Source organism: Cyanistes caeruleus, chromosome 3 (assembly GCF_971803275.1).
Source record: "Cyanistes caeruleus chromosome 3, bCyaCae1.hap1.1, whole genome shotgun sequence".
In the NCBI taxonomy this organism is placed as follows: Eukaryota; Metazoa; Chordata; class Aves; order Passeriformes; family Paridae; genus Cyanistes; species Cyanistes caeruleus.
In genome coordinates, this window is record NC_141703.1 from 88,962,747 (window position 1) to 89,242,880 (window position 280,134).

A 280,134-nucleotide genomic window follows, 5' to 3' on the forward strand; every position below is an offset into this window, starting at 1 on the left:
TTCTCAGTTTCAGTTGCTTAACAGTAGAAACCTGGCATGACCTGCACTTCACCTAACTCATATAATGCAGCTACCTCCACGTGGGCCATCAATTCTGGTGCTGTTCATTACCTATTTTGGATAATTTTTTTCTTCCTTAAACTACAAAGGGAGTCCAAACAGCTGAAGAAACCTGTGTTCTTCACTTCTCAGCTTAGTGGGTGACAGACTCCATGCCTTCAGCCTGGAACTCAAGTCCTGATTTTCACTGCCCAGTGCAGAAGAATTTTTCAGGAACAGAAACAGGCCATGGTCTTTTGAGTCAGCTTCTTCACATACTGGATAAACCCTTCTTCTAATACTAGCACTCAATTCTTTTGGTTGAGCACAAAGACATTTTCTTCTCCCGGGCAGTCTCTCTCTTTACAACTGTTGATACATAACACTGCAGTAACCTCTTCTGTTCCCTTCTCACTATCCCATTCCCAGATGCTTATATCATGCATTGAATCTCTCTTTTTAAAGACCATTTCATGTGCTACCATATATCTGCATTCCTTAAGTTCTGTTGTAGAATAGGTTTATGTGTTTTGCACTGTTTTGGGTACTTTTCTTACTGCTCTCTTCAGTAAAAACTCTTGAAAGTTTTGCTTGTCCAACAGCTTTGCTGATAACTCTGGGATTTTACAAATTGAACTCCCATACTCTCAGTAAAGACTCACATATCATGTCTAGAGCTGCGTGTCTGTGGCATATTCTTTAATGCTTTCCTGCACCTGTTAGATTCTCATGAGAAAAATGAATTTTTCATAAGATGATGCATTCTTCTGGTGGATACAATAGGTTTCAGTTTGTGCAATGATCCTATCAATTTCTGTGCAGCTGTGAGCAAGATCTAGACGTAACTGAAGATATATATACAGGACATTTGCAACAGCTACAGTAAAAATATGACTTATTTTTCAATTAAGAATATTTGCAAGTAAAAATTTCTTGGCACTGTTCATCACCTCTGTTGTTCTTCCAAATAGACAAAGGAAAAAAAAAATCCTATTGAAAATGGTACAAGGATCCCACAAAAACAAAAAGCTTAATTCAGGATTCAATTTCATGCTGTCTGGCCTCGTTAGCTGCGCTCCGTATGTTGTCCTCATCAGATACTGGGCAGGTACATTTCATGGGAAAACAAATGTCCCTTGTATCTGCACTTCAAATGATTTTCATTTTTAGGTGGCTTTAAGGAGCAAGAATGAGACCCTGCTGTTAAAATGTGTAATCCAGACCTCTGGCCAAGACCACTGGCATTTGTGTGCTCTGGCACGTAGAGGCGCAGCCACCAAGCTGATGGAAGCTGCAGAGGCTCTCCTCCAAGACTCCTGACTGCCTGAGAGGATGCAAAGGGAGAGGACCAGGGGGCAGGGTGTCTATTTATTGCATCCCACAGTTCCTGCATCACTGCTTGATTCCAAAGCAGTGAGTTCAGCTGCATGTGGCAGGTCTGGATTTGGAGCCCCACAGAATGGAGATTTCTGTTCATCCACAGTGCAAGAATATCTGCCAAGGTTTCTCCCAATGCTCTGCAAACCAGACTTGCCTCTGGCTGACAGAAACCCCCCTCCCCCTGTCCCATGAGGACATCTCACAGAAGGCCTGTCTAGTCAGCTGGTGCAGCAGCAGCACAGGAGCATTTTGCCATCTGTTGTGCTTTGCCAGCTGAGCTGCTCAGACTGTTTCTGGGAACAGGTGCCTTTTGCCAGCCCTATCTGTTGCTTCTATCCTCAGCTTGCCTTGGCAGAATGATGAGCAGAGAGGTACAAACCTGCTGACACCTCTTCTCCCCTTGAGGACCAGAAGTGTGTGCACTCCTGACACCCTCCAGGTGTGGACCACATGGTCCCAGCCCACGTGTTTCATCTTCGGTGGCCCCAGTCTCATCTTCCCGAAGAAATACAGCTATTCTCAAAAGAGAGGGGACTCCTCCTGTGGAACTGATCCAATATTAATCAGTCAGTACATGGGGATTTTCAAAATAGGTATATAGGCAAGCTAACCACACCATTTTGCCCCATTCAGGGATGTGAATCCTATTTGCTCCTTTCTGTCACCTTCTGTTTACTGTCCCATCTCCTTGGTCCCTTAAATTTATGCAAGGATGATTTCAAATCGTGTCAGAGGGCCATGAAATGAATTTCCTCATGCAGCAGATTTCAGGATTTTTAGCAATGACATCAGAGGCCATCTGGAAAGGCCAGCAGCAACCACATATCATCCCAGAACACACACATACCCAACACCTCCTTCCTATGTGGAAAAATGCAATCAAGTCCTCCTGGCTCAATGGAGTTGTAAATGTCCTTTAAATCTGTCACTTTAATGTCCTCCTTGGAAGATGCAGAATGAGGAGGTAGTTTTTTTTCCTTATGGCTCTTTATATTATAAACCAGTGGAATTCAAAGTACTCCATGGATTTGTTACAGGAGTTCTTTGAAAATATTTGGTTCTGGCAGGAGCAGCAATAAAGTTTTGAACTGTGTTTCCTTCTGACATTCAGGAGAGTCAGAAGTCAACCTGGCTGCGAGCAGCTGAGACAAGATAAATCTTTTGTGGCAATAGACTAGCAAAGCCAGGCATGCTCTGTAGGGAAGGCTTTATTCTCTCAAAGCACGTGTAGGAAAGGTGTAAAAATCAGATTTTCCATCCCAGGGCAAAACTTCATGCTGGGAGGACAGGACTACAGTGCCTGCTGCCTGTGGAATATTTTCAAATCTGTAAAAAAATTTCTAAAAAAAATTACAGTTGTAGAGAGGTTAGCCATCCTCACAGTCACATAATACCTCTCCAAAATTGTGTCAGCACAACCAGGGGTAGTCAAACACAGTGTTGCTGTACCCCAGGGCACCAGTGTTTTAAGCACCTTTCCTGACCATTGGAACTACAATGGTTTATTTGACTGAGTTAAACAGAGAACTGCATGCAATGAGGAGAACAGCACAACGGGACAAACAGCACACAACACATGGAACAACCAGCAAGCACAACGTGGAAATCATCACATAAGAAAGGTGCTGTAATGGGAAAACCAGGTATTTTGATGTTGACAACTTCAGACAAGCATTCTTTTCAGTTCAATAATTACATGAAAAAATATTTTTTATTACATAAAAAAGTTACACTACATTAATTTTTTTTTTTTATTTTTTGCATTTTAATACTTTTTTCCCCCACTGGCTATTTATTTTTCAGTCCAGGTTTTTCCTTCTTTTTTCCTTTAATTTCTTATTCCCCCACAGTTCATTTTAGCATAGTGGCATGCTTGACTGGTGTACCTGGCAGCCATAAAACATTCCAGGTCTGTATTTATGAAAGCAATAGATGAACTGGTTTCCCTGCTCAATAGTTTCCTTACATTTTTTTTTAGTTCTTGAGAATGCAGTAAAAGGCATAACCAGCTTTTGCGTTTTGATTTTTCATAGATTTGTCTTTTGTAAACTTTTTTGCTGAGTAATTTCTCACTCCTTCTTTTCTTGATTTGGTCTGCAGTCAGCTCTATCATCTTCTCTTCCAAGTCTGCAGTAATCATCATATGACCTGTCCTGTTCTTGTTTTTTGCTCGGATTTTGTTTTCTCATTCATCCAGAATTTGAGTTTCATCCTTGTACTTACAAGCCCAGCAAAAGACTTGGACCTAAAGGACCCTGAACGCAATGTCCCCACCTGAAAAACGTGTCACAGCAAGTGCACAGAAGATCTGATCCCAAACATACATGTGGTGTTTTCTGTACATGAGTAACATTTTCGTTTCCTTCTGATTCTGAGTGCTCATTTTGCTTAAAATAGTTTTGCATCTCAGCCACTTCAACCTCCCTCCTGCATCTATTAGAATTCTATTACTGTGGCTTTTTTCCCTCAGTTATTGCAATTTTCCCTTCTCCCTTTCCTTTTTCTTTTCTTTTTTTGTGGTCAGTTGCTGTTTCACTTTTGTGTGGGCAGGAAAGGAGGTTTTGTGCTGACAATGTCGATTAATCAGTACAGCCACATGTTGGGATATTTTTAGAGGGAAAAAAAATCCCAAGTTTTGAAGCAGTTTATACATGGATAAGGAACAAATGAAAGTTTTCTAACTTTAATTAATATTTAGGTGACCATTCTTAAAAGCAAATAATTATTCAGTGTAAAGGACTGATGAAATTAGAATTATTTTGAAATTTTCCTCAGCCCTTATAAAACTTTGGTTCTGGCTGTTTTAAAATAGTTCTGGTAAAGCAGACTGGAAAGTGAAGGAATGTATACAGACCATGTAATTATCTGTGAAAAGGGAGAACAGTGAGACTGCTATTTCCACAGACTGATTTCTTAATAAACCTTCCTTAGAAGAAATTGGAAATGAGTTTTCAGGACTCAGTCAACTTAAAAATTATAAGCAAACACCAAGAAGATCCCAGAATGCAAAATCTGTTTAGGCAAGTGGCCCCATGAATGCTAGAGAGAAGGGGCAAGTGAGGCTTTTAAATTCTTTTAAAACAAAGTTTATCTCCAGTTGAAGTGAGAAATTTAAATGTTTACAGGGGAATTACATTTAGGTTTGGCTATTGCAGGTCCACCAAAACTGTGGACCACTTTGATTTGCATGTGCTGCTGTGACTTCTGTCATTGCTAATTGGACTGCTGCATCAAGGGGGATGGTTTGGAAGCAGACAGACAATTACAACTCCTGACTTGTTCCTCGAGGATGTTGTATGGTCCTTTTCTTGTAATACCTCTCACTCTGCTAATCCAAAGCACTGTTAAGGGCTGTGTCAGCATCCAGAGCAGAACACCTGGAGGACAGCAGCCTCTGTCCTTTCAGTCTTTCTTACATACAACATCCAAGAAGGGGTTAGGAGATCCCCAGCAGAGCAGAGGTGCTGGCGTGCCTTTTCTACCTTTTCTATTTCATCGCATGATTCCCTAGGTGCTAGTGAGAGTAGAAGCCCCAGGGAGGAGAATAAGTGAAGAGGGGGAGGCATGAGCTGTAATGTGCAAAAATGAGTGCTGTGCATGTTTTCACCATGGAAAAAATGGGAAAATTCTTATTGTGAAGGTCCTTCTATGGGAAATGAATGTAATGACAAGAAGTGTGATCTGCAAGGCAGAAGTTTCAGAGCAATCTGAAAAACTCCAGGGATTTAAATCACTGTGAGCTGGTGGCTTTGTCAAAGGGTTTAGAGGGAAGGAAAATATAAAATTTCACAGGTATTTCTAAGAATGCAGAGGCTGTGCAGAAGTATAGCAACTGTTTGTGGAGCCTAGAAATCCTCTTCTATGCTAATTTATTCAGCTTTTGAAAGGAAGCAAAAAAGAGCTGGGGAACTGGAGATGACTGACTTGCCTCTGGACTAAAGAGAGATAAAGACTTTCTCCTTAGAAGCATATAGGCTAATCTATATCACAACACCAAGCACTCCTCCCTTGTTTATTTTCCTTAGGGAAAGGTGGGTTCCAATAAGCAGGACACTTCTTTTGCAGCATTCCCATGGTATTTGGGCATGTCAGTGTTACCTTTTCAGCACCTTGTTTCTTGCTGCAGTGCTTCAGTGAAAATGATCCTTAAGTATGCCAGGATAAATCACAGCTTTCTGCATCATAGGCAAGAACAAACCATAATCAGATTTTAACAGCAAAAAGCTCTGTAACACACATCACATACCTTCAAAACACAGGTTGCAGAAGACAATTCCCAGCTGCCTTTTCATCTAGTTTATTTCTCCAGATAGGAATTCCACAGATGCTTATAAAGGGCCTGCAGACTGTCCATGTTTCTTTAGTGGTGCTGCAGGCACCAGTTCATATCCAGAGACAGAGAGCCATCAAACCTTGTGCAGTGTCAAATAAGTGAGCAAACATGCAACCTCCACACTAGCATTTCCTAACTTGTTATTTAATGCTTAATTAATGATGTTTAGCCACATAATCTAAATTGCCACTTCAGAGAGTGTTGTGGGGTTTTTAAACCTCGATGTTGTTATCAACAATCCATTGACAGTGCAACTTTTGAAGTTAATTTTGATACTAAAGTTATCATAGAAGTATATAAAGAAAATAAATATAACAACATACCACAGCCTTTTCAATTAAGAATTATTTCAATAAAAAGTAAATATATAAATAAAAATCGCTTATTAATACCAATGTCCTTTAAAGAAAGTGTGGTGAATAATGCAGGAAATCCAAAGGGGATAGGGTGCCTGGGCACTGTGTGCCAGAATGTTGTCACAGAGTGTATTACATGCCAGGAGTACAACCAACTGAAATTCATCAAATATTTCTTGTTGAAGAGTGGAATTTACAAAAAAAGTATGTTGGTACAACTCACAGGATATTATTTCACATATACATACACACAGGATCATAGCAAAACTTTATTTTGTGGAGTTATTGAGAATAACTGCTAAGGGGGAAATAAAAGTGGTCTTTACACTCTGCAACTATTGGTTTCTGCCATTGTGCTGCTCGCATTTTTTGTCATCATTTTTGTCATCCTAGATCAGTTTGTGTCCCTAAGCCTGATTAAGCACTAACACTTCCCTGCAGGACTTGTATTCTCATCCATACCCTTCTGCAAACCTTTCCTCCTGTTTGCACAATGGCAAGTGGTACCCAGAGGTGGAGAAGAGAAATACCATGTACAGCATCTGCCCTCTCCAGCCATCTACCAGTCACCAGGTTGATGCAGCTGCCTCACACCTTTCTCTTCTGAGCTCAGAGAAGGTCCTTGAAAGAGCTGTTTCTTGGTCCTGGACATCTGTGGCTTTACAGGTTTTTTAGCTCCAACACAGAGTGGAAGCATAGAAAAGGCTTTAAACTCAAAATTTGTGGTAACATTAAGATGCTCAAGTGAATAAACTAAAGAATTTCCGCAAAAAGGAGTGTAAGTGGTTTTATTCCAGCTTTGGGGGTATCTTTGAACACCCTGAACAGTAGAGCTGACCTCTATTTCCTAGTGTCTGCACACAAAAAAATTGATTGAGGAAAAAAAGACGTTCTTTAAAAAATCAACTCCTTTGCAACTTAATAGGACTCTGATCACCCATGTAAAATGAGTCATGTTTTATTGCAATCTTCTCTAACCCTGACCTCCTTCACTCAGACACACCTCATGGAAAGAGAGGTGGAAGCACAATTTCAAGGGCAAGAAGCAGGTAATAATATTAAATGGTCACGGTGGGACTGCAGCAATGGATTGAGCAGATTGGATTTGCCCAGTGCACCAAAATGCCCATTCAGTCCTCACTTCTTTACAGGCTGCCTTTCCAGTCCCTCTGTGCTATATTTCATGGTCAAATTCAGGTGATGACATGGACAATTTAGTGTCTGAGTTCTTTCTAACCCAGGACATGGTGTTGTAATTACACGCTCCAGCGCAGGCCTGCATTCCGAGATAACAAACAACCTTGTAAAAGAGGGGGGAAAAAATCCTTTAACAGAGTGCAGTTCCCTTCTCCATGGGCTGAGAGAGCCAAACAGCAAAGGAAATTCCTCTGCATCGCTGGGTACCTGGATGTGCCAACCAGAATGAGCTCAAGTCACATCAGAAATTATGCACCAAGAGATAATGGCCGCTTGTGATGGATTGGCACCACTAAAAACAGGGTTTCTTCCTGTGTCCTAAGTGCTTTGCTACAGTCTTGATGCAAACACAATTTTCATAAGCAGCTCCTTCCCAGATGCATTACCTCTGACAACACTACTTCAGCCTCTGGTCTTGCTCAAAATGCTCCTCACTGAACATCAGAGGCTGGTTCCATAAAGCACTTTTCACACAGGCAAATTATCTCCCAGCACACACTCAATAAATCTACACCCAAATCGTCTGCATTGCCATGTTTTGGTCTCAAGACTGTCGTAAAGGACTGCAGGTTAAGACTGAAAAGTGCTGTGGGATGCAAATTACAGGAATAAATACCCATGTATCAGAAGGCAGAAGAAACAGAAACCTAGAAGATCACAGAGGTTTTTTTAAAGTTATAATTAATGGAGACTTGATTGGAGCAAGATGAGGCTTGCAGGTAGCAATATAATTACATAACTGCTTGGAAAAGTTGCCATTTTCTTACCAGGATCAGCTTTAACATTCATTAAAAATGTGAGAGTCGTTGCCTGGTGTATTTGTTAAAAAACTTTAAGTTACCACTGCCTCAGCCACAGGTTAGATCCCTTTTTGGGACCTTCAGCTCTTAGTCCTTTGTCAAGTGTGAAATAAAATATTTCCACTTCTGGACTGGGTTGTCAAAGTCTATCTTTCTGCCATTTGCCTTATAACAGCCCTTGGATATTTGTATCCTTTAATTTGAGCCTCTTCCTACTTGCCTTTCTTTTCCTTACAGTCTGTTTATACATATGAAGGCATTCACAGCAAATACCCCAAAAATCAAGAGACAGTATTCATGTATGGGGAGACATTTCCTTTTCCTTATACTTTTGCAAGCTCTGTCATGAACAGATGTTATTTTATCTTCAGGTCAACTGGAACAACAGTTCCGAGAGGTATGAACCATATCATTCATCTCAGCACGGTGTTAATTCAGGGTTGGTCTACACATAGGCTGGAACTAAAAAAAGACCAGTCCTATAAATCATACCTGCAGTTCAAGGGTGTAGATGAATATTTTGGAGGCTCATCCACATACTAACCTGATTTTGTTAGTAAATCATGACCAGAACAGATAACAGACAAACCCCTGCGTTAGCCCCAGTGTTTGCAGTGAAAATCTGATGGAGATTGTTTTAACAGAGTAAGGCCACTATGAATGAAAAAACACAACATTGTCACACCAAGATTCACTGGTAAGCTCAATTTTAAACCCAGGTTGCTATTTTGAGTCCAGTTTGGATGCACTGATGCCCTCCAACACCTGGAGATATCAGTTTTGATGCCACTAAAATTAACCTTTTCATTCCTGCTCCCAGGCCCCCACGACTGATTTACTGTGCATCACTCCATTGCCACACACAAACAGGCACAGGAAACACGACATTTTACATCTCTCCTTCTGCTTCTTCATGAAAAACCAAACTCACCAGAACTCTGTGGCCTTCTGGGATAAGTCCTCAGGTATCATCCCGAGCTGGAAGGGTTGCTCTGGTACTCCAAAAGATGCACCTTCCTGGAGCCACCTCTTCTCCCCAGGCAGCTCCCAGAGAGAAGTAGACAAAGACCTCAGACATTTCCCACACTCCTCTCATAAACATGTCTCCCTTTCTGCTGTACAGAAAATGATGGGAGAGGAAGAATGTATTTGGGGTGCAGGGAGGATCAAGGTAGTTGTGGGCAGAGACTGGAAGAGGGAGAAAACAGGGAGTGATCTTTCACCAGCGGATCTGAAATAAAGCAGCAGAGCAGCTGGACTGATCTGTTGAGGGAGAGGATGAAAGAAGCAGAGGTCAGACAAGAAGGAAAGGAGTTTGGGAATGCATGGCCCACGGGAAGGTGAGGGTGGGGATGAAAAGAAAATTAATTTCCAGGTGAAGATAGAGTAGAGAGGGAATGAAGATGAAGCAGGGAAGGAATTAATCTTGTGATGGCAAAACGCTGGTCCTAGCAGAGAACTGGCACTGCACCAGTGGTGATTAATTACAGTGCCTTTTTTTCATCACAGCCTTGTTCCTTTTGGAATACAACAATGCATGATTTCATTTTATGCAGACTCTGAGAACAAATTTTTAAAAAATGCTCCTCATCCACATTACTGCAAATATGGCTTCAGCACTCTGTGCAAGACCTGATGTGTTTTATGGGTGCTGAGCCTCAGAAGCTTGCTTGATACATAGCAGGATGTTTTTTAAAGACCAGCAGAGAGAAACTGCTAGTGATGTAAACAACAATGTTTACAATATTTATTATGTGATTGAGCACGCTGCATAAACACACCCAAGCTCTGTGCACAAGCAATCCCTGACATATTTACACCGTGGCTCTGGAGCCCAAATGCAAACGTGTACAATAAAGCAGCAGACTGAGACTTTCAGGCACGAGGGAACAATCAAGTACCGCGTGATGAAACAAAATTGGAAGCCATTACATCTTCTGGATTCTGAAAGCAGATTTTTTTTTTAAAGAATATTTTAGAGCTAAATGCTACTTTGAAAGACATCATAAAAATGTGCTTTCAAATGAAAGAGGGGGAAAGAAAATGATTCTTCCCTTTTGAAATGACGGACGTTCTTAGGAACTGCACTTCAAGTTTCCAGTGAATAATACTGTATTGGCAAGCTCTTAAGTTGCAGGCTGCATTGCATATCCAGAACTGCTATCTGATGGTGACTTCACAGGGGGAATGAGCATCTCTTATGCCAAGCCATTATCTTAAGCCTGTGATAACAAAACTGAAATGACTGAATACAAAATGCATGCTGAACAGTAGGGATAAAGTTAAAGAATTCAGCTGGATGATGACCTTGCAACTCATCTTAGATAAATGGGACTGTTTTTTCATTTGTTTCAATGAGCTCATTGGTATAAGGTTTGTAACACAGCTACACACAGGCACAGAGTGCCATAGCAATATACATATAGCTACCAGATGCTGAAATAAAAAATGCACTTGTGAAGTTGCCTAACTTCAAGTGCCAGCTTGAAGGTTAAGATGTGTGCACAGACCAGGAGTGAAGTAGATATTGATGCATCAAAAGTTTTCAGCGCTGTTATTGATATTCATGAGATACGATTAATACAAAAAATTGTCTTGATACAAACTTGTGGCATTACGTGTTCCAGTGTATAAAGAAGCATTCTGGATGAACAAGAATTTTAAAAAAAGGAGACATGACAGTGAGACCTTTACCAAAGTTGTGTTGATTCACACAGGATGACTCTTCACTTAGAGTGAAGAGGATGGGTAACATCTTCACCCAGGACCATTTATGTGAAGGTGCTCCTACAAAAAGAAAGCACTTAACAACTAAGGTCATTGATTTGCAACAGCAAGCTGTACCTTTGCTAAGGCTTTGAAGAAAACAAGCCCATTTCTGGATGAGGAGGGAAATAAGGGACATTGATCAAAGAAAAAAAAAAACAAGTATTATCAAGATCTATCCTTATCTTCTCTCTGCCATAGACTCTTTCTGCTCCTTCTCAGACTTTGTGTCATTTGGTCATCCAGCTAAATAATCTGAGGCAAAAGATAGAGTAATAAGTTCCTGCCTTTCTTCTTTCTCTATACCAGAAAACTTCCTCACTTTGAATTGCAACCACAGCAGTCTCTTTTTTTACTGGCCTAGCCTCCCCAGACTTCTCCTCACTAAAAACAACATCACCTGAGATAAGTTCCAGGTCCATAGTTTAGGCCACTAACCAGTGACATGCAGCATAAGCCCTGTGAAGGGCCCTCCCACTCCTGCCAAACATTCTGTTTCAGCTGTGGATATGTGACGTGCAGGCTGATCCTGAATCATGAGCCTCACTCCATCAAAGAACTCATTTTTAATCCCTCGTGACTCACACAGACACTGTAAATCTCCCACATCCAGCATCTATTTCTTGGCTGTAAGAAAAGACAGCACCAGCCTCCCTCTAACATGCCCATGCTGAGGCAGTAATGCAGCCAGTGCAACAATTTAAGGGTCTGTTTGCCCAGCTTAGAGGACAGAAAAGAAAGCCAAGTACAAGAAGCCTGTTTACAAGAAGTAATTGCTATAGCTATGGCCGCCAAGAGACAAGAGACCCCACTCCCCTTCTGCCTTGGTATGTTCCCACATTTCCCCAATGCCTGCCACTTCCTGAAATGCAAGACATCCTCTTAAGTGCATCCTCTTAAGTTCCTCTTAAGAAACTTTCCTTCTCTGACTTTGCAACTTTTCTAGCTAATCTTAAAATAAATGTCCTTAGCCTCTTTTTCTAGATTCATCAGTGTTTATTATCCCACAAGAAGCTCTGTCAGATCAAGACTCCTTACTCCCTTGTCCCAGAGGCAAAAACATTCCCCGAAATACAAAACCAAAACAACCCCAGTGAAAATTCTCTCTCAAGAAACCTTTCTTCAGTGAATGTGGTCTCAGGAAGCAGGTAGAGAGTAGCCCAACATATCCATATTGCATAGCCAGCAATATCCACATGCCCTTCTGCAATTTTACAGGGCAGTTTTCTTGAATAGCACACTTCCATCTGCCGTAAACCTTTCCCTCTCCTCTCCTGTCTTACCCTGCATCCACTGTGTAGTGAGATCAGAGGGCATTTTCCCCTGCACTAATGCAAATCAAGGTCACAAAAAGCAGTGAGATTTTCAGGAGGAAGCCTGAATGGGGCTGCCATACAAGTGGAGATCCAAGGGTGATCCCAGCCATGCAGGGTCATGGAGAAGGACGGCAGTACTGGGGGGCTGATAGCCACTGCTGCTGTGACCCCCAAGCAAGGCAAGGTGATGGATCCTGTCCAGGGTCTATTTGGGGAGTTCAGTGAGGAACATCTGGGGAAGGGGGACAGGGATGAGACTGGATGTGAGGCTGCAGCACAGGTCTGTAGATTCCTGAGCTGAGACAGAGCCCATGGAAAGTGTTGGTGGGTGGAGTGACCTCAGTGCTCAGGACTGACAGGACACAAGTCTGATGAGGAGCAGCTGAGGGAGCTGAGGGTGTTCAGCCTGGAGAGAAGGAGGCTCAAGGGGGACCTTTTTCCTCTCTACAACTCCATGAAAGAAGGTTATGGCAGCAAAGTGGGGGTCAGTCTCTTCTCCCAAGTAACCAGTGACAGGACAATAGGAAATGTCCTCAAGTCACACCAGGAGAGGTTAAGGCTGGATATTATGAAAAATTCTTCATAGAAAGGGTTATCAAGCACTGGAACAGGCTGCCCAGGGAAGTGGTTGAGTTGCCATCCCTGAAGGTATTTGAAAGATGTAGATGTGGCACTTGGGGACATGGTTCACTGGTGGATTTGGCACTGCTGGATTGGACTTGATGGCCTCAAAGATCTCTTCCAATCTAAATTCAGTGATTCTATAATTTGTGCATTAAGGACCCTGACCAAATATATCTTGATAAATTAAGGTAACTTTTAAAGTGGAGTCTCTGGAGGAGCTCCCCAGCAGTGAGCTCCAGTCCCCAGGCTGCATTTTTTGTACTTCCCACAGAAATCATCAATGAATTATTGCAGAACCACCACACAACCTCAGTAATAATAATAACAATGATGTATAGTCTCTTGTGTGTTGGACTGGAAGAGCCTTGAGACTTTTCAGCAGAGGCTCATGGAAGGCAGATACTGCCAGTGGAGGGGGGAGATGATCCCCTGCCATGCCAAGACAGCACAAAGATGAACAGAGAAAATTTATGTACCATTTTTGTTGCGGTTTTTTCTCCCTTTTAAAATAAAAAATCTTATCTCAGCTGAACTATTCATTTGCCTGCAAGAAAATCTGTCAACTTTCTTCAGTTTTCTGGGTCTTCAATGAATCTGATGTTTTGTAGGTATCTTAACTTGTGCTGTCTTCTGCATCTCTAGCCTGTATACTACACGGCTCCTAATTTTGATGTGTAACCACTTGAAACATCAGGGCCACAAAGCAACAGTCTCTGCTCCCAGCAGAAAAGGAATTGTTCTGCATTAACATGAATGTTATTCCTTTCATTTTTCCTCTCACTGACTTCTCTAAGAAATTTCCCTGCCCCCTCTCCTGCATCTCTTCTTCTCTGCAGTGTTAAAAGGCAAGAGATAACCCTGACTTACCTCCACTCCTACCACAGACCAACCTTTCTGTGGATCCACACCTCCTTTCACCTGCAATCCCACTCATGGGGGATCCCTACTCACCCTTTGGCTGAAAAGGGACACACATCCTTCATCTGAACTTCTCACCAAACGGGCTGCAGGCTGAGGCACTACCCCACACAGGGGTAGGCAGGTAACACTTCATGTTGTCATCACTTTTTTGTCACAGAAATCCTAAGCAATGTTTACTTTTTGCATGGATTCTCTCTCTGCATATTTTGTTCCACATAACTTTGCTGTATAAATTTTTTATTTACTTTCATACAGTCTTAATAAATCAATTTTTTTCTGTTTTGCACAACATGATGAAACTTTCCCCAGGAAAGACTGTGTTCTGAAGAGACATTTATTCTACACTTTGTCTTCCCCTTAAGGAACTTATTAACATGGATCACTTTTTTCTTTTCTTCTCTTTTTTTTCCCTTTCCTTTTCTTTCTTTATTTTCTCATTGCAATTTGCATATTTATTTTGTAATACTGCTTTGTGAGCTGCTTTTCTTATTTAAGGGTGATTCCATATTTTAACTTAGATTCTCCTTATTCCTCTTAGCTGTCTTGTTTATGGCACATGTGTTTCTCATAAAAAACCATACTGGCAGTGCTTTGTTAAGGTTGGGTCTAGCTGGTTCCTGTGTGCTGGGAAATGAAAAAATAAAGGTGAAGAACCAGGCTTGTGGTAGAAGGTATGGTGTTTGGAGAAGCATTTTCCCACCATCTTCACTGTTATGCAGTTACCTTGGCATCCTGCCAACGCTTTTTGTGTCCAAATTTGTCAGATTGTCCAGTTTTGTGTCCAAGTTTGGAAACCTGGACAGCCTGCTAGGGGCAGAATGATGGAGGTGTGGCGGGGAGGGCCAGCCTCTGCCATTAGTTTCTGCCACCGGTCATGCAAGATGAAAGACCCTGGTGTTTAGGCCACAGTTTGATGTATCTGCAGGGAGAACTGAAATTCAAGCAGAGGAAGACACTTGCAGAGGCAGCCAGGCGCAGGTCTGCACACTGGAAACAGAAAACAGGTGTCAGATGATATTGATTCCTTGATGTCCCTCTCCCGCCCGTGTATTCTCCCCATCTGAGCTCCATTCACATCAGGACGGGCCTGTGTAATCTGTCTTCCATATGTTCTAAGGGGAAACTGTCTCTTCAATGGCAAAACCATATCAATTGTTCCCTGCCAGACCCCTCCCCGTGGCTTGTGATGAATGGCCCCAGCATGCAGCCTGCTCTGGGAGAGATGCACTTTGCTCACTGGAGATTGCAGCCTTTCCCCAAGCCTTTCAGCAAGGTTTAACAAGTTCATATTTCTTAACCAGACCTTGCTAGCAGAACTCTGTCAGAAGTGGATAAATCAGGCAGGAGAGTTACAAAGAGGCAGCATCTTGTCACGTGTGCTAAGTTCCTGGTAGGTACTTGGGATCCTGACTACCACTCCCATTGCAACCCGTGGCAGAGGGCTAGTAAATGCTTTTGGACCCTGAGCCTTAGTGGCCAAAGCAGATTTTTATGCATATTAGGATGTTGTTGTTGCATTTTTATGCTGCATAATGACTTCAAGAGCAATTCAGTGGTTGTGGAGTGGTGCCATGCTTTAGAGGGCAGGAAACTGTTTTTACTCATCAGTATTTCTAGCAGAATCACTACATGCCTTTATCGCTGTATTTCTGAGTGACAATGTTGCTCAGTTTTCTACTTAAATATATGGCTTTAAAGATGAATGGTTTGAGGTACCACAGTATGGATCCTACAAGAAGTTCAGCAAAATCAGAAATTTTGTATCTTGAACTGTAGACACCAGTTACCACAAAAACAGGAAAATGGCATGTCAGGACCATGCTCCTGAGCAGCATCCTCGGCAGCGTGGAATTAGCCTGCATTGTACCCATTGTCTGAATGTCTGTAACATTATTTGACCCAAAGATGGTGTGACTGACCCTAATGCACAATGAAGACAAGGTTTGTGAAAGTTAGAGTGAACATGGGGGCACAGTTGGGACAGAAGGGCCCAGTGCTCCTTTTCACAGGGGAATTGTTACCTTGCATCTTCTAACAAGCAGTCCTTCTTCTCTGCCTGTGTTAGTTTCCCTAGTTGTCCTCCCCACCTCACTGAAACCCTTGTTTCTTCTATTACTCCTTGTTTTCATGTTTTGCCATGCTCACTCACTGGATCTGAGAGCTTTGCACCTGCTGCTGACTGCCCATGTCCCATCAGAGGACCCTCTCTGCCCCCTCCCATCACAGCCCTTGTGGGATCAGAACAGAACCTTACATAAAGCAGGTGAAGCAGTTGCATCAGGAAACGCTCACAGAAAGTCAGATCCAGAATCCAGGGTAATGATTTAGCAGCCCAGATGCCTCCTTACCCTCTTGAAGCAGTGCAGGCAGTCTTAAGGCAGAAGAAGCTGAGGAGGGTGCTCTGTGCTCAGCTCCATCACTGTGACACAAAGCTGCAGCTGCCAACAGGAGCATCTGAAGGTCTCTGCTCTCTGCATTTACGCGGCCAGGTGCAAATATTCTAGGGGAAGGCAGTGGGGGGCAAAAAGAGCAGGGCCATAGTTGCTACAGGCCATTAACACCTCCTGGAGCTGTGCACATTCAGGTCATCTAACATGGGTCTGGCTGGGCTGCACAATCCTCCCATCCCTCCCAGCTCCAAATCCTTCCATGGTCCATGTGCAGAGTGTGTAACATACAGTAAATTTGACATTCCCATCTACCCACTCCTTAGGGAGCAAGGGACACTGACTGCACCCATAAAATTATTAGTTTAAAACTGAGGAAGAAGGGGAAAAATATAGGGGTTTGGTTGATTTTCTTCTTTTTAAGTAGGAATGCTGAACCTGTGATATTCACTGCATCACTGAGGTCAACAGTTTGCTGATATTCAGAAAGGGATTAGGGATTTATAGGGATAATGAGAGCATATACAGTTTTATTAGACAGACTAGGAAAAAATGCTTTGAGACAAGATCTAAGTCCTTCTCATGTTTCAGAGCATAAGCTAAACATTAAGTGATAGAGGCTGGAAAGAAAAATGCTGTATTCAGTAATCACCTACTTCATCACTCCTTTCTGCCTCCTCTGATACAGCAGATACCAAAAAGAGACTGTGGATTTCAGATCGCTGGTCCCTCCTAGTCCATGCTAGGGCTGTTTCTAAGGTAGGACAGAATCAAGAGACTTGAGTTTTCCAACACAGCAGTGCATGTGCACCTACCCACCCAAACAGGGCCAAGCAAGTATTCATCCCTACCCAGGCACAAATGCTCATGAAAAATAGGCACAGCATTTCCCCATTTTTTTACAGCAGGATGTTGTTCAGTTTGTGGCACGTTAATTACTATTTACGGGGCTGCTATAAAAATTAGTTACCTTTTTATAACAAAAGGCCCACAGCCAATATTTTATAGACAACACACAGAGAAGTTTGGAATTGATGATTTACAGATCAGGAAATAACACTTAATCAGCTTCCCTACCTTCCCAAGCCCGACTGTGCAGTTTTACGCCACCTCGCTGTTTTCAACTCATTATTTATTGATGTTGATTGCTTGACATTTCACGACAGGATATGCTTGTTCTGAGAGGTGCACTCTGGGATTTATCCCAACGTGGCAGAGAGGTGTGGGTTATATTATTTTGCCCTCAAGTCAGCTGTATCATGTGTCCCAGCACATAGAGTGGTCCCCAGTGTTTATGTCACACAACATAAAACCTGCTTTCACGGAGGGTGACCGCCTTTCCTGCACCACACACGAAGGGAGCCCAAGAATGCGAGGCAAATACCTCATTTACACCATCCCCACGGTGTGGAACACGCTGCCAAAACACCACTCCTGCTCTCCACCACTGACTTGTGTAACATCTTTCATCAGGTGGTCTGAAAGCTCCTTATCCCCATGAATCAATGAACTGCACACCGTCACCGTGATGTGGAAGGACGGGGGATAGCTGTAGCTAATTTATAGATAAGTAAATGGAGGCACTTCTTATGATCATATTCCATCTTAAGTGCTGTAAATCACAGCCAGTTGATTAATGTCTGCAAACCCCTCGGAGAGCCTTGTGCATCACTGACGAAGCTCTGCTAGAGCAGCTTGTGCCACTGTGGAGGGAGGGCTTGTCTGACGTGCCGCCAGCAGCAGCAGGAGAAGGTGAGAAACCCTGCTCAGTGTCACACCTGATGGAGCTGTCAATTACAGTGTGCAGGAGGGAGGAGCCTTGCCAGGGTTAAATAAAAGGGTTAAATAGAAGCCCACAGTCTCCAACTCTGCAGCCTGCCATCTGCACGGAACACGGGGTTGCAGTGTGAGCATCCACACCCAGCGCTCCTAACAGAGGCAGTTCTACCTTGGGACCTTCCAAACCACTGCTGTCAGCATCTCTTGGGGAACAGTAATTGTAAAAACATTCATGTAGCCCAAGTTAAATAAAAATAGAAACGAAAAGGTGCTCCCACTGGTTCTAGGCTCTAGTGCAGACTTGCATTGGGTTTTGAAGCCACATGCTGCCCTCTGGAAAGAGTGTAATTTCTCTTCAAACAGGCACAGCTTTACATTCATACACACTGACAAACAAAAGGATGGGACAACTATTCATTCCTTTTCCATTAATTTAATTAATTTGGATTAATTTTTAAGGTAATAGAATTTCATGGCAAGTCAAAAGATAAAGATCCCAAGGATAGTTTATTGATGTACTTTGCTAGCCACGTTTTTGAAAAGGAAGTTGTTCAAATTTGTGAAATTTTACACCAGTGACTTTTCATTTTGCTAAATGGGTTAGGAGATTTTTTTTTTCTATTCTCTTCATTTCTTTATATTTGTATTTTAAATTATATACATATACATATTATACACATGTATTTAGTATTTGTTCACAAGCATTGCTTTAAGACAAATGAGTAAATACACCTTTTTATCAAACAGCATGAAACATATTCCAGCAGTATTTATATTACAGCTGGCTGAACAGGAAAAAAAAAAGCATCTGTAAACATGCCAGCAAACCCCCCCACCTCCTCTGATGCAGTCCCACAGTCTGTTGAACCTTTGCAGTCATTTTCCATCATCCAGTAGTACAGAAACTTTTCGTTTCTTTAAGTGCTTAACCCAGGGCACACACGTGCACAGGCATTTGTTACAGATTTAGTTTGAAAGTACTTAGCACCTATTTAAACTCCACTTCACATGCTTGCACGAAGTAATTGCTCAGAGTTCATCTTGAAAAGAGACAATATGGACAAAGCAAGCAAAATATAACAGATTCTACAAATCCATGGATGTGCCTGAGCTGGAACAGAACACAAAAGAGAAAATCTTTAGGAGCTTTAAGTCGTGAAGACAAAATGTGTGGCCCACCGAGTTTGGATTTTTTGAGAGCTTTGCAGTGAATGACATCCTGACTTTTAACAAATGTCATTTATTTCATTAGGAAAGATTTTCAGTGACAATGAGGTGAGAGCACAAGCCTAAAAACCTAGTGAGGCTTTATAAGTGGACAGAAAAATAAAGCTGATGAGAAATTCAAATTAGCAACTAATATATCTGTAACATTTAGTGGACAAGAGGAGGTGGTCTACAAGGCTTCATGAGGAATGATAATCCAGTGTGTTACACAGAGGCATGGAAAGTTTCTGGTGCCCCTGCTTCAAAAGATCCCTGGAAAATCTAATGGCATCCACATGGCATCTGTACTGATACAGTGAATCAGTCTGAACTCACCAATGTTACAGAAATTGAGAGCAGCAATTCATGGGAAAGCTATTCCAATATCTTGGGACATCTGTCTATTCCAGTATGCCTTACTGGAGAAACCTATAGTAAATGTAGTTTATCAAAATAAAGTTAAGAGGTGATTCAACCCACAGCCCCAGAAAACTGAAGACCATTTAAACATCTAATCACTTCTCATGGTTACCACAAGACAGAGTAAGAGAATCACAGAATCATCAAGATTGGAAGACACCATGGAAGTTATCTAGTCCAACCCAGCACCACCTCTAAACCATATCCCCAAGTGCCACATCCAGACACCTCTTAAACACTTCAGAGGTGGTGACTCCACCACCACTCCCACTCCCACTTCCTGGGCTGCACATTCCAATGCCTACCCACTCTTTCAGTGATTTTTCTTCTCTAGTATTTAATCTGAATCTCCCTTGGCACAACTTAATGCCATTTTCTCTCATACTTTCACTTGAGACATGGCGGGAGACCTCAAAATTCAACCTTTGTGCTTTTATTAATACACATATCTAAAGATAAGGAGAGATAGAGACTCCCAATATTGTTCCCACTAATTTCTAAGTGACTATCGTTATTATCAAGATATGTGTCTATTTTCAGTTTGAATTTGCCTGGCTTTATCCTTCTGTCATCAGTATTAATTAAGCCTTCCTATGATGAAGGAAAACCCCTAAGGCATTTATAGTTTGCTTTCTTTCCACGGAAATGTTTCCACAGTGTATCACACTCACCTCTGACTAGTCTATTCAACAGAAGAAAGCAATGGACTCTCAAAGTTTCTTACATTTTTTCTATAGCTGAAATCTCCATAGCACCCAGACAATTGTTACAATTCTCTGCTTTCTTGTCAGTTTTGAAAATATTTAGAATTAATGAAGCTGGAATGGAATGAATTATCCTCAACCCATTTTCACCAGTGCTCCTTACAGGGGTGAAGTCTCTGTTCTTCCACACACTTTCACACCCACCTAATGACTGTGCCAGCTGTGTCTGCCACCTGAACCAGGTGCAGAGATGGAGAGATCACATCTTGAAGATGGAACTTTTTATTTGAGCTGTGTCTGGCTGGGATGGAGCTAACTTCCTTCACAGCAGCGGGGAGTCAGCGAGTGGCTGTGGGGTCACTTTTGTGGGGTCCATCCGTGGCAATATTTGGTAATACATTCTGTGGTGAAAATAAATAATAAACACTTGTCTTGAAATGCCATTGAAATGAAATTGCTGGCTGTATGAAACCTTAAATGCTTATCCCAAATCGAGGTCTCTGTGACACTGTGCTGATAAACTCTATTGTGCCACCCCTGCTAATTGCATTGACTGCATCACTGAAGAGTTTCTTGTATAGCTGATCTATACGCTTCAAATCTTCCCTGCTAAATTCTACCTTTGTCCCTGACAGGGAGGAATTAATCATTGCAGAGCTTCAAACAGTTTATGTCTGGGAGAAGATGCCTGATATTAATTAACCCAGCAAACAAAAAAATCCAGTGAATGTAACTTGAATTTAAGCTAGGGAGAACATACAATATTTAACATTTGGAATGAGCAGGAGACTCTCAGCTCCCAAAGTCTTAAGGTTACTGCTGTGTTTCTTTTAAAAATGTATGACATGGGTCAGAGGTGATCCTGGAGCACCTGAACAATTCATCCTGCTCAGAGACAGCCTAGGATGGTCCTGTCTCCTGAGTATGGGGTAAACCAGTGGTAGCTGCTTACTTTAGGTGAGTATGCCAGAATGATCCCTCCATCATGTTGCGGGAATCCTGAACCTCATGACACACAGTTTTGTGTTTTAGATGTTGATGTGAGAGAATCCAGTGGTATTCATGGAAGAAGTTACCTGGAAAAAACCTGAATTTTCTCTTGAGGTGGAACTCTGTTTCCCACCTTTACCATTTAAACTCAAGAAGCAGGAAATGAGCATGGAAGGGATGCATAAGAGGGACAGCTGAACTACAGGAAATGTAATATCTACAAGGCCTGCCCAGCCCAGCTCTGTATGATTCCCTACTCCTGGAATAATGCTTGTGATTTCTTTGTTCAGAAAACAATAGGCATCTTTGGCCTAGCTGAGGCTCAAGTTATACAGCTGAGTGCAGAAGTCAGGGCTGACATTCTCTGGCTAGTGCCATGCAGTGCTACATTCAGGACTGGTTTTAAAACATATGAACCAACTGAAGGAAGTCTAAAAGAAGAAGCAAGTCCAGCTTCAGTCTGCTGCAGTGACTAGATGACACTAGTAATCCCTCCAAGGCTTCAAAGATTACAGGGAGAGAGTATCATTGCTAAAGGTGACTTATGTGGGCATGAGTAAAAGCAAGGCACTATATGGGAGCAAATGAAAGATATTTTCCATGCTGCCTTGAAGGTGTGTCAAGTAGCAATCTACACCTCTATGGGGAGAGTAGAAACTCCACTGCTGTCATCTTGCTAAGGAGATTTCCAAAAGACTGGAATTCCCCTGAGAACCCTCTCCTCAGAGTACTGCCATCAGGACTCTTGTCCTACCCCAAGCTTATCCTCCCTGCTGCTTGCCATGGTGGCAGGAGTACCCTTTCCCTGAGACCATGCTCTGTTTGCTCCCAGCCGGGGAGTGGGGTCCCTCTTCAGTCACCCTTGCACATGTGCACTTCATTGTACTAAAGCTATGTAACAGTGCTGGCTTGATTTATGAGGGCTGCATTTCTTCCAGTGATCCCTGCTGGTACAGGACTCACTACTTCCCTTTTATGTGTCTGTGTCAGAGGGCAACTGGCAACCAGCTGTTGGAAACCGATGTAAAAAAAATCCCCAGCACAACAAAACCCTTTATTACCATTGTGATATCATTTCAAGTTCCACTACCTGCCTATAGTCTCTGTGAGGAGGGCAATGGAGATTGTGGCTGCAGACTTTATCACTGTGAAGAAATTAAAATGATATTATTGAATTTCCAACTTGGACAAGCGAGTGTGTTTGGTGAACCAAAACACATCCCCACTACCAAGTAACACTGATTCAGACTGAGGACATGTTTTCTCAGTTGTCTCTATGCTCAGAGACCACATGATATACATATTTCCTCCTCCTAGGTGTCTGTTAATAAGGAGATATCAAAAGCTCAGTAAAAGTAATGATAATAATATAATCTTTTTGTTAAGGGAATCTCCTCTCATATATCAAATCCAGTCCATATATTGTGCTGATAGACATGACATTGTACAGATACAGCAGGGCTGGAGAGAGGAGGGTGGTGCTCCACAAGAGCTCTGCCTTCTTCCCTTGCCAGGCAAACACAAGGGTCCTGACACTTCTTAGCTGGCTCTGCTCTCTTTGTGTGCACCCACCCCGGGGGTGGCTTCCCAGTTCAAAGAGTCTCATTTTCCAGCTGTGCCAGGATTACTGGGGTGACTGGCCCAGGATGCACAGCGGGACACCAGCAAATGGTCCAAGCATTACAGGAATGTATTGGAGTAAAGTGGCCAAAATCATCAGTTTGAGTGTCCTGGCCTCATATGAATTGTGCAAAAATGTGTATTTAGAAAGCCACACATGGAGTTTGCAAAACACCCTTCAGTCTACTTTACAAAGTGAAAATATTTATAATTGCAGCATCCTTCTTCTTGAACATGTCAGTCCCTTCCCCAAGACCTGCCAATCTTTAAGGACAGTATCAAGCAAATCTGAAGGAAACTGAATGGCTCTGAGATAAGTTCCTAAAAATTTTATGTAAATGGACAGCTGAAGAATGGAAAAGGGGACATATGAGTGTTTTCAGTAGTCGAAAGGCATAGGAAGGAGCTGGGAATATTGTGGTCAGGTGGAGAGAACAGGGGAAGGCCTAGGAGACACCCAGAGGACTGAAGGCACTGCCTGGGGAGCGGGCTTCAGGCAACAGCAGAATAAGAGAAGAACTGTAGGAATGTAGGATACAAATTCATAGATAACCAGGCTTGGCAAGTTGGGTGGTTTACAGACCAAAGTAGAATTCTGAAAAAGTAGTTTGCTAAAAAAAAAAAAAAGATTAATTAAAAAAGTCTACTTTTTCTGATGCTCTGGAACTTTGCCTCTCAGTGATGTGCACCAACTCAGTGCACACACAACTGCTCTCATGAGGTGCTGCGTCACTGTAGCACGAGTGAGATAAAATGAACAGGACAAGGGAAGTGACAGAATCCAACTGAGATGGGCTGGCAGGAATTACCTGGGTCCCTGGCAGGTACTGACAGAGCCAGGGGATCTCACAAGCTCCTTTAGACCCCAATGAGGTAAATCATACCGGAGCTGGAGAAACACTCTGTTGTCTTTCTCCTGCTGTTATCTCCCCCACGGAGGGAAGGTGTCCCAGGCCAAAGAGAAAGCCAAGCTCCTTCTTGCAGCCCAGCACCCCATGCCTCCCAAGCTGCTCCTGTCCCTCCCCCATCACCTCCTCCTGCCTCTGCACATGCCAGGTGACAGCCTGTCTCAGGAAGGTATTTATTTTTGCGTTATTGGTTCGCTTTGTTTTACCTCCTAAGTAAACCTTGCAGTATTTATAGCCTGGCCTCCGCACTTGTAGTATATATTAGCCTTTTATGCCTTCTCTGTCACCTGTTGAAATGAGAACTCGGGGTCTTCGGGCCTCTGCGGCCCTTCCCTTACATTAACTTAAATCACACCAGATGTGGGCCCTTACTGCAGAGGAAGACTAATTGATTTCGCCAGTCACAATATGCCTATTGTTTTTTAACACAAATAAACACTGTGGTGTGGGGGACTTGGGATTGATTTTTTTGTTGTTGTTGTTTTTCCTTTTTTTTCCCTTTGCCACAAGTGCCAAAGGTTATTCAATTAAAGAACTCCAGAAAGTGTGACTAATAATCCACGGCCAGGGTATTTCTACGGTAAAAAAGAAAAAAAAAAAAAAAAGAAAAAGAAAAAAAGAGGAAAAAAAAATAAAATAATCTCCACGCTACCCTGAGAACAGCAGCCTCACCAGGGCTGGCCATAACTGTGATGGATGGCTGGTGTGTGTAAGACGTTATTATTTGTTATGTGAGTGGGGGGACATGGCAGGCACATTGGGCAGTACACCTGCTGGGCTCCAAGAAGCAAGAACAGCTGTGTGCATTGATTTAGACGCTTGCTACTTGGGGCTCCAGGAACGAATCAAGCGACAGCTCATAAAAAAAGAGGGTTTTATGATTTTTCCCCCCTTCTTTCTGCAAACAAACGGCCACATCATATGTTTTCCTAACGCTGCTATAACTCAAAATTAAATCCCAGCCCAAGGTGTCAGGCTGGTACCATGTCAGAATTGTAACGGCTTATTTTAAAGGTCATTATGGATGTACCGGGGAAACACTGGGGGTTTCTGCACAAAGGTGCCATTTCGTTTTGCTGGAGCTCAGGCACTTAAGGGCAATTAGCTCCACTGTTAAAAAATGAGCTGAGAGTGTTTTAACTGGTGATTTTATGCTAATAGCAACTACTAATTCATATTGTTAAAAAAGAAAGTTCAGGCTGCCAAAGCAGTGTACTGTATGGCCCCAAAGCTTCCCCTTGCCCAAGGTCCTGCCCCCAGGAGAAGGTGTGAGGTACGCTGAGGTGCGTGTCACAGGGTCAGCAAACCCCTTTCAGAGCACAGGAGACCAAAGCCTGAGCACACGCCCTGCAGCAGGGACACCCAGGACCCCTTTCTCCATCCTCCACCCCTGCACACCCCCGTGGCACTACAGAGCTGTAGTTACTCCTGCAGCAGGAAAATGCCACTGTCCTTCCAGAGCATCCTGCAGAGCTGCAGTCTAGGCTTTGCTAGTCCCTGCTCACTGGTTCTCGTGCACCAGGGTGCCTGAGAGAGCACGGCAGCTGTGCCTTCAGGGACACATCTGCAGTCCCATGAGCAGCTGGGGGCAGATGGGATGCCACCAAAAAGATCTCATCTGCTACCACCTTTGGAGAAGCCAGCTCCAAGAGCTTCTCTCTTGGCTGGGCTGGCACTGCTTGGAAGCAAAGATGAAACCTCACCATAAAAGGTGCATCTGATCTGAGCACATACAGCTCTGACACACAGAAAAATTATCTGTATGAGCACCCTGTACACAGGTGTTGTTCAGGACAAAAGCCTACTTTAGATGCTGCCCTAACATCTATTCCTTTAAGTGGATGCAGAAGAAGTCATCAGAAAAGAACATCTCCTGTTCCTTACCCTTCGGATGTTCTTTTTCCCTCCTTAAATCTGTAACTGATGCAATTGATTGCAGCCCTAAAATCACAGATTTTACTCTCTGCATTATGCTTGCAATAAAGAACTAACATTTGGCCACTTGTGCAAAAGCGTGTACAACAAATAGGCATAAACACTTAAACAAGGAGAGTCTTATAGGAAGACAAAACCACTTGGCTGGGTTATCCAAGAAAATGCAATTGGTTTTGCTTTTCTTAGGGAGGAAAGGAGATGATTAGCTTTCAGATTTGGTAGAAAGTTGATCTATTTCCACTAACTGATGAACAATGGGGTGCAAAGCCATAAAAATTATAAAAATGAAATTAATCTGAACACTGTAATATTATCCGGTCTTTTAGACTTTCAGACTTGCCTTTCACTTACGAGAACAACAGTGAAAAAGAAAAAAAGGTCTTTGCAAACATGAATTTGCTCTATTTGTGAAGCTTCTTCTCTGGCCTGCTTCTCAGCTTTGACATACCAGCCAGCAGACAGAAAATTTTAAAACGAATAGGAATAGAATAGAAAGCACTCTATCAAATGCAAAATTTTATCACTTTCAGAATGAGATTCTAAAACCAAAACCCTTATATCCCTTAGTCCCATAGACATGGATGTGTAACCCACAGCTGACACAGAGAAGCAAAAAGCTTCAGAGACCTTGCAGCAGAGAAACCTTTGCTTCTCCTCCCTGTTCCAACTTGACATAGTCTTGGGTCTTTTACCTGTACCACTTCCACAGTCAGCAGACATCCTTGGGAGCCCTGGTTCTTCTCTGTGTCTTCTCTATGTCTTCTCGACCCTGACAGCAGACAGATCTCAGGCTCCCCTTATCTTTTGCTGAAAGCATAAAATATTGAGCTGTTCACAGAAACACACAAAAAAAAAAAAAAAAAAATCCAGGAGAAAATGAAAATTTCAGTTTTCTATATTAAAGGTTGGATGAAATAAATTCTGAGTACACAGACTGGATGGAGAAAATTCTTGCCTGTGAGACCAGAGCTGATGTCCATCTAGCCCTCAGCAAAGCTGATTTTGTAGCTGGTTGCTGGCAGTTGGCAACAGGATATGAAGTTTTGAGGTAAGACAAACCTAGACACTACCTGAGATCCTCAGGACACACCATATTGAATTAAAGATGATAATGAGTACATCCCTTACTAGCTTTGTTACTCCATTTATATTTCACTATCCACAAATTTGCCCAAATCCTGAATCCTGTCTGTCCCTACAACCTCCCGTGGCAACACATGCCAGAAGTTTGCTTTCATTGTGCTAAAAACTTATGTACTTTCATTTGTTTTACAACTGTGTGCTACCACTTTCATCACACGCCCCCGCAGTTTTTACAGTAACAGTTCTCAATTCACCTTATCTACCACTGGCATGCTTTAGAGGGGTGCTGAGCAATGGAAAATACCACAAATGACAGCTTACCTTTTAGAAAAAGATTTCAAACAAAGGTCATGGGTCAGGGGATGGGATGGGATTGGGGGCAATGGTGTTGCTTGTGTAAACAGCATAACTCAACATAACAATGCATCTGACTGAAGGGAAAACCTTGGAGGGACATTGAGCCACAAGAGAAGGTGATGCATGTCCTAATCTATGGGGCTCAGAAATCACTTTTTCCTTCAAACAGAGCAATAATCTCTGCACCCTGGTACAATGCATCACTTGCTGTGCTGTAAATAACCAAAACCACCATGCAACAAAACATCAACTGGTTAAAAATGCCATAACTTCACTGTTGTCAATAATATAATGACACTTCCCAATGTATTTTTGTTTTTAATAAAAGAAAGACAGAAACAAAAAAAAATTAAGGTCCAAAGACTGCTGTGGGCTTGTGAATCTGTCTTCTCACAGACTCAACAGCTGTAATTTTAATTCCCCTTAAAATAGGAATTAGAATGAAATATGAAATCATTACCTCAGTCTCTTTTATAATTGATAGACTTCTTTTTGTGTATGAAAATGTTAAGATGATAAATGCTGTGGGTTTTTTCCTGAAAAGTTCCCCCAGATAGAGAGTACCTGCGAAATGTGATCATCTCACAGAGCCCTTATTTCTTCTGATGTTCTATGGAAACAAAGAGCTGGGGTAGAGATGCTTAGAAGCATTATAAAAATTATTTTTAAGGTGTGTTAAATGAATATGCTTGTGCAGCTGAAGTTATCTGCTGGAACAGAATCCCACTTCTCAAATTTATACATTGAAATTCTGTATATGCATTGCCTCTTAGGTATCTCTGACTTTTAAGGTTGTGGTAAATCCTGACGAAGAAATGGAGTTGCAGCAGCAAGGGAAAACAAGGCAAGTCAAGGAAATAAAAAAAAAATCTAAACACATGTGAAGCAGTTTTTCTTCCACTACCAAGATGAAGAAAGGCACAAAAGGTAAAAACCTGCTATCTTAGAGATATGTCCTCCAAGTCCTGAGCTCACCCATTACTGAAACAATGAAACTGTCATTTCCTATATGATTTTGGACGTGAGATAAACCTCAGAAGAAGGCTTACAGAATATACAAACAACAGCCACAATGTAAATTTTATACTGTGTATAAATAAAAATTACAGTATACACATTAAATGAAACAGATACTGCCTGCATCTCCTGAAGGACATACTCCTCTGTTGTCAGAAGCTCTAGGTGGTATTTAACAAAACAACATAGCCCTTTAAAACAGAGAAAGGAAGACAGTGAAAAATCCCCAGTCCTATAGGAGTAAAGTTAGAACATGAGATGGCATCGGGGTAAAATCTTTCTGAGAATTTGAGTTAATATTTTAATTTTAGCAAATAGATCTGTAAAATCTTCCATAGTCTCACTTTTTTCTAGGGTTAAATATTTTCAAGCAATAGGAAGAAAATTCTTCACAATTTCTTTAATTTTATGTGAAAAAATGACAAAATTCATGATTAATTTTTGCCCAGAAGTAGGCAGGAGAAGTGTTTTATGTCTAAATTGAGAGAGGATGTCTCCAATAACCCTAATACATTTATTCTTTGCCTCATGGAGACCGCATTATCTTCTCAACTTCTGATATCTTCTTCTGACACTCTTCAAACAATTCAAGGTTTCTTGGGAGTTCCCTAGTTATGTGCTGAACGCGGCCTGTCTCTTTATAGAACACAAATTCTGATAGGATCGTGGTCCATAGGAGAAATTTTTGTTTTAAAAATACATAACAGTTACCTTCTTCCCTTTTCAGGGTTTTGCACAGGGGCAGGCTGCCAAGGCTTGACGCGTTCCAGATGGATACACAGAACGGCAGTGTGGCTCAGTGGTGCCTTGTTCTGTGGTTAGACCTCAACACAGGAGGGTAGGAAACAATGGGGAAAAAGTAGAATATTTCAGGCAAAGTGTCCTAGTTTTGGAAAGGGCCACGGGCTTTTTGTTCATTTGCAAGCACTTTCTCACATTACGAGCTGATGGGTTTCTTCTGAAGCCCTTGTCAGTCAATCTCCCTGTGTATTTCTCCCTGGTGCTCTGTTAAAGCCAAATAAAACCTATTTGCCTCTGCTTTCCCTCCTTGTTGATGTATGTGGAGTTATCAGCTTCTTGCAGGTGTCTGCTTCTTGCATTTTTAATGACGGTTTAAGGAAAAAATCAACCAAACTCGAGGCCACAGAAAAGCTTTCACAAGAGGGGTCAAAAGGGTTTCCTCTCCTGCTAAAGGTCTGCTACATTATTAGCAGTGCCGTGATAGAGATATTTACCTGTTGGTTGCTTTTCAATTGATTCAACATGTGGCTACAGGGAGGTTGGAGTCCTTAGATTAAACCCACTTGAAGTTAAAATCCTGGGATAATTCCAGAGGGGAAAAAGAAAAAGAGAGTGCTCATCCTGCTTTGGCTCCATTGTGACTTTTCTCTCTGTTTTAAAGTTTAGCCTCAATTAAAAGAAAACAAGCAAACAACAAATAGAGAACAACAATCTCAAACAATTAGGGTTTTGACATCTAAGGAAGGCAATGTTGGATGAGGTCATCTCATTGCAGCCCATAAAGCTATCTCTTCCTCTCTTTGTAATACCCATGTTTCAGTCCAAGTTTCTCCTTCGTTTTTTGTGGCTAAAGTGAACTAAACATCCCAAGCAAAATATGTGTCTGATTTATTGGTTGTCTGGGAGAATTAATGCTACAAATGCAATCATGTCTAATTTCAATTCAATAGGAAAAACAAAGCTCAAAAGAACAGACCTCCCCATGAAAGAATTAAGAAACAGATTCAAGGTTTATAAAGCCAGAGGGAAGCAGCCTCTCTAGGAGAGCACAGGCCAGACCACTACTTCCCTGAATTACTTCCTTTTGGAAGCAAGGCACATATCTGTAAGAGAAACAGTCAATCTTTATTTTTCAAATTGCCCGTGATAGAGAACTTTGTATAGCCACCACATCTATTCCTTTGGTGATTAGCTGTCCCTCTCTGGTAAAAACATGTGTGTCTTACTTTTGGTCTGAAGTTACCATGTCTGTGTTTCCAGACATTGGATGCTCTGATGTCTTTATCCAATAGATAACAAACCCCAAACCCAAATGAAACAAAACAAAATGTCAGTATGGAAAGATATAGAAAGTCATCTTCATAAAATTCTTCAAGAAATCAAGCTCTTTTATAGTCTTCTTTTCTGGTGCAAGTGCTCCAGACTTTTAACCATCCTCTAGATTATGCTATGAGACTGTTTCTGCTATTCAATGTCCCCAGCTCAGATTGTGGACACCAGGGAATATAGATGTCATGGCAGCATTGTCACCAAATACCATACCAGTATTCTATTTTCTCATTTCTAGTTCACCTTCTGGAATCCTTTCTGAAGGTCTTCAAGGAACCTCTAGTAGCTTTTGTACCTACTGTGGTCCCAATTACCATCCAGAGTACACATTAAATATGTTCTGTCTGTAGGGCTTTGTTCTTTTTTATTTCTTTATTTTTTTTCCAAAGATTGCCTTTACTTCCTAATATGTTGCTAGCATCTGTTTCACCAGGCAATCTGGTCTACATCACTATTTTATCTTCCTGCCTTTTTTTTTTTTCTCCCACTCCATAATATTTTTGTCATATCCAGTCTTTGTCAGTGGTTAGTGCATTTTTTTTTATCCTTGGACATTGATACTAATGCAAAATAGTTTAATTCTGAAAACTGAACCATTCAGGGCTCCATATAAAGCTCAGTTATTTAACAGAATCCAGATTTATAGTATTTCCAATTTATAATTTAATTTTTTAAATACTTAACATAAGTTGCACTCATTTTTTATTATGATAGTTTCTAAATGAAAGCACATAGTGACACCAAATGAAATTCCATACTGAAGGTTATTTTATTGACATACTAAGCTTTATGCACTATATTTAGAACCTCACCTCCCTTGTATCCAAGGCTGATTGGACAAGATCTACTTTACATAAATCTACTTTGAACATACTAATTCTTGATTCCAGAAGCTCTGTCTCAGCCTCCACTATTTAACCTATCAGTTTTAGACAGGCATCTGCTTATTTCAGTCACTCTGCTTTCCCCTTTATAAGAAGTGTTGTCAGAAAGCTTTTACACAAATATGTACATATTTTACATTTTTAAAGATTGCCAGAATGTACAGCCCTGTTTTCAAAGTCCAAAATTCTCCCTTTCATCTTTAAGGCTTTTTACTGTGGTCCTTTGGCCAAGGCAGGGCTTTTGCATAATTTCCATCTTTCATGCAGAGCACAAAGCTTCGACAGCCCGGAACATCTGTACTGGCGTTAAATGAGCAGCATGTCTGGTGAGTGCAGTGACCAGAGACACAACCACACCTCTCCTCTTTTCTGCAAAGTGCATAGATATCACAGATCTCAATGAATGGGGAGCAAAGTCACCAAAGGCAGGGCCTAGAAAAAAAAACAACAACAAAAAAATAATGAACAAGTAGAAATATGGGAAGATGGCAACCAGCAAAGTGTCCAACCACATCTTTAGCCATCCTCCTCCTCTTCTCAGAAGTTCAAGAGCAAGCAAGGGAGGCAATACTGACAGTGAATGGAGTGAAGATATAAATTTTGATGAGGCTGTGTGATTTATGTGTATTATACCATGAATACATGATAGACAGATCGTGTTTGAGCTGCACACATTGCTTTTGTGCCAGGAGTCTTACCTCCAACATCCATGCTTTGTCCTCAGGGTACCAAAGAAGAAATGTCCACTGCAGTAAGGAGTTTTAAAAGAATTGGCTAAGGAGTTTTCTGATCCACTGACATAATTTTTAAATAAATCTCAGGCTCCTGAGGATGTTGCACTGGAAAAAAAAAAAAAAAAGGAAATCTCATGCCAGTAATTATAAATGATCAACAGGAAGGCTCAGGAAACTATAATCCCCATGAAACTTGGCTTAGCAGCCCAGGGTCTGGGGCAGGTGGAAAAGAAAGATTGGAAGGGATACTCACAGAGAGAGATAAGAAGATGTACATTTCCAAGTGGAACATCTAACATCTCCCTGCAGTATTTTGTTTTCTCTTTGACTGAAAAGTGGAAAATACCCTTAGCTAATCATTTCTGGAAGAAATGGGAGACCCAGAGTTCAACATATGGAGAAACCCTTTGGTTCCAACAGTCTACTTTTCATGTGCATGTCTGAAGCTGCCAGACACATGCTTCCTTCACAATAAAGTATTTCATCTGACCGCTGGTCTTCCTTTTCTTTTTCTTCCCTTGAGACTGGGTGGTGGAGGGAATGTTTATTACAGAGAGGGGATGTTTTGTTTGTCTTGCACTTTTTATTTACTCCAATCTGTTGTGTATAATAAGGGCTCTTATTCAACTTGCCCTGGAGAGTATTTACCAGATATCAAATAGCACAGATAATTTGATATGGGACTTTAATCTTAAACCACCTGCTTTGACCCTGTTTTGGCTAAACTGTAACAGGCATTAGTCTCAGTGCAGAAGTGGATATTTTTGGAAGCCACAAGAAAAACGTCAGTTTTCATGTTACACAACATATGGCTTTTCTGAATTTTTTTTTTTTATATGCTTGTTCTAAAAGGATGCTATTTTTGTGCCTTCACAACCAAAGAACATCTGAACTTTTCCAACTGAAATTTGCCAGGTGTTTACTTCATGCTGTTCTCACGTTGCAAATAAACAAGTTAAAATAATGGAAGCATAATCCATTTAACACACTTCTGTGCACATCCATATTCCAAAATGTCTTGAAGTAGAAAAGAGGAGACTCCAGACTCCCAGGGCTATTAACCTCCATGTTATCAAAGACAATTCATTCCAACATTCAGATCTTGAATAACAGGGATGAAAATATGGCAAGATATGTTAAGAAATCAGCGTAGTTTGGGAGTTTTTTTGCTGCTGCCATTTGGTTGAGGCTGGCCCCATTGCTGTTCTAAGCAGACTGTGACACTTCTTGGCATAGAGTTTCAGACTGGTTAATGGAAAGCTGATAGCTAGTAGGTCTCACAGATTTAACCATGAATCATGTGCTTGGTTTTGTTCAGTAATTTCTCTCTAGCATGACTGAATAGTGGGGAAATTTAAGCAGTAATAGTTCAAATTGAAAAAGGTTTTAATACCCCTTGTGTTTGCCTGTAAGTTTTCAATAAATATTTAAACTGCATCAGGATAATCAGTGCATTAAGTTTCACTCCAAGGATCCACCTGTTTCATCTTTCTGTCTGTGGCAGCAGTCAATGTACAGGCTTATTAGGCAAAACTTGCCAAATAGATAAAAAGCAACCGAAAGGAAACATTTTCCTATACATGTTGATTAGGAAATGAGCTTACATGTTCAAAGTGCAAGGTAGATGCCTATTATCAGCTTTGATTTAATTGGATCCTACATTTGGCACACAATTTTACCTATCTAGCCTGGCATCACAGTTGTTAAGCACTAAGCAATGCCCATGATGGAACTAGCTGCACTGGTAATTACCTTTTCTTGTTATGTGGGTAAAAAAGACTTACAGCTACTAATAAGGATTATTATTAATTATTTTTTACAGAAAGACAGATTATTTCCTCTGTCATGCACAGTTCTTTTCCCAGCACTGACTGCTTCTCATTCACTGAGAATTCAACAGAGAGGAAAGCCTCCATTGCAGCAGGTTTGTTGCCAGGACCTGGACCCCAAGGGGGACCCATGCTGGAGCACTCTGTGCCTGGAGGGACTGCACCCTGTGGAAAGCAGAGGAAGGATTCACATTGAAGTTTGTGGAGGACTGTCTCACATGAGAGGAAATCCACAGTGGAGCAAGGGGAGAGTGTGAGGAGTCATCCCCCTGAGGAGGAAGGAGCATCAGGGAGCACTGTGTGGTTGACTGACCTGCCCACAGAAGCTGAGAGCTCCCTGTCCCTGGATGAGAAGTTGTGGCTGCCCCATCCCTCAAAGTGTTCAGAAACAGGCCAGATGGGGCTCTGAGCAGACTGGTGTAGTGGAAGGTTTCCCAGCCCATGGCAGTGGGGTTGGAACTAAATGATCTTTAAGGTCCTTTTCAACTCCCACCATTCTATGATTCTATAACCTCAGTCCTTTCTCCCCATTTTCCTGAGCTGCTCTTAGGAAGGAGATGGAAAATAAGTAAAAGTAAAAATTTTTTATTTTAAAAAAATAAGTTTTTTTCTTCTTTTAAAAGAAAAAAAAATAAGTAAAAGTAAAAGGAAATCTGGGAAGAAGGAAGACGTGGGGAGAAAGTATTTTTAAGATTTTTTTTTATTTCTTGTTATCCTACTTTGATTTGACTCATAGTAAACTAAACTAACTTTCCTAAATGAAGCATGTTTTCCCTGTGATGGTAATTGGTGGGTGGTCTCTCTTTGTCCTTACCTCAGTCCATGAGCCTCCCATTGTATTTTCTCTCCCCTGAGAGAGGAGGGAGTGACATAGTGGCTTTGGGGGAGCATCTGATGTCCAGCTGGGGTCAACCTACCCCCCCACCCCATGGAATCATCTAATGCTCAGGGTTGGAGGGGACTTCAAGGTCATCTAGTTCCAACCCCCTTGTCATGGCAGGGACACCAGCCCTCTATCCACCTTTGTGGCTCCCCTCTGGAATCGCTTCAGCAGGTCCAGGTCTTCCCTGAGCTGAGGCCCAGAGCTGGATGCACTACTCCTGTGGGGTTACCACAAGTGCCAAGCAGAGAGGCAGAATATCCCATCTCAACCTGCTGGCCACACTGAGCTGGATGCAGTCCAGGACACCTGGGTTATCATCCGTGGTGTTCCTGGGGTGGTAGTTGGAGTGTAGCACCTGGATGTGATGCAGAAGATGTGAAGAACTTTCCCATGGGGTGGGAGGTGCATTTTGCCATGACACTCTAAGGAAGCTGAGGCTGCAGCTTCTACCAGGGATGGGCTCCTCTGAGGCAGCTGGAACAGCCACCCCTTCACAGGAAAAGCTTTTGTCCCAGCAGAAGCTGAATGTGATGAAAATCTGCCAGGAATTACCCATGTGAAGACTATAAATAATTGGAGAAAAAAATGTGGAACTGGCAGGAATGTAAAAATCTGGCATCTCCCTTTGTGATTTGCAAAACAACACTCGGAGTCCAGCTGATAACACAAAGAAGATCCTTAGCTTTGGCTTGCTATAAACAGAGGCAGGAACCAGAAACCTGAATTATGTGAAGTCCATCAGGTGCTGGCACTGGTAAAAAAAGAAGGGAAATTTCAAATAAATAAGGTGAATCGGGAAGACTTCCTTAGAGCACATGTACAAAATTTCATTATTGTTAAACTAGGGAGCCAAGCACAGCTTTTCATTTTCAGCTCCCTGCAAGATTGATTTGACTCGTGTATAGTGAGGGACTTCAGTCTTTTGTAGCCACCTGGAGCAGGGGACCAGCAAAGGCCAAGGTATTTCCCTATCCAGGTGGCCCTCATAAATATCTCAGTGGAATTTATTTTCTTTCATTTACTTTGGCATTGCTTGGGCACTGCTTGATTAAGGGGTGGTGTTTAGGAACTGATATGCCCAGAGATAGACAGCCACATCTGCTAGCCATTTGGATTAATTATTACACCTGTACCATAAAACACATGTTAATAAAGGGTTGGTGAACAGGTTCAGGTTGCAGTTTTGAAAAGACCCAAAGAAAGCACAATACTAATCACATAGAAGAGTGAGCCAAACCTTTTGCTGATAAGATGCTTCCAACCACATCCAAGGAAGAGGCAACATCAGATACAAATGAAAAATAAATCACACTCAGGAGGAAAGTGAATATCCTGGCAAGTTATGCCTTTGTAGTCTATTGGCTGGAAGGTGAGCGACAGTACACATTCTTTCTTTCTTTCCTTCTTTCTTTGCTGTTAGATGTAGAAGGAAAAAAATCATTAATCACTCTGCAGGATACAGCACTTAAATGGGTAAAGTTGCTGAAGGGGTCTGGTTAGCATCAGCCGATTTTTCATTTCCTTTCAGTGGGGACAGTGTGGTGCTCTGGAATCCCTGGAGCCCAGGAGCATGAATGCAGGTATTGAATTTTCAGGAGGAGACAATTAAGACCAAGCATGTGAGATACAATCATATTTAAATTAATTCAGATACCTCAGCTGAAGAACTAAACCCTCTGCCTTCTTCCTTCTTTGGGAGGCATATTTGGGAGGACTGTACTGAGCTGGCATTAATCATTAATCATATGAGCCTTGTGTCATTTATGATGGAACACAATGGAGCTCTGTATTTATTATTTCTTCCCCTGAAAAGGTTTACCATATTCTTTCTGCCTGTGGAAAATCACTTTCCTGAAAATTCTCTGCAAACATCTTTTGCCTGTTTTTTACAGTTCTTTATTCTGAGACGGATTGAAGTCAGCATGGAGTGAATGTGGGCTCTGAGCCTGGTGACAATTCTTTATTATTTTCCAGATATCTCCTCACCCAAACTGGCTTCCATCATGATCTGGAGATGAACTGGAGAAAGAGCATAGGACCATTGTGAGGACACCTCAGAGTGACATCTCACCTGCAGTCCTTCTCACTCTGGGCTTCATCTGTGATTGATGCTGGTGTTTACCTGGTATCTTTGATGGGTAGAGTTCAATACATTTGGTCCTGACCTGTGGAAAATGCTACAGCTAAACACTTCACAATACTGAGAGTTTGGCAAAAGATTCATAACTCAGGCAAAAAAAGCTGTCCAGTGGGGAAAGACAACTCCAAAAGGAGGATGGGTCTTTCATGGTTTTACAACCCCACCTCCAGACTCTAGTAGAATGCCTGCAGCAAGGACAGTTTGTAAAATGTAATAAGCCTACCTCCTGCAAAGGCAGTCTGGCCATCCAAAGAGAAGGATGCTCTTTCAAAGAGATTTTTCATAAATCAGGACAAAAAGACCAATTTAATGTCTGCCTCATCTGCCCAAAGAAATACTTGTATGGCAATATGGGGGGACAGGAGTATGGAAATGTGAAATACATTGGGATATAATTTTAAGAGATAGCCCATGATTAGTCTGATAAGGCTATTTATCTAGACATGTATGTTTCAGTGTCTGAGGTTTAATTTCCCCTGCAGCCTCAATTTAAGATTTTGTGGTCTTTACCTGTATATGCATATACTTCAACACTTTGAAGGATTGGAGTTTAAATTAGTGTTTCATTTTCTTTATTTTCAAACCGTACTTCTGCAGTCTTTTTTCATATTACCACTTTATCATTAATGTACACTTTTGTGGCTACTCTGGTCATTTGACTTCTGTCCAGGTAATAGGTACCAGTTGCAGTATATGAATTGCAGTGCATGGAAACTACCGGTAGAACAACAGTCATTTTTCTGTACTGGAATAATCCTTGGAATGTATTCATTTCAAGCTATTGTTTAGATTTACTATCCAGCTCCACCTTCTGGTAAACTTGAATTAAATCTAGCTTTAAGTTTCTTTCTCCTTGCAAATACGGAAAGCAAATTCTTTCCTATATAACTATGTTACCTAAGGATGAATTATACTGACCCTTGCCATATATTTACAATATATGCAATATACAATATGCAATATTTACCTTGCCAGTCACTGAATTTGTACCCCATTCGGGGGTGCCTTTTGCAAGGATACATGAAAAAAAAAGCACTTTCAGAGCAAGCTATAAGGCTTTAAAGGGAGATCATCTGCATTCTCAAGTCATGAAATTTCTGATTCGAGACCTATCTTCATGAATAGGTGCCAGATTCTAAAATTATAGAATGGCTTCCTTAGCCTGGTATTGCCACAGTTCTTTTAATCTTAGCTGCTTTTGAAAAAGAATGCATCTAATGAGATATCCATTCATTCTCAAAGAGTTTCTCAAAAAAGATAAGCATGAATGTGTTTATACTCAAAACTGAGCATAACTGGGTTTGGTTTATTTTTAAATATCTCCCTTTGCTTCTTATCCCTTTTGTAAAATATATAAAGTAATCAGACGGTTAGACGTCACATACAAGGGACATCCAATACTACTGATTTATGAAACACCTAGGACAGCTGCATTCCCATCTTGGACACAGCATGGGGATGCCATGAATTTCAAAACCAGATATTTAATTAACCCATTTATCCAGACTCCTATCTATGGTGTTTGGGTTTTTATGCACACTTCTTGCCTGTGCATTTGCAGGGGATTTTTAATGCTCATCTTTTTTGTGTACTTCTTACATACTTATAAGCTGTATCTTAGCTAATAAACTAACTAGGGCTCAAGGGTTAGTCAGCAATCATCTGTAATGTTAACTTTTGGTACACACACTGACACAGCTTCCCCAAACCAGCTGGACCCTCATGGACTAAGCCAAGGCACAGTCTAAGGGGCAGCACAGGCCAGTGAGAATTTTGGGCAGTGGTAGGCATACCACTCCCCTTCACCACTCATTTTATTTTTTAAGAATTGACATTGTCTATCACTCTTATTTTCTGCTCCTGAGACCACAGAAGACTGACAGCCTGGTTCATCTCATGACTGGGCAGAAGGTGCATCAGGACATATGGCCCTGGTATACAACTTGCACAAACCACAGCTGGAACAATGTCATTTATCTCCACTTTCTCCCCATGAGCAGACCACCTCTGTGTCTGACAGTGTGCTAAGAAAGGTCTCTTCATTATGCCAGTGTGGAGATTGCAAGCTTCTCAATACACAGAAGGATCAGGACAGTGTGAATTTTAATTAATTTTCTCTTGAATCAAATCCTTACCTTCTTCCTGTATTTCTACTCAAAGAGTGATCAGCTGCACTACAGCTAATGGAGGTTTGCCTGACTAAGGGCTTAACATTTGTCCTCTTACTGAAAAAAAACATCCTATTGTTTCATGCTTGTGTTACCATAGGGCATAAGATGCCTGTTTTTCAACCCAAGTCCCATAGGTCTGAGGACAAAAGGAAAACACAGTTCCACCCTTCAAAGTGATCATAAGGCAGAACACAATGGGCAGCTACAGACAGATGAATGAGCACACAGACACAGAGAGACAGTGCTGGTCAGTGTGATGGGCTGCAACCTAACCATTGCACCCGTAGGCATCACTGGAAGGAAAACAATTGGGAAGAGAAGTGAGCCAAGAGAGACATTTTATTTACAGAGGAATTTGCATCTCAGCACTTGGTGACAGTCCAGCCAGAACAAAAACCGGAACTGTTGCAACGCTGAGTGAGAAGGGGCACGGAGCCCCTGCTGGGGACGTTCTCCTGGCGGGCTGGCCCTCACGGGACTTGCACAACCTTCCAGTTGCAGTGAACTGGCACATGCCAGCAACCACAAAAACACTTCCGTCACAGTTTTTCCAGCCAGTGAAGCCTGAAAGAGAGTGGTGGAACAGATTTTGTCTCCTATTACAGGGAACGCCTCCAGGAATGAGAGGCAAAAAAGGAGAAAATGTGGTCATTAGATCTGAAAATGTAACATACAGGCACTATGGTATGGCACCAAAGTCTGGCCAAAGATCCAACAGCTTCCAAGTGAATGAGAGATGATGGGTAGTGTAAGAACTGACTGCAGACAGCTGGAAAGGATAGGCCAGTTCCAACCCCGGGCAGCACCACAGGCTGGGGACAGAGTGGCTGGGAAGCTGCCCAGAGGAAAAGGACCTGGGGGTGCTGGTGACAGAGCTGAACATGAGCCAGCTGTGCCCAGGTGGCCAAAAAGGCCAATGGCACCTTGGCCTGTGTCAGGAAGAGTGTGGCAGCAGGAGCAGGACAGGGATTGTCCCCTCTACTCGGCGCTGATGAGGTCACACCTCAAGTGCTGTGTCATTGCAAAAGCATTGAGGGGCTGGAGAGAATCTAGAGAAGGACAATGAAAACCATGTAAGATCTGGAGCACAAGTCCTGTGAAGAGTGGCTGACAGAACTGGGGCTCATCCTGGAGGAAAGGAGGCTCAGAGGGGGTCTTATTGCCCTCCACAAGTCCCTTAAAGGAGGTTGTAGCCAGGTGGGAGTTGGTCTCTGCTCCCAGCAACCAGTCACAGGTAAGGGGAAATGGCTTCAAGCTGTGCCAGGATAGGTTCACGCTGGACATCAGGAGGAATGTCATCACAGAAAGGGTTGTAAAGCATTGGAACAGGCTACCAGGGAGGTGGTGAAATCATCATCCCTGAAAATGTTCAAGAAATACCTGGATGTAGCACTTCTAGTCAGGAAGTTTAGTTTTATTTAGTTTAGTTTAGTTTAGTTTAGTTTAGTTTAGTTTAGTTGGTTTAGTTGATGTGGTGGTGATTGGTCAGAAGATGATCTTGGACTTGATGACCTCGGAGGTCCTTTCCAGCCTTAATGATTCTATGATTTAATGTAGGAGGTACAGAAGAAGCAGGGGGAGGTTACAAACAAAAAGTGACACAATCACAGTGGCAGTCTGTGAACACAGAAATGCAAACTGACAGAACTGAGATGAGTTTATCTGTGTACACAGAAGCTCAGACCCCCAGCACACTGTGCAAAGCGTGTACATAATCTGAATGGGATTGATGAGTCACAGGCTCTGCCCAGATGGACTCTGAGTGACCAGCAGAATGGTAACACTCTCCCAAAGAATGGGAAAGCGAGTTTTAGTCAACTTGAATTCAAGGTATTAATTAACTGTACATACAGAAGTGCAGCTAACACAAGTGAGATTTTAAATTGGATGGGAGAGTGATTTTTCTCCAGCAGTGACATGAATTGCTAACATGGAGTGATTTGTGTGGAGACACTCAATGGATTTGTGCCTTTGCCTGACTAGAAACTTGAGGTATTTTTACATTGAAAGAGGTGTCAAAAAGGATCACACTCATAAAGAAACTTGAGTCTAACTGGGCTCTGGCCAGAGGAAAGAAAAGTTACCTCTGAATTCAATTATCTGCAGGATATCTTTGTTCTAGAGTGTCAAAAAAGAGCACAGAATGGTCAGCCAACACCACCACCAGACTGAAATGGCTGGGACATTTCCTCTGCTTTGACAGTTCTTCTTTCCCTTGAGTGGAAGGAGACTGACCCAAAAATATCCTGAAAGATGATGAAAAGGAAACTGCTTGGCTACGGTTTCTCCTTGCCTTTCCCTGCTTTATGCAGTCTCTTCCTGTGAGTTATCTTTCCTTTTTTAAAAATTTCAGTCCTGGCAAGCAATACTAAGAGGCACCAGACAGGTAGGGATGTGTCAGATATACAGGTGAATGAGAAAATAAGAGCTGCATCTCCTCTGGTTGCTGGCACATGTTTACTTGAGAAATCTAGGTGGAGACCACAGTTTTCTTTCTAAGTTCTCAATATTCTTCTCACAAAAAAAATTAGATGTCCTCTGCAAAGGATTCCCTGCTGTCCTCATTTTCACCTACATCACTTTGGAGGTCAGTAGGAGAGCTGTTTTGCTGCTCCATTAATTTATTTTCATTGGTAATTCAGTGCTTTGGTTTTTGGCCTATAATGACAGTAGTTGCCAGTCTAAAAAGTCCTTCATCTTGCTTTTTATTGCATGTAGAGTTCAAATGTCTTACATGCTATGTGGAGACCCATTACCCTTAACAATTTTTAACTCCTTTCTTCAAGCCTAAATGGAAGTTTCCACGCATCTAATGAGTAACAGGATACAAAAATTATAACTGTGATTAAAAAACCACAATTTGTAGTCTGTCACAGTATTCTAAGTTTCTTTGTGTTTAGATACTCAGTTCAAAATTGTACGTGCTAGACCTCTTAGTGGTTAGAGAAAACAGTGGGGAGTTACTAGTCTGGAGCCAGAGGGTGTCTGATTTTCATTGGAAGCTGGAATATCCAAGGCAGGAGTTGAAGAAGCCAAAAGTCCTTCAGAATAATTTTTCTGTTTTTCAAAATAAACAAAGGAGGATTCAAATGAAAGCAATGCTGGGACAGATTCCCATAGGAGCACACAGCATATTCTGGAGAAATCCTGGGGCTCTTTTCTGCTCTGATTTATATTAGCAGGATAAACACTCTTTATTATTTACCAGCTGCCAAGGACCAGCAGAATCTACAGTAATAGTATGATTCAGTAATCTACAATACATCTATTTCTTGGTTGCCTTGCTATTTCCCCAGCTCTGTGCTCTCAGGATCTCTGTGCACGTGATCTGACTGACTTCTTCAGCAGGAGAAACGAGATCCAGTGCAATGTCCTGCCTCCTGGCATTTTTCTGTCCTTCTGCAACAAACAGATTTTATAACAGACGAGATATGGAGCACATAGTCACACCAATGCCTTACACCACTGATCATGTGCTTTATAAGGACAAACTGTACAACTGTGATATGAATTATGAGATATGATACAGTTACACTGGAGTAACTGCATCCACAGCCATAGAATGCACCACCAATTTAACTGTGCTGAAATAATCAAATCAGTGCCAACCTCACATTCAGGCATGTTCTTAGAAATCCTGACTTTAAGCAGGGAGTTCCCTCTTTCCTTAAACCCTGATACAGATTCAGGGGAAGATCTCACCTTCCAGTTCCACATCTGCCTTGACACCCATCATAAATGGCCAGATAAGATCCTCAGGACACTGAGGGGGAACTGCTGTTCTTCAGGACATTTTTCATGTTACAAAATGGATCTGGATCAGCACAAAGCCCCATTCCTGCTCGCCTGATTCGCCTTCCTCCAGTCTCTTCTGGTGCATGGCAAGCTATTAGGAACAGAGTTGATCAGACTCTGCTCATCTTGCATGACAACAAGTTTCTGTACTGCACTGAAGCCTCTGGGCAACCTCTTAACAACATGTGATTTTACTTTCTTCTCCACCTAGTCCAGTGTTTTGTGCGCACAGGGAAGGTACACTGTGCAACACAATAATTTGTATCCTTTAAAGAAAAAAACTCATAATGGCCACCTTTTTGTAAAAGAGAACTGGTTTTACTATTCACATGTTACTTCATCTACTTGTAATTATTTTTCAGTATTAGAATATACCATTCTTGGCTGTTTAACATAGTTCTTGAAGTAGGATATTTGTTAAAATTCTTTCTGCCAGACACTTTAAGCCATACAATGCACTGCTGCCAATAGGTCACTTCCCACAAATAAAAACTCTTTGCAATGTCTTAGACATCAAACAACAGGATAGACTCAAGTTCTTCTGTTCTATACTCAAGCTCATCATTTTACTCTGCACAACCAGAGAATTCCAGAAAATTGTCTCAAAAGGGATCTCCAGAGGTCATCTTCTACATTCCCTTGCCTCACAAAGTATCAGCTCCACCTACAACATTCCCAGTAGCTATTTTTCTCCCTGTGCAGACACAGCAGTGAAAAGCAATGCCATTTTCATTTCCTCTGGAGTCAAGAGAGCTGTAGATAGGCAACACTGGAAGGCTGTCAGTGAATGGAGAAAGACTCTTACTCAAAAGCAGGATTTCCTATGCAAAACATGGGAGATCAGAGATTTGGGCAGCTTCATGTTATGACAAGGTCAGTCTGTCCAGCTGCTACCAAAAAACATTCATCTCCTGGGTCCTAGTTGCCTTTCCTGGCCACTCCAGTCCCCAACACCTTGTCACCTACTCCTGTCTTGGTGCTTACCTGATCCCACTGGAGGCTGATTCACACAACTAGCCCAGCTGTAACATCAGTGTTACGGTGTTTAAACACTGTGGAATCAAACTGGCTCAAGAGAGGTGTATAAGCAACAGCAGGAGCACAGAAGTGGGAGGATGTTTATGGCATGGAGGAGGAAGCAGGCCCCTCACAAACACCTTTCATGACTAGTGTGTCTTAGGTTTAGCTGTCACCTGTAATGGCACCATCAGCCTGCTCTTGGTTCTCTAGGTAAGGCATGTGCTGTCACTGCTGCAGAAACAGCTGCCCCATTGCCAGCTGCTAAGTCCACTCCCCATCACACCCCTCCTTGCGTGTCTGTGCACCCTCACAAGCAGCTGGCAGAGAAAGGCAAAGAAACCAGGATTGATAGTTGATGGGATATGAGAAAAAGGACAAGGCAGTTCCTGTTCTGTAGGGATGAAGCGGGGCTGGCTCAATGCCTGCGTGTAAAGCAAGTGTAGAAGCTGTGCCCCAGGCCTGCTTGAAGGACACCTGCAGCAGAGCCAAGTGCACCTGTCACACCTGCCAGGGCAGCCACCACCCCCCCTGGGCACTCTGATAATTAGATAGCTTCCTTTCCAATGAACACTACTTGTGACTTTTTGGCCCCATCATTAATAAGCCTCTTTAAGCATTTTTAATATGAGATTTTAATAAGGAGCATCAGGAAAATGTTTTGTTAGCCAGCACCAGGGGGAAAATCCATCTATTTTATCTTCAGTATGGCACTGACCGCTCTCATCACCTATCGCTGATGTTCTAGCCAACTACACAGATCCACTGGCCAAGCAGCACTTCATGATTTATTTAAAAATTCACCTAAAAAGAGGCCAAGAATGGAGGAGGAAAAGCTAGAAGTTGATATACTAAAGTCATCATTGCCTGCCATGACTGGGGATTTCATGGGAGGTATTTTTGGAGACAAACTGATCAGGGACCAGGAGCTCAGTGGTACTTTGTTAATTCCATGTTAGGGGAATGACATTGGGAGGGTTGATATGGAATAATACCAGTCCCCCAGTGCTCACCTGTCTCAGATGTCTTATGCTACAAATACATCAATGTACATTCACTACGTTTTCTTAGCACTGCCATTGCTTCTGCCTGCAGTAAGGTACTGTGGCATCCTACAGCACAGTACAACAGCATTTGTCCAAGATGTGATCTCTCTCAGCACCAATTACTGCTGCTGCTGTTGTTGTTGTTATTATCATCTGCAGGCTAATTCTGCAATGCTGACAAGACCAGAGCCATTTCCCATGATGGCTCCAACCCACATCATGTGCTCGAGCACTGTCACCTGCTTGTGCTCCAGGGAACCGGATCATCAGGGGAAGTTTTACAGCTTATACCTCTTCAAAAATATCTTGGTACCTGCAGTGACTTTTCATCTTCTGCCATCTCATCTGCACAGCACAGAGCCCTAAAGGAACTTCTGGCAGTAGGAAGTGGGGGAAGGGTGAGCAGCTGCAAACCTTTACTGGTAGCAGAAACTGAACTCCCCAGCCATTTCTGTTCACAGCCTGTGATATGAAAAAGCTTGGTGCAAACAAAAACATGGCAGAGGAATGCTGTGTTCACAGAAAAACACATTTTTCTCTGCCTCTGTGAAGGCGCCGTGGCCTGGAAGATGAAATGCTACTGCTGAGTGAGGACTGCCTGCCCGAGCCACAGTCTAACCAAGCACTCTGCTTGGACTTGGATTTTCCTTGAACCACAACTCTGCATGAATTCTAAATTATCCAGAGAAAGGAAAGGCATAAATGAGGTGTTTGTGGCCAGACAGTCTCCACTTAAATAGAACCGAAGCGACAAGAAGTTTTCTGCAGGGCTGGTGAAGAGAAACCTCATGGGGCAAGGATGGGGAGGTTGGGGTGACCCGGGAAGCAGGCTGGGCTGGATGCTCAGAGAAGCAGGAGGGACATCTGCAAACAGCCAGTGCTGCTGCCAGTGCCTTGGAGATGGGGAGATGAGCCATGGCCCCGAGCTAGAGCAGGTACACATCCCAGCCCTGGTCAGGCCTGCGAGAGGGTGTCCTTGGTACTGCCCCATGGGGAAACTCAGTGTCAACCCCCTCAACCTGCAGGCAGGAGCTCTGCCAGCCAAACAAAACACAAACCTTCTCTGACTAAGTACACAGAAACCGTAGTCTCTGCTGGAAATTACTTTCTGCAGTCCTGGGGCCTCTCTCAAAAGCCAGGTCAGCATTTTATCCCCATCTGGGTACCAGAACCACAGTTCAAATTGCACTGTCACTTGTTGAAGGTGTCTAGCAGAACTCTTTGCTATTGGGGAACTAATTTTGTTGCAACAGAATTGTTTTACGAGTCAGTGATGATTTCATGGAAGTTTTGCTTCAGAGATAAAGCTGGAGGAGATAGATATCCTATACTATCAAAAGACCAGGTTTACCTGAACAAAGTCTTGGGGTGTGACCTTGAATCTACTTTCTGTAATGTTTTTCTTTGTAGTGTATAGGTCAATATTTTTAAAAGATCGTGTCAAAATGAAATGCTTTTATCTATCAGAAATTAGCATTTTCTAGAATATTATTTCACAGGAATATCTATATTTCAGAGGCAGAAGAGTGAGTCCTGACTCACTGAATTTCTACATTAAAAAATATAACAGATACTGCATTTTCCACGTGTCCCAAAGCTGTTATCTGTGTGAGCCAAAACTCTATTTTCTTATACTTTTTACTAGGGCAAGTGTGTAATTCTCTACAGGAATACACTGAGTGGAAGAAGTAATTCAGGAGTGCAACAATCTTCCCAGGGAAGGTGTCTGAATCTCCCCAAATGTTTGACCTCCCTGCAGCCTGCAAAAACGCTAATGACTCTAATGCCTCTCACACTCTGTGCCTAATGACAGCCACTCCTGTTGCCAATTAGATGAGATTAGGGGAGAGCTGTCTTGTGCATACTGTACATGACAGCCTATTCCTAGAGCCATATATTGCCTTTAAATTGGCTAATGCTGAATTCAGGATGGAAATGGAAAGCTATTTGTGGGAGGCTTGTCCTGAGTCCCCAGCAGGGTGTGAGAATTTGTGCTTAGTGCTGATGGTACGGTTATGCTGCATTGCTGATGGATGTAAAAGAGAGCTGCCAAATAGAGACTCCAGAACCATTTCCTAAATAGCAGCGATAAAAATTACTGTTAGAGCCTAAATCTGCACTGTTTTCCTATTTTCTAGGCAACTTTGAGCTGCCTAGGGAAGCAAGGACATAATTCGCCCTCAGAGTATCATTATGTGAATTTTTGTACACTAAGCTTTTTCATACCCACCTCACAAGAAGGAAGACTGAAAGGGAAAACCTGGCAGGAGAGTTAGAAAGAAGAAAGTGGAGAAAGAAGAAAAACAGTGGAGCGGGCTGCCCAGGAGTGGATAATGCGAGAGCGCCGTCACGTCAGACCACATCGGATCGCTGCCTGCTCAGGGGTGTCTTATGAGCCCATGAAAAAGCCTGTGCTAGAGTAATCAAACCCAATTCTCACGCATTCCATTCCCTTTCTGGAGTCTAGGTGGGTACTGGTTTTAGAACACAAATTTTGGAATAATATCTCCTGGTTTGCCTTATCTATTTTAAACATGACACTAAATTCTTGTCAGTCAGAAATTGATATTGAAAATTTGTGTTGCACAAAAAATAACTCTTTTTTAGAAGCAGATTTTTCTTTAAAAGCATTTTTTTTCCTGCTGTCCGACCAAATGTTTCAGACCAAATGTTTCAAACCAAACATTTCAAACCCTTGGAATATGAGTTACAACAAAATGAATTCTATTTAAAATGTTGATATTTATGTTCAACTTTTCTTTTTTTTTTTTTTTTACTGTGTATTTTTTCTTCAGTATTTCTTTCTTTTCAAATTCTTCACAGCACTGGAAAATTTGCTAGAAAAAAATCTACAATCCAGTTGCGCTTTTTCAAAGCTGACGATATTGCATGTTAGCGGTTTCAGTTTCAATTATTTTCTCCCTTAAACCAGTTTTTCAAATTTTACATAGTCCTAAAAGGTCATATGAATCAAAACGAGAAACTAAAAAAGTGAAATAAAAGCACTGACATTCTCAGTGTTGTTTGCTTTCAGTGATCTAAATTAAAAACAGAAAAAAAAATTCTTTTTGGGGGAGAAATAGAAGAAGGTGGACAAACATCAAAAACTGTAAAACGTTCTGCTATTATTCACCTGAGGAGAAGCAATTTTGTATTTGGGACTTTTATGTGAAATAGTTTTGCTGTTTGTGTAAGGGCTTTAATCCACACATACATTTGTGCAGTAAAAAACCAAACCAAATTAAAAAAAAAAGTAAATATAAAGCTACTCTGATTTTCTCCAGCGTGAGTGGAAATTGTCCTTCCTGGTGCCTTTAGAGGTTACACTTTTTCATTGTACAAACAGAAAACACATCTACTATCCACACACACTCACTTCTTTAACAGGAGAGTATTTTTAAAATAGGAATGTGGATAATAACGTTAGGAGTGTATAAGAATTAAATCTCCTTCAGTTTTAATTTCACATATGTTGAGTGGAAAAGTCATATCACAGACAGATCATATTAAAAAAAAAAAAAAAAAGAATATATATCTGCTAGCACATTCTCATTTGTATTTCTTTATTTACACACTCTCTAACTGAGTTTTGTGCTTGGCAATCCAATCCAGTTTTAACTTGCACCCTCCAGAAACTATATTTGTCTACAGTCTGTCCCCTTTGTTGGTCACAAGGAAGAATTTGTTTTCAGGCAATTTTTAGATCCTCTCTGCTCTCCTGTTGCAATTCAATTATATCCTATCAGGAGGAACTGACTGATATTCCAAACACCAGACTTCTCTACTAGGAAAATCTCAGGCTCTATATTCCTTCTTTATCTTCATCTAGATAAAATTTAGAATTATTTCAGATAAAAATTATAATTATTTCTAAAAAAGATTGTAAGATATATTTGTCTCCTTTAACTTCTTAATTCTGGTTTATCCTATCATGTTAAGATCAAGAACATATTGATTACAGTCTCAAGAATATAAGAGAGCGATACAATAAATAAACTAAAGAATATTAATCCCTTCATCCTTCACTTTTTTGCCATCTTCACCAAATTTTATGCTTATTATCCTGAAACATGAAGACATTACTGAGAAATTTTTATCTTTTCCTCATACTGTTTTCCTTGTATCCACACTCTACTCTTTGCCTATTTCCTGTTTTTTCTCTTTCCAGCTATTAGACCAAAAGTGTTGTGCAGGACCTTCAGTTAGAGACAGCTTTTGTCATCTATAGCTGGGAGTCTCTAGACACTTCCTTGTTGAGTTTTATTGGTGTGTTGGTTTAGACAAATAACTTTAATTGATTTTTCTATCTGTATAGACTGGAAATCCATGTCATAACCACAGTTACCATCTTCGTCTTAATAATTAATTAAGCAACCTACTTCTGTTTTATCCCCAAAGCTCCCAGGAATATTTTTCATAGCGTAATGATCAGATTTGTTTCCTGTGGTGTACTGAACCAGAAATAAACATGACCTGCCGTCATAATACCTCTTGTTTATCTCCTGCGTCGTGATTTACAGAGAACTGGGAAATGAAGGCTGAAGAAATCTGTATTTCTTTTGGAGGACTCCTTTGCCTCCCCACCCCACAGCTGTGAGATCCTGGGGAAAGTCACACAGCAGATCAGATGCTGGTTCATCTGCAGCCAGTAACAGAATATTTTGGGCAAGTGTATATCCCACCAGGTCAGCTGCTAATATTTCTCTCTTGCTTTTCAGTGAGCAGGCAGGCATGAGATACTCTGACTAAGACCCAACTTGCACATTCCCACTAAAGCTTAATTTGGCTGCATTGCAACATCTGTGTTGTGCTGAGTCCAGTATCTCTCTGTGCTACCAGGGTCAAACTCATCTATCATCACAGGCAACAGTTTGGAAGATGGCAACTGCTGCTGCCTCTGTACCAAATTTACTGAAAAAAGAAAAGCAAAAAAGGACTAATTCATATTTTAAAAGGTGTTCAGTAGATGAGGCTACCCTTCTAGGCAGAATCAGGCCAAGTTTCTCCCCAGATATTTCTCCCACACAAGAGGTGCATGCCCTTGAAATTTAATAAAGAGAGCAAATGACACTCCATAATTTTCGCCCCAAGCACTGACTGAAAGGTGACATTACACAATAAGAGTAAATCTCCTGCTCTGCTTATACCAGCCAAGAACCCAGAGACATTTCTGCCATAACTCCCAAACCAAAATAGCAATTGGTGAAATACAACCTGCATGCTGTTGTTAAAAACAAGTGTGAGTATTGTAGTTAATGCTTGGCAGCAAGCCGGGGAGCCAAAGTTCACCAGAGGGGCCCCGCTGGGGATTCCTGGAGGCACTACATAAATCTCTGCTCCACTCCCTGTCACTGACACCCTGTGCATGGGAGCACCCCGAAAAATATGCTCCAGGCTCCGGCAGCAAACACCAAGCACACGTCACAGCCCAGAATAAATAGCGCGGATGCACATGTCCCCCTGTGTGCACAGAGGGGCAAGGGGCAGCTCTCCACTTGGTGCAACAGATAATCAGCTCTTCCTTTGATGCAATAGATAATCTTGATCAGATAATTGTTAACCAATTATTAAGACTCATCTAGCTCTTATTGGGGTTTTATGTCTGATCAGCGTGACCTGATCCTTTCAGTCCTCACTGGCTCAGCAACCACCACGAATCTTCCCCCAGTAATTTGGCTTCTGACTTAACAGCTCAGAGGCACATCTTTTAGGGAATCATTCAGTCTTATTTTAAAAGGTACTTTTGTTTGCTGGACCGAAGAGCCCTGTAATATCAGATATCTCCTCATAAGTAATTATAGAACATGATTAAATTGTTTCTTAAGCTCTTTTACAAGTGAAACAAACAGATCCCCTCTAATCTCTCATAGTAGGCATGTTTTCCAGGCCACGATCCATCCTGGCAGGAATCAAGAGGCAGCTAAAGTCAGAGGACCTACATCTGTCCTCGTCTCCTTAGGATCTGATCCCTAAAATGCTAATGTGAATATTTACAAACGAGAAAGTGCTTAGGTGTGTAACCAGACACATTCTACTTTCATACTTTTTATTCAGTTCACAGAAAGCATTCACTGTGTTGACCACAAGTGCTCCCATTAAATATAGAATATTCATACACCTATTCAAATACACAGACTACCTATAAATGGAAAGCTAAGCAAAATTCAGAATATTTCTCCAATAGAAAATTCTGACATCTCACCTTCTTATTTCATCCCAGCTTAAAACCTGAAATGTTAACATTTGTCAGACAGAAAATGACATTTTCACACGAAATAACAGAACATTGTGTTTTCATATCCTTCAATGCAGACATATCAGATGCCTGTTTCTCAAATGAAAGCGCTTCCATGTGGATCAATGCTGCTGTGATTCTACATTCCCTTATCATGGTAAATTGTCTGGCAGGGGCTGCAGGTTTGCAGCCTAATGAACATGCTCAATGCTCTTTGAAGCCCTGCTCCCTCTCCTCAGCTGGCTCATGCCTTTGGGGCCAGGGAGGAACAGGGCAGCAAGAAACCTGTAGGGCGCTTGTGGAGACTTTCTGGGAGCTTAGCTCTGGGAAAAGGTTATCAGGCTAAGTTCTAACACTGGCATCTGGCCTTCTGCTGTACCAAGCTGCTCTGAAATATTTTAGGTAAGCAGAGCATAGCAGAATTGTCTGATCCAGGCTGAAGGATGAGTATTTCATACTTGGAGTGCGCTCTGCAGAAACTCCTGCCGGCTGCTTTTCACACAGATATACGTGGACTCAGACATTACAAAAGTGTCTGCATTTTGCACATAGAAACAGAACTGCCATGTAAACTCCAACATAAATACAAATCACAAGTAAACACACATCCTGAACACACACAATAAGCCCACCCAAAAATCAGATGGCCAGCCCAAATACATGCCCAAAATGCCCACAACCATTAGAGGAGACGAGTCTTAGGAGACGATGACTTCCTCACTCGGAGAGGTTCTCTCTACTGACTATGAAGTACTTAAATGTCTGATTTAGACTAGAAGCTAAACTTTAATATGGCTAAAATTACACATTATACACACCAATATGAGGCAAAAATACATAAACATTTAGCTAATCTGTAGATGCATGCAAGCACAGAGCATGAGTATACAGTATTGTTATTACAAGCACAAATTATTTACTCTGCAAACAGAAACAGAAACCCTTTTTACCAGCTCCCAAAATTTAATGCAGGTTCTGCTTATCTTCTTCATCCCTCTTCTTAAACTGATCTCTGCAGAACCAGAAATCTACTTTTACAATGAAAACGTTGCTTTTCTGTCATCAAAGCTGTAAAGATCAGGTTGAAAACATGAATCCGACAGGCTAAGAAAAAAAAAAGGGGAAAGTGGTCAAAAGAAACCAAAATCTATCAGTTTCTCAAAACTTATGTGTTACTTACTCAGTCTTGCTCTGTTATTTTTAACACTGTTGGCAGCACTGCAACAAGCCCGTGAACATTAAAAGCACATTCACAAGGAAAACCTGAAAACACAAATACAAGTAGATATTACTGGCATGGACTCAACGTATGTGTGCATATCTCACCACCGCTGTGCAAACGTAGATGTACAAACTCCACGGATGAGGGCACATTCTGCAAAACTATGTACGTGTAACACCTGCAAATACTCAGCCAGCATCCTGCACAACAGTCACACCACCACAGTTATGCGCGCACAAACCCTGCAAACCCCCACGCCTACAATTCTGGAAGCACTAAACAGTCTGACTTTCTGAGTAGAAGCAACGAAAATATTTTCATTTGTAATTGATACTTTGAAAGTAAATGAAAAATTTTGTTTGGGTTCAAATTAAAACGTCGATTTTTGCCTAGAAAAATAAATGAAACGCTTTTACGTCAAAATAACGATTTGAAATGACAGATATGCTTCGGTTTCAATTTAAATTGTTGTTTTGTTTTGAAAAAAAAATATTTAACGCAGAATGAAAACAAAAATGAGCGTTGCATTTTAACCGGCCGACCCAAGACAAAAACACGGCTTGGAGAAAATGAAAACCGACTGGAGAAATTGCAATGGAAATCTTTTCATTCAAGTTTTCTCTTGGGAACCTTTATTTTTTAGACAGTGGTAACACACACGTACAACTCCCTTCTTATGCTACATACACGTGTGATCCATAAGAATATTCCTTACGAGCCCTTTACACACACACAGGCACTCATGGGCACTTTGCATTTGTGTTTTTGAAACTTGTGTGAGCATCAAACACACCTTAGCCAGCACTGGACACACACATGTGGTCTCTGTTAAGAAACTCAAGAAATAAAGCCAATTTTAGATCAAGTGAGCTGTGGTCCCCTGGCTCAGGTTCTACTGCAGGTGATTCTATAAACAAAGTTTAGTGCCAATGTGAAAAAACAAATATGCTATAAATAGTTCATGACTTCCAAAAGCCCTTGTCTCATTCCAGTCCTTGTTCTAAACCAAGCCAGCAGATGGGCTGAGAGCACTTCAATCCCACTCCTTGAAATAAAATGCTGGAAATAAAGAAGAACAGCATGAAGGCAGTAAAACAAAATAGGAAAAGGAGGGAGGGGGCAGCTGGGGCAGGGGGAGAAAGGCTTTAATTTATTGGGGAGAGCGTTGGGAACGTAAAAAGAGCAGGAGTGGAAGGAAGAAAGGGGACATCACCCTGCCTGATTGCAATTGTCATTAAGTTGCAGCAGGGGTATTAAGTTGCAGTGTGGATGCAAGTGCACGCGGCCCACCTCCAACCCAAACCTCCTCGGCATCTGATTCTTCCCCGCCCTGGGTGATTTAATGCCCTGGCCCATGCGGTTTATTTACTGCCTTTTGCTCCACTAAATTGAACCCAGGGGCCTTCACACCAGTACGGGTCAGTGACGAAGCATTTGTTACCTGTGCCAGGCAGCACACCAGAGGCAGGGGAGAGGGAGGGGATCGGCCACTCAAGCACTAAAAGCAACAGTTGGAGCCTGTGCAGGGGGAACGGGCTTCACTGCGGATTCTGATTAGTTTTATGAAGCAGAGGTTACTCTGACATCTGGAGGGAGTTTGCAAGGAACTGAGACAACACGGGCCTGATGCAGCAGACTTCGCATATAACGTGTTTTTACACCCAGCCAGAGGTGTTAGGAGAACTTGAGAAAATCCCCAAATTCTCTGGAGCAGATTAAGTGCCCTAAACACAGTTAAGGAGGCAATTGGTTTAACTATAACCTTTAAAGTTGCCAAATGTCAAATAACAACAATTGCCATGCATTTATGAGAAAGGACTCAAGAATATTGAGGAATTTGCCTACACAACAAACTGGGGAGTGAGACAAATTACTAATAGGTTATCAAAATTAAGATTTAGTGAGATTAAACAGCACTGGAATCACATGTAAAGCAGTATTTCCATGTTCTGGTTGAAAAATCAGTCTTCAGTGACAGTGGAAAATACTCCACAGAAATGAAGCAGCAATGATAGAGTGATAGTGGATCTCCAGGAGAGGTCACTGTGTTATGACAACATCTAAAAATTTAAGGTACACACAAAGCAAAGAGTGCTTGAAAGAAAAAGAACAGTCGGGCTCGGAGCATGTAACTCAGGAACAAAAACAAGTTGTTCACATAAGCCATGCAGTGAGCAAATAAGAATACAAGTACCAGAGGCATGTTGAAGAGCTGTGGTCAGTGCACAAACATGGAATTCATGCAGAAAGAAAAAAAAAAAAAAGAAACACATAGTATCATTCTGAGTACTGCAGTAAAGAAGAAATGTGCTATGTGCTGCTGTTTTTATTTTTTTTACCCCAGAGGAATCCATGCAAACTACTTTGCCACTGTTAACAGCTATACAGACTTATGGCAGCTACATGGACTGCCAGACATTACAGCAGTAGCAATCAGAGGCTAAGCAAAGAGATATTTCAGCAGGCATGGCATACCCAAAAAGCAAAACAGTTTGGTTTTCTTTCAGAAATTATCCGTGAAAATGATTATCTCCATCAGATCAAATGGGGACACTGTTAAAATTGCTAAAATTCTTTCAAAGTTGCAGAAATTACTCACTAAGCCATTCCAGGGAAAATAAATGTCCCAGAGGTGTGATATCTGAACAAAAAGTGGTCAGATTAAACTGTTCTCTTGGGAGAAATTTCATCCTGGGAAAAAAAGTCCCCGGTGTCAAACAGACAAAATTTTGTTCAGAAACATAAGAGTCGATGGTCTTTTTCATTGGAAGCACAGATAAAACTCAAACACACAATCAAAACAAGAGCAGAAGAAAAAAGCCCATTGCATTTGTCAGTACAACATGAGAGAAATTTTTCCACATTTTTTCTGTATGTCAGCCAAAATAGGATTTGTAGTATAATTACCCAAAGGTAGATATGTGAAAGGATTATCCTCCTTGTGTTTTATTTTATTTCAAATAATTGTGCCACAAAAAAAACAAAAACAAAAACAAAAACAAAAACAAAACACACCAAAAAAACCCCACCAGACACACAAAAACCCATGGTCTGTAGCAGGACTATTTATTTTAAAATTGCACTCTAATTTTAGATGACAATACTGAGTGTTTGAGTGTTATGTGGGCATAACTGAATAAAAAGTAACTACTGCAGTATCTTAGCATGATATCATGCTGAATCAAAACACATACCAGAAGTACAGATAATGCCAGCCAAATACTTTGAGAGGACAAAGAATGACATTGGAGTTGCTGGATAAAGGCAGATATTGGAGATTTAAGAAAGCCTAAAAAAGACATGGCTTCTGCAAGAATAAACATCTGAGAATGGGTATCTAAATCAGCGTTTAATGTCCAGCAGAGAATATATAAAATCCTATTTTGGTAATTGGACAAACACTTATCCCCCAATATCATCCAGTGGTAAAAAGTGAGGGGTTTAAATTATAAAAATCAAGTGTGTCTGTGAGCTGCTGCCAGACAGTGGATGAGACTTCGAAGAGGAATGATCTTTGGGGATTGATAGATGATCTTTAAGGTTCCTTTCAGCTCAGACTGTTCTATGATCCTCCAATGCTGAATTTTTACGGGTCTCAAACTTGCCTGGGATTGTAAGGACACACAATGCTTCTCAGGCATGTGTCACTCATAAAATCAGTCTATTCTTTGCTGTCAGGCTGGAAGCAAGATGAGGAGGAAAACAGCAAAGCTCTGAGTCATGTCCCACAATCTGTAAAGCTCTAAAACATAGCATGTGTATGGTTCTATCACCAAACATTTGGAAAGTTTCAAAAGGAATAAAATCTGCAAAATCAGATTGGCAGCTAGGCAAAGCTGACAGCTTACTAGCACAAACTTTTCCAGTTCATCAAGGTCTCAGCTTTAGACTGCGATAGTATAAAGCTGCTACAGTTGAAGAAAGTGAACAACAGGGAATAAAGATAGCTAGTAGGTAATCTGGCCCTGCAGTCATCTGAAAAATAAAATAAATGTAGTTAAAGTGCCTTTACTGTAATACATTTTCACAAAGAAAAAAAATACACACCAACAAATGCCACCAGAAAAAGAATGTGAAATTGGATGAGGACAAGATGTTTAATAGAGAATGAAGTAATAATTTAATGATATAAATTCATTTATATCGCATGCTTGATTGTAGAGTTAGATTTTTTTTGCAGGGTGCCACACCAGAGCTGGTTTTACCAAGTGAAATATTTCCACTAAAGGCCATTTTGAACTTTATCAAATGGAAGGAGAGCTGATTGTAAAACAGAAGGCTTCAATTGCTTCAGAGAGAAAATCTGAAAGAGGAATCAGGGATTACAGAGAGTTGCCAGGAAACATTTGATAAGCAGCAGACCTAAGGAACTGTTATGTGTCCATTTTCAAAATCCCTTTCTTTCCTGCTGTGCAAAAACAAGAGCATTACTTGGCTATGTGTGAACCACAGAATCTGAAACATCTGGAGGGTAGTTAGACAAAAGGAAGGACAAAGAAGGAAGCATTTATGTATTCTTGTTCCCTCAACAAAATGGATATTTTTCTGCAATGTGTGCTCCATGAGCACTGGGTATGCTGCAGCGTGGGGAAAGGGGCTGGAGTCTGTCTAAATGTCTCTGCTGAGGACAGACACAGCTTCAGCAGAGGAAGGGGCCTTGCATATTTCTGGCAACAGAATGAATAAATTAAAGGTGTCATAGAGAAATATGATTGACTTGGATTCACAGGTTTGCAGCAAAGACAAGAGAGAAGGAAAACTAGGAGAAAGCAGGTACCAGGAAATGCCCATTAAAGCTGTTTTCAATTTGCTTGAAATGGGAAATATCCGTGCAATGAAAGTCCACACCACACAGAGCTCCTTGGATCATAGGTCTCCACAGGCATCCAGCCTGCCCTGGAGCTGGGCATCCCAGAGGGACACTTGGGCTTTTATGGGATGCATCAGGGGTTTGAACATGTTCCCATGGTAAAACAGAACAGTTAAGGCTGCCATGAGAGTATGAGGGAGCACCAGGTAAATGATTCTTAAGTTCTTACCTGGGTTTCCTTTTCCCAGACCCCATCAGGCAGTTCCCTGTTGTGGTAAAAATTAGGTGATTTGTTTCCTCCTCCTTCACCATAGAGAGCATCCTCCTGTGGGAAATTATGAGACTTGCTACCCCATTTTTGACCTTCTGTATCCACTCATTGGTACCGCTAATCAAAGGGGTGGCAGTCGGTAGTAGTGAGGAACAGAGGAAAGGAAATGGGCTTTAAGTGGTGAGGTTTAACCCTTGAGGACTCCTGTAGAAAGAAAACTCACAGGAGAGAGTCTCCTCCATTAGTTTCTCTTGCACCACCTTTGCTGTGGCTCTGTTGTATCAGGACTCTGCTTGTCACTCATTCACCTCTGAGAAAAACCCCGAAGCACAGCAGGACCGATTTGGAGGTGGCCAGCAGCACAGCAGGAGCAGCTGACAGATCAGTCAGCACAGAGCAGTAGGAAGGATTAACACTTTGTGAGAGCAATAGGGAAGGATGCTCACCTTGTGCTGAGTTGAGAAACGCATACAAGCTTCTCCAACCGAACCTTTCCTGCTGAGGCTGGAGCAAAGATTCAAATGAAAACAAATTATATTGTGCACACTGTGATTACAGGCTATGAAAAAGGTATGGAGAGAGGAGGACAATAGCTTCTGTCTGGACAGAAATCTTTAGCTTCCATGTTTCTGGGTGTGGGGTTTCCTCACATCCCCTAAAAACTGGACCAGTAGTTCATTTTCAGCACTATGTTCATTTGCCTTGAGAGTTTTCCTGATGACAGAGTGACAGTAGGAGAACCAGGGAGAGAAATGGTGCCCTGAACACTAGGCTGGACTACTGCTTGCAAACATCTGTCCTGCTCCACTGCTGAGGTGGAGACCTGGGATAGCTATGTCACCAGCTGCTACTGCCAATTTATGCAGCATGTCATTGAACCCTGCTTGGAACAAGTTTAATTGACATGCTGCTTAAAACCAGTGGTAGCAGCAGATTCCCCCCATTTGCGCAGGGCTTTAGGGACAGCAGGAGTGCTCGTCCAACACAGGTGTCTTGTAACTCTCCCAGTGTCACAGCTTGGGGCTAGCATGAGGAGCTGTAAGCCCATTGTTCAGGGGCTTTTCCAGCTAGGGGGCAACAGGTCAGTTATTTGTCCTACAGCCAGCAGGGCACAGCAGAAGAGATGACAATAGACCCTCATGTCCCATGAAGTGGCTGTTGGGCTTGACATAAGGCAGCTGCCAAGCAAAGGCAGCACTTAAAATACTTGGGCAAAAAGGGTGAAAGGACAAGTAGCTTCTACTCAGGCTATAGAAGATTATTTTTTATTTGATTTTGTCTGTAGCCACTTTGTTGAAGTGGGTTTTTTTAGTCAGCTCAAAGAAAGCAATTCAACGTATCTTCACTATTAAGACTTTCAAATCAGGGTCTCTGGATATTTCCAACAAGGAATTTGAGCAAGGATGAAAAATAAGGACTTGTATGCATGATATTCCTAAGGTTTAAAATAAAGCAATAAAACCCCCAAATCTCTCTGAAAAGACATCTTCGGTTGAACACCCTACTGCTTTATAAACATTGTAGACTGAGTTATACATAAACTAGAATTTGGGGGGGGGCATAAGATTTTACTTTTTTTTTTTCACATACTTCATTTAAGTTACAATTATGTTACCATTATGTTTTCTGTATTTTAAGAAGCCCATAAAGAGACTCATCTACTGTCTACATAATCATATATGACCATGAAAGAAGGACAAGGAAATAGAGAATACATCCTTTATCAGTTTTTGTAAATCAAAAGCATCTTGAACAAGTGGCATGGCCATTGAAGGAACCAAAACCACACAGGGGACATCTCTTGTACTTGCTTATGCAATAAATAAATGGAAGAATCAGCCTTTGAGTCCAACATTCTTGCTTCCTCATGGCTTTCTCTATGTCATTAGCCAAGGCAACTCAGCAGGAAGGAAACCTATAGGTGTTCATCAGTAAATACAGAAATCAATTTGCACTGGCTTTGGAGATTAAACACTGATAGACCTGACCCACAGATAGCACTTGGCATCTGGATGTGATGCACTGCCACGATGACAAATTTCTATCGGAGACGGTTTTTAGTGGACCAACCAAAATAGAATTTCACTGTAGCTTTGAAAACCACATTAGTTATTTTCCTCACATCATATCTCAGAGTCAGGTGAGTGATTTAGATGTGATGAAAATTTGCAAGAATAGTTCAAAAGTGGGAATATTCTTTACTCCTCACTCCACTAAATGGTTGGTTCTTTCTTCCAAAATATGGCCTACGCAAAGGGTGACATCTGAACACTTACGTAAATGGAACTGGAAAAACTTAGACTTGGGCAAAATTAAATATGTATCTGTCAATTTGTTTATTGTGATACTTCATAGATGTTAACACTGGAGGACTGTTACCACTGAATCTGATGTAATGCAAATCACATCCTCACTCAAAGATTTGTTTCCTTACTTATGTAATATCCTCTACTGAAATGGGCAAAAAATTCTCATTTCCATGACCTAGAGAAAATTTTCTTAAAGGAATTGCCCAGCAGCCTGGGACTGGTCTGGAAAGCAACTTCAAAATAGACATTCATTCTTAATTTGAAATCTCCAATCCAGTAAAAATTTAGCTTTTTGAAAGGTTTATTGCTAAGGTGATTAATATACTAAAGGTTGAGAAGCTGTAAGTTTTATTCAAATTTGCCTTTTTCTAACCTCAGTTTCTAGATGCCACATTTTATTATACCACCATCAGCTAGATTAAAGGGTCTCAAAATGACATACATCTCTGCCTTTTGTAGACTTCTACTGCTGATAATTTATTTACCTGCTAATGTTCCCTTTTATGGGCTAAAAAAAGTAAGCTCATTTAATCTCTCATTTTCAGGCACGCTTTCCAGAATTCTTTCTTTCTGTTTTTCATCCCTTCTTCAGTATTCTAACATTATTTTATGAACCAATGCCAAAATCAAACATAGCACCTAAGAAGTAACCTTTGGAGTAACCTACACAGAGGTTTCATCACCACCTCAGAAAAAAATCATTTGAATTGCTTCTGTTTTTCTTCTTGGCTCCTTGTCTGTAGTCCCCTTGAATGATCAGAGTGTCTGTACTAATTTTCAGAGAGTGAAAAACTTAGTCACTCACAGGATTCAGGCTGTGATGCTTTTTAAAATGTTTACTAGAAGAAAACACTAAACTTGATTTAACATTGAGTGCTGGTCAGTAATCTTACAAAAAAGAGACAAAGGATATTACAATTAATCCTAAAAGTGAATGGTGCTAATAATAACATGAAGATTACACAAACATATATTAAACTTACATATCCTTATACTGCAATTCATAGATTTTTGAAAAATTGTTCCCATTTAAAAAGGATTGATTCTTCTTTAGAGATGCATGGACATACAGCTTAGAATAAATACAGGAGGTTGTGTTGTCAAAAGTGTGAATAAGCCTTTTTGCAAATAAGAAACATACATAGAAATGGTTGAATACAGTCACACATGTGCAATATGAATTCAAGAAACAGGCAGACACAAATGTGAGGTTTTATGTGATTACACATTGCATAGTCTGTGCTACAGTCAAATGATATTTCACATGAAGGAACCTGAAAACATATATTACCATGAAACAGTAAATTTTCCAGAATAAAGAGAAGACAATAAAACAGTAACCAAGAAAAAACTTTTCAGAATACCTTATCTCTTTTTCCATTGAGAATGAAAAAATGTTTTTACAGACTCACAGCAGTTCTCTCCTGGCAGGCTAAAGGGCACTTATTTATAACATTCATGTTTGTGTAAAGACAGTCTGTCCAGTCAAAGCAGCATATATAAATCTTCTTTGTAGTTACTTAAATCTGCAATCATTCCCTTAACTGATATGTTTCTGTAATTAGGAAGTTTGAGAGAAACCTTTACAGGCAAATCTGACTGATTTCTTTTTCATTAATTAGGTTAATTCAGGAAAGAAGAGTTTTAGGAACCATTCTGATTGTTAAAGAACAATCATTTGGGAGAGGTATATACTAAGTCGCACTCACTGTGTCTGACTTACAGTCTCAGTTCAAAAGGCAACACTGAGATCAGCCAAGAAAGTACATGTGCACATACAGGCAATAAGAATAATTCTGTTTAAAAGAATGAATTCTAGTAAACCTGGAGAGAAAATACAGATGTCACGTCAGTCTGCAAGTGAACTTCCAGTGAATCATTAGATGGTACTAATTTGTTGAAGTCAGGAGTCTGATGAGGGTGAAGTCATGGGAGAATTGTACTCCAATGGTTACATCATTAATTATTTCATTTTAATGTCCATGAACCAAAGCTATCAAATTGTCCCAGCATTCATGCAGGACCCTTTATGGAGTAATCAATAGCCAGTGCCAAGGATGCCACTGGCCTTGAGATCTGTTCTTTGCTAACTTTAACCTGTCGCTCATAATTTCATGCATATTTATTCCAAACAGCGACAGGAACATAAGGATGAGAGGAATTTAAATCCCTTAAAAGTAGGCTGCTGAACAAGCCAGGAAAAAATGGATTCAGCTTCTAATAGATAACAGTTCCTTAGATATACTTCCATCTCAAAATACCATTTGTACAGAGAACAAACGTGCTGATGATGTGGTAAGCCATTTGGCCCAAAAGAGGAAATTACATTCAAGTCCAAAGTATTGAATCACTTGGATATGGTTTTCATACTGGAAAGAAGAAAGTTTTTTGTTGTTGTTTTTTTTTTATTATTTATTTTTGGCTGCAATTGGCACTAAAGAAAACAGTTTTAGAAAGCCTTGTCCTTGCCAGTTTTTGTAAACAGCTGTCAGGTCACCCTCTGAGGGTGAGCAGGGCACTTTGGGGTAGGAAAGAAGAGAAGGCACACGCCAGCATGAGGTTACCAATTGCAAGGATGGCCTTTATCCAACTCCATTATGTCAGGCCAGGAGTCCTGATGGTAAGGATTAGTTCTGCTTTGTATGACCTTCTGAGTTTCTAACATCACATCTGACAAAAATCACAAGATGTTACTGGGTCTCTCAGCTCTAACTGGTATTGATCTACATGAAGGTTTCTGGTACATGTCAGTAAAGACAAAGTCCCACACACAAACCAGTTGTGAATATGAGATGTTCCCACCTACAGCGAAATGTTAACATTTACAGTGGAACACCTACACTTTTCAGGAACTGCATGGGCCAGGATTTCTTGCAGTTGAGGGAAGAACACTTACCAGATTGTATCTCAAACTACAGCTATTCCACGGGAATATTTGTGACATGTCACCCTCTACAACAACACCCTATCCATTGCAACACCTCTAAAGTAAGGGAGAGTGCAGGAGGTTATTTCTTTTCTGTGACCCACTGTATTGCCTGTAGCAAATTCACTTCTCTCTCTTGAAGTAGCATTCACAAGCTTTTTTATGAAATAAGCTGTATGAAGAATGCTCTTCCATTGTGGAGAAAAATTCTTTCAAGCTTGTCACACTGTCATATGATAGCACAGATGTCCTGCAGCCATTACTTCAGACAGTTCATCAGAGCAATGCTAAGCTTTTTAGAAGTTTTCTATATGTGCATGCTACCTATATGTAAAAAAAAAAAATAAAATACTAAGTCTAGGATGGCTGATAAGTCATTTGTTTGATTTATAGACTAAAAGAGGAATGTCCAGAACAGCACATTGGCCACTGTTATGTTATTAAATATTTTTTCTGGTCATTCTGAGCTAATCTGCTGACACACTGCCAGGAAAACAACATGCTATGCTCCTGGATTGCTCGGGGTTAGGATAACTGATGACATCAGATGGATTTGTAGCAAACTTGAGTTTGAAACTTTGTGATGCGCGAGTGGTTCTTAGAGAAATTATCAAGCCTCGCAGATGGATGCAAAGACACAAAATAAACAAACACTTAGGTCATGGGGGCGACAAGAATTTAGCCTAAAAAGCGGCAGGGAGGTTTGACACAGTAGCAGGAGGATGTGCTGTTGGCAGCCAGAGCTGCCGCTCACGTATTTGACTGCATGGCACTTCTTGTGCGGTGGATTCCAGTGGATGTGATTATCTTCACCACCACAGGAGAATGACATTGTTAACTGGCTGTTACCAAAGGCAGTGTGTGTCCATGAACTCTTGCCTTCCCAGGAAGCCTCCTTTTCCACAATGTGCTCAGAGAACCACCAGCAGTCATTCCATTCTGTCATGTGAAAAGTGTTGGCAGAGAGTGCCCTGATGAATTACAAACTCTAAATTGCTCATGATTAGAAACAGCTTGTGATTTAAAATTGTAAGGGGTTGCTCAGATTTAGGGACAATACTGGCTATTGATTGAAAAAATAATTTTTTTATGCTGGTTATGACACACAGAATAAGAGAGAAACTTCCACGAGCACAATGGAGGAAGCATAAACCACTTATCAGAAATTCAGATAACAAGAAAGTTGTCAATCCTTGTCCAAACCTGGAGGTAAACTCCTGGTTTTACTAGTGCAGTGCTTCCTTGCCAACCCACACCTGCTTTCCCCTTTTCAACAACATTCTACTGTCTGACCTGGATGACTATGAAATCTGTTGTCCACCTTCCACCATCTGTAAGAAGGGAGGCCCAAGCAGCTGTACTTCCTTGATAACCTCACCCTGATCCAGTCCCTAAGCACCCTTTTTTTGTGCACTGAAAGAAGCAACAAAAAGCAAATTCCCCATTAAGTTAACAAAGTTAATATTGCAACACACTTCCAAAAAAGGTTGAGCTAAGCTCAGGCAGTCAACTTTAATCCCATGGTTACTTAACTTTTTGCATACATTACTCCTTAGAATTTTTAATCTTTTAATATTTTTAAGCAATTGGGCATACAGAGCCACATCAAGAATGAACTTCTGCAAAAGAGGTAGCCATGTGGCCACTTCCTGTCAGCATTAACCAGCAGCAGGAGGGGAGAGAAGTGCTCCCTGCCTCCAGCTCCAGCTGTGGCCAGCACACTCAGTGAATAACCCACTCAAGTGACACAGCTCCTGAAACTCTGCCCCTCTCAGCCCAGCCTGGACCAAGCTTGCATGTGGCCACATGCCTGAAAACCCACTCAGTAATAAAATTGTTACTATGGTGTCTCCTGCACACATCTGCAGGATTACTTTCCAGATTGTCCCGTTCAAATCTCAGTATTTCTCTGTACTTTATAAGAAAGGCAGGCATAGGCTCAGCCTGCCTATCATACATGTATAAATACTGTATTTATTATTATTGCACTCAGAGCACAAGGGTGCAGCCTGTGTGCATCCATCACACCCTGACTCACACCCAGGGCTATAAAATTCTACTCGAAAAAATGGTAGTTCTCTGCTTTTTGAAGGATGGGCTTTAGTTTAGAGAGACAGACAGAGCCCTAGGGGTGCATTCAGGGCATTTCCTGCTGGACTATGCAGCTGTAAAGATCAGTCACATTATAAGCCTAACCAACTTGGCAGAACCCCTTTAACTAACTCTGCAAATGAGGGAAGCCCCTGGTGGGAAGGAAGGGTCACTGTGGCTTAATTAAGTGTTAATGAAAAGCCTGGGTCTTTCCAATGCTAGCACAGAACAACTTAAAGTAGCACAGGATCACTCTTGGAAAAAAAGTAGGCTTGAAGCCACCTTTGCAGAAATTATACTTCTCTTCCTTTTAGTGATTCTGGTGTGCCCAAAAAGCCTCCAAAATATGACATGTAAGGTACAATTTTAGCTGACCATTGCAAATTACCCTCTTATCCTACCCTGCTGTTCCCCTCTCTCCACATCAATGTATAGCCATGCTTACAGAGTTTTCAAACCTAGAAATTATCATCTCCTGAAAAATACACTGTAAAGTGCAAAAGTCACTTGAAATCTACCATCTGAATCCCTTTTAACATTGCCTTGAGGGATGGCCTCAATTCAGCCAGCTAATTTCTATATACCAAGCCATGGTTAGATGTGGTAAGGCCCTCAGTTATGAAGGGCTGCCACTTGCCACTTGCAGGTAGTGACCTGCTGAGAGACTGAGGGATCAGTTCCTCTGTCTTTCCACAGTAGTCAACCAGCAGCATTCACTGATCTACTGTGGCAAAAGAAATGAGGAAGGAGAATGAACCAGTGGTGATATCAACTTCTATGCTGCTGACAAAGGCTTGCTACAGACATAAGATAAATATGTCCGTGCATGCTCAGTCACCAGCAGTAATTTTTCCGTGGCTAGCTCTTCATTATATTCTCCAAATTTTTCATGCTGTGGAACAATCATGGGAGTAGAAGTGGAAAAGTCCATTGTTTTAATAGCCTGTTAGACTATTAAAGAAGGCATACTCCTTTTGCTCTGTACTGTACAACTCTGTACTGCTTTTAAATGCATCACTGTTTCAAATGACTCAAGAACTGGCTTTCACCATCTCTTGTAGATGGAGTTCCACAGCTAATAAATGTCACTGAAGATATTTTTTTTCCCTTAGTAGACCACCTATGTTTAGGTTTCTTCATTCTTATCTCATTAGTCAAACTGTAATACTTTACCCTCTTTAGTGTTTGATGCTGGAATTACATGTGGATGGCTCACATAGATTTATAGAGTCTAGAAGCAAACTCTGTGGTGATTTAGTTTGACTTCTACATAACATAGAAAAAAAATGTCAAGCAATTGCTCCATCTCAGCCATTAATTTTTGGCAGAATCAAAGCATAACTTTTAAAAAGACAATGAGTCCCCATTAAGAGACTTCAAGTGGCAAATAATTTATGATGTCCCTGCGTAAAACGCTACAACAGATCATTATTCTTATGGTTACAATTTTAATTCTGAGTTTTAGTGACCTGAACACTGAGTCACCAACACTTGATAAAACTGTTGCCATTAAAGAATTCTCTATTTTCAACTCTGCTTGGGTAACACATTAGTTTTCATTTAGCTTATACAAATTGTGAGTTTTATGCTGCCTGACTATGGTGTTGGGAGTTGTCAGAGAAACAGAGGTCTCCATATTACTCAGAACTACCCAGGAAATGTCACTCATGACTGACAGGGATCCTCTCCCCATACCTTAAGAGATCCATTTGTGTGCCTGCTGTCTTTACAGTCTCCTGTCTTTCCATCAAAATGGCCAAAAGAAAGAAATCAATTTTGAATGAGCAATCATTACCTATTTTTCTATTCTACCTTTGTGACGCTTTTCATTCAGAAGATCCAAGTAATCTGTCCTAATGAGACCAATTAGATGCAGAGCTCATTTTCATGAAGAGAAGGAGCTGGAAGGAAAGGGTCTGATGAATTTATGCAGCAGTTCAGAAAGGAGGAGAGGGCATCCCTTTTCCGCAGAACACTGTTTTTAACTAAGTTAAATTGTTTTTATAGAAATTTACATATGCCTTTTTTAGACTAATACCAACTCTGAGGATCCTGGCTTGTAAGGATTCCTCCCTTTTTACACGCAGAACAAAAGGGAATTTATCCTAAGCACCAAAAAAACTTTGACAATAGAAATAATAATAATTTTTCACTGTGGTTTACACATTTGGCCTTGTTGGACATATATTTCTGTACAAGCATAAACTGAGGCTTGACTTTATTTTTACCTTTGAAATGTTCCCTCAGCTGTTGATACAGCCAGTATATTTACTAGATCTTCATCTAGTGAAGAACTAAGCCACACAAAAGAGGTGTGGATTCACTCACCACAGGTGAAGCACCTCCTGCAGTCTGTGCTGTCCTGGGTCACACTGCACATTAATGGCCATGCACTGGCAGAGTCACCTTCTCCATCCATCCTGTCCATCATTAGCACCCTATCTTCCACAGGACAGGATGGATACAAGTGAGAGACTGGATATAATGTTCAACTAAAGCAACAGGACAATCGTCTCTAAGCAAGGGGATTGCATAATAAATCCACTGTTCACAAAGGGAACTGGTCAAAGTAAAGAGACCGCTTGTAGCTCACCTTCTAGGCTGATTCAACCTCCGTTTGAACAAAAAGTGGGGAGGCCATCAATGTAAAATCACAGAACTCAGAAAGCAATGAGGGCATTGTGAGCTCCCTCGTCTCCTACAGAGAATTTTATTAAATTTCATTATATGTCCTTGATGCCCTTTGGCACCTGTAGCCAGTGACTCTGGTTTGACTAAGATATACTAACCAAGAAAGGTCTCGTACAAAAGATTATTTGCAAATGGAGCAAAAGGTTTGATGCTACAGATAGTACAGTAATGATATCTGACTAAAACTGAGATGAAACAATGAACACAAGCCACTTTTCCATTTCTAACTGAGAAAGAGATGGAAAATGCTCCATTATGGGTCAACAGGTCCATTTTCTGTAGTGCAACACTTGCAGCATCAGGTAGTATCAGGAGCTGTGTACAGCACTCTTCCAGATACTGACTGCAGCACCTGCCATCTCCCTTGGACATGGGACAAAATCCAAACATGGAGCCAACTCAGTTCTACAGAGGTAAGAATTAATGAGTTAGCATTCCATGATGGTACATATCAGACAACAGAAATGACACATAAGATCTACAGAAAATCTCATTTGGTAGCTGGGCTGACTAAAACAAAGGCCAGATTCTCTGCTGCAAAGTCTACTCTATGCTGTTTCAGGATTTCTGCAGGTCTTAAAGAGCTATTTAAGTGAAAAAAAAAATAAAATTTCATAAATAAATAGTTTATTGACCAAACTCGCTGAGGCTGCATCTCCCCAAACCTCGTGGGAAGAATTCGCTGTACTGAATCAGCTGCACTGAGAAAGGTCCCTCTCTTCATGCCTTCAACACCTACAAATCTTCCAGGGCCTCCTGGGCTGCCCACAAGCTGACAGCATTTCTGCAATTAAAATATACTGGCCTACAGTCAATCTTACAAAAGGAAAGTGGAGGATTTCTTTACAGCTTATAGGAAAGAAGACTGACTTAGAGGTTTTGGGAAAGATAGAGTAGTACATAAAGTATAGAAGCAGTGTAGCAGAATTTGTAGTAGATTTGCAAAAAAGATGTCCTGTGTTGCCCTCCGTGCCTAGAATTACTTGAGCTTTGGCAGGTCACAAAAATACAAGTCTTTCCAGCAAACAAGAAAAGGTCTTTTTTTTTCTTTTTTTCTTTTTTTTTTTGGTGTTAAACACCTTGTTAATTTTTCAGCGATTAACAGCCGTTTAGCACATGGAGAGTGTGATGTGCAACTTATGTAGACGAATGAATTAAGGCTAAGAATGCACACTAAGATGAAAATCAAAGCTGTCTGTTTTATTGGAAAGGCATCTGCAAATGAGAAGGGAGGAAATTGGTATCTCATTAAAAATGGGAAAGAGAGCAACAGCAAGAGGCGGGGGGGCAGGGAACTGAAATCTCATTAAAATAACAGGAGAGTCTGTCCTAATTATATGTTTCCAATTGCTAACAAGAGGATATTTGTTAGAGGTTCAGAGTGTTTTTCCTCCAATCAAAACAAACAATATTAATGGCATTATTCTGTCTCCTTAGTGCAGTAGCAGTGATGGAATCTTTTGCAAAATAAACACTTCAGGGCTGAAGATCAGCAAAGTTAATGCAAGCAAAAAAAGGTCAATTGCTTTTTCTCTTAATGACTAGTTGGAGTTTTGTGGCCTGACCTCTACCCCACTGCACTTGAAGGGGCAGGTGGGGATTAAAAAGAGGCAGCTCAGCTTAGTAATGAACAAGTCCACAGGGCAGCAGAGGCACCCCTGCCCTGAACTACAAAGCTAAGAGCTCCTTTCAGCCTCACCAGGTGCCTGTCTCTGTTCTAGAAAACAGTGAGACTCACCACTCACCTCTGAACTCAAACGTAAGGCATCCTGTCTAGCAACAATTTCATCCCATTCTTCCACTGGATGATTCAATTGCTTTGCAAATGTAGCCTTGCCTCCACTTGCTTCTGTGCAGACTGAAAATAAAACCACTTTCCTCTATTTATATATATATATATTGTTTCAAGACCACTATGTTCAGAGAAATTCTGTGCGTCTGTTGTGGAAACCATGGAATGCACTGGTCAAAGTGGGCAAGTCTGTCTTGCCCATGCAAATGGAGTGTGGACCTGAGTCAGACAACCTTCTTTCCAAGTTCCTTTCTTCCCTTCTCTACTTCTTTTTCTTTTTCACAAGTGATTCCTCTGATAATCCTGCATGCTGGTATTACCAGCAACACACAAGTGTGTCTAAAACCTTGACGACAGTAATTAATGTATTCCATCAGCACCCATGTCTTACAGCCAGCTGTTTTGTTGTGAAACCTGCCAAGCCCTAGAGGCTGAAGACTGTGCCCCCTGCTTTCACTCCATGCAAAGTCTGGTGTGACTTTCACTTAACTATTAGTGGCTTTATTCAATCCATCAGCACAGGGCAGGGGTTACACTGCTCTCAGGGGCATCCAGCAAAACCTGATCTGATAGAAAGCACTCTGCTCAAGGAGAAGCGCCTATCAGGAGAGTAGCTGCAGGTGGAGAAATGAGACAGGAAGGAGGGGAGGCCTTTAAGGGAGAGAAATACCACTTCTGTTCTGCTTAGTTACCAGAGCACACAATAGGATGCCTGAGGAAGAAAAATCTCGGCTGTCAGGGTAGGCAGATAAGATAGGAGCTATTCTTGCAGAGAAAAATGCCCACCAGACTGTGCATCTGGGATCCTTGTCTTATTCTGTTCCAAGCTTCATCTAAGAAATCTTCCAAAGAAACCTGTTTTGTACTGTCAAGCCCTCATGATTTTCCTGTATGGAAAACTCCACTGTTCATGGCACACAGAATAGGAAGAGAGTATTTTTATATAACACACATATTGCCAAGCTGCAAGTAGATAAGGAGCTTCTGATTATCTAGAAAGCAAACCACCTGTTTATCCAAAACACAGAGGAAGTAGAAATGGAAATACTCCTTTGCACTTATTGATTAATAAGTTTATGAATCATTAGGATTACTCCTGTCCTTCTCTGATTCACAGCAAGAATCTGCATGCAAATGAGTTTTCCATTACTATTGTCTCAGTAAAGACAAAGGAAACTCAGGTAAAATGACAGGATTTGAATTTTGCCCTTAAATCAGGTAGGTTTATTCTCATTCTCAAATCAGTAGTATCAAGACAGCAATATCAAAGCATTCTTCACCAGGAATTTTAAATTTCACACGTGGCAGACAGGAATGTTCCATAAAGTCCTTGTTTTCTTCGTAGCCGTTACCCAGCCAAACCTACCTGGAGGTTCTCAGCCTGTGTTGGGTGCCTTGGGAGTCCTTCAAAGCTACTACTTATTCCCTTCCCAAGCTGCACTGCAGGCTGCAGTTGTCATTCCTGGTCCCTGCACTCCATGTCTTTTGTTTGCAGTACCCCTCTCTAGCTAACCTTCTCTTGCACCTTTTGCCTCCTCTTTTTTCACAGTAAGTCTGTGTGCTTTATTTCCACCTTCATAACTCTGCCCTTAATTCGTTCTCATTCATGAATCAGAAAGGATTCTATTTGATAAACTCTGACTCATGGGGTGGATGAAGAAGCTGTCCATCCTTCCACTAGAGCTGTCTGTCACTGTAGACTTGCAACACCTGAAGTGGTTGGCACTACTCAGCCTCCCAGTTCAGAGCAGCTGAACAAATGTTGCCAACAGCAAATGCTTTCTACCCTCATGAGTTTGTGTTTTCCTATCCTGTTGTCTTCTTCAAAATATCTTGGACTGTCTATATTTAGAAGCTTTGTGTTTTATCTCCCTGGTGGTTTTTGGTTTTGCTTAAATTTCTGGGACTCTTTTACCAGACCTCGGGTCTTGTTATTCTCTTTTACATAATACATGGCAAAGTTAAATCATTTTCATAAAGTCATGGCAGGAAAGGAAAGGAAAAGCAATCACTTTACAATTTCTAGAAGAAAACTGAGCTTGACACTTCACTGGAAAACAATCAGCAATGCTACAATGTGCATGTGAAATATTTTTCATGGATATTCCAAAGTTTGCTAGACTCCATTCCCAAGACAGGGGCCAAATTGACCAAAGAGGGTACACACCATTTGATCCACAACCCTTTTGAAGAAAAAGCACAAATCAGCCTTTACCAACCATCACTGAAGGTGGCAAATACCTTCAGTAACTAGGTGTGGTATTTAAATATAGGTAAAGACTCCCTCCTGTGGAGCTTATGAACTCTGCAAAACTTTCTCAGAATTTGAGACTGCTCTGCAGTAAAAGTGGAAACTATTAAACAACATTTGGGACAGCCATTAGCTTTGGAGACCAGTCCCTAAAAATATGCAGGCAGACAGTTTGAGTCAGTGGTGCCTTACTCTAATTCTGTTAGCCTGAAAAAAAAGATTCAACTGTTGCCACATCAGTGGGCAGCTACAGCAAGGTGGCTGTGTGTCACTAAACCATTTTCAAAACAAATAATGATGGCTGTGATGTTGTCACCACATGCCTGTTCTCACACTCTTTGCACTTTTGACGTCACGAAAGGTGTGAGGCCAGGGGCAGCTAGGGGCATTGGTGGCTTGTAGGGGAACTTCTGCCTCTTGTTCACGCTTTACAGCAACTGCTTGGACATTCACAAATACTGTCTCATTTAACAGATATGAAGAGCAAAGAAGGCACTGATGAAAGACTCTGTGGGTGAAAACTGGGGGTCTGGATGAAGTCTGAGCTTCAGAGACAGCTCAGGTTTTCACATTAGAAGATTCTCAGGTATCCCAATAAGTGTTTAGATCCTGCTCCAGCACAGCCCACACAGCTCAGTGCCCACCACACACCAAAGCTCTCCCTCTAGCATTGCCAAGAGACTCATGCTGTCCCCATGGCAAGAAGCCCTGAGGGCCTTGGTCAGTTTTTGAGAAGAAACATGGAAAGGCCACAAAGGACTGGATAGTGGCTGAGGGGAGAAGCTTTTGAAATAGCCACGGCTGGAAGTAAGGCAGGACATGACCGTGGGAAGCTCCAAGAGGCGCTCAGTTGAGGAGGGCTCACGACCTGCAGCATGTGCATTTCAGCAGAAACCATCTCTAAATCCTTCTGAATTTAGGATTTAGAGAAGAGCCATCTTCTCTAAATCCTTCCTGAACCACAGCTGACCACTGAGGCTCTCCAGAGGCAAAGGAGACCTCTGTGCATTACTTTTCTCCCAGAAGACTTGCAGTCTGCTCAACCATACACTTCCCACCCTGCCAAAAATAATGTAAACAAGGTCCTTCTGTTTAGTCTGTAGCCAAGGAAATCCCTATTTTGAACAACTCTGGCCCTGATGATCAGGATTGTTTGAACACCTTTATTTTTCTTTTACTTGTGCTGCATTTAATGGCTGGTAAATGGTGTGTTCTCCTGTATTTGTGCACACAAACAACAGAAGTTCTACAGGTCAAATTCCTGAGCGTGGCTTGAAGGGCTGCAATACTACATTTAGGGGAGCCTTAGCTTTAAATCCAAATGTGCTGGGTACACTAACAGCCCTGCAGCAGTGTAGGTGCCTCTTGTAGACAATATGTGCAGCTCTGTGAAAAGAGAAGGATGCTTTTACTGCTTTCTTCAGCTACCTTCTTTATATAGACAATTATGAGCAGCTGGGGGACAGAACAGCATCCAGTTGGTAGAAGGTTTTAAAACACGTTAATTGCTTTTGCTGCAGAGAATTGTTTTAGTGTGATTAAGGATTAACTTCATATTTCATAGTGCCTTCATTTTATTGTAATATTTTTATTTTTTTTTTAGTATTCCTTGATTAAAAAGCATCTAAACACATCATGTGATGGGAAACCTTTTTCACTATGTATTCCACAATGAGATTGTGGTCAAACTTTCTAAAACGTTTTACCTCCAGAGCTAAGACCATGCACTGAAATGGGAGATTATAATAAAAGTCCAGGCATAACCTTGATGATAGCTTCTGTTGTTTTGAAAGCTATAATATAGGGTAACTACTTGTACCAACCCAGCAAATGGAGGATTTCTTTTGTCCCTGACATATACAAAAGATTCCTTTGGTCTAGGAAAACATCTTTGGGTTCCTTAACTGAATCACCAAAAGAAAAGAAAAAAAAGGGGAATAAAATTACAAGAGAAAAAGACTTATTGACTCCATCTAGTTCAATGAGCTCCCAAAATAGCAACAAAATTCTGCCAAACCTCTAATGCCACAAGGTTCATTCATTCCCTGACATGATCTGGTGTTTTTCATTCCACACTGGGATAGAAAATTTCACTAACCCCTCCTGGAGCTGCCCAAATTGTTGTGCATTGTCTGCTCTTTCTCTGCTGGGAACACCTCTGGTTATAGAAAAATAAGAACAACAAAGATCACTTGGGGAAGGGAAAGAAGGAGAAAAGAATGGTTCTGCAGGAAAGCCCAAAGACAGGAGAAGCTGAAGGGATATACAAAATGAGAAGGAAAACACAGGGGAAGGAAAAGAGGGGAAGGTGATGAGAGGAATAGAGGTGGTCCCCCGAATGAAAAGGAGATTATGAAGAGGTATTTTATTTTCCCATCCATCTGTTAGAAGCAGAGAAAGCCATACAACAGCACTCCTCATTTCATTGTGCATTCGGTGGAATTCTCCCATCTGGTTTGACATACCAGCTGAATCTACAATCCACCCTGAAGCCTCTACAAATATGTCAATCAAAATGACCTGCTGGGAAAGCTGTGAGAAGGCACTCTTTTGTGTTATCCTCACATGCATGTTAGACCCACACAGAAACCCTGCTGTATCTTAGTTTCAATCACAGGACGTTGGAAAGCTCCTGCAGATGTTATTTTTGCCATGCAAGTAAAGGAATATTGTGATGTGACTAAACCATGAAAGATGAGGAAAAGCCATGAAATGGAGTCTGGTGTGTGAGCTAGCAGAGGGGGATCAGTCACACATGGGAGGCTCTGACACAGGACAAGCTCAGCGCTCTTTTACATGACTCATCCTGGAGCCACAGAGACAACCAGATTTGCAAAAATACTGCTAGAGAACCGATGATGAAATTGCTGCAGTCAACCCAGATGTTCCTATAAAGAAGCCCTTCAAGAAACTCTTGAAGCATCAGTGATGGCCAAAGAAAACTTCCCCATTATACCACAGGGCAATTTAAACAAGTTTCACCATCCAGCTGCAGGAACTATCTCAGTGTTATGATCTTTCTTTCGTGCGTTTCAGATGTTCTTGGACCCACAAAGTCAGTTCCCTGATTCAATAACAGGTCTAAATCCTTCACCTCACAGGAAGTTTGAGGAATAGCTTCACTGTACTGCAACTTAAGTTTAGATTTAGTTAAATTCTGAGGAAGCTGCCAGACATATGAGGCCTGCTTGTTCTGTCATTGCCAAGCTAGGCTTTATCCAGATGCTCACAGTTATATTTGCCTGTTCTAGAGCTGTCTCTTACCAGTGTTCACAGTATGTGCAAAAGGTAACTGATAGTTGTTTGTGTTTGCACATCACCATTCAAATGACAAATACCTGGTCTCCCAGCTGGTACTGCAGAAACCATGAAACTTTATGCTATAGAAAAGTAATTTGAGGAGTTTGCCCAGTAAAACATCAGATTTTTATTATCACCTCATGACCAAACTTTCAAAGGAGAGCCTGAATAAAAACCCTCTATTTTCTTAAGATCATTTCATCCTGCTAGCTTTTAATCTCCATATTTCTATTCTCATCAGACACAGTGGGAGAGAGTCCTATTTTCTTTATTTCAAGCAAGTAATGCAATTAATTGTAATCCCATGCTGTAAGTTGACCTCAAGTGAGAAATTCTGACATTTCTGTGAAAAGGACAAAGTCGGTATTTTCTCATTTCTTGTGTACACAGTTACACAAGTGAAATTAGAATCACCTTGTGGGCATGCTGAGAAGGGAGGGCTGCAGTGGCACACCCATCATGTTATGAAGCAGTGATGCAGACAGAGTGGCAGGCTGGGGATAACAAACATGTAACTGATACATAATAAAGAGGCATTGTTTGTTACTTCCAAGGACAGGTAAACTCCAGAACACTATTTTCTTTACATCCTTCGTACTGACTTAGAGAAAAGTATGAATGCCCTGTAGTCTTGCTCCAACCTCCTGATTCTGAACATGAATGTTGATGCCTTCTGCAAAACCAAACTGTCATATAGTTATATAAAAACAAACTGGCATATAGTTCCACTTAGGGCTCTTCTGTGATGAAAGGCACATTATTTCAGAATAACCAAAACCTTAGCAGAGGATGCCTTAGGAAATATTGCTACTATTTCCTTCTGACAGGTAGTCACAACTTAAATAAATGTGTCTGGGTGGAAAACTGATACAGCAATGATCACCCATATATGACCCCTGATAGAATCCTTGAATGCTTCACTGATTAATTCACTTCAGCTTTAACCACTGGCACCGCTGAAGTTAGTTAAGTTTTCAATTGGCCTGCAATTGGATCTTAATCATCCATCTGAAAGGTATGGGGAGACAACTTGAGCCAACCTGATGACTCACTGTCATACTGAGCAGGTCACACTTGTCCAGAAGGGTTGCATAAGGGTGGGGGAAGGGAGGGAGTTCTCCAGAATGATGCTAAACTCATCTATGCTGATCTCAATCAAGCCTCTGTCCAGCAGTAAATCAGATCCTGTGATACGAGTAATTGAAATAGAAATCAGGTGTCTTTGTGAGCTGAAGACTGTTCCTTTCTTTAGATAGCAGACTGGTAAAATGATGCCTCACATAAACTGAAGTGGAAATGGTTTTAGTAAGGCCTACTGTATCAAACAGACTTTCTGTTCATAGTGAGAACATTGAAAGTACCACTGGAATTGATTTTGTTATCAGGTTCTGGTAATAGGACTGACATCTCTCTCATGCATCTTCTGAGAAAACCAAGAGACTCTGTTTTAGAAGAAATAAAGAAGAAATTGAAAAAAGTTCACTGGGGTCCAGTTTGTGTTTCCTGTATTTTTACTGGAGGTTTGAGCATTGATTAATAGGTTTTTAAAATCTGAATAAATTAAATAGCCTCTTGACTTTTTCTCCTAGAGGATGTTTCATCTCCTTCAGGAGACTTCCTTGCTACCTTGCTTCACAAAATTCCACTGTCCTTTCCCATCAGATCACCAAGGTGAAGTTTTAAATAGGGGAAGCATGGAGCCAGCTACGCAGCCTCATATGGGAGAGCTGCTCTCCCTTTTCTCCTTTCCTGTCATATGATCAGATGCACAGAGGCCACGTGCCAAAAATGCCACCACCCCACATCATGTGAGGGGCACATATGCAGTGGCATAATGGGGAATAACATTCAGTCATGTGCTCATCTCCCTCCTTGTCACTTGATGGAAGGAAAGGCTGTGAGGACTTTGGAAAAGATGACAGCAAAGGAAAAACTAACAGAAAAATTATTCCAGCCTGCAGAACACTCCTTCTTCAGCCACCTCCAAAAACAGTTTCAAGTGACACTTTTTCCACTAATGGGCAGCTGGGAGGCTGTCCTAGCAGAGAATGCCTTGGCCGTGTCTTCTGTCTTCATCATCATATGGCTGAACCTTACCAAAGTCACAGCTTTTGTGAAGAAGCCTTTAACCCATTGGAAATTCTGGTTACATATAGAGGGGAACAGGCTATCATTTCATCCATACAGGTTGGTGAGCCATGGATGTCTAATTCCCCCTGTGCTCTGGGTGTGTACCCCAAAGATGTGCAAAATATGAATCAGGATACAGCAAATTAGGATAAATATCCTCATTATCATCTGCTCCTCCACATACCCACCATGCCTTTTGATACACTCTTCTCTATAATAGAGACATGTAGCAGAATATTATTTTTACATTTTAAAATAATAAATAATTACAATAAAAGGGTTTCTCCCCTTGAAGCAACAACTTGTCTTCAAGCAGCAGCTTCTTCCATTTCTGTCTCCACTGTTCAGGTTCGCTTCCTTCACCCATGCATGCTCTGAGCCATCTCTAGTACTGTCTGTGGTATGCCTCCTTGGATGCACATCCCTTCTGTGTAAGAAAAGATGGTATCCTCATTTAGCTTTCTGGGGGCTATTACAGGTCCTATCTGAACAAGGTGCAAGGAGCTGCATATGCAGTGAGTAGTATGGCAGATGCTAATAAAGGGGAGACACGTGTACATCAGTTAAGATCCTTCTTCTGCCTCCACTCTTTGTCTCCATCATAATTTTATTTGGAAGGGGACAATTTTGTGCTTCTTGTATGACATTTAGCATAGAGAATTCTTCATCCCATCACAAAGGCCGCCGAGGTTATAAGCACAATGATGAGAGTGATACATATTGAATGAAATCTATTGTGTCGTTCCTGTTACTTTGCATATTCCTAGACAAGCAATAGGAGATGTTTGGGAGCCTCTGTTTTAGTAGAAGACAATGTAAGCATGATTTTTCCTTCAAGGCTTTGTTATCTACAACTTTAGACACCTCAGTTCAGTATGTTCTTGAGTTGCATTCCCCCAACTGACCATTGCTTCTTTGAACTCATTGAATTGTCTTTTCTGTTTGCTTCTTTGATGTGTCTGTTCTGTCAGCCAAGTTCCCTGTGAGTTATCTGCCTCTTCATGTCACGGTGCTTCCCTTCTAACCAATAATTGATCATAGGTGCAGGTTGTAATTCAGATACTAACCTATACTCAGAGCTGTGACAGAGAGGCATCAAGACAAGGAATTCCCCAGACAGCATTTGCTTTATTGGGGAGAATTCAATGTACCATGGGTTGATGTTTCACAGGATGAACCACATCAGTTCAAAACATCATCAGTTTCAGGGTTTAGCTTGGGCAAGATATTAAATAAATATATAAACATTCACTATTTCTGAATCTCTTTTTTTTAGGGACAAAGTTTGTTTGTTAATTTTGGGAATATCCAAAGGAGGGCCACAAAGATGGAGAAGGGCCTTGAGGGGAAGCCTTGTGAGAAGCGACTGAGGTCACTTGGTCTGTTCAGCCTGGAGGAGACTGGGGAAACACCTCACTGCAGCCTGTAACTTCCTTGAGATGGAAAAAGGAGAGACAGGCACTGATCTCATCTTTGTGGTGATCCATGACAGGACTGAGGAAATGGCCTGAGTTGTGTCAGGGGAGGTTTAGGTTCAATATTAGGAAAAGGTTCTTCATCCAGAGGTGGCTGGGCACTGGGCAGGCTTCTCAGGTAGTGTGGTCACAGCACCAGCCCTGACAGAATTCAAGAAGCATCTGGACAAAGTTGTCAGTCACAATGGTGTGACTCTTGGGGTGTCCTGTGCAGGGCCAGGAGCTGGAATCAATGATCCTTGTGGGTTTCTTCCTACTCAGGATATTCTGTGATCATACAATTTATGTTTTGATTTGGGAACAGAAGTGAATGTTGAAATAATAGAACTTCTTAGAATGTCATGCAATGGAAATAAATTCTGTCCTGTTACAGTTTATTCTGATGGGAACTCTTCACTACTAACCAATCGAGAAGCTCTGCTGAATTTTTCTGAAATGGGAGGACAGACATTATGTCTGTTCCTACCACCCATCACAAAGTGGCTTTGAAGCTTTTAGGCCAAGCTGAAATGCCAGTGTGTGAACTGCAGCACCTAAGCACAGATGTACTTCCCACCCTTGCACTTCTGCTAAAACAGGTGGTGCCTCCAGAAAAGGACCGAAGCAGAAATGCCAGGGGAGATGGGGTATCTTTGGCCAGCTCAGCACATGAAGTTCTTGCGTTTGCTCTACTGCTGGACTTGCATTCCAGGAGACACATATGATCCCCTCACATGAAAGCTATTGCCAAAATATTACTGTGGTTGGCCTTTGGTTTTGCAGCACAGATTTCTTAGTCCTCTCCTCACCTGGCAGTGTGTGCCTTTTTGTTCCCTGACATCTGGCAGAACTCTGTGATATAACTGTGTGTATTGAACACTAATAAAACAGGAATTTAGGTTTGAGTTTGTGTGGGCATTCCAGTATTTAGCTTTTAATTTCTGCACCAATGTTTGAAATGAGCTAAAATACTTCCAATATGAAAATAAAACATACCTGAATTTTATTTTAATTAATTCACTGATGATAAGATAATCCTTTTTATATTTATAAGCTATCATGACATGCTGAAATTGCACTGTTAATGATAATGATAATGATAATTATCTGCATATAAGATTAACTGAACAGTCAGAGTTTACTTCAGTGTTGAATCACTTTTCTACAGGCCACCTTGTGAACTACATTTCTTTTCCTTAGCTGATCATTCTTCTCAATATATTTTACTGTGTTTTTTACAAAGAAAGTAGAAAAACACCTTCATTTGAACACTCATGTATCAGCTGATCAGTCAAAATGACCAAAACTAAATATGAAATTGTATGTTCCAAGAAGCTGTATATTTAATCATTTCTTTCCATTATATCTTTTAAGAATTGTAATTTTTAAAAGTATTTATAAAGATAAGTTTTTTGGGGAAAAAAAATTAAAATTGGCTACTTCAATCTCATAAGCCATTTGTTTTTGATATTTTCAAACCTGAGATCAGACCTTTGAAAGCTAATCTAGATGTATTGAGAGATCTTAAAGGACAGCTTGACAGAACAGCAAAATAACATTTCTTTCCTGCTGGGACCTTTAGCCACAAGCTGAGTCTGAAGTAGTGTCAATGAGCTGAACTTCAAGCTGGGACTGAAACTTCAGACTTCTGTAAGTCACCATTTGAATATTATTGAAATAACGAATACAAAAAATGAAACCAAAATTAGTGCCTGCACCAGGCATCACAGACAATACTTGCAATTAGGAAAAAAAGGGGAGCATTTTAATCATATGAAGATCTTCTGCATGATGAATTTCAGCCTTTGATATCTGTGTGCAAGGACAGCATTGGAAAAATTCCCCCTCTATTTCAATGTCTGACTGAACAGAACTCTTGAAACACTGCCTTTTGTGAATTGCATTAGAAAATTAGATTCCCAAAGAAACATTTGTGTCCAGCACTCAAAGGCCTGTGCTCCAGAGAACGTGTCTTTGAACAAAGCAAGGTACATGCAGATACTGAGACATGGAGATCCCTCTCATGTTTCCCACCAAGGTGGGAAGATAATCTAGATGCTGTTTCACCTGGAAATGCCACCAGCACTTGAACAGCACAAGCTTCTCAAGGAAGAGCATCAATATTCTGAAGAACCCCATGAATGAAAGAGAACAGCACATTACTAGAAACTTTACTTAATAGCATGAGTATTTAAACCTCTATTTTTTTCTGCAGTAAAACTGTTATTATCTGAACTCTCCATCTTGATTCCAAATATCTGGATTTTATCAAACTCACTCATTTTTGAGAAATTACAAAATAACGAAATCCATTTAGAAGGAGACAAGGAACAAAATCCTTCAGGAAAGTTATAGTTCCCTTTAAAAACCTGGACTGAGGCACCGATCTCCAGTGCCAGATTGCAACAATGGCAAAGGAAAAAGTCATCAAGGAAAATGCTGACTTCATATCACACCTGATGGTAACAAACCCAGCTGCAGTTTCAAGCAGGGGAACCGTACTTCTCCCTCATCACTTTAAAGTCTGATCTGTTTTAAAGTTTCTGCTAAATCTGACAGTTTAAAGGGACATTTAATGGAATTGCTCCTTGTACCTTGTGTTATGCTTTAGCTCTGGAAGGAAAAACGCGGCAGTTTTGCTGAAGTCCTGCCAGGAGTGCGGCAATGTGCGCTATGCGTGATCATCCATTTGGGACAGGAGCGAGATGGTCACTTGCACAGACCTTTTATAGCCATCTGAAGATCGAATGACCTGCTGTGGTTCTAATCAGGGCTCGGCTCGGCAGGAACTGCCAAAAGGAAAAGGCCAAAGGAGAGAGAGAATTCAAAGCTCACATCATAACAGCAATCAACTGGGGCCATAGTTACAGGCAAACCACAGAAATGAGCAGGGTAAAAGAATTATCCAACTATCACAGGCACATTAACGCTGGTCACATTCCAAAGCACTCATTACAGCACTCCAGTGTGGCTCTCTGTACAGCTGGTCAAATAATGCTCATCAAATAAACGATTTGACAAATTTTGCAGAGTTTCAAAAATAAATTATCCAAAAAAGTGTGCTTTTTAAATTATTCCCACAGCTGTAGTCTTGCAAGTCTAGAAATATGTTCAAACTCTCCACTCTCTCTGAGCTTGCTCACTCTCTACATTTTCTTAATTCATGCTCCCCAGTTGCACCTTCTGAGCAGCCCTGTTAAAGCCTCTGGGTGCACGCTGCAGCCTTTCTAAGCAACTCAAAAATGAGCACAGTGTCCAGCTCTCCTGTGTACCTCTAAAATGTAATAATAAATCAGCATGTAAATCAGCATAATAAAGCCCAGAACCATGCCAGTTTCTCCCAGACAGCTTAGGCATCCAGTGGCACTTCACCAGTGCTCCACTGGAGTTGACGGCACCATGTCAGTTTACACTGCCTGAGGATCTGCTCCATCACCACTGTGACTCAGGGCAAAACACATTCTAGAAAGGGTCCTGCTTACTTGCCTGCCTGAGTATGGTTCTCTCTTGTCTGGTACACTGGGATTTGTTAGTAAGTACAATTCTGCAAATTTATATTTCCCCATGATAATCTCATTTGAAAAAAAAAAAAAAAAAAAAGAAACCAAACGAAAACCAGAGCATATATTTATTGACTATAATGGGGTTTTTTTTAAAATTTTTATTATTGGAGCCAGAAAAATGGCTTTTTATACATAACAATGCATACTGAGTGCTTGTCCCAAACAAATATGAAAGAACAGGTTCAGCAATTTTTTTTTAGTTCTTCTGAATGGCTTCAAATGATAACTGTGTTAATACAGCCAAAGTGGTGCAGTCATCCCTGAATGCCAGACCCAGTTCTTGATTCAGTTTATGATTCAGCTCTCCACAGCTCTTGTTTGAAGGTCTTTCAGGTAAGAAACATGTAGGCCAAAGTTTTTCCTTTTTTCACTATCATTAGGAGCAGAGACACAACAGCAGAAAGATAATTTATTCTGTATCAACAGAAAGGATAATTTTCCTAGTCCTGCTGGACCACCTCATTCAACAGTATAAGCATACATTTAATCAGCAAAAAGAAGTCACTGTAGAAACTATTCAAAACTATGCAGATAAAATTATTACATTTTTTTTATTTTGTTGGCAGATCAGGTCCTGTTCCTGCTTCTAGCCAAAGCTCCCTCCTCCTGAACAGTGAGATTATTGGTCGATAGAGGGAGGCTTCTGACCATGGGAAGCAGGAGCCTGGCCAGGATCGAGGTCAGCCTGCAGAATTTTTCTGTCTGGTGAAAAGTAAGTAAATGTTCAGTCTTGCCACTTCTAGAAACAAATGCAATACCTATATATTTGGAAAGGCTCGGGGTTTTTTTGGGGTTTTTTGGGGGGTGGGGGTGTTGTTTTTGTTGCTGTTTTTAAGTAATAATACTTTTTGTAGTGCATTCATTTAGAAAATCAAGCCAAACTTATCATATCCCCATAGGAAGGGAAGAGCATAAATATTTTTTATCACTTACTCACTACAGTCATGATAACAAGGGATATACAAGCATCATGGTTATTAGCAGAATTATATAATATCACATTTAGATTCACAAGGAAAATACCACTTCACTGCTGTCCACTAAAAAATATGTATCCAATATATGTGAAACACAGGAATACAAACCCCTCAAAATTTCATTTTGAATACTTCTTTTTCCAAACTTGACAAAATTACTGTGGCTAAGAGATGACAATGGAAAGATTTTCACTATTTCTTTAAATCCAGAGCAGGAAAAATTCATATGCAATAGTAAGCCTAGAAAGTAACTTTGGAGATAGGTCAATTTTCCTTAATCTAATAAAGTTGAGAGGCAGCAGGAGGGTGCTTGTACTGATTCATATCATTCTGGTAGTTCAAACCCTTCACAAATACTCTATCAAAAGGGGTGTTAAGCAATATTGCAATCTCGCTGGGAAATTAAGTTGTAGATTATTCTTACAATAAAGACAGGAAGAGTAGTGTGTGCCAAAGGAGGCTGTGTGGTGATTTTGGGCACATGATCAGTTTATATTTTTTAGGATCTGGACAAAGATGTGCCAGTTCGCTCCATACAAGCTCCCAAGCAGTCAAAGAAGTTCAGTAAAGTCACTGGAAAATTAAGCATAAGGAAAAATAGTCCAGTAATGGAAAAAAGTAAAAATGAAAATGTGTATCTAAAATTGAACCATGATGTCAAAAGCAGAAGAAAAAAAAAAAACAAAACATTTTGACCTTTCTAATTCTGTATGTATTGCAAAAGTTCTTTAAAATCTTATACATTTTACGTTTCTTTCTCTTTTCTCAGTTGTATACTTTATCACCTTTATAAGAATGGATTCCAAAGCCGCTTTTATTACCCAAAAAGGAGCTTACAATTATGTCAGAATAGTCACTCTTTAAAATAGGGGAGGGTGAGGAGAAAGGTAAAAAAGGTCTAGGAGTGAGAGAGACCAGAAAGCACCAGACTGTTGTTTTCCAGATGCAGGATAACTATCTATTTTGATTTTTATAGGCCAGTCCTGAAACACAAAGGACATGCTTCCATCTTAGGGGATTGCACATTGGAACTTTAGATCCAAAGGTTGCAGCCCTTTTGGGAGGCTCTCTCATCTTGCTGTCCACATACACAAACCAGTTATACTTGGAGTAACTAGGTCTGGGCTCAAGTGTAGCTGATATGAAACCTTAGGAGTCTTTCAAGAAGCTGAGGGATGATGGAGCTGGGCCTGATCTGTGGCCTCCACGCAGCATCCTGCAATGTTTGTGGTGCTTCTCAGCTAAGTCACTGCAGGTACAACAGCTGCTGCTGCAGCTCCATAAGTGGGGAAAGCAGGGAAAAGCTTTCCTTTCCTAAGTCACCTGCACAAGTCCTAAGGGAAATTCAGAGAACAGGGCTGAAAACAGTTATTTGGGGCAACAAAGTAGTCAACAGGAAAACAAGGTAAAAAATATGTCAAAGATAAATGAAGCAGTGTAAGAGTAAGCACAGATGCTAGAGATGTTTTTAGGGAAGAAGACCCCACCAAGATTCTAAAAAGGCTGAGAGAGAAGTGAGGAAGAAATGAAATAAAGAGAAATAACTTAGAGACTTATAAGAAGACAGTGTGTCACAAAAAATGTGCTGTAAGACCATCTGAGTGGGTGCATAAGGGTACTGGACCAGCATTGAAGAGGATGAAAGCAAAAAGAAATTTAAGTTCAAAACATCACTAGTGAGACCAAGGATGTCATTCAACATAAGGACTGGGCACTGATGAAGGAGAAAGAGGTAGACAGATAAAAAATTCAGAGAAAGAAACTGGAGAGACTGGAGACAGAGCAAGAAGGAGATTCATCAGCAGTCATCCAGGATCCTCAGTGCAGCAGCTGAGTCAATCTTTTCATCAGGGGAAGACTTTGGTCTCAGTGGCAGGGAGCAGAACGAAAAAAGATCACAAGGTCTAAATGAGCATTTCAACAATCAAGCAGGGATTTAAGAGGAGATTTTAAATAGAGAGAAGAGGGAAGAGGCATAAAGCTGGACAGACTAAGTCAAGGAGAAGGAGAGGCTGAAGAGAGAGCTTGGTACTCAGAATCTGCATATTTCTTCCTTAAAGTGATGAGGCAATTTATTTTGGAGAGGTTTATACTACACGGAGGGCAAAGGGGCTGAACAACAATCTGTCTCAGGCAAGTTACAAGTGAGCCATGGGTGTCAGGTGGCACAGGAAGAGTTAACTTCAAGTCCCACCAAGTGGCTGTACAGCTGCTGAAATGCATCTGTCAACAGAACTATTACTGTCATCAGATCAGCACAATGTCCTTGACCCTGGAGGTCAACTGCAAGGCATTAGCTGCTACACAGACAGAGCTGTCATGCTCCTGTGGGAACCGAAAGGTTACAAGACCAATTGGATCAGCCCCAAAAGCAAAACCGTCCTTCCTCATCCAATAGTGACTTAGAGGTGCAGGTGGAGTGGTGTGACAAAGTTCCTCCAATGTCTTTTCCCTTTGGAAACCTAGATTTAAACACTTCCTTTCAAACAGGAAAGAAGTGGGACTCTGCTTATTGCCTTTCGTAGTCCCCATTTATGCACATCGCTAAACCATTGTGTAGTTTTTTGGGTGCAGAGCCTGCACTAGACATTGAATAGCTGAAGGCTGGAAGGGGGTGGGAAGTTGATTTGCCCAGGGGAATGCCAGGAGTGGAAAGGATTGGGGAAAATAAGTAGCATGGGATAAAGGTTATAGGACTGCAAGAGTGAAGAGTTGCAGGATAGGACTAAGGTGTCCATGCTTTCAGCCATAAGGAGATGAACAAAGGGGTTAAAAACTCCTTTTTAAAGTAACTGGTGACATTCATATTGACTGCAACAATGTTTTATATTATTTTGTTTATAGTAAAATGTACTGTAGACTACTGTAAATCTACTGTAAAATTATACTGAGTTAAATCTCGCTAAAAGTTCTTGGCTGTCATAGAAGCAGAGGGCTCTTAATGTCACATTTCTCTGAAGGGATGTGAAGTCTTAAAGCTAAGATTTCATTAGTGAACAATTTCATTAAATCTCCTCTGCTGATATATATAGACACATAATCCAGTGCTGTTCAATTTTCAAGCCTGGCAATTTCAACCCAGCTTAACTGAAATATTATCTAAATTGCATTTTTAAACAGGTGATTGGCAGTGAAATGGCAGCATTTCCTTCAATAGTAGAATACGGCAGCTTGTAAGGGAGATGAGAGAGAGCAGACGAAGAAGGGAACGAAGACAGAAAAGGTCTAAGAGAAAGGGAAAATAATCAGCTTTGGTTGGTTGGTTTTTGTATTTTGAGGAGTGATTGTAAACTGCTAGTGTCACAGCACATTCTTCAGCTTGTGGAGGTGCCTCCCCTCATGCTCTTCCAGCTTACTTCCCCCAGGTTGTTTTTTTTTTGTTTTGACACAGACCACATTAACAAGATATGTTTATGTTACTTAAACCAGGCACAGCCTCCCACTATGCGCCAAGCAAGGAGAGGACTCTACCCTTTTGTTCATCTTCAGGTTCTGCAAATCCTGCAGCATTTGTGAAGTCAGCTCAGCCCTCACAGCAGGTGGAAGCTCCCAGCCCCACAGCAGCTGTGCACAGACTTGATCTTCAGGTTTTCACACACAGTCCTCAACCTCCCCTGCCCTAGCCTTCCTTCCCTGCTTCTTTTTTTTTCTTTTTTTTATTTATTTTTTTTTTTAATGCAGAAAGCAGTAACCCTTTGGCCCAGCTAGCCCCTCGCTATCAGATTCCAACAGAGGAATTCTGGGCATGAAGCTTCACAGGGCAAACAGGTCTCCCGCCTTCTCTAAATGTCTCCCCCCTCCCTCTCTCCCTCCCTCTCTGTTGCTGGGAATCCACCCTTATCCAGTGCAGCGGGGATGATATTTTTGAATTGTGTTTATTTGTTGGCACCCTGGTGTGAAAGCGTTTCCCATCAACTGCATATTAATCTTGTCAGCAGTTTGTGAACATTTTCCTCTCTGCCCTAAGTAGTCCATGACTTTTGGGTCTCTTGCTCTCTTCCAATCCCCACTTCTTATTGTAATTAAAGAGAATCTAATCTTCCTGGCTTTTGTTAAAGTGACTTCAACATGTCAAAATAGTAAGAAAGGGATTTGTTTAGCCTTAGAAAAAGTGAAGTTAGAAAAGTTGTAAATCAGCTTTTAGAAAACATAGATGGGGATGTAGGCACTTTGTCTTTGCATGCTCAAATGAACTTTAAAAGTCCTCAGTCATGTGTTCCTCTACTCACTGGAACCTATGCTAGGTTTTCCTTATCTTGAAAACTCCAGGGACATTGCAAACATACAAAACTGTATAACTTGAAAATTTTGAGTCCATTATCTATATTCATTGATACAGCCTTTTGCTCACTATATCCATCAATACATTCATACTTCTGTTACTTGATTACCCAAACATGCCTGGGCATATTTTTGAAATCCCAGATTCATGATCTCTGTTTCTTGGGTACATTGTGATTGTTATTTCAGGGTTGTGCTGGAGAACTGAACTGAGTAAATTTGCACTGAACAGTAGTCCTCAGGAAAAGGCAATATTAAAATCTCTCTGACTGATGATATGATGTTGGGAACAGATGGGGACATTGCATAGCGGGAATTATAAAAGAGGTAACTGAGAGTGCCCATCACACAGGGACTGCACATATCCATCTCCCCCACCCCCATCAGAGAGGAAGGTGGTCTCCCCACCCCACTGGAAGACTGGAACTAGCAGAAACCCTGTACCTTTTTTGCTTGCAAAGATTCAGATGTCCAAATGGGTGCTGGGGACACTATCAGAACACCCAGCTATATCTAGGATGGGTAGTGCCAGTTTGAAATAAGCTCTAGCTGATTAGAGGTGGAACTGCTTGTTTATACAGCACCCCAAGCTGTATTTACCATCTTGTTTTCCCAGAACCCTTGCTAAATAGCCCAACCAAATGGAGAGCTTCAGGCAATACCTTCTGGTTCCTCTATGGTAAGAGACCCAGGTATTTGGAAAACTCAGAACATGCAGTCTCATCCTTCCAGATCTAAAACACAGATGGGCATAATTCAGAGAAGCCTCTGAACTATGCCCATCTGTGAGCTAACTAAATGTCTTCTGTAGCTGTTTGGCATTCATATGATGGTAGTAACTCTTAGCCTTTCCACCTGCATTAGGGTGTGACTTTTGCAGGGCCTTAGCCAATGTGCCATTTCATGTTTTCATTACTTCAAAAGCAGATCACTGCTATGTACCAGGGAGGGCTGATACTTGAAGTAAATTTCATACAGATTGGGAAGTATTACTTGCCTTCTAAAGGAGCATCTTCCTGAGATAATGGGCCCCCATAGTCCTGGGATTTGTACCACATGCCTATTAGGCTCCAACTTTTTCTTTTTGACCCAAAATAGCCAGAACCAATATGCACAAAACATCCCCTCTTCCCAGGATCCTGTCCTCACTGAAGATAGGGACAGCTGACAAATCTAGACCCAGAATATCCAAATCACATAATATCATATCACATAATATCATATCATATATCATATCATATCATGTATTCTTCTTTGTGGTGTCCAAAATTGCCCAGATCTATCAACCTTTTGGGTACACCGTATAAATTATTGATATGATCAGTGTTTCAGGAAAAGGATAAGCTGTAGAAAAGAAGGCAAAGAATGAGCTTTTATCTATGTGAAGGAAAGTGGACAGTGGTTTGAATTTATATTGTTGAGTAAGAATACTCTGTGATGCTGGCTGGCAGATGTTTTGTAAGAATTTGATATTGCTAAGTACCTTATCAGCGCAGTATTCAGATTTCTATTGTTGTTACAAAGCACTTCACAGTAGGCAAACAGATTATCATCCCAAACAGAAAGGCCAACGACTTGGCAGAAAAATTAGCAACCTGCTTCCTGTGGTCTGAAAGTTAACTCTGATTTTTCTCTTTGACAGCCAGGTTTTACTACCACACTGTGGAGCTGTCTGCTTCAAGGCAGATTCTGCTTCCCTTCAAATACCAAGAGCAAGATCATGCTAAGCACTGAAAAGTGCAGCAAGGTGAGTAATCTTGTACTGATTGAAGACTAGAAATGCAACTGGCAGAGGGCATGTGACCCTCTGGATGCTTTAAATTCAACTAATTCCATAACTCAGCCTCTTCCTGCAAGATTTCATTTGCAAGGAAAATTTAATTTGCTTCCTGTCTGAATCCTCATCTCCTTGTTCTGCTAACAGAGCCACACCTTTCTATTCTAAATTCTCATAGTGCCTCTGCTACCAAATTTACATCAGATGCAAGTGTGCCACTTTGTTATTTATGTCAGCATCACCCTGGCTGGTACTAATGAGGCTTTGTGTGCCACAGGGCTGCAGTTTTTTCTTTTATTTATGTTAATGAGTCCTGCATAAAAGGTTTTGCCAAAGTCTAAAAATGTGCAAAACTGATGACATAATTGTGGGAGAGTCTGCAGGAATATGAAGCAGGATTAGGATACTATCAACAAATCAGAATTTAAGTATTGTTCCACTGGGCAAGGAGTGTTTTCAATTAATTTGTAATTAAATAAGGGAAGCAATTTAGTGAACTCAGAGAGATATTCCAGCAAACGGTTTATCTCATCAGTCTGAACCACACATTCCTCCAGAACAGGATCATTGTTTAGATCTTGGGCATGTTATATGATCTGACCTATAGGAGTAATTCAATAAAACATCAATATTTTCCTTCTATTAACCCTCAGTGTCATGCTGAATGGAGAGAGCTGCCTCTGCCTCCCTTCACAGTCCCCATTAGATCTATGCTCTCTCTAACTGGTTGGACAGGTGTTATCACTAAGCAGCCTGGGGCTTTCAAATATAGTCAAACCAGACATATTCTCCAGCCAATTTTCAGCACAGCACTGATGTGTGGAGGAATGGAGATGAAGCAATGGAGGGACAAACAGAGGACAGAGAACAATGCAGGGAAACACACACTGCTTTCACAGTGGAAAACCTAGTGTCAGTTGAAGAGATTTCCAACTGACAAGATTTGCTAATTTTTTTCCTCAAAATATTCTTTATAAAATCCTTTTTCAATCAGACCCAGAAGTATAAGGCAGTTTAAGAGGACCTGAGAAAAGACGAGCAATTCCAGATGGAGTTCTATGCATTAATATATTCAGGGCAGGCAGAGCAGGGATTTGTTGATTGTTTAAAGGGCTTAGTGCAACAGCTGGGCACATTTTGTGTATGACCAAAAGTAAGAGCACAAATGAATGCTGATGTCCAGACATCTGGCCTTATAGCTATTGTTCTTGGCTTTTTCTTTTTTTTTTTTTCCATAGCCAGAATTATTCCATAAAGTAGACTGAGGGGAGAAAGAAAATTATGACATGAGAGAGAAGCCAAAAGAAGAGATTTAAGAGATAATTAAGAGGGAGAATAAGAAAGAAAAACAAAATGAGGTGCAACATGAGCATAAGGAGATACAGCAGGAGATGAAGAAGGTACAGAACTTTGGGACAGGGAATTAGAGAAAGGACTGAATGAAGTAGGAGGAGACAAAACAGGCAGAGGAGTAAAAAGAGACCCATAATAACCATATGCTGTTAAAGACTTACTGCAACTGCTGCTAAAGAAATGAAGATATATACATCTTTGGCATAGATTTTTTCCTTTTCAGGTCTCCACTCACTTTCCCTTCTCATCTCCCTCTCTGGTCCTAGCCTTCCCCTGTCATATTCATGGTAAGGCACTCATTTGGAAAAAAAACTTAAAAAAAAAAAAAGAAAAATTAATTTATGGACAGTTTTTTCTCACATTGATCATATTCTGAATTTTTTTTGGTTTTTTTTTTTTTAAGTTGTAATGGTATTATTGTTCAAAGAAAAATGTAGTCCTATCAGAAAGGATATTACATGGCTTTTGAGTCAGGACTGTTCCTCATTTTCTCATTGTGAAAACTATCAAAGCTTGGCTAAGTTCAAAGGTCACATTTTGATATGCACAGGTCAGAGCTGTGCATGTGAAGTCACTGAGGATTTTGTGTATTCCCTGCATGCATAAGAAGCCAAGTAGGTTGGTTCCTATAATTACTGCTCCTGTAGTTAATAGTGGTAGGACAGACTCCCCTCAGGATTGTGATGATCTGCTACTGGCAATCAGAGAAAATGGTGGAGAAGACCTGCTGAATAGAAGCAGATGTGGAGGGGAGAGGGAAGGAATAAAAACCAATTGATACTGAGCAGGAAATTGACCAGAATGCTCAGGACAGGAATCTGAGTAAAAGGGAAGGCCACATTCAGAAGAATAGAGGAGGAGGTATCTGAAAAGGAATGACTCAGCTTGTGGAGAAGGATGGAGTTACAAGCTATTTGGAAACCTGTCAGACACAGAGGTGTGGCAGGAGAGTTATTTATTTGAGTAAGAGTTGTGTGCAAAGTAAAAGAGTTGGTCTACATAGAGCCCAAGGCTGGAGAGGGAGCAGAGCATACAGAAGACAGAAAATAGGGTGAACACCAAGGGTGACTGAAGATTCTGAGAAGCTGCAGTGGGACAGAGAAACAGAGATAGTGAGAAACACAGGTAGGAACAAATTACTGTAATTTGTAATCACCATGGCAGAGAAACACTGATCAGTGAACTAGTCAATGGCACTGACACAAATCAGAGAAGGGGGTCAGAGGCAAGATCAGCCAAGAAACTGAGGCAGGCATGGGGGAGAAGGGATTGAACTACAACACATATCTATGAACAGGAAAAAGGAAGAACTGCAGCAAGGTTCAGGGAACAGAGATGGGACACAAGGATCACAGCTTGTTTGGAGCTGGCAGAGGAGATCCACGGTGATCACAATCCCCATGGGAACAGAGTCTGCATCTCACCACTCCTGCCACACATTCTCTCCAAAATCCAGTAGTATGGGGTAGTACAAATTGTATGACCTCATCTCTTTTTCATGCTCCTTCACCCTCAAATAGCAAACCTCTGCTGTTACCAGTTGTTTCAGTTAGCTCAAGTGACAAAGGCTTCTGAAAGTGACCTTAAGTTATCAGTTGTTAAGGATGTCGATGTGATCCTACATAACTGGTTTATTTTTTCTTGAGCTCATCTTCCCTTTTTGAGGCCTAGGAACATAATTCAGAAAAATATTTTAATACAATACTATTGAACTGCTAAAACTTAAAAAGACTTTTAAGTTGCATAAAATAAGGACTGCATTGTGAAGTATGCATCAGGTCAAAAGTAAGAGGTTATGTTACTGTATGAATTTAACCCTGTTTTTCATACGGTTTAATATGTTATACTGTATTAATTTCTATTTTGTATCTAACAGTGAACTCCATCTACAGCTTGATTTTTGGTATGCTGAGACACAGTGTTCAAAATACCTGGAAATGGTTCTAACAAAACAATAATTGTCTGCATCCTTCTTCAGCTACACATCCTGCAAAGAAAATTACTATGTCTGGAAAATTTTAGAGGTCCTCTCCTTCTTTAGAAAGTTCTCCTTTCCTACTCCAGCAGCTGTGATTCACCCTGTCCCTCTCAAGCTCCTAGAAGTAGGTCCCTTTAAATTAAGTAGTGGCCCTGGTAATTTAAAGTTAAATACTGCTTGAAAAATCAGATCATATTTTCCCATTTCCATTTAGCAATGGGTCCTTACATGAGTGTGACTTAAGCTTCTCTGCCCATTCTTGAAACAACAAGGTGCTGTTATGTCTTATTTAGCTCAGAAACCTGTAAAGAGATTGCTTTCCTTATGGAGAGACCAGGCAGGACTGGGTTACAGAACAACACAAACCTTTGGGCACGCAAAAATTGCCTTGGTTGTGGTGCTGTGGTTTTGTATTTACAGTCTGCCCAACTACAGGCACAGAACACAGCCACAGACTTGGCTTGTTCATCTTTGTTTTGGTTGCACCAACACCTATAAATGAAACAAAAAACCCAGAAAAGGGTTTCTGATCTTAACCGCTGCTGAGCCTTTGCCCAGCTGTACAACTTCTGGCTTTCCCTCATATAATTATGGAAGGACCAGAAGCTTGATCCTCAGTCATGTATGAACCTTCCCCTCTGCAGAAGGGAAAAAAAGTAGTTCTTATGAGGAGCCAAACAATACAGATGATAAGGTCAGAAGAAGCCATTGTGATCATCTCCTCCAGTCTCCTGCATAACACAAGGCATAGGTGTTTCCTAAATTATCTTATCTTTGAGTGATAGTGTCTATTACGCCATAATAAAACATCAATTTTGCCTGTTCCACATTAAATACATGCTGCCTTCTTTCCAGTCTGAACCAGTTTTTACCCACTGCAGAATACCAGGAGTTTGTTATCAGCAGTGGTCTACAGTGAAGACATCTGGTCCTCACTTTGCCTTACCTGTCACACTTGAATGACAGGATACTTCCACTGAATGGTGTCATCTCAGCAGTGCAGCTCAAAAAATAGCCATGGATTTGAACACCAGTTATCCATGACCCCCCAGCTCCTCACCGAGCATTACAGAGCACTGCTGAGAGAGACCATTCCTTTCAAAACCCATGGGGATTCGTAAGACACGATGACTTTCAAAACACTGAAAATTGTTTATAATTGAAGTGGTCACTTATAAATAGCTCCCACTTGATGTCATGTGGCCAGCTTAATTAAGTAGTGTGGAGCGTGTGCGGTCATTCACCTCAGATAGAAAAATCTGTATTGGGCCTTCACCCTAATGTGAATTTCCTGACCTGACAGATGGGGATTGAGTGTCTGTTTATGCCAAGAGGAGTTTGCTAACATTATTCCTCTAATTACTAATTATACCAGTGAAAGGGGCTTTACGGCCAGAGTCCTGGATACGTGAAACTTGATCATCAGAGATTTGCAGGAAAGATGGAAGATTGATGGGTGACATCAAACAGCTGACAAGGAGGCCAAGGCAGCCAGACGGACAGCAGCTGCTCCAAGAGGCTTTGGGGGGTGGGAGGGGGCAGCTGCTCGGGGGGACAGGGGTCTGTGGGGGAGCAGCACAAGAACAAGCCATTTTAAAATTTTGCACCCCCCTGTCATTTCAGATATAAATGCTCTAATCTCCTTGGGCTTGAGGCTGCCTGGGAGAGCGCATCCACCAACAGGTGGGAGGCAAAGGCAAAGGCAGAGCAGCGGGGCTGAAGGCAGTTGCTGCTACAGAGGGGCACCAGCTTCAGCTGCAGCAGAGGGCTCCACAGGACACACAGAACAGTGGATCAAAGAAGACAAGGTGGAGGATGTAAAACATCTCCTCTGGGCCTCAAGTTTTTCACATCCAAGCCTGGATCTCAGTGTGTCTATTCCCTAAGACTTGCTCCAGTCAGCTACAGAGCAAGGCCAAGAACACTGTGGAAAGCTCCCTTGCAGGGTAGTTTCCTTCTCTGAAAGAGACAGGGGTTGCATAATGTCATGAAATTGCATCAACACCTGTTTAAGGGACCAGACCTAAATCATCCTAGTGGTCTGTGACTCAATGGTGGCATCAGCATGCTGCCTGATTCTCTGAAAGATATTTGGGGCAGGCTGGTTTGTGTCTCTCCTGCCCTGCCAGCATCTGGTGGGCTGGTGACTGGTACTGCATCACAGGGCTTGAACAAGTTTGGTCTCCAGGGATCCTGCCATAGTGTACTTTATGTGGTCTGCAAACCACTGCTTTCCTTAGCATTCTTGGGAATCACAGGGACTGGCTGCCAGAGCCTCCCCTACATGCTGTGCTGCCTAAACTTCAGATCTCCCCAGCTGCAGCCACCCTGCCTGTGGAGACTCTGTGGAGACATGGAGACTCCCACACCAAAAGGATCCTTCTTCAGCTAGAGGAGTTAAACCACCATCTTGAATGACATTCCCTGAGGGGACACAAAAGTCCTGGTGCTCACAGAGCTACCCCTGTCCCCACCAGGAAGAGGATTAATTATCATGAGCTCACACCACTACATTAGCAAACCGAAGCCCATATCCTGCCCAAACCCTCTATTGTACAGACCAAGCAGAGGGACCACTGGAAACACATAAACTGGGAGACTACCAGAAGTTGAGAGAAAATAGCTTTCACTGCCCTGGAGCAGTAGGCATCTGGCTGATTTGTATAATGTTAATTAGAAGTCTAATATTGAAAAGGGACAAGTGCTTGGTTTTGCATTCCACGAATATGAAGGAAGTATGGAGACAAACTGAACTGTCCTTATGAAAATCACTTTTTGCTTAATTGTAACAGAGCACAGCAGCATTAGCATAGGGATGAGTAGATCTGTGATATTAGAAACTTTTCCACTAGTAGAGTAAGCTGAATTTCAACATGGTATGGTACACAGTGTACATGTACATCAAAATATAAATAAACTCTACTGCCATCTAGCCAACAATCGAGGTCTCTACCATAAGCTCTATCTTGGGTAACAAGTCTAGCTTTCACCAGATTTGTCAGAATATTTGGATAATTTGGAGTATTTTCCAGATCATGAGTGTAAGTCGGAAACAACCAAATGGTGAGACAGGAAATATCTATCGTTTCATGATTCAGCATGTACACACATCCCACTGCTTCTGCTCCAGGTAAAGTGCAGAGGTTAGCTCTGTAATGTATATGTCCATACATATTATTATTATTATTATTATTATTATTATTATTATTATTATTATTATTATTATTATTATTATTATTATTATTATAGGTTAGCTCTGTATATGTAACACATATACCTGTTCCTGAAGGATAGAACCCCTACTGATGTTTGCTTTCCTATGCTTGTACTTCTCATAAATACAAAGTACTGAGCATTTGTTAGCTTAGAGAACAGTCTTGTTTTTCATCTGCTGTCAAGAATATCACCCGAGTTTTGCAGCTCTAGCTTTACAAATGCATACCGAACCACACTGAAAATACAGGTGTTTAACATTACAACAAGCTTTTCTTTGTCTTGTTCTTTCTTAAACTTATGCTTTAGACCTACTACTGTAAACAAGTGTCTTATGCATGTATTAAAAAACATTCAAAAAATACCACATCAGATTCTCATAAATAACCCAGAAAGTAGCTGGGCAAAACATCCCCAGTTTGATCTTTATCAGGCTGATAAGATGTTCTTTTAAAAAGTCTAATGCAAATGTGTAATAGTGCTTCCCATCTAGGTCAGAAACCTTTCAAAACACAAATAAAATATTCTATTTCCCTACTGACCTGAGGAAAATAAATGGATAAAAGTGTGTACATAATGTTTCTTCCTTTCAACAATTCTTTAAATTCCAAATACATAAGTGTAGATACCAGCATGGGAGGATGGGAAAATGAATGGGTTAAAGCAGGTCAAGATATCTCAGTTTAACAAGACATTGAACACATTACATAGCCTCAAACGGTAATATTGCCATGCACCACTTGTAGTGTGTTTGCATTAAGAGAATTAGAATTATTTTCTTCATGCCTCAAATGCCTGCTTTTAGTGCCTTCTCACCCTTCACCACACTTGGAGCTGTACAGACTGCTTTGTTCAAGTGTTGGAGCAGTGATGCAGTGGCTCCCAGGGTTCTGAGCTCTGTCACTCCTTTGTTTTCTCCCTGCCTTCACATTACTTCTATAGATAAAATCAGGATCAGGAATGTACTCATTCTTTCAGAAGATCACTCTGTTCCCAGCTAGTTGATGAAATATCAATGGTGGAATAAATGTAGCCTTGAAGAATGCCTCCCAAAGACCAAGCTCCATCATCAATAGTCTTTTATCATGAACACTTGGAGAAAAAAATTGGTTTATAGCACTTTGAAGCCTTCCATCATTTTGCCATGTTCTGAAAAGCAAGAAAGGACAGTGCTTTCTACAGGCTACTCCATTGTTCTTGGCAGGAAAGTCTCTCATTTGAACAGGATCCTAGTACATGTAGTGAATCAACTAACATTTCCTGAACTCTACTAGAAACACTGAGATGAGAAGTGCTGCCAATCATACCTACTGCATGTTTCTAATCTACTCATTCTGGGCAAAAAAGAAGGGCAACCCACCTCAGTCTGCCCTGTTTTTTCCCTATCAGACCACACTGATTCGGTGATCCAATGTGTGTGGGTGAAAATGAGCAAGGCAGGTACAAAAGCTCAGGTCACTCAAGGTGTCTGGGGAGCTCAGTGCCTACAGATATGGGCTTCAGCCTCTTACTCAAAGCATCTAGAACTACTTGAACTCTGATGGCAAGGTCTGAACGAGGTAAATGTTGAGCTTTAGTAGTCAATAACTTCCTTCAAAACTAACCAGCTTTTCCCACAGCTAACTCACTGCCCCGAAACAAGCAACAGAGATATATTTGCTCCAGCTCGGAATCTCAAGTACTGAGCTCTAAAAATTAACAAAAAGTGCTTACTGAACCTTTTGTGCAAAAGCTTTTATGATTTCCAAAATATAATTCCATCAACTCTGAAATGAAAACCACTCTAGGAGTGATTCATTTTCAGGGTAGTCCTTTATTCCATACAAACTCTCATACTTTTTGGTGAGAGCTCTGTCTTTCTAGTGTTGTCTAAACAACATTACACTAAAAGACTTTGAATGTCAGTTAATTAACCTTCTGTCTTGGAAGACAATATTTGCTGTTACAAAATTTAAAAAAAAAAATAATTAGAAGTTCAATTAAATCTTGTAAATGTTAGCTATTTGTCTAAATGGAAACCAGACAAGTTGCAGTTCATTGACCCACACTGGTAGTAATGGCACACAAGGTTTACTGATGAGAGTTTGCAGTAAAAATAACTAATTAGTCATTGTTTTCTTTAAATTATTATTGTTTAGTCATCAGAGGATTTTTTGGGATGACAAAGAAAAGCAAAGATAATTCAAGGCAAGTGAAAAAATATGTTTTCACCAAAAAAAGCTTTCTGGTGGCATGTAATTTATATTTTAAAGAAAACTAAGAAATCTGCTTTCTTTCATTTTGCTCACAGTCCTAATATGACATAACCAATGACTGTCACAATGACTTTACAACATTTACATACTCCAAGCCTAAGTGTGCAGTTGAGAACTAAAGTTTAGACACCATAGGTGGTACATTGGGCCAAACTGCTGAGCTCAACTGTTTATCTCAAATCTCTCCACATCATTTTCAAATTCTGACTACTACCTCTCTTAAAAATCACTGGATTCAAAGAAGTATTAAGGATGCATGATCTGAAAGCACTGGCACAAGCAAGTCAATGCATCTGGAGCATGGCCAGATTTTAGTTATGTGCTGTACCTTTTCCATTAATGGCCCTCCACTTCTTGCAGCCCTGCCACAGTAAATGTTTTGGTTTGTCTGAAGTAATGAGATGGAGAGAGATGGAAAAAGGCCTGCTTTTTCATCTTGACTGCTCTTAATGTGAGTTGAGGAATTTGACTGATGGGAATCAGCGCTAACACAGTTGGTTAACTAAGAAAAGTGCTAATCAGAAATGCTTCTGAACTCAATCTCTGCAATGATACAATATAAAAACTTGTTACATTTTATTTGCTTAAAGCTTACTGAATCCATATGAATAGCTGGTCGTGGCAGAAGCTACCCTATGTTGATGATAAAGCATTACCAAATCTTCTTTGTAACTTTTATTTATCATACAACATCTGCCAGTAATAAATGGAGCTTTTACATTAGAGCAAGTGTTAGCATCTGATAGGGATGAAAATATTTTTTATTTATTTATTATTTATCTTTCCTAAAATTATTTAATTTGATCTTTAAATAAATAGTTTTCTGAGAATTCTGATTCTGCTTCTGATTTTGCTGTCATTTGCAGAAAAAAAAGACACCACTAATTATTTCTACCTCCCACATTGTTAAGATTTGCTAAAAATCTTGCACAAAGAATACATTCATGGGCTTTGGTGGAGCAGAAAACTGTCTTATTTTGTAGTTATTTCACATGACTGCACAGTGTCCTTGCAAAAAAGCCAAAGAATGCTACTCCCTTACAGATAATTCCACAAAGGTAAGCTGCATTTTGTAATACTTTCTAACTCTCACTGTCTTGGTAGGAGGGTGCAAGATGAGGTCCTGGCAGGCAGAGACTGCCAATGGCCTGCTCATCTCCATCACCTGGTTCTCACCATCCTTTTCCTAGTAACACAGGATACAGCAGTTGCAGGGGACACTGTACAGGTTCAGGGCTAGATCCTGATGCCCTTAGGAGTAAGTAAATTCTGTAATTATCTGGACTTTCTTTAGGACAGCTCACAGATTTCAGGTTTTGAACTCATATCATCAGCTATTGCAGAAGCCAGCCTTCCCATGCTTTTTTATTTCATATAATTGCCTGGAAAATGGTGGTCTTGGGTTGCCCAATAAAGAACAAGAGAGGACACATTCCAGCACAGCTGATGAGGAAGAAGACCACACCTGCATAAATATGTTCATTGGAGCACTGTGCTTGGAGTTCACAGGATGGGGTTCTTGGCAGGTGTAGCTCAGATCACACAGACCAGCTGTGTCCAGAAGGAAGGACCGGCAGGAGCAAGGTGCTGGTGAAAGATGAGCTCCTGCTGGGCAACACTGGATTTGATTCTTCATGGTGCTACAATGTGCAGTTCAGTTTCAATCCTGGAGATGCAGGATAAGAAAAGCTTGTGAAGTAGGAATGATGTGGGTGGGGAAGAGAGAAGCACAGGATGCTTTTCTGTTCTGCCATAAGGAGACAGCAGCTGCACTTCAGGTTTATGAAAGAGTAAAGTATTTAGTGGCATGATAGTGTTTTGTGATTTAGTCCTATGACTGGGAAGTTTAATCATGGATGTTCTATAAAGCAGATTTCAGGCGCTAGTATGACTGAGAGCCAAAATAGAGCAAGAAACAGTCATTACTCCATGTACTTCTTTCCAAAACATGCTCACTGAAACAGATCTGTTGGGGGGTGTATGTGCTCAGGAAAATGGTTTAAAAAGAAATGAGGGGGAAATAAATTCAAAGCAGCAGTTTCAGTATAGTCTATAATGTGGCAATTTAATCATTCTGCCATTAGACATCACCTTAAGAAAATCCAGTTAAAAACTATCCAACTAAAAGCTCACTGAATGAGACTACCAAGGCCAAAGAAGTATAGCCCTAGCCATTTAGTTACTCCAAGTCTAGTACAGCTTACACTTACTTTTAAAAATAATCTCTTGTTTTTAAAAAAAATAAACACACCATGTCTTTCCACCCCTTTTCATCAATATTTTCATTGCAAACTTTGGCATACAGCTCAAGTCTGTTTACCCTCCATGGTGTTAATGTTTGTTTTTAATGGATTAGAAACTTTTTTTTTTTTTTTTGCACCAGTAATGGCATAATGTTTCAAATCCTACTTATTTAGACTTTGCTTTGTTTGGCTGTTGAGAAACATTCGCAGTTACTGCTCAGCACTACTGTGCAAGTCACCCTTTCTGTATGGTGGTAGGAATAAGGACTGCTACAGAAGCAGACCTCCATAAAAGACATTACAGCCTTAGCGAAATTACTCCTTTTGTGCCAGAAGAAAGCATGCAATGATGCAGGATTTGAAAATGCAGGAGATTGGAGTAGAGAAGGGAGTTTGGCTTTCTGGAAGACTGGGAGAATGTTTACTTTGGGTTTCTTCATTTAGGGAGAAATATAAAAATTTGTGATCTGATTTGGAAAGGGGCAGGAATAAAACCTGAGACACTTGAATTTCAATTTTTTTTGCTGGCTGATAGCACTGAACTACTTCCAAAATTCAGTTACCTAGAGAAAGTAGAACTACAATACCAAATGCAGGAGTCTTTCTACAAAGAGACTGTTGCACAGCATCCAGCTGGAATTTGGAAGACATTTTACTGACAGATGATAATGGATTTCATTTTGAGCTTTGCCAGGAATCCTTATGCCATTGCTACAGAGAGGAAAAATCATTCTCCTTGCACATGCAAGCACGTGGGAGAGCGGACTAAGAAAGCATCTTTTCCAAAATTAGATACAGGGCCTTGCAAGTTTTGAGGGTTTTTGCCAGTAAAACAAAGTTGGTGGAGACTTTTAAATATAAACGTATTTGTATAAAGAAAGTTTGATCTGTTCTGTATGTTATACTTGTGATAAACAACAGAGGCTACAAACACTTATCATTCAGCATGATTGGAAACATTTAAATGAAAAGAAAAAAAACACTGACTGGCCAGGCACCCACTAAATGCAAGAGCTGGAGGGAGAAGGGAATATCTACAACTTGTTTTGCTTTGGCCATGTTATTGGATGGACCAGCTTAAATAGGTTAGGCCCAGAGAGTGCATAGAGTGGCCCAGAACTGGTGGGCAGGCCCTGCCATGTGGCTGATGGACTTGTCTGAACTGCACTGTATTTACAATCCAGCTGTTTGTCCCTCAAACCATCCCTGAAAGTCCTCACAGTTCAGCAAGCATCAAGCAACCCTTATTTTATCAGGAAGGCCCATTACAGTCTGAGAAGGAGAAAGGTTGTTTTATTGTCTCATGATTAGAACTCAGTCTAATGAAGAAGTTACTGACTTTTGGCACTAGAAAAATAAGAGCACCATGTAATATTCAGAAGGGGAATGTGTTAATATATTACACTTGGCTTTACCTTTATCCCTTTTGTGGCACATACACTTACAATATACTGATGTAGAAATAAGCTTTAGGAGCCAAAACAGATACTTGGTCCACATCCACAGGGCCAATTCAGCCCATGTGGGAAGCTTTATGCAAATTATATAAACAAATTTAGAGACTAAGAAATAAATTATAAAGAATCATTTGGTGGCCAGAGCAGCAACTGTAGGCAAAGACCTCCTACATCCAGCTTGGTATGTGAGAGTTCAGGGAGGCTGTGGTAACACATGCTATAGCTGTCGAATCTGTGTAACTTGTGAGACGTTTGTGTCCTGGGGAGTTGCAAACTTCAAGCAAAAGCTGTTCCCAGCCCAGATGTTGCAGTGCTATGAAACTGGAAAGGAGAGCAAAATGAGTTTTATGTTCCTCCCCTTCTTCCTTTCTGAGGGGAAAAAGGACTGAACAGTGTCCTCTTGGGGTGGTAGTGGGGGGTTAAGGGGGAGGAAATGTGCTTTTTTCTTTTCTCTTAATACCTTTCTTCTTCTTTTAGAAATAAAGGGAGGATGAAAGGCTGTTTCCTTCGCAGTGCTGAGAGCCATGTTAGCTGTTCTAGACAGCTTTTCTGGCCAGTTTTCTAAAACAGAAACAGCTTTCTGAAGCAATAATTCAGGAAGCCTCCCTGTTTCAGCAACATTTAAATCTTATGAAAGCAGTATAAAGCAATTAAGTGTGTTCTTAAGGACCCAAGCAAAGAGACTCCACTTACTTCCCAATTAAAGCTGAGAAGGTGATGGCTCTTACTGAAAAGATAATTTTTTCCAAATAATTTTCAAGCATTTAAAATAACCACATATTTAAAACAAAGCAAGCTCTATTAAAATTAATTCCCCTCTCACTTAATCAGGCTTTAATTAATAAGAATCAAAACCTTTACAGATCCTTTAGTCAGCCATAGTCTTTCAGAAAATACCAAGTAGAGAAGAAATGACACATGCAAATAGTAATGCCTTTCCATTCCCCACACTTTACTGAAGAACAAGTGCAAATGTTCTTTAAGTTGCCCCAAAATAAAAGGTAACCAATGTTCCTTCTCTCCCTGAAGGAGATAAAGAGTACACCTCATTTTTAATCACTCCTCCTATACTAGTATTAAGTGTGGGCATGCAGACATGTTACTGAATCTATCTACTCCACAGTACATTACAGTGCTAGTACTCCAGTATTAACCATGCATTCCTTCTTACCCTGCTGTACAACCTCATAATACACAGGCTTGTTAACCTGTCTCCCAGGAAAAGGTAAACTATGCTTTATTTATACAGAGTATCATTCAGAATTGCAAGCATACTATAAATTCAAGTCCTAGGTTACTCCACACATGAATTTACAAGTAGTGTTTTTAATAAGCCAAAAAATTAAAGGCTGATCTTGGCATTTTTAGGCTGCCAATATCCCTGAAAATCTCACCATAAATATTCCTGTCACACACAAAGTCATCACAGATAGTCCCATTAACTCTTGCACTAGACCAAATTTCACTTCTTGGAAATGTCAAGCTTACACCTACACACTCCTGTTTTCTGCAAAGATACCCCAAACTGCATATTGTCTCTCTGAATCTGAAATTTGCCTATTCCTCTAACCAGAGGCTTTTTAGTATAGCTGAATTACATTCAGCTTTGCTAGTACAAGTTTTGAGATTGCAACAGCTTCATATTTTAGTTATCAGAAGAAAACTGAAGTTTTTCAGATGGCTCAGCTGCAAAACATGCAACACATGGGTGTTGTGCAGTCCAGACCATTTGGAGGAAACAAAGGTTGTAGTTTACCAGTATTCCTGATTTGTCTATTTCAGGATTTAACCAAGGGGGTTTCAGTGATCTGGTTCACACCTTGGCCTACAAGCATCTTTGGCAGCACAACAGAATGGACAGGGACATGCAGGCAAACAGGAGATGTCTTCACCAGACTTCACTGACAGATAACCCATTTTAGGACTATAAGGTACAACCTTTTATAATAGAGCATAAATCAAATTTCTTCCTCTCCTTTGTTTATGAGAGTGGTGGAGGTGATTTCAAATAAACCGGTATAAACACCTAGTGATCAGCTGTCCTACTTTAGTTGGACTTGCTATCTTGCTACAGCATCCAACAATAAACAAGTTATCAAGATGCATTTACTAAGGTGGTAAGCAGCAGAACAAAACCACTTCCTTCAAATATTCCTTATGCATCAAGCAAACCCACAGTAGATACAAACAGGCCAGTTCATGGTTCTCACAGCTACTGTTTGTGTTCTCAGAACTGCTGGTTGGCTAACACCAGTCTGTCTGGTTTTTAACCTTCCAGTGATCTGAGGATACAGATCCACACAGATCCAGGGGCATAATTAAACAGTAGTCATCTCTCACCAAAGTCATGGCAACGCACATTCCAGACACACTATTAAGATCTGGATGCACAACCCTCTCCTGTCATTCCTCCTGAAATTTATATTTATTCCTGAAAACTGAGCCATGAAAAATCTGAAGGGTGGTTCATAGTTGGGATATTTAGCAATGTTATCTCTGCATTCAACCCCAACTTCTCTATTGTTCTGCTGCATCAGCTGGTGATCCTACCCCATTTTTCCTTTCCATACAGTCAGCGCACCTCAGCAGGCACAGGCTGTGTATCCAAGACTTTAGTGAAAAACAAGGATACGGTGGGAATATCATGCAGCCTGTTTCTTTGAACAAGTGAAGACTGATTTTTGGTTTTTTCTGGATAATAAAAGAAAAACTCAAAAAGAGAAAAATCGACACCAGCCAAGAGATGGGCTGGGGGAAATGTTAATGGATGCTGGCAAATCTACTGTGCAGCTTTCCCAGGTTAGCAACTGCATCACTCTTTACAAATACTGGGAAGATACCTTTCTGCAAACTAAAATGATGCAAGACTTTCTCGCTACATCCCCTATGAAGCTAAATTCCTACTTCTTCACTAAAGCTGTGTAATAAAAGGTGTTTCATACAGCACACACACTAGGTCAGTATCATCCCAGAATGAAATCTTGACTAAGGCAGTAACACACTGCACAGCAGGGTTTTAAGCTCTGATGAAAATAAAATAAAGATTTGGAGGCTCTGAGCAACTCCAGTCGGTATAAGGGGGTGGGGGAAGGGCAGCATGTGGTTTGGGGTATTTTCACCAAATGTTAAATCACACAGAATATTTCACTCGTCTCCAGTGTGAGATCACGACATGACTCCTCTGTAATGAATTCTTTATCTTGGCAGCTCTCCTGTTTTCTCCCAACAGTGCCTCCCTCTCCCCTTCTGGTCCCAGTGCTGAAACATATGGTAGTATTTGCAGAGCCACTTGGGCCTGGGAGCAGGCCTGGCTGCCCACACCTGCGCACCCCCTGCCTCGCTGCTCGGGTCTCGCTCCAGCGCCGGCACAGAGCTGGCTCCTCCAGCCTCCTCAGGGGTTCTCCACGGGTGCTGCCATTTGGCCCTGGGGACGAGATGTGTCACTTGGTGCCCAGGGTATTAATTCAACAGAATTCAACACAATGATTAGGTTGGAAGAGACCTCCAAGATCAAGTCCAACCCATGTCCTATCACGACAACTAGACTATGGCACTGAGTGCCACATCCAGTCTTGTTTTAAACATATCCAGAGGTGGTGACTCCACCACCTCCCTGGGCAGACCATTCCAGTACTTTATTATTCTTTCCGTGATAAACTTTTTCCTAATATCCAACCTATATTTCCCTTGGCGCAGCTTGAGACTGTGTCCTCTCGTTCTGTCAGCTGCTGCCTGGTGAAAGAGACCAACCCTCACCTGACTACAGTCACCTTTCAGGGAGTTGTGGAGAGTGGTAAGGTCACCTCTGAGTCTCCTTTTCTCCAGGCTAAACAACCCCAGCTCCCTCAGCCGTTCCTTATAGGACTTGTGTTCCAAGCCCCTCACTCATGAGATGTGTCACTTGGTGTCTGTGTGCCTGCCCAACAATCCCCACACAGCCTCAGTGAGGCTTCTTCAAGCAGCCGTGATGGAGGGGGCTCACTGTCTCAAAAATGATGCTAGAAGTACCCAAAGGCCCCAAGAGAATGCACAGGATCCATCAGGTTGGAAGGAACCACAGTGGATCATCCGATCCAACCTCCATGCTTAAGGAGAGTTCCTAGAACCACATGGCACAGAGCTGGATTCAAATGGTTCTTGCCTATCTCCAGTGAGTGAGGACTCCACAACTCCTCCGGGCAACCTGTTTCAGTGTGTGGTCACAGCAAAGTTCACTCTCATTTAGGTGCACCTTCCTGTGCATCAGTTCATTCCCGTTGCCTCTTGTCCTGTGCCTTGGCATCACCGAGCAGAGCCTGGCTCCACGCTCTGACAACCCCTTTAGATACTCATAGCCACTGAAGATGTCCCCTCCCGAGGCTGAGCAGTCCCAGCTGCCCCAGCCCTTCCCCGTCGGAGCGGTGCCGCGGCGCCGGGCCCAGCGCTGCCCCGGCGGGCCGGCTCCGCCCGCGGCCGCGGTCTCCGGGGCGACGCGTGGGGCCGCCGGGGCCGCCGCTGCCGCCGCCGCCGCCGCCCCGCCATGGGCCCCAAGCGGCCCAGGTCCGCCCGGGAGTCGCCGGTGCCCGGGCCGCCGAGCTGGGAGCCCGCGCTGGTGTCCGCCCGCCTCGAGGAGGTGAAGGCAGCCGGGGGGCAGAGCCGGCGGCGCGGAGGGAAGGGGGGAGCGGGCTGAGGCGGCTCGGGCCGCGGGTCGCGGCTGCCGGGGGCTCCTGGGGGCTCCAGGATGGCCCCGGGGAGGCCCGCGAACGGTCCCGAGGAGCGGCGGAACCGCCCTTGCCCCTCTGCCCCGCCACCGAGCGTAGCCCTGCGGGTTTCTTTGCTCCTCCTCACCTCGGCACTTCCCTTTCTGGGCTTTCTCTGGGTGCCAAGTTTCGGCTCGGAGTGAACTTTTTATAAACTGCTGAACAACGAGGTTTGATGGAGGTGCTGACACAGCATTAACTGTAGCGTTGAAAATGTGAGGCTGTAATTTTCCTGCCTGAGTGTGTGCAGCTAAAAGGCACTTTTTTCTTTTTTTTTTTAATTTTTTTTCCTTTTTTTTTTTTTCTTTTACAGAGTGTGAGGATCTAAAGGCATATTAAGGTTTCCAGGTTCCGTGTAAGCAATGTAATTCTCATAAATCTTGACTTGCAAGAGAGAATTTGGTTTCAAAATAGGGTGGTAGTTTCACAAACAATAATATTTATTTCACATGGGTTTATCTAGCACGGCTTCTGCAAGTGAGACAAATTGCTTCCATGGCTTCCTCGTTTTCTGGATTCCTGTTGTGCCCTATTAAAAAAAAAAAAAAAAGAAAAGAAAAAAAACAGTTTTTTGTTTTAGCTGATGTGGGTTTGTATTTTGCTGCATTTTTTCCTTTAATATACCAGCAGCACTGGTTAACTATAAGGAACTTTTAATTCAGGAGGAGGCTTTTAAACTGGCTAATTGCTTTTCCCGAAAAAGCCACATATGTTCAGAAAGCTCTTAAATATTTACTTGCTTTTACTTTTATTTGGTAGCAACCATATAATACAACTTTAGCCAAACAAGACCACTTTTTCGATAGCTTAGGCTGTTGTTTTCCATTTTTCCCTAGAACACAGATTTTTTTAGTAGAGTTCTAAGGTGCTTGAGCCATTTCTTACTTGTGAATCTTGTCCCTACCCTTGGGAAACATCTGTGAAGCATAAGAATGGGGTGAAGGTTCAATCTCCATCACCTACTCTGTTCCTGGTCTTCCTCCAATGCTTACTAGCAAGGTGCCAATTAGTGATTATGTTTTTTTTATGGTGGCGTTTACTGTGGTTGTGGATATTGTGCAGTGAATTCACTGAACAAGGTGCTTTGTATGCTCTGCTGCCTCTACACGTAATTTATTACATTTCTTAAATGCAAACCATTATATTGAAGTATTTTTAAAGGTAGGAAATAAAATGCTCAAAATTTAGGAAATGTCAAAGTTGGTATTATTCTGGACCACACATTGAGGCAGATGGAAAAAAATGTTGAATGCTCACTGAATAGGGCAAGAATTCTGTAGGAAAAAGTATGTGATCACCTAATTAAAGATTATTGTAATGCCTGTACCCATGGGGGCTGACTTGAGATTCCTTGTTTCTGTAATTCTCGTGTCGTCTAACTGCTTTCTGTTCCAGTTAAGCTAATTTCACTTTCTCTGCCATGCTGTTCACAGACAGAGCCCTGGGAACTTAGGAAGAACTGTCCCCTTGCTGCTGTCGGCTTGAACTCAGGCTTCTGAGATACTGGGCAGCCACTGAAATTTCTTACTGCAGGAGTGTTCTTATTTAGCTCTTAGAGTCATGGGCAAGAGCACACTCGGTGCAAAACTGTCAAATGCCAGCAAATCTCTTCTGAGCATGTGTGAACCAAGATTCATCAAGTGTGGCCAAATGTGGGTGTACATAATGTAAATAAACATGCTCTGTAAAAGCAAATCTTTGACACAAGTACGGCTCTGCTGCCAAATTTAATTCCTTCCTCTTGAACACAGAGGGCATTGAATATCTTAATTACTTAATCATATAGGGGTTTTTATTAAAGGATAAACATGATTTTTAAAAATCAAATCTCATTCTGCAAATAGTCCAACCACACTTCCCTCTCCCCACCCACCCTACCCCAGTAATAATATAACATACAAAGTTTAAACTCAGATATATAAAGCTCAGGAACTGAAAGCAGTCTGTAAAATAGGGTGTTGAACAGCTTGAATTTTAGATATCACCAGACATAGAGCACAAAACTTACTTCCTACTCGTCCTCAGTATTGTGTATGAAATACAATAGGAATCTGAAATGATTTAGGAGATGACAGGAACTCTATCAAGTAAATAAATGTCTCTCCTCATAATTCATATGTAAAGAATTTTTAAATCTTTTACTTGTATCAGTTTGAAAAATATTTTTCCCTTTATTGGAGGCAAAGGGAATTTACTAGAACTGGCTTTAAATTGTACCAGATAGACCGAGTGGTGAAATTTCACATTTTAATGTGTTTATGACTTACACTATTTTATTAGTTCAATCTATGAAAAGCATTTTACCAGTGCTGTTAAGATTTTTATGAACGGGTATACTAACTAAAATATGATTTAAATGGTATTTACTAACCAAATAATTGCTTTTATTAAATGCACTGTGAAAACTGGCAAACATACAGCTTAAAAACACATACAGAGGAAATATGGATTTTCCAGAGCCTCACATTATATTTTATGCATGTCTTTCTTGTTTGTAATGTGCTATGCAGAAGAACATGGAGTTGCAAACTGTATTTGCCTTCAGATATTTATAATCTACTTTGATTGGGTTCACTACAGAATTAAATTGCAAAATATAAATTATGATTCTTAAGTAGTTTCATTTTGCATGTGTTAAGTAGGTAAAGGGCGATATTTGCTAAGTGAAAGGTGAATTCTGGGCAAATACAGCCCTTAATTAAAATAACTGTCATTTATTATTTGTTCTTATTAACTGGTATAACTAAGCATAGCAGCTGGAAGCCATGTTCTGTGCTGACTTTCCATCTGTATGATTTCTCTCATTGCATTGGCATTTTAGGGCCTGAAAATTGATCTTAAATCTTGTAAAACCTCTAAAAATATTCTGAATAGGGTAGCTCCACTTTTGATTGCTATTCATACTGCTTCCTCTTTGGAGAAAAATTAACATTCTGTTGAGCTTTGATATTCTCTCACCTGCCCATGTTGACAGTAAAACCTCAGGCTCTTAAGAGCAAAAGCCATTAGTAAATGTGGGTGTGTCAATCAGCAGGTAGTGCAAGTGAATCTGCAGATTTCCAAGCAGTGATGTCCTACCTTGAGGCTACAAAACTCCTGATAAACAACCTTTCCCAGTAATGCCAGTTGTATTTACTGGTGGTTTACAAGCTCTGTCAGTCTCGGAAATGAAGAGTGCTAATTATGCTAATTGTTCATAAACCACTAATATGTTTGATGCTCACATGTTTTGAGTTTTCAAATGTTTCTTCTCAGCTCTTACAGGTAAATTTGTAATACTGCTGTTATGAAATTAACTTGCTGGTTGTTGTCCTAAGGGGAAAAAACCAAACAGTCAAACAAAACAAACACACAGCCTGACCAAACAAACAAACCAAAAAAAAAAATCCCAGTTAACTCCACAACATTAAGTACCACAAAAATAAGATGACAGATACTTGGATTGTCTGGAAATGGGAGGAGGGTAAGATGGCTGCTTGAAGTTTTTCTTGACCAAGGAGAAACTAGAAACTGGTACTGAAAAAATAAACAATATACCTGACTTCTTCCGCTGTCTTCCCTAAAACAGCTGCCCTTTTGTGTCTAGGAAATGAAGCAGAGAAAACAAGATAAGTATAAAAAGGAAGAAGAAAATCTGCTTTCTTCTTCAATGTGAATTAAAGTTAGATATTTTCTTAACATACCTATGCTATTCCAATACTGTTGTGATGAAGATCTACAGGCTACATGTACTGGTTTATAACAGTTGGAAAAAATCACATTACAGAGGAACGCAGTGGAGCCTTGAGAGCAAAATCATGAGAAGATGAGGCACCTTCTGTGTTTTGTGAAAGCAAGGATTCTGGACAACCATTTGCTGCTTACATGGAGCTTCCAGGATTAGGTTGATCTTGCAGATTTGGAGCCTCTCCAACTGAGGGGTATAGAAGTTTCCCACACAGATAGTTGTTTCTAAAACTGAGAGACTTTGGTGCATTTCAATTCTTGACATGGCCAGGAGTTTTAAAACTGGATAGTGTCATTTGTAACAATGGTTGTCACTGAATGTTTTCCAGTGAGAGCAATCTAGCCTGCCCTTAATTGGAGTTTGTTTCAGATTGCTTAAATAGTGTTCAGTTGCCAATGCCACATTTCCAGCTTCAATTTCTTTTCTAAATTCACATTGTTGATTCTGTGGGATATCTGCTCCCTGCATTTTGGTCTTCTTTGTGCAGTTTGTAGAGCTCATGTTAAATTCTCAATGGCAATCTCCCTAGACTGTTTCCATGGTTTTCCAGTAGTTATTTTTATGGTTTTTTCTATCCTGTTCATTAAGCTGGGAACGTCATTTGAGGTAGCCTTAGGGTCACTAATCTATCCTTTCTCAGATCCTTTCTCAAGCCTTGATGCTACAATAACATTTGAAAGAATAAAACTAAGTAGAGGAGCAGTTGTATATTGAGGGAGAAAATATTTTTAAAGTAACCATATACATTTTACTACTTTTCCTTCACATTTTTATGTTGTGATTTTAGGTGGTGAGCTGTAGAAGCAGGGTCTGTTTCTTCTCTGTCCTTTCAGTGCCTTGAACATTAGGGATACTGTTACAGGATCGATAATATAAAGGCGGGATTGCAAAAATACTAGATTTTTAACCTCAGAAAATAGTCTAATTAATCAAACACCTTAAACTGTGTATTTATGCTGCACATTGACTATTGACTTCAATTCGTGTTCTCAATGTTCAGCTCTTCGGAAAAATGATCCTTAAAGTCTTCAAAACCGATCAGTCTAGAAATAGATGACATGCTATTAATGACTCCAAGAAGTCTAGATCATTATTTACTGTGAAGATGTGTGCAGATACTTCGGATATTTACTAGCTACTTCCAGCTCCTATTCCAAGGTATTGCACTTTTCTTAGAAAAGCAGTTTATTTTCTTCATTTAGCACTAGGGAGAATAGGCTGTCTGTAATAATTTCTAAATTTTTGTGCAAAAGACCTTATGTTGAGCTGCATATACTTCTGTAGAATTAAGTAAGGTTGTAATTTTCACTACAAGTTCAGTTATCTTGTAAAGGCTCATTCCATGTATTTTCTTTTAATGTATTAGCCAACGGTTTGCCTATAGTATAAATATTCTCGTAGCTGTTCTGTGGAGTAGCTTTTTCGCCTTGTTTCTTTGAAGCAGAGAATAGGGAGAAGATGTGGCACACTGATGATAATTTCTTCTTGAATTAAAAAAATCTGTAATTGGATAATTTTGTTTGCATAAGTCCTATTTTTTTTTTTTTATACTCATTTTGCACGAGCAGGACCTACCCTGATGTTTTGCTTTGGTGCTTTGTCACAGGCTGCTGAGAAGGTGGGCACCACAGAGGTAACAAGGAAATTTCTCTTCTCTTAGAAAGACTTACAGTACTTCTGTGCAGGAGGGTTCATTGCTCTGAAAATTCTTGGGAATTATTATATTGGCTAAAGGATAAGAATTTGGAGAAGGAATCTAAAGGTGGAGAAAGCCTGAAGTGGGATCAGATAATGAAAGTGGAGACCTGCCAAACAAGGAGACCGAGGACAAGAGCTGGGGAGCAAGTCACAGGTGGGGGAAGCATTAAGACGAGTGGTGTAACTGAGATGAGGAACAAAGAGTGGAAAAGGAAGGAGAAATTAACTAGGAACAGTTGTGACCAGGGGGTGGAAAAATCAAGAGAAGACGATAAGGAAGACAGGTTCCACAGGCATTGTTGTTGCAGTAATATTAATCAGTGCTAAGCAGCTTTAATTTGTGGGCAGCAAGCTGTCAACATGTTCTGAGGAGGAACTGAAGAAGGAATAAGGCAGGGTTTTAGAGCTCTCTCATAGGTATTTTTTATGTATCTGAAGAACTGCAGGAAGTTGTGGGAGTAAGGTCTGTATTACTGCTGGACCATGCTTACCGTATGATCCTGAGTAGAACCTGACATTCCTAATGCTTGCTGCTCTTGAGCTGTCAGCATCTCTGTGAGACTTACTGGACCTTGTTTTCCTCTCTATCATCCTCACTGAAGTGGGCAGTGATAACAGTTGCTCCATTAGCTCATGACACAGGTTATTGTAAAAATCCTGTATCTGGTGATCAGCACTGGGAGCACCAGGATACTGCCACATGAGAGCATTTCAGTCTCAGTTCTGAGAGCCTAGTTACGCATTTCCACACAAGCATTGGCATCTAAATACTTCCTGTTCAAAGAATGCTGAAGTTTTACTGTCCAGCTCCTGGCAGGTATACAGTGATAGCTTGATTCCAGGTTAGCTGCAATACTGGAATACCTAGAGCTCTTTCACAGTGCTGTGCACCAGTAGCTGTCTTGCAGCTTTAGACAGAAAGTCTTAAAAGAGCAAAATGCAATTCCGTGTACTTGGTGCAGTCCCCACTACTACTGCCACTTCTCTGGTGAGCAGTGTCTGCTGCGTCAGTGCAGCTGGACACCCATAAATTCCACCGTGTTGCACACTCCTAGAGCATCAGTGATATGCTTGATCTCTCTAGCACTTCATAATTTTAAAAGCTTGAGATTTATTTTGTGCAGCAATAAACCATCAACGAAGTTCATGATGTATGGAGCTGTAGGCACCCTTTTGGATTAGTTATCTGATCTGTAGCTACTTGCAATTTCACTTAATGACCCAGTTGACCTTTACATCCTTTTTGTTTTTCTGAATGTTCTGTGGTTAGAAAAATAGGGCATACTTATGTGATGTTATCCTTTGTTACCTTAAGTGTTTGACAAACTGTTTCCCACCATGCAAGCATGCACTGTTTTGAGGCTTAATTCAACTGTGGCTTTCTCCCATCCCAAGCCATCAGTTACTCAAATTGCAGACATTTAGGTAGCTTTTTTACCAGCTAAGAAAAGGTGCAAATGAAGAAGAGTACTGTAAAATTGGAAGAAGATGCTTCTCTTACTATCTAAATATTTTTCTTAGAATTCTCCTTTTCCTCACTTTACCGTAACTCAGCTCAGGTTTTGTTCTATTCCACAAGGACTTTGTATGTAGTATAAATATATGAAAATATTCAATATCCTAAAGTTACCACCCTGTCTTAAATCTCTTAAAATCTTTCCTTGCTATGATGCACACTGGACTGTGACTCTGCTTAGCCTGGTCCTGATTAATGTGATTGTCCTGGGACTGCCTTGATCTGACTGAATCCCTTTCCATATTTACCTTTATGCAGCTGCATTGGTAACCTTGCTGTTTGCACATGCAGATATGCACTGAAAAAAAAATAAATTGGGTGATTCCTGTGCATCACAACCATTACAAATGCTCCTACTTCAGCCACTACTAATGCTGATAAAGAATACTCTAGAGTGAGATACAGATGTGCTGGAGATAGCGACTCACTCTGTGGAAGGAATTCCAGTAGAAATGTGAAAGAGAAGAACCAGTAAAAGTTGCTTAAATTACATGATTTTTCAGCTTTTGTAGATGTACATCACTAAATAATGTGTTCCAGTCTTTTCTTGTTCTGCATTTTTTTAGCACTGAAAACATTTTTCTGCTTTACAGTAATGCATATGCTACTGCAAATGTTTGAAAACTGCTAGTGTTTTTAACTTACCAATACTGTAGTGTAAAACTTGCCATTGGTAAGTAATTCTTCTTGATTCAGAATATTTAGTGAAACCATGCAAGAGACGTAGTATGCATAAATATACCTTCATAAAACATCATAAAAATAACGCTACAATGTAAAGAAAATATTACCTGGGCATTATCTAATTGAAAGACGAGGGAGCTGAAAATTGTAAATTTTTTTCTACATTGAGTAATCACAATAATACATATTAAAAATTCACTTATTTCTTTTGCTTGTTTGCTGAACTGTCAAATCTGCAAATGCCATTTAAAAGTTAGTACATCTTTGTGAGATGCTAATGCATCATTTGCCTGCTAAAAGGTTTAAGGCTGTTAGGCTTTTGTGTTTTTCATAGCATAATGCTGCCACCTGATGGCAGAAATAATTGGGACAAAGTAGTAGGGGCTTTTTCGAGTTGCATGCAATTTCAGTGTGATTAATACAGTGATGTTTGATATGTCTTAGAGTGACCTAAAGCCATCTCTACAAGATTACTCTTTGAAACTGCAGAGAAGAACTTTTGTTGGCATGAGTTTTAATATTTTTAATATTTTATTTTGAAATGTAGGATGACTGGAAGCCTAGCATCACTTTCATTGTTGGGACCAAGATTGAGGATGAAATCCACACCCAGGCCCTGGCTCTTGCTGTGCAGGTGCCGCTGCGAAAGCTCTTCAGTGTGATAACCCGTGAAGATATTGACAGACAGGTATTCCAAGACAGTAATTTTTAATATTACACCAAACTGTAGGTGTCACTTCTAGACCCTGCCTTTTTTCGTCTGTGGTAATGATAAACTGGTCTGTGGAAGTTTCAAAAATTACACTAATTCATGGAATCATTAAGGTTGGAAAAGACCTTTAAGATCATTGAATCCAGCCTTTGAACACCACCTTATCAACTAAACCACAGCACTGAGTACCACATTCAGTCATTTCTTGAACACTTCCAGGGATGGAAGTGGTGATGGTGACTCTACCACCTCCTCAGTCCATCCTAATGCTTGACAACCCTTTCTTTGAAAAAGTTCTTCCTGATGTCCAGCATGAACCTGTCCTGGAACAGCTTGAGGCCATTTCCTCTCATCCTGTCACTTTTTGCCTGGCAGATGAGACTGATCCCCACGTTACTACAACCTCCTTTCAGGGAACTGTAGAGACTGATAAGGTGTCTTCTGAGAAATGGATTTCTCCAGACTAAACAGCCCCAGCTCCCTCATCACTCCTTATAGGACTTTCTATACTTTTAGCAGCTTCATTGCTCTAACTCATAGGAGTTAAAAATGGAAAAATAAAAGCTTACAATAAAAGCTTCTCTGCTCCCTGTAAATTAAGTTTTGTTATAGACTTTTCTTCAAGGTGCTGATAAAAAACACCCTCCCTAAGGTACAGGGTTGCCATAAGATGATTCCTTGCTGTTTTGGAGTGTGAGTGTAGTGTTTGCAAAAGAGAATAATGAGTAAAGTACTTTGGGTAAACATAAAATCTTCTCACAATAGAATGCTTTATTTACTTGCAGATCGCAGAATCTGGGCGTCAAAAGGGAAAAAAGGCTAAGGATGCACCTATGTACTATGAGGTAAGTTAAAACATTATTGCAGAGTCAGTGCTCTTTTACACTGAAGTGTGTAGGGCTGTGTGGTTTGGTTACACATTCTTAAGTAAATGCAAATTTGTTTGATCTAGCTGGTAAAAACATTCAACCATCTAGACACTTAAACTGCTTTGTTCTTGTGATACCAGCAATATTCTGTTGGATTGCTGATTAAGTGATGATCAAAACATGTTTTCAGGGATACGAGTTTCATTATTGAAGGATATGTTACGTGATCATGTTTTGATGGTGATGTCTCAAATTACAGAAAACCTGTCAGGCTCTTCTGTCTCAGATGCTCCCAATAACTTAGAAACTTATACCTTCATTTATGGGGATGCAATCCCCGATATGAAACACTGTTCTGTGTGCTAGTACCCATTATAATCTCAGTTTGATGTAACCTGATTCATCTAGTGAGCTATGTCAGCAGGGTTTGGAATCATGCTTAGTACAAAGAGTACTTCCTCCTACCCTGTTAATGTTTTACTTACAGCTTGTGAGAGGTGATAAAATCCTGCAATTAATTAGAAGATTGTTTAAAATTTTCTCAGGTAGAGTTTTACAGTCCTTACAGACCTGAAGCGTAAAGAATTTTGGATCCCTCTAAAAAGACTTTGTTTGTGTTTTATTTCTGCAATGACTAATAAACTTTTTATGTGTCTCAGATTTTGGTGGACTTTATAACAGTACTTTTTAGCTGTGGTCTGTTTTTCAGTAATGCCAAGCTGCTACCTGAACAAGTCCCTTTGGAATTATTTACCACTGACAGAACTGTGAATTTTATGCAATTAACCCTCTTCATTTAGGACTAGCCTCCCAGGCAAATTCACCCTTATGTTACTTGGTATGTAAAACTTCTTCAGTCCTGCTTGACAGGAGGATTTTGAAGTCTAGCTCTAAGCAGAAGTTTTGAATGATACCTGTATTTAATTACCTTGAGCAATTTTCCTTGTGAAGTGGACACTTATTAAATTCCAGCTGTCAGTGCTGTGTCTCATTAGCTACTTACTTTACTCCTCAAAGACTTTTTTTACTCCCCTCCTTTAACACAGAATATAAAATGCCTGTTCTGACCTTTTGCTTGGGCTCAGTTTCCGTTCAGGCTGTAGCAAATTAAAAGATCGATCATGTTGCCACAGCATTAAGATCCCACCTCTCTGGGCAGAGTTTGTTCCCAAACATTCACATGTATTCCATGTGCAGTTTGAGCACTCAAAGCTTTCACTGCTTGCACTGCTTCCACTAGTAAAGATAAACACATACAAGATTAGCACAGAACACAGGGTTACAAAAAGCTCTTCTGAGAGGAGCATTTCTATCATTGCCACATACAGCTCTCTGTGGCAGGATTCAACATGCTGCCTTTTCCACAAGTTTCCATATTCATTTTTAGAGGTACTGTGAGATTCCTGACATTTAATGGTCTTTGACCATATGACAGGCACATGTGTGTGAATTTGGGACTAATGATGTGGATAGTAATGTGGTTGTTTTGGTATTAGTAGTAATATTGTTACCCATGCCATTGGTCTTACACTTTGCATCCACTGAAATGGAGGGGTTTTAATAAATTTCACTGCAGCCAAAAGTTTGCAGTGGCTAGAGGTAAAGAACCTTTAACAAATGGCTCATGATACATTGCAAGCTAATTATATATCATATTAAAAGAACTCCTCCTGTCTGCTCTAAGTTATTCCCCTTCAGGCCTTCTATCATTTTATTGTTTTGTATCTCATATCACTCCTGCTGTACAAAGTGAAGAGGTTCTGGGCAGGGTTTATAAATATGTAGCTAAAAAATTTCCAAATCCAAGAGGATTAGGTGTCTAAAACTTTTCTGACTCTTACATGACTTGATGGGGGTAGGAGTCCTGCTTGGTAATTTTGTACTAATTCTAGCACTTAATTGAATGATGATAGGCTGATTCTCTCACAAAGATCCTACAGAATTCATTTTTTCCCTTATATATGAAAGAGAAAATATTATGCTTCCTGTAATATATCAACAGATTTCATAATTTATCATGTACAATTTTTCTAACAAGACCTACAACTAAAAACATATGTATTTTATCAACAAGTTGTGTATTTTTTTGTTGTTTACACACCTGTTTGTTGGGTCATTTCTATTAAGGTTAATAACAGCATGTGTAATAAAGATATTTTGCCACTACTAAATATGATAATGTTGTTAAAATCTGATTATTAAGAGATGCCTCTGCCCAAATTAAGCTGCAAACAAGACCATATGCCAAAGTCAATGGTACAGATTTTATTTAATGATGAATTAGAAATAGAAGAGAGAGGGGGAGAGAGAGAGTTCAGGTGGAAAATAACACCACCCCTGGATCCAGCAGCATCCTATTAGTCCTTCTCCACTCTGGGCTTTTTGGTAGTGGGGGCCCCAAGGTCATTCAAAACTTTTCATAATCTTTACATTTTAGCAAAAAAGGGAATTAATGCTTCTTGGCTACACTATTCTCTTACGCTATTGGTTAAATGATTACCTCACCTCTAATGCTGGTTATTCTGCATGCTCAGTCTTTTTCTTCTTTTGAGTTGATGGGTTTCTGGGATCATAGCCTTCCCTTGCCAGAATTACCTTTAATTCTGTCAGAGCTGATTTCAGCACAGTTGCTGAGTTGGCTTTCTTTGTGGCTCATGGATTCTCCATTTGTGTCCATTATCATCAATACATTCCTTTCCCTAGGCTTTGTTAACCTTCCCCAAGGTCTGAGATAGCACCTGGACAATAGTACCACCTTTATCTTACGTTGTCTACAGTTCAAGTTTCAGGTTTGCAGAGGAATATTTAGGTGGTCACTGGTGGCACAGATGGCATCTCTCCCAAACCTTGGGGTGATCTTTGTCTGACTGGTGATATGCCCATGAGCAGTTGCTTCCCTACACAATTGGCCACAGTGGGAGTTTTTGTCCAGATATGTTACCCAGGATATGCTAGCCAGATCTTGTCTCCACCAGGCCTGGAGTTAGCGCCATCCTGTCTCTCCGTCCAGTGTTAATCTCATGGCAAAATCCTTCTGTGACCTTAACAGTGTTTGAGACAGGTTACTGTGCTCTTTAAGTACTTACAAGTGTTTTCAAAGTTTGAATTTTGAAAATCTATTCAAGCCTAAATTTTCCACACCAGAATTCTTCATGAGGCTGATTTTTTTTTTTTTTTTTTTCCCCCATTTCCCCCTTGAAATTTCTGGTGAGATTGAGTTCAGGAGCTGTGTGGATTAAAGTATCTTTTTTTTTTTTTTTTCTTTTTCTTTTAAGAATTACTTTGAAGTTTTGTTGGACTTACTGGGACAGGGAACAGAAAGTTGCCTTTATGTTACCTGGGAAATTCTGAGAAGGAATCATGTCCCATACTAATATGTAAACAAGCTGGAGCTGCAAGGTAGTACCATGGTGATTATGGAAGCAGATGGAGCCTCATGTGGCCCCTTCACATGAGTTGACTGGAAGAAGATGGATAGTGTTGCTGGAAATGAACAGTTGAATAAGTTATGGCCATGAGTGAGAGAGGGATTGGAGGGAGAGAGATGTGGAAGAGTTTTGTGGTACTGTCAGATAAGCTGAGATGCTTGGGGAAGAAGGTTCATGGGAAGATGAAAAAGGCACAACTGGCAGAGATGAGAGCAGTTTCGTTCAGTTGTGGATTCCAGAATGTTGCCTTCAAAATATGTCCTTGTCCTTGAGAAGCCAGCAAAACTAAAATCTTGTAACAGAAGTGTCCTTCCATGCTGCTCTGACTCATCTCTGGGACAAGTCATCCTGTGGAACCAAAAAGGTGTTATTAAAAATATTAATCTTTATTCCACAGCCAGACAAGAATTAATATATTAACTATTGTTTCTCCCAGCAAAGCTCCTGCTATAGTTGCCAAGTTGAAAAACGTCAGATCAGATGCAAAATCCAAATTGTGTCCCATTCTCATCCTGGAATTCCATGATCCTGGAGCTGCATAAATCAGTTGTAAATAAGTTTTTCTCAGCTGTTAATCACCAGGTTGATACCTAATTCTGCTGGCATCTCCTGCATTTTCAGGATGGAAGAAAGCATGAGCAGTGTGCAGTGGATTCCAGTATTCCTTCCATAAGGACAGTAATAGGTCAATACAAGTAGAAAAAATCCTGGGCATAGCAGAATTATATATATATATACACACACACACACACACACACACACACACACACACACACATATATATATATATATACACACACACGCATATATATATATATATATATATATATGCGTGTGTGTGTGTGTATCTGAATAATTATATATATATATATTCCATAACTTACAGGAGGGAGAAGGAGGAGGTTATTGGTGAAGGCATTCATATTAGAAAGGAAAAGGTAAATGGATTCCCTAGGCTTTGGACCTCAGATGCAGTGGACATGTTTGGTGCAGTTGAAAGTTTCTAGCAAGTAATTTTATTTTTTATTTTTTTTTAAACCTACACCTTGCATAAGTTTAAATGATGCCAACACAATGATGTCCTTTTTCTCCTCTTTTTCTTTCCTTCCTATCCAAGACTACAGAGATTAGGGAATTCTGATTTTCATATTATCATATTTTCTGTTTCAAATTGAATTGCAGCCTTGCCATAGAAAGCTACTATTTTTGTGAAAAGGCCTCCTTATTTTTTTTTTAAATAACAAAATAGAATTTATAATTATTTTACCCTCCTTTTATTTATTGTCTTTTAAATCCTCTTTTAAGACATTAAAGAAATAACATCTCCTTTGTTGTTCTTCAATGATCAGCATTACATTGCCAGTATATAAATGATTCAAATTTCCCTTTTTTAAGTGTTGATGTGATATTTTCTCTTATTTGCTGTAAAACTGCCCTTGTTCTCCAAGAGATGGTTAAAGTCAATACTTGTAGTCCAAAGAGTTCTTCAGCTACCTGGTTTTAATACTTTGATTACATTGTCCAGGTCTACTGAGTTTTGGTATTTCTGGCTTTAAAAGCTGCCTTTTTGCAATTTTCTATTGATGCAGTTTTAAATAATTGCTTTTAATGAAATAACCATCTCATCATCTCGAATCTCTGGGGTTTTTTTCTGAATATAAAGCAGAATAATCACTGCTTAGCCAAACTTTTCCTGCATCTATATTGACTCTTCTATTGTTTCAATTTAATACCAGACCAATGCCATGTTACTGATTCTTTTTTTCTCTAATACAGTTAAAAAATAAACTCATCCTTATCTCTGCTGGCATCTGTTGTCTCTTTATTTTTTTCCTTTCTTCATTGAATCTGAAATACTCATTTTTTACTATTTTAAATTACACTTTCCAGGATCTTGTAATCCCAACTGGTTTATATGAATTATCTCTGATATTCACATATGATGAGCAAGCAAACATTACATTTCAAATCACATGCTGGAACAGTAAATATTTAAATAGAAGATAGTACAAAATCATGACTATTCAGAATTTTCAGAATCATTCTACTTTTTATCATCCCTGGGTGAACACAGGACCTGTTAGATTCTCCTGTTCCAGATCTGCATGGCAGATTGTTTTCATACAAAACCTCACTTTATTTTACCTCCTTGCTAACAAGGCAGCAGTGTCAGCTCAGAAACCTCAACCCTCTGGATGGATAAAAGCAGGAGAAGCTCCAGGCTCACTGTCAGGATATATAACAGCCAGCCCTTATCACCAGCCATACTGAGATATCAACTAGTTGTGCAGTTTCAATAAACAAACCAAAGAGATTCCCAAACAAGGTCCTTCTATTGCCAAGCATAATATGCATAGTTTTGCCATTAAAGCCCAGTTCAGTTGAGTGATTGCATTTAAATCTTAATTAGCTCATGTTTTGTACAGCTCATTTAAGGGACTAAAAAGTAATTGGTTAGAAATAGAATCTTATTGTTTTAAAATTATTATGTCATACATGATTTGGGTTTTTTTTTTTTTCCTTTGGGTTTATTGTTACTGTTGTTGTTGTTTTTTCCCCTAAGATTGTGATGCCATTATCCTTGGGAAAGTGCATAATGTTCACAGTACTTCTTGCCTTAATAGGCAATAGACTGTAGCAGATACAGAAGAAGCCTTGAGTTTTCTGGGTGTACATGAAACAGATTTCTCTTCTGTCACTTCCAACACAAAATATATAACCAAGATATTAAGAACTTTTGTCGGATATTAAAAATAACAATTTACAAGCCCAAGTTGAAAAAAGTGAAATAAATTTAGCCGGGAAGCAGTGGATGTAAAGGACTTTGCAAGCATTCCTGTGAATTTATGCTTTGCTAGAAATGTGTAGAGTGCAGGCTTATGAAGTAAGGGTTGGTGCTGGTAAGATTATTTGAAGCCCTAATCACATTATGATGTAGAGAGAAGGTCCATTTTTGATTGGAACTAAGTGTGTGTTTCCTGGGATAAGTGCTCCTACTATTATGAAATTTATATATATTTGTATATTGTATTATGTATAATTATATTATTTTATGTAATCATAATTAGGTAATAAATATATTTAAAATATATGGTTTTAATGTGTATACATGTGTAAAATTACTCAAAACTGCCTTCTATTACTCACCCCAATGGCATGAATTTCATTTTTAAAAAAGTTAAGAATAGATGTTCTCTTTCTGAATATCCTCTCTTCAGTAGGTCTTAAAAACCTTATACCTTTCTATTACCTTATGTCGTTCTATTGTCTGTGTCCCTTTTCTGGACTCTCATTGCTGTGTCTAACAATATTTTCAGAAAAATAAAAAAAAGGGAGGGTAGCAGTAGAGACGTGGAGTATGAATTTATTTGTGTTCCTTTTAGTAAACTTCTGGGGCTAAAAAAATAAAAAATGTTGAGTTTAGCTTGATGTGAAAGGGGACATTTAATGTCAGAGACATAACACTTATGGGAAGGAATATTTTCACCTAAGTACAAGCTCAGAAGAATTGTCTGGCAGTGGGAGAAGACCAAATTCAGTAGTAGCCAGGATATGGGGCACTTGAGAAAAATGTTTCAAACTTTATGTTAGACAGGAGTGTTTTTAAGAAAGACTTTTTATTTCTTTTTATTTCTTGTGGAAACATAATCAAAGCCTTCCTATTTTTGTGTAGTTGTATAGATTTTGACACAACACCAGGTTGTGGTCAGGATTAGGCTTTCTCAAAAGTAAAGATAGCCCTATCAAAACCAAACCTTCTCACTCTATATATGCATGTCAATAGAATTATATTCTTAATACAAGTTAGCAAAATTTTGTTTTTATTCCAATGGAACAAAATTAATTTTAGCAGTTAGTGTAAAATGGAATAGCTCAGGAGCCAAAACTTACCTGCTGTCACTGTTTTCATGAGAGGGTTTGACACCAGAAACAACTTTGGCAGCCATGCTGAATGGTTAGAAGGATACATAAACTTAATTTTATTTTTCATTCCAGTACAAAATAAATTTCATACTGCACTCTTAAATGTTATAATGAAATGGAGCAGTTCTCCAGTCAGCCTTTGTCAAGTGATGTTGTGTGGATGCAAGTGAAGAGAATTTTATTGCAGGAGGACTTGGCCCTTACACTGTGTGGATACACGCAGGTTTGATGTGTACTCTTGGGAATTGTTGTTGATTGAATGTACCTTTTAGGGAGGTACTGGCTTCAGGGAAGCTTAAGGGACTTTAAATCCTGCTGTGGGCATTATCTACTCATCTGTTTTCCACTCTTTTCTATTTGTTACCAAGCTCCTACCTGTTTATAATATGGAGTATAGGATGTTTTATAAATGGTCCACTAAATGAGGTGGTATATTTACCTGAGATATTTAGTGTCTTATCTTCTGAGAAAAGTTTAACTACTTTACCTGCTGGTTTCCAGTATTTAGGTCAATCTTCTTAAAAGGATGTTAGAGAAAGAATTTGTTAATTTAAGTTTAGCACGTCTTTGTATCAGCCTTTCCCATTGTCAGAGCATCTGATGCCACTTGGCTTTTTAGTCCTTTAAGTTATCAAATTGTGTGCCTTCCATTCAGATTTAATTATTCCATAGAGGAAACCACTGTTGCTATAAACCAGGCAGTTCCATTAATTATAGATGTTTGCAGTCAGTTTAAGTGTCTCCAGTTCAGTATCCCTTTCCAGGAACAATGTGTCATTGTTCACTTAGCATTTCTAAATGTTAAAACTGGGGGGAAAAAGTTCTGAGCTTGAGCAGGAAAACAATCTGTGTTCTCTAATTTTGTTTCCTAAAATCTGAGAGGTCAGGTTTATTATTTACATGAGGCAATTGATGTGTACATCTTCTAGTTTCATTTCAGAATAGTGACTCTTCATAGTCCAAAAGCTAGGATTTTAGAAACATGCATTATTATTATTTTATTACTGTTGTAATTATTTGAACTGAGGCCATTTGTAATACTCAAATTGCTAGCAATTTATTTTCTAGGAGAGACAATTGATAACATTTTGAAATTCATCTACCTATTTAAAATCTGCTTCAGAACACTGGTGAGACTTTGGGTTTGCTTCACAGATTACAAAAGTTCCTGCATACATGCAAATTGGTATCAAATTTCTGCTTTTCCTGTGCAGGTTTTGTTGAGATGTCTGTGTAACTAAAGGAAACAGCAGTTATGTCTGTGAGAATGTCATCCTTGAACTGTTGGAGGGACTCTCTGAAGTAGCCAAAGGCAATGCTGTCTTCTGGTTTTTTTGTCTTCAGAGTTTTTGGGAGACTGTAATAAGGTTCATAAAGGACAATAAAGTGTATGACATTTTCTCCAGTAGAGCAACTAATCTCAGAAACCTTTGTCACCAAATTAAAAAAAAAAAAAAACCACAACAAAAAAACAAACTCAAAGCCCTGTTGCAAAGCTGGACCAACCAAGGTGGAAAGATCCTGCCCAGTTTTGTGGTGCCAAGTCTACAAGGCTATTGGAACTACCTGGCCCAAATATTCTGACGTGGCTTAGAAAACTCTGTCAAGATGTAGTTGGATGGGTTCTGCCAGCACAAGGTTTGATGAGGCAATTTTCTTTCTTAATCTTTTTGTTCCACCTCTGATTGGGTTCTCTTTCTAGCCAGATTCAGTGTTAGAGAAGCGTGACTAAATCTTTTAGCTCTGTGGTGTTCGTTGTGTGGATTCAGTTGGCTGAAATTTCTGGAGACAATTTACTTCTCAGAAGCTGAAAATATTCTGTGCCATAATGGAAAGATTTACTGGGCAGATTCATCCCACTGAAATGTAAACATTTCATTATTTGATCATAGCAATATATGCCTTCATCTGAGCACAGATCACAACAGACTGGCCTGTCCTCTTTTTCTAAAAGGGTCTGGGTTCTGTAGGGGTTCTTCTGAAATCACTTAAATGCTGTTTCAACTATTGTCCTGCAATCAGTGTTAAAAGAAAACAGATATATCAACGGTCATGTGAGAAAACCTTCCTTGTGCATAGAACTCCTTCCTGAAATAGCATTGCTAATGCCTGACCTTTCTAATCACTGGATATTTGTATCCCTTAAAGCAGTTTGTTTTTCATAGTAGCTAATGGTCAGGGAGCCATAGGAGGTGCACATCCCAGAGAGGGAGCGCTCCTGAATGAGCTCTCTAATAAAGCCCGCCTTATTTTTGTGTAATGTATTTTCTCATTTTTACTGAAATTAGGTTATTCACCAATTCTGTTTTTCTTAAATATTATTTAAATACTTTACATAATGCTGTACATGTGTTAGAAAATTCTCACAGAGCATCCCTGAGATTAAAACAGTTAAAATATCCCCTCAGGTTGCAGATTTTCTGTAGAGAGAGGTTTAGAGAACAGACCTTCTTACAATGAATAATTCTAATAGATTTCTGCTAACCAGATCAAGCTGTGTTGTGTTCTGGCAAAAAACAGACTCACTCATATGAGTGACAAGTTATTTTTCTAGAGTACAAGCAACCATTTACTTCTGCTTTGAGAAATGTTCTCACAAAAGAAAGGAAGATATTTAGCACATGAACAGCGTTCATATTTGCTCAGTATTGCTTCATTTTAGTAGGTTTAGTTGAAAAGGATTCCATGGGATACAAGGAGTCATCAAATCCACTTTAATTATTTTTATTTTAATTAATTGTGTTCTCTGGCATACATCTTCACTGTTTAACAAGGTTTGCTTATTTGGCTTATCTTAGGTTTTACAGTCTACCTTGTGGATGCATAAGCATTATATCGATCTCTGCTCAGATATGCAATTGATTTATTGATTTATGTGAGTCCTTAAGCTCTCTTTGAACTGTGAGTCATTAATTCACCAGTGAAAGATAATAATTAAGCAAGTGGTCTTTTGACATAATAGGTGGGAAGAGGTTTTGAGAGTTAAAATGAAGTTAGGTGAACGGTTGATTATGAAAAAATGAATTATTTCAACACACTGGAGGTGTCATCTGAAACAAGAAGTTATTTAAGTTAGCTCAGATCCTTCCTGATATTCTTTCAAAATGATTGCTTGTAGTATGCTTTAGTCAATGAAATTACACTGGCAGAGTCAGAAATATTTAAGAGTATGTGTAAAGAAGCCTTCTTTAGAAAAAGCAGTTATCAGCATGACACATGCAGCTTTTGTCCCCTAGTCTGTCTTGAAAGTTGCTTGCAGGTCTCATAAGACTGACAGCAGATTGTAATAAGTTAAAATCACTTTTTTCCCCTGCTTTTATTACTTTGCTCAGGAAAATACATCTGAATAGTAATTACCAACTTGGTTGTGTAATCCATAGAGCCTCTTGACTGATGATTATGCTACTTCAAATTCACTTGAACTGTGTCAGCAACTAAGGGGTTTTAGTTATTTGGTTCTTCTTGGAACTATTATGTTCTTTTAGGAAGTGTTATACAAGTCTGAGGCATATGTGATGGTCTGGATTTCTTTCAATTTCAAGAACAAGAGGGAAGACAGGCCTTTAGAAAGCTCACTCTGGGTATGGGAGAACTATACAGTGAAGTAGGCAAGCAGTGAACCACTGCTCATAGCAAGCAATGTTACTGCTGCCAGGTAGTAATAAAGCTGTAAAAGTTTATAATCTAATTTATCTTTTTGCAAGGTTTTCTGATTATGATTTGGCAGCCACAATGGTTTTGTATGTTGAAAAAGAGGCATTTCAAAGAAAGATAGCGCAATGACTTTGGCTTTAAATGTTTCCCTGACTTTTAAGACCTATCTCCTATCTCAGTGGCGCTGACATCTGTCAATAGCGTAGGGTCACTTACAAGCTCTCATGCAGTGTTTGAGTGGCTCAAAATACATGCCCTTTGCACCAGACAGCTAAATCTCTGCATGATTCATACTGCCACCATATGAGATCAAATACTGCATCGCCAAAGCCTTTCTGCACTTCACCCGTGTGACCCCTGCTGTGTGAGGAATGCTGTTTCCTCTTGCTTTAAAGGAAAAGAGGCCCTACCTAACTAAGTTTATCCATCCAAGTTTCCATGGTTTCTCACATAAGAAAAAGATCATCATTGGTGGGATGAAGTATAGCCAATCTGTAACAAATCCACTTCATAGTATCCAAAAAACTTCCTTCTGTATTCCTACCCAGTTTTTGTCTTGAGGTTTTTGTTTGGGTTTTTGTTTTTTTTTCACTCGAGGCTCAGTAGATTTTTAACCATTTATGTCAGGTGCCTGCATAATTCACAGGACCACAGATGAAGTAAATATAGATGTGTAATAAATTTAATTTCTTTCATCTACTGTGCATGGATTGAACTATTTTCTGTCTTTAGGATTGGTTTTAATTTCCTCCTGTATAAAGCATATTTTACATTTCTGCATGAAAAGATATTTGCTTTCTTTGTATTGCCAAATGTAATGCACTCGTTCTGTCTTTGTTTTATTTGTGTGATCTCTTTCCACAGTCATGGAATGTATTCCTGTTAAATATCTTTGCCATACCTCTCGTGGCTCACATAAGAAAATTTGTCCTTCCTGCCCACTCTACTTCATCAAGTTTCTTCATTCCTGTATTCTCTATCTACAATACAGGAATAATTATTATGCATTGCTTTTGACTGGTAAAATGCTTTAAAATTCTCAGAAAGAGTGAGGTTTAAGAATCTAAGCAATTTTTTCTTCTTCCATGAACAATAAATTCATTATTTATTTCACAACGTTATTTTCACAATGGCCATCAAGCTGGTTTACTATATTTACACTTTTCAGGAATCCTTCCAGAATCCCTCCAATTCCCCTCTATTGTGTTTCAAGAAATATGCAACCCATCTACATTAGGACAAGAAGCATCACTTTCCATAGACTGTTAACATCAATTCTGAAAAAAAAAAAAAAAAAACTTTATGAGAATTTTTCTCTCTGAGGGAAATTACTATGATTTTTCTACCAAAGTATCTTTCTTTCAGAGTGCAGATTCGTGTGCCTATCTCTGTGTGACTACTTTTTCTTGAAGTTACTGGTAGTTCCTAGTGTGCACACAGTCCGTGGTAATTTCTAAGTCTTGTTCTTAACATGTCCTTGATTTTCTGCTGTGGCTTTGATGTCAGCAGGTCTTTCCAGAAGCCTTCTATGATGGGCTTGTTGACCTAGTGACCAGTCTTACTTTGAGTACAAAACATGCAAAGCAAAACTCATCTTAATCATGATGTATCTTCCTTTGTGTATGGTAAGATCATTAGATTTATTTGTGTTTCAGAAGCAGGATTGTTTTGGAAGGATTTTTAGATGCATATGTTTTGGTTTGTCTCCCTGTTATATGATTTGTGAAAAATCTGAATTTTAAGACATTTATTTTTCTGCTCCCTGCTTTCGTTCGCATGAAACAATAATTTGTCTTATAATAGTCTGGATTCTGTTTTGTCTCTGCTTTATTCAGAGAAGCATTTTAGTGGCTACATTTGGGTGAGAGGTGAAAATTTCTAAGCTAGGCACGAATCTATGGAAGCTCAAAGCTAATGGTGGTGTTTGCATTAGACAAGACACAGTTCAGTGAGATGCAGTGTGCACCTTCATTGTCTCAGTGTTAGCAAGCAAAATTGACACCATATGTGCCCAACTGTAATTGCTCATGAGGAGAAAAGAGAAACATGTCAGAACATTTGAGTAACACCTAATTCAGCCCATGGTTATAAATAAAGCTGATGGTTGCTTAAAAACAAAAGTAAGAAAATATTATGGTTATATTATTCCTCAGCAGCGCTTCCTATGTAGGTGAACTTTATTACAGAGACAACACAAGTGAAAAGAAACATATAACAACTTTTTAACAGTATTTTTATGTTATTTTATTTTTTTCGCAGTAAATAAAGTGGTTATGAGGCTCCAAGGAAAACGGCCCAGATGTTAGTGAGTTGTATGAAATTTAGTGGAAACAAGCTGTAAAAAACATAGTCATAAAACAGCCTGTCAATGCCACACATCTGGACAATGCAGCTGTATGTTCCCGCTGCTGTCATCACCCTAAGAAAACTGAATAGCCTTATTTCACCCCAATTAGGCTGCATACCAACAGAATCAGAATTACACAGGGAGGGGGTGTGTTTTCACCAAGACAGACCCTCTCAAATTCCCTTCAAGAAGTTTTTATCTTTCATTTAGGGCCAGTCCCTCAGACTGGCCACTTTGTAAACAGCACTGCAAACTATTCCCCTTGATTTGCTGTCTGTTATGTGATTTTTAATTTATTACTTTATAATATGTAGTGGCTTAATGTTGTTTCTTTGTTTAAAACTTAAATAAAATTATGTTTTCCTGTGAGAACTCTGTGTCTGTTGACTTTCTCATAAATCATATAAGGTTTTTTCCATTCTAGTTTTATCTCATACTATAGCTGATATAACTTTATTTGAGGTCTTTGGAACCAAAGCATAATGGTTGTGTCTTACTGATATATTATTTTTTCTGGAAATGTGGCTATTTTGACCCACACGTGGTACAGTGTGAGATAACACTTCCTCATTTTAGCATGCAAATAAATATGAGTCAAGTGCAGTATTAAAACTATGCAAGTAGTAGTTTTGCTGTGATTTTTTTTTTTTCCTTTGCAGGTGGTGGAATTAGCCAAAACTCTACTGGACATGGGTGAAGAAATTCCTGTGACACTAACTGGAAAGCTGTTGAAATTTCAGTTGCTTTGTTTCAAACAGAAGGATCTTCAGAAGAGAGAAGAGGAAAAGAAGGTACTATAGTATGCCCTAGAAGCATTACATTTTTGAAGACACTTCTGTTCTGGTGTTGCTTCCATAAATTCAGCTTTCTTCTCATTTTTGGCTTTCTAGAACTGTAATTGAAGAGAAATGTGATTAGAAATATTTTTTTAAGTTGATTAGATTTTGTGGATGAAGTTCTCAGTTACTCAAATGCCAGTGAGAACGTGGGGGAAAAAGAGAAAATAAAAAAACTATGGAAGAAGTCTTTACTAGATTGCCAGTAGTGGCTTAGCTGAGTCTTAGGAGGAATAGAAAACAGAGCTAAGAACAGGCTTCTGCTGAATGTGTCCCTGCTGAAGTAAAGGTAGGAGAGGTTACTTGGGAGGTATCAAAGATAGTCACAGAGCAGACTATGACAGAGTTCTTGTTATGAATCTTCTCTCTGGAGGGAATTTGAAGAAGTTATCTCTTCCATCCTCTGGCTCTAGGGCAGGGTAATATTTACATAAACTATTCCTGGCCAATGTTTGTAGAACCTTTTCTTAAAACTTTCCAGTGCTGTGTCTTTGCTTTTCCATGGCAATCAGTATTGTTTCTGATCCACCTCTGCAACGCACACATTTGAAAAAGGTTTCTGATCCTACCAACCATGCTCTCATTTAAACCTCTTTCAGTTCTCCCTGTGTCTGGGGACAACATTGCACTCCATTCTACAGAAATCTATTACATATTTAACTAAACAAACCCAAATATGTGTCATGTTTGTTCATTTTTGATTATGCATGTTCCTCTCCTCCGAACTCTCTCAAAACAGTGCATATTTTAAAGTCCGCTTCTTAGAACCGGGTACTGCATTTTCCAGTGTTCCCAAAACTTGCTTCCATTTGTCTCCAAGATCATCACTACTAGCTCCAAGATTGGCTCAGACAGATTGCTTATGTGTTCTAGGAGGAATTTCACCAAGCTTGCACAGAATCACAGATCAGACCTCTAATTTATTTCTAACATCTTTTGGAGTTGTCAGTGGTACATTTCAACAGCTTACTGAACAGTTGGTTTTGCTATAGTCCTTTTCCAACAAACATTCATGAAACTGAAGAAAGTCAGTTAATTATCAGAAAATCATATAATTGCTGGAATAAGTTTACCCTGTTAATTGATCAAAAACTATAATGCGAAGTGTGACGACATGGAGACCTAAGCAGTCTGTGCATGTAAAAAGATGCAAGCAGAAAATAGTTTCATGGATTTTGTATAGCTGAGAAGTCTGTGAATTTCTTTATCAGCAATTTTATTTGTGGGAGTAGTTGGTGGATGAAGCGTAGCACACAATCACAAGGACATTAAATGCTAGGTGATCCCACTAAAATTGTGTCCTGTTTGCACAGAAGTCAGTTTATTATATTGACTTAAATTAAATGATAATTTAAACCACAGAAATATATGAAGAATATGAGAAAAGTAAGGTGTTTTCAATCTGAAAAGAAATCAAGAGGTTGAAGTTATAGAATAGATTGTTAATAGTGAATTGAGAAAAAAATGGCTTTTCTTTTAGATAGCAGCAAATTCTTGTAAGTAAACTGTCAAACAAAAATTTTAAGTTTAATGGCACTTCAATATTAAAATGGAGTCTACGGAGCTCTGATGTAACAAAATTCATCTTGTAACCGCAATTTTATTTCCCTGGTTAATTTGAGGATAGTCAGTGTTGAAGGTTGAACAGTCTCTGGCAGTTACAGTTACTTCTCTGTTTTAGCCAAACTGTCTGCAAAAGTTGTCACCTCCTTTGAATTGTATCTATATCAATGTGTGACAGGCAAACACAAGAGGACAGAGTCAAGAATTGGAAGGCCCTTGGATATGAAGATGCTCTGCAGTACATAGTGGACAGAAACTGACTTCTAATGTAGAGTTCTATCTCTAAATTGGCTGCCATGACATTTTAATCCTTTCCAACTAGCTTGTACAATACAAGTTCTGTTGCCAACAATCTGGGTGTTGAAAACAGGATTTTTCTCGCAAATCAGTTCTCAGAAAGTAAATATATCTGTCCTTGTTTTTTTTTAAAATACATACCAATTAATAGAATCTATCAGCAGAACTAATACAACATGTAAATAACCAAAAAGAAGGTATTAGGAAATTTCTGTATTTCATTAGGAGCACAAGCTTGTCATGAATTGACAGGTGTATGTATTTAAAATGTTATGCAGAAGAGAAGTGTCTCTGAATTAGAAAACTGATGTAGTAAAATTTTGTAAGGCGAAGCTTAAAATAACAAAATTGGAGCAGTTAATGGATTATTGGAAACTCCACAAAAAGCTGCACCTTGTAGGCAAGAAGAAATATGACACTGAAAGGCAAATTGAAGAGTCCAAGAAAGGAGAGGAGTATTTAAAAATACTTTTTAAAGTATTAAAGTCAAGTAGTGTTCTTTGTTAGAATCTTGGCAAGTCCAGAAATGCCTCTGCTTATTTAAGAATTACTGAAAATGATGCAGATGCAATAGATGAAGTTGATTGTGAACTTTGTGGCATGATGATTGTATCATCTGTTTGGTGTGTTCATCAGCTTAGAATTCAAACTAGTACTATCAAAATTTCTAATTTAAAATGTCAAAGGTAGAACAAATTTGAAATAAAATAACAAAGGCCTCCAAATCCTTCATTACACAGTGGAAATAGTTTCAAGAATCTGTCAAAGACGTTTCTAAATTTTACAGAAAATAAATTCAAGAAGGAAGGGAAAAGCAGGAAAAGATTTTGTTTTGATTTTAAACTAAATACAACTTCCACAGCTGGAAAGTCTGCTTTTCAGCTGGATCTAGGGAAAGCAACTATATAGAGTTAACTGCCCTCTCTCATCTGCATGAAGGGCTTTCTTAATTGCTTTATTTGGCTTTAAAGTGACATCAGCTGGGTTGTCACTGTAGGTTTTATTTTTATTTTATTTAATTTAGCTTTATAATTCTGAAATGTAATTTTTGCATAGTTTGATGTATTATATCTGCTGGATGAAAATAAGGTGGAGACTTTCTTGGTCTATAGAACCTACTTTACCTTAATATTTTTTTTTGTTTTGTTTTGTTTTTAAATTTTTAGACAGATTCTCGATTTTTTTTGATTTGTAGTGTGAGGCTTTGGGATACTTAGAAAATCTTTCTTCATCCTGTACTCTTAAATTACTGGAAAGAGCTTTAGGTAGGCGTTTTTGTTTGAAGATAATGAGAATGGTTGAGTAATATCCTGTGTGAAATGAACACACGACTCTTGGTTCTAGTTTGCATTAGACGGATATTTACACCAAAGGAAAATAGTGCTGGTACCATTTTACACCACAGTCAAGAGTGTTAACAGAGATGTTAAAAATATTAACAGATATTGAATTTTTGCCATATTTCCTCTCAGTCCAAGGACGTTTTCTGGCTGGTGCAAGTCCTGTAGTGGAAGTAACTAAGGCACAGGGATTTTTTACACACCTCTCTACCTATATGTGTTTTGTTAGTTTGGTGGGTATAATGTCTACCTACCTTTGCAGTTTCATTTTTAATGTTCAGTCTTAGCATTATGACTAAGAACATATAAATAACTGAATTATGTGTTTGAGTAGGAAAAAGCAGGGTGTTCAATAAAGCTCCACCACATGAACATTATAGCAGCTGAGAGGGAAAAGTGTTAAAATAAAAATTTGAACACCTAGATTTTAAAACAGTCTGACTTTTGTTCTGCACAAAGGCTATAATGAGAACTTCATTTATTCATCTTGTCAGGCAGAGCAGCAGCAAAAAGAAAAGGAGAAAGGAAAATCTAAATCTCCCAGTAAGGCATCTAGAAAAACAAGTAAAGGAAAAAAGTCATCGGGAGCACCCCCTGTTAAAAAGGACACCATATTGAAACAACGAGGAGAAGTGGAAGTGGAAGACAAATACATTGGTATGTAAAATATGATGTTATATTCCTGATAAACCTTTGGAGTACTTTCTTTTGTTCAATGCTGAAAAGTCAAGATCTATTTGGCAATATCAAAGCTTTGCCGCTTTGCCACTTTTCATTTGAAGAGGGCACTGTGTACTGCTCAGTGTTAGGGTGGATTCTGCAGTCCAAGAAGTAAAAATACAGATAAGTTATATGTGGCATGTCAGCATCAAAATGTTTGGGCATATGTAAGACAACAAGAAAGTAACTAAAAAATCCTAGGGAAAACTTATCCTACAGAAAGATTTCGGAATAACTAAATGTGTCAGTATCCAAAGGTGGCTTTCTTCTTATACTATAATTTCAAACAAAGCTGACAGAGTTGTCAACTCTGTGAGTGAAGAAATTTTCCCTAACATCTAATCTAAGCCTCCCCTCTTTAAATTTGTTTTAATGTAGCTGTATAAATAAATAAATAAATAAATAAATACAGACCATGCCTTAAATTCAAAGACAGTTTGTATCTGTTTCTGGTAGCAGTCAATTTATCGTTCATCCCTAATACATTGTCACCTTTCTGAAATTAAACATTTCTGCTTTTGAGTAATCTTGAGATTACTTACTGTAACATCTTTCCTCTTTTGCACATGGACTAGTCACTGATAATTAGAACTGACTGATGGTTATCCACTTGTCATTATTATTAGCATAATCTTAGGTATAATTTCCAAATGGCAGGCAGTCTTCAGGTTGTATGCATTGGAATTTTTAGATCTCTGTAAGTGACTATGTAGACACCTGTCTTTTTTTAAAAAAATTATTAATGTCTAGTGTGTGCTTATATCTTTTCTTCCTGCAGTAACTGAGACATAAATTTATGTACTTCAGTTTCAGTACTAGGAATGAAATAATAAGCTAGTTTTCTTCTGGTTTTGATTTTTGCTTTATGCAATATACGTGCTGGACTGTGGTGGATGCTTCCTCTAAATTTCTATGTTATTTTGTATGTTTAGCTAATATTACAAGCAACAGAAACCCTGCTGCTCCAGGTGGTAGCAGCATTTGCACAACCCTGGACATATATCTGAGCACAGACAGATGTTGATGCCAGGCTACCTTTTTTCCTTCCTTGGATAAATGAGTCTCACGAGCTGAGGAATCACTAAAGCACTTGGATATGTGATGTGTTAGTAAGCATAATAAAGCATCCTAATGCTGGAGTATAAAGCTGTGATTTGCTTTTAGTTCGGGTTTGTCTGCACCAGCTCTGTGTGTTTCAGTATTGATGGAGAGATACAGGACCTTTAGCAGGGAGTTTCTACTAACTTAGGATAAATAACTGTACTGGATGAATTACATCACCTGTTACCTGTTTTACTACCTGTATTTCTCCATAAGGCATGAAAGGAAACTACACAACTCTAGAGCTTCTAGAGAGTTCATTCCTACTTTTATCATGCTTAACTTTTTGTTTTGATACTGGAATGTTGCTATGTACATTTCTACATAACTGATAAGCCCAAATAGAACAGGCACTCAATGAAACTTCTCATCTGCACTTTAATATGAATTTGGATATCCCCTGCCAGCTAAAAGGACTGGTGTGAGCTGGTATTACCAGTTGATGAGGATTTTGCCAAGCTGTATATCTAGTGAACATTAACCTGCTGGGTAGGGAGGAGCCAGCAGTGAGCCAGCTGATGCTTGCAACTAATCCTTTGAAATTATTATATCTTGTGTAATCTTTCATATAAGATACTGTAACTTACTCTGTGTATGTTCCTTGTCCATCTTTATGCAGGATGAAATAGGATAGTTTAAACTACCATTAGAGAATGTAGATATGCCCTGGCACTAAACTCCTTTGAGAAGAGCAATTACAGAAATGCTGCTACAACATTCTGATTGTAATCAGCTTCTGCAGTTTTTCTCCTGGTCCTTCTCCAATTATTACTTCTGACTTGTATTCTTCCTGCTGTGTTCTAGGTGATTTGGTGCAGAAGACCTGAGTCTTATGCACATAATTTTTGAATTTACATGTAAATTGTATTTAAATGTAATTGTTCCAATTAGATTATAAATGAACTGTTTCTCTGATGTTCATTTGCGTTACCCCATGTAGTCAAGTAAAAAATTTATTTTGTTTAGCTGATGAATGTTCTTACTCCAATCTGTTTTTGTTGTGTTTTGAACAGATGATGAACCAGATGATGGTGCTCATCATTACTTTATCATTCTGGGTTTCCCCAATCTTCAGTTGTTGCCTGTCTTGACTGACCTTGGGATTAACATTTCAAGTGTAATTCAGATTTCTTCTGAGAATTACAAGCCATTGCAGATGTACTTAGAAGCAACTAAACTTGAAGGACAATCTTTAATTTCACAAGAAGGTAATTGTGTCACTAAAAAAAAATGTGTAGAAAGGAGATAATTTTATATTGAGGGAATGACTGTTCTGGCTGTGTTTTTTCCCCTCTCCATGTCTTGTTTCTGCATGCTACCTATGAGCAGCTGTGTTTGACAGTGCCAAAGTAGTATTGCCTTTGGTTGGCCACCAAACCAAATGGTTTGCCAGTGCAAAAACTGGACAGTAGAAAGAGGGGCTGACTAAGCAAGCAGAGTTTGCAGCCACAGTAGCCACCAAAGAAGAACATTTTATCAAATGCATACTTCTGTGAATTGTTAGGAAGTATACTGGTAAGAAAACTTGGCTGATTTAGTAATTTCAAGGAGAGTGGACAGTTGGCTGCTTTGGGACTGTGGCCCCAGCCACAGGAGAATATGCCACAGAATAATGCTCTGTAATTTTACTCAGCTGTCCCTGGGCTATAACACCTTTCTTGAACTGGGATCCTGGTAAGCAGCAAGCTTGTGACAAATATGTGTCATCAGTGATGTCTGGCTATCCTGAGCTGTAGTGACATAGCCAGCAGGTCAAGGTTATTCCCTGGTACTCGGCTGTCATGAGAATAGAATTCTGGACTCTTCAGTAGAAGAAAGATACCAATAAACTCTATTCAATCCAGCAAACAGCCTCCCTATAAGGACTGGCTAAAGGACCTTGAAAGAAGAAAAATCGGGTGTGACCATGAATGGTCTTTGGAATTTTCGGGTCACAGAGACAGGGTGAAAGTCTGGAGAAAGTCTCTTGGTGGAAAAGGATTGGGTTAGGGATTTACTTAAACAAATTGGACACACATAAATCCATGGGACCTGATGGGATTCACTCAAGCATACTAAGGGCCTGGCTGTGATGTCACTGCAAAGCCATGGTCAATTACTTTTGAAAAAAGTTGGCAGTTGGAAAACGTGCCTAAAGACTGGAGGAAAGCATCACTCCAATCTTCAGAAATGGCAGGAATGACTCAGGAATCTAAATGCCACTCAGACTCTTCTCAGTCTCTGGGAATATGATAGAACAGCTAATTCTGGAAACATTTCCAGGCACATGAAGGACAAGGAGTTGGTCATTTGGCATGGATTTGCCAATGGAAGTAATTCTTAACCAACCTGATAATCTTCTGTGACAAAATGACTGTCTTGGTAGAGGAGGAGGGAGCAGTGACTATTTTCTGTCCTGACTCAGTGAGACCTTTGGCACTGCCTTTTCCTAAAGAAGCTGGATAAGCAAACACTGAGCTGGATTGAAAAATGGGTGAATGTCCTGGCCTAGTGGGTATCAGAGAAGATTGGTGGTAATGAGTCCAGCTGAATGTCTTCATTTGTGATCAGGATAGTTCCCTCAGCAAGTATTCTTATGATACAAAACTGGGAGGAATGGCTGAAACACCATAGAATTGTGCTGTTTTTCAGAGGGACCTCAACAGGTCCTGCCAGACCTGTTTTTATGAGGCAGGACCTCATAAAATTCATCAAGGGCAATGTCCTGCACCAGTTCATGGTGGGGGCTGACTGGCTGGAAAGCAGCTCTGCACAGAAGGACTTAGGGGTGGTGGCACTAATCTGAACGTGAGCCAGCACTGTGCCTTTGTAGCAAACAAGGCTAATGGTATCCAAGGCTGCATCAGGTCAAAGGATTTGAACTTTCTTTTGTACTCAGCACTGGTGAGGCCCCACTTGGAGTTCTGTGTCCAGTTCTGGACTCCTCAGAACAGGAGAGATATGGAGCAGAGACTGGAGAGAGTCCACCAAGTGACCAATTTGTATGTTCAAAGGAATGGAACATCTCTCATGTGAGGAGAGGCTGAAAGCTGGAAATGTTTTCCCTGGAGAAAAAAGAGCCTGGAGGGGACTCATCAATATGTATAAATGCCTGAAAGAAGTGTGCAAAGAAAAGGAAGCCAGGCTCTTTTCAGTGGTGTTCAGTGACAGGCTGTCGCCCTGAAAACTCAGCTTCTGAGCTTGCTAACATAGTTTTCTAAGGACTTTCCCAGGACAGCAACTGTAAATATAGATATGTGTACATTCTTTCTGTTACACGTCTTGTGATGGGCATCTCTCATGGCCAGTGCAGTGAGAAAGTGTTATCCTGACCATCCAATCCCTGGCCGTGGTCAGAAGCCTATAAATCCTGGGGGGAAAAATAAACTTTCTCTTCTTTTCACCACACCTCGACCTGTGTCCATGTGATCTATTCATCTTCAGTGGCAACAACAGGCCAAGAGGCAATGGCAAAACTGAAACATGGGGTATTACCTGATGACAAAAAAACACTTGTTTAGAGTGGGGGTGACTGAACGCTGTCACAGATTGCCCGGAGAGGTCAGGGGCCTTCATTCTTGGAGGTACTCAAAAGCCACCTGGCCATGGTCCTGGGAAGTCTGAGCTTGGTGACACTGCTTGAGCAGAGGAGTTTTACCAGATGATCCCCACAGGTTACTGTCAGGATCAATGACTGTACTTGGAACAGGTAGAAGATGATGGCAAGATATAAGTGGGGGTATTTTTCATCCCAAAGTTGGGTGTCAGATGTTTACTGAGGGTGGAAATATTTTAACAGTACTTACAGAAGACTGATACATGACTTGTGCTTTATGTTAAAGGGAGACATTGTACCATGATTTATCAAATACTTATATATTTTAGATGTAGAAGCAGAGAAAAGAAAGGAAGACGAAGCTAACAAGAACCTGGAAATATTTTGGAAATTCCTGGACCCCATTCTGAACAGTGGAAAGCATGGATCAAGTCTCTTTGATATTGCCAGGTTTCATTACCTAGTTAAGGAAAGTGACTTTCCCCCTGATTGGTCAGACAGTGAAATGCTGGTCAGTACATTCTGTGTTTACAGTTTACAGCATGGTTTAGGGTTTATAACTTTTAAGAACATTTTAGGAATTTTATCTCAAGTCTTCTCTGAAACAAAACCACAAGTAGTTAGTATATTCGTAATCTTAAACAAAAATTATTTCCTATGTATCCAACAACTTTATTCAGCATTTGTTTATAAGGAGTCCTTTGAACAAAAATGCCTGGTTTGGAATTTCTTAATATTGTAGGCCACAGAAGAAGGATTGTAAAATAGTTTGAGGTTTTAAATTTATTCAGTATCTTTATAGACCCATTTTGCATCCCTTTTGAGAGTTATATGCATGTATGAAATAACACAGAAGTTATATTTTTGTCCTCATAACATCAGGCCTACTTACTACACCTCAGAATAGTCACATAAGAAAAAATTAGCTGAATGCAAGAATACTTTTTGATATATGATGTTGTTTTATCATACTGAGTACTGCTTCTTTTTGTCTAAAACATGGCTCTAATTTATTACTCATTATAGCCTGCTGAGTCAGGATTATTACCAGACACTGAAGGAGAAAGTGTATCATTAGAAATTTTTTCCATCCTAGATTCTCACTTCTAGTGAGGTAACAAAATAAGGCAACATGCTATAATTTAACCTATTATTAACCTGTATTTTTATATTTATATTTTTATATTATTAGGATTAAAGGACATTCTAGGGTTAAACTACATTCTTCTAATCCTTATTTATAGTACAGTAGATTATGTTTGTATACAAACAACTCTAAGTGGTTTCCAAAGCATTCACTGAAAATGCCTTAGTTGTGGAATCGTGTAGGCTTGCTACTTATAATATGACTTATCATTATACTCTTTATGTAATCTTACAGTCCCAAGCCTCTTTTGGGAAAACAGTTTTTATCTTCCCTGTAATCACATCTTACAGGGGACTGTTTCTATGTTTAAATATCCTGCAAGCACCTACATTGTAGCTGAAATAGAGGAAAAATCATCTGTCACTGAAACAGATTTCAACAGATTGCAGTTAAAATTTTATAAGCCCTCCAGAAGTAAGAAAGTTTCTAAGTTTTTAAAGAAACAGGTGGGGATAAATTCTGAAATCATAGTAATAACATAGAGTAAGTCTGTTCTTGTGGACTTGCTGAAGGATCTCTGAGTCTAAGCTTGCTGAATTTCTGAAGTGCAAGATACACAGGAGGAAAATTCTTGGGACAAAATGTTAGACATTAATATAAAAATGACAGAGTATTACATACTGCAAGCAGTCTCTGCTCTATGATTTGAGATCTTTAGAAAGGAAAATACTTTCAGAAATGCTTTCTTTGTTGGAGAATCACTAATGGTCAGACCTGAAAAACTTTGGATAAGCATCTATGTTCTGAGGAGAGACCAGGCAAATTGTATTACAAAATTGTAATTATACTAAATTTTGCTTGGATCCCATTGAGTATCAATGGGTTTTGTTACTTATGACTTCGTGAAAAATCTCATTTTGTTTAAAACATTGTGCATTGAAAACACTTAAATATTTTATATAAAACTTTCATGGGCTCTAGTGATACCTTAAGAAATATATGGATGAAAAGTGTTATACTAACCCGTTCTTCAGAAAAACATTGAATTGGGAAAACAAAGGTACAAGAATATTAATGAACATGCTGTTTTCACAAATAGAATTTCTTTCCCAAGTGTCTCTTCTAGTCTTTAAATGTTATGAAAATGGAGACAAGTATTCCATAACTTACCATTTAAGTTATTCCTTAACTTATCAGTGATTTGGGATTGCCTGTTTCCCAGTGTAATAAAGAAGCACTGAGCTGAGGAAAGGAGATGCTTAATACTTCTTAACAGTTTGTTATTTTTCTTAGTGCCTAATGTCAGTTGTGCTTCTCTGTTTTATTTTAGGAAACTTAAAATTGAGATATTCAATGTTGTTAGCCACCTCTTAGAGGCAAACTTCTTAGTACAAGAGACTTGCCCTACTTTCACAAGAGTGAAAGAATCACTCAGAAAAGGTTTTTTTACAGAAATTGTCTAAAAGTTATAATAATTCCATCCTTTCCACAAAGTCCAGGATGTACAGGGGAAGAGTACATCCATTAAAGCTGCTGAAACTTCAGTATTTCATGTGGTCTCCAACAGGGTTTTGGTATTTGTACAGTAACATTTAATATTTAAAATAGAAGTGGCTATTATTCTTTTTATTCCTCCCAAGCTTTGGTGAAAACCACAGTACATGACCTCAAGAACCATGACTCTTTCCTTGTCAGACTTTTGCAGATACAGTGCTCTCCCTTTGGACATTTGGGCAGTATGCTGACATTCCTTCACTCACTGTGGATTTCAGAATGCCATTCTTGAGGCTTTCTTTGTTTTCAAAAGGCAACAGAAAGAAAGAAAAGAATATGAGATTATATTACCTGGTTGGGATTTTATTTTTTATCCTTCTAGAGCAGAGAAATGATTGACTCTGCAAATATGCTGCAGGTTGATCACTAGTAAAAACATACACACATTACAAAACACTTTAATTTTCCTCTCCCATTCCTTCCCATCCAAAACCCCCAAAGTTCCATCTGCAAGATAGCAGACCTTGAACTGTTAAGACAAGTTAAACTTTATAACAACTAAAGCATTTAGTCAATATGCAGTCTATACTGTGCTGTGGCAGTGTTAAGGCAAATAAAATGAGGGAGGTTTTAGAATAACCCCATAAAACATATTGAATTGGTGGAGGAAAAAGTCTTTTGGAAAGTTGATAAGTAAATGTAGATCTGCTGGTTAAAGGGCTAATGACTCCTCTCACTAAGTTACGTGACAGTTTTATACCCACACTTCATCCTTTGTATGTGATTTTCTCTCAGCTTGCATTTGGTACTGTGCTGTTTGAACACATTGCTTGTTTGATGTATGACTGCCTGGACTGGAGAAGACAGCATTGCAACTACTTGGAAAACACCAAGTTTATTAATGTGATTGCGTTTCCAGAGTGCAAGTCAACACAACCATCTTCGCTTGAGGCAAGGACCCTTCTCTTCTTGCTGACAATAACTAATGATAGGGTAGAATTGCCTGTCTTTAATTTTGACTCATAAATTCATCTTGGACCATCACTCTGTGAATAATTTTCAGTGAATAAAATTTGTGGTTTTGTCTTAAGCATTTAAAACCCCCAAAAAAATGGGAAAAAAATATCTGAGCATTGGGAAAACAGAAGAAGGAAATTAGAAGGATCCTACAGGCATAAAGTATCACAGGTATAGACATTTCTTAAATAGTGTCTGATGATACATTCTTGTGTCTGAAAAATCAATATGTCTGCACAGAGCTACTATGCAATGTTGCAGATTTGTGAACTGTCAAAAAAATAATTATTAGTTCTATGCAAGATCTACTTCCTTATTTTATTCATAATAGGCAAAAGCTTGCATGGGGAGAAGAAAGTAGCTTATTAGAACACACACTACATTCTTACTATCTTGTTCCATTTAAAAGTTTATCATGTAGTCTAGGGTGAGTAAACAGAGCTAAATGAAATTAGGTCTTCCCACCTATTTGTGCAATACAAATTTGTTTTATGGTTTCTGATTTTTTTATGTTAACTTTTGTTCACTTAGGAACAACCGACACCACAGATGACACCTACAAGGAGAAAAGGGAAACCAGAGGAAATTCTGCCATCAATAGTTTTGTCAGAGAGTAAGTTTAAAGGATGAAAGCATCCGTCTGTAGTTGCTCACTCTGTCAAACCATTCATTCATCTGACAGCACAAATCCTCAAAATTATTTGTGCAGTTAGCTGAAGATATTGTGTATCCTGGTGAGCACATTGTGGAAGTGCAGTGAAAGTGAAAACTGCAGTGGCAATAACCAAGTTCTTTAATAAATCACTTCTTCTATTTGTTCCTAGTCACAGTCAGATTCAAAAGATCACAGTAATTTTGTTAGGTCTCTAATTTGTTAGACTCTTTTTTATAAATATTGTCTAAAGTGTTCACAGAATCACAGAATATCCTGAGTTGGAAGGGACCCACAAGGATTACTGAGTCCAACTTAGCCCTGCACTGAATGTCACACCATGTGCCTGAAACTGTTTTCCAAATGCTTCTTGAACTGTCAGGCTTGGTGCTGTGACCACTTTCCTGGGGAGCCTGTTCCAGTGCCCAACCACCCTCTGGGTGAAAATTTCTCTAATACCCAACCTAAAACTCCCCTTACTCAAGGTGAGGCTGCCCCAGAGCAGAGCAGAGTGGGACAATCCCCTCCCTCGCCCAGCTGTCCATGCTGTGCTTGATGCACCCCAGGACATGGTTGGCCCTCCTGGCTGCCTGGGCATGCCTGGCTCATACTCAATTTTCCATCATACGGGACCCCTCGGTCTCTTTCTGTGGTGCTGCTCTCCAGCATCTTATTCCCCACTCTGTATGTACATCCAGGGCTGCCTCATCCCAGGCACAGAATTCTACACTCTATTTTTTAATCTTCATAATACTTATAATTGCCCAGCCCTCTAATTTGCCAAGATCTCTCTGCAGGGCCTCCCTGCCTTTGGGAGAGTCAACAGCTCCTCCCAGTTTTGTATTAGCTGTGAACTTGCAGAACTGACTTGGAATATACGTTGGTATTTCTGAACAAACGTGTCTTAATGTTTTATCTCTTAATGTAGCAGATGAAGAAACTTCTATTATGTTTCCTTCTGTGGACATGAGGTATTACAATGACTTGCTGAGACAAATTCCTGAGGAGTACTTTTCTGTACCCTTAATGCTGAGCTGCATGTTGGAACAGGTGGGAATGTTATCTTTTTTAATGTATCTTTTTCATTTCTGTGGCTATTTTGGCCTAGACCTAATGTAAGTGATTGTCAAAGATCAATACATCCATCTGTTTAAATCTAAAATATGAGACACTGAGGCATTGAGCAAGGAGGTTCAATACAAAGAAGTCAAAACTCCAAACTTTGATTTTCTTTCATGTTTTGAACCTGTGAATACACAAACATATGCTTCACGCAGATGTGAACTGTATCAAGACTACTTTCATATTGTGCACTTACCCTATATATATATGTATATATAGTGTTATTCCATAATTAATTTTTGAAGACTACAGATATAATCAAATAAGGAGAACGGTGCAGTTTCTTATCTAAGTCAATAACAAGTTTTCATGTCCTACAGCAATGTTATTGATACTGAACTTTTGCTGATTTACTCAGTTCAAAGGTCTTAGGTCAAGCCTAACAAAAGAGCACCAATGCTAGTGCTAGACAAATCTGACTTCTGTTGAGTTCAGGCACAATCTATGATGTAGAAGAGACACACAATATTATTTGGAAATCCTCCTTCTTTTAGGAGTAAAATTTCAGCATAATATTGGAGTTTTTATTTTCTGTAACTTAGTGTGAAAATAGACTCAGGGAAGAATACTCTAAGTCCAACACCTAATAGACAATCAGTTTTTAATTGCCTGTTTTTCTTAACAATTCTTAACATTTCAAGTTAGAAATATTTTTCTTCTCATCTTTTCAAACTGATAGGAAAAACATTTAATTCTGTTTTCCACAATCTTTATTTTGTGCAGAAACTAACTTGTAAAATTGTATTTTTGCTACTTGCAGAAAAAATTAGGCTTTTCTTCCCTGACAGAATTTATGAACGTGTGCTTAGCTTATAACAGGATTTGCTTGGTATTTCTGGTAAAGTTAAGCAGGAGTCATACTGTGATGGAAGCTAACATATACTATATTTGCCAGGTTATTGCAAGTGAAGAAGACCTTATACCACCGAGTCTGATAACAGCAGAGGCTCAGGCTGATGGGCTGCATCGTGCCATCTCAGATCATATAATCTCTATCCTTCCTTCTCTTTCACTTCCCATGAGTGAAAAAAAGGTTTGTGTTGTCTTTTGTTCATTTCCTAAAACAACAAATCTCATTATTGGGGTTTAATACCTCCTTCTTTTCTTTTAAAACAGAATCTGTATGACTACTTTTCTCTTAAAGACATTGAACAAGAGACTGTCACCCCCCAGTACCCTCTCTTATTTAACTACCATGATGCCCTGGCTCAGCGGTTGCACCTGCTGAAGGTACAGTGCAACATATTTATATATCAGTGTTTCCAAAGTTCACAGGCAATGAGTGCTCACTGCACTAGAAGGGGAGGAGTGGTGTTTTTACAAAACAGGACAGCATATCCTAGATCTTCTTTCTACTGTGGTGCATGCACCAACACGTGTTTAGTTTGCTTAAGAAGCAGTGAGTTACTGACAGAGGACACCTCACAAAAATGGAGCACAAACCTACTGATTTCAGTGATCACATTATTAATGAGAGTGTCTAGCCTTTGGCATAGATGAGAGATATTACAGAACTGTTGATTTGCTGTCACACACTGATGATACTATAGAAAATGAGTTGCTAACTTGTTAATGGTGACTCAGCATGGAAACTAGACTAACTACTAAAATGTTGAGAAGTAGCAGAAAATACATAGCAACTATTAATAAGCACAAGAAATGTATTCAGATTGGCTAAATAGTTGCAGCATAGTGTGTAACCAAGATACTCCCAAACTCTAACAAAGGCAGAAAGGTTCAGAGACTGCATAGTTTGGGATTATTGCAAAGTAACAGTTCCCAGACTTTCTGAATCAAAAAAACACTGTGAATGTCTTGAATTTTTCCAAAGGCAAGGTGTAGTTTTACCATTAAACTTTAAAAATTTACTGAGGATTATACAAGTGATAATACAGTTCTAGTTTTCACAGCTGAGGTGTGTCTGCCTGGCTTCATGGATTACAAATTATCTGGGGAATACTTTGACAACCATTGATTAAAACTATTCAGAAACAACTCATTTTGACACATTGGATGTATTCAAGCAGAAGGAAGGACTGAGTAATCAACATAAGAGATGTTCTTAGCAGACACACATGTGATTAATTTTATATACTTACTGAAGAGGAAATTCAGGATATAGCACAATGTATGAGGAAAGAGTAGAGGAGAAACATTTGGAATATGCAGTTAAAGAAAAAGGTACCATAAGTGTGTAATACTACAAAAAATGAAACTGAAAGATACCACTATGTCTGAAAAAATAAATCCTTGTATATAGAAGGATACCTCTCATCACAGACCGATCAATAAATTTATGGATTTCATTACTATGAAAAGTAGCGCAGACCAGCTGAAAGATACATGGAAGGTACTTGCTGCCAGTCTGAATAGATCAGTACATATTTCTGTATTTTTAAGTCTAGCTAACACAGACAAATAACAGCTAACAAATGTCTGTTATTATGCTGTCAGTCATTCTCTTATGTGTCTAATATTTTTCTGCCGACAGTATCTGACACCATGTATCAAAACCATACTGTGGGCCCATGTTCAAGCTTAAGTTTATGTCCAACTGACTTAAGCACATGCTAATGTCTTCTGCTGTAGAAAGACCTCTTTATTCAAACATAATTTTTTGAAAGTCAATAGTGTGAAAGTTTACTTTAACTCTGGTCCTTTGATTTTTGTTCCAGGTCCAGGAGAACTTCAATCCAGAAAAGATTGAGTGTGAAATGATGGATAAACTGCCTCTTACAGAACTTATCCATTTCACCCCTCCTTCAATTGAAAACAACACTAAACGCTTGGCCAGAGTTCACGAGCTCATGCATTATTGTACTACTGGTAAAATGATTTTCATTGATATAATTTCCATTCTTTTTTATTTCTGGTTGATGATTCTCTTAAATAGCAGGAATTCTGGGACAAGATTTTCAAGCTGCCAAAAAAAACCTTTGCAGAATTTCCCACTTTCACATTCTTGCTTATATATGATTATAGCGTACTACACAAGTTAACCCTAACTTCAGACCTCAGTTTCATGATAAATAGTGTTAAATATTGCGTACCTAAGAGCTGGGAGTATCTTGGAACTACTTTATTTATTTATATTTACAAACATACAAACTCTTACTAATTGTGAGAAAAAACCAGCTACATTCTAGGATCAAAACTGCAGTTTTGATCCTAGAATGTAGAATGCATTTCGAGAGACGCTGATGTAAACTATGTTAATTTATCAACTCACTTTTGGAAGTAAAGCACATGTATCTTAGGTAGACAGTTTTTATGGAGCAATACACAGCTTTAAGAATGTATTCTATGTAAGCTGTTTGTGTTAATAATGAAGCTACTTTATAACTGTCCCTTTATCAAACCAAGAATACATTGACTTCTCCAACCATAATTACTTCTGCAGTTACCTTTTCTTGGAGTGTTTGCCACCATGACATACAGTGGGAAACAATCCCATAGACTACATAAATACCCTTAGGAAGTATCAGAAGTCTGCTTTAAGTTATTAAGAAATATAAACATCCAAATCCCTTTGGTTACATTCATGTCATCATATAAGGCACAGGACTTGAAGGTACTTTCCCTGCTCTTTCATCCTGAATTCCCTGAGTTGGATTAATTTACACTTCGCTGTGTTTTTTCTAGTTGTTGGTATGTTAATTTTGGACTGTAAGCTATTAAAGTGTTCACTATTGCTGTAGTCCTCCAGCTGATGGGTGTTGAATTTGATGATCCTCACTGGTCCACACTGTACAGCCAGACTTTCCTAACTAGTAAATTAGCTAGAAAAGCCTTTGCTTTTATCAAAGGAGATGGTTAATTTGAACAGAAGATGAGAGATCCAACATTCTCAAGATATACAATGTGCTTGGGTAGTTAACCACTCTAACGAGAAAACACTTCAAACTGAAGATGTTCTTTATGTAATCTGAACATTGTACTACCTGTCCTTTGCATGACTATCACTGTTATATGCTCATGAATGCATACAAACATAAACAGGGTTAATTATTGCCTTTGCACCTTGAAACTTCTGTTTAAATTGTGTGTAAAATTCTGTCTGAAGAGGAAAAAAAAATTGATGCTTGAGAAGCTACAGATAATGGAAACATTTTATGATCTGAAAATAACTGGTTGCTAATTGGCCTGATAAAGTCTACTCAGTATTTTAAAATCAACATCATTTTTATAAAGTTAATGAGCCAGAAGGTATTCAGATGTAGGGACCACTTCATTTAAGATGGATTAATATGTAGGCATATCATTTTGCGATTTGGAAGCGTTCAACTTCGAATGCAGTGTAAAATGTAGCCCACATAAGTTGATCCAGTACCATTAAGGAAATTGCTGTTGGCTTTTGCAGAGTTGCCAAGAACAATACACTTAAATAGTCTTGTATTTATTTTCTGCTGAGCTGTAAGGACGTTTTCAGTTAATGATTGTAATTCTTTTTTAGAACATCTGAGCTGGGCTGAAGTAGAAAGAGCCTTCAGAGTGTTTACTTTTGAAAGCCTGAAGCTGACTGGGCTGAGTGACTCTGGTTTCCTGGAGAGCTCTGGATCTAGGGTTGGAGGTGATGCTGAAGTGTCTTATATCCCTTGGGATAATCCAACCATGTTTGCAAGACAGCTGAGACAACTCTTCCATATGGAAAAGAAGCTTAATGAGAAATCCTCAAGCTGCTCTGGTAAAAAGTTTTCTGTTTACATTACTCCTGAAGAATTTGAATCCACTATTTGTCTTACCATATCATTTGCTATTGCACGGATGTGATTTTTTTTCTTTGTACAAGTCAACAAATTTTCAAGTATTATATAGCCTATACATTGAATTACTCTCTAGGAATATTAGAATAAAGACAAAAGCTATTTTGTACTACAGCATTAACATTTGTAGATGATGCAGAATGGATTTGCTGAAGTTCTACATTTTCTCCTGCAGATTCTAACGTAATGAAACATTTTTGGCTTGGTTAAAGGAGATGTATTGGCCAAAAAACAACATTTAAAAACAATGATTATTTTTTCAGGACTCAAGAAAAGTAGAAATTAGGTCAGTTTAAGCAATTATACCTTTAGATTCATGATCACAGAATCATAGAATCATTGTTAAGATTGGCAGGAACCTCTAAAGGTCATCTGTTCTGACACCCCTGCAATAAGCATAGACATTTTCAACTAGATCAGATTTCTCAGAGTCAAGTCTGACCTCCAGTCCAGTGATGGAGCATCCATCATCTTTCTAGGATACCTGTTCCAGTGTTTCACCACCCTTATGATAAAAAATTCTTCCTCATCTAGTCTCAATCTATCCTACTTTCCTTTAAAACCACTGCTCTTTATCCTATGACTACAGGTCCTACTAGGAAGTCTCTTCCAAGGCCACAATAAGGAGAGCTTCCCAGAGCCTTCTCTTCTCCAGGCTGAACTCTCTGAGCCTGTCTTCACAGGGAAGGTTCTCCATCCCTCCAATCACCTTCATTGGGTCTACTCTGGACCCATGTCAACAAATCCATGTGTTCCCTGTGCTGAGGACCCCAGAGCTGCATGCAGTACTTTGTGATGTTGTCCATGCTTTTTTGATAGAGATCTCTAAGCAAGCAGCTTAGTTGGGATGCTTTTCTTTGAAGGCTGGAGCAGACAAAAATGAGTCCTGCTTATCTGCTTTTCTTCTGCATCTTGGGAACATACTTGAGTGTTAGTGTGTTTTGCTTTTGTAGTAGTCATTATATTGGATTCTTCAGTTACAAGAATAACAACATTTCAGCACTTCTGCGGCACAAAAGCAAATGCCAGGAAAATAAAACATTTGCTTTCAGGTTTCTTCTATCTTCTAAAGGCAGTCAGTAAACAGGAGTAATTTCCAAGAGAAGCAGAGCCTAAAGATACATGTCTGGAAGCTGAGCTGGTTATAAGACGCTTACAAACAAATACTTTGTGGTGTATTCTCCACCAGAAAGAGAAATTTTCCTGTACCTGTGAATCTTGATCAAATACTAGTGACGTCTGCACTAACTTAGGGAATGAAGAATTCTTTTAACAGGAAATTATTTTTTAAAATTAAGAGAATATAGAAGTTAAAGTTGTCATGTGATGCTGTTAGTATCAGGTGTTCATTTCAACAATGGAATGATTGGTCAGACCCTCAGAGAAGTAATATTCTGTCAGTAGCTTATGGATCTGTGTAAACCAAATTAATTAAAACATTAGAATTTGCATTTGTCAAAAATGTGTGAAAATACCAAAATAGTTGGTCTTGTCTTTTATTGTAATCATCATTTTTTAGTTATCTGTGCAAGGGATTGCTTTTTAAAGTATGAAGAAAAATGGTTCTTTGTTTACAAATCTGGAGGATACTTCTGAGAGTATTTTTAGTGGGCTAGCATGGGTCAGATAGAAAGCATGATTTGAGTGGGTTTTATAAACTCTTTTTATTTTTTTTATTTTTTTTTTAATTTTATTTAATTATCTGGTACTTGTCACTGGACTTTAAAGTGGTCTCTTAGTAAAGAAGTGTAGCAGATATGTATTTATTGGACAAGTGTGAAAAAAGGAGGCTTCAATTTGATGTCAATCTCATCAAGGAGACTAGGGAAATTGCATTGCTTCAACCTTAGTAGGGCTCAAATTTCTGGAACAGTTCTTTAAATTCTGCTTTCAATTTCCAGGGCATACAGAAGCAAGTGACGAAGATGAAGGAGATGGTTTGGGTGGTCCTCTTTTGAACATAGATTTGGATCTTCTTTATTCTGATATGGCAAGTGTGAGAAATGGAGTCAACTAGACTTTACATGAGTCAACAGAAGATTCTGCTCTATGCCAGGCTGTGTTACTGGGGATTCCTTTGTAATGCTGTGTGCAAATGTTAATTTTATGATGTTTGGCAAATACTGACATGACTTTTAAGCACTGTGAAATCACTTTCTTTGAATTCCAAGGTGACGGGTTTCAATGAAGGTGTTAATGATAATTCTGCGCTGGTTTTCCTGAATGCCAGGGGTCAAATACAAACAGGAAAGTTTAAAAGAAATTGTCAAACTGTGTCACACTAGTAAACTGTATAGTTTGGCATCTTCAGAATCACCTGTCTGCCATACATCCCATAATAAACATAGCAATTTTAAAATCACATTATAGGACATGTTTGAATACTCATAATTGCTTACAGAACTCAAAAACATATACGCTAATAATAAAAGTATTTAGACTATTTTGTCATAGACTGTCCAAAACCAAACCAGCTTGGGAGTAATTGTATTTTTTATTAAACAGTGCCATATGCCTCTGCACAGTTATTATGCAGTTAACTGTGATGCAACATGGGATGCTGTCTATTAATCCAACAAGATTACAGTCAATTTAATACTGACACTGAAATGTTGATATTCATTATTTTGGTTTGTTGTATTTTAAGATGAGTCTGGAAAATGATGGCCTTGGACCAATTTTAGAAGAAATAAAAAAGACACAGAGGCGTTGCTTGACAGACTGGAGTTTGGAAGAGCATTTTGAACCACATGTTCTTCATCAGGTATCTATGTACTGACAATCTCATATATACAGTCCTCCCTCAGAATGCTTTAGAAAGTAGTAGTAGTGGAGTCCAGGGTATTTTTCTGCTCAATAATTGATTCAGTTTTATCTTCCATTTTTACCAAAATTCATTGTGCTTTAGCTACTTTCTTAGTTCTTCATGTGAAATTTATTTGGTAATGGGTTTTTATTTCCTGGTTTGGCCAAAACAGAGCTGTCCTATTTGGCATCAAGTCTCTTAGCTGAAAGTGTGGTGGAGACAAAACCACCTTGCCCTTAGGGGTGATCCTCTGCAGCAGTTTTGGGACTCATTGCAGTAGATGTGAAAACATACTTTGCAAATCCCTGTGCAGTGTATGTTTTATGGACAAACAGAAAATTTGGTTGTTACAGTACTTCACCCTTTAAGGGCTAAAAGTATCATTTATAGAAATCTTGCAGGCTGAACAGTAAAACTTACCTTGCAGAAAGACAGAATGTCAAATCTGAAAGACATGTTCCAGTGTAGTTGGCTTGAATTGGGAGGCATCCTCTTGGGAGGAGTGGATGTTTAGTTCTGTGCTGCCTTGAGCTTCATAGGCTGTAATTCTTATTTGAGCCTGACACGTGCTAGACATGGGCCAAGGAAGTGCTGCCTGGACTTTTGCAGCACCACATTAGTGTGACAATTTTTATGTCTGCTCATGCATTCCAATGCATCCCTTTGTATGCAACATAACTAGCTAATACTACTTTAACTAGAAATAATTAGTCTAGTAAAAAGATACTAGTGGAAAATAAAATGAAATAATAAAAATAGCATTTTATTGCAGCCAAAAATAACCTTTTGAAAGAAAAGTTATGGCAGTCAGGTGAAGTCCCAGATGACTGGATAAGGTGAAACATTTTACACATCTTTAAAAAGGGTAGAAAGGAGGACCCTGGTATCTACCAGCTTAATCAGCCTCACCTCTGTTCCTGGGAAGATGATAAAACAGATCCTTCTAGAACCTTCAGTTGCATAGTTCTGAAAAATAATCGTTTAAAAGAAGGCTTTCTTTCACCTATGACTGTAAAATAAGCTTCAACCTGCAGGCAATACAAAAATTGAAAATTATGAGGCAGTACAGAGGAGAGTGGAATAATGTAGGTCGCAGCAAATCTCAGAGATGTGCAAGTCATGGTGTACCAAACTGAATACCAAGTAAGCTCAACTGAGATAAAAAAAAGTAAATTAGTTTTCTTTTTATCTGGTATATGATAATTCTGGGTTTATTTACTATTTATTTAAGCATTTTATTATTTAATCTTAAGTGTTTGTTTAATATTTTAATTTATTTGGGTTTTGTGCAGCTGAATGTTTTCATTCATGGTCATTCAGAAGGCGGAGCATAGTTGTTATCTGTTCTCAACATGAATAGCAATGCAATTCCAGTTTCCACCTACCTGAACAATTGTGGTTGCTGGAATCCAAATGCTTTGAATACATCTTGTAGGAAAGTGTTCTGGAGCACCTGTTGCTCAAGACTGTGCTGTGTAGCCTCTGCACATATGCTACCATCTGCAGGGAGAATGTACCTTTATTTCTTTCCTTTTCAGGTTCTCCATACAGCATCCCAAGAATATAGATGTATTGATTCCTTTTATCATACCCAAGATAACTCTTTACTAATGGTTTTTCACAATCCTATGAATCAACATCATCTGTGCCAAGAGACTTGGAATATTGCTCTGCACTCTAATGTTGGATTCAGGTAATGGATTTTATCTTCCCCATCTCATTCACAGTCATTTTCCATGAAAGCCCTCACAGGTGTGCTTAGGGCAAAGCTTTGAAATTAAGATGTGGCTATATGACACATTTATGAGAAAGGAAGTCATGCAGGTCAAAAACAGTGCTGTATCAAAAGAAGTCTGTTGAACTTTTCTGAGTGACAACAATGCAGAGTGTAGGTCCTTATCACCAAATATAAAAATGTAAGTAATGTACACATACAAAATCATATTAGGAATGCCACATCAAGAAAATTGTACTGGGGACATAGCAGGTGAAAAATGTTAAAAAAAAGAATTCTGTCTTAGTATATACTTACCAGGTTTTTCAACTATATATATATATAAATTGAGTGATTTAGTGGGAATTCTTTTTGAGAAAAGTTCAAATCCTTTTGTTAACATTAGATTTTTTATTTGCTTGTCACAGAATAACACATTCTTCTTAATTCATTATCAATATCTGCTCACCAGTTAGAGGTGTGCAAGTGGTTAATATGTCCACTGCTATATATGCTACTTAGAATTTTTGAAGGCGTAGGTCCTCTTTTGGTTCTGTTATGAATATGTTATGAATATCAGCATTGATACCTGCCTATACTCTGCAAAATAATCAGCACATTATCAGACTTTTTTCTGTCTTATTGCTTAAGATCATTTCAGATTTCCAGACAAAGTATCATAAATATTTGCTACTGTGTGTTTCCAAGCAACATAACGCTTCTGTGGAGGACACTCATTAAATACCTGGAGTGCTTCAGGCTATTGCCTGCAGTTAGCTTCCAGATCCTGCTGAGTTGCCAAAAACGGGCACAAACTCTACTTACTAATTAAGAGTAGTATTTTTTTTACCTTTGTATGAAATAACTGACTCCTGATGAGTTTAGTAACAATTTATTGATTTTTATTTTGTTAAAATTACTATCATTCTAATTTTTGGTATAGCTTTAACGATCACACTTTCATCAGTGTGAACACATTCATTCAGAAGAGTTACAAATGCACAATAGATGCAGTGCTTGACAATCTCTCTGATAAGAGTTCTATATCTGTGTTCACTTGTTACTTCTTTATTTATAGACTACAGACCATCTTTGTAGGGTTGTTTCATAGCTGCTGTCTGGAATAAAAATCTGTTATCTGTTAATCTGTTATTACACAGAATAATTTCAGTTTGATTACAGTGAATCCTGTTACAGCAAATTGTCATGCAAAGGGGAAATTAAATTTCTGATGTTGCAGCATATTTTGCTCCTGGAGATCCCAGTTACCTTCCTTTTTCTTTATGGATATCAGGTCCTGTAGTTCATGTAGAACATCCAAAATTCAGAAATTATACTGTTTAAAGGGTAGGCAACAGGAGGCTGCATGTGAAATCTAATGAATGCCACCAAGTAAGGGAATCCAAAGGCATGGTCACATGTACCTGCAATGATAAGTGTGTATAGAAAACATTTTAATTCTGATTAGAATAAGTGACCACTCTATCAGGAAGCCAAATGAATTCAGGCATTATCAAAATAATTATTTTGCTCAAAGTTAATCTTAATGACATTTGTTTATAGTTTCATAGTAAACACATTACACAAGTTACTGGAAAAGAATAATCCTTTCTGAGAAATGCTTCTGAGTCAGACATTGGCAGTAGTGACATCAGAATACATATTAATAGAATGTGTATTTTAGACTTTGAATGACTGTTTCATTGGCCTAAAATATTTTCCACACGAATAGTCTCTTTTTTATTTATAACATATATTCATCTTCAAGTTATTCCAGAACTGGTAACTCCATGTTCCAGACTAGTTTTGCCTTTTGTTTTCAACACCGTAGTTTTTTATAGCTTGTATACTTTTCTTCAAATATGAACAGAATAACCTTCTCCCTACTGAGTATACATATGATCAGCTGTTCTCCATGCAAGTTTCCCAAAGCAGACTCCAGCTACATTGCAGAAGCTGGGAGAGACTTGTATATCTTGAAGCTGTAAATGACCTGTTGTCGTGGTTTTAAACCACTAACTAAGAAAATAACTTACTTCTTGCTGTGAGATATGGATTAGAATAAGAGCAAAACAGGCATACAACTTAAAGGGGAAAAAAAAAAGAAATTTTATTGACAAACCACAATAATAACACCAGAATAAACTTCCAGAAAAACCTTTCCATTCCCTATCCACCCACTATTCTCTTGTTCACATGACAACAGAGACAAAAACTCTGGAACTCTGATGGTTAAAACAGTCTCAATTCTTGCTAGTATGTTCACCAGTCTTTATAGAGAAACAGAAGTTTCTTCCTGTTAATTTATGGAGATTCTCACAAGAAAACTATTTTTGTTATAGTTTTCTATTGCCCTAATGTTAGCTGTCTAGAGCTGCTATTATTAGAGTTCACTCTTCCCATTCTCACATCACTCTGAAGTGTGTATGGGCCATGCGTCTAGAGATAGCATTTTTAAGGATAAGTTATTCAAAGGCAAAAAAAGTCTTCTTCATCTGTTTCTGTGAGCTTCACCAGAAAACAGTTTTCTCATGGCCTCTCAGGGCTTCAAATCTCCCAACAGTTTTCTCATGGCCTCTCAAGGCTTTTAATCTCCCAGCACTTCACTATACTATAATTACTCTTTACTCAAATTTACACTTTGAACACTATTCCTCTCTAGATCTTATATCATGAATTAAAGGAGTTCTTTTCAGGACTTCATCGTCCATCTCTATAGTTTTAACAGGGAGATATTTCAGCTTAATTAAAGCATCTTCTTAATTCTCTACCTTTCTTGAAGCTTCTTTTCTTTCCTGTCACTGGTAGTTTATAAAGTCTCTTTTCATGTTGATCTCTCTCTCTCTCTCTCTCTGGATAAAAAGATTAATCCGCAAGTCTCATCTGGGTAATGAAAGAGTTAACATCTTGCCCAGGCTTTTGTAGATGGTTCGGAGATCTCTGCCGAACAGGAGCTGGAGCCGTCTGCGATGGGAAGTTCCTCATGGCTGCTCTGGAGCGTGTAGTCTCTGCTCCAACCCGCTGCAAGTCCAGGGCTTCCCTCTTTCTTCACTGGGCAGTTTCTAGTGAATTAGTTACAGCAAAACCTGCAGCCGAGCCAAGAGATCGGCTCGGCCCGGCCCGGGCCCGGGGAAAACCTTCCCCAGGCCCCCCTATCTCCCGGCCGGGAGACGGGGCAGGCCCGGCCCCATCCCCGCCCGGCCGCATGGCCTGGGCAGGGACGGGAGGCCTGGAGCTCCGCCACCCTCCACAGCCAGAAAACAAAGAGAACCCAGAGAGCTCTGCTTTTACATTTTAAGGTAGGGTTCACAAGTTGATCCCACTTTTCAATGGCCTAAACTGCTGTCAATTCCCAGCAATGACCGATAATTGGTCAGGAGAAAAGACTCCAAGCACTTCCCAGCAACTCCAACTCCCTTAAAGGTAAAGTAACTCCATGACACCTGTGTATTCTAGCCTGTGTACATGACCTACATATTTATTCTCCTGGACATACTGCTGCAAAAGGAACTTCAAAACTGACATGAGGTCAAGAATCGATTGTATTGTCTACATGTTCATACCCAAAAGCCTCTACTCCATGTATAATTTTTGAATACAGTTGAATCATCTTGAACTTGTAAATACAAAATATCATGAAGACTCAGCAACTGAATCAGATGCATTCTTCAAAAGCCCCTTTCAATTTTGCACACATGAAGAATTTTACTTTCAAGACTTGTGATAAAACTCCAAATGAGGGGTTGAGTTATAGTTGGATATAAGATTCCCAGGCTTCCTCCTTTCTTGAAAGCAGTTGTTTACAGTGAGCTACTTTAGCAGTCATTTCAGACACCTTTGGAAGATGAGACAATGCAACTGCAGATGCCAGCAGCAAACTCTGGATCAGTTTGTCATTCAGTTCTCACTTCAACTTAATTGTTACTTGTGAGTATTCTGAATTCATGGCAGGTTATGGTACACTGATTCTCTCATCTGGGTTTGGATGACAATTTCCAAACACCCTTCTTATCTCACTCTTCTGATAAAGAAGAGCTTGTATTACATACAATAACACTTCAGTTTCTAAACAAACATGTTAAGCATATTCTAAAAATCAACATCAATCAAGAGCAACTAAGAAATTAAGTTATTCAGTGGTAAAACAGTGAGGATGAGAATGGCTCTGAACGTTTTGGAAATGAATGCCTTGAAGTTTTCTGATTTCCTGGATTTTTCTTTAGGAGCAAGTTTGGCAGACAAGTTTCTTACATTTCTTTGCAGAAAGGATAACCAAAATTTCAAGTATAGCATATACTAAGCAAGTACCAGCCAGGCAAAAGTACCAGTTCCTGTAAAAACTGAGAGAAATCCTGTCAAATACAAGACTTGTCTCAAAGATTGGAGAATAATCATTGCATAAGAAACTGAGAAGCTAAGTGATCTTGTTTGACCTGAAGCCATATTAGTGAAAACTGTATTATATTAAATAGAGGGATAATTTGCTTTTCAGGAACTATCTTGAGCTGGTGGCTGACTCAGTTGAAGACTGGGTGAAAGAGGAAGAAGCTAAATACCAAAAAGAGAAGATGGGTAAGGAAATAGAGTTTTTTTAATTGGAAAAAGCCACGGCACAAGGCCCTCTTGGACTGTGTGCCAGTGCTGTCAAATAACTGGCTTTACTAAGAAAGCCAGAAGTGGGTATCTTGTTTTTGTATTCTAGGAAATTAATTTTTCACTCTAAGTGCTGAGACACAAATTTGTTCAGAGCAGAATTGCCTATGTTTTTTCATAGGATGACCCTGTTTTGATATCTATATAGGCATAAATATGTTTTGGAATTAATTAAATCACTATATTTATGTATTCTGCATCTTTCTTTGTTCTGAAAACTGACACCTTTAGTATCAATTGCATTTTCAATCGCTGTGCTTATCTAATGAGATTAAGGATTACATACAAATAAGAATCTATTCAGATGACTGAACATATGAAGAGGTGAGCAGTAGTTAAAGCTGGCAACATGGTGCAGGAGAATTCCTTTTTAAAGGGCAGGATAAAAGCTGGAAGTCAGAAGATGTGGGCTAGAAGCTAAAACTGGAAACCTGAATTGACAAGACTGCAGAGCAAACTTGCATTACAAGCAACATTTTGGGTAGTGGAAATTGTAAGCAGTTCATACAATAACTGTTCAGCAGGCAGCAGAATCTGAAAATCCGTATTGACAAAAAAGAACTTTTGTCAAAATTGGCTATTTAAATGGTATTAACAATTATTTGTTTATGTTTAACCTTTGCTTTCTTACCTTTTTTGAGAATGTACTTTGAAACCTCCCAGGACTAGCAGTTAGCATTTACAAAAATAGAAACATTACTCCTCAACCCAGTTAACACTTCTGATTATAGTTTGGAAACTAAAAGTACAGTTATGACTACTAAATCATAATTTGTACATATCTAGCTGTCACAGGAGCTAGATTGAATCTTGCCCACGTGGTGCTTCGTGACAGTTATGATTCATGGAGTAGTTCACTTGCTGAAAAGACATAATCACCTCTAGCTGGAACACGCTGATGGGCAACGGTGTCCTTAGGTGTTTTCAATTTCACTGACGCTGCAATTTCTACTTTATCGTACCAAGTAGTTTAACTAGAAGTTTCTGATAGTGTTCTTTAAATTATCTTTTCTAGAAGGTAAATATCCAAGCATAATATAAAACTACCCTTATAGAAGCTACACTTTTCATACGTCATAGATGCTATAAAGCCGTAATAGTAAATGAGGGATATGGTGAGTGTTTCTTTAGTGAAGGTTTGAAGTTTCAGATAGAATTTATTTGGGTTCTTTGTCCTGAAAGGTTGCAATGTCTATGACTCCAGTGTTGAGCTTGTTCTGGCTCAGTTTAAGAAAAAATTACTGTGAGAACAAAGCCTTCAATAGCAAGAAGCAGAGACCCAGTCTTTACACATGTTGTTGATATATTATTTAGTGTAATTGGTCCCCAGTTATGAGAATCAAGTTTTTTCTAACCTAAACAGACTTTATATTTTATTTCTAAATATATTTGTTTGCTTTATTATACAGTTATGCTTTTTCTGCTTTTAAATACGCATTTTTATTTACTTGCACATCTTTTTCCCCCCTATTTTTAAAAATTATTCTGTTTTCCTATATTTATAACCTTGCTTATTCTCCTTTTCACTTTCCAAAGGCAGCACACCTGAACCTCAGAATATAACAGAGTCTCAATCCAAGAGTGAAGAAAGTCTCATTATCAGAGAAGATTCTCTGAAGGTGAGGCAAAAATATATGTATTTCTGAAATGAACTAGATAGCACTGCTTTCTTGGGAAGGTAAGCCTTTGTTCTTTATGTAGGCTTGATTGAGTCCTCTTAGTTTTTCTGCTCGTTGTTATTTCTTTTATATGTTATTTTCTATAATTTATTCCTTATTGACTGTGAGTCATGCTGTGTCGTTTTCTTAAGGGAAGACTATTTGGAGTTAGACTAGGCAATTCCAAAGCAATTTATTGTTTCAATACTAGGAAATTAAAGTTATGGATAATATCCTACTATTTACTGAAGTTTTCTGATTTTAAAGGTATGAAAAGATAAGATCCAGATCCATGTAAGTACTTGTGTACCCAACAGTACATTCACTATCTACAGCTCTTTGAAATTAGGGAATGTAAATATGGTACCTCAGAGTTGCCTTATGTCAGTGAATCCCATTTTATAGATTTAGTCCATGACCATTCACTACAGATTAATTGACTTGCCCAGGTTTGCACAGTAGATTTCTGGCTGAGGTAGGGATTAAGCACACGGTTGTTTAGGTCTTAGCATTGGTATTATTCGTTAATTTGCACAAATCTCATTTATCAATATTATATTCCCCTGGTTTTTTTTGACTCCTCACAAACATATGTCTCATCTTCCCCGCAGTGTGTAATGCTGTGCAATTCAAGTCCTGACATGGAATGTAGATAGGAAATGGGGTTAACTGTCACAGCTCAGTTGAGGCTAACACCTGACTTGTAACTCTCAATGCTTGCCATTTCTTCCCCAGAAATGCTTCTGCTGTTGTAAGTTTATACTATAAAGTACTGCAAGACCCTAAATATTCCAGAAAATCTCAAATGTCTTCCTGATGCAAGCTGATAATTTTGGCATTGATGCCTCATTCCTCTTTCTGTAAAAAAATAAAATAATTTTATCTCACAGTTGCATTTGGGCAATAAACTTATACAAGTGATACATTGTTGTTTGGTGGTAAACATTGTGGAAAAGTATTCAATGAAATTATTCTCCTGTGACTGATTGTGTAAGATATGAATAATCACCTGATTCATCTCCTGTGGTGAATAATGGCTGCTGTTGTAGATTGAATGAATCAGTAATTTTATCCAAAATTTGGTGCATAATATTGTAAGACTTTTGAAATATGTCTTAGCTGAGAACTTTGATTTTGTTTTTGTTTGAACATTGATTTGGTTTTGTTTGCTTCTATTCTTTTCAGCAAGCACATATGAAATATCTTGTAGTACAAAGATAAACACAGTCTCTTTAATTCCTAATGTTAAATGTAGGCTTGGAAGATGGAGCAGGACCGATTACGAGAGGAAGAAAAAAGAGAAAAGGAAGAAAGGGAAGAAAAACTGCAAAGTAAAAAGAAAGGACGGGATAATAAAGATAAAGAATGTGAAAAATCAAACAAAAATCCTTCTGAAAAGATGTCTCAAAATGAGTCAGCAAAAGACCCTGAACTTGAGGAGGATCATAGCATTCCAGAACCATTTTCTGAGAAAGTTTATAAGGTAAGGAGTTGTATTATAGAGTCAAGATTACAGCAAGGCTATTATCTGTTGTGAAATGTGAGTTCAGGGCAAAGTAGCCCAACTGAGTCTTGTTACCTCCCTTGTTTTAGCAGCAGATCCTTTACTAAAAATTTTTGAAAGCAGTTCTTGGATGTTCAAGATTATCCTACACCAGATTATTTAATTTATTCTTTTTTTTAGTGTAATATGACATGAACACTAACATAAGTTGATCATTTTGATTTTTGTGGGATAGGAAAGGGGAACATTAAGAACTTGTCCCACCTTCCATAGCAAGGAACTACTGTACCTAGTTGAAATTTTGACTGTCCACACTGGAAATCACTGTGTCTTATATTTCCTCTTTCAAAATTCAAGCTTGAAGTGCCCTAATCTAAAATCCATATTTTCACTGTATTTCAGAAAGTAACTCCATTGGCATGTGCGCAACAGAAAATGTAGAGCTCAGCTCACTCTTGGAGATTAAAGCACATCAAATCTAAACTGTAATTGTGCTTCATGTCACTAGCAATTCCAGGAACTCGTGTCTAGACAGTTCAATGGAGACAGCAGCTCCCCTTCTTCTGCCTGTTGCACTAATAGAAAGAGCTCTTAGCTAGTTTTGGTCAAACAGTTTTTCAGCAGTTTGCACCACCTTGTATTTGCAGAGTGTGTCTTGCATCCAAAACTTGCATACATCAATATAATTCAGTCTAAATTTGCTTAAGTACAGGCTTCAAATTCAGATAACATTTCAGTCTGAACTAACTTGAATACAGTCAGATAATTTTTGCCATCTTGTGGCACTCTGGAAGGCATAACAATCTAATTAGATTTACAGTGTCTGAATTCCAAAACCTACAGGGTAGAAAGCTGAATCTTTACCTGCCCTTTATATGACCCCATGGCACTGTACTTTGTCTGTTTGTACTTCATCAGAAATTTTCTTTCTCTCACACTGTATGTTAACCCACCAGTCTACTTGCTACTCATCAGTTTCTATGATGGTTTTCTCATGTAACAATTTTCTTCAGTTAATAACTGGGAAAATATTTGGGTATGACAATAGCATGCTAAATATTTGGTGAAGTTTTCATTACATTAGTTAAATATCTAAGCAAAAGGTGTGGAGCAATACAGTGTGATCTTGATGATATGTCCTTCATTTACCTCTTTCATGTGTACTGCCTTTCTTGTTTACAGATAATTTAAAACTTGTTTTTTTCCAGTTTCATGGCTACAATACAGGGGATGATGTCATTCAAGTATCAGGAACCAATCAATATCTTTTCCCATCCGATGGAGGACAGATTCAAGTAGAGAAGATAGAGTTTGTAAAAAGTGATTATTTTTTTCTTTATGCTTTGCATTGACTCAGTGCTAACTGAGGAATAATTTCTTAATCCATAAATGCTTTTTCATGTCTAGCAGTAAAAATTCAGTTAAAGAAATTCCATATTAGGCTGCATCTCTGCTAATCTTTACAGTTACCTGTAATATGTTAACAGTTAACAGGTAAATTAAATACCAGAAAACTAGAAATTAAGAAAAATTGGTTCGTATTTATTTGTTCAATGGCAACTGATACATGTTATTTCCAGAATGTTCAAATTATTTTTCCACTCAAATGCAATGTATCTAAGCAGAAGATTCTTCTGCAGACTCTCAGATTTAATTATCAGGAAGTTTTAAAATATTTACTCTAAATTCAGATAACCCTAATTTTGCCACATTGATTTTCTACTACATGATTCAGTCTAGTTATGAGAAATTTTCTTTTTTGAGTGCTTTAAAGTTGCAGGTGCCCCATTTATTTGGGTGCAAACAAGTTCTGAAGCCTGCTGGAAGCAATAATCGTATTCCATTGCCTTACAGAAACTCTGATAAAGGTGAAAGTAATAAAAGACAACCACAATTTCTTAATTCATATCACAGACCCCAAGGAAAACTTCAGAGAAGCTGAAGAGCAGGAAAATAATGAAGAACAGCAAATTAAATCAGGTCAGTGGATTGATATCACTGATATAAAGAATTAATAGTTTGACATATTTCATATTTGGATGTAAAACTTATCAACTAACAGAAAATAGATTGTTACTAACGTCAGAGAGTAAGAAAAGTCAGTGTTCCATAAAACAAAGTAAAAATCTAGTTGGCTGACTTAAGCACTGTAGAGAGAGCTCTTAGCAAGATGTAAAAGCACAGTGCAGGTCAGTATGTGCAAACCAGTCTCTTTTCCAGAGAAAGGAAATCACCATTCCTTAAGAAAATAGTTTTCTTCTTCAGTGGAGGACCCTTTGTATCTTAACGTGGCCTGAGAAAGCCTAGGAAGATGAAAACTGAATCCTATCCATTGTGACCAAAGTAAATATCTGCCCTTGAAAGAGAAGATTTCTCCTTTTGATGTAGACCTCCTTTTGTGGGTCAGATGACCATAACATTACTGCCTCTTCAAGACCTTTGCTTTGAAAACAGATCTTTCTGCAATCCACCAACTTCTACTGTTGCTTGACATACTCAACAACAGTATGCACGTATGTATGTATGCATACATTCATACAATACTCAGAAAACATTGAATCCAAATCCTTTCTGAACCCTGGTGAGAGTGTTTCCAAGAAGGAAGCCAGTTTGCAATAATTTGTGTATATGTTTGCCAAAAGTATTATGGAACTGCTGTCACCAAACTGAATAGTATTGGAAAAGGATAACTTAGACATATTAGCTCTTTTCATCTTCATCAGTGTTAAAAAGCATCCTGCTCTTGCTTCTCCCCTTGGCTTACCAGTCATGTAATTGTAGGTTGTTTTAATACAAAACTTGCATCCCTTCCACAGACAAGATTTTTTTTGTCTGCACTTCTGACAGCTGACCTGTATAATTCTGGGGTCTGCCTGACAGTACTGGCAATAACCAGTGTGTGAGTATCTGAGACAAGTTGTATTCACTGGGCACAAGTGTGGGACTTTCCTCCTGTGTAAACAGGAGCACCTTATAGAGAGGCAGCAGGGAAGACAAGAATCAATCCACTCTGATACTTGACAGTGGCTTGATGGTACAACGGTAAATGTGTAAAGCAGTCAAAATTCCAAAACACCATCCTGCATATGGTATTCAGCAATAAGCATTGAAATGACAGACAAGTAATAAGAGCAGACAAGGTCTCAGGATGTGTCCCATGTTGATGAGTTTGGGGGATAGCTTGGCATGCCTTAACCTTCTTTTGTAGTCTTCTCTGCTACTCCTCACCATTTTAGGAAGCTGTTCGCCATATGGGGAATCCCAAGTTTTTCTCTTACCAACACAACATTTCTTTAAGGCAGTAGTTAGCAGCTGAAGTAGAGGCAAGGTAGGACCCAGTGCCTAGGAAGTGTATCTTGCTTAGTTCATGTGGTTTTCACCATGACATACTTATCACATGACACCTTGGTCTGCACCTCTAAGTGAGTTTGGCTTCTGATCCACTTTTACCAATCCCAGACGTGTCTTTGGATCTAGTTTCTCAGCTTTTTGCCTTTCTTTCACTTTCATCCTCAAACTACACACATAGAATGGTAGAATATCCTGAGTTGGAAGGGACCCTCAGGGACAGTTGATGTTCAGCTCCTATCCCTGTGACAACATGTGAGGGACAGGGATTTTTATCAGTGCACAGGCCACATGCAATAGAAGTGGGCACTTTAACATTCTTGTCAGCCAAGAAACAAGGATCCATAACTTCAGAACTAGGTTCTTTTGCTGCTTAAATTCCATAAGGCTTTACACTAATTGTTGCTATTAAATCTGTTTTTACACACCTAGCTAATTAGAATGCTACTTCTGGATAGAAAATCACAGGTGTATTGCACAAAACCGGCTATTATATATAGTACCCTATGAATGGAATGTTGGTTTTCCCTGCCCTATTTAATCTATTTAGTCTATTTCAGTTAGTCATCCTCGCTGAGGTTCCACTTTTCACACCAACCTTTGGTTTCCAGTCAGTCCAGACACCAGTCAGGTGGTTCTAGTATGTGTTGCTATCTTTAAATTTTTTTTTTTTTTTTTTTCCTAAGGAGAACTGAAAAATCAAAAGAAAGGTCTGAGCAAGTTTGGATCTTTTTCAGCCACCTTAGAAAATGGAATCCAGCTGTCTCTGAGCTATTATGGACCTACAGGGGAGCCAGCAGGTAAAGTAAGCAAATAGAAGAAGATATTTGAGAACCATAGGGGGATCTTTTTTTTCCTTTTTTTTTCCCCTTCATACACTTCTTAACCCAATAATTTGTTGCATGCAATTCTGCTTTTCTCAGCAGCTGTTGCCACATGGTGGAGAATTTTCAGAAAGTCTCAAAATGAGATTACATTGTCAAGAATATTCTATGATTCAATTTCCAAAATGGAGGGAGGTCTCCAAGCTTTTCTGCTTACTGTGAAAACAGAGCAGTGCAAGTATTGTTATTAAGTAGCCCAGCAAAATCAGCCAATTAATTTGAGCCAAAGAAAATGTGATTTTCTGAGGAGTCTTCTTGGTTTTCCAAGAAATAATATTTTTGTAAACTTATATAGGTGATTATGGAACTTTCATATTACTTTAGGAGTTGGACTTTAGGTTACAGTTGCGCAGACATAATGAGGGATTTCTCTCAGCCTTTCAATAAACACATTCACCAACTGGAAGCAATTGCTTCGGAAAACCACAGTGAAAACAGCGTCTGCTTTTACCAAGAGCTTTTTGTTTCCGTTACATTTGAAAGGCCACTGAAACCATCTTATGGATAAAAGTGAAACCCTTTTCTGATCAGAAAATAACTCCAGCATTTTTCAGCTCTTAAAATATGAAAACATTTAATTGAATGCATCTTTGTGTGGACTGTGGTAAACCAGTCAACTCTACACTCAGTTTTAATTGTTCAAATATATTTTACGAATTAATTATTTAAAAAAAGGTTTTTTAGACTTGGACAGAGAGAGCATTCACAATAGGGGCCTGTAAAAAACTTGGATTTTGGCCTAAAAGAGAGACACATCTGATTAAACACCTACATGTCAGCTGTGATGTTTAGGTTTTTTCACATTCACCATAATCATCCTCTTCTATATTAAAATAATCATTGCCATGTTGAGCTTTAGAGCACTGCTAGCTGGCATTCTTTGATTGCTTGCAGTTTTTCTATGATCATTTGTTTGTGCCAAATTCCCATGGGTCTTTGTATCATAAGTGCTCAGAATAATTCTGACCAGAAATACTCTCTTAGATGATTCTCATATGCCATCCATCCCTAGTGCAGAATGGTATACCATGAAATCTGCAGTTTCTCTCCACTGATCAGTTAAATTGTGTGCAAATTACCCTTTTTCCCTGCAGTACTGAAATAGTTTTCTGGAAACTCTCTAATTCTCATTTTTCTTACTGCTTTTCACACTTTATCTATTTCATCCTCCTTTTAGGGAAGCTAAGGTGACAAAAGGCTCAAGTTGACTTTCAGCTTTATACAACTTTTCATTTTGGGAGGAAATGTTAATATTTCTTCAAGTTTTGAATTATTCTTTGATTTATCCAGCATTATCAAAGGATAACTTCTGATCACTTTACATTTATGTTAGAAATAATCTCCTTGTCTTTTTATGTCAACCAAAATAAAGACAGGCGTGAAATTTCTATGAAAGAGAAGTGTCAGATTGTTGAAATAATTAGAGAAAATGTAAGTTTGTATTTCTTTTATTTTTAATAAATTGTTTTGAAGGGCAACATGACTACTTCCTGTTGACATACCTAGCAGGCTGTCCTAATGCTTGGCTTGAAGAATTGCAAGAGTCTTGTCAAGTCTACATCATTAGAATCTTTCTGATGAATAATAGCAGAATAGACCTATGTAGTACAAAATTTCTAGAGTCAGTCTGTGCTGGATCAGCCCATGATAAAGCATAACACAGTATAATCATTTACTAGGTACTAGATTCAGAATGTCTCCACTTCTAAGTATTCTGGAGGTAAAAGAGAATTTTAAAATCATATTTTTGTATTTTTGAGGTGATGACCAAGTGACAGCTTGTGGGAAGCACTACCTTCAAGGTGTCTTTTAGGCTAATAAGTTGTCATTCTGTGAAAAGATTTTCTAAATATTCATATCTTTAGTCCCTCTATCTGAAATAACACACTCCCCCACTGAGGTTATTATTTCTAAGGTAAAACTTAGTGCATAAAATCTTTTTAAAAAGTAAAATCTACATCTACATTTATGAAACTTAATTACATTGAAAGTATTGCTTTTCCCTTCCTTAGATGAGGAAACAGGCCCTGTCTTAACAAGAATTCTGAACATCCCTTCTGTTCATGTTCCGACCATAATTCCAACAGCAGTTTCTCCCATTACAAAAAAAGATAAGGTTGATAGAAAAAAATCAGTAAAAGCTTCTGCCAAAGGAAACCGTGGCAAATTAGCCCCTTCATCACCTGATGACCTTGTACAGCAAGAAGAAGAAAAGGTGAGAGAAAACACAAATATCCAATCCAAATAAACAAAAAATCAAATGCATTAACTTCTGTAAAAGAAATATATATTCTTCTCAGAGGGCTTTGAGCTATGCCTTTACAAATTCCTAACAATCTGTGGTGTTCTTAAGGCTATGTTTTACTCTTTCAGTTGTTCTCAAATGAATGTATTGGCAGCTGTTAATGAACTTAGTCTTTATGACTCTGTGATGTAAAGCATTGAATCTGCCATGACCCACATACTTTTGTCAATTTTGGCTTTACAGTTACAGCTGATAACACTGCAGGTGATCAGGGGCCTGGAGCACCTCCCCTGCAAAGATAAACTGGAACAGTTGGGGTTGTTCAGCCTGGAGAACACTCTAGAAGACCTTAGAATGCACCTTTCAGTACCTAAGTGAGGCTGCAAGAGAGCTGGAGGGGGACTTTTTACCAGAGCATGTAGTGACAGGACAAGGGGAAATGGCTTTAAACTGAAAGATTAAGTTAAATATTAGGGAGAAATTCTTTACTGTGAAGGTGGTTGGGGTACTGGAACAGATGCCCAGAGAAGATGTGGATGACCTATCCTTGGAAGTGTTCAAGGCCAGGTCGGATGGGCCTTTGAGCACCTTGGTCTAGTGGAAACTGTCCCTGTCCATGGAAGGGGGGTGGAACTCAACAATTTTTAAGGCCCCTTCCAACTTGAACCATTCTGATTATTATCTCAGTTACAAGAACTGCTAAATTTGTAGTTTAACCAAGCAGAAGTTTTTATGCTTCCTGAAACCCATATTCAAAAGTCTAGCTAACCAGCAAATTAGCGATGACAGTTTTGCAGAATCTTTCCCTGTAATTTGGTCTTTCCAGCTGATAACAAGCCAGGGACCAGCAATTTGAGGAAGTTACTTTTTACTTTAACTGAAGTACTTCTATCATATTACAGGTCTTTGGAAAGAATCTTTGGAAAGCAGATTCATTCTGATTTTCTGTTCTGAAGTTGTTTTTAGTTGAAGCAACACTGTGGCTGTTGTTGCAAAACAGATTCTGTGCATATCCACAAAAAGGGTTTCTTACCTAATTTCAGTATGGAAAGTGGTGTAGGGAGTTGCCAAACAACACTCAGCATAACATACAGCAATTGTGTGGAACAAACAAACCCTATAGAAAATTAGCCCTATAATTAAAAATATGTCAGGATGACTTCTAAACCAAAAGGCTTTTAACTATTTGGTTTGGAATTACCTTGGATAGAGAGTATCCATATTGGTACATACAGCACCTGAGTCTATTTTGGAGAATCGGATTAGAATCCAAATGGGACTTGACAAATTCACATGGACATGATCTGTAAAATAGGATGCAATTCAGTAAGAATAAGAGGTAGGTTCTACAATTACACATATAAATTATTGGTCTATTATGTCTACAAAATGCTTAACAATTGTGTCAGTGACAGTTCTACAGAGAAAGGTCTGAGTTGTCATGGATCACAAGTTATCTGTAAGTCAACAATGCCATCTTCCTGTGAGAAGGGCAAAGACCACTGAGATGGGAATACAAAGAAGTATAGTCTGGTAAATATGTGAAGTTATTTTTCTTTTAGAGCTGGTATAGTCTCAGTTGAAGTATTATGTCCAGTTATGGATACTGCACTGCAAGAAAAATATGGGCCACGCTGAAGTTTTAATAAAAGCTTTAAGATTACAGGTCTAGAAAATTTAACCAGTGGGAGAGCTTTAAAAGAATTGGTTTGGGTTTGATCTTGAATTGAGAGACAGAGTAGTCTCCTGTAAAGACCTAAAAAACCCATCATCTTTTATGTGAGCTTGTATCACTATCAGAAGTATTTAGAGGTAAACTGATTTTTTGCAGTAGCGGTTCAGCTGAATCAATGAGAAAATGTCAGTGAGGTTAATTAAGGAAAAGTCTTTGAACAGTTTACCAGGAAAGCTCCAGCCCGGAAATTTTTAGAATATGTTACATTAGAATTTTTCACTAATGTTATTGTTACACTTAATTATTGTTTTTACCATTAGACAGGGAGAAGTAGATGACAACTGAGGGTTACTTATTCCCTGTTCTGTGATTTCTACCTCATGATGCTCTGACTACAATCTTAGGGTATTGAGAGTAGCCTTAATTACCAGTAATATTAGGTAAATTAACTGTAAAACTTACAGCATCTTTTATGCTGAAAAATAGGTGGCAAAATATCTGCCATTCCCCCCCCCCTCTATTTCTGTTGCTAAAAAGCAAGAATATGGGATAATACCAGGACAAGTTCTTTCTGTTACTTATGTATGCAACTCAAAACTTTTTCATCTTATGACTACAGGCCTAGTGCAGTCCATTGTTACATAGGTTTTTGAGGGGATGATTATTCAAGGTGAATGAAAGAAGACAGCATAATCAAAGAAAATAACTAAAGGTTCCACTTCTGAATCCATAAACTCTAAAAATGTTAAATATTTTATGTGGTAAACAGCTCTTTAAAAAAAAAATAGTATTGTTAAAATGGAATCTGTACAGACTAAATCTGTACTCTCATTTTTTCTTTATTATTTTAAAATGTGGAATACAACTTAATTAATTTTTCATTCTGTAGATGGAAAAGAAAGAACCAGTTCCCCAAACACAAGAGATGTCAGATGCTCCTGCTTTTCCAAGTTTGAATGTCTCCTGTCCCAATGGACTTGTATTGACTTTTCTCGGTGAAAGGTTTCGAGGTTAGTTTTCTGAGACACTGCAAAGTAAGGAATTTAAGAGAAGCTAAGACTAGAGAAGAAAATTATTTCTGCATTGATGGGTTTAGATGTAACAGTAATGTTTTTAACATGTCAGAATGCTAAGTCTGTCATAATACATATTTAATAAGATTGCAATATGAACAGTATGTTTTTATTCAAACAAATATAAAATCTAGAATCACAACTTATTGAACATAAAAGATTGAGGGCAAAGGAAGTAGCAACCCTAAAAAGCCCTTGGGAATCATGTTGGATAATCATTTGAATATACATGTAGTTTGGAATACAAAAGAAAAACAAGCAAATTCAATAAATAAATACATATATATTAAGGAATCTTGAGTGATAGCATGAAGATGGTTACATTACCCATATCTGCACTTCCTTTGAAAGTATATGTACTTAAGTCCCAGGACAAAACGTTAATAATTTGAAAGATACAGGGAAGAATGACAAGAATTATTAAAGCATCAGAAAATGTATCTTATAATGAGCTCATTTCACCAAAGAACTCCATTTAATTACCAGAGAAAAGGTTGAAGAAGTGACTGGTGCTAGCCTGAAGTACAAGGATGCAGAATTTTGGTGATAGCTTGTAAATGCAGTATAGAAACTTGTTACAATTTTCAGGGTCTTGAAACTGAAAACTAGGACTTTATACTAGATTTAAGTTGTACTCATTTGGTAAGAACGTTACACTCCTAAATGGAAAGAGTGATTAGCACACCTACCAAAGTTATGATGGAGTCTCTGCTACTGGATGTTTTACAATCAGGTTTTTTTGTTGCTTTTCTAAAAGATGCAATCAGTTTCAAACAGGAATTATTTCACACAAGTCCTTTGGTTTATGCCATCCAGTACATAGAGAGAAAACACTTACAATAGGCCTTTCTGCCCTTATCATTAGATTTTCTTTAGAAGACTGATGGGGTATACAGATACTTTAGAGCTTCTGTGCCTGACAAATACTCTGCAATAATTATTTTTTCCAGTGTTTTTGAAAATGTGTTAGGTTCATCTTTACATGTTGTAAAGTGTAGTAAATCTTGGGGTTTTTTTTAGTCATGCTATTAGGTTTTGAAGCAGACAAATGTGAATTTTGTTGCCATCTAGTTAGTTTTAAAAACCAGATCTGTACATCAGGCATGTACAGATGTCATTTAATACCTATGTACAACAAATCTGTACAGCCCAGTAAATTATTAATCTGACATGAACTAAGGAACATGCAGAGTGTTCTCAAGCATACATAGTTTGGCAAGAGGCATAAGTTGAAATCCTGAGTAACTGAAGTGAGCAAAGCAATTACAGACACATACATGGAGTCTCTCAATACAATTATCATAATTATACCCATTAGCATACTGAAAACACTGCCACCATTTAATCTGAAAAACTTACTTGCTCAAGCAGACAGAATACATTACTTGGGTTTCTATAACAAATTCAAACTTGGTGAAACTCAGTTGGGGGTTTTTTTCGCCTGTATGGGCAATTAGGGAATTCCACTCACCTGATGTAAGTCTTCCAAAAGTATGGCACCCCTAATAAATCTATCTTCAAATTTCCCTAGTTTTCATTTGGAAAGACAGCCGCCTTTACAGGAAGATGCAGAGTTTCTGAGTAGGTGACTGTTTCAAACTTTGCTCTGAAATCAGTCTGTCTTTTACTATGTGGATTATAGCTTCAGCCAAGGAGGGTTAGTCTTACTCAGCTAAAGTTGCACGCCTTCTGTCGACACCATGTCGCTGGGTCTGTAGCACTGTTTGAATGTGTGCTATGCTGTATTAATTCAGAGTTTGCTTTCAGATTTGAAAGGTGAAGCCACTTCCACTGAAGCAGAGAAAGAGATGGTAGAAAAAAGTGAGGCCAAAGCAGATGAAGGAGAGGAGGAAGAGGTTATGCAAACTGCAGAGGAGGAACATCAGGTTACAGAAGGTGAAATAGAGCATGAAGACACCAAAAGTGAACAGGCTGAGCAGCCTACTCTGGAAATTCTGGTTAGACAGAGTTATCCCCAAATGGTAAAGAACTCTCAGCTTTATTCACCTCTGTCATGGCAAACAGAACAAGAAGTGTCAAGGGTCATCACTAGTCAAGGAACTGTCATAAAGTACCTGATGGATGGATCTACCCAGGTACGTTGTACGTTTGTACAAGCACTACAATTTAGTACATTTCAATGTGATGGAAGATTACCCTTAAACTTGTTTTTGTCTACTGAGATCGAGAAGTGTCCAGTTTGTAGATGAAGGATTCAAGTAATACTGAATTATGCTTCCATGTCAAGGCTAAAACACTCTTCACTTTGTCCAGAGTCAGAACTTAGGGAAATTTAAGTGTGAAAATTTCAGGCATGTGAAAAATTCAGGCAACTTTGTGATTAGGAAATAGCTGAATATGGTTCAGAAAACTGTATTCCTAGACTTCAGCATCTGAAGTGTGGATGAGTTCAGCTTTGGGTATTTTTGGCAATATGAAAGCATACATATATTTTTTCAGTCTAAAAAGTCATATGGGATCCAGAAAGACCTGACCTGCAATAGATGTTAAGCCACTTAGCCAGGATTCCTGAGAAATATATCCCTTTGAGAAATATGCAACAAAACTAGCTGCTGTATATCTGTATATTCTCAACATACTGTTTTCTGGTAGAAAAAATGTAGATCTTATGTGCCTAGCATGATTTTACAGCAGCCTTTGTTTAAAAAGATTATGAGTGCATCCTTCCTAATATTAACTTAATGTCTATGAATCATCAGAAATTCATTGCATATGATAAACATTCAAAAAAGAAGAAATATTTAGTTCCATACAGTAACAATTTCAAGATCTGTTTCTATATGTTGTCCATTTCTTTTATACATCTTACTGTGTTTATAAATAAATTTAGGAGTGGTTGGAGTAGTTCTATCTAGACTCTAGAGAGTTTATCTGACACATAGAGAACATGCATGTCAAGAGTTGAGTGTAATGGATCTTAGAAACCAGCTATAATTAGATAAATAACCAAGACTTCTTTTTGTTAGCTATCATAATGGCTAAAAGATTAACAGCTGTTCTAGACATGTGGAATATCTCAGTACAGATCAATATGTCAATACAGATGCATTATCACTGCTACCAAAAAGAAGTCATTAACCTAGACCATTTAGTCAAAGAATAACCTTTACTCTTTATAGCACCCCTAGAAGAATCCCCATTAATTATATCCATGAACTGCAGAAAATAGCACTCCTTCTGGCAATGACTAATGGGATGAAATTTAACAAAACCAACTGTTGGATCCTACACGTGGGACAGAGTAATGCCAGGCACAAGCGCAAACTGGGAGAGGAGTCTGGGGAGCGCCCTGCAGGAAGGGCCCTGGGGGTGCAGGTGGCAGCAGCTCAGTGAGAATCAGCAGGGTGTGCCCAGGCAGCCCAGAGGGCAGAAACCGTGTCCTGGGGGGCATCAAACAGGCAGCAGAGCCGGGCAGAAGGGGGGATCACCCCGCTGTGCTCAGCCCTGGTGCAGCCTCAGCCGGAGTGCTGGCGGCACTTCTGAGCATTGCCACTTCAGAGGGGTGGGAAGGTCCTGCAACGAGTCCAGAGGAGAACAAAGCCAGTGGAAGGGCTGGCAGGTGCATCCTGAGAGGAAGGGCTGAGGGCTCTGTGCTTGTCTGCTTTGGAGAGACAGAAGCTGAGGGTCAACCTCCTTGCTCATGCAGCTCCCTGACAGGGGAAGTACAGGGGAACGTGCTGATCCCTTCTCCCTGGGATCCACTGACAGGACACATGGCAGTAGCTCAAAGGAGCACTAAGGAAGGTTCAGATATTAGGAAGCATTTCTTTACCAAGAATGGTGGTCAGACACTGGAACAGGCTTGCTAGAAAGGTGGTTGTCCCAAGGTTGTGAATGTTTAAGAGGCATTTGGTCAATGCCACTAAGATGCTTTAACTTGGTCAGCCCTAAAGTGGTCAAGCAGTTGGACCAGGTGATCATTGTAGATCCCTTCCAACTGAAATAGTCTGTTCTATTAAATCTCTTTTAAATAGCTTCTTTATTTCTTGTATTCATTATGAGAGATGTTACTTTTTTCCTCTCCGTCACACAGTATTCTAGTGACTCACACTTGTGACACATTAAGACTTTCTAATGGTGTTTGAATTGATTTTAACCTCTAGTATGTCATTGATTTCTGTAGATTCTGTTTGCTGATGGCACAGTGAGTAAGAGCCCTGATTCTGGTCCTGTCTTACCACCACCTACAATTCCAGACAAAAAACAACCCTCACCAGAATCAGAGAATTTATCTGAGACCAGCACTAAGAAAGGTAACATTTCTTGTGTTTTAGACAGATATAAAGTTAGTAGGGCTGATGATACTTAGTAAAGAGCATATTTCTTTAGTCTGAAAATTCTGACAATGTGAAATGCAATTTTATCTGTACTCAGCTGCTGCACGCTGTTATGTTACCTTCATAGCAAATAATTTCTCTCCTATTTCTTGTCTTCTTCTTCTAACAGGGATTCTAATAAGTAAAGAGTTGTGTAAGAGCTTCAGAGTGAATATGAAGTCTTTTAAAAAAGAAATCCTTGTAACTACAGTAATGTTAAATCCTTACTTTTGTCATACAGTTTTTAGTCTCTCACAGAGAATACATTTTTCTTCTCACTCTGTGTATTCCAAGGCACCTAATATTGGTCATTATCAATTGGTTGTATGGACTTGTGGTTGATGGTAATATAGCCATTCTTACTGTATTTTTTTTGGAATGAGAAAAAAATCAAATAATATTTACTTCATACCTCAGAGTGTAGTCCAAGATCACTGTCAGTATTAGTTAGTACACAGGATAATTCTGACCTGTCACACTGACGTACAATTTATTGGAAATAGGTGAATAAAAATCACCGCCAAAGAGAAAGGTGTCTCAAAAAGAGGCTTTTTGAGTCAAGTCCATTCCTTTTTCTTTAGATAACTGCAAAGATGAGAACAACTCTGACAAACCATTTTCTAACATGAATTCTCAATATCTGTGACCAGTGTATGTCCTTTATTTCTTGTCCTTTATTTATGATCACTTTTTCACCTTCCCCACCTTTCTTCTCCTCTGCTAATTCTTTGACAAATTTCTAGTGATGAGTTCCATCTCTTTTTGGTTTCAGGGTGGATTTTTGCAAGATATTTGCTCTAAATCTTTCAGCCTGGTCTCTGGACTATGCTCTTGTCTTTTGAATACACTTAGTCTAAGTTATATTTCCTGAATATGGGAGACAAGAGTTCTCTATAACATTCTCCATAAGATCTCTCCAATTGCCTTTCATAATGAGATCTTCATCCTTTTCTTCTGATGCACCATAGGACTGATGGCATTAGCATGCTATTTTCGGTTTTTTGTAAGGAAGTGCATTAGATAAGGCTAGTTCAGAAACATGTCTTTGAGTAGCAGGAGTTGTAATTTTCTTCTAGCCTGTTAAATAGCTCATTTTGCAATTCTGTCAAAAGCAATGTTCACAAACTCTGCACTTCGCTGGTTTTGCCCTTTGCCTTAGAGAATATCAAGTCTGATACAGAAATTTTCGTTTCTGCAGGGAAAAGCAGTGACAAGAACAGTCTATTACGCTCACCCAAGGGTGGGGAGTTTGAAAAGGCCAATTCTACACAACCTAAGGCAGGAACCTGGATAACAACAACTCCATTAGGCATTCGAGTGGGCACAGAGGGTGCAACAAGAATGGATCTGAAGCCACTCTTAATGTATCAGTCCACAAACCTAGATGATGGAACGGTATTACTGCTTTTGTGTTACTATAGCACTGTCTATAAGCTAAGAGACAGGGCTGCCATCACGTAAGTTGTAGGATTTGTTCTTAGAAAACGTCCTACAAGTTGTGTTATTTCACTGTTAGAAATGCAGTAGCTTTAGATTTTGAAGAAAATGTGATTCCTCTGTCTCTGAAGTAAATGAAGACATGGTAGTCAAGCTTCTTCAGAGCTTCAGTCCTGATCCCTTATATTGTTGTTTTTATATTGTTATTGTTATATTGTTATTGTTATATTGTTGTTGCTGCTGTCACAGTGCCAATATAAATTAGTCCCTCATTCTTTCAGATTATGACTGTACGAGATGATGAAGTGGTAATTGTTGAGAAGATGCATGGTAACAGAGTAGTAGAGCATGCCGATGGTACCAGGATCACAACTTTTTATGAAAAATGTGAAAAACTTTCTGTACCAGAGGGTAGTGTGGAAACAGGTAACATCAAAAGGGGAGCACTTAATTTTCTTGCACTTGACATATCTTGTGAAACAGAAAGTTGTCAAAATAACTACTAAAGCTGGCTTATACCAGTAGCCTAGATAACAGATCCACTAGTGCAGCCTAGTCTTTGTTTGTTTGCTTTCCTTCAAGAGTATATTTGGTGCAAGAATAATATTGTTGCAAATAATTAAATTTTCTTCTTTCATACCTATATGGTCCTTCTTCACCATGACAGTGCCAGAGTTTTAGTGTGTTCATTGCCCTCTCTCCACCTGCCCTAATAATAACAAGGAAGCTGCTTTGAGTTCTGACTGAAGGTGTGTAAGGACCAAGGCATCCTTATATTCCCCAGTGAAGTCGTGGACTCACCAACCTTGGAGATCCTGAGTATCTGAATATAGCTGTGAAAAATGTCCTGCCAAGAAAAGTGAAACTTATATTTGCCTGAAATAAGTGGGGCTAAAGGTCATGTGTGATTCTTCTGGCTGGTGTTGTATTCTGTATGATTGCTTCATTTGCAAGGCAAGTCCCATCCTCCTTAATTAAAATGAAAGGGACATTTACTGTGTGAGTGTCTGGACTTCAAACACAGTGTAGGAAAAGACCATTATTGAGTTAGCAGGAAATGTTCAGAAACAGCTCCCTGTGGGATGTTAAAAGTCAAGAGACCCTTGAACTGATCTGTCTCTTCAATGGAAAGGCAATAACCAGATTAACATACCTGTTTCATTTGTTTTCCAAGATTTGTGTTGCTGAATAGGAATTTCTTCACATTTTAAAGCTTATATTACAGACACAAAGAATTTCAGTGATCCAACTTGTATATTACAAATATCTGGATCATTATGGTTAGTACCATACTTGATACATTAGAGTGTACTTTCCTAGCCAGCTGCAGATGGTTACACATATTTTTTGCTGTTGGGTTTTTCCTGTACTGAATTCACAGTCCAGAACGTCAAAGGTTGCATATTGTTTACATAACATAAAAATATGTGATAGAGGATGGTATGAAGTTTATGAAGGTCTTGCACTGAGGAGATAAAGATCCAGCACTATGAGAGAAAAAGCAAATTGGATCCCAAGACATTTCCATGATTCATGTGCTCCTGTCTCATTGTTCTGTATTAATTCTTAGATGAACCCTCAAAAGCCACCAAAAAGAAGCTCAAAGGTACACGAGTTGAGAATCCTGAGTTTGCTACTGTTATAACAAATTGTGAGGATGGTACCTGTTGTACTATCTTTGGAGATGGGACATCTATTCTAGCAAAGCCACAGGGAACATATCAGGTGGGAATTACTTTCAGTCTGTGACAGTGACGTTTAATCTGTGTTCCAAATTCCCTGCCGTTAGCAGCTCTCACCTTCATTACCTCCCTTCTCCATAGTCTTCACTAATCCTATTATTCTGTCTCTTTCATACTTTGCCAATGTTTAGATACTTTCTCACAAATGTACAGTATATTTAAATCACAGTCTTAAATTTCCTGAAGTTAAATGTTACAGAGACTCACATCAGCCCACCTCTTGGACCTCTTCCTTCTTTCTCTTGCTCTAAACTGGATGATTCAGTATTGAATGTCTGAAAGCTGTCCTCTTGATTTGTATCTGTTCTTCATTTTCACAGTACATTTAATTTAAAGTTTTCACCTTTGAAGATTGAATCTATTCTCTTTTTGCTGCCATAGGTTTTACCCAGCAAGGGAGGCTTTCTTTTCTTTGATGAAGATTGCTCAGCAGTTTATAGCCATGAAGTTTGTAATTTCAGCAGCAAGGAAGAAGAGAAACAAGCAGGAAGATACATTATGAAACACACTTCCAGCATTATTTGTGAGATGATGGATCCTGAAGGAAATACTTTTAAGGTAGAATTCATGGAAGAAAACAAGTTTCTATATTCTAATTTTATCTTCTAAACTTCTCTCAAAGTCAAATTGTAACCTTGTAATATTTAAAGTAGCCAGAATCAGGTCTCTGATATCTTCTTGACTAAGTGATGGATATCCTTTTTAATTTATCTCTTTTTAGAGAGACTGAAACAGAACATGTGGTGTACAGTTTAGCTCACCAATAAAGTTCCCTTAATTAGCATGATTTGTATTATAGCAAAAAATCAGCTCTGCAAGTGAGGTTTAAAGACTGGGTGTGTCAGATTCAGTTCAGGGACTGTCCTTTAAATCACCCTTATTTAAACTGAATCTTGAAAAAGGCATCATTATTCCTTTTTAGGTTATTGTTAGCTGTCTTGTTTGAATATATTAATGTCACATTCATTAATAAGCACATATTTCTTTCAAGAAGGAAAATACTGTAGATGTTCACTCAGTAAGTGTACATCTATGCCTGTCTAGCGTATACAGTTACGTGGCTTGAACAGTGAGAGAGTATTTTTGTGTAACAGTCCTTGGGCATTTATTAAATATCAGCATGTGATATTAGCATTTATGATACAGCATGTCTTTATAGAAATGTTTTGGGGATTTTACTGTCTTTTCAGTTTTCTTCTTTATTTCTTTTTCCTGTGAGTTTCCAGTTGCTCAGCATAAAATGTTTTTCCCTGTCCCTTTCACTGGGCTAGGTTATGTTAAAGTTCACCAGCAAGTCACCGTTTTAAAAGGATCTTTTAACTCAATTAATTTAACATCATTTCTGCCATAGGTCCTGGCTGATGGCAGCACAGATGTGTGCATTCCCAGCATTGGCTCTGATGGCAAGGAGGACAGAAGTTCAGCAGCAGAGGAGGTTAACAAACCTATCACTTATAATGAGCATGCCCCAAGGTAAACTGCGTTGCATTCATAGATTAACACTTCCTTTTCTTCACTGCACAGCATTTGTACAGGGTTCACAGATTTGTGCTCCCTTTGTTCAGTACTCTGTATTTGCACAATTGTTGCCATCATGTTGGAGTTCTGCTTTCTTGATAGAGCCCCGTGTGTGTGTTTGGCTGTGCAGGTTTTTCATCATCTCTGCGGATGGTTCTGGAACGGAGCTCCTGCGAGAAAAGGATGTACACCAGTGTATGGCTGAGGCCTGCAGTGATCCTGCCACTGCAGTCTTGAGAGATCCTGTACAAGAACAGCCAGGTAGAAAACTTCTTTTTTCTGACAGACTACTAGTAGAAAGAATTGCAAAGTTTCAAAACTCTTATATGGGCAGGAAATGTTTTTACCCTTGTAAATAAGGGTCCACACTTCTAGGAGTGAAAGAAAGAAGTTTGGGGGAAAACTGTAGGAAGCAGAGAATAAACTGAAGGATGCTGTTAAGGGATAAGTGAACAAACAAATGGCATATTTTTATCCATGACTCTCAGTCAGACAAATAAAAAGTGATACCAAATAAATATACTCTTTGTGTTTATCATTAAAAAAAAATTGAATGTATCACAGTCTCCATTAATGATGTAGCAATTAGAACAGTGATGCCCTGATGTTGACCCTTAGTCTGTGTGTTGGAAAGAATACATATTAAAAAGCTGAAAAAACATGACTGGAATTGCCAGTACTATGTGGTACCATCCACCTTGTAGCAGCAATGCAAGAAGTTATGTCCAGGAATTGTTGGTTGTCTTGTGAAGTTAGCTGGAGATGCCATGTTTCTATAAAAGACTCTGTGGTATAACAGGTAGATACTAATAAAAAAAAAAAATCTTTAAAAGAGAGGGAAGTATAGTTCCCCTGGATATAAGGGAATGATAAGGGAAGTTTGCTTCAGGCCATAAAGTTCTAAGACATATTTCTCCCAGATTTATGTCATAAGCATATGACATAAGACAGCTTTCCCACTTACTACTCTTATAAGGTGTGACACATTTTTAAATGTACTTCTATTCACACAAACGACTGGTTCCCCATTGCATAAATCAAATGAAATAATTCTGCCATGGGAAAAAGGAAAAAAGAAGGGACATGGAGAGAGAGAGAAAATTGCAGAAGGTGAAAAGATCAGAAAGATGGAGAGGATACATACCCAGTCAAAATCCCAGTCAAGAAAATTTATTTAGCACTTCTGATTTCCCAGACTTCCTGCTCCACCTTTCACAATACTGGCTCTATTTGCCTTGACAACAAGGCTTCACAATTTTGTATCCTTTTGACAAATTACCTCAGTTGTGATATCCATTTTGAAGGTCATCTGTGGGGTAGATCATAGTAGATTTAAGTAATTTTTGGGCTGGGCTGGAAAAAATATTTTGAAGACTATTAAAACAATACAAATAAATCTCTAATGGAATCCATCCGGTGATCAGGATATGAAGTATGAAATACAATGATGAATTATGTGTGTTCTGAATATGTTGTACTGCTTCTGAGATTAATATTCAGTACACATGGGTCAATTATCTGTACTTGCTTGTTTGGGTTATTCCCCACACTACACAACTGAGCTGTTAACCAAGAATTAAAGCAAGTAGCATAAGCAGTTCATTGTTAAAAATGGGCTGAGTAATCTGAACTTGTACAACTATTCTATAATCAACCAGTGATTTGATATTATCTGTAGCCATGGATGCATGGAGTTTTATCTGTCAGCAGTAAGATTTTTTGTAGATAAGTGTTTTGTTCTGTAGGTCTGAGACACTTGTCTCCATTAATTTATTTTTTTTAACTTGAACTGATTCTTAGCAGAATGTATCTTTGAACCAGGTGCTGTAAGTATTACTATCCTCCGCCCTATGGCTGAAGCATCCCCCTGGGTAATGAAGAAAGAACCAGAGAGTATTGTTCCTCCATATCTTCGGTCAGGAACTCGGGAAGAATCCTTTCCTCCTGAGGTATAATTGTTTCAAAACTTTATTTTCATAATAAAGCAATAGATGTTTGTGGGGAAATGAAGCTCTAAACAATGTGAATGTTAAGTTCAGTTTATTAAGCAGACAGAGCAAAGGGTAGGCTGTGTCAGGGAATGTATGGTCTGATCCTTTTACACTTAGTGACGGGATATAGCAGTTTTAAGGGGAGCTTATCTTACCAGATGAAGAAGTTTTAGAATAGATAAATTGTTCCCAGGAATCTGCTGGCTTTATTGTCTGTGATTCTATAAGGAGAGCACATGATTTTTATCTGAGACACATTGCCAATAGCTGCATTTTTCAGAAGTGTAAGTAACCTCTTGCTCTTTTTGTTTGCTCCTCTCTGTTCAGGGGGAGATCACAGGTCCCCCAGTCCAAAGGCGTGTTTGGAAGGGTCTCAGTATTGGATCAGCACAATTATCCTTGCCAGTGTCTGTGCGAAAATGTCCCAAAAAACTGCAAATCCGCCAGCTATTCCAGTATAAGCCACTCTGTGATGAACTAAGAGAAAAACTGCAGCTTTCTCTCAAGGTAGTTCAACCACATTTATTCATTCTTCCAAGAATGCTTCCAAGAAGCAACAGAAAACAGACAAGTAGACAAACTGGGTGTGATAAATGTGTAGTATATACCCGAGAAAAAGAAATCTACTATGCTTGAAGAACAATTATTTCATATATAGACATGTTCTATAAGTGTTTTTCTGAAAAAGTTCAATTGTTTTACTTACCTCCTATGAAACCCAGTTTTCTGAGCAAATACATGAGATCCAGTCCAGTATACATCACTGACAGTACTCTAACATATAATTTCCTTGCTGTCAATATTGATCTCTGTTACTTTGCTTTTATTTTGCTTAGGGTTTGTTTTCCTTCAAAAAGTCTTAAGAACTTAAACTTAGAAAGCTGAACAAGAATTTCTAGCTCACCATAATTCTGCAATTACTTTGGTCACTGAAACACACTCTGGCTTTGGTTATGTATTTGTTTTCATAAATCAACATAGAACATTTCCAGGTTCCAGTCTGAGTTTTGTCTAGGAAGTAGCTGTGTAGCCTTCTGACAAAGTTTGTGACCATCCCTTCTTAGTGACTGGTTCATAGCAGGGTGCAAGCTAGACCTCCTGTGCCAGTGTTCTGAGATGGAGTCCAAAAGTTAGCAGCTTTGCCCTTCTCAGTGTTGGTGTAAAACATTAATTTATTTAATTCACATTGTGAAGATGCTCTTAGAAAAAATTTTAGAGTCAAAACCCCATTGTTATTTAATAAGGAGAGAATAACAAAATATGTGTCCTGTCATTTGTTCATTTAACCTATTTTGATAATGGCATTGCAGATTGAATTTGAAAGTTAACAGCATGTGAAATTTGTGGAGGTTGTAGCATATTGCAGCCAGTTATATAATTTTTCTTTCCTCCCCTCCATTACATTTCAAAGAAAACATGCTTGCAATAGAAAAATCACTGACAGCTGTCCAGCCCAGACATGTTTGGGATATGTGAGTCTACCAGAATGAAATGTTACCAGTTTATCAGCCTATAAATATATAAAAATTTTTCTTTAATTTGCATACTGATCTTTCAAAGAACACTACAGGAAAAGTTCCACACTAAAATGGCAAAGGAAATTTCTCCATTGCCCAAATCTATTATTGATTCTTAGAGAAAGATGAATGCTCTTTGTTACACTGGGAAGGAAAAACTGCAATTATTAGCACTGAAAAAACAGTTGTAATAATTGCATAAATGTGCAGTGGAAATATCCTCATTGCTCATAAATCAATATTTAATTTTTTTTTCCCCAGAATGAAGTATCTTAAATCTTTAGCCACACCTTCACTTTGTCAGAGTAAAATCAAGATCTAAAGAAAATATTATTCTTCCTTTCTCCATCTTCTAGAAGACTAAAGAGATATAAACAAGTGAAAAAAAACTGGCACTGGAAACAAATTGTTTCTACAAACCTGTCTGTTAGTAAAGTTCTGTACTGCATGTAGCTTTCTGGTAGGGTGGTGTGTTTAAAACCTTCTTTTCCATCCAACTGATTTAAAGAAATGTGGGGAAAGAAAAGTGTTCTTTTCTATAGCAGCTGGTGTGATTATGTCAATGTAAATATCTATTTTAAGTCTACATCTGCATCTTTCTTGTTCTTTTTCATTGTTCCACCAGGAATATATAGACAACATCTTAAAGCATGAAAATGAGCTGGAAGAGATGAATGTGAAAGAACCAAGAACAGAAGAGGAAAAGGAGAATGCTGCAAGTCTCCGTGAGCTGATTGCAGTGAGAAAAATCAAAATTTTAACTACTTCTTTCAGCCAAAGCCTTGTATTGCTGTGGAAGTGTGAGCCTTGAAACACATTGTCCACTAATAAACCAGCAAATGTCAGAGTAGCACAGTGCCAGTTCTGGTGTAGATTAATGGTAAAGCAGAGCCACGCTCAGCCTTCAGCTGCTCTGAATTCAGCTGGGCACTGCTGCCATTTGGGGAAGCGATGCTCAAAACAGTTCAAGAGTTTGGTTCTACTGAATTATATGTTCCCAAACACACAGACCAAAATTACTTTCCAGTAATTTACTTTTTTTAATATCCCCCAACATCAGGATGAAAATGTTTCCAGTCTGTTGTCATTGCACATGGGAGACTTTTATTTCAACCACAGCCACCTCCATAGTAAGAATTTAAACCCTGCTTTTGGGTTAATACAGAAACAGTCTGGAGGAATATTGTTATTACTACTGAGCAGCTTTTTTTTCTTTCTTTTAAATCTGCAAATTTTCATGCACAATTAGAGCACATAAGGAAAAAGGAGAGGAAAAGGTAATGGGAAAGGTGGGTAAATAGGAGAAGAGGATCACAGTTTTTCTGGGAAGAGAGACAAAGAAATAATCTGTCAGTAACTCCATCTGCATCTATCCCCTAGACAACCATTTATTTACTTCAGTGAGACCCAGGTGCTGAATCTCACATGCTGCTCAGATCCACTGAACTCGTCTAGTGACTAATTATTGTTGATTGTCCTGGCTACCTTCAGCACATTTCCAGTTACAGATTTCACACTGGACAACTCTTTTGTGAGCAGCAGTCTCAGTGTGCACCTGCTGTGACCCAAGAACCAGTGTCACATTGTTCCCAAGTCTCCAATAGCTCTGTTACAACCCAGACTACCTGCTTACAGGAACTCTGGCTTCCAATTAACTGGAAAGTCAGAGACAGCATGAGAATAAAGGAAACACTTTAGTTTAGAGCCTCTTAACCCTCATTCACTTTACTGTAAGCCAGCCACATGAGGTCTCCTCAATAGTAAAGCCTGCAAAATCCTGAACACATTTCCCATTTGACTTGTTGGGAGTATAAGTTTAATACAATATAGCTTGTTCAAATTTTTGGCAGAAGGATTTGAGTTTGATTAGGAATAAGTTTAGTTGATCTAATAGAATGTAACCATATAAAATACAAAGCTATCTGTGAAATGGGTCATCAAGAAGGAAACAAATACCTATTTAGAACATGGAAATTGTACTTCATTTCCTTTTTTCCCAGCTTATGTTTTCTAACACACTGAAATACCTGACAATGTGACTACAAGAATGGGGGTGACAAAATAACACTTGTTTACAATATAAATCCTTTGAACAAGATGCTGATGTTGTGTATGTTATTTCTCATATAGTCACAGTTATTCCTTCTTCATTACAGTCCTTCCCTGACTGGGAAAAGTCAGCTGAAAAGCTCAGTGATAAAGGTAATAAAAATTGAATACCTGTATTTTTACAATTTAAAATATCATAATAAGTTTTAAAGTATTGTGATATTATTTTTAAAGAGGGAATATAAAGGTGAATTAATCTATGTGCTATGTACATGTTTCTGTGTGACTCTCACAGGTGATTAGAACTTGTTAGCATCAACGATCCAGCACCTCTGAAAAATAATTCCTGGTTTTAGGCATGTGTATTTGATGTTTTGACTCACATTTCCACATGTAGTGAGTTGTCTTAGATAAAAGAATATGAAAATACTTGGCTACTTTTATGCAAGTAACAACTTTTCAGACAAGTTTTTCAAAGCAACTAAGTAAATCCTAGTTGTTTATTACACTTCAAAGTCTAATTTCAAATCATCACATGTTCAGGTTACATTCACCTACCTAAGGGAAAAGATGGAGCAGTGTATCATGAACTTTTTCACAAGATTTTTATTAGCACTGATTAGTGTTTTCAGTATGTAGAAATAAAAATTAGGATGTGTTTCTTTATAAAAACCCATAAGCCTTTTCCATAGAAAAATTCATTACATTCTATCCCATAGTGATGCTCATCTTTAAAGTGTTATTTTTCTGCCCTTCATACCTTGTCAAGAGTGTTTCTACTTGCCAAAAGACCTCATACTGTGCAAAGTAAACAAACAGTTGCGACAAATGCTTGTTGAACGGCTTCTTTTTAAATGGAGCTGAAATTTTAATGTGATATTGGTAATGAAGAAGATAGGAAAGAAAAACTCTTTGAAATAGGTAAAAATATAAAAAGCTGAAAATAAAATCATATTTTATGGTGAAAAAGCTGACAAAATAACATTTTGAAGTTGGAACTTATGTAATTCCCAGAACACTAAGAGATATTGTCATAGTCTAATAGGATCATATCTCACAAATACTCGCATCTTCTAAATTTTGCCACAGAAAATTGTTTTCAGCTGAGGAAATTTCTTTGGACATATGATTTAGCTTCAAGGTATAAAGTAAACAAGACACTTTATAAAATATGCCAGAGGACAGGGCAGCTCTTTTATTAAAGCCCCAGAGCTGGTCGCAATATTAAATGTGGAAAGACTGGCATTTCTCCATTGTACATATTGAACTAGTAGTTCCTTCCATGAGAATGTTGATTATGGCTGCTTCACAGCCTCAATTAAGCACACACAAGCTTAAGCAAGTTAAATGTAATAAGGGTCTCTGAAAGCCCATGTTATTTTCTTCAGCAGTAGATAGAGACCTCAGAGCACCCCAGCTAGAAAATGACTGAATGTCAGCAATTTTTCCTATTCACAGGTGTTTGTATCTTGAAAAAACGTAAAAATATGTCAGGAAATACAGGGTGGGAGTGTGCACTTAATCTGCTTCTTGTCCTTTCAGTATTTAATTCAATTTCTTATCTGTTAATGTTCTGATCTTGATTTTGGAATGAAGTTCTTTCTGCTTTTTCCCTCACAGTAACAAAGGCTCTGTTTAGGTTGGAAAGTGGCAGAAAGATGCATTAAAAATATATCCTCTGATGTTTTTTCTTCATAACACCTGGCACTGCTTAGCAGAGCACTCGTAGTCAGTAATACCCTTCACCTTGCAGCCCATGTGAGTGCGCTGTATGAACAGGCAGTGGCTTCTCCTGCTCACACAGAGAAGAAAAGCACTGCACAAAGAGAGGACCAGCAGCAGAGGTAGGACAGAGCAGTGAGGACTGGTGCAAATGTAAATTACACAAAGGGTGAAGCCATGCACACAGGGAAGGCACTGTGCTTTACTGACTTAGATCCCTAGATATATATAGCAGTGTTTTATTATCTTGTCCTGTGATTACTTTGTCCCTCTATGCCTCTCCTTCCTTATCTGAAAAATAATTCAAGGTTTTCTGGGAAAGAATTATGGATGTTTTTTGGATTGAATGATCTAATAAAAATGCAGATATGAGCAAATAATTTTGTGCAAACCATACAAGTCGGGAGTCACCTGAGATGTTTTCATAACATACACTCATAAAAAGCATTTTCTTTCCAGGGTTATCTTGTAAATACTTTTGTATTTATAGAAGACTACTAGTTTTCTCATTCCCACTATTCTCTTTTTTTCTTCCGGGTGATTCAGTCCAGAAGGAGTAACAGTAACATCCAAGTGGCAAAGCAAACTAGAACAGAACAGGTAATAATATTAGTCGGATCAAGTTATTTTATTAGCCAGCTTAATCTAAATTTGTAAAGAGTGTTACTGATTTCACCAGGTCTTGGGTGATGGTCCAATGACTTGCCCGCAAATGATGGGTATTTTCTACTCAACAGAAATGCTGACTAAATGGTTTGAGTCTCTCTTTTTCCCCCCCCCCCCAGCCCCAAAACCTAACAGCATTACTGTTAACTTACACTATGCAAAACAAGTCAGAAGCCCTGTGTTTCATTTCTGGTTCTGCCACTATAGTGTGGAAAATATATTAATATTTTCAAATGCTGATGCTTTGGGTTAAAATTCAGATATTTCACAAATAAAAGCTGATTTTTTCAATAGAACCCCAGACACATCTCACATGGTTGTGCTTCAAAGCTTCTCTTGGCAAAACTGTCCCAGCTCTCTCAGCCTCTCCTCACATGAAAGGTCTTCCAAACCCTTAATCATCTTTGTGGACCTTTTGTGCATCAGACAGCTCAAATGGACACAGCGCTCCACATAAGGCTTTCCACATTGCTTCTTAATTACATTCTGACTTGCATGAGATAAAAAAACTCTTAGAGTTTCAGAGTTATATTTTAATATATCATTTCACACTGTTTTGCATCCTATTTTAAAAATTACTTTAAATATATAAATCTCAGCAGCCAGCTGAGAACATCATGCAATTTTGGCTCTAAAACCAGTGATAAAGCTTTCAGTATGATTAGAATGATAAAATAAGGAAATTAGATGAGTTTTGTGTTCAGAATTTTCTCAATGGATCTGGAATACCAATTCTTAGCTTGTACTGTTTGTTGGAAGGTTGGAAAGACACCAGTGGCTGTCCCAGTCATGTTCTATGAGGTTTAGAGAAATGGAGTATGTTCTGAGGAGGTTCTCTTCATAGCAGGCAACTCACTGTCCATGTGCATTCTGATCAGACCAGTTAATTCTTAATCCAACTCAAAGAAAAATGCCAATTACAAGAATGTTACTTAATGTGATGAATGAGGGAAAAAAATGACACTTGCATTTACCAAATCCATTCCTTGATGCATAATACTGAAAAACAGGGTGAACTCAGTTATAATGCTTTTTTTTAATTTCTTTTCCTTACCAACAATGTGAAAAACATCCCTAGGAAAGAACTGGATGAACAGAAGACTACATTTGCAGCAATAAAAAACAAAATATTTGCTCCATATTTTGAATCTGAATTCAGCAAGGGCTTTTTTGATGAAAAGGTAATGCAGCTGAAAACTGGATGAGTTTTGTTAGGCCAGCTAGTATCTCCCATACTCCCAAAGACAATTTTGGGTTTGTATCTCAGCCTCTATTTATCTCAACAAACCATTATAAAGGACAGCTATGGCAGAATTAATACTGGGAATTATATGCCCTTGTAAAGGAAATCCCAATTTGAAGATGGTATATGTTGACTGAGTACAAACTGTATAAAATTCCTTACATAAACTCTGGAAAGAGTCTGATTCAGAGCAAAGCTTAACCTCAGGTTTTTCTACTTACCCCTCAAACTCTTCTCCCTGTTTATTAGAAAGGGAATAAGTAAAACTAGCATTCTTAATTTAGAGGTGATCTTGGGGGCTTTCCTGCTGTAATCTCACCTGGTAAATGCTGTAAGTGCAAAAAGCCTACTCAGAAACGTAAATTGTAATCTGATGTAACTACTTGTATATCTTTTATAGTCACCACGTTGGTTCTGCTTATTTGTTTCCTTTGCATTCCTTTTTTTTTTATATACATTTTCCTTTACATTTTTTTTTATACATTTTCCTTTACAATTTTTTTTGTTTGTTTTTTTTGTTTGGTTGGTTGGTTGGTTGGGTTTTTTTGCACGGGGAGAAGGGTGTCTGCTGGCTGTTTTTCCTAGGTATTTAGTTGGGAAACCTAAACCCTCTTTCTCCCTTTTCTCTAGTTTCCTGATTTGGAAGCAATATCGAAGGAACTTCCTCCACTTCAAAAAGAAGAAGGTGTAACTTCCCCCCTGTGGCTGATAAAAGAACCCAATGGAGGTAATCGACTTTCTGGCATCGGTTTTGTATCTTCTTCAGGAAGAAGAAGCCCTTGCAGACATCACTGAATGTGGAAGAACCATTTGCTTTGGATGCTAAACTGAAGAATTTGGCTATGAGTGGGAAATGGATAGATGAAAAATGCTCGAGAAAAACTTTAACAGAATAAATAATAGTTAGGGGTAGATGAGCCAAGAACCAAGAAGGCCAAATTCAGAAAAAAAACTTATGTGACTGTAGGAAAAATATAGGAGATTTCATTCTGAAACTCAGTGGTTAGAGGGAACTAGTGCAAAAGCAACATGGAATAGGAAACATGCAGGCTAAACATAGACTGGAGGATATAGGAGGAAAGCAGTGACTCCATAATGGGAAGCAGTGAAAGACGGAATTGTTATCTTTGGCTTGAGCTTTTCAGAACTGAGAGGAATACTTCAGTTCTGTTTAAAACGCAGCCCTGACAAGTTACTGAAATCATACAGTGAGATTAAAAGTCATACAGCAAAGATTCCTATCAGGAAAACAGTCCTCTGTGGGGCTTTATCAGACCCCCGTTAATTCCGTATCTCTCATATTTTCAATCATCATAAAATCTATGCTGGATTGTCTTTTAGTCCTTAATGGCTTTTAGTTCAATTAGCCAGAGAACAAGAAATGACTAATCATACAACAGGCATTTTTGAGATCCCTGTGGCCCAGTAGAGCATAATGCCACATGTAGAATTTTCTCAGCTTCTCATGGTTATGTAGACAGCTTTCCAAGATTGTCTAAATTAAAGTGACAAAGACTGTGATTTTGTTCCACATGTTTATGAAAATGATGGTGATCATAAAAAACACTTGACTCAGTATTCCATTGTTTTCTCCCTTTAGCAGCTGAATTTCTTGATACTACAAGCGACTCTTCACTTTCATCTAGCCTTCCACTGCAGGATCCTTCCCAAGAAGACGATGGTTCCAGCAGCACAGCAGGTACACCTGCCTTCCAGAATGTAGTTGGAGCAACTTGGTATCTTTCTATAACTCTTGACACAATATTTGCAACACAAATTTAAATCCACCTGTCACTTTTTCATGCTTTTGGAAATCTTTCCCTTCCAGACCTAAGCATGGCAGCAAGAGCACAAGAGACACCCCTTCAATTTAAAGTTCCAAGTCTGGCAGTGGATGTTACAGGGCAGACGAGAAAAGAGAAAGTAGTATTACCATCGTATCTTCAGGGGAAAAAACCAAACACCATACCAAATAAAAAGGTAAAAATAACATCTTTCTTGTCAGTATTTATATCCTCTGAGTAATCTCTTTTCCATAAAATCTTCACCCTGGAGCAATACTGGAAAGTGTTTTGAATTTGTTTACTGAAATATGGCTGTTGCAAATCATTTATATTTACTGACAATTCTAGAAGTACCTTTCCTCTCAACTGCTAGGAAAAACATTCTGCATCAGGCATTTACATGAAACTCCATTTCTAAAAGAGCAAAGCTTCCCCCTTTTTCCCTGAGACACCTCAATGGCTTAATACACCTGAAAACTCAAACCAGTATAAATTTTCAGACAGTATTCAAAGTGCTGCTTCAGTATTTACTCAAATTAGGATGTCTTTTTGTAATTTTTCAGGGTGAGTGGTCAGAGGTCAAATACAGGTTAAGTAATTCTCCACCTGACTTAATGGCCACCAACTTTCTCTTTGTCTCATATTTTGTTTGTAAAGATAGAAGATCCTGCCTCAGGAAAGGTCAACATATCTTCTCTTGCAACAAGACAGGATCTTACCAGCTTCCATCTCATCCCACCCAGGGTGACATTTGGAGTGCTAAAGGAAGGCTGCACTTACACAACCACTGTCATCATAAAGAATGTTGGTGTGAACTTCTCAAGGTTAGTCTGAATTCTTAGTACCCTGGTTTTTATTTCTCCAAATAGATCCTGACAAAAATCAAGTACAGTTTCTCTGGAGCCACCCCACTCCAGAGAAAACGCAGGAAATCTGACAGCCACTTTATAGGTCTGCCAGAGCTTTCTGTAAAGTGGAGCCATATCCTAGGAACGCCTCTTCTACTACCTTTCCTTTAACAGCTTCTGGTGCAAGGGCATGCTGGTAAACTGTTCTTCAGGGGGGAATGAAATCCACAGGATCAGTTCCAGAGCAATGCAAAAGTAAAGGTCATATCTGATCTAATGATCTTTAAAAACCTGAACAGTAGGAAGTTGCATTCACAAAAGGACTGTCATCTCAGATGTGAAACAATCAGTAAGAAATGAGGAAGCAAAACTTCTGCTTTACTTGGTACCATTTAATTAAAGATTATTTGCACGAAATTCATGCCATTATGTCTTCTGCAATAGAATCACATTGAAGAACATTAAATAAAGACTGTTATGGACATTTGGGTCTGCAATACACAGGTGTTTGCCAAGAAGCTGTTTTGTACTTCAGCTTCCTTTGAATATGAACATTTAAGATGCTTCTTTCACATTGTTGGAAGGACCAGGCAGTGTTAACAAGCTCTTTGAAGGCTTACTCTGACCCATTCATCTGCTCCTTTGGGGTTTTTTTTGTTAGAAATCTGAGCCTTCATGAGAAGCCCAGGAATACTGCTGTAGTCCAACTTGTACATTATGATGGAAAGGATGAGCTAAAAAATTCTGCTGTCATTTAAAACAGCAGAGGAAGAGCAGGCAGCCTGCTTCCTCAATGTGATTTCTCCTGACTGAAACAGTTTCTGGCAAACTGATTCCTTTCTCTTTCTGACAGGTTTTGGGTGAAGCAGCCACCTCCGCACACAGGACTGACAGTGATGTACACACCAGGACCTGTAGGTTACACAGGACACCTTTTGGGCTTTTTTCTAGACTCAGTTTACCCTCAGGCTAGCTAGGGCACCTTTCTGGGACAGCAGCTGTCTGGGAATAGAGCTTCCAGGGTACACCGTTTTGTTTAAAGTTATTTGAAGTGATGCTCTCTTCCACACTCCCTCTGCCACCTTCAGCTGCAGCACCCTATGTACTCGAGTCTCAGCCTGTGCCAGAATGGAGAGGGATAAAAATGTTCAGTGGAAAGCAGCAGGTCATGCAGTGAGTTTATAGAGAGCTTTTTCAAAGCAAACAGGGATTACTTTACACTGCCTCTGAGTTTTCCCTTCTGCTTAAGGTGTTATATCTGCTCTGTCTTATGCAAATACTTAACTTCCTGTCTGATACCTTCAGAATTTGAAACTAGTAAACTATTGCCTCAATCCTTTCTTCTCCTGCTTCCAGCTGTTCTCCACCTTTTTTATCTAGCAAAGCACCATAGCACATTAAATTATCCCATTAAGTAGGAAGATTTCATGCTTTCTGCTTTTGTTCAGTCTCTCTTTTCACCTGCATGTTATCTCTGAATAAATAAATAATGGTGGACACTGTCCCCACAGCATCCATGTAATACCAGGCAATATCTTGCCAATTCATGGAATCAAGAAGCAATGACTTGTGCAGAGAGGCAGTGCCAGAATGCAAGTCAAACCTCCTAGTCCAGAGCCTTAGCTACAACTCGGTACTTTAAATTATAGAATAGTGTAGGTTGGAAGGGATCTTTAAAGGCCCCAGTTGAGAGAGGATGGTGGAGGGACAGTGTCAAAGGCCTTACAGAAATATGGCTGGAATAATTTCCACTGTCTTCTTATCTCCTCACATCTGCCCCTTTTGTACCCTCCTACCTTTATGTTCTTTTTTGAACAGAATAGAATATATTTCATTTGGAAGGGACCTAGAGTGACCCTCTAGTCCAACTGCCTGACCACTTCAGGGCTAGCCAAAAGTTAAACCATAGTATTAAGGACACTGTCCAAATGCCTCTAACATGAGAGGATTGGGGGGACTGCTGGAAGGGACCGTGTATGAAACTTGCACCTTACCTGAGTCATTCTGTCTCTCCTAGGTGGCAGCAGGCTTGCAGGTTGAACTGGAGATAGAGATTTTTGCCATGCTAATTGGAAGGAAAGACACTGGTGGCCTTGAAGAAGTTTCCCATGATATTGAAATATTAACAGAAACTGAAACTCTTCTCCTGCCTGTGAAAGCAAATATCCTTTGTTGTCTTACTTCTCACACACACCTCATAGCATCAGCCCTGGGGAATCATCTTCCTTCTGGAAGCCTCAAGCAGTTTCCAGTGCAGGCTGTTGCAGTAGCAAGCTTTAATGTCCTCTTCAGAAATACATAAATAGGTGTTTTCAAAGCACAACAAATGAAAAATTTGAGATTCTGATGCCAAACACATTTTACATCAGAATAACGTAGTTTGAAAAGTGGGGAAGGGAAGAACGGCAACTCAAAAAGATGTTGCTTTTAAAAAATAAATGAAAATAATAGGAACTCTTTCCCACCAGCCCTCATGAAAATACTTCATTACATTTTTGAATCTGTGGTATCATCTGGTGGCACAACCTCATGAGCAACAAAATGATGTATCATCCTGATACTAAACAGGCAAATGGGACAATCCCTGCAGCAGCAAAGGTGCAAGCACAGAAGCTCATTAATGCTGTCAGAAATGAGCCTGTGTGGGTTCAGTGGGCTTCTCAGTTGTTTACTGATGGCAGTACAGTAAAAGAAAAGAGCCAAGTCAATAGCTATTATTTCTATTTCCCTTGTGTTCCAGGTGAAGTTCTGTTTGACATTATCAAATTTACACTTAGAAGTCTGGGAGAAGGGGTCCCCTGGAAACCTAGAAAAGAAATAGCAAGGCAAGCTACATCCAAACATGCCAGAAACTTCATTCACAGTAAGGAGCACCCTTAGCAAAGAAAGGAGAACTTCAGGAGACTCTGAGCCTGACCACAGTAAATGCTAACAGCAACTCTTCTGAGGCTTTATATGCTCTGGATGTGACATTGAAACTCCCCAAATTTGCTTTGCATTGACCCAAAGAAATCTTTCATGCCTATAATTGCAGAGCTGAGTTAGACAGGATTAGCAGCATAGCAGCAAAACCAGCTGCTGTTCTGTTCCCACTCACCCAGTCCTCAGACACAGTTGCAGACCAGCCTCCAAAACACTTGCCTTTCCCCCATTTTTTACCTGGTCCTTTAATCTTTGAGCTGAGGGCACTAGTCCAGATTCAAGATGTTTCACAACCTTACTTCTAGAATTCTTTCTTACCTCCACACATTATTTTACTTAAATAAATGTACCAAAATGGTTAGATCCTTAACATGGTATTCCACCTGTGTTATCCAGTGACATTTATGAGTGCCGCCCAAAAGGATACCCCCAGGGAGGGATGGCAGCAGCAGTCCAGGCAGTTCCTGCAAGCACCAAGCCACGGTTGCGGATTACACTCCCACGAAAGCCTTGTACTTAGTGTAAGTACTGGATGCAGTGACATTGGCAGTAAATTCAAGTACAGTTGTTTTACCTACTCTTCCCTTCATCAGCAGCGTCCTGAACAAAGCTCATGCAAATGATGCACGCCTCACACAGACTTGGTAACTGTGACAATGGGAATGAAACACTGGATGACACTAACCAAAGCACTCACTGTAAGGGAACTGCAGGTTATTACAACTGCTCAGCTCAGTGGAGGCACTGACAGCAGAGACTCCTCAGTCCTGTCCCAAATCCTGCACTTATAGTCTCCACATTAAACAAGTCCTTGAGCCTCCTGGCAGCTGGATTTACTACAGTTAGGCCCTAATAAATCAGCCTCTCTTTAACACTTTTCACTTTCTAAAACCAAGTCTTACTGGTGACCCTGACAGCAAGTATAATAAGGGACAGATAGGGCAGCCTTAATGTGACAAATTCCAATACACACAACCCTCTGCACACAGTTTCATACAGCACTTTTCTGTAGCCTTACAGAATCAGTCTATATGAAGAATCACAGAATATCCTGAGTTTGAAGGGATCCACAAGGATCACATCCAGCTCCTGGCCCTGCACAGGATATTCCAAGGGTCACACCATGTGCCTGAGAGCATTGTCCAAATACTTCCTGAACTCTGTCAGGCTTGGTGCTCTGACTGCTTCCCTGGGGAGCCTGTTCCAGTGCCCAGCCACCCTCTGGGTGAAGAACCTTTTCCTGATATCCTAACTCTTCCCTGACACAGCCTCAGGCCATTCCTTTGGGTCCCTGTCACTGGCCAGCAGCCTGCCCCTCCTCTTCCCCTCATGAAGATGTTGAAGACTGCAGTGAGGTCTCCTCTGTTTCCTCCAGGCTGAACAGACCAAGTGACCTCAGCCACTCCTCACAAAGCTTCCCCTCAAGACTCTTCACCATCTTTCTAGCCCTCATTTGGATGCTTTCTAAGAGTGCCTTAGAATGGTCAAGTCTTCCCTGACAACATGAAAGGCTTACTGGGAATTTCTCACAAACCACCAGTCAACATGTTCAACATTAGGCTGGTGTTCACCTCACCCCCATGAGCTCAGGCACTCTACAATGCAATTGATGGTGACAGTTCATAAACAGGAACCCCATGGATGTCTCTCCTCAGCTGAATAGTCCCCGTTTACTTCATATGTGTAACACTGACATCTTCTTCTTTCAGCTTAAACATCTGTAAGCCTGCCATGTTATCTAACCAGTCAGCAAAGAAATTCCAGCTGTATCTCATTTCTTCTCCTCTGGAGAAAAAAAAAAACAGTGACCACATCAGTCAGTTCTCAAAAACTTCACAGACATGTACCTCTGACTGCTGCATCTGCTCTAGGACTGCCCAGTATACATCAAGTATAGTTTTTGTTCCTGTTTAAATATCTTTTTTTCCTTTTCCAGTGTGGAATTTTACCCCCAGAGTAACACACTAAAAAAAAAACAGTTTGATGCCTTCCACCTTAGGGATTTACAGCCTGGAACTCATAATGAAGGCAGTTTAGACAAACTTCTCTCACTTTATGTTGAAACAGAAGAGAAATACTCACCCAGTCAGTTCACATTTGAGTGACACACCCCCAGTCCCAAGAGAAATTCTAATCAGGGTCATCTTCAACGACAAGCACAAAGGGAAAGAAATTAACTACAGTATTCTCCTCCCTCATGTCTAATCCAGCTAATCATAGCTGCTGTCACCACAGCAAACTCTCCCTTCTCTTCTGAGTGTCCTTTTGTGAACTGATTGATAATTCCTATTGAAGCTGGCTGCAGCTATCCCATGCTACCCAAACAACTGTACCTAATGCCTCTTCAAACATTTCTCCCCTCAAAGTCTCCTGTACCATATCCCTCTCAGACATGTCAAGGAACTCTGGATTGGTTGGTTTAGTCTCACAAAACATGGAACACCAACACTCCTATGTTAAATCCTGCAATTGCATAAATAGTCTTGTTCAGTGATCCAGAACAGAACCAGTCAAGTCACTGCAGAGGCAGCATGAGAACTTTCTATCACCTTTCCCAGGCAGTTATCACCAGAGCCAGTGATTCTCCCTACTGAGACCTAGAAACTTCCCTGCAATATTAAACTTGATGACGAATTTGCCACACCTCCTAGCAGAGATCAACAAGCAAAAATCACTGATCAAGCATCACCTGACCAAACCCAGTCTTATCTCATATTTCCTTAGTTATTTCAGATGAATATTTAAAACATTTCAAAAAGATTCTCTTAACATATTCAGAATTAAATACCTCACAGGAAGCTGCCCATGAAAGTCTTCAGTATTCCTAAGCAGACTGTCCATCCTGAATGTGTGGTTATGATTTTTATGCCATTCAATTTGTACAATAAAAGCAAACCCCTAATCTACTTGAAGCCTGTGTAAAAACCCTGTGTCATGTTGTTATTCCCTTCCAACAGCAAAAGGCCAAATCTGAAGCCAGCCTGTAGCAATCACAGTGCTCACACAATAATTACAAAGAATCTGGACATAATTACTGGGATTTGGTTCAACAACGTTACAAAGGTGGAGCTGGGATTTCTTCTTGTTTTTTCTTTCCATTCATGTTAATTTTCTGTCCTCTTCCACTACAGGTTAGAAGCCTAGAAGATCAACATGAAGATCAACACTGAAATACCTAGATTTTAGTCCAACCTTATGGAAACATCCAATGTAATCTTTTCATTTATTTTATCAGATTAAATGAGAATAAATATTTTGCCTTTTCCCTGTTAATGGGAAAGATGGTCCAAAAGTTGCACAATCTCTTGACATGGCTGTCTGAAATGCAAACAGTGGAAAGATCGCTGTATTTCAACCCTACTACAGAGCAGTGCTGCATGGTTCCCACTAAATTTGTTTTTAAAAGGGATTAGGTTTCTCATAACCTGTGCTGAGGCACCTGAAATATTTTTCAAGTACTGGGAATGCACCAGGTTTCAACACAGTCAACTATGATTCTTCAGGAGCTGCTGACTTGCTCTGATCTAATTCCTGAGTTTCTGTTTGCTTTCACAATCACAGGATTAACTTTCTGTGTGCTCACCTACCTTAATAAAGCTGCAGATACCAGATGGGGGTAGTGAGTACACAAAGTTATATTTGACGAGAGAGGGATTCTCATACCCTCTTGTTCAGTCACACATGAGCACCTTCCAATGTTCATCTGCTCATCTCTCTTCATACTGGAAGACTGAGTCACTCACAGATGGTCTTTCCCCCTCCTTGTTCCCACCTACACAGCAATGACTAAGAGGAATCTCAGAGACTCCATTTGAGCCACCATATTTGTGTGTCCAAGTGCAGCTCTACTCCCAGTTCATGAATTCATTTCTCACAAGGTCCTTTCCTGTGCTTCATCCTTTTTCTACCTCGTGACATGCTGAGAGAGATGGGGAATTTTCCTTGATACATGCAGATGACTTGTTCTCTCAACAAGTCTCTCGACTTCAGAGTGACTGAGAATCCCATGATTGGGCATTAATAGCAGCTTTCACCAGTGTGAAACATGCATGCCAGTTCTGAACCCTCACATCCACACTGTTAGGTGAGATACATCTCCTAACAATACAGATTTAAGCTTGCCCTGTACTTGAACGTGCTTTGCTGCTCAGGTTTGTAAATCCAGGGAATTTCATCCAAGAAGGGGCAAATTGATGTCCCAAGGACATTAAAATTCCTGTCAGAGGACTGCTGGCACAGGACAGAACCCTTCCACTTAAAGCATATGCTATGCTCTGTCAGTAGCCACCCAGGTCCTGCTTTAGTGCAGACCCACCACAAGTGATACAGTTCTGAGAACCACAGGGAAACTTCGAGGACAGCCTGTGGCAGCAGCTACAGAGAGAAAACAACAACTCTCCAACACCTAAGACCTTTTCTCCAAGGATTCTTCCCTAACAGCAGTGATAGCAAACAGAAAAAAGTGAAGGAATTCCACCTCTTCCAACTTAGATCAGAGGATACCCATCATCATTATAACATGACTCTGCATCCCAAGTTACTTTTCTGTATTGCCACTTACATCCTTCTCATCAGGCCCCGAGTTCATGTGCCTGTGACCGAGTTTTTCTTCCAGGCCTCCCAGGGGATCATCAAACAGCAGCTCATTGCACAGCATCCACAACATCTATCTCCCTGTCATTAAGGTAAACAGAGGCACAGTCAGCCTATCTCTTTTGGTACCTGGTTTTGGCATCTCTCTCCTCAGTCACCTCAGCTGACAGTGCACTGTGGTGTCACAAGCCACCTCTCCACCTCTAACACTTGTTTTTCCAGCAGGCTGGCCCATTTCAGCAGCAGATAATGTGGATAACAGATATCAACTGATTTTACCAACAAAATGGATCATCCTACAGTGCCTCCTCTTCCTCCTCGTAATCCCTCTTATGATGGTCTATTTTGGGAGTAGCAAAGGAAAAGAACAGAATAAAATTAAATAGAACAGTGTAAGTCAGGATAGAGACATGTTTGACTGCAGCTGTTTGATCACCAGAAACAACTGGCAGAGCTGTATGAAAACTCCCATTTCTATAGAGTCTGAGACCCACCTGGAAACAGAGCAGTGTACTCCCATGAATTACCTGGTCTCTGAAGAAGCAAGTGAACAATCATCCCCTGACAAAGTTACTTACCAATAACAGAGGTATGGTTGTTACACTTGAAGTGCTGCCTAGAGAATAACCAACTGAACTGTTGGCCTTCTGCATAATTGCTACTAATAGAGAAACTAGGTCAAAGACAGCAGTCAGCCACAACTGGGATGCAACTAAAAATCCATATGAAACTCAAGTTAGAAGTTTAGCTTTGAGTACCTAAGTCAGACACGTGAACCCAACTGTCAGCAAGTATCTGGAAGCAGCCCCCACCACATCCCCAAACCAGTGACTACTGGTAAAAAACACAGCCTGTGCTATAAATTAATACCAACAGCAGCAGAGACTTGTTCACTTCATTCTGCCCCACTGCCCCTGCTGTGAAAATAAATAATTTTATCTGGTACAGCACAAGTACAACATTGCAACAGATCAGTGCAATTTCTAAAACCTGGAGCAAGTACAAGGCAAACAATCCAGGCTTCTCGTGCTTGGTCTGCCAGCTCTCCAGAAAATCTGGAATCTGGGATGGCAGCCCTTTCATTTGCTCCCACTGATTTTATTTTCTGTAAAAAATCCTTTGAAAACTGACACACAGATCAAGGGAACTGAGGATTTACAAAAGAAATACCAGGACAAAACACTATGAACAAAATTGTTTCATAAAGGAGATATAAATATGCCTTTAACAGAGTGCAGCCATGTTTCTCCCTGTCCCACTGAAGAGTGAGTGGCTGTAGATCAAGTCCTCACTCTTCAGCATCAATCAGAGAGCTTTTTCCACAGGCCACAAGCCACTAGCAGGTGTCAGTGAAAAATCTTGCCAGCTGCCTTCCCTGGACAGAGCATGGTCTCACCAGCAGTCCGTGTGCTAGATTCCATTGAATCAGAGCTGCCAGAACAAGCTGATCTCAGGATAAATCAACTCCATTTCTAACAGGCATTCCACTAGAGGAAGAGCACGTGCCTTTGACAGACATCTCAGAAAGAGTCCCAATGCATCCATCTGCAGCAGACTACAGAGAGTCCATCTCAGAGACAACCGTTCTGAGTTGGGTTTACATGCTGGGTTATACCATATGAGGAGGGGACAGACTTTGTCCCAGCCACTGGACATCATCACAGATGTTCAGCCACAAGAACACTTCGTGGTCAGCAGTGAGGCTACCCGAGTCCATCCAGGTGCTCTGGGTCTTGAGCAGCAAATGCTAGAGCACTGCAAGAACCATTTTCTCTTTCTTCTTCCTTTTTCTTTTCTTCTCCTCAAAACGTTCAGTAGCATCAGCAAAAAACGTCACCTCGTCCTTGGCCTCAATCTCCCTCTTCAGGAACTGGAGCCCTGCCATGTTGAATCCCAGCACATCCTGCAGAGACAGACCAGCACCACACTGTGAGGCAAAGCTAGTTAGGGGGCAAGCTAGTTAGGGGGCAGAGTCCTGCACTGGCTACCCTCCACTAAGAGATGATGAAGATAAGACAATTCACAGATTAGAGAAAACAACATTAGTTTAAATGTAAATTTCATCTCATCAGTAGAACCGTCAGTGCTGCACTTAGTTCCCCTCAGTTCCCTCTTAAGAGCAGCTATAATCCACTGTATTTTCTGAAAGACAAGTTGCTGTCAGGCACCTGAAGCTTCCTCTGGGAAAATGCACAGTCTGCACTGAGGTAGCAGCCCACGGAAAAGCCTAAGAGAAGCAGGGAGATACTTTGCCTCTTACATATTTAGAAACTAGCAAGCCAACATCCAAACACATCCATCAGAAAACAAAGTGCAAATGAGGCAGGGAGCACAAGTACAAGCTCACCACTGGGTACTCTCACGTGAGGAGGAACATAAGGAAAAGGCAGCCTGTTTGCAAAAGAGGATGGTTTAAATGAGCTCAGACCCCCAAACAGCTTCCCCACTAGACACCACAGACAATTCATGCTCACAAACATTGTCTCATCCCATTATTCTAGATCCTGGAAAAGGGGAGGGTGCAACACTCACCCGAGCCTCACTGACTCTGGAGATGGTGGTTTTCTTCAGATTTTCTATCACTGTCACCAGCATCTGGTTGCTTGTGATCTGCCCAAAATGTATCCTGGGAACAAAGCAGGCAGTGTATTGCAGCATTGTTATTAGAAACATCACAAAGACCCTCTCCTGAGCCTCTGCATGTTCTGGAAATATGAGGCTTTTTAAATTAGTCTTCCCCAGAGCAGCACTGGACATGGACAGGCATGGACAAACTTATCTGGAAAAGCTGTTTTCTTAAGTTTAACAGTGTATCAAGGGGAAGGTCTTTCTGAGGACACAGGCTCTACAGTGACTCTGTGCCATCAACAGTGCCTTGCCAGACTTCATGGGGGATCTTTTCATTCCAGTAAGACTTGGGCCACCAGGACCAGCAACCCTATCTGGGCATGTCAGCACTCTGCATCCAAGCAGTTTATCCACACACATCATTTACTGTGGGCTGTAGAGATTCCTTGTCTCCTGCAGAGACAACACATTTATTCTCAAGGATGCTTCCCAAGTGTTTCAGGCCCACAGACTCAGAAGGAAGCCCAGATACTGTCTGGGCAGACAAAGGACTCACTTGAGCAGGAAGAGGAGAGCTCGGCACAGTAGCTCAACATCTGAGCCCAGCTGAATATATTCATTGAAGAGTCTGAGCAGATCAGGGACATAGGAGAAGGGCAGCACTAGGAGAGACTCTTCCAGCTCACTGAGGGAAAAAGCAAAGGGACACAAGCATTAGCCTCAGCCACTACACTGCTACAGATGAGCAGGAAACAGATCCACATAGGTGGGTGCTGGTACTCAGCTGTGCTAACCATTCTTCACTGCTGTCCATGACTACCCACATCTGCACCAGATGTCCTGCATCTGCACAGCCCAGGCACCTTGTGGCACACGGAGCAGGCACACAGCCTTTCCTCCTCTGCATCCCCAAACTGCTCTCCACATACATGTGCATCTCCAAGCAGCCAACCCACGTCCAGAAGCTTCAGCCCACACTCCCTGTGGAAGGAAGACTTCCCATTCCCCAGTTCCATGCATGTTCCCAAAGAGGCTGTCAGGAACAGTGCTAGAGAACTCCAGACTCTCTAGCACTGCCCATACCTTGCATGAGAGACCACTCAAGGACCCCAGCCAGTCCTGGGCCTAGAAACCCAACACTCAGTCACAAATCTGTTCAGCAATAAAGCTCCTGGGACTCACCTCGACCTGACCTTCTTGAAAACTTCCAGCACATACGCAGAAGGCTGCAACAGAAGGAAGACATCAGCCCTGCTTAACAAGAAACATTCCAGAACCAACATGCCTTAATGACCATTTCACACAGTTAAAAACACACCATCACATCTTGTGAGACAGACACATCAAGCTGAATATAACAAAGAGGAAAACCTTTTAGCTTCAGTCAGCTGCCTTTCTGAGTTCTCCCTCAGGCTTCTCAGGGTACTCTACACTGGTGAAGCACATTGTGAAGAATCTAATCTACATTCAACCAACTAAATCATCTCAATTCATGTCAATGAATCTTGTACTAATTGGAAAAAAGGCTTGGTAAAACAAATTATATATATAAACCTTATACAAAACTCATCTCCCAGACTTCATTCCTACTACCCCTTTTTATCTGCTGAAAGAGTCTGGCAGATGCAGAACAGAGCTGGGAATTGGTAAAGTGCCTCTAACTACTAAGTCATAGGATTTCATTCACTTCTGTTAAGTCTATCCAACCTATAATTAAATAGACCTATAATCATGGAGGAAGGGACAGAAGGGCTCTTGCAAGGTGGTTACAGGTAATTAGAAGGAAGACAAAGGCTGTTTCATCTGGCACTGACATTCAGCTTTGAGCAACCTGGTCTAGTGGGAGGTGCCCCTGCCCAGGGCAGAGGTGTTGAAACCAGACATCTTTAAGGTCACATACAACTCAAACCATTGTATGATTGCATGAAAAGGGGAGAGTGAAAAAACAAGTATCTTCCTAAGGGTACTTAAAAAACACAGCCTGGGAGTGTGTATTGGAATAATCCAGGAAGACTAATCTACTCAGAGTAGTGGATTTTTATTTATCAATGAAATCCACACATCCATGTCAATTTTGTAGTATATCAAAAATCCACAGAATTTAGTGAGAAAACTGTTGTGCAGTAGTATGACATGAGTGAATAATGGCACCAGCTCTAGCCTGCAATACCTGGGCATTGAACTACCATGCAGAATTTTCTCAATGTATTCAGTGGGTAAAGGAACAGAATCAGTAACTGGTGTGTGTACCACCACATAAATAAACCTGGAAAAGGTTTGAACCACCTTTCCTATATCTTGGATAAGACTGTAAACCCCTGGCTCATTATAAGGAACATCATAAAGTCATGGCTACCACCAGGGTTGTTTAACCCTGACAAGGTTAAACTTTTGTTACACACATGCATGATATTAAAAAATAAAAAAAAATTTAAAAAGCCCCATCAACATAAAAACCCCAAATTATGTTCACTTTGCCCAAACAAAAAAAGCTGAACTAAGCAGTCCTTCCCTAGAGCAACCCAGCATGTTGGCTCAGCCAGCAAATGAACCAGGCCCCACTCCAGCTGAGAATTGACTATACAATGGCCTGGACATTCCACTTACTGTGATATTTCCATAGGCACGGAGGATGGGATTGACAGGGAAGGGAACCTGGAGACACAGAATGGGTTAGAATGAGGCAGGTGTGTGTGTGTATAAATCCATATTCAGAGCAAACTTCTACTTACAGTAGAAAAGAGCTATTACTGTCTTCCTGCAATACCCACACCTCCACCCTCTCCAGAATGTTGCTGAAAGCTTCATTTGAACCTCCAGAAAATCTCATTCTCAGACATGTATGACTAATTCAAACATGGAAGAATTTTCTTCTGCTTCTTGCCACCTTTCCCACTTCTATCACAGCCCCCTATTCAGCAGGGAGTGCTGAGATGAAGGCAAAGATGAGGCTTTAGGATGAGTGCAGCAGCACACTCTTCCAGAGACAAAACTTACATACTGATACAACTTTAGGCATAAAGATCACTGGGAAGAACACACCCCTAATTATGCCCCAGAGCATGGTGCCATTTACTTCTCCAAAAGATTTGAGCAAATGTCTGCTGTTCTCAGCTGTTCTGACTTTATCTGCATGCTAAGCCTTTCCCCTTGAGCTGGAAGGATACACCAAACACACTTTGGGATTTTTACATTCCTCACTTTTACCTCTTTTCCTGAAGCTTTGCATATGGCATTGTGTTCCTTTAGTTTTGCCATCTCTTCTCTGTACAGCTCGATAGCTTCCATGATCCTTTCAGCCTGTGCAGCACAAGAACAGCACATCAGTGACACCAGACAAGCCAGGGCAAGGCTCAGCTGGACAAATACAGTTGGAAGCAGAGGTGCTGACAGAGAACACCACATGGCATCATCCCTGACAACATCTATTCCAGACTGCACCACTACCCTGAACACACAGGTCATGTCGTGAAGATGGCACACACCATCCACATCCCCTCACTGCCCTGGGTGCTCTCTGCTTGCAGTTCAGTTGTTGTTTTGACCACCACCCTCAGCAAGCAGTGATCCTTTGAGGCATGAGCCAGGGTCAGACCATTTTGACTATTCAGATTAAGGATTTCTTCTGAAAATCACCCAACCGTTGAAATCTGCAGCCATGGAATTACCCACCTCCACACCTTCCTAGTACATCTCCCATGTCAAGCACCACAATAGATTTCCACCTTCCACAAATACCCACTGGAATGCACAGGCCTTCAGCCTTGTGCTCCTTTGGGATGCAAACTCCAGAGGGCAAGAGCAGTTCTGTCTGTCCCACATGTGACAGGCAGCTGCAGATACAGGAACCCCACACCTCATTCCTCTCAGGAGGAAAAAATTCCTGGTGTGTGACTCCAAGTCAAAATTGTCCCTGTTGGTTTCTGAGGAGGACAGACTGCCTCTGCATGCAAGAGCAATCTGCCCTTAAGTGACAGCACAGGTTACTCTTCAAACTGATGCTATGACCCCGTGACAGCCCCCCTTGAGAGACTGGTAAGGCACAAAGCCACACTAGCAGAGCCACAGCCCCTTACCGCTTTGATAGTTTCAATGGTCTTCTTTCCTGCCAGCCCTGTCTCTCCTTGCCTCTCTCCAGCCACCTACAAAATACAAAATACAGAGTAGCAGTTCCATCCTTCCACAGTACCACAGGCAACTGCACCATGGTGCAACCACAGCTTCAGCACCACCTTCCCCCCATGCCACCTCAAAGCAAGAAAATGATCCTTTTTCCCTGATACCTCCTCCAGAAATAGTTTTCCCAGAGTTTGTACAGTCAGACTGACACACATTCACATGGTAGAACTCACCACAGGCTGCTCTTCCTTTGCCACACTCTCCTCATATTCAGCTTCTCGTTGCTACAGAAGATGAGAACACATCATATTAACAACAGCAGGGAGCAAGGCAAGGATGCAAGTCCCTTCCAGATAGGTTGAGCAAGGCAACTTGGAGGGCTTCATACAGCCAATTGCATGAAACCAATTCCAGGACCAATCAGCAGAGACCAACAATGCCAGCAGCAAAATGCCCATTTTTCCCTGGTCCCAACCCCACAGTGAACTCTAGTATCCCCCACAGAGAAAGAAATCCAGGTCTCTGCTCTGGATACAGGAACAGCCCTCCAGGATCCCACCAAGCTGAGACAGACACCATAGTTACCACACCTTTCATCAGTCACACAACACAGAGGGAACAAATCTAGTAACGTTCCAGGGTTGTCCTGGGTTGCAAAAGAAAAATCATCTCTCACATGAAAAAGCACCAGTTACATCACGCATTGTTCACTACTCATGCATTCATGCACATCTTGCTATTCAAACTTGACCCAAAACAAACTTTTCCGGAATTTGGAAAAGAGCTATTATCTCTGTCTCTCCTTTTACCAAACAGAGGGCATCAAGGTACAGCTTGTGTGTCAGCTCTTGCAAACAGGCTGGGATTAAAAAAACCCCAAACATCTACTGCAGGTTTCTCATCCACGCCTGCTTCTGCATTTCTGCCTCCTTTCCCTCCTCCACCGTGGTTTGAGAACTGCCTTACCAAGGGGTGACAGAAACAGGCTTCTTGGAGGGATCCAGCAAAAAGACAGAGCTAGAAATTGTTCCAAGGGAATCTCCAATTGGATGGGTGAAACAAATCCATCAGCCAACCCTGGTGGCTCAATACTGGTATAGGTGCTCAGACAATCTAGAAAATCTCTTTCCTTGGAGATGTCATTGTATCAAGGCAAGTCTCTAAGCAGTCTGATATAGCTTTAAAATCATCCTGCAGTGAGCAATGGGCTGGAATAGAGAACTCCAGACTTTCCTTCCTACTGAAGTCCTTCTAGTCTATGATTCCTCACAATATATGCTTGAATCGAATAGAAGGAGCTTCTTCCAGCACCCCTGAGCTCTGGGGCCTGCTACTGAGACTGAATGGACCTCTCACAGCTGGAATAGGGATAAACTGTATTTAACAGGAGCTGTGCTCTCCATCCCTCCACATCATCCACCTGCTGAACTGCCTCCCAAACACACCTGTGCAGAACGGCGAACAAGAAAATGTTAAAGACTAGTAGAAAGCTGCTAAAGACCAAAACCAAAAAATGGTCTGGAAGTTGTTTATGGTAGGAAAGATGCAACTCTCACCATCTCCCTCTCCTCTTCCAAAATCAGTGGCTCCCTCGTCCTTTCCCAGAGGCGCAGGGACTTGTCATGGGATGCTGACACCACATAGTCTCCATTGGGACTGAGTGCCAAACACCAAACCTCCTGGTGATGCCCCTGCACAGATGAGGTAAGACATTAGTATCACCTAACTTCCACCTGCTCATGCAGGGATAATGCTTCCTTTCAACAGACTCCAAAACTTCTTACCTCCAGTGTCTGGATATGTTCAAATTTATCTGCATCCCACTGCTTAATCTTGCTGTCCTTCCCAGCTGTGAAGAAGAGATGGGATTTGGGCACAAACTGCAGATACATCACACTGGAAGAGAAAAGGGCTCAAATTTACCCACTTGGGGAACACTGCAGAATTCCAACTGCAGTAAGACAAGTCCACAGCCCAGAGATGCTGCAGGATTTGACTAACCTGTCATCATGGGCAAAGAGAGAACGGTGACAGTCCCCAAAATCCAAGCCCCAAATCTTCACATTCCTGTCAGCAGAGCCAGTGGCAATTAGAGTCCCATCCTAGAGAACAACAAAGGAAGAAGGGTGTGAGGAGCTGGCTGGCAGCCCCACGAGGAACTGCTGCTGCCCCAGTGACTCAGAACTGCTGGCTCCTGAAATGTGGCCTCCTGATCCCTACACCTCCTCCCCAGTGGCCCATGCTCTGGTACAGGCACAGCCCACTGACAGCACTCTGGCCCTCCTCTGACCCTCTGCAGGTATTTGGTTATATCCTGACATTCTTCTTGGCTTTCAATAAGCTTCATTCCAAAGATTCCTCAGAGGAAGATGCAGCCCAAGAATGAACAGGCACAAAGGGGCTGCTCCCTCTCAGCACCAGCCCTGTGCTCCCACAAACAATTCAGGCTCATCTCACGCAGTAACTTTAGCAGAAAGCAGGCTGTACCTTGTTACAATGAGTGTAAGGAACCATTACAGCATTTTGATTTCAACTCACTCACAAAATCTCCCAGGGTCAGTTCTGTCAGGACCCCAACTCTGATACCCCTTACAGCAAGCACAGGACTGCAGAATAAGAAGGGGCTTGCTGTGTCCCACCCAGAACCTGCTAAATCAGGAGCAGGGAGCTGAAAATAAACCATTATCCTGGAGGCCTTGATGCCAGCAGAGGTTCTCACAATCATCCACATCACCACAGTCCCACATTTTACAGCCCTAGTGATACTTACATAGCAGATATCCATACACAGCACTGGCAGCTTGTGTCCATACAGAGAAAGGAAAAACTGAAGCAGAAGAAAGGTGACTCAGTTAGACATGCTGGGTAGAGAGGTGAGCAAATCTCAAGCTCCAGGCTACTGCTCTGCCTCAGGAGCTGTTTTTCTAGCACTGCCCCACTTTCATTCTTGCCCTGAACAGTTAGCAGCAGGGTCCTGAGGGCAGAACTGAGAATAAGTAGCCAAGCAAGCTGAACTAGCTCTGTTTGCTCTCTAGCTAACTCCAGCGCCAATCACCAGAATCAATGGAGTTCGTTTCTGTTTCTCTCCACTTAACTGTCAGCACCAGTCCATCTTGTGTCACTCCCTAACATTCACATGCTAATACACAGCTCACAAATCCACCACACTTCTCACGAGGAAGGCTCTCCTCCTGCAGGCTTTGCCTCTGCCATGACCTGTTTAACGCCACATGAGACACATTCATCCCCACCTTCACAGTGCCTGACAGATCTGGAGTACTGCCAATTCTGCAGAGTTTAGAGTGAACCTTGCCACCTGCAGGCTCAGAACACCTTTTAAATGAAAAATGGATCTTCCAGTTCCCAGTGTGGAACAACCATGGTTCTGTCAGGTTTTCCATCAAACAGGCTCCTGAAGGAGGATGCATGTTCCACATAAAACAGACACTTTTCCTTTGTATTTCTGATCTTGCAGGCTACAGTTACATCCCTTCCTGCACAGCATCACAGCCTGTTTGGTCATGCACCTTGAGTGTGTCAACGTAGAAAACCTTCACAGTGCAGTCCAGTAAGGAGACAGCCAGCAGCCTCTGGTTGGGGCTGTACCGCACACAGAGCACGTCTTCATCCAGCTGTAAAATGCGCACGTGTTTCATGGAAAGCCTGGCAACAAGAGGGAAAAAACAACTGTTATCCCAAGCAAATAAACTAGGAAGAGAAATGGATACAAGTCCCACATTGCACCCTGGGAAAACAAGTGAATCCTAACATGCAGCACCTCATTCCTCACTCTAACAGGACTGGAAATAAGCAGGCTCTGGTAGATGATGAACTTCACTGCTGCATGTACGGTAACCATCTGCAGGCCCAGCTGGATTAGACACTAAACTCACACACACAAAAAGGGATCAGAATGAAGCAAGTGCTCTTCTCTAGCTAAGCTCAGGTCTTCTGAGCCCACACTCTCCTCCATGCACTCCACACAGATGTCATGGACAGTTCTTGTAGTGCACAGGAAAGGCCAAAGCGCCCATCAATGACAATAGCACAAGGTTTATCTTCTCACCTTTTCTGAACACTGTTCTCATCCTTCACAAGCTCAAACTCCCAGAACTTGACACATTTATCAGCACCTCCTGTCACAAAGCCATGCTGTAGGCGAAAACAAGAAAATTGCTGTGAAACTAGTTCCTATCACCCAGAGAAAGTCTACAGCAAGGAACTGCCAACACAGAGGAAGTTTTTGAAATGTCCCATGTTTCTACACCATTAATGATTAAGTGGGCACCACCAGGAGCAACTGCTCTGGTTAAAGCACACACTGTCTGAGTAACAATAACAATTTCAAAAGCTCTAGCTTATTTTGGAGGCCTAAGACAAAGACCCCAAATGTGAAACAAAACCTGGACTGAAACTTTGGGATTGAAAGCAGTCACCTCAGCTGCAGGTAACAACATGCTTTTGATTTGTGGGCAGCTTGAGACTCTCGCTGTTACTGTATAACACACAAATTACCACCACCCTACAACAGAGCTTTCTAAAGGAACAGCAGTCCAACATTGTACATTAAGAAGAAGGGCAAAATCTACCCCATATATTTTCATCTGTAGGGTGGATGAATATCAGGCAGATTATTTCTTGCTATGGTTTTGATTCCACCAGAAAGTTATTAGACACTACCAGCTGCATCCTCCACCTCTGAGGATGACAGTTTCCATGCTTCCATGGAATAAAGCATGTGGTGCAAAACAAATTTCATGGTGCAAACACAGTACTATAGGAAGGAATTACATGAAAAGATGTGCAGATGACACTTATAAGGGTGTCTGAGTTACCTGGTCCGGTGAAAGAGCAATGGACCATACTGCCCCGTCGTGGGCATCAAGTGTCTCTATCAGACTGCCAGAAGCCAGGTCATAAAGCTGCAGCTTCCCTGTCTGGGGAGAAAGATATCACAGAGGAAGAATCAGCCTCTGCTCACAACTCGTGACAGCTCCTGGCAGAATAGCTCCCTACCACCCATGTCCCCAGCTTCAGCCAGCTTCATTAGCTGGCTGTTACACACAGATGGCCAAACTCCTGATCTCCATCAGGGCCTTCCCAAAGCTCTCCTCTGCTTTCCACCTCAAACTGCAAGAGCTCTGTAACAACTCTGGGAACACAGCAGTGCTCCAGATCAGGAGGGGCAGTGCATTTTCTGTGAGGCTGCCTTAATGACATTTTCCTAACACATTCCCAGACCTGGGCAGCCTGGAGTCAGAGGGCCACTCCTTACCTTGGTCCCAATGATGACCTGCCGATCTCCGGGGATGAACAGCGAGCAGAGCGCGTACTCACACTCCATTGTCCGGATGCACTGCAAGGTCGACCTGTGGACAAAGAGCCCAGAACCTCTTATCACACACAGAATCTGGCCTGCCCTGTGAGACAAGCTCCAGTGTGGCCTCTACCTGCAGCTGCCTTTCAGCTGGGGTCAGAAGATAAGCCACCACCATCCTATTGACCCAAACACTATCCAGCACTACCCCAAACACTATCCAGCACTACTGCTAACATTTCCCATGAAAGCATGCCACTATGTTGTCCACCATCATAATCTATTGCTGCTGTGAACTAGAACAGAGCTCCTAATTTTAAACAGCATTTCAGGAAGAGACTTAATGTAAGACAGTGTACTCAGGGGAAACTGAGCTTGAAATCGGCACCACTCAAGAAACACTGGCTCAGAACTCTACATCAACACACAACACTCTAGATCAATGCAATAGCCTACTCAGTCTAATACTAGATCCTTCAGATCAGATGTCAAGAAACCCACATGTTCCCTAAAGAACAGGCAGTAGCTTGTTTAGGGTAACAGTTAATACCTCTTATTAAAAATGAAAAACCAGGAAAAAAAACATAGCAAAATACAGTCTATACTCGACTGCTATGTATGACCTTCGTTTAGACCTTCTGTTCAAATTTTAGATCTATAGTTTCTCAGTTTTCCTAATAAGGATAAAAGAAAAAATATTTTCTATTTATTTTCTTTACTTCATTCACTGCTTTATCTCTTTCTTATCACTACTTTTCTTAACACAGCATCCCTCAATTCTGGGAGAGGGACACAACCAGACTGTGTACCTGTTCCAAATCTTCACAGACTCTGCAGCAGCTGAGAGAATGGCAATGTTGTCAGAGCTAAAAGCCAACGTCCTGACGTCACTGCGGTGGCCTCCAATGGTTATCCTGGACACACGGACAGCCTGGGGCACTTGTGCTGACGGGTCCAGGTTGTACAATTCAATGACATTGTTCTGGAGCAGCAGTACCATCTTCAGCTCTCCTTTTGGAGAGAGAATCAAGTCAAATGACCTGTTTGGTTAGATAAAATCAGAGCTGTACACAGGAGCAATAAGACAAAGTGTTGGACAGATCAATTATCAAGAACAACTGAGACAGAGGAATATAGACAGAGCACATCCAAAAAGCAAGTGCACACTGAACCACAGAGGTGTGAATGGACTGGAGATCATGGCAGGCCTCTCCCCAGCTCCAAGCTAAACATATATTGAAGAAAAAACTCCTTCCTCCTCTGCCTGCACTGAGCCATGCAGAGCTCTCCCCAGGTAGCAGCATAACCACTCATCAGACTCTACAACAGGCTTTCCACTCACTTGATTTTAGAAGAAGCTTTGACATTAGTGACCCGCTGAATCTCCTCCTGCAGGCTCAACTCCACACTCCTTTCAGGGTCCTCTTCAGAGTTCTGTCTGGAAATGTCAGATAAAGGAAGAAAGTCAAATGACCCAGCACAGCCAACACAAACTAACACAGAAACAGAGAAAGCATAAGGAAACCACTTAGCCTGCTGGAAACAACTTCCCTCTCATCCAGCAGTGCTAGCTACATTTAACAACAGGGACAGTGAAGGGTGGACAGTGAAGGTCATGCCATTATGCAGACTACTAAAGACACAAACTGTCCTAAAAGAGGCAACCTCCTCTGGAGCCAAAACATAAAGCACATTACAAAGATGGATACAAAAACTCAACAGAAGCTGCCTGAGAGCAAGACCAGCTTCTGCTAATCTCCTATCACTGACTGAAAGCTCTCAGCCAAGGCCAAAATGCATTTCTAGATTTACCTGCCCTGTGCTTTAGTTTCTACCCTGGAGCCAGACCCTTCCCTAAGGGCTGTTCTGAGGCACCTCTTAAGTGCCAGGATACACAGAGACACTTAACACAGAGTAACCACTAAGAAAACTCTCACCTGTATCTCATCTGCTGCAGAACAGGAGATGAAGTATCAGACTCTGTGACTTCTCAGATTCCTACATTCTCTTATTCCTACATTGCCTACCAAGAACTTAATTTGATGTACTAAGAAGTATAAACACCAATGTCAAGAAGCGTTGAGTAGCTCTGAAAAACCCATTTTATGTCCATTTCTTTGCACATTTTAATTGATTTTTTTTCAAAGGGAAGACTCAGAAAGGAAGGCATTTTCTTAGTCTCTGGGAGCAGTGCTGCTCAGACAAGCACCAAGGATGCACATAATAATTGGCCCCAAAATAAAACAGCTAGCACAAAGAGAATGGCGAGAAGCTTGGAGTTTAACCACTGTTGAGCTCTACTGAAAAGCTTTTCTAACTGAAGAGCTTTTTTTAGAGTCTTCTGGACACAGACAGCATCCGGAAAAATTACTTACTTGGCTTTTTTCCTTGCTTTCTTCTTTTTCTTTTCCAATTTCTTTTGGATTTCCTCTTCAGAAAGGACAGAGAACACTTCCAGAACAGCATCTGTTCCCTAGAGTCAGAGCAAACAAATTCAGAGGCATGCAAAGCCCTGGCTGGCCTTTACAGAAAGTACCCAAAGTTTCTACCAGTCTCTTCTCTACAGTAGCAGAGCCCCCCATTACTCACATGGCAGGCCAAAAACTTGCCCATCCGGTCTGTGCCAAGCGTCACCACCCGATCTCTTCCTTCCCGCATGATGGATCCAACTTTGCTGCACTTAACAATGCGCTACAGGGAAAGAAGAACAAACTTGGGTCTGAAAAGTCAAAGCATCTTCTCAAGCAAACTCAAGAAGCCTGATGACAAGGGAAGTCAAGAAGCAGGGGAAATGAACCTACAGGGTCCTGGCAAAACAGTTACTAATGATAATAAAGGGACGAAACAAGCATCTGCGTGAGCTACAAGCTTATTTCCTGGTTTTTTGTTGCATTTCAGCTGAAGTAATCATTGGCAGTCTCAGTGGAAGAATATCTTAACTTTATTGGCAAACCATAGCCATTTAATCCACAATCCATCACACAGACAAAGCTGATTTTTTATGCTACAGAGGCAGCAGAGCTCAGTCAAAAGAGGCAGAGAAGGTGGGAACAAAGACTCTTAAACAGGGCATTAAAGGGAAAGAAAACCTCTGGAGAGGAAGCTGGAAAATTAATTAACAAAGTCAGGTTACAACACAGTTACCACAACTACAAGCAGCCTGAGATTTGAGCAGTACCCCAGAAAGTTCTACTAGAAAGACAGATTCAGTAAAATCTCCAGTCAGCAGCACAAGTGGGAATGGCTTTCTGCCATCCAATCTCACACCATATTTCATTACAATGCAACTCTGCAGTTTCTGCAAAGCTGAGGATCAGTACTGAACTCAGCAGCTGCCAACCAGCTAGGAACTATTTTATTTCTGTGTTGTTTGATGAAACAGCTCTATTAGCACTGTTTAAATTTATACATTTGCTAGTCCTTCTCAAATAGAAAGCAAAGAAAAACTGTCAATGGAGAATAAATCTGTGGATGTTTTGGCACACATACTTCTGCTGATGTTTTGCAGGTACATGAGGCAGCAACTGCTGCTGAGGAAGGTGTTATGGAGCAAGACAAGAATTACCACATTTTCCCAAACAGACTAAATATGACACTCAGGATATAAATTATGCAAATGGAGTTAGATAAACCAGCTCAGACAGCACTGAAAACTGATCTTACTTCCTCAGGATGCTCATCCAGCTCTAAGGTCTCATCATCTTCAGTGTTTTCTTCTGCTCCAGGTGAAGAAGACCCTTTGCTTTTCTTGGATTCTGGCTCATCAGGATCTTTTACCTGCTCGCAGGGAAAAAATACAAATAAAAGGAGTATGTTAACTTCAAGATCTACAGTATTGTGGTTTCTGGCTCATACTTCATTTCCCTGGAGATACAACTAGTTAGCATACACTGGAGTGTCCTACAGCATTCCTGTAGGCACCAAGCACTCCATGTTCTCCCAGGATTATCATCCACCCACAAGAATGTCTTCTTCAGCTGTAAGTCAGAAGGCAGAAGATCTGACTGTGGAAATCTCACTCTGCAAGTGCCCATAGCTTCATTGGAAAGCTCAAAACACAGGAAACGGCTAAGCCCATCCCATGAGCAGCTCCTGGACCCCTCAGATAGCAAAGATATTGCTTTGGCTGTTTCCCAGAACACCCACCAGATTTGAATATATTCCAGTTCCATCTCAGTTCAAAGACAAGCAGCTGGGCAGGGGCTGAGGGGTTACAGAGGGAATGTCTTACCTCCTGGATGTATGTGAGATCCCACACCCTCAGCTCACTGTCAGCGCTCCCAGTGATCAGACGCTTCTCTCTGGACAGCAAAGCCATCCCCCAGACCTGTCAGGAGGCACAATGTGAAGAAGTGACTCCTTTAACTATCATAATAAAAGGTACAACATCTTTTATTGATTTATTTGAACAGCAACCAATAGAGAACGGATCTATCTGGGACATCCTCTGGGGACATAAGCACGGGAATTGTCACCCACTCTATCTGCTGACAGCTCCTGGAATGTTTGGAAACTTCTCATTTGCTCACTCCTAAAGCCTAATGGAAGTAAAATGTATGATGGTGCCAGCTTACAACTCCTGAAAGCAAGGAAAGCCCAGAGTGAGCCATGACATCCAAAGACCCTCCAGCCCAACAGCTCCCACACATCCCCTTTTTACCTCTGCTCGGTGTCCAACCAGAGTTTTGAAGCAGTGCTGGGTGTCCAGATCCCACCATTTCACCAGTGTGTCTTTGGCACTGGAACAAAGAAGAAAAACCATGAGGAAGGACTCCACAACTCACCTTTTTTCTAAGTGGTAGAAATACAAAAAAATCAAAAACATGTCAGAACATATCACAGAGCAGCTACTCAAACACTGAATTTTTCAAGCCAAACAAAAAAGGCACAACAATGCTGCAAAAAGGTATCTGTCAAGTCACTGAAGCTGACCTACAAATATTTGAAATTGCATTAAGAAATGGGAATCATCTACCAAACCAACAAAATACTATTTCTTCCACCTAAAAATAAAGCAAAAGAAAGTAGTTTTAATTTTAAACTGAACTGATTGCATGTATCTTTCTCTTAACCTAGTAAACAGCACATTAAAAAGTAAAAACTAAGTGACTGATATTTCAGCAAGAATATCTCCTGTCAACCATTTATTACTAAAGCGATTCAGTCAACTTGCAGCTCATTTAGTTGAATAACTAAAAATCAAATAAAAAAACCCCTATAATATTTTAATTAATTTTTGTATTTACAGCCTACAAGAAAGCAATTTTTCTGTCACACGGCTGTGTGAATTACACATACAGAAGGCAAGCCTGCTCAATTTTTCAAGATAAAAAAAAAAACCCAACCAAAAACTGTTACATATATAATGAAGATGGTATCACTATTATTTGTTACAATAATTTCAAGTTGATGGATTTACCAACAAGTTAAACCCTTTTCCAAACACCTTTTTCCATATGGCCAGTTTGCCTTCAGTTGCTCTAAGACTTGGATTCACACATCAGACTTAAAAAATACATGGATGTGACAAAATCATATTCCAAGATGCTGATGGGTCTGAGATACCAAAACACAAGAAGAAAAAGACAATTGGCTGTAACACAAAGGATGTCTAAATTGCAAATACAATCATTTCTGCTTTCCTGATCAACAATTGCTCTTAGTTTGGCTCACCAAGTGACCAACAAGTTCTTCTCCTTCAAGAAAAGGACTTCAGTGATGACATCCTTGTGTCCCCTCAGTCGGTACAGGCCACTCTCATTGATGACATCCCACACGATGACTTCTGTATCCTGGAACAGAGAGAATGTCTCCATGGGACTGGCCCTTGTCTCTGCAAAACTTCTGCCATGGGACTGAAAAGATTACCTGGGAGCACATTTTCTCACTCTGAATCACAGGGAGGATTCATGCAAGTGACATTGCTTCCCCAAAGGATGTACCACTGTCCCAGCTTGAGACACTATTGCTATTCCTGATCTCACAAGATTCTTCATTTTAACAGCTCTACCAGTGCCCTACTCCTACCTGCAGCCCCTGCTGCCCCTCCAGCCCTGGGCTCCCCAGCTTCTCCCACTGCTATCCTCTGGCTATGGGCAGAGGCCACACTTAAAATACTGAACATTTCAGTGCAGGTAAGCCTTCCCCATGGAGCATCTCTGTGAAAGGGTCATGCTCCACGTATCAAAGCCTCACCTTTGAGCCAGACACCAGTCTGCCACCCAGGTGGTCGTACTGCAGGGCTGTAACTGCAGCCCTGTGTCCATTGAAAGTGATAGCTGATTCTCCACTTAGGAGGTTGAAGACACGGATCGCTCCATCTTCATACCCAACAGCCAGGTGCAACCCATCTGGAGAGGGGCAGAGGCAACTGACTTGCTGCTTGAGACCCTTAAGGATAAGAACCTGCAATTTTTTAGGAGACAAAACATGTATAATGTTGATAAATGATATGTCAGAGTCAGATACTTACACAGCAGAGAGAATATAGTCTACTCTTCTCCCAAACTTCCAACCAAGCACTTCTGCCACTTTATAAGCTCATTTTTCAACTTCCTGCACCAAATAGAGTATCATTAACCCCATTTTCCAAGGCAAACAGCAGCTAGAAGGGAAGCAATTCCTCACAATCAAACAGGAAACCGGTGCAGAACGAGCCCTGGAAGTCAGAATCTGACATTTCTGCCCCCACACAATAAGTACCAGAGAGCAAGAAATATTGAGAGTAAAGTTGGATAGTTTCTTCCTGACTCCATCCTCTCTTGCCTGGCCTTTCTCAGGTACAGGACAGAGCAGCTTCTCAAAAGACTGCACCAAAAACTTGAGAATGATAAAAAACAGCTCCAAAACAACATACCAGCAGTCAGCACCCCAGAAGCTGTGAAACAAAACCAGATTTCAGTTTGTAGTGCACAGTAGTGCTTACGGTGATTTCTGAATCTCACAGGAGACAGTGTGTGGCAAAGTCCTTAAAGTTACAGCTCACAACCTCCCTATGGGATACAACTTTCATACAGGATACCAGGTGTCACAGCCAAAATACAAACTCTATGACATCCCTGATCTGTCCAAGAACATTCACACAGCCAGCTCAACTGGGAGCACTTTCCAGTTACTGTGACAACTATTACTCTTTCACAACTGTGGGCCTGAGGCAAATCTCAAGGGATCCACAGTGATATTCAGCCATTTCAAGACCAAGTCGAGATAAAATAAATTACTCTCACAGTAAGAGCAGAGCAGCAGGACCACTACTCTCTCTCTAACTACTGATGGCTACAAATTACTACCAAAAAAAAACAAGGGTGAGAGTCGCTGCATTCCAGATATCCATTATCCAAATCATCCATGGCCTTCTCTGTTCCTTGTGTGCTGGTGCTACCTGTTGGATTTCAACAAATGCAACCCTTATAAATCCTTTAAACAGAAATAACCAATTACTATCTTGTACCTAGCAAGACTTTTTCGTAAGAATCCAACACTGCAGTATATTTTGGACTACTCAAAAGGTAAACACGATGCAGAATCCTTTTAGTGCAGGGACCAGCTTGGAGAACAGGAAGACACCAGCTAGAGCCGCAGGCTCACCCCATAACCGAACCTCACGCCGTGCTCACCCTTCCCAAGAGGCGGGGAGGCAGTGCAGGTGTCTCTTCCCTCCCAGCGCCGCTCAGCACCACACATCGTTTCGCTTCAGGCGGCCTGAAAGCCCCGCACGCTGCACCCCAGCCCTGCCCCGCCACCGACCTCCCCCGGCACCGCATCCCGTGTCCCACCTTCTCTCCTTTCCTTGTGTCCCACACGAACACGTGCTCGCAAGCCGGCACGGCCACGTAGCGGCCCCGCTCGCCGCGCAGCGCCACGAAGGCCACGCCGGCCCTGGCGCTGGCCACCAGCCCGAAGAGGGCGGCGGGCTCGTAGCGCAAGTACTGCCGCGTCAGGCCCATGGCGGCGGTGGGGAACGCGGCCCACGGAAGGATCGGGGAGCCGCGGCCGCCACACGTGCGGCGCTCCGGGCCCGCCGCGCTGGAAGTGCGTCAGAGCGGGCCCGGCTGCGAGCGCGGCCCTCAGGCCCCGCCCGGGAAGGGAAGCGGAAGCGCGGCAGACGCGGAGCTTTCCTGGGTGATGCCGCCAGACCGGCGCCGACCGGGACCCTCTGTCCGGGCGGGGCTGGCGGCGGCTCTGCGGCTGTGCCCGTGAGTGCGGTGCGGTGCCGGGGGCACAGCCCGGCCTGGGCTGGGCGGGCGTAGCGGGAGCCGGGCGGGGGCCGCTGGATGCCGGGCAGAGCGGGGTGCCGGAATCCCGGCTGCGAGCCGTGGGGCTGGAGATGCTGGAGAGACAGGTTCTCCTGCCGGTACGGGCACGGCACTGCGTCCCGGGCACTGGGGCCTCGGCCCCCGCTCGCAGCGCTCAGTGCCCGTTCCTGACAGCCCCTCGGGGCCGCTCCGCGGCGGGAGGGCCCGGCAGCGATCGGGGGGAGATGGTCCGGAGATGTGCGCGCCGCGCTTCGCCTGCCTCTTGCTGCCGTGGCCAGAGCCCTGGGTTTGGCTGCTCAGCAGGGGAAAGATGCTGTGGTAGACGAGCTTCTTGCTGGGGCCAATGTTGCCGCGCTTACCTTGCCTTTTTCTCTCACTGCCTTTTCTCCCAGCGAAAACCTCACTTAGATGCTCTTACGTCTGCCTTTGTCCTAGTGTCATCCTTTATTATGTATCAGTGTGAGCACGGATGTTCGGTTGTTTTGTTTGATTGTGTTGTTTTCACCTGGCTAATGAATGTACTTAGTAAGTCGCGTTTCACAATTACTCCTTGTGGGTGCGATTGTTTTTTAATTATTATCAATTATGAACCTGCGGAAGGAGTTAAGTAGTGGGTGTGTATGTGGCAAACTGAAGTTACTTACGTGGGTATGTTTGTGCTAGTTTGATTCACTAGTGTAATTCAGTAGTCACGCTGGAAATGTAAGAGCCAGAGCGTTACCTGCTGGCAGCTGAAAAGTGAGTATTGGCACGTTTGAGCCTTCATCTAGCAACCAGTGTCATCTCTAAATCAGTCAGATGGCAGAGTTCAGTCTTAAAATTCACTGGGGCAGTGTTCAAATTTACTGCTTTACTCTTTCTTGCAAAACTGATTTGGGTGAAAGAGTTTGTCCCTGGGTGCGTGGCTGTAAGAACTGTGTGACAGTAAATCTTGCTTGCAGCAGTTCAGAATTCACTAAACTGCAAGGGCTGTACTATTCAGGGAGAGGGAGGGATTTCGTTGGTTGGTTTGTAAAGTTTGGGGTTTTGGGGTGTTAGGGGCATTGTGGTTTGGGAAGCTCTGTCTTTTTTCTCTTTTATATAAGTATTTACTAGTGTCTCTGAAAGAATAGATTATACATTCCCTGCTACAAATTTGCTCTTTGTCTAGATAAATAAATAACACTTTTCAGAAAGACTGAGTTCCTCTCTGCACTTGGGAATTTGTTCTTGCTATTTCCAAAATGCAAGATTGCAAGTCAGTTGGATCAATTTAGTGGAGAAGGTGTTTTCACCTTGAACTGTTGAAAGAGGTTTGTCTTACTGTATCTGCATTGCCTTATTGTATACAGGTAACAAAAGAGGGAGCGTTTGAGTTGGAAATGTGTTTTTCTGTTGTCTGCTGGCTGTTATTGCATTGCAGTCTTGTGAAAGATCTGACTCCACAATAACTTTTAGTGAACAGCTGGTGACCTGCTTTGATTTTTCTTTTTTTTTCCTTTAAAGCACCTGGAAGACTCCAGTGAAAATTGGAGTGTGACAAGTTAGCAGAGGAAAGGAGTTGTTGTTTCCATTCCATGGATCCCTTGGGTGCGCCTTCCCAGTTTGTGGATGTTGATAGTCTCCCAGGTTGGAGTGATGCCTATGAGGCCAAGCAGCTGGATTGTCACCAAAATCCTGTTGAAAAAGCTCAAGTTGATGTTAGATCACCTTTTCCATACAGGAAAGACATCAATGAAAAAATAATCTTGTGGTAAGTTCAGTGTGGCTCTCATGTGTCAGTCATTACTTCTCCATTTACTGCGGGATCCATATCTTCATGTAATGATCACTGCTGTAGGATAAAGCTTCTAAATCCTCTTTTCTTGAATCAAACATTACAGATCTGGGAAATTTTTGTTCACTGTAACTTTGAAAGTTTGGGATTTTTGCTCCACCACAGGTTGTGCTCATAGGCAGTCCTTGATGCAGCAGACTGGAGCTGTGCTTTCTACTGTGATGCTGTATGCTTAGTATCAAAATCTAGTTGGGCACTTAGATATGAGGTTTTTATTTTTAAAAAATATGCTTGCTCTCTACTAGCTCTTTGCTGTATTTGCTGGTGTTATTCTGCTTTCACTTTTCTGTTTTAAATCAGTATTTCTTTCTTTCCTGTGGCTTTCTTTTGGCCCTTCCTGCACCTCCTTCCTCCATTCTGTGTTTTGTCTCCGTGACTTTCCTCCAAAACCTATTGATAAAGTATAGCATGCTGTACTTACTCCACCAGTGTTTCCTTCCTGTAACTCAGATACTTGAGCCTGCTCTTTAGATGAATAACTCTTAACTTAATCAGTGTGAAGGGAGAAGGATTTCAGGATTTCTCAGGGATGCAGATTCAGACATCAGGCTGAACCTCTTTCTGGTTAATATATGCAGGAAATGGGACTGTTCATGGATTTCCTGAAATCATTTAAGTAAAGAATGAGAGTAAAACAGAGAGTAAAGAAGGAGAGGAGTAAAAGGTTAAACATCTATTATGGCTTGGGCAAATGTGTGCAATTTCAACTGTTAGTTTAGTTTTTCCCTGTGCATGGGAATCTTGATTACCCTTCCTATGCTCTTTGATCCCAAAATCCCCGATGGCTGCTGCTCTGACAAAAAGCAGGTCAAAGTTCTGCTGCGCCATTGTCTCTTATGCATCTGTGCCTTGTTTATCTTCTGCATGTCTGATCTTTGGACAGCAGAATGAGCATGATCAACTTGAGGGTTCACAATTTGGGAACAAAAGGTGTCCAGCTGCAGCGTCACTCTAGACCCACAGTGGTCTGAGGAACAGCAGCTGTAAGGTGTCCTGAATAGTCTGTCTGCAAAAATAAAGAAGTACATTGAAAAAATTGTTTAAGGTTTGAAAGTAATATAACACAAGGACTGTCCTCTTATCCCAAGAGAAAATACGTGGGTTTTTAAAAGTGTTACACAGTTTAACAAGCTGCTTTGCATGTTTGCTCCTGAGCTGCCCTGCATACAACTACAACACTGCCTTTTTACAAATATCACTAAGTTACTGCTGAGTCTGGTACTCTTCAAGGAGCTGACGTTTTGCATGCAGTCTGTCTTCATCAGGTAGAGGCAAAAGATGATTCGGCTCGGTGAGCACGTCAGGGTACACTGCGCTGTGTGTGCACTGGAGCCCTGTTAATGCTTTTCCTGTAAGCATTTTCTTGCTTGTCAGCACTGATTTGAGAATATCCTGCTTAGTGTTACATTCATGCTGCAATAAACTGTTTCCTCAGGAAAGGAGATGTCGCGTTACTGAACTGCACGGCCATCGTAAACACCAGCAATGAGACTCTCACGGATAAGAACCCAGTATCTGAAAGTATATTCATGCATGCTGGGCCTGACCTGAAGGATGAGCTCCAGAAGCTCAAAGGTAAATGGCTGGGGACATTTCTATCTTACTGATATCTCCTGTCCTTGCATAGTACAAAGCATCAGGATTGGGGTACAAATGAAAAAGGTAGAGCTTCCCTCAGCCCCCAACAGCTGGCATTAATGTGAAAAAAATGAGGGAAACACCTGCCAATCTAGTCTCTTTTTGCTGTCCACATTACAGATAATTGAAAGTCTGTGGCAGATATTTGAGTTGATGAACCTTTACTTTGTGATACAATAATTCCCATTGCTGTCTGAAGCCACTTTGAGCAGTTAGCTTAATCAGAGTTTTTGCTCAAGGGACCAATCTTGTACATCTTGAGATTTTATCCTGTTCAGTGTGTATACATTATGAAGGAAAGAAATTGAAGTTCACCATTGAAGAAACTAAGTGGATTCTGTCATGCACTTTGTGTATCCTCTTTCAGGATATTAATATACACACAGTCTTTCAGAAAGATATGATAATAATAGATGGATTGATGGAACATTGAATGTCTCAATAAAGTCTGTGACTTCTTAAGTTGGTTGGTTTATTTGTCTCTTGTGTACAACAAATGACTTTATTGGAAAGCTACAAGAGCAGCCCTAATGTAAGGGTATTCTAGAAATGGATGAGGTTTGCCTAGAGTCTTTATGAACAAAGTTTATTGCTGATAGTGGGAGATGAATACTCAGCCTTTTTTTTTTTCATCTAACAGGCACTTGGAATAAGAGTTTCCTTATTTTGTGTGTGTTGAACAAGAGTTTGTAGTTATCCAGGGTCATACAGAAGTCTGATAAGGTTTACAGATAAAAATTCACTTCTCTGGGAACTACGGTACTGAACTGAATTTTGAAGTCTCTGTGTGGTACTGCTCACTCTGGATTACAGCTTGGTCTCTTTAAATAGTAATAAAATGGATATAGAAGAGCTTATATTAGTTTATGTTTCTAATATAGACTCTCAGTAGCTTAAATTACAGTTGAATAGAAATCCTGTTTCTATAAAATCATCCTTTGCTGATTCAGCTTGCTTTTTTCAAGTAACCTAGAAATAAAGCAGGAGGAGGAGAAACCATTTTATAACAGAGCGAAAATTCAGTGTGTGCTGTGGGTGGAAATTAAAATACCATAGGTGCTCTAGAATAGTTAGGACCCTGCTATATATGCCAGAGCTCTTCTAAAATACACTTGGGTTTCTTGTGTGCACTGAGAGGTGGGAAGAGAGGGACTGCATTTCAAGGAGTCCTAAAGTCCGAGATCTGTCAGCTCTGTAGGGACTTGTTTTGCTCAGCTTCTTATATTCCCTTTTACCCTGCTGAGTTATGCGTAGTTTTGCATCTTCTACTGCAGTGAAAACACTTGTCTTCTCCCTGTAATGCATTCTGCAGGTTCACAACTCCCTATGAAAACACTTCTCTTTTAATTTTGTGCCAAGAGCTTTATGGAAATCAGTTCTTTGACACCCTACTGGCATGTTTTGTGGGGGAGGAAAGAGAGACTGGGTTACAGAATTGGCATTTGAACACCCTTAGTATTTTGTCACAGTAGCAGAAGTGGATGGAGAGCTTAGTTAAGAAGTCAGTTTAGGATTCATTTGTCACCTCTGCTTCCTTTTAGCCCTCCTTTACATTTAGCCTTGACATTTTTTCACTGGAGAATGTTCATGATGAAAAAGTGAAAATGCATAGTCTATGTTCTTAAAGCTGTAAAATGCATTTTTAGTTTGGTCTCTCCTGCTTTATTCCTACTGCTTGGTATATATTCACATTTCATAGATTCCAAGAAAAATCGTGATCTGAAAGCATGTGACATGCTGACTCTTCAAAGGCCTGTGCCTTCGTTAAGGCTCAGCTAACTTGTATGTTCCTGGGAGCAGCATCAGTTTTCATTCATGCAGAAATCCTACAGCCAGGGGCAGGGTTGCAGATGAAGCTATTGATAGAAGCTTGCTAATTAACAAATACTTGTTGCAGTCTAATGAAGACCTTCTTTGGCAGAAGTCTTCCAGCTCTGGTGATCTTATCAGATAAAAAAAATAGGATCCTGACTTTGTTCCCAGTTTTGCCACAGACCTTGACTTGTGCAGCTCCTCTCATCTTGTATCTTAAAATAAGAGTAATATCTGTTGCTCATTTTAGTTTTATAAGTTATATGGACATCTCCAGGCAGAATGCAATGGGAAGTGGGAAGTGTGATTGAGTATAAAGATTACCAATGCTACATCTATTTTTATTAATCTTTTATTAATCTGAATTTTATTTATTAATCTGAATTTATTGGTTTCCCACTGAAATCACAACTATACCTCAATCAAACTTGCTTCATTTCTTTTTCACAAGTTTTTCCTACAGGCCTTTGCTTTCTCTGAGGCACCTTAGAGGCTGTGGAGGAATTCAGACGAGTATACTGAGTTTTAGTATGGTGTTTTCTTCCTTCTGATTTACCCAGAAGAAGCAGGGTGGAGGTCTATAGAAACTAATGATGTGATTCATTGGATCAAAAACTTTACAGGCTGCTGGCTTCAAGGCAGTGTGGGGTTGCCATTAAAAATATATGCTTGAAGTTTTGGGTAAGGAAGATTTTCAACCTGGAGCGTCTCTTCCCATAAAATATGCTTTCATGCATGCTGCTAGCTTGCCTGAGCACTATGAGGAAGTAGTGGAGTAGGAGAGATGAACATCCCTGTTCAATAGGCATCTTAAGTCAAGCTCCTGCAGCACTGCTGCCTGAAGGGTGGCTGCAGCTGCTTCTTCCTGTGGCCACCAGCAACCTATAAAAAGATCAGGTTGAAAGCTAATCCAATGAAAATACTGGTTTTCAATCAGATCAGAAAGCTGAAGTGCAGCTGTGCAAGCAGAAGGAAGAAGGTTGGAAAATACTTGTCTTTGAGGGTAGGAAAAGAGAGAGACTAGAAGTACTTCTTTAGCTGTCCAGACCTGGAGTGGACCTAGATTTATGTGAAGAAGGGGAAGTTTAGAAGACTTATCTTCCATGTGCTGAAGGGAAAACAGACTTCAAACACAGAATCTGTTCCTGGAATATGTAACTGGAGGGTGCTGTGAATGGAACAATTAAATGTATTTCTTGAACTTCCTCTCCTTGAGACTAGACAACTAGTCTGTCCAGAGTATGAGCTGCATGAGGATCAGATGTCTGCCTTGTGGGCATGAAGAAACTTGCAAAACAAAGCAAGCTACCTCTTTCTGGGAGCATAAATTAAACAAGTGTATTATCTATTCAGTTTTAATAGCTTTGCCAACGACTGGTTTGTTTGATTAAGGAGACTTGTAGTCATTTTATCCACAAAGCAGTCTCTCCACAGCAAATAGTTAAATTCAGAAGGACTTTGTATTGCTAGCTGTATGGTATACTTGTGTATCTGTTTTCTGCATGTTATTAAATCATTTCTTCCTTTGCTCTGTAAGTAGCATAGTAAGCACTGCAATTAAGACAGAAATTCTAGCAATAGCTAGAATAGTCCTTATATGCATAGTTTTAAAATTGAGAGAAATGAGCACAATTCTCACCTCCTCAGCCTGACTAGGTGCTAAGCAGCTGGTATGAGATCGGATGCTATCCTTAATATTTGACATCTAAAACTCCGACTTCTATGTATGAAGTGGAGTTGTCTGGCTGGAGGAAGACAAGGTCTGGAATACTTCTGGCTTTCTCACCATGACATGTCCACTTACCCTCAGTTTTGTTTATCCCAGGCTGCAGGACAGGCGAGGCCAAGCTGACGAAAGGGTTTAACCTGGCTGCGCGTTTCATCATTCACACGGTGGGCCCCAAGTACAAGAGCCGGTACCGCACGGCAGCCGAGAGCTCCCTGTACAGCTGCTACCGCAACGTCCTGCAGCTCGCCAAGTAAGCACAGCACAGCTCACACAGGGGGTGCCATCTGGGCCACAGCTGGCCTGCAAACTCAGCTCTGCACACAGCTCTTGCCTCTCTGAATGTCTTCTCGTGTACGCTGGGTCTGGTTAAGGACATGAGAATAGGAGTGGCTTCATGGTGTGCTTCATGCCTCTGGTTATCTCTGCTGTGGTGTAGATAAAATGCACAGAGAGATCTAAGCTGATTCAAATCATGAAACGGGGTAGCTAGAGCTGTGTAGCATTCAGTTCCTCAAAGGAGAAATAACAATAATTGCTTTGGGTTCTGTGCTGCAATAAGTATTAAATAAGCTTGCTCCAGCAACAACTTCATGTGTGTCTGCAGCCACATGGACACACCCACAGGCAGATCTGACTTTGTGTCAGTTCATATGTTTGGCTTCTCTGCCTTTGTACAACAGACAGCTAAAATTCTATGAGTCAGGGTATAAGGTTACTTCTAAATCTACAGTTGCAGCACCTTGGTTTGTAGTTTTTTCCCCTCTCATCTGCAGTATTTTCTACTTCCTTTTAACCAACAGGGGTTTCTCTTCCTATTCTTCTGTGTTCTATTCTTCTCCAGTGACGAGTGTTGTAGTGGTAGCAGTCACAAAATACACCTGAGCAAGAGCAGTGTCAGAAAGTATACATAACAATCTTTTAGGGTTGGGAAGATAATTCTTCCAAGGTTGGACTCGGTGTTATGGTGCAATAGTAACTTTTCATACTTATACTGTTTACAGCTATGGTTTTTAGCATGTGCCAGTTTTGTTCTGCCTCAGAAGTTACAAGAAAATTCGGGCCTGGATTGAAATGTTACAGACTGTTTTAAAATTCTTATACTTCTGCACACTGAATGTCTTTTAGTCAGTTTTCTAGAGTAACTTTTGATGTTTGTGAAATTGTCTACCATATCTGAGCTTGCTCAATCTCCTTTGATTACTGTTGGCAACAGCTCTGCTTTACTCTTCTGAAAGAGTGGCTCAGTGCTAGAAGCATCTTACTGGTCTTAAAGTATGTGTCACTCCATTCTGATGGTTGTTTAATCATACCTAAGATGGAGTAAGCCACCTTGGCCTGTTTCCAGACCTCTAACAAAACAAAATCATTGGTCAGGTGAAGAAATAGGAGCGTGTATGCTTTGAAGAGCACCTTCTTTTTTCCCTCCTTCTCCTTACTGTCAGTCCTAAACAGGAACAAAAGTATTTTGAGCAAGGATTGCAGGGAGTTTGAGATAAGAACTTCATTGAGGATATGTGGAACTGTAGGAACAATGTAGCTGAGGTAGAAGGACAAATCTGAAAACAAGCACCAGAGGAAGCAGTGGGGAGTAATTAATGGTTCTTTCCTTCTCTACTTAATGAGGGTGTGTGCATCTTGCCAGGAAGGAATCCTCCTGCAAAAATCTGAAAGAGGATTACTTCTGCTTAGAGCCAGGGAAGAAATTAATGGTGCTCCCTGTCCTGACAGACATTTGTTAGCATCTGGCTCTCTATTCATTTGTTTCCCTTTTTCTGGATTCCAGGGAACAGGCAATGTGCTCCGTAGGATTTTGTGTCATTAACACTCTGAAAAGATGCTACCCTTTGGAGGATGCAACCCACATAGCCCTGCGTAAGTGTGTTGGAAAACAGCATAAACTGGATGGCAGCACTCATCAGGTCTCATACCTCTGGCAGGTTGCTCTTGAAATGGGGAAACCTTTTTTTAAGGGGCTGTTGTTCATTAGAGCCTGTAAAAAGGCAAAGCATTTCATGGTTGATCAGAAAATGGAAGATAAAATTATCCTTTCTCTCAGTAAAGATCCATGAGATCTCATCAGCACAGATCCATGGGAATCTGTGCTGGATCTTGCATTCTTCAGTGTATTAATTTATAGCCTGGAAAAAGTGCTAAAAATGAGGTGAGAGAGTTTGCTGATAATAAAAATTTGTTCAGAGTAGCCAGGATGAGGCTTTACTGTAGAATACTTGTAGGCAGACTTGAGCAACAGTGAATTTCATCTGCTGTTTTAGTGTCATCAGCACATCCAAATGTAAAGTGATATCCTTCCCCCAATGACCCACTCCTACAGGCTTCTGCCTTTGCATGCACAATGATGGGCAGATTATAGGCAGCAAAACATTCAAGTGATAATAGTTCCATGAAAACAACAGCTCAGAGGAGCTCAAAACAGCAAGCTGAGTAAGACACAACAAAATTAAGAATGTTATGTAATAAATCAGTGTTTTGTTCACCCTTTAAAGCTGCACATTCAAAAAGAATATAGTAGACAGAGAAGTTGAGAAGGTCAAAAAGAATAGAAAAAGACAAGAAATAGTGAAATGAGGCTCAAGACTTTTTCAGACTGGAGTATACCTGACTTGAGGGGAGTGTGAGGGATGTCTATAAATTCATCATTGGCATGGAAATGGTGAATGGTGAAAAGGTATCTGTTCTCTGTCTCCCAGAATAAGAACCATCAAACCATGCCAGTTCAGAACAAACAAGGGGAAATGGTTCTTATGCTTGTTATTTGTTTTATGGAAATTCTTACTAAAGAGCATTGCTAAAAGTTTTCAAATTTCCTTGTGCTCAAGAGGAAAGTATATTAAAGAAAAAATGAAGACCACTGAAAAAAAAATCAGAAAACATCCTAGGCTGAAAAATAAAATACAGAAAACTGCTCAAACAAGATTATTGTATATTCTTCTATATACACTTATATACTTGTTTCTACTTTCCCCCATCTCTTCTGGCTTTTTCACATGTTCACATACATTCAGAACTGTTTTCTGTGGAACTGCACAACTGCATTTGTTGTGTAAGGTAATGTCACAGGTCAACATGATTACACAGGAATTTGTGTACAGTAATACACAGGAAGTATTTGAAAACAGCTCCTTTTTTCCCTCTGCTGTTTCTTGAACTCCCACAAAAGTATTCTCTGTAGATAACTTCTTTAATTGCTGTCCTCTGTTGTCTCTATAGGTCTGTGTGCTACTTGATAAAATACTCCCATACCAACCATTTTGTTTGGACACTTTCTCTCATGATTTACAAATAGAATTTTTATAGGCCTCTTTGGCACAGCTGACCCCAGAGATTTTGTTTTGCTGAGCCTGCCTTTAACCAGCTGCTGTAGCTTCCTTATATTTTACTTTGCTGATAACTTAGGGCACAGTGACTTGTTCTAAGAATGTCTGGTTTTAGCAGTTTGCACAGGACTCTCAAAAGGAAGGATTTGGTTTGATTTTTCAGGGCCATTGAATCACCTTTCACAGTCTAAGGAATGCCTAGTAAGCTAAAATCAGAGGGATTTATTCTCTATTTGCCTCTCTCTCTAAAGTCAGCATCAGGAGAGAGTGGAGATGGAACTTCCAATATGCCGAGCAACCCATTTGGTGTGTTAAACCACTACTTAATCCACACTTGCCTACAGGCTGTGGAGCTGCTTAGTATGAGGAGAGATGTATCTCTCTTCTACATTCTGAGTTCTTCACTTGTAGCTGTGTGTATCGATTTCTCCTTCTGTTTTGCTAACTACATTTTATCTGCTTCCTTGCAGGCACAGTTAGGAGGTTTCTGGAGGTTCATGGAGAGACTCTGGAGAAGGTGGTGTTTGCTGTCTCTGAGCTTGAAGAGGTATCATCTTGGCATTCATTCCACCAAAGTTCCTGGGCATGATTGATCTTCTCTGCAGCAGTAAAACTGGATTTGAATTTTCCTTCCAGATCACATAGACTTTTGGTCTTGCAGCATCCTTCTGTCTCCTTCTTAGCACAGCCTCTTTTCCAGAACTGTTCATGCTCTTAGCAGTCACTATAGATACTTTGAGAATCTTTCTGCTTCTGGCTTCTGCGTTGCTGAGCTGTGGACAGGGAGCAGTAGGGGAGGTGATAGCATGCAGTTGTGCTGGATGCTGTCTGTTAGCCAGAAAGGAAATTCTTCACACAGAAGTTTCCTCCATGCACAAAGATGTGCTTGAAGAGGGCCAGTTCAGCATTCCTTCTGATCACCTACAAAGATCTGAAACACTGCTTGCTGGCTTGTTGGAATAGAAAACTTGACATTTAGTGATCTGTGTTCTGAGAGATGCAGGTAGTTTGAATATTGACTTTCCTTGTACATAGAATTTGTTCCTGTGCAGAACACCCACACTGTTCAGGTTCTCTGGCATATGGATAAGGAAAATCACTAATTTGGGGGGTTCATAAAACTGCTAATCAGCTGGAGAGAACCCATGAAGTAATATATTCTGTAGAGATTTTCACTATTTTCCTTCATGTGGGGAGGGATTTTCTTGTTTCATTGGTGCTTTTTCTTTTTTCTCATGTAGATCACTAAAGGTGATCTGTTTAGTGTGCATTTTAACATAAGCAGCATTTGCTGAAATCTGTTGTCTGTGCATATTTTAACTTCATTACAAAGCTGAAGTATCTACAATCTACCTGAGTTCATGCAAGTTTTAGCAAAGTCCTCTCAAAGTCATTTGCCAGTGCAGCAAAACCCCCCAAAAAGTTAACCTTTATCAAGGTTACTTGATGAAGTATTCCCAGCTCACAGCCCAAAGTGACCATTGAGGGAGGCAGTACTTTTCCTCCAAACTGCTGAGAAGTTCCCTGCTACAAAGGCAGACGCAGTTTAAGCAAAGAGCACGGATGCGTGATAGACCCTTCACGCATTTTTCTTATTTGTAGGCCACTTACCAGAAGTTGCTGCCTCTGTATTTTCCGAGATCGTTGGAAGAAGAGGTCCAATCCTTGCCTTACCTCCCTGCAGATATTGGCAATGCGGAAGGGGAGCCGGTAGTACCAGAGCGGCAGATCAGGATTACTGAAAAGCCAGGCGTTCCAGATGGTGAGTTTGGAGCTGGACTTTGGAATAAGTATCTCTCTGTGAGAAAGTCAGTGGGAAAAACAGAGAAGGAAGGAGAGAGATGTTTTCCTACCTCAATTCACCTAAGTCAGGTTATGATGATTCCAGTTCTCAAGCTGCCTCATTGGCTTCTTGTGTTCCTCGGCAGTAACTGCAGTAGAGCTGCTCTGTCTTTTTCTTGGTGGAAGAGGTTTGTAGTTTGTTCCTTTTGTAATTTAATTTTTTTTTTCCCCAAAGTGATTAGGATCTTTGAAAGTGTTTATGCAGAAGCTTGTACTGCCCCTAAACTGAATTGAAAATTATTATGGTTAATGGTCTGTCTTGTGTACTAGCAAAGTGTTGTTTATATATTAGCAAATGTTGTCCCAAATAATACGATTCTATTGGTACAGCAGGGATACAGTGCATCCAAATAGTAGATGGGCAGTGAAAATTAGCAGAAACTCCCTAAAATATTTAAAATAACTAGGGGAACCCAGAGATCAGTGTTTGGAGGTGGCTATCAAAGGTCAGTGGTAGATGTCAGGATGGAGGTGAGATACATGTAGCAAAACAATTTAATATATTAACAGTCACAGCAGACACATTCTGCTTTGCTTGTTAAGCAGTGATGTGCAAGTTTTACAGCCTTAAATCATTCAAAGAAGATAACTTGGAATTAATTTCAATTTTCTGCTTTTGCATAGCCAATTGGGATAAGGCTGAATATTTGATATTTGCTGCTGTGGCTGATCAGTGTGAGGTATTCAGTCTCTAGCTAATAATTTGTGAAATTACTGGATTTGCATAGGTAAGAGTGAATTTGTATAGTGGAATCCTGCACTCTTGTTCCAATGCTACTATAGCATGTCATGCTAAAAGGGGAAACTCAGTTCCTGTCCAGATTGCCCAGAGAGACAGTGCTAGAAGTCTTAGCAACATGCCTGGATAACATCAATTCAGTGGAGCATTCTGGTATTGTCACCAGCAAGTGAGCCTGTGCTCTTCTATTTCATCACCCAGTCGTGCTGTAAACAATACTATAAAAATAGCTACACGCAGATCACTACAGCATTTGTTCAGGAAGTGCCAGTGATGCAAGAAGTGAGCCCTTTCTACATACAGTACAGCTTCTTAATTGAATAAAGCTGCAGCATCTGTGCCTCTGTATGCCAATTTTTCCCCTTTTGACAAGTAGGATGACTGTAAAGCTGAAGTCAGTCTCTCCAGAACTTGTTTTTTGGGAGAGTAAACCCTTTATGAGCTGATGATTAGGACTTCCCAGGTAGTTTCCAGGCAAACCAACATTTTAAGGGAGTGGTTCTCAATCACATGCTGTCATCTGCCAGTGGTACTGGTGAGGTATCAGAGCTGCATCATGGTACCTCACGGGTCTTGTGCTAGTCTGTAGCATAATGACTGTGTTGTTTCACTGGGAAATGTACCAACTCATCAGCAGCATTGCTGTCCTGTACGCAGCCCAAACATTTTATACCATCTTTGTTTCTGCTGCAGATGCTTCAGATGAAGAAGGTCTGGAGGCAGATTTGTCTTTCATTGGGTCCCATGCTTTTGCCCGCATGGAGGGAGACGTTGATAAACAGAGACGCCTCATCCTTCAGGGACAGTTGTCAGAGGCAGCACTGCAGAAACAGCATCAGAGGAAGTGAGAATTTGCTTGTTCTTGAAAGTATTTGTATTGGTTAGGACCAACCCTTATGAATGATGGTTTTGTTATCTGTAAAGCCTCATCTTCCAGCTAGCAAATACAGGTAAAGCCTGGTGTCACCCTGGGTTGATGTAGTAGTCTCTTTGGCCTGGAGGAAGAAGGGATGGGACCGTAGGAGAAAAAGGGAAGCTTGTGATGAACCCTTTAGCACACTCAATGCATCCAGCCAGCTGCCTTACCTATTTGCCACAAGATGTCACTGTTTTGTCGCTACTTTTTGTCATGGGATCCCCTGCTTTTGATACTGCCCACTTGTTCCTGAGGCTCTGCAGAGATAGCAAAACACTTTTCTTCCATTTGATAAATAAAAGAAGGCTCAGGCTTTCTCCCCCTCCATGCCCTGGTAACCCTAACATGCATGATCACTTCTTTAGAAGGTAATTCCATGCTAGCCACCTCTGAAGGCTCAGTGTTTGCTTGTTTTGCCAGATGAGGCACTAAGTTCATGAAACTGGTTGCTGCATAGTTGTGTTTGACATCTAGGCTTTTAAAGGAAATTTTCTTTTTTTCCTGTCTTTTAAACACTGACATATTTAAATGGAAAAAGCCCTGAGATCTTCTCAGCCCAAATGCAGTGCTGCTATAGTTAATAGTTGATACATATTAATATGTATTAATTATCTGAGTGAAAATTATTAGGTGTGCAGCTAAGACACTAAATTTTATTTTTTAACACTTCTTTCTTTAAAAACTTGATAGTTGCTCCATAGGTCAGAAAACAGCAACATCAGATAGGGCTCAGTCAGAAAAAGCTTGTTTTGTCCTTCCCTTCCCATATACCTCTCCAGGCTTATAGTGCTGATCCAAAGGGGGATTAGATCTGACCAGGTGTTTTTGACTTTCTAGTTATAATCGTTGGCTGTGTCAGGCAAGAGCTGAAGACCTCTCTGACATTGCTTCTCTTAAAGCTTTGTACCAGACAGGTAAGTTAATGGTACTGATGACTGATCTATGTTGTCTTGAAGTAAAAAATGTTTTATTTGGACTTGCATATACAATAGGTCATGCTGAAATCATAGCTGTGTTTCTGGAAAGAAAATCTGTTCAGCACTTTGGCCGATCTCTTAGGCCTACTGAAAATCCAGAGCTTACCTCGATCTTTGTGTAAATACCAAGGTTGTGTGATATCTTCTGCTCAGTAGCTGCAAATTTCAATTCTTTGGTTGGCCTTAGACAAGACTCCGTGGGCTGCATGAGGTCCATGAGGCATGCTCTGGGAATCTGTGCACTGGAGTTCAGAGCTTGGTTTCTAGGAAGAATTTTGCTTTGGTGGTAGAATTGCTAGTGAAGAGGTTTTATTAAATAAACCCCATGTTATTATTTGATATTTAGCTAAATATGAAGTACACAAACAACATAAAATTGCAGTCCTTAAGTTTCTCTGATGTGATACATGGGGTTTCTTATCAGAATAGATTATCGTTTAGTGAGAGCAGTAACTGTGCATATTTCCTCTGCTGGAAAGAAGATGCATTGCAAAAGTTCTATGCTGAGGCTATTTCTCCCCACTTTGAAAGGGTCCAGCTACAAAACCTGGCATGACTGAGAGAAGTTGAGACATCTTTCTTTCTTTCTTGTAGGTGTGGATAACTGTGGACGCACTGTGATGGTGGTGGTTGGAAGGAATATCCCCGTAACATTGATAGACATGGAGAAGGTAAGACGTGTAAAATTAGAGTTGTGTATGTTATATATGAATGTTTTGGATGGAAAAGTCTGATTATAAGGATAATTCAGTGATAATACTAGAAACATCATTTGTAGAAGACCTAAGATGTTAACTAGAAAGTATTTTTATAGGCAGATGAAAATGTATGCCCTTACAGAGCTATGTGTGCATTGGGCTGATGCTTTTCAGTGAGGCTCTTTTTAGAAAATATACAGGCTAGTATGGACTCCTTTTTCTTCTCAAGATGAAGGAGAGTTGCCATGCTTCTGTAAGTGCCAAGATGTGAAGAGTGAAACATAATGAGTTAAATGTAGTTTTTCAGGGAAACACCAAGAGCATATCTCCATCTGTGAGGTCAGATAGACAAAAGACTTGCAAGTTATTACAGTCAGGTTGAAGACTTGGAAGGTTAGCCTTGCTTCTGTAGCTGAAATGTAATGCTATCCAGCCTCATGATTCCTGATTTTAAGATGAAATAAGGGAAAAGTATTAAGATGTAATGCAACTGTGCAAGAGTTTGTTGCAAGTATAAATTTTGTTTCTTTCTGCCTCAGGCTCTTCTGTATTTCATCCACGTCATGGATCATATTGCAGTGAAGGAATATGTCCTGGTGTACTTCCATACACTCACAAATGATTACAATCAGCTAGACTCTAACTTCCTGAAGAAACTCTATGATGTTGTTGATGCCAAGTGAGTGTCAATAGGAAAAGAACATGTTCTGGTCTTCCTCTGTGCTATGCAAATATTTGTTATTCCCTGTATCTGGTTTCCCATTTATTTCTGAGAGAGTTTGGACGGGACAAAGACCTAAATAACTATGAAATGCAAGAAGGAAGAGGTTTTTTCTTTCCTTCTCAAGCCCATCTTTTCCACCAGAAGTTCTGTCCTCTGCAGTCTCCCTCTGGAGCTGTTAGGGAGGCACTCTGGTTGTCTTGTCTGTCACAAGCCAGAGCTGGAGCTTTTGGAGCCTGGCTTTGTTAAACTGTGTTGCTGGTTGTGAGAGGAGGGGTTTGGGTAACAGTGGCAATCATAATTTGTCCTTAACTTTCTTTCACTTCCTACTTGAAAGACTGAAGGCTGTGATGTCTTTAACTGAAAAATAACCATGCTGCCTTTTATTTTTTATTTTTTTTTTCTCTTTACATTTACTTTTTGGTGTCTGCCCTTACATTAGATCTAACTTTGTAAAATTACATTGCACTTAAGAAAAATGGTCTCTTTTGACAGTTTGCTTGTGTAGGTGACCTTAGCTGGAATTCACTTTTAAATATTTTTTTTCTTTCTCTAAACCAGGTACAAGAGGAACTTGAAGGCATTGTATTTTGTCCACCCAACATTTCGTTCAAAGGTAAGGTGAATCTTAGAAAAGTGTATCTTTTGTGTTGGCAGGGTAGCACATAAGCCTGTAGCATGAAAAACTTGGAGACACTAGAAGATTCCCAAAACTAGGCAGTATCTTCTGGACTCACAGTTAGAACTTGAAATTCATCCCATCTTTGATCTAGCTGCAATCTTCCAATCTTTGTGATAAGCTGAACCCCAATGCAGTGCATGCTGTCTGTGGCCTGGTTTTAGTGTGCTCTTACCAGAGAGAGGTGGAAGCTTTTAATCATATTTCTTTCAAAGGGAAACATCTTGTCATTTTTCCTGCTGGCTGGCTGGAAAGGGGATGAACCACCATGACCAAACACTCAGGGAGGGTTCTTTTGTGTATTTCATCTCCTGGATGTTTCACCTTTTCTTTTACCACAAGAGGTATTACGTGTGTCCTGTGTGTCACTTCAGAGCTGCCCTGGGAAGGGCAGAGAGCAGCCTCAGGCAGCAGTGAGATTAGTCAGGGTTAGAGTGGAGAGCAGCAAAGGAAGATGGGAAGAATGCCTTTGATGGAGTGCAGAAAAAAATCCTGCTAATCCATCAGGAGACAAAAAACCTGAAATTGTCATGCACTAAATTGTTACCTTTGGCTGGGATCTGTGTGGGGCAACAGAAGATGGAGCTGGTTCCCTTCTGAACTTCACATCCACTACTCCTATTGCAGCAGTGTGAGTACTTCAGATGAGCTAAGTGGCAGCAGCAGCCCTTCCTAGAATTCTTTTTTTGTCCAATTAAAACAGAAATCTGATCCTCCATGTCCACATCAGATTAACCTCTGTGTTTATTCTGCTTTTTGCTGACATTAATCAAATTTGAGAAAATTATATGCCTGGAAAAACACATCTGTTTGCACATGTTCAGCAACATTTCTTCTTCGAGAATTTCTTGTTTCAAGAATTTCTTTGACTGCTAAATTTCCATAGAGTCCTGTCTTTGCCTGTGCACAGCTGGGACACTATGAGACTTGGAGCTTCCTTGTTTTTATGGAGATAAGACTGAGGCTTCCCAACAGCATAGCTTCCAGTTTCTGTAAGGTTATTAGCTACTCCCACAGGGTACAGATTAGAGGTCTGTGTCCTAGAATTAGATCTTCCAGCTCTGATGCTCATAAAAATGTAGGAGCTGGCATAGAACAGTACTAAGGTCACAAAGTTGAGTGGAAAAGCTGAAGCTAGGAAGTGCTAGTGTTTTAGATTCTCAGCAGCGCTTCACCACCCTCCTCTCTTCCCATACATTTCTATTTGGTTGAGATACATCTTTTACAAACTTTGTTGCTGTTGTTGGAGGATGACAACTCATCCTCACTGGTGTCTGTTGCCATCTTGTCTGTCCCTTTGGAAACTGCAGCGGGTCTCAACAGATCTGTAGGCGAAGCAGATGGTTGGTGGGAAGAAGGGAGGGTGAGAGACACAGAGTTCTCTAACTTGCTGGAAATAGTATTGGTTTGTATCCTATTCTGGCAGCACAGCTGGAGGCAAAAGAGAATGTTTATATCCATGTCTTTCTGCCAGTCTTTTCTATAACTAGAAGGCAAGCTGGATTGCTTCTGACTGTTTAATGGACTATCAGCTTATGAAACATGATGGGGAAAATGTAGCAGAAAGCATGGTGAAGAAGATGGCTGCTAAGAGAGAATGATTTTTTTCGCTCCTCCTTTTTTTGGCTCTTTCAGGGCTCATGTCCCCATGCCTCAAATTGAGGAGGAAGGCCTGTGCATTCATGTGACTTCCCAAAGACATTACCCTCATGCACAGATCTTAAATGTCTTGTATAAATTATCCCTTTCACAGCAGGATTGAATCCTGGCACGGTGGACGGCTGCCATCTCATAGAGTCACTTCTGCTTTTTTATGGGCTAAAAGGGATCAAGAGGCTTTTCATCAGGTCTTTTGGAAAATCATACGTCCTTAGAAAACCAGAATAGTTCTCCATGTACTTTATGGTTCCAGCAATGATTCTTTGTTCAATTTCTAGGTGTGAAACTGCTGTAAACTGTTTTCTGAGGGTAATTCCCTGTCTAGAATACACGGAGTTTGGTGTGCAGGGGGGAAGGTTCAGCAGTTATCCTAAAGCACAGAGTAACTGAAGCAGGGTGAGCCACTGTGCACACATTTTTGTACAATGCTCCTGCCTCTCGTCATGCCTTGAATGTTCTTGTGATCTGTGAAATGGAGCTGTGCTTGTCATGAAATCGTGTAGATCTCAACAGGTTTGTAGGTTGGAGTGGCTCTTGCTGCATGAGCACTTCGCTGCCAGGCCTCACATCAAGGTAACCATGAAGTGCCATCACCAGTTCCTTTGTACTCTTGCATGCAAAGTTCCTCCTGCTTGTTTTTGATAAAGCTGCTGATAGATAAATTAAGGGCTTTTGGAGGCATTTTTATTTGAATCCTCTTAGCTCCCTTCTTCTGAGAGCTCTCCAAATAAACTCTTTCAGAACTATAAATGGCTGGATCTGAAACAGTCTCACCCAGAGTAATTCTGTTTTCATTAACTGGCTGTGAATCAAGAATGTTTCAAAGCTGAAACATTCCCAAAGACTCAAATTAGATATTCATAATCATGATACTCTTTGTATTTATCATGAACAATTTTTGGTTTGTTTTTCTATAATGATCCTAAAAGCAGTTTCTTGAGATCAGATGGCAGTGGAAAGATTGTTGCAAATCTTTTTTTTCTACTCAAGATCCTTCCAACTGGAATAAAATTTCCCAGATTTTATTAAATTTCTCTTTGAGGTATGCCCAAATTAAGAGATTAGTGGCACAGCTAATCTGTGTTGCTGTTATTTTGTGGGAGACATGTCATACATTTAACTGTGGGTTTATAACTTGGCAGAGTGACTTTTACAGCTATTTATTTAGATTCAGAATATCAGGACAAGAAAAATGAAGGGAAACTTCAGCAGATGTCTAGATTTTTAACTTTCTTTGGCTGCTCTGGTATAACTTACTCTACTTCCAGTGCATTAACAGAGATTTGATTTAATTTAAAGTTCCATGTCCTGTTACCAATAAGAAAATAGCTGCTCTTGTATTACTGTTTCTATAACCTGTGATTATCAAGAATAGAAGTAATAGAAAAATTCTCCAGAAACATTTCTGCTCTCCTCCCTTGTCTCTGTGTTCCTGGGTAAGATGCCAAGCTACAGTGGCTTATATAGTGAGAGGAAGGAGGGGAAAAAGAAAAAACACTTTTCCCAAGAGCAGTTTTTGTGATGGCTGCAAAAATATCCCCTATTAGGCTTTTATACATTGAACAACTATAGCAATTATGTTTAATGATTGTCATTCATAACACACCTTGAAATCCATGATACTTCGGTGCAAGATTGAGAAGGTGTTTTTCACTCATTAAACTGTCATTTAGTGTCACTCATCAGAGGTCTTGTTAGAACAATATAATGAATAATGGTTGCCAGTAAAATCTGTCTCCTTGCTTTCTGCTAACATGAATCTGATTCTGCCCTCAAAATAATGAACTGATTTCAAATGTTCTGTCATGTTCTCTACCTTCTTTTCTCTTTTTCATTGTTCCTCTCTCATTAAAATAAGATGTTTTGAGGAGGCAGCACAGTTATTCCAGGACAGGTTTTAGAAATTGACTTTTTCTTTAATGTATTCAGGCAGATAATTTTTATAGATTTAATCTTCAAGTTTATTTGAAACTCTTGCTTTCCTCAAGGCTTTTCTTGCAGTGTTGCTTCTTTTCTGTTAACTTCCTGCAGTCAAAGCAAAATTATCAAACAGAATGGTCAAGGTTGTAAAGGACTGTGGAGGTCATGTGCTCTGACCCCTGGCTGAAGAAGAGTCAGCAAGAGCTGGTTTCTCAGGACCATGTGATTGATCCCTACTGTGAGCATTTGTGACCTGTAGAACAGATTTTTTTTCTTTTCCTTCTTTCTGGGAAAAGAATAGAATATAAATAAACAATTAATAATACAGTACTTAATTTTGAAGAAGGTGGATTGAAAAGGTAAAGCTTGTGCAGTCGATCTAAGCAGGATTAGATTGCTGTCTTACTGGTCTTCAAAAACAAAAATTCCGTGTCTTGTTTGTACCCAAAACAGACAGGGATGTGAATATTTAAAGTAAAATCTTGTAGAATAAGTTGATGGGCTTATTCTTGTAGAGTTAAATTAATAAGGCTTTGATAAGAAAGTTGGTAAAACAAGAGGTCACTCAGACAAACCAAAGCAGAAGGGAGATTTTAGTAAAATCTTTGAAAAGTCTCCCTTTCTCTCACTCTAACTGGCCTTTCTTTCAAGTGAAAACTTCAGTGTAAAGGGTTGAAAATGCTTCTGACAGAGTCAAATAGGTAATTTTTGTACTGGCTAAGCCTGGAGTGAAAACATGCCGCTCTGCTGATGGTGTTTTGAGGACAAACAGCAGAACAGCTGTCACTCTTGGACTGTAGAAAGGGACCTTAGGCTGGCATTTGGGGAGGAGTGAGCATAAAGTCAGAAAACACTAGCTTGAAGCTCTCAGGACACTGCTTGCTAGCAGTTGGTGGTGCATATTTCCTGACCTTGTGTTATGGCAATGATTTTAGTGTTTCAAGTTCAACTCGAGCTTGTTTCACTGTGGAGTATCGCATTGAACTTGAAGGTTTTGAAGCAGAATCTTGTTAATTGTTTTTTGTGGGGTTTTATTTTCAGGTCTCAGCGTGGTTTTTCACAACCTTTACAGTCTCAGGGCTAAAGGACAAAATCCACTATGTGGAAAGCCTTCAGCAGTTGTTCACAGCCATACCCCCAGAACAGATTGATCTTCCCCCTTTCGTCCTCGAGTATGACGCCAGGGTAAGTGACTGCCTGTGGCCACCATGAGTCTCTGCCCTAAGAGCAGTTCTTGTGCTGCTCCCATTCAGCTCTGCAAGAGCTTTAAGGGGAGTGACTTCCACATCTTAAGAATGGGGAGAAGGAAGAGGGAAGGTTTTCTGGAGAGTCTGTGTTGCTCTACGAGTAATGATTCTCTGATTTTTTTTGTCTACATCAGCCCAAGCAGAGGGCTTGGCTAAGAAGGAGGCTACTTTCCCATTAGATCAGTCTCCTATGTGCATAAAAGGCAGCCTACCTTTCTTCAGCCAAGAGCTGTAACATAACACAATAACAGCCTTTGGACAAGATAGAATTTGTGTTAGCTGCTGTAACACCTTATACTGACTGGAAAAAATAAATAGTAGCTGCATTTCATTTTCCTTGCTCCACATACTAACAAGCATGTGAAAAGGGAAAAAAAACCCAAACAACAAAACAACAGGGGAAAATGGAACAGTAGAAAGGTGTCCTGCCTTTGTGTATAGGACCCTCTTCCTCCTCCCTTCTGCACCACAGGTTTCTAATCAAATAGTGACATGAATATGGCTTGCATTGGCAAAATCATTCCAAAGACTATGTGATGTAACTTCAACGTAGCAGTCAGAGCTGTGTGTCTGCCTGCATCAGTAGCTTTGTCTCAGTCACTGGTTATGCCAACATTTGTGGCTTCCTGGTGTCACAGCTTTGGCTTAATGGCAAAAGTTTAACTTGCACTTTCTGCTTAAAACACAAGCAAAACCAAGACCTGTGTTTGCCTATTTACTAGCACACTCCTCTGCTGGGTGAGCTGTGGCACTCACTGTACTCATGGAAGACAAAGCCAGAATGCCTAATTATTTCTGCCTCTGTGGCACTGTCTTTGCACCGAGATGTGTCGGAGAAGACTTCTGTTCAACTGCTTATTCTGTTCTCATTGCAGGAAAATGGGCCTTACTGTTCTTCTTATCCTCCATCCCCTGACTTGTGATCTGCAGTCCTGTGATGCTGCCAGTTTCCCATGGATCCAATGACCTGATGCCTGCCAAAACCTGTGCATTTACCCATGTACAGAATTCAGAGAGAGGGTTTTCCTCCCCCAGCTCTGGTATTTTTTTACTGATGAGATATTTTCAAGCAGTCAAGCAATCAGAGAACTTTATGCCACTGTGAACTGTACAACTGTTTCAAATATATTTATCCAATGGAAAAGCTGATTTAAAGGTCACTAGATACATCTATTTGTTTGTTTGTTTGTTTGTTTTGTTGTTGCTGCTGCTGTTGTTTTTTGAAGCTGTTACATTATTTTTTCTGAAGAGACTTTTCTCTTTTCTGGGAAATCCATCAAAAGCACTTGATTATGTTTTTAACTATTACTATTTTCCAGCTCTGTTTGTATTACCCATTTCTGACTGGTCTGTACAAATACTGTGTAGTACCAGCCTGACACATCACTCATCATATGGTCTGTGTTTCACATCTGATTACTTTCCCTTTCTGTTAGTACTGATTACTTTAGTCTTGACCCAGCAAAACTATCTGGAATTGGGAATGCCATGTCTGCAGGCTGACAAAGCACTACAGCCAAGCCAACATTACTCCAGGATTTAGTCCCATAAGCTGCTAGGTGAACTAGGAGCCTTGAAAAAGTCCCTGTCAGTTTTCATTGGATGATGTGAAGGACCATGTCAGGATTCCACTACCCTCCCAGTAAGAATAAAACTGAAAAGCATTTGTGGTTTCTTTTCTCTAGCTATACTCATTTATGTTCTCCTTTGCTGTGGCCAGATATGTTTGTGTAAGTGGATGGCATCTGCCTAAACTGTGCATGGAGGGGATGGGGAAATGGTGGCTCCAACCCCAAATTCTGGTGGCAGAGATTGTCTCTTGGAGATATCAGTGTCCCTCTGATTTCCTGTTAAAATGACGCTCATTGATTTTTGACAGACATGATGCATGCAAGAGAACTTAGCCACAGGTTACTTGAACTGGAGGTGAAAAGTGTTTCAGGGCTGCCCATGGAAAGCTAAAAGAGGAGGGAGAAGGCTGCCTTGTAAAACAATCAGGGATGGCAGGCCCAAGTACAAAAGGATTAAATCCTTCATAGGAAGAATGTCATAACACTACTGAATATGAAAATGGCAGTATGATTTTCAATATTTGATTCTACCTGCTTTCCTGCCCAGGCTTGTATCTGCTACTCTCTCCCAAAACCCAGTTTTCCTTGTTTTCCACTTCTGCAATAACCACCTTATTTAAGCATTAGCAGAAGTCATTGTTAGATATCTTAGAAGGTTAGGCTATTCATGCCTGTTGAGCTGCTTGGAAATTATACCTCTCTCTTGTTTAAATATAAGGTAAACTGGTGGGATATGCAGGGAAAAAATTCTCTCATGGTCATCTAATTGCATGTCACAACTTCTGTCTGCAGTCAGAGAGTTTGGAATGTGGTGTTGGACAGGCCATACTGAGTTCCCTTTCTTTCCTACCTTTGCCTCCTGGCTTAATGTCATGTTTATCCTCAGCATACAGGGATATCTCTCGCTATGTCATCACAGGTTACAGTAATCACTTGCCTAGGCTGTAGCAGTCGTGTATATACAACATATAAAAAGCAAGTGGGTTTGCTTTCTAAGTGTCCCTCAGGGTCATTAAGTGATTCCATAATCACATCCAAGGTGCTGCTGAAACCTGGAAACTCCAGCGCAATGGAAAGCTCCCTTCATGCCAATACATGGGAGCACTGCACCTTATGGTCTGTTCACATGGGATTGATACAGCACTTTCCTGGTGGCTTTTGAGAAGGAAACAGCAGCAGCTTGTGCAGAGCAGCTACCACTGTCCCTCCCTCCTCTTTTCACCTGGCTGTTTACAGCTGCCCTTGTCTAGTGACTTTTATAGCCAGCACTGAATTTTCCATGCTTCTCTAACGATTTGTGCAGCTTTCCACCCCCGTTAACCATCTGCTGTTTTTCACACTCGCGGCATTTCCAGTGGGGCTGTTGCAGAATTGCCAGAGTGCACTTAATGGGCAGATTAAAGGTGATTCAGAGCTTATTGTGGAAACCAAACTCTCAGCTTGACAGTTTTTAGATGGTTTCTGTCCCTTTAGCTCACAGATGGCTTAGAGTCATAAAACCTAAACAGTTCTTGTTAGGACTCAAGTCTGCACGTTTTCCAAACGTGCAGTCATTTTCAGAAATTATTTGGCTCAGTGAAGTGTGAATGTGCCTCCAGAGCACTTGCAAAGCAGAAAGGAGATTTTGGCACTGTGAATCTTATTGTGTGTATTTTTCCCTTGAAAAACTTTGCTTTAAATCTTATTTTTTTACCCAAGTCTTGCAAATCTCAGTGGCAAGACAGACCTGCATTGTGCTGCAAAGATCCTGCACTTTCCAGTGAGTCTGAAGTTGTGACAATTTACCAGTTTTACATTTTTAATGGAGACATTTGAAAATGTAATGTGACAATGTAAAAACCCAAATCATTGAAATTCTTAGGATACCCACTGCTACTAAAATGTTTCGCTGCTTAATTCTAAGATGCAAAAAACTGCATTAAACCAGCTGAGCTGCATTTGTTTTAGGCAGTGATAAACACTGGCCTGCCCTAGTTAAGGGTGGACACAATGCTTTCCTCTGGAAGGGGGCCAGGGAGGCAGTCTGTGCATGTCATAACTGTGCATTTTATCATCCTTACCCACTGAAGAATTAAGAGTTCTGATGAAGGGTTTATTTTCTTGCTTAAAGCCATCTTACACCATCTGTAGGCTCAAAAAGGGGAGTCTCCTTAGAGAGGTGTATTAGTAATTATGAGGGTCATTATTCACCTCAGCATGGCCCAGGGTGTTACAGTGGTAGAGTGGCAGCATTGTTGGTAAAACTGAGCTGTGGTGCTCAGGCATTCCTTGGCCACTCCTGTTCTGACGGATCTGTGTTCTCTCAGGGACACTGCCATTCGATGTCTGACCATGGACAGGTGACTCAAAGTGTCTGAGCTTACCTGTTGTCATTTGCCCAGGCTGAGTTTGTAGCAATTGCCAAGGCAGTGACAGATAAATTACCTGGTGGTGCTGCTCTTGCTGTATGTTATGCTGATTTCTCAACTTCATGCTTTTGGGAAGTGGCAAGAAGTTGTGGGTGAAGTCAGAATGTCTACAGGCCTTTGAGCCAGGGTGGATTTAGAGAGTTAGAGAACAGTTTGGGTTGGAAGGGACCTGAAAAGTCATCTGGTTCCATCTCCCATGCCATGGGCAGGGACACCTTTCCTAGACCATATTGCTCAAAGCCCCATCCAACCTGACCTTGAACAGTTCCAGGGATGAGGCACCCACAGATTCTCTGGACAGCCTGTTCTTGTGCCTTGTTTGCCATGTACACTTGAGCCTGAACTGTACTTTTTTCCTGTGCTCTCCTGCTCACAAAATCTGAGGATGAAAACAGAGCTGCTGATTTTGATGGACATCTCTTCCACAGTGGTTGCCTGAACCCGTTTTTCCTACTGCAGATGCCTCTGTTGCCTCAGCTTTGCAGCGAACGAGGCCTTCTCCCCAGTCTGTCCCTGAGCACTCCTGTGGCTGCGGTGCTGCACAGGATTAGCATCCTGCTGCTGAGAACAGACATTCCATGTGAAATTAATTTAGATGGTTCTGCTATTCAGCAAGTTGATATCAGCCCTTCTCCCCTGTTAAACTGAAAAACAAGAGTGAAAGGAGTTATCCCTTTTCCTTGGCCTCTCTGGGATGAATCTCCTGTTACATTTGTGACCAAGCAACCAGCTACTCCTGGTTTGAAACTTGTTTGCACCTCTTAGTGTAGTACAGGAATTCCTGACTGTGTCGATTCTGGCTAAATAGGAACTGATCCCAGTGACTTTTGTTAGCAGGTGCAGTCTTGGGAGAGTAAGGGAATTGGTTTTAGCTGTATTTGGGGAAGAGGGCTAGAAGAAAACTACCTGGAACAATTCAATTTGTGATCCTCCAGTGCCAGGGAGGACTAACACCAATATATAGCCAGCACTCCTATGGCAACTGGCCCACTGGATTATCTTCAGTCTCCCCAGGAAAGTAATAATCCCCAAATTAGAGGGATGAACAACAGAGTACAGACTAGCAATGTGCAGTGTCCAGTTCCTGCACTAGGCCAGGGTGAGGATGTGGCTGAGCTAAAGCAGCCTTGAGCCATACTGGACATACTGTAGCAGGTAGAGGCAAGCAAACCTGCTGCAAGGTGCTCCAAAGTGAAATGAGAGAAAGGTGTTTCATGCCTCAGTACGGTGATACAGAGCCTTCTTTGCTCATATGCTTAAAATTAAAGCACTGTGTGAGGTGGTGGGGAGGGTGTTCCTCTTTGGTTCCAGAGCTGATACAGCTCCCTCCTGCAGGAGAAGGGGAAGAGTTCTGTGTAAAGGTTAAGGAGTGCAGGGATTAAAATGCTGCAGCCCTGAGCCCTCTGCAGCATGGCCTCTGCCTCTTTGAGTACCAGGTGGATTTCTGATAAGCAGTCTACTGCTTGATTCTACAATCCCCCTGAAATATTTTAAATGGCAAAACCATTCTCAATATGTATAACTGAAAAAATGCCAAGATTCCTAATGCAATTTAGACATAGCTATGGAGGAGGTGGCTTTGCTTGGAAGGACATTATGTACAGAAACGAGGGGAAGGGGATTGTATCAGATGATCCACAGCAGCCTGTTTGCCAGCACAGCATCTGTTTCTAATCGGTCAGTCAGATCCTGTTTGAAGCCTTCCTCAGCTGTGCTTCCCCTTGAAAACCAGATTCCTCATCCAGATGTGACAGGACTGCTTGCCATTACAGTGTGGTTAGCACTAGAGCAGCAAAACTCAAAACATTACTGCGTGCTCAACACTCTCACTGAGCTGTTCTGAGAAGTCCTTGCTCCAGAAAAGATGCAGGTACCAGAGCCTCTTCTTCATTCCACCCATCTACCATAGTTTAGTCCTCTCCTATTTTTAAGGGTGGTGGCAAGGAAGGTTCTTATATTCTTAATCTTGTGCTGTGGAAGGTGTCAAAAACAGTTCAGTGTCCTCCAATACTGAAGTTTCCCAGTGGAACTGGTTTTGGGAGCAGGATCTGGCTTTGTACCCAGGCAGGCAGTAATGGCAGGAGTACCCTCCACCAGGTCCTGCAGAAATGCTCAGGAGAGACTGATCCTGGATAGAACCAGCTCTGCACTGTGTCAGTCAGTGTGATCCTGACACATCTCTGCCTGGTACCTGCACGTGTGATTTTCAGATCCATCCACTGAGGAAGCTGTGGGCAAATGCGATGGGCTTAATCTCAGTCCATTGGGAAGGTCCTGCAACTCACTGAGAACTGACATGAATGGCAAACAGAGGAAAGATTGAGCATGATTTGCTCTTGTTGCATTGCTATTTTTCAGAAATCAAAAGCAATTTTTAAGTAGTTGATAAGGAAAAGTTATTTAATTGTTAACATTTTAATGAAGCTCTGGAGTGATGTACTTAATACCTCTCCTGAGACCAACTGTGTGGCCTGTCACAGAGCAGTAGGGGACCTGTGTTGTCCATCTTTTCCCAAAAATCTCCCTTGTTTCAGTGAAAGAGATCTTTGCAAACCCTGATTCTCCTTCTCACCAGAACGTTTGCAGCAAAGAGCTCATAACTCCTGTTATGTTTAAAGGTTTAAAGAAAAAAACTCCTGTTAAGTTTAAAGGTTTAATAGCAGCATTTGGCTGCCATCACCACTTGGACACACTTAGGCATTGCTAATGGTTTGGCTGGAGAAGCTGTTTTTACATCATCTGAACAGGTTTACATATTTGCAAGCAAGATGTTACCCTGTCTGCACAGAAAGGACATTTCAAAGGTGGCTTTGCATATTGAAGACTAACACTAGTGAACAACTCCGCAAGAACAGGGAAGGTGAAAAATGTCCCCTTGACAGAATTAATAGTGGTAGTAAGGGAAAGGCCTGGCTGGGGTTCATTGTCCCTGCTGGTTCTCTGGCTCATTGATCCATTGGCATCATCTTCATGGGATGCAAAGTTTGGGACAGGTGAATCCACAGCACTTGGAACCTGTTCTCTTCAGTAGCAGCCAGCAGCAATGAGTGAAGCATGACACAACTGCCCTCACAGAAGTATACATCCTGTGTGGATTTAGGAGTTCCTGAAAGTTTTTGGGCCACTTCCACAGCAAGCTGCAAGGCCCCAGAGGTGAACTAGTAATGGGAGATCCCAAAAGGGAGTCAGTGACCCAGCCTGGCAAGTGCTCACCTGAGCACAGAAGAGTGGAGAAGGAAACTGCAGATCCTGAGGTCACTTGAACCTGCCACTGTCAGTAGGAAAGCCTCATCAATCCAGCCCATCCAACTCTTGGAGTCTGAGGATAAAACTGAGAGAAAACTGCTGGGCATAGCTGAAACTCTCCCTGACAGTGCTCTGCATTGCAGGCCAGGAGCAATCCCCCTCTTCTGGTCCCAGTGGACTTCAGTGGGGTCTTCCAAAGGGGCTGAACAGTAAATTTCAGTAACGTGAGCCTCTGATTTGTTATGAAAACACATGCAGGAGCTTGCACACACTGTCAGCAGGAAATTTGAACTTGGTAAGAGGCTACTGAGCAGAGACCAGCTAATGGTCAACATCATGGCCTGGATGGAAACATTGAACAAGAATTTTTCTAAGGCCAGAGCCATAAAAGAGAGAGCTGAACAGAAGAGCTGTTCTTTATGAGATCAGACAAGAGCATCTGAAAAATGCAAACGTATTTTATGGTAATGGTAGGATAGCTTCTTTTGGCAGATCCCAGTGAAGTTCTTACGTTGAAGGGAAATGCTCCGTGTCCTGTTGTGGTGCCTTTGTTTGCGCTTGAGCATCTCTTTGAACTGGACTCTGCTACAGCCGTACACCAAAACATTTTTGAGGGGCTGATCCAAGAATTTAGAAAATAATAATAATAAAATGTTAATCCCCAAGAACGCACAACCATGGAGAAGAAAAGGCAGAAATGTTCTGCAGCCTGGCTGGTGCAGTAGCAGCCAGCAGTGGGACCTGCTGATGTGCCAGCTCAGGACAGCAGAGCCCAGGGGTGTGGGATGGGTGCTTTGCCCATCAGAGCATACTGAGACCCAAAGGAAATGGTGGAGCAGGTGGGGATTTTGCAGATGGAGTGGCCATAAATTAAGATACCCTTTTAGACATTTTCAGAGCCACTGGTGCAGTTGGGCAAATTCTCTTCTGCTACCTCACATTTAAATATCTCACTCTGTGCGCTGTGATAATCACTGCTACCATTAGCCAGCAAAACTGGTTACACAGTCATTACAGAAGCCACAGCACAGAAATAATTCACAATCAGCAATGAACTTTCAAAGTGAGTTACTAAAAGTAGATGTTGGGGCTGCCCCCCTGCAAAACCCATTGCTCCCTCCTGCCCCATCTTCCAGTGGCCTGTTTCCAAGGGGCTCAAAATGAAACACCTTTTCAGCCCCTGGTTTGGAAAGGTCTGTCACTGTTTGCTGATGGATAAAGTTATTTTATTGATTCAGAGTGGCAGCAAGTCATACCAGTTGGACTAGAAATAGTCTTTACACCTGTGGAAAACACACTGCAGCCAGCAGCAAGGTTTTCTGATGCAGGGCTGCTTCCTTAGGCTGGCCTAGCAATGCTTCTCAGCCAGCCTGAGGGAATTCACCACAACCCTGGAGCAAGGATGACAGGGGCAGCGAGCAGTTGCTGTGTCCCCCCACCCCACAGCACCGCTCACTGCAGTTTTAAACCATCAATGTTGTATCAAACATGCTGACTCCAGACAATTCTCGAGGGGCTTGCAGCTGGGGTTTTTGGGCTGAGGAAGAATAAAGCATTTAGGAGGCCCCTGGATGCTCCAATTGTCCTTTGGTGCATCACAGCACCCGTGAGCAGAGCGTGTGCCTGCACCTAGGGGAGGTCAGTGCCATGCCTGCGGCTGCTCTGCACAGCTGGGAGCTCACGCTGCTCCCAGCCCTCCATCTCCAGCTGCCAGCATCCCGTGCAGCCTAAACAGCACAGAGTTTGCTGTGTCTGAAAAATCCCAAGAGCAGAGCAGCTGCAGCCACTCCAGGACAGCAGTAAAGGGACGTGCACATGAATCCAGAGAGAATTATTCTTTTCTCTTGGCGCTACAGCAAACCCTAACAAGAAGCAGCCGCCACAAGCTTTTGAAGAATGAACTCACCAGGAGACTCCTCTGCTCTGATCGGCCTCCAACCCTCTCATCTGCTCAGGAGAAATAATAAACTGGGACATACCAGTTATTTTCATATGCACAGTAGAGTAACCTCTCATGGGGAGGACTGGCAGGGAGGATGGGGACAGTGCTGGAGCTGCTCTCCTAAGGATCAGGCGATGCAACAGGGAGCCTGCACGGCCTGCAAAAGGCTCTCAGTCCCTTTGGCAAGATGCAGGAGGGGGTCAGGGGAATGGGGTGCCCTGTTTCTCAAGGCCAAAAAAGTTGTTGTTTTTAACCTGGGCTTAGTTCTGGTTCATGCAAGCTGACTGCCCCAGGAGAGATACACAGTGCGGCCAGGCATATCACAGGTCTTGTGACTGCCCAGTAAGAGAGACAGAAATAATAGAGATGTCTTCAACCAAAGAATAAACTTTGAGGATATTATGGCCCAAATTGTGTTACTAATGTTACTAATGTGGATCTCCTTTTTTTTTTTTTTTTTTTAATTTTAAATATTTCACTTTTATAAACATTATTATTTTTCCATTTGCTTTTCTGCTGGCAGACAATTTCTTGAAAGGTGATATGCATTTAACTTCCATCCATCCTACTCTTACTACTTTTCAAGCCACATCAGGAGCAATTAACTTTTTATTCCAGAAAACAAATTTATAAATAAAAGTATAGGGGCAGCCCTGAGCCCAGCTGCACACAAACACAACTACATGCAACTGCAATTGCCTCCTTTTTCCAAGACCAAGAGCAGCAATGCAGCTGTCTCCCTTTTGTCCCCATAAAGTGTTAGCAACTAAAGCTCCATTCATATTTTGCAAAAGTTCCTCAGCTGGGTAATGCCAGTTTTCCAGCAGACACAAGGTTTTCCAAAGAGAATTTCATTCCTTCCCAAGAGACAATCCATGTCAGCCAAGCTGGAGTGTCCTCCCCAGGCAGAAAAAGGGCTTTCTTCCTGTGGAGTGAGTCAGTCCTTTGCAACATTGCAGGCAAAGTCAGGGGGTGACAGTCTCCTGTGATTTCCAAAGGGTCACAGGCAATTTGTGGCTCTGGTGATTTTCAGGTGTTGTTGGGCTTTTGCTTTCTGGTATATAAAACTGCCACGGTAGACAAAAAGGGGCTTGGATTTGGTTTTTTTTTTAATAGAGATTTTTAAATAGATATTTGTTGCTTCATCCTGAATCGAGTTTTCCTTGCATAATCGGCTTACCCTAAGATCTCCTGTCTCACCCCTGTTTCCCACAGGAAGATGGTGAGATAAACAGAAGTGGAAACCTTGTCCATTGCTAGCTGAAGCAGTGACCACCCTTTGAATTTTCACATAAAGTGCTCCACTTGCCCAACAGTTTGTCTGGAGACAAACAGCTGCTAAAAGGAACCAACATAAAACATAGATGTTCTGAATTGTTTGTTTGACCAAAATAGTTTTGAGCCTCTTGGTTGTTCTTGTTTTTTCCCCCTGCTTGAATTGTGTCAAAAGTCTTCCAGGAAAAAGAGAACAATCAAGATCTAATTTCCTAAGTAAAATAAAATAAAAAAAAGAAAGAACCCCAAGTCTGCCAAATTTGCAGGTATTTGTATCTGATTTTAAAGAACAAAAATGACCAAAACCATCCCCCAAACACAGCAACTGTCCTCCCTCCTTCCTCTCACATGTTGGGCTAGAACTTCAACTCTCTTTTCTGGTTTAATGCCACTTTTCCAAGAGGAAAGAAGTTTTCAAGCTGGAGACAGAATGAAATGGGCTAACTTAAGCCAGCAATTTGTGCTGAGACTTCCAAAAGCTTACCCACCAACTCACAGAACTGTAGAACCATCAGGCTTAAACCCCTACCTGGCAAATCTCTGAAGGCAAAAAAATAAAGGATAAGCATTTAGAAAACTCAAACCCGCTGGCTGCAGCCTGGAACGCCTGCTGCAGAGCAAATGCCATCATCTCACAAACTCACCAGAACGGTCAGCTGCATCAGCCAAAAAGTGACTTTTAAAAAAAAAGCCAAAAAAACCTGATTTGGACTTTTGGAGGTTTTCAACAAAGTCTTTGCTAAGGTTATCTGCAGACATAGAGTGTGGATACAGGCTTGCAGGCAATTTTTTTCTTTCTATCCATTCTGCCTTGTGGTATTTAGCTTAAAGATTATTAAAAGAGATATTAGACCCTTCCTTGCCAGTGCCAGGCCATATGGAGTTGTCGGTTCCTGTGCTGAATGTTTAAGGAGTGAAGACCAGAGAGTCCTGCCTGCTGTGGTAAAAGGGGAGAAGTTCTGCCATGGAAACCAAAGGAGTAGAAATGGACAGGAGTATTTGACCAGGTTTCCAGGGCAGTGACTGAGATTAGTGAGCCTGAAGATGAGGTTAATTTGGGTTGAGGCTGGAAACCAGCATGCCTGGAGGGACACTTCTGTGAAAGCACCACACGCGGTTTCTCTCCAACACCACGGAGTCTCCCATGCTTTCACAACTGGACTAACCCCTTCCTGCCTGGGAACAGCAAACAGCAGCTCACTAAACCCCATTCTTTATTATTTTTGGCCCACTTTAACTGATGGTCAGCAGCACCTGCCCCAGCAACCTCCCCAGCAGGCTCTGCCACAGGAGTGATACCTGGCAGAGCCAGGTGCCCATCCTGAGAAGTGCAGGCACAGCCTGGGATGCCAGCACCCAGGAGAGGAGTTAGTACCATCACTGCCTCCTTGGGACACAGCTTCTGCAGCATCCTGAAACACACTGTGACTCTGGAGCTGCAGCACAATCTTAGGGATTTTTTCCCCTTTCTGGGATAAATTCCCAAGTCACACAAGCCTGGGGATGCACACCGTGGCAGCGAGCACCGCAAGCGGCTGGAAGCTCCCGCCCAGGGCCTCTCCAGAAGGGCTGTGGCTGGGGCAAGGGTCCCATCCTGGCATGGAGCCTCACCTCACTGCTTCCTCCAGGCCTTTTCAGGATCTTTTCTTCCAGGACAAAATGTCAACAACCTGGCGCAGAGCTGATGTTTAGTCTGACCTCGCTGTCGTGTCTCCAGCGTGCTGCTGCCTTGCAGGGATCGCTGCCTCTCAGGCATTTTTCCCCACAGAACTCTCAGAGAGTGACTGAGCAGCTCCTCAGCACCACTGCTGGCTCCCCTGCAAAGCTGAGAGGCAGCTCCTGGGGTCCCAAGCGCTGGTCCAGCCAGGAACACTGTGGTACTGGCACCCAAGATGGGACAAAGCAGTCAAGAGGCTCAGCCAGCACCATGAACTCCACCAGATGTGCCACCTCTGCCATCTGCAGCTGCCAAACTCCATCAAAAGCTTTGACTTGCCTTCAAAGAGTCCTTCCCTGTTGAAAAACTCAGGTGTTGGCCAAGGAACAAGTTATTTATTCCATCCCTTGCGCTCTGTCGCTCAGACATGGGAGCACAAATCCTCCTGGCATCACAAGGACCTTTTGGTAGGATCACACATTGGGTTATTCCACATTCCCAAAGGATCAAGCACCTCTGGGCACCACACACTGATTTTTCAGATTGGTTACTGAGATGGACTATGAACAGCCCAGAACCTTCCTAAGCTAATAACCAGGTTCACCTACACACTGCTCCTCCAGGGTGGATGGGAACATCCCCACCCCAACACCCAGCAGCCCCAGGCTCCCCAGGGTGGGACAGGGATGAGCACAAGCAGCTCATGCTGTGGTGGCACTGGGCACTCATGGGGCTGGGAAACAGCACCAAAGAGCTGTGCATGGAGCAGGTGCTGCACGAGCCACAGCCCTGACTGCAGGACACCACCCCAGTGGCAGGTGCTCAGCTGGTGCTGGGATCCTGGTCCATCACCGGGCTGGGCCAGGGGAACAGCAGCACACACAGGATTTTGTTGGGGTGTGGCATTTTGCTGACAGCTCCCCAAGGAGCAGAGTCCTCAGCTATGGGCTCCATGCTGGCCACGGCCCCCGCTGGTGCTCAGGTCAGAGCACAGAAGCAGGGGCAGGAGTGGTTCTGGGGGCTGTAGGAGTGCAGGAAAGCAGTGGGACAAATTCCTTTTCTCAGGTGCAGAGAGGAAGCTTCAGTTGCCATACTGTCTACTGGCATGAGGGGAGAAGAGGAGGAAGACAGGGACCGAAACATCTTGCTGAAAGGGGGTACCCACAGGGCCCACTCATCCACACACTCAGGAAAAACCTGCTTTAGGCACTTGGCTGGAAGTCCAGTTGCATGGGCAGGAGGATGCAGGCAGTTTCTCCCTCCTTTTATTATTATTATCAGCACCTGGGACACTGTGAAAGCTTTCATGCTGCACCTGGCCCTCCAACCTCATCCCATTTTAGCTGCTGTGTCCTCTCACAAAGCTGCTGTTTTGAGTCAGAAAAGGCTGTCAGGAGAGCAGCTGTTTCCAGCCACAAGTCCTGCTGCACCTCCTACCGGGGTCAAAAGCAGCCAGTCCACATGAAGGAGGGGATGTGCTTCACAGGATGCTGACAGCCCCCAAGGGTCCTGGCTTTACTGTGACCAGGAGGCTCCTGTTTCTGAACATTTTCCCTTGTGGCTCTAACTCCCCAGGAAACCTGCCTCTCCTCCAGGGCAACAGGATGGCCACAGTGGCCACAGAACCTGCCAGCCACGCTGCTGTTGTGACAGGGGGAAGCCAAGCATGTGCAATGTCTTCAACAGGAAGGGTCTTTTCCTGGGACTGCTGATGTTCTGGTGGTCCCTACTTGAGCACGAGACAGGTTTTGCCTAGATCCAGCCCCAGGAGAGCTCTAAGCCTGGCCCTGGGTTCAGAGGTTTCCCTTTCTGATTTCTCAGGCCATGTCTGAGACACAGATAACTCATCCCAAGCCTACAGAGAGCTGCAGGTGGCTCTCCTCATGCAGAGCCATGTCTGGGACAGCCCAGGAGCACAAGCTCATCTCTTCCAGCAGGTCCCTGGGGCTCAGAGAAGCAGCAATTTACTGGTGGGAAACACAAGCACAGCCCCCTGTTAGCCCCATGTTAGCTCAGAAAGCCAAACCCCACCCGGGAGAGGATGCATTTCCCTACTTCTCTTTGCCATAGGGTAGGTCTCCTCCCCAGGGAGAGGTGAAGAAACACACGCTGCTGGGCAGTAGCAACCTTCCCCATAACATCTTCCAGGGACTGAGAGAGCCTGGAGCCACCCTGGCCCATGTCATGTCTCACCAAGCCAATCTTTCCACCATGTGAAAGCTGTGGCCAGACCTGTCAGAGAGGCCAAGAAGAGGGGTACAGCCCCTCAGCTCTTGGCTCTTGAGCCAGCTACAAGGCTGCTCCAAACTGCCAGCTGGGATCATGCTTGGCTGTTCTCATAGCAGCAGAGGCAGCAGTGGAGATGGGGAGGAGGTGGGGGCTCTGCCAGAAGCAAGGGACTTGCATGGCACTGAACACGCTGCCACACCGGTCACAGTCAGACTCCTGCCCTGCATAGCAACAAGGCTGCCTGTGACAGGCTGTTTTGCTGTCTGAAGTCTAAATTTGGCCCTGTGGCCAGCACCAGCCTCACTGCTGAGAAGCCAAGGTAAGGGGAAGTGAAAGCCACAGGGGCTGTGACACCTGTTCTGCCTCGCTGTTTCACTTGTGTCACTCTCAGGAGACCTTGAGTTGCTATATTTGAGCACTGATTACGTCCTAGCTCTGTTCTTATCCTTGTTTGTGAAGTTTGACTGAGTTCACACACTCTTGTGTACACAATGTGCCACCCTCCGGCTGCCAAGGAGCACTCACAGCTGGCTGGGGTTCCCCCCCTCCACCACAGGGACACGGGCTCCTGGGGAGGGTGGAAATGCTGTCCCCAGGCCTTCTGCACCACCAGCATCCCAGTGCACATGGGAAACCAGAGAGGAGCTGCTGAAAGCCCAGGCTGGGGGTAGGGCTGCGATCTGTCCCCACCATGGCAAGAGGTACCACAGATGGTGCATACTGGCCCTTGTTGTGCAGAGAGGAGCACCCTCTGGAAAAGCCAGGACAGCTGACACAGACATGGGGGCTTCTGCCTTTAAAGAGGGAGAGGATGGGAATGAAACCTGTGCAGCTGCAGAGCAGCCCTGGCAGAGGGATGGGAAAGGAAGGCCAGCAGGGGGCAAGTGGAAAGGGGAGCAAGCAGAGGCTGTGAGGGTTGGGGTCTGTGGGAGAGGAGGCAGAATGAAGGATGGTTACTAAGCCCCAGGCCATCCTGGGTGGGTGGGGTCCTGACCTCCCAGTTGTCCACCATCAGCAGCACCTTTTTATTCCTGGGGGTGATAATAATCATTCTTCCACTCTAGGAGAGCTGCCAGCCTGAGTCACACTCTTCCACAGCATGACCCCTCTTCCCTTCAATCCCATCCCATGGCAGCTTTCCCTCTCCGCCTCTTTTTCTACTCTTGAAGGGCCCTTTCATTCTCCTGGGAGCCAAAACTACTCAGGCTTTCAAGCCAGCCCCCAAGACCACTCACCCTTCTTCTCCCCAGCCAGAGGGGCCACATTGGAAGGAGGCCAAGAGTGACCAAGGGTGACCAAGAGTGACCAAGGGCACCAGCACAGCAGGGCACATACCCCAGTCAGAAGTTTCACAGGCAGACCAAGAAAAGTGTACTCCAGCTCCTTTCTTCCACTGGCATTTCCCTGGTCAAGCTGATCCAGTCATGAGCTCCCTATCCCTAGTTATACACGGTCCTCCTGGTATTTTCTTTCCCACACTGGTATCATGCTCTTCCATGCAAACATCTACAGAGCAACCCATACGGTGTGGCCTACCCATTTCTTTTCTACCACATGTCAAGGGCATTAGGAGTTACAAGTTAAAATACTGCCCAAACAGTGCTGCAAGATCTGTAATGTGGTCTCAGGCCCCAGAGTGAACAGGGGCTCACACTGTAACACAGAAGAAGGGGGAATCTGCAGTTCAAAACCAACATCCAGGTAAGTGCTGCCTTTTGAGGGTTCTCAGCTGGCTGGAAACAAGTCCCTCGTGGGTTTTTGTGGGAGTTCCAAGCATAGAAAATTCTCAAAATCTTGTGCATGTAGGCCCAAACACAGAAATGAACACAGGGTTTAACCTGAGGCCTTGGAAAAGGCTTCTGCCTTTAAATCCAGAAGGATTTAGAAACCACAAGCAAGAATATGAGTTTGTAGTTTAGAGAGAAAGACATTAAGCTAGGTAGTAGAAAGTTTTAAGGTTTTAAAGTTAGGATATAGAATTAGTTATAATAGTAATAAGAAGTTTTAAAGTGTTGCAAATAGTTTTGTGTGTCATTATATGGTTGGTTAAGAATGTCTGCACTGTGGCAAAGATGTATAAAACAAAATAATTAATTGTTAGTGTGAAAATAGAAACATTCTTTTGTAGCAGTAGTTTACTAGCTAATTAATCTTTAAGAGATCTTCTAACCTGTGCTCTTGTGACCACTGACCATGAACATCTGGGGAACATGGTGAAGATGTTCTCACTCTTCCATTGATACCATAAAAGAAGAATAATAAATCATGCTTTAAGATGTCTCCCAGTGGTCCTGTCTCTCTTAAAGTCCTGATAGGTTTTGATCAGCATCCACTGAGTGTAAGGTGGGAGCTGAGGTGGGAAAAACTCTTGTCACATTTGTTCTGTTATAGTTCTACACCTGAGTTATCTCTTCTGTGCAGCTGTCTGCTAAAGGGGATTTTCCTGGAGACTGTTTGTCTGTGCTTTCTGAGGGAGAAGCTAAGAAACCCTTGTGAGACCAGGCTGCAAGAAAAACTGCTCCACAGGAAGTGTAGAGGTGAGCCTGAACGGACACAGAACAGCAAGATCCAAAGAAAAGGGAGTTTCTTGTGTGATGATTTCCATTTTCTCCTCTTTCCTTCTCTTTTCAGGTCTCTGTCAAATAAAACTGGGGTTAAAACACTTTCTCCTCTCCTTCTGAAAGGCAAACTGATTGGTCCTTATGAGACTCTTGGGGTGAAAGGAATACATAAAATGGTATTTACCATTTGTGGCATTGGAAATGCTGCAGATTTGCCATGGCTGTGAGCATCAGGGAATATCCCAAGCTGTTAGGAAGCCACAAAGATCATTGAGTAGCTGGATGCACAGTATTTGGACAGGTGACAGGTACAAGAAAAGCCCTGAGAAGACTGGGCATGAGGCTTCATCTGGAGCTGAAGAAAGAGGCTGTTTTTGGAAAGGTTGGTGGGAATAGCTCCTGGAAAACAGGCTCTCCCTCTAGAGCCTTCCATTCAGACCGGGATCATATGGAACATCCCTCCCCGTCTCCTTGCTGGTTAACCACACCTGCAGCATCTCTGCCTCATTTTTTTTGGAGATTTCTCCATCAAACGAAGGAGCTCTTTAACTCTAAAAGAGTTAATGGTTTCTCTTAACTAAAGGATGTGTGCAACACCCAGACGTCCCCCCCACAGTGAGGCACAGCTCCCAGAGCCGCCCTCCGGGGGTCCCGGCCGGTGTCCCGGGGCTGGCCCCGCCGGGAGCCGGGCGCTGTCCGCGGTGCTGAGCGCTCCGCGGGGCACCCCGGGGCCACGGGGACGCCTCTGCTGCTCGGGGAAGCTGGCTGACAGGAGAAAACCTAACCAGCCAACGAGAAGGGCGGGGAGGGAAAGAAAAAAAATAGAAATCTGAATTGTAATTTAACACTGGAAAATGAGTTTGATGCAGGTCTTTTTCCACCCCCTACCAGTTCGGGGGTATCATCATCTTCCAATCTCATTGAGCTCATTATGGTGACTCTTAGCTGAAGCTATCATCTCTCTTGCATACACAGCTTTGTCAATCTAAGTCAGTCCTCCTAAAAAACTTTTCCAATTCGAAAATGTATTTTTTCTCCACAAAGTATTTTTTTTCCTGTCCGTCTTCTTCAGAATCTCCTCCTGTTGAGACATTAGGTTTTTAGAGACACATCACAATGTACCAAACCACTGGCAGGAATACTCTGTTTCATATCCTAAAGGTTCTCATTTGGATACTCCAAAACCAGCCTCCAGACCCCTGAATGTCTCCTGCTGGACCAGTCTCAGGTGTGTGGTCACCAGCATAGACTCAGTACTGACTGGTTTCCAATTCTGGCTCCTAAATAGTTTGGAGTCATTTTCATTTGGAAATGAGATCATCCTTGAAGTTCATGGGGCTGACAGTAACTTTACCCAGCCAAAGATGACTGGAGAAAAATGGTGAAGAGCATGGACTAAATGTGATTTAAAGATGTGAATTGTTCTGTGATGAAGCTCTGGCATCTGAATCAGACTTTTCCCCTGAACCTCTGCTCCTGCCATGGCAGCAGCACTTCCTGCCACATTCAGACACGAAAAAAACAGAATCTAGGACAAGTGGGTCACTCGGCTTCACGTGAGAGTGGAAGACAGAAGATGCAAGGACTCCTTACCCCTGCAGGAGATGTCTCCATCCTGACCCCTGCAGACCTTTGGCTGAAAGCATCACTAACACCCAGCTTCACACAGAGCAGAGAAGACTTGAGCAGCCTGCAGGAACCAACAAACATTGTCATCACAGAGCCACAAGAAAGGGTGACAGGTCTCCACTGGGCTTGAAAGAAAATTCCTGGTATTTTTGTCCTATTTCTAGCAGTTTGAGATAAGAAGCAATACTGTGAAGGTTAACCAGAGGCTGAGTTCAGGCCCCAGATAACCCAAAGCCAAAGTGCCAAGAAGCAGAAAAGCCCCAGACAGGTTTTGCAGCCAGGCAGGGGCTGCCTCAACTCGCAGAAACCCCCGGCACAGGACACAACGCTCTGTGAAATGCCATAAGCAGCTTATTTTAGGTGGCTGTATGTCAGGAACCCTCAGCCAAAATAAACCCATAGGCTTGCTTCAATGCATGTTTTTAAAGAAAAGAATTTATATAAATACTCTTCTGTGAAAGAAAAATATTGTGAGTCTGTGCAACATTTCATGAGATTTTTTTTTGTTGTTTTTGATTATCTTCACTTTGGAGAATAGGAAGTAAAACATTAGACAGAATAAGAGCCAGGCTGTTATTTTGCTGTTCTTATCACCTGTGACAGGAATCTCCAGGTGATATCTGGGAGCCAGGCTACAACCAGCACCTACTCTGTCAGTTTCCTGAAGAAAAATGAAAATGGCAACTATTTAATGAAAGTAAGATTTTCGCTCTTTAAAGATATAGTAAGTGTATAACAAAAAATAAAATAAGTAATAAGTAATCTATAGATTAAAACCCACCCTTTAAATATTTGTTTACAACATTTATAGAGCTGTTACACCTTGTTTACTCAATGTTTGTGTTCTCTGCTCACTCAGTACTGTGAGAATAAAGATTTGGTTAAAGGCTAGGTAAACTGCCAGCACTCTGGCATGTCTGGATTCTCAAGAATCCATTGCTACGGAAATAAAAAGGAAATTAAACCACTGGAAAAATTAAAAAAGTATGTTGGGTTTCTATGGAGCCTGATTTAATCTGGGGGCAAGGTTTAACTTGCCACTTATTTCACATCATTTGGAGGTAAGGTTTAATTGACACTTCCTTCACATCGTTATGCAGTGACTGTGGCAGGGCACTGAAGGCCCCTGTGCTGCTGCTCAGTGCTCAGCAGCACCCCAGGCCCTCTCTAAAATACCCCATGCACAGAAATCCTTTCCTCAAGAGGCAGTGTGGGCACCACTGCCTTTCAGACAACTCTGGCCACATGAACATTAAACACCTTTCTGCAGCTTCTCAGTCCTCTGATACAACTTTTTAAGTAATGTCATTTCAATGGATGTAAAATTCAGCCACTTAGGCTGTCAGACTGTTTCAAGCAGTGTCACGAGCCAGCACTGTTACACTGCAGCCTATTTGTGATGTATTACAGTGCAATATGTGTAGAAATTAACCTCATCCTCTGACTCGGTCCCTCTCACAAATTAAACATGGCTTGCAAGCTATCAAGCATGCCTGCAACATGACTGAAGAACAGTCATCATCAAAAAAAAAGCAAACCAACAAAACAAAAAACAGGTTTAAATTATTTTTTTCTGAAGTTTTTCTCTTATTCAAGTCCAGACCACTATGGTGCATTGTAACAGTACTTTTCCATGATGTCTGGGATCTGGACCTTCTGACTGTAGTGGACATAAACTCTCTGATGATAATCTGGTATTATAATACTGCAAATCAGTCAAATGATCCCTGAGGTGAACTAGAGACCCTTTCACTATTCATCTATTCTTTATTAGCAGTAAGTAAAACCAGCAATCAGGCAGCAAGCACCTTCAAAGTAAAAACAGCTGCTCTGGAATTAAAAGTCATACCTTCACATGCAGTTTTACAGCAAGACACTTTTTTCAAGTATCACATTGCTAGTAAATGAACTCTTATTCACAAAAGAAATTTCTTTTTTTTTTTCCTTTTAACTAAATGTTCTCAATCTGGTACTTCAATTAAAATAAAAATTCAAGTCCTGGTCAACTGAAACTCATAACTATAATTGCAATTATACCCATACAGAAATCTTTTATTTCTAACTAGCCAACAAAACTCTGGCTGAGCATTCTGAAGGCCACAGTTCACACCATGAGTGTCTTATGTGTCAGTGAGGAGAGCCACATGTAGCACACAATAACAGAAGAGCACATTTACCATGGTTTATGTTGTAATTGAGTATTGCAAAAAGTTACAAATTACACTCGTAGAACATCCTAAGACTGGGCATGGCACAGCCCCACTGCAAGTTCTGCTGGCATGCTGCTGCACTTTGAAGTCAGACCTGCTTGTAAGAAGATGGAACACCTCTCTGTCAGCTTCCTGGTTCATATGTGTGTTTTTTTCTAAAACATGAATTCTCCTATTTGATTTCTGACATGCCCCAGTACCATCCAGCCTCCCTTTCCCTTCCCACCTCACCGACAGGCAGGGCTTCCAAAATATCCACTCCTGGCCCTGTCAGCAGCTCCCTCTGTCACCAAAATGTGCTTTTTCCTCTCTTCAGAGCCCATGGGCTGGGAAACAGTATGAAATAGGAATCCTCCTTCTACCAGATAAGTGCTACAAGGAGGAAGGCTAACCACCAATTTGAGGAATGCACATCTTTAGCTGGAATATTACTCCACATTCAAGTTTTCCTCTGCTCCTAAAGAGATGCTGGGGGTATTTTTTCCTGTGAGCAGCATTTCTCTGGAGTTACTCCATGAATTTGTTGCCAGAGGCTGAGCTCCATCTGCACATGTTGCTCCCGCTGATCAAGCAGGGCTGGGGAAGCACAGGCCGGTACAGCTGGGCAGCTGTAACACAGGAGCCCATGTCACTCAGGCCTGCCAGGCTATGTTAGCAAATCCCTCACAGCACTGGACAAACTCCCACTGGTGTCACAGGGAATTTGGACTGTGCCCATGGCAGGCTCTCATCCCCAAAGTAACTTACTTCAGCCCAGCCTTAAGAAAAGCTGGCCAGGAGGACAAAGTGGAAGGGACCTCATGGAGGTCTAGAGATTTACATCAGTCCTGGCAATTAGTCAGGGCTGTGAAACATTTGGGGAGCCCCACACGAGCTGCAAGACGGGCAGATGACTGTGATGAGTTACAGATGTGATGGCAAGAGAAACACAGAGCTCCTCACTTCAGTTGTGCCAAACCAAAGACCCTTTGACTACACAGCTATTCCTTTTTAACAAGTAAGTAAAATCAGTAATTAGATAGTAAGCCCCAGGCACTTGTAACTGCAGAGTTTTAGAGGTGGGGGGTGCAAAGGACTGAGGAGCTGCTGTTAAGCACTGACAGAATATAAAGTTTCTTTGCTGTCTCTACCCTGTATTTGCAGAACAAATAACAGCTCCCAAAATAACCTGCGTCCAGTACCTCTGTGGACTTTGTGCTGACACTGGTTTTAAACCACCTGCAGGTTTCAAGGTGCCCACAACCACATCATGTACCCTTCAGTATGCAAGAACAATGCAAAACTGTGAGAACTATGCAACACTGACGACAGCATGGTAGTAAACCATGAAGATGAGCTACACTGTGCATCCACTTTGTGAGTATTTGCCCACAGAATTCAGACAAAGCGTTTTCCTAATACCCACAAGTGCAAAATACCACATCTGGAAACCAGGAGCACAGATGTTGTTGATAGCAGACGGTAGAGGCTGCCTCAAAAAGCAGCAGATGGAGTTTGAAATCACTGTGGATAACTGACTCAGGCCAAGCACTTGGCATGCCATAATGCCATGGTGAAACTGGCAGGCAGAGTTTGTGGACAGACATCAAGGGCTTGGGAAGCAAGCTGAGCACCAGTTTTTGGGAGTATGTAGAGCACTGAGCTAACAGCTGGTGCTGGGTCAGGAGAAACAGGAACAACAAAGTTACAGAAGAAAATGTTTCCAGCTTCTGAATCCAACCTATACAACATAAAGCTTCAAGTGCCCATTCTCTGCAGCTCATCCAAGAGCTGAAGAGACTAGTGGATAGCAGGAAAGCATCTGAGACTTCTCAGCCTTGTTGGAAAGGATGCAGCAATCCACAGGCCGAAGAAAAAGTTCAAAGCCCAACATGAAAATGTAACTGAAATTCTCAGTAATGACCACAATCAAATATTAGAACAGGTTCTCCCAGCACACGATGAATTGCCACTATCTTTAGGGCAAGCTTAGGGCATTAACTTTCTGGGAGGAACATTCAGATATAGCTTTCAGAATAAGTTTTTCAGATAAGCAATAGGGAGGGGGTGGAGAAGGGAATTGTTGCAGGTGGACAGTCAGTTCTGAAGCAAGAAGGGCACCCACAAAGGGACCAGACTGTGGGTGTAATTCACATTCCACATACCTGGCACACTCAGATTTGCCTTGCTGCATTAGAGTTCTCACACTTCAAGCCTTCTCTTGCAAGGGGGGGGACAGTTTTCCCTTTGCTTGAGGTGCAATCAAGCCATGGGAATCTCCTGAAGTATGCAGGAGTTTCTACAGAGGTTTCTCAGTGGCAAAAGGTTGACCCAGACTAGACCAGCCAGTCCTCTGTCTTGGCCAGACTTCTCCCAGAGTTTGCACTACTCCATTCTCCAAGCAGTGGGGTAACACTGATAGCCCTCTAATCTACTTACCAGTGACAAAAACAGCCCAGCACAGCCTAGGCACCTCATTCCTGCTGGTTAATTAAACCAATTAATTAGCCAAGGGTCAATGAAATAACACTAACAAATGTATAGGACTCCTTAATGTACACACAACTACCAGCTTAGGCTCTAGCAGCTGCTTTACACACAGTTTTTGTCAAGACTCACTTTTTCCAGCATAATGGAACCCTTTCCTAGGAGGAAAATCACTAAGGTTTGGCAGGCTAAACATTCCCTTGGCTGGGAAGTCTTGCCTATAGGACATGGAACTCGTTGAGATGAGGCAGAGCAGATGGCAGCACTGCTACTGCAGCAAAACACAACTGCTATATTTTATACCCATATTCAAGTGGTATATGCTGGATAAATAAAAATACTATTTTATTGCTGAAAATAGTGACTGCAAGTACTTAATTTATTGATGAACTAAATACATTAAGATGTAATAATCAATTTTAAATAAGCAGGAATGCACTTTTTTTTTTCTCTCAAAGGACCAACATCTCTGTAAGAACACTTTGAATACTCTGATTTCAAAAATATTAAGTATTTCATCACAGAAGGAAGGAGAAAATGACGCCTGACAGAATAATGACAATAATATAGAATACCATGTGTCTAATGCCTCACAGGCTAAGACAATGCTGAGCTCACCTGGCACAGCATGGAGAAGGCAAAGCTCTAGCAGATTTAGCAGGACAAGATACTTATTTTCACTAACAGTGCAACTGCAATAGAGCAAAAACATCTTTAGTTCCTCTGTTTACCATTATATAAGCTCCATATGGAACACATAGAGTACTCTGGCACCACTTGCCTAAGCACAGCTATTTTGTTGTTTCACTATCTGACCCTGCAAAGCTGAGCTTGGTATTCTAGAAACATAAGGATAGTACCCAAAATAACGCCGAAGTTTTCATGGTGTGACAAACAGGAATTAAGGTAAGAGAGTTTCAGGTGACAAGCAGATGGTTTGTGCTGCCCAGCTGCATTATCAGTTCTCTAAGTTCATAGGAAAGCAATTAGATCTGTAAAAGGGACTACACAAGCTTCATGATTACTTCCATGGAATCACACCGCCTCTGAATTCCACAGAAGTTTCCACTGCAGGTGTTACAAGGTCCTGGAAACTGGAATTTCTCCAGCAATACTTAACTAAGGCTAGAGTTTGTCTGAGCTCTGGAGGGGATTAGAAGCAAGTACACTTTTTAACAGCATTTATTCTTTTATTCTAGAGCAGGATCAGGAAGTGGACTGCCACACACCCCCAGCTTGTACTTAGCTTTGACCTGCTCAGCTCCCACTGAATATTGGTTAATAGTAGCATCAGCAATTAAGAGTGTGAAAGCAAAAGCTTTCAACATGTAAATAACCTGAAGAACAATTGCTGACTTTGTTTCTTGTCCCCTTGGGTCATGAGTTGAAGTTTGCAGTAGCATATAAAAGGGAGTGTATCAGAACAGACTGGCAGGCTCTAGTTCAGACCAGACCCTACCTAACAGGTCTAGGTCTGTTTCACCGTGTCTGAAAGCTGGGACCAGATGATGGTCAGACAGGGAAAAGAATGGTTCTCTAGAAGCTGTCTCTATAATGAAAGCAAAAGATTAATCATGTCTCAATTAACTGACTAATCTGCAATAAGATGAGGCAGATAAAAAAATGTGCCTTGAATAACATCTAAAGCAAGCATTACTGTGTACCCCACACTATTACCCACCTCACAAGTGCACCTGCACACCCATGGGTGAAATAAGCTCTACAGATACTTTGTCAGCATTATTTAGATGCAAAAATAGCTCAAGGCAAGGGTTGTTTAGCATAAGTTTATTTGCACAAGAATTCCAGCATCATTAAGGTCCAACCCCCAGTTTCCAAGGATAACAAGTGAACACCACAGTGCAGAACAGTAGACAAAGTTACTGTGACCAATTTCACATTTGGGCTCATCACAAATCCAAATATTTCTAGTACCCTGTTTTTCTAGCTAAAAGAAGGAGGGGAGAGAAAGAAAAACCAAAACAACTCACTTCTTCCAAAGAGATGAGAGACAGGTCTTCCAAGAGCTGACTTCTTTTAACAGTAAAAAATAAGATAAACATAGGAAAAAAAAACCTTCTAAATTTTGATGGGAAGTGCAGTTTTATTCAGATAGACAAGCCAAATCCAGACATTTAAGTGAGAAAAACCAGAGTGTTACAGCCATTCCCCCCAAAGTTTCTACTATAGACCAACATCCCACTCTGTATCTAGCTTCACTGAAAATAAAGAACATTTATGAAATATGCTTAACTGTATTCAAGAAACAATTAAGTAAGACTTAGATGTGAGGGCCAGAAGCTTTACTGTTCATTTGGCTCTCCCAATGCCCAAATTAGACCAAGCTGTCTGTGGCTGTGGTCAACTTACTGCTTATTCCTGCGCCTAACAATTACAGGATCCTGACTGAGTTGAGTGAGCGGAATAGGAAACAAGTACCATCAGTAGAGTGACAGTTCAGAATTAAGGCAATTTGTCCAGGTTCTCTTCTAAGAGGCCTTTTCCCAACTATTCATAGAGTGACAAGCAGAGGTCACTACCAACATCAGTGGTTATTCTAGGAATCAAGAACCCACAAAACCTGGGCACATACCAAATGCTTAACCCCCAAACGCAAGTCCAAAACATGGATCTTTAAGTTTCAATAAAATGCTTTAGATATTTGGACTAGATTTAAGTACTACCTACTGCTTGGTAGAGGAGGTGATTAATGTGAAAGCATGAGGATCTTTTGAAAAATGGTTATTCAGAAGCAAGCAGTAGTCCTGAACCCCCAGCTTGGTGACTGACTGACTGAGATGAGGACAAGCACAGCAATAATTAAATCTTTAGCACAGTAAGCACAAACTATGCTTTAGCTTCCAACTTGTCACAGTAACCATGGATCAGCACAGGGATTTTACCAAAGTGACTAAAACACAGCCTTCTACCAGGTCTCCTTGGCAGCATCTCTATCAAATAAAAAAGTCTATCTTACAGTGAGGAAGTCACAACAATACACTGCAAGTCAAGGGGAACTTGACAATAAATGTTGTCAGCAGTTGCTTTACCTCAGACTGGCTTTGTCCAGCAGTGCTTATAAGCCACATGAAGAAAACAGCTATTTTATACCATAGCTAGCAGAAGCTTGGTCCTGAGGAATGATGCACTGGGTGTTACTGCAGCTTTGTTTTACTGCCACTGCCCAGAGGGAACGTATCAGGTAACAGTCTGAGGTACAGTAATCTCTCTCTAACCTCCTGTGACACACAAGAGGTTAGAACAGGTTTGCAGTGGCATTTTTAGTGCTGAGGGGTGACTGAATTGAGCAGAAATCCTAGACTTGGCCTAGAGTTGTCACTTTTATCTTGCACTCATTCTCAGATTACCCCTTGCTATAAGGGGTCACCATAAACCTGACCTCAAACCAGCTAACCCACAGCAAATTAAGCCACTGCCACTTGCACCATCAAGCTGCCAGGATAACCCAGAACAGAAAGGGGTGGGCTGCTTGCAGCACAGTGATGAAAAGCCACCAAGTACACCAGCTTTACCTGCCAAGCCAGGATTATTTTGAAGGCAATGGGACAAGCAGTGCCCCAGCAACTCCTGGTACTCCAGGGTCAATGGAGCAAGAAGTGTGCAGCTTCAGGATAGAGTATAACCATTCAGAGTTTAGTATCTCAGAGCCAGGTTACAAAGCATCAGTATTTCCCGTGTGCCAGAGCATCTTAACAACCAGACAGGGAACATAAGAATCCTGCACAGCTCAACCCCAGGCAGGCACTCAGCTGTTCAGAGAGCAGCAATTCAATGCAGAGCTTCCCTAGAGGCCTCAGCATCAAGTTACATCAGCAAAAGCACAATACTTACGGCAGGAAACTTAACTTCTCCATGGCTCTATTTCACTAGGAATCCAATTCAGCCTTTTTTCCTTCTCTAGCATTTCCTTTTCCTGGAGATGCACCTGGCCTGACGTTCAGCAGCCAAGGCACTAAAGACTAATGAAACCAGCCTGTGTTTCCAGCTTGTGAGGATTCCTCCCAAGCATCTCACCACTTCTTCCACATGAGCCAATGCACAAGAACAGTTCCTAAAGATCAGCCATGACATCACAGAAGGCAGATATCTGAGTCTAAGCCCCTCTAGGCAATAGTTCACTTCTGCAATGGCTGTAGCATAGGTTGGCTTTAAATATATCTATGAGATGACAGCAATTACAAACCCTTAAGTCCTCTTTCTAGTGACACTCTATACTAGGCCAAGGATTGCTTTGCGTGCAGGAGTTATTCTTGCCTAGGATTGCATTCCAGCAGTAAACTTGCACTAAGTTTAACACATATGACAACACTGGCATCATGTTAGTTTTTTAAAAAGTCAAAGTCTTGGATGACAGATGTCTTGTCTGTAAACCACACCAAGTCCAAATCACAGTTAATGAAAAAGGCTGGGTTTGCTTTCAAGTTTAGCTACTTTGGCTGTATAATCAGTAAGCCTTTAATGAAAAAAACCTACAATATAATCCACCAAGTTATTTGTCTTTTTGCTACTGAAGTTGCTATCAAAACTGTTCAGGAAATTAAGCTAAAGCCCACTTGGCTAAACACTGTCCACTTTGCAGATTGCATCCCTCCCTGCCCTCCTAAGCTAAATGAGGTCTGAGCAGCATAGTAGCCTCACTGCTCCGTTGAGGCACTCTCTATGAAGTAGTTATGAAAAGTGGAAAGAACTTGCTGGTCTTCTGAGGAGCAGGCAATTTTTACTGTCATTTAAGCACAGCACTGCTGCTGTTTTCCACCTTGAATAGCAAGCAAGCATTGGTGTTCCACCTGCTTCCTTCTTTACCTTCTAAGCTTTAATCATTTGTTGGCTCAGGCACTTTGGTCTTAAAAGCTTGCAGAAACAGTAATAAATAGTTACAGAAGTAATAAAAAAAGATTGAGTGAACAAGCATTCTTGAACATTGCACCAGCACATAATAAATAACTCTAAGGTTTGCCTTTCTAGTTGACATCTCTGGTTTAACAAAAGAAACTCAAGAGCATTGCTATATGTATTTTGCTATTATAATTCAGTGAAAATCATCCAGTTAATTACACCACTACATAAATAACTGAGGAATTTTTAACCTTCCTTATAAAGCCTGGGAGTCCCAAAGCAGCAAGTTCAGCACACACCCTTCAGGAAGATCCCTGTACCTCCAAGGGAGTGCATACTCTTCCAGAAACTATTCTGAACTCAGGTCCAGATTTTCAACACATACAGCTTCTGTGAAGAGCTCTGCTTAGGGCTTCTACACCTCTCCAAGTGAGGGTCAAGAGCAGTAAAAAGGAAGAATTTTACTCTAATCACTCAAAATGCCATCTCATACAGTGACCAGGTGATTGTGATAACCTGGTAAGCTCAACCCTTCAGTGGTGACAGAAAGGCAAACCTTCAGGACTGTGATAGAGTGGCCTGAAGTTGCGCAACAAGAAATTAATTTTAGGAGGCACTTTCAGAATTCATACTGTGGCAGGAGTGCACATAATCCTGCGATTTATAGTGGCTTGGGATTTTTGTTTAGGGTTTTTGTTGGTTTGCTGTGGACCTGTGAGGAAGAAAATCTAGTCAAACCCTAAAGTAAGAGCTGTACTACTTTCCAACTGTGCCAAAACTGTGCTTTAGCTTGATGCTGGACTCAAGAATATTTTTCCAAGTTAAGTGTTCAGACTGTGGCTCCAGTTCTATTTAAAGCTTCCTCATTTCAAGGACTTTTCACATTACTAAGTTTTAGACTGTGCTTTGGTGTGTTTTTAGAAATGCCACCTTTCAAGTTTTTGTAGTCAAGAAAAATTTAGGCAGCTTATGCTTTATGAATAGACTTACTAAACTATCTTCAACTTCCAAGAAATTAATCTTGAACTCAAGGCGGGACCAGATATCCATAGGCACTACAGGAAACAACATTTATGTCCTCTACAAGACAGACAGTATTCATACTCTTACCAGCTCTACACAGACACAGAGTAAAAGCAACCCAAGATAACATGAGCCCAGTCTTAGCACAATTAGTTCAAGAGAAAATTGGCCAGAACTTGGACTGAGGAAGAGTAATGAGGTTAGGGAATAGAAAGCAGACTTTTGCTGCTACTACAGGAGCAGCTTCTGCTTAAGGCATTTTACAGTCAATTAACCAACCCAGTTTACTGAATACTCCACTTAGATCACACGTTAATAGCCACTTCCAGAACTAGTACAAAGTTTCTTAACCACTCCACTTAAAGTTTGGCTGCTGGCTCTCTTCTCCCAACGAAGAGGTAATAAGGCTTTTTGACAATTGTAGAGATACACCGAAAGGTTCATAGCAGGTCACCTGGCTGCATAATCCCACTGCACACCAGGAAGTGGACAGTCTGATGCCATCATGTTTCCATTAGAGAACACCCAACTGACAGTCATTACTTGTCTGTATTTACACTCGTGGCTTTCAGTAGCCTCCACCCAGGGGCACTCCAGGGAAGCGATCAATTGCAAGGCAACCAAGTGGGGTAGGACTGGCTGTACAGCACTGGGGCGCTTGCAAGGTAGTAGTTGCTGAAGTTTGCGTCACTGACATAAGGTGCTGGCTGGTAGTAACAGGTTACACTAGTGGCATTAGGGATGACATTCTGTTCCGCCAACACCTTGAGCGCCAGCAGAGAAATCAGATTGAGAGTCTGCCTTCGCTCATGTCCCATGAGGCAGACGGTGCTCTCATTCACCACCCTGCGCAGAATCATGAGGTAGTCGTACTTGCTCCTCTCTTCTTTGGAGAAGTGGTTCTGGAGGTAGGTCTCCAGCTTGCGCTGCTGATCCAGGATGTCTGGGAAGTCTATGAAGAATCGGGAGCACATGTAGCGCTCCAACGTTTTGATCTCGTCCTTATCCATGGGCCTGAAGTCTCGCACTAAGAGGTTACTATACTTCAGTAGCCCACCACCTCGGATCTCTTCAGGATTTTTGGTAGCTATCAGCTTTTTCTGGAGGTGATCAAAAGCTGCTTCAAAGTCTCCATACATGCTCTCCCCAATCACAGTTGGATGGAAGTGCTCCGACATGGGGGTCTCTGAGTAGTCATAGTAAAAGAGCAGGGAGTCCAGAATGATCTGGAACGAGTCTACACTGAACTCAAACTGCCGTCGTATGCAGTCTACAAACTTGAGCTCCACATTTTTGCCATGCTTGTTGGAAAGCGATATCAAGCTCCAACGGTCAGTCTCCGTGTAGACTTTGACCAGCTTCTGGATGTAGGCTTCCTTCAGTGTTACAGGACTGATTTTCAGCTTGCTTACTCCTTCTGGCAGGAAGTTCAAGAGGGATCGCAGGACCACATCTCGAACTAACTGAAACTCTGCCTCACTTGGAAGAGAAACTTGAAAAATGAGATCCAGGTCTTTGCATCCCAACCCATTATCCTTGACCAGGACATGACCAGCTGCAGAACCGTTCAGACGGACATCGTGGACCACAATGCCTGCTTCACTCAGCCGGCTCCGCACCGTCTGAACAATATCCTTCAGAGTTATCTTCAGGGTCGGGAAGTTCCCCCGGCCATGGATCGGAACCACCTCTGTAAGAACCTCGTGCAGACGGCTGACCTGCTCCCAGTTCAGTACACTGCAGGACATGGAGTTTGCTCTGCTACTTCCTTTGCCTGCCATCTTAGGGCTTTTCTTCTCCAAAGAAACTGTACAGAACAAGAATATAAAAAGAAAAAGACAAGTCAGCACTTCTGTTTGTGCTTCCTAGATCTATTCCTAGGCTCTGTCTTTCTGTCCATTCACACAGACACAAACTAGAAAGGTATTTTTCTTTGTATTAATCATCAGCAATCCTTTCACCTGAAATGAGACACAGCTTCTCTACTGGTGTGGGAAAAAAAAAAATTAGCTGTCGTTCTTTTTTTTGGTGAGGTAGAGTTGCTTCAGGAAAGTACTTTGTGTCAAATGAAAATTACCAAAGATGACACAAGCTTTACCTAAGGCTAAGGTCATCAGTAGCACCAGCTGAAGGGAGATGAGCCGCAAAACACTTCTGAAAGTTAGACTTTGAAGTTGTTTCATAATGCACATAAAGCTCAAACTGCTGTCTCCAGCTAACACAACCATAGAAGGCTCTCAGGTGTTAGTTTCAGAGCTTAGACATCCAGTCTATTGATAACTCAAATTATGCCAGAGATTCAAGATTTCTTCCTTTTCATAGGACTCTTCCCTTTCTGAACAATCCAGCATCTATCATTCACAGGATAAAGGCCAAGTGTATCTTGCTCCTGCAAAAAGCTGCAGCTCTTCAACGTCCTGGAGAGAATTTCAGCTGCAAAGTCAGGTAACAGCCTTCAATGTGCACTCCAGTCTTTGCGAGCAACTCTTTACCCTTCTCCAGAGACACTGCCTAACCAAACTGCTTTTCTGGAAATACTCATGCTTGCCCCCAGTTCTGTGCATTTGTGAAGGGCAAACAAGCTTGTAAGATCTGGGATAAATTCAGATGATGCATATCAAGTTCATGTTACTCTTTCAACACCCAGAATCTCATTAGCCAGACTTGGTCAAAGCCTCGTCTGGCCATTTTAAACACAAGAGAATGATCTGATTAGCTGTGACAAGATTTCTTAAGTCACTCTCCTTTTGTAGCATGTAGATACTTACAGATGTTTTATAGTCATGCAACTCAAACTGGTGTTAATACCCTTTTCTTTTTTTAAGTGTTCCAGGTTTCTGTGTAGCCAGGTGCTTCCTGACAGCAACAGACTAATTGAGGCCTCACCTTCTTCTGCCCCAAGTACTCCTGAAGACTGCAGCTGCCAAGGTCAGACTAGTCAAACTTAAGCAAATTAATGCTTGCCTACCAAGAACAAAAAAATCAAACCCTATCGTTTCCTAGCGTGCAGCAGCACAGTGCATGGAACATTTTAAAGCAAGTTTTAAAGAACAGCTAAATCATCCCAAACCTCCCATTTGCCAGCTTTTCATTTTTGAGCAACTCATTTGACCTGCCACCTCTCCAGATGAAAAGAGTCAGATCCTAGAGCGAGTACATAGTGAGGTTAAAATGCTTCTGGGGAAGTAGCTTCTGTCCTTGGGCATGAGCTGCTACATCACAAACCGGGCTGCCATGGATCACATTAGCACTAGCATGCACAAAACAAGCCTGTGATTTGCAAGATGATTAATCTAGGACAAATCAAGAGGTTCCTCAAGCTTGCTCCTTAATGCTCCAACAAAGCAAAAAGCATCAAGCCTTCCAGCAGTTGCTCTCAGGTAGTTCAAGCACATTAAAGTACATTTCCTTTGTAAACTCATTGTATTTCCATTAAATCCTTCAGATCACTAAAGAACACAAGAGTCTTCCTGTGACTTCTAACTTAGGCTGCAAGTGCTTTCAGCTACTACCTCTGAAACTATTCCCTCTCCTCCTCTTTCCCATTTGTAGCTCTCTCCAGCCAAGACAACACACACAGCTCACTCACCCAGTGACCAGAAAGGACTTAGTCCAGTGCTTCCAACCCCACCACACACTTGGTTCTGCTTGGTGACCCTCACCTAGGAGAATAATGCACGCTGCTGCCCTTGGGGGGAGGAAGACAAAGTATTTCATTTCCAGTTCAGTGGAAAGTTTAACTCCCGGGCTGTCAACTCCCAAAGTCTCCCACCCCCACATCACTTGTGTTTGCCTACTCGGCAAGGTTTATGTTAGTGACAACAGACTCCTAGCGACTCCAGGGCATTCGGGATGCTAACAGCTCACATGCCTCTTGCTCCACTGCCAGCCATTCTCCTCACAAGATCTGACACCTGAAGATGCTCACGGCTTGGGAGGAAAACCACTGCGGAGGCAGGAGACACTATCTTTAATACCGAGTGGAAAGGGTATTGAATACAACACCCAAATCAGAGACAAAAAAGAGCGAGGACTACACCCACCCCTACACCTTGGTTACGACGAGGTGCGTTACCCTGCAGCAGCAACTTTCTCCTGTAAGGCATATAACTTGACACAACACCCAAAAAACTTCCCGAGCCCGTCCCCGCAGCGGCGCTGGGGGCGGGAGGTCCGGCTCCCTCGGCGGGAACGCGCCCCGCGCTGACTGCCAGCGCCCGCCGCCAGCACAGAGCGCTGCCAAGCGCCTGCTCCCAGGAGAGCCGCCCGCCCCCGGCTCAGCCCCCGAGAGCAGAAGGGAGAGGAGCCCCGGCCCCGACGGCTCAGCCCCAGAGAGGAGAGAAGCCCCGGCCCCTGCGGCTCAGCCCCCGAGAGGAGAAGGGAGCCCCGGCCCCGCCGCTCACCTCGGCCCCGCCGCTCAGCCCGAGCAACCGCGCCAGCCCCGCCGCTGCCCGCCGCCGCCCTTTATGGCCCTTCATCGCCGCCCCGCCCCGGCCCGCCCCGCCCGGCCCGGCCCGGCCCTGCCCGGCCCTCCCGCCGCAGCGGGGGCGGCTCTGGCCGCCGGGCCGGCCGCCGGGCGCTGTGCCCGGGAGCCCCGCGGCGCTCGGAGCGGGGAGCGGCCGGGGGTGGCCGCCCGAGCCCTGGAGCCCGTGGCCGCCACCTCGGGGGCTCGCCCCGCGCACTCCGCACACAGCGCCCAGCGGCCGCTTCCAGCTCCCCCTCCCATGTCAGTAGGAACTTTGCAAAGGGCCCCTCGGTTCAGGAAGGACACTGCGGGGCTGGGGAGACTCCAAAGAAGAGCGACGAAGTTGGTGAAGGATCTGGAGCACAAGTCCCGTGATGAGCGGCTGAAGGAGCCGGGGTTGTTCAGTCCGGAGAAAAGGAGGCTCAGGGCAGACCTTATTGCTCTCTACAACTGCCTGAAAGGAGGATGTAGCCGGGTAATGATCAATCTCTTCTCCCAGGCAACAAGTGACAGGAGATGACACAGTCTGAAGCTCTGGCAGGTTCAGGTTGGACGTCAGAAAAAATTCTTCACTGAAAGGGAGATTAGACATTGGAATGGACTACCCAGGGGGAGGATGGAGTCACCATCTCTGGAGTTGTTTAAAGGAAGACTGGATGTGGCACTCAGTGCCACTATCTAGTTGCCATGGTGGTGTTTGGTCACAGGTTGGACTCAATGATCTCAGAGGTCTTTTCCAACCTGTTGGTTCTGTGGTTCTGTGAATCTGTGGGCTACGATGAAGAGCTGACTGAAATACAGCAGGACTTCCCGCAAGGCACCTTGTCCCAGACAGAACAGCTGTCAGCAGCGATCCCAGACGCCCAGCTCTGCCAAAGAGTTCTCTGTGGTGCTCAACTGGAAGCAGCCAAACCAGGCGCTCATCCAGAACCTACGAGGATGGGCTCACAAGGATGTTACAGCAGTGTCGAAACAGCGTGCTACTGGAAACTGTGGCTGATGGGCTGTGGGAGGCTCGGCACACATGGACAAGGATGATGGAATGAATGGACAGGAATCTACTTGGAGATGCAGTTTCATAAAAATCAGCTGGTGGTTAATAGTGCAGGGTGCGAGATCGTGTGTTTTGGGGGCAAAAGTTACAATTTCTGCTGAGAATGCAACGTTTCATCAAATACAGGGGTATCTGCCTTTTGTCAGGATAATCAGAACTCAACAGAAGTGGGGGAGAAAAAAAACACAACCTAGGATGGGCCAGCTGACATAATCCTAGTAGAAGTAAAATAGTACTTACAAAGCATTGGGGGAAAAAAAATCACCACTACATCTGTTACATTGTTTGGCCATACACAGTCAAGAAAGATGAATTAAAATCTGCACACATACGGAGAAGAGCTGGCCTTGAATGAGGAAACTGGGAAGCTCCTTTTTGCCTAGCAAACACAAGAGACCTGCCTTGTTTCACTAACAAAACCAAATCTGAGCAGGAATAGATTAGATAATTATTTATTCTACTCCAATATTGCCCCACTGGGATAAATAACAGGAAACAAAATGACCTACTTAAATTAAAGGATAACATTAACACAAGAATCAGATTTGAGGCAAGCTACCATCTTGCTGTCCAATGAGATAATCATGATTTTAGAGTCTCACAGGAGGAGAGGGAATAAAACTAAGGTCTAAGATGAAGGTAGAGAAGAAAATATGTAATATGTAATATGATTGCCTGTGGTGGTATGGAGCTGAACATGAGGATCCAGATCTCTCTCAACACTTTTTCCCTATGTTTCTAAAATTAGAAAGAGAAATAGGGAACTCAAAGAGAAGGAGTAGCACAAATGAGAGAAGCATAACCACTTGTAAGGAAATGTCTCACTTGGAGATTAAAGGAGTGAATGATCTCACCTCTTAAGAATATTTCTTCAGCAAGATTTCTGCCTCAAATAATATTGCCTATTGACAATAACCGATGATTTTTGGAAGTATATTTTCTGTTGCCACATGGGGAGCAATTAAAGTACTTATTAAGAAATATTTTCTATTGAAGATATTTATTAGATATAAATATACACAAAGATAAACTGCAGCACATACTGCTATTACAGATGTTAAAGTATTAATCAAAGGTTCGTACTTTACATTATTTGTTTAAAAGTTCTTGTTCCACAAAAACATTTATAAACACAAAGAAGTAGCTCAACTCTATTTTAGGGTGTTTTCTTTATCCTCTGACTTGCAGACATTGAGTATTTGTCAGGGGAACAGTACACTGCACAGTACTCTCTGCAGTGAACATAGACCTCCTGACAATAAAGTTGTTCTTTTTAGCTGCTTTTCATGGATGCCACACAAAGGGTCCTTGGGATGGGAATTGGAAAATGCCATTAAAGCTGGCTGGACCGGGCTCCTAAGTAAATTGCAGGAATAATGAGGAATGCATCTTTGAGTAGTGAAGGAGCCCACTTACCCCTGAAGAGAGGCTGCTTTCTACTATGCATCCACCTGTGCCTCTGCAATGGATTATGGTGCCATGAGGATAGAAAACATGGAAATATCCAGCCCACTGCTGAGACAAGAGATTAAAAACTGCGGGCTACCGTTTAGGAGCTGTGGCTGCTGAGGTGGCTGACACAGGCCCAGACACAGCTCCAGGGCACAATCTTAATTTTTAGCAGTTATTTAGGACTTTCCTGCTGCCACCTCTAATTCTAAGTCTAGGGAGAAGTAATGGGTGATCCCAATCTTTGCAAGACTTACTTTCTCCAGGAGTGACTGGGATACAGATAAAATCCTGCCACAAGATAGTGAGTGCTGGCAGGCACCGTGCTCCTCTGCTCTTAGACAATTGTCATCTCCCCCTTCTCCCAGAGCTGCTCCATCCCTCATCTCTGCCTTTTGCTCCAGTGTTTCCTCCCAGCTACCTCCCTCCTTTCCTCCCCTCTGCTGGGGTGTACCCTTCTTCAGGATACACAGTACTGGATGTGTTTCAAAGGCTTTTCAGACAGAGGATGGGGAATGAAGATGGATCAGCTGGCTCCTGGGAAGGCAGTGTGACAAAGGGAAAAGAGTCTGTGAGCTGCCAAAACAGAGGCAAGTATGGAGCTATATTAAAACAGCGCAAATTGTTCATTTTTAGCCAGTAAATAGGGCAGCAAATCTGGCAGAAGAAACTCACTTAAAAGCCCGTAAGTCAGCTCAGTGACCTGGCACTGTCAGATTAGTTTCCTTATGTGATGCATTGCTGAACGTAATGTGTCATCATAAATCTTGGTTGCTACAGCTGTTAAAGCCATAAAGAGAAGCAGAGTTATTAATACCCAGTAGTAGTAGCTGTCAGGCTCCATTCTGTAATTGAGCATCAGATCTGCAGTTGGAAAACTCTTCTTTTTTGTCTGACATGTGGAGTAACTGCATGTCTGCAGATGCTGAGAGAGTGGAGACAGGTAGGAACATCTCACCCACGCAGGGCTATGATGAAATCCTCCTGCAGAGTGTCAAGAGTGAGCCTCTTTCTCTGTTGTTTCTCTAGCTGCCTCTGCAAGTCTGAGGTTTCCTGCTGGGAGATGAAGCAATTCTTCCTCCTGATACATGGATAAAGGTAAACACACAGATATAGACACACAGAGTGTAGTTATGCAGGGAACAGCAGCCCTTCAAAAATCAGAAGTTAAATTTCCTGCTAGAAGCACTGTGACTGCTGGAAAGTCCCTGCTTTAAGGGATGGTATGCTGCCATGGAGGACTTCCCAGCTCCCACAGAGTTCTGAGCTCAGCAAAACACCCTTTCTCCAAGAGGCAAGAAATGGTACCAGTCCCCTTCACCAGCAGGACATGTGCAAAGTAAGTTCCTGCTGCATTTAGATGTGAGGAAGACACTGAAATCCAGAGCTGCTGTCTCTCATATATGGCTTTTTGAAGATGTCCCCACTACTTTGCTGTGTGGCACCCTGGCAACCTGGGCTGTGGGCTGCAGACTCTTCTCACAAATCCTCTGATGTACAGGCCCCAAACTACCCAAAAACCTGAAGGAGCAGAGCCACCCCACTGTGCGATGGAAGATGCAGACAAATTCTTTTAGGAGGGAAGAGGGTGTTACGCCTCTGCCCAGGCCCAGCATTTTTGGTTCCACAGCAGGGAAATCAGTTCTGCCAGTCTGGTTGTGCTGTGAGGATCCAGAGCAGGCAGCCCAGAGAAGGCTGGCATTTTCTCTTCCCTTAGGAAGCAGCAGGGCAGACACACGCAGAGATGGAATGCACTTGCTGGAGCGAGTGGGCAGCAGCCCATCATCTGACTGGATTTTTCTTTGCACCTGAGCTCACCCCAACTGCTTAATTAGTCACATGGTTTCCTAGAATCTGGGGGAGAACATCGCAATTTTAGGTGGTAGAGGAGAAGATGATGTGGGGAGGCAGAGGTGGGGGCAGAACAAGGGTTTGCAAATCAGATTGAAAAAAAATTTACTCTAATTTGGGAGCCATGAGCAAATTCAGGAGACATTGCCTCAGGCTGCAGGTGGCAAACACAGCAAAGGGGGGTGCAGAGAAACAGTGAGGTTTAGGGAGTGCAGTTTTGGTTGTGTGAAGCCATTAGATACCAAGCTGTCTGTCGGCTGTGCCCCAAGGACTTTGTACTTACCCTCACTACAGCTTTTCAGTTTGAAATCACATCTTTTTCACATTTCCCACATTATCCACGGCTTTAGAAAGCAGCTTGGAGGACTGTAGTGCTAACACTACCGCCAGACCAACCTCCTGGGACCCTGCATCCTGGTTTTAGTTGAAGACTGTACTATTTGCCCCTGCATATTCACAGATTTGAAGGTTAACAGATTATTAATCTCCCCTTAGTATTCACATAGTACCTGGATAATATAACCCTGCTGTAAAACTCATAGTCCCTTCAGTAACTTGCATTTGTCTGCTGACTTTTTTCAGATCACTCAAGAAATGAATAATCTGGTTTTCCCCCATCCTAGTTTGCTTCAATTGTTATCTGCTTTCACGAGTAGAGGTCCATACACAGTTTTATCTGGTTTTAATTTCCACCTGTCTTTCTTTTCAGTAAGCTGCTTTTTTTTTTTTTTCCCCCTGCTGTTACTGAGAAGTTGTCTGCATTTTTAAATGCTTTTTCAGTAAACCTTTCATTTCTCACTGGTGGTGATGGCAACTGGAAGAAGTAATTTTGAACATTTATGCAGCTTAGAATAATCTAGATGAGAGCTGTCAGAAACTGCCCATACTCAGAAATACAGGCACATCCTCTGGGTCACGTTTATGCGATTTAGAGCTGATCCACCCAAAGAGGGGGTCTGCCTTTCCCTGGAGCAGTTTGCCAGCTTGACTGCTGCACAACGGCACAATCACACAGTCAATCACACAGGCACTAGGGCAAGCATGGGAGGTGAGGCAGGATTGCAGCAAACATTAAGCAGTGGCCTTGCACCCTTGGGAACCTTGGGTCCCATCTCAACTACAAAGAATCGTGTCAGTGTGCTCAGTGGGCCACCAGCAGCACATGGAAACTCCACAGCTCTGGAAGCTGCTGTCTCACTGCCCGTCTCCCAGCAAGACTGGCAACTGGTGCATGCTCTCTGCTGGCATTGGTGAGGGTGTCTTGTGGGTAGCATCCTCAGCAGCATCTCTGTGGTGGTGCATCCTTCCTGCAGCACGACAGCTGCTCTGCGGTTCCCCAGCTCCATCCGCCTCTCCCGCAGGAAAGGGAAAACCACCTCCCTTCGCAACCACTTTCAGTCTCACCTTATCAGGTCTGAGGTGACCTCACCCCCTCAGTGGCCAGCCAGCATCCTGCAAGGATCCCAGAGGCCCTTGGAGATGTTTTTGCAACAGTTTTGCTTGCAGCCGTCTCGCAGGGAGCCGCACTAGAACAATCCCTCCAGTGATGATAATTAGATCCTTTAGGCTCTTCTATCCCTTATAATGGAGACAGGGTAAGGTTCTGTGTCCCAGCCATGGAGAGAGCCTTAGTACAGGTATTTATAATGAAATTTGGCATTTTGCCACGATTAAAAAAAGTGGAAGGGGACCAAGTGGATGGAGCCAGGCTCTTCTCACTGGTGTCTGCCACTCAGACAAGGGCAGAAAATGATGCACAGAAAATTCCTCCTGAACATCAGGAAGAACTTTACTTTGAGGGTGACCATGCACTGGAACGAGTTGTCCAGAGAGGTTGTGGAGTGAGACAGAAAACAGCTGGCAAATAAACTTTTAAACACAATTTGAAGTGGGGATTCTATTTTATAAGTGTGCTGGTAGAGAAGAAGGTACCTTCTCTAATTCAGGTGTGTCTGGAGTAAAAATCCATTGTGACCATACATATTCATTGCAGTGTACTTCCTAGCTAATACAGAAACATCACTTTTCCTAGAACTAATTTGCATGTATCCACCTCCTACTCTAAGTCCTTTATGGTCCTAGAGGGTCATCTAGAGGGGTCTCTGGTGGTCATACTCACTGCGTGTCCCTGAGAGGAAAGCTAACCTCTTCACAATGAGATGGGTAAAGTTGTGGGTGTTAATGTCTTTGAAATGGTTCTTAATGTCTCTACTA

General features: G+C 41.0%; 4 protein-coding genes and 3 long non-coding RNA genes across 16 annotated transcripts; 3 read left to right on the top strand and 4 right to left on the bottom strand.

Moving 5' to 3' along the window:
• Nucleotides 1-14,183: 14,183 nt before the first annotated feature.
• Nucleotides 14,184-22,243, bottom strand: LOC147654324 (uncharacterized). Its single transcript, XR_015283968.1, has 4 exons — nt 20,433-22,243; nt 16,776-16,873; nt 16,081-16,232; nt 14,184-14,719 (listed from the first exon to the last, which is right to left on the bottom strand). It is a non-coding gene; the product is annotated as an uncharacterized LOC147654324 (long non-coding RNA).
• A 64,163-nt stretch (nt 22,244-86,406) lies between these two features.
• On the top strand, nt 86,407-92,945 carry LOC111922262 (uncharacterized). The gene is made up of 4 exons (XR_015285382.1): nt 86,407-86,497; nt 87,627-87,689; nt 88,653-88,757; nt 92,017-92,945. It is a non-coding gene; the product is annotated as an uncharacterized LOC111922262 (long non-coding RNA).
• A 12,801-nt stretch (nt 92,946-105,746) lies between these two features.
• On the top strand, nt 105,747-196,739 carry SPAG17 (sperm associated antigen 17). Of its 6 annotated transcripts, none has more exons than XM_086884001.1 (48): nt 105,747-105,898; nt 114,198-114,338; nt 115,148-115,207; nt 129,244-129,375; nt 133,115-133,277; nt 135,455-135,649; nt 138,306-138,487; nt 141,353-141,508; nt 142,106-142,187; nt 143,155-143,276; nt 144,244-144,381; nt 144,465-144,578; nt 146,024-146,174; nt 147,802-148,032; nt 150,013-150,101; nt 150,759-150,875; nt 152,456-152,610; nt 157,124-157,203; nt 158,821-158,903; nt 160,198-160,425; nt 161,655-161,766; nt 162,301-162,426; nt 164,481-164,594; nt 166,691-166,893; nt 169,488-169,608; nt 171,439-171,767; nt 173,816-173,945; nt 175,207-175,403; nt 175,727-175,871; nt 177,016-177,170; nt 177,569-177,745; nt 178,539-178,660; nt 178,836-178,966; nt 180,527-180,654; nt 181,024-181,203; nt 182,839-182,952; nt 184,370-184,415; nt 186,016-186,106; nt 186,531-186,584; nt 187,729-187,831; nt 188,524-188,620; nt 189,494-189,592; nt 189,722-189,873; nt 190,335-190,501; nt 191,379-191,439; nt 192,543-192,687; nt 193,831-193,968; nt 196,579-196,739. In XM_086884001.1, exons 1-47 carry the CDS (start codon nt 105,806-105,808, stop codon nt 193,965-193,967), a joined length of 6,348 nt encoding a protein of 2,115 aa, XP_086740127.1. In that variant the 5' UTR covers nt 105,747-105,805; the 3' UTR covers nt 193,968; nt 196,579-196,739. The 6 variants fall into 6 exon arrangements, with proteins under 6 accessions (XP_086740127.1, XP_086740128.1, XP_086740129.1 ...); XM_086884002.1 differs by having other exon boundaries at nt 189,497-189,592; XM_086884003.1 differs by having other exon boundaries at nt 143,158-143,276.
• A 2,322-nt stretch (nt 196,740-199,061) lies between these two features.
• Nucleotides 199,062-218,239, bottom strand: WDR3 (WD repeat domain 3). The gene is made up of 26 exons (XM_023940531.2): nt 217,820-218,239; nt 216,240-216,449; nt 215,718-215,836; nt 214,705-214,783; nt 214,276-214,371; nt 213,708-213,821; nt 212,634-212,735; nt 212,420-212,517; nt 211,387-211,482; nt 210,854-211,084; nt 210,003-210,096; nt 209,563-209,664; nt 208,794-208,879; nt 208,255-208,390; nt 207,498-207,554; nt 206,729-206,829; nt 206,512-206,623; nt 206,284-206,418; nt 204,961-205,011; nt 204,685-204,750; nt 203,816-203,908; nt 203,216-203,263; nt 201,791-201,834; nt 201,165-201,293; nt 200,573-200,666; nt 199,062-199,943 (listed from the first exon to the last, which is right to left on the bottom strand). Exons 1-26 carry the CDS (start codon nt 217,988-217,990, stop codon nt 199,788-199,790), a joined length of 2,820 nt encoding a protein of 939 aa, XP_023796299.2. The 5' UTR covers nt 217,991-218,239; the 3' UTR covers nt 199,062-199,787.
• GDAP2 (ganglioside induced differentiation associated protein 2) lies at nt 218,147-241,691 on the top strand. Of its 3 annotated transcripts, none has more exons than XM_086884009.1 (14): nt 218,147-218,397; nt 219,785-220,031; nt 221,551-221,690; nt 225,391-225,544; nt 227,078-227,166; nt 229,100-229,176; nt 230,232-230,391; nt 231,904-232,054; nt 232,964-233,040; nt 233,698-233,774; nt 234,341-234,480; nt 235,084-235,138; nt 239,822-239,965; nt 240,903-241,691. In XM_086884009.1, exons 2-14 carry the CDS (start codon nt 219,856-219,858, stop codon nt 240,948-240,950), a joined length of 1,488 nt encoding a protein of 495 aa, XP_086740135.1. In that variant the 5' UTR covers nt 218,147-218,397; nt 219,785-219,855; the 3' UTR covers nt 240,951-241,691. The 3 variants fall into 3 exon arrangements, with proteins under 3 accessions (XP_086740135.1, XP_086740133.1, XP_086740134.1); XM_086884007.1 differs by having other exon boundaries at nt 218,147-218,239; XM_086884008.1 differs by lacking the exon at nt 218,147-218,397 and adding an exon at nt 218,852-219,037.
• Nucleotides 241,692-264,994: 23,303 nt separating this feature from the next.
• TENT5C (terminal nucleotidyltransferase 5C) lies at nt 264,995-273,607 on the bottom strand. Of its 3 annotated transcripts, none has more exons than XM_086884011.1 (3): nt 273,505-273,544; nt 272,691-272,789; nt 264,995-270,908 (listed from the first exon to the last, which is right to left on the bottom strand). In XM_086884011.1, the coding sequence occupies exon 3, from the start codon at nt 270,880-270,882 to the stop codon at nt 269,707-269,709; it is 1,176 nt and encodes a 391-aa protein (XP_086740137.1). In that variant the 5' UTR covers nt 270,883-270,908; nt 272,691-272,789; nt 273,505-273,544; the 3' UTR covers nt 264,995-269,706. The 3 variants fall into 3 exon arrangements, with proteins under 3 accessions (XP_086740137.1, XP_086740138.1, XP_086740136.1); XM_086884012.1 differs by lacking the exon at nt 273,505-273,544 and adding an exon at nt 272,969-273,047 and having other exon boundaries at nt 272,691-272,784; XM_086884010.1 differs by lacking the exon at nt 272,691-272,789 and having other exon boundaries at nt 273,505-273,607.
• A 1,996-nt stretch (nt 273,608-275,603) lies between these two features.
• LOC147654325 (uncharacterized) lies at nt 275,604-279,406 on the bottom strand. The gene is made up of 2 exons (XR_015285383.1): nt 279,325-279,406; nt 275,604-277,150 (listed from the first exon to the last, which is right to left on the bottom strand). It is a non-coding gene; the product is annotated as an uncharacterized LOC147654325 (long non-coding RNA).
• Between the last annotated feature and the right edge of the window lie 728 nt (nt 279,407-280,134).

Bases quoted from the DNA above. Each gene is read 5' to 3' on its own strand.
- SPAG17 (XM_086884001.1), top strand. From the start codon at position 105,806: ATGGGCCCCAAGCGGCCCAGGTCCGCCCGGGAGTCGCCGGTGCCCGGG. The intron at 115,208-129,243 runs GTAAGTTAAAAC...TTTCCTTTGCAG, and splicing joins ATGCACCTATGTACTATGAG to GTGGTGGAATTAGCCAAAAC. The intron at 188,621-189,493 runs GTAATCGACTTT...TTCTCCCTTTAG, and splicing joins GATAAAAGAACCCAATGGAG to CAGCTGAATTTCTTGATACT.
- WDR3 (XM_023940531.2), bottom strand. From the start codon at position 217,990: ATGGGCCTGACGCGGCAGTACTTGCGCTACGAGCCCGCCGCCCTCTTC. The intron at 215,837-216,239 runs GTGAGGCTTTGA...TCTCTGTTCCAG, and splicing joins GACTGGTGTCTGGCTCAAAG to GATACAGAAGTCATCGTGTG. The intron at 203,264-203,815 runs GTAAAAGTGAGG...CTGTGTCTCCAG, and splicing joins GCAAAGCTTCAGGAAAAGAG to GTTCCCTTCCCTGTCAATCC.
- TENT5C (XM_086884010.1), bottom strand. From the start codon at position 270,882: ATGGCAGGCAAAGGAAGTAGCAGAGCAAACTCCATGTCCTGCAGTGTA.
- GDAP2 (XM_086884009.1), top strand. From the start codon at position 219,856: ATGGATCCCTTGGGTGCGCCTTCCCAGTTTGTGGATGTTGATAGTCTC. The intron at 232,055-232,963 runs GTGAGAATTTGC...TTGACTTTCTAG, and splicing joins CAGAAACAGCATCAGAGGAA to TTATAATCGTTGGCTGTGTC. The intron at 233,775-234,340 runs GTAAGACGTGTA...TTTCTGCCTCAG, and splicing joins CATTGATAGACATGGAGAAG to GCTCTTCTGTATTTCATCCA.